General features: G+C 45.0%; 10 protein-coding genes across 31 annotated transcripts; 5 read left to right on the top strand and 5 right to left on the bottom strand.

Annotated features, from left to right (window-relative positions):
* The first annotated feature begins 13879 nt into the window (after positions 1-13879).
* TOMM6 (translocase of outer mitochondrial membrane 6) lies at positions 13880-18125 on the top strand. 2 transcript variants are annotated; one of them, XM_050955894.1, is made up of 3 exons: positions 13880-14040; positions 16607-16733; positions 17773-18125. In XM_050955894.1, the coding sequence occupies exons 1-2, from the start codon at positions 13925-13927 to the stop codon at positions 16701-16703; spliced, it is 213 nt and encodes a 70-aa protein (XP_050811851.1). In that variant the 5' UTR covers positions 13880-13924; the 3' UTR covers positions 16704-16733; positions 17773-18125. The 2 variants fall into 2 exon arrangements, with proteins under 2 accessions (XP_050811851.1, XP_050811850.1); XM_050955893.1 differs by having other exon boundaries at positions 13883-14040; positions 16607-16711.
* Positions 18126-18141: 16 nt separating this feature from the next.
* Positions 18142-75891, bottom strand: USP49 (ubiquitin specific peptidase 49). 11 transcript variants are annotated; one of them, XM_050955846.1, is made up of 10 exons: positions 75361-75425; positions 51517-51748; positions 51267-51394; positions 42680-42752; positions 40523-40670; positions 37805-39215; positions 34475-34679; positions 29970-30078; positions 28419-28624; positions 18142-27654 (listed from the first exon to the last, which is right to left on the bottom strand). In XM_050955846.1, exons 6-10 carry the CDS (start codon positions 39185-39187, stop codon positions 27464-27466), a joined length of 2094 nt encoding a protein of 697 aa, XP_050811803.1. In that variant the 5' UTR covers positions 39188-39215; positions 40523-40670; positions 42680-42752; positions 51267-51394; positions 51517-51748; positions 75361-75425; the 3' UTR covers positions 18142-27463. The 11 variants fall into 11 exon arrangements, with proteins under 11 accessions (XP_050811803.1, XP_050811802.1, XP_050811801.1 ...); XM_050955845.1 differs by lacking the exon at positions 42680-42752 and adding an exon at positions 65841-65927 and having other exon boundaries at positions 75361-75404; XM_050955844.1 differs by lacking the exon at positions 42680-42752.
* Positions 75892-81955: 6064 nt separating this feature from the next.
* MED20 (mediator complex subunit 20) lies at positions 81956-93992 on the bottom strand. 4 transcript variants are annotated; one of them, XM_050955889.1, is made up of 5 exons: positions 93736-93992; positions 93308-93521; positions 87984-88138; positions 84145-84398; positions 81956-82637 (listed from the first exon to the last, which is right to left on the bottom strand). In XM_050955889.1, the coding sequence occupies exons 3-5, from the start codon at positions 88126-88128 to the stop codon at positions 82422-82424; spliced, it is 615 nt and encodes a 204-aa protein (XP_050811846.1). In that variant the 5' UTR covers positions 88129-88138; positions 93308-93521; positions 93736-93992; the 3' UTR covers positions 81956-82421. The 4 variants fall into 4 exon arrangements, with proteins under 4 accessions (XP_050811846.1, XP_050811845.1, XP_050811844.1 ...); XM_050955888.1 differs by having other exon boundaries at positions 93360-93521; positions 93736-93991; XM_050955887.1 differs by lacking the exon at positions 93308-93521 and having other exon boundaries at positions 93736-93987.
* Positions 93993-95594: 1602 nt separating this feature from the next.
* Positions 95595-104010, top strand: BYSL (bystin like). The gene is made up of 7 exons (XM_050955871.1): positions 95595-95968; positions 97841-98006; positions 98643-98781; positions 100149-100282; positions 101271-101431; positions 102239-102341; positions 103246-104010. Exons 1-7 carry the CDS (start codon positions 95680-95682, stop codon positions 103592-103594), a joined length of 1341 nt encoding a protein of 446 aa, XP_050811828.1. The 5' UTR covers positions 95595-95679; the 3' UTR covers positions 103595-104010.
* A 5087-nt stretch (positions 104011-109097) lies between these two features.
* CCND3 (cyclin D3) lies at positions 109098-175865 on the bottom strand. Of its 3 annotated transcripts, none has more exons than XM_050955885.1 (5): positions 175541-175865; positions 127395-127610; positions 117557-117716; positions 116412-116554; positions 109098-111173 (listed from the first exon to the last, which is right to left on the bottom strand). In XM_050955885.1, the coding sequence occupies exons 2-5, from the start codon at positions 127563-127565 to the stop codon at positions 111003-111005; spliced, it is 645 nt and encodes a 214-aa protein (XP_050811842.1). In that variant the 5' UTR covers positions 127566-127610; positions 175541-175865; the 3' UTR covers positions 109098-111002. The 3 variants fall into 3 exon arrangements, with proteins under 3 accessions (XP_050811842.1, XP_050811841.1, XP_050811843.1); XM_050955884.1 differs by lacking the exon at positions 175541-175865 and adding an exon at positions 129839-130220; XM_050955886.1 differs by lacking the exon at positions 127395-127610 and having other exon boundaries at positions 175541-175851.
* A 1012-nt stretch (positions 175866-176877) lies between these two features.
* On the top strand, positions 176878-191648 carry TAF8 (TATA-box binding protein associated factor 8). 4 transcript variants are annotated; one of them, XR_007774720.1, is made up of 12 exons: positions 176878-176933; positions 178128-178284; positions 179233-179331; positions 180159-180221; positions 181093-181217; positions 181557-181704; positions 182748-182890; positions 183367-183581; positions 188632-188794; positions 189139-189263; positions 190098-190178; positions 191438-191648. XR_007774720.1 is itself a non-coding variant. In XM_050955881.1 (8 exons), exons 1-8 carry the CDS (start codon positions 176901-176903, stop codon positions 183508-183510), a joined length of 912 nt encoding a protein of 303 aa, XP_050811838.1. In that variant the 5' UTR covers positions 176878-176900; the 3' UTR covers positions 183511-186069. The 4 variants fall into 4 exon arrangements, 2 of the variants coding, with proteins under 2 accessions (XP_050811838.1, XP_050811839.1); XR_007774721.1 differs by lacking the exons at positions 188632-188794; positions 189139-189263; positions 190098-190178; positions 191438-191648 and adding an exon at positions 183706-186069; XM_050955881.1 differs by lacking the exons at positions 188632-188794; positions 189139-189263; positions 190098-190178; positions 191438-191648 and having other exon boundaries at positions 183367-186069.
* Positions 191649-193612: 1964 nt separating this feature from the next.
* LOC127052312 (acidic mammalian chitinase-like) lies at positions 193613-200020 on the top strand. 2 transcript variants are annotated; one of them, XM_050955880.1, is made up of 9 exons: positions 193613-193821; positions 194713-194769; positions 195983-196148; positions 196501-196625; positions 196945-197068; positions 197169-197351; positions 198204-198320; positions 198651-198786; positions 199601-200020. In XM_050955880.1, exons 1-9 carry the CDS (start codon positions 193742-193744, stop codon positions 199864-199866), a joined length of 1254 nt encoding a protein of 417 aa, XP_050811837.1. In that variant the 5' UTR covers positions 193613-193741; the 3' UTR covers positions 199867-200020. The 2 variants fall into 2 exon arrangements, with proteins under 2 accessions (XP_050811837.1, XP_050811836.1); XM_050955879.1 differs by having other exon boundaries at positions 193780-193821; positions 194713-195032.
* Positions 198725-222499, top strand: LOC127052309 (acidic mammalian chitinase-like). Of its 2 annotated transcripts, none has more exons than XM_050955874.1 (11): positions 198725-198786; positions 210744-210799; positions 211229-211258; positions 213053-213254; positions 214310-214366; positions 216014-216179; positions 216451-216575; positions 217037-217160; positions 217309-217491; positions 217937-218053; positions 218834-222499. In XM_050955874.1, exons 2-11 carry the CDS (start codon positions 210775-210777, stop codon positions 218966-218968), a joined length of 1164 nt encoding a protein of 387 aa, XP_050811831.1. In that variant the 5' UTR covers positions 198725-198786; positions 210744-210774; the 3' UTR covers positions 218969-222499. The 2 variants fall into 2 exon arrangements, with proteins under 2 accessions (XP_050811831.1, XP_050811830.1); XM_050955873.1 differs by lacking the exon at positions 198725-198786 and adding an exon at positions 208629-208868.
* Positions 222500-226471: 3972 nt separating this feature from the next.
* Positions 226472-231993, bottom strand: PIFO (primary cilia formation). Its single transcript, XM_050955891.1, has 6 exons — positions 231919-231993; positions 231516-231658; positions 230833-230931; positions 229432-229565; positions 227790-227907; positions 226472-226704 (listed from the first exon to the last, which is right to left on the bottom strand). Exons 1-6 carry the CDS (start codon positions 231941-231943, stop codon positions 226636-226638), a joined length of 588 nt encoding a protein of 195 aa, XP_050811848.1. The 5' UTR covers positions 231944-231993; the 3' UTR covers positions 226472-226635.
* Positions 231994-234416: 2423 nt separating this feature from the next.
* LOC127052308 (acidic mammalian chitinase-like) lies at positions 234417-242418 on the bottom strand. Its single transcript, XM_050955872.1, is given in 11 exon segments — positions 234417-234673; positions 235477-235612; positions 235733-235852; positions 236396-236581; positions 236786-236909; positions 237382-237506; positions 238396-238561; positions 238668-238724; positions 239659-239860; positions 241458-241487; positions 242394-242418. Coding segments are annotated over 11 exon segments (1428 nt in total).
* Between the last annotated feature and the right edge of the window lie 4864 nt (positions 242419-247282).

Genomic DNA, 247282 nt, shown 5'->3' with positions numbered 1-247282 from the left:
TTTAAAGCCCCCTCCCTGCCCCTCAAAGACTTTTAAAGGAGTCCATCTGGGGCTATAATGATAAGCTCTATATGCTCTGTATCCCATAAAGCCTCAATCCTACTCGCAGGGAGGGATCCAGGAAGGGACTTAGGCTCACAATACTGAGCATCACAGCAACTAACTTCCGGGTGCCCAGAAAAACCACACCAACAGCACTGCCGAGTTAGGCACTTAAGCTCCCTATACAATGAATTGGGAGAGAGAAGCGCTTTAGAATGTGGTCCACAAAGCAACATACTAGACAGGGAGCCACCTGAGCTAGCCCATGCAAGATGCTGAGTGTGTGTGTATGTGTGTGCGTGCGTGTGTGTACACACATGCGGACACACACATGTACAACCTTTGCCCTGCTCTTTTGGAGACTAGGCTGCAGAGAGGCCCCAACTCTGCTTAGCGATCAACAAACGGGAGCCTGCTATCTATGGGGTTTCTTGCAGGACTGAATTAGACTCTCAAAACAAAATGGGCAGAAAAGGAGGTGGTGGTGGTGCACAACCGAGCAGCTTTGCAAGATCAGGATCTTCTCCCCTGCAGACCTGAGCTGCAATCCTGCAAATCCTTGTGCACTTACTCAACTACCGTGAGCAGCCCCGACAGAGAAGGCGGTGAAGTTAAGCCCATCTGTGTGTGCAGGATTGGAGCCTTACTGATGTCTTTGTCTGCTGCTTCTGGTAGTGATTTTTTTAAGGCACACTCCTCTTGCTCCTCCTTGGAGATGCTGCCCTCCATAAGTCTTCCCTAGAAGTTCTTAGAAACATGGCTGTATTTCCTTAGAGGGGCTGAATGGATTGAGAGCTTGCCATGAGTAGTCATTATTTAGTTATTATGTATATGACAGTGATGCCCAAAAACCCCAACCAAGCTCAGGGCTCCCTTATGCTGGGCACAGTACACATGCAGAGTAAAAGACAGCTCTGGACCTAAAGAGTTTGCAGTCCAAATAGACAAGGCAGACAAAGAGCAGAATGGGAAACTGAGGCACGGAGCAGGGAAGTGATTTGACCGTGGTCACCTGGAACAGAACCCAGTTCTCAAACCCTAATGCAGTGCCTTGTCCACTGGACCACACTACCTCTCAACATTCCTGTGGGCTGGGCTACCTTGAAACTGTCTGTTTACTAGAGGTTTAGACCCGAATAGTGAGCTCTACAGAGAAGCTTCCCTTACTGAAGTCCTTGCAGGCTCAGGGCTTATATCCCATTATCTAAATATGCTGGATGAGGCTTTGGCCCCAGTTAGTTTCGGTTTTTTGAAGTGAAAAGGGGCATATTACAAACATTTTCAAGTTAATTTCAGGGAGCATCCTGAAATCCAGCTCCATTATCACCTCCAGCCACACTACCCTCCCGTTAACCCCCCACTAGTACCCTTACTCAGTCCCTCCCCCTCAATGCCTTGTACTCCCTGATGTTAGTAGATATTAAACCTCTCCCATTCTCTTAGACCTATACTAACCACAACCTTTGTATGCAAACCAAAGTGTATTCTAACCCAAAGCGCTTTGTCCTTTCTCTGAACTAGCGTGTATGTCCAAACACTGAAGCAGATAGGATCAATGAAATCTCTTACCCTGACCCATGGAGAATACGTCCAGATGTTCAGGCATGGACCCCTGGCAACTAACAAAGGATGCCTATTACTACAGATGTGTGTTGTGATGAACAAGAAGGTATGACTGATGAGGGGTACTTCTAATCCAGATAGGTTCGGTTATTGATAAGGGGTATGATTATTGCACGCTATTTGTGATTTACAAAATGATGACGCACTGAAAGGTGTTTTTAGCTCATCGAGAATGACTTGTTGCCACAGATGTTCTTAGTAATAACAACTGGGTTAGAAATTCTTTTAGTTTATCACCCATAACATCTGAGATGCCATAAAAGAAGTTCCATAAACAATTAGGTAAACTGAGATATCAAAAACAGACCACAGAGTGGGGTTGATTGTGAGAAAGTAGCTTCTCTTCCTCACAAAGGAATTTCTTTGTCCCACACACTATAATAGGGAAGAGTTTGGGGGAGTTAAGCTGGAGGTGGACAAGCAGCTATCTGTCCCCTAATTGCAGAAAGATTGGTAAAGGGTGCTTTTCTTTCTGTACTCTGCTGGATCCATAGCTGACTAATAATCTCTGATTAAATAAGTCCAACTGACATCACACATTTTTATGAATCAGAAGACATACCAGTAGAACAGGCAGCAAGGCAAGCAGACTTGCAGTCATTGCAGCTGGGACCTGGACCTGGATAGGCTTTAAAAAGCTTGGCAACATCCATGGAAGCAGGGCTGCAATTACAACCGGGAAGCAGATTGCTCTCTGCTGGGTGTTGCAGCAGAACAGAATCAAACCATGCGGTCTTGCCTCCCATCCCCGCTGCCCCAAGTTCTGAGGGGGCTTTATTCCCCTTCCCCCCCGGGAGGGAAGGATACACCCCTGTTCCATGCCATTCCATTGCTGACCTACCACCACCTACCCCAGGTGTCTTCAAATCTACCACCTCGCTCTGCTATTGGATGCTGAGCCCAAACAAGCCCGCCCCCTCCTGCACTCCCATTGGCAGAAGAGAGAGCAACTACATTACCTAAAAGCTTGCGGATAGCCACACATGCACATCACTCTCTTTCCCTGGCTCAGAGAGAGGGCGTGGTGTGCACTTGTGGATTGACACACGTGGTTCTGAGTAATACAGTTTTTAAGGAGGGTGATAAGAACATTACTAAATAGGGAGTTGGGGGTTGTTGCAAATGGGAGTGTTCCTCATATGCTGGGAGGCTTGGTCAGTCTGAGCCCAGCTCTACACTACAGAGTTAGCTGATGGCGCAAAGCTGCTTATATTGACCTAAGCATCGGCCTGCTAAACCCAGGATTGTGAGTTCAATCGCTGAAGGGGCCATTCAGGGATCTGGGGCAAAAATCTGTCTGGGAATTGGTCCTGCTTTGAGCAGGGGGTTGGACGAGATGACCTCCTGAGGTCCCTTCCAACCTGATATTCTATTCTAACTACATAAGCAGCTACACTAAAATTTTCCTTCCGCTGATGTAAACTCGCTCACTACACCAACTCAATAACTCCACGAGAGGCGTTGAGACATAATCAATGTAGTTAGGTCAAAGCAGAGTCAATGTAGACACTGCATTGCTCACATCAAATGTTGCTGGCTTTCCAAAGCCGACCTACAATGCCCCCACACTGACAGTTCAAGTGGTGCAAGTGCTCCTGGTAAGGACATGCCCCGCCCACACAAGGAGGAAAATGTGGACGTGCGGAAGTGATGTCATTACTTCGGTGGCTGTATGCTAACATAAATTAGGCCAACTGAGAGAAGGTGCCTTGTTAATGTGCTGTTTGTAGGAGGCATTTGGATTCATGAATAATCTTGGCAAACTTGTCAATAGTCGTTGTCATTCTAACTCTCTCCATCACTAACATCTCAGTCCATGACATTTTCTTCTTTAGTCCGTAGTCTGCCCATATCCATGTTCTCAGAAAACCATATTCACATCCTATCAGAGCTAGTGGTTATTTCTTTGGGTGTTCGTGGGTTTGATCCTGCAGACATATAAAGATATAACTTTACTAACCAGAGCAGGGACTTCAGGATCAAGGCCTTGAACTAGCATTATTTATATTCATTTTTCCCTATTTTATCTTTCAAGGGCTTGCACTTTGCACATGGAGTGTTGCATGGGGCCTGGTACTCTGCACGCTGGGATTGATGGAAAAGGCCTAAGATTTAAAAAGGCCTGCGATTTCGGCTTCTGCCTCTTCTGCTTTTAGCTAAAGGATGGGCCTAGGGATTTGAATGATAAAAGGAACCTGAGGATCAAGGACAGGACAGGCATTTAATCTCATATTTAACCATGTCAACTATTTACTAATTGGCCCGCTTGGCACGTAAATATATGCAGCTGTTTTCTCATGTATCCCCAAAGACATTTAATGCCAGAGGGTCAAGGCATGTACCTTATACTCCTTTCAAAATGACAAATGTATCCGCAACAGATGTCTCTTGTATCCCCCTCCCCAAAATAATACATGTATTCTGTGTAACCTGTTATCTATAGGTCAGCATAATGACATAAACGGGCTGAGGGGGGATATGCTCGCTCTATACAAATATATCAAGGGGGTTAACGTTAGGGAGGGAGAGGAATTATTTAAGTTTAGTACTAATGTAGACACGAGGACGAATGGGTATAAACTGGATATTAGGAAGTTTAGACTTGAAATTAGACGAAGGTTTCTGACCATTAGGGGAGTGAAGTTCTGGAATAGCCTTCCGAGGGAAGTAGTAGGGGCAAAAGACTTTCCTGGCTTTAAGACAAAGCTTGATAAGTATATGGAGGGGATGTTATGATAGGATCGTTAATTTGGGCAATTGATCTTGAATTACCACCAGACAGGTCTGCTCAATGGTCTGCGGGGAGATGTTGGATGCGATGGGTACTGAGTTGCTGCAGAGAATTCCTTCTTGGGTGCTGGCTGGTGACTCTTGCCCACATGCTCAGGGTTTAGCTGATCGCCATATTTGGGGTTGGGAAGGAATTTTCCTCCAGGGCGGATTGGCAGGTGCCCTGGAGGTTTTTCGCCTTCCCCTGCAGCTTGGGGCACGGGTCACTTGCTGGTGGTTTCTCTGCAGCTTGAGGTCTTCAAACCATTTTTGAGGATTTCAATAACTCGGTCCTGGGATAGGGGTTGTTATAAAATTGGATGGGTGGGGTTCTGTGGCCTGCCTTGTGCAGGAGGTCAGACTAGATGATCAGATTGGTCCCTTCTGACCTATGAGTCTATGAGTCTATTAGTCTATGAGAACTAAAGTTGTTTGTTGCTGATTATAAAAGGGGCTCATGTCGCCCATGAAAGGTGTGTTCTTCTTCTCTGGCACTAGTCGAGAAGAAACACCCGTTCAGCTGAACGAGAATAAAGGTGTGGTACCCGTCTTCTTGTCCTCCGTGCCTCCTTGGTGTAATTAGGTAAGCTCCAGGGGGAAACGGGCCCTATTTGGCTAACAAATGGCGACTCCGCCGGGACTTCTCTCCCTGTAGAGGGCGCTGACTGGCGACCGAGGGCGATTCCAAGGAATGGCCACCTCGAGCCACTAGTTTGCTCGGGCCTCGGGTCGTTACAATCGGTCGGGGCGGCTGCGTCCTCTCTAAGAGAGCTCCTAACGACACGGAGGCGAGACGGTGCCAGAAGAAGGGGAAGGTCCAACAGCCGGACGCGGCCACTCCGGGTGGTAAGTGCATTTTACCTCTTGGGTTTGAAGGATATAACGCCCCCGCAGTGTGGTTGGACCTCATAGGTAATCCCGGTGTGGAAACATACTGTGGATGTTTGATGGTTATGCTAAGTAAGCCAGGCAATGGTCAATGAATAATACCACTAATTTCACTAGCCCGTGGGCCGTATTGGATAATTACTGGGACATAGAACAGCCCCAGGGCTTGCTTTTGTTTTTGGGGAGAGTATTGCTTTTTCTCATATTGATGCTGTGCTGGAAGCCAAAATTGTAATAACCAGGTCTAGGACTTAAACCGACTCTAGCCGCCCTGAGACTCCTGCGAGGGGAAACCCCGTGACCAGGATATCTTAATCGCAAGGGGGGTCAGTCGAACCCGTGACCAGGTTTAATTAAACACGAGCATAATGGGGTCTGGACAAAGCGCTTATGCTGGGATGCCCTTGGAATGTATGTTGAACAATTGGAAGGCGTTTAGACGCCAGGCTGATTATGGAGTGGCATTATGTAAGGATGACTTGATAAAATTCTGTACTGTGGAATGGCCAACATTCGGGGTGGATTGGCCCACTGGGGGATCACTCAAGTTAAAAACTGTACAAGCTGTGCATAACATTGTAACTGGGGATGGACATTGGGACCAGTACCCCTATATAGATATCTGGCAGGATCTTGCAGCTAATCCCCCCCCCCCGGTTGCGAGAGTGTAGAGCCCAAGCCATTAGGGCCTTAATGGCTCGGACCCCTGATCAGCATCGAGGTCGTCCCCCTGTGAAAAAGCCCTGTCCACCAGCTGTGATTCCTACTGCCCCTGATCCTATGCCCCCTCCTCCAGTGTACCCTGGCCTTCCGGCCTCCCCGGCACAATCCCCTCCTCCTGTATCGAATACCCCAGAAAGCAGCCCCCCCCCTTTAAACCAACGACCCTGGAAGACAACTCAGGAGACAGTGATGGGGACGACCTTAACGGTCAGGACTCCCCGATATCCAGCCGCCTGAGGAATAGTCACGCTAGGACGGTCGAGGAGGCATGGAAAATAGTAGGCACCCCGGGAGATACAAAATTTGCTCTTACTAAGAGCCCCGCGGCAGACAAAACTGTGGCCGAGACAGTTCCGGTGCGTGAACTGCCCCTAAGGGAAACTGTGGGCCATGATGGTGGACTCACTATGATATATGTTCCTTTCACCACGAGTGACCTGTATAATTGGAAGCACCAGAACCCCTCGTTCTCGGACAATCCCGCCCCATTAACAGCAGTTTTTGAAACCCTGGTCTCGGCCCATAACCCTACTTGGGGCGACATGAAAGTTGCTCTCAATACTCTACTCACTGCAGAGGAAAGGCGCTTGGTCCTTTCAAAGGCCCGGGAGGCACCAGTAGCAGGGGGAACGGATGCAGCTGACTTACCCAATCAGCTCCCTGAGGCTGCGCCCGCTTGGTCACATACAACTGCAGCGGGTCGAGAGCTCCATCACAAATATGCTTTAGCTATAGTATAGGGGATGAAACGCTGTATTAGGAAGACCTCAAATTGGGCCAAGCTGTATAATATTCGACAGGAAAAAAATGAAAACCCAGCCACCTTTTATGAGCGCTTGTATAACACCTGTAAAAGATACACAGACCTCGACCCAGAGGATGCTAATGGAAAGCGAGTGCTCATTCCCCTCTTCATTGGGCAGTCCTATGAGGACATTAGGAAAAAATTGCAGAAATTAGACGGGGCATCGGGTAAAAACATAGAGGAGCTCTTAGAGATTGCGCTAAAAGTTTATGATCGCAGAGACGATGAGGAACGGAAAAAGGGGGCCCGCCTCCTGGCAATGGCCCTGAAGGGGGAAAGTGGGAAAGGGGGGGACAAAACTAAGGGACGAACAGGACTACAAGGGAAGGGAAAAAGCTCCCGTTTGGGGCGAAATCAGTGTGCTATCTGTAAGGAGGAGGGGCACTGGAAGAATGAATGCCCCCAGCGACATAGCAGGAGGGAGGGAAGCAGAAACAGAGTCCCTCCTACGCCCGTTTTTTATAACGAGGCGCAAGAAGAGTTGTTTTTATAGGGAGGCCGAGGGACCCAGCGGCCCCTCCTGGCGGCACAGCCCGCTGGCCTGGATCCCACGGTAACAATTGAGGTAGGGGGCCGCCCAGTTGAAGCCCTTATTGATACAGGGGCTACCCTTAGCTTGCTTCCTCTTGCAGAGGCTCCCCGGGGGAGGGCTCAAGGGTGTACTATAGTCCAAGGGATAGAAGGACAAAATATAAAGTTAGAAAAATCTCTTCCCCTCCTAGTAAAAGTAGGAGACTGTCATATATCCCACCAATTCGTTTGTAGCCCCTCCTGTCCCATTGCGCTGCTAGGACGAGATCTGCTTACTAAATTGCAGGCAGAAATCTCGTTCAATAATAATGGGACTATGGAAGTTAGGCTTCCCAAACAACAAATTTCTAACTATCAAATGGCCCTTTTGAATGTTGAAAATCCTCCCCCGGCACAGCCTGAGAGTGAGAGGAACCAGCTGTCGGGGGTTAACCTTGAGGTCTGGGCTGAGGAGGGAGGTTTTGCTCGGGCTCGAAACGCTTTACCAGTACACATTTCCCTTAAGGAGGGAAGTCGCTCAGTCCAAATTCGACAATACCCCCTTAAGCTAACCACTCGGATCGGACTGAAACCTCTGATTCAAAAGTTTTTGCAGTGCGGTTGGTTAAGGGAGGGCACCTCCCCATACAATACTCCGATAATGGGAGTGCCTAAGCCTAATGGGCAATATCGATTAGTCCAAGACCTAAGGCAGATTAACAAGTTAATAGAGGCCCCCTATCCAGTTGTCCCAAACCCCCATACTATCTTGGGCCAAGTCCCCAAGAACCATAGCTGGTTTTCAGTGATAGATTTGAAAGACGCTTTCTTTTCTATACCCCTTGATCAAGAGTCTCAGAAACTGTTTGCCTTTGAATGGGAAGACCCAGACACCCATTACAAGGCTCAGTATCTCTGGACTGTTGTCCCCCAGGGACTTACTTGTGCACCCGAGATTTTTGGCAGCCAGCTAAAAAGAGACCTTGCCCCGTTCCTAGCTGGGCATCCCTCGTGTAACATAGGTCAGTACTGTGATGATTTACTCTTGAGCACTGAAACAGAGACAGCTTGTAAAGAACAGACGATAGAACTCCTTAACTTTCTTGGGGCACAGGGGTACAAGGTTTCCAGGGAAAAGGCCCAATTGGTTAAACAGCAGGTCACTTTTCTCGGATATCATCTTTGTCAGGGACGTCGTAGCTTAGGTAAAGATAGGATCCAGGCTATACTCGAAAGCCCACAACCCCGAAATCCCAGAGAGCTAAGGGCTTTCTTGGGACTGACCAGTTTTTGCCGGCTTTGGATCCCTGACTACGGAGGGAAGGCTAAACCATTATACGAGTCTCTTACTAAAGAGGGTCTGCTTAACTGGGTATGGACCAAGGAAAAAGAAAAAGCATTTCAAGAGCTTAAAGAAGCCTTGGTTCAGCCTCCCGCTCTGGCTCTCCCGGATCCCCGGAAGCCATTCACCCTATACATTCATGAAAGGAGAGGGGTGGCATCGGGAGTCCTGTGTCAAAGGTCGGGACCAGCCTGGCGACCTGTGGGTTATTACTCTAAGGTATTGGACCCGGTCGCCAAGGGCTGGCCGGCTTGTTTACGAGCCGTGGCTGCAACCGCTCTCCTTGTACAGGAGGCTGAGAAACTAACCTTGGGTGGGGATACTGAGGTTGTGGTGCCCCATGGAATACCCCAGATACTGGGAACAGGAGCCGGGGAAAAGCATTTAAACCCCAGTCAGCATACTAGATATGAGGTGGGACTTTTGTTGGCCCCAAACCTAACTTTTAAGACAGTCAGCTCCCTTAATCCAGCTACCTTACTGCCAGATCCCCAAGTCCCTTATGGGACTAATCCCCCCCATGATTGTATTGAAGTCTTACAACAAGAAACTAAACCCCGCCCTGATCTTTCAGATTTACCCTGGTCCAATCCTGATATTGAAATGTACGTAGATGGATCTAGTTATGTAGAAGATGGGAAGCGATTTACAGGAGCAGCTGTCATAGTTAAGGAAGGAGAAATGTACAAGTTTAAGCTTAGCCCCAACTTATCTGCCCAGGCGGCGGAACTGGTGGCTCTTATTGAGGCTCTCCGGATGGGAACTGGAAAGACTATTAATGTATACACTGACAGTCGTTATGGATACATGGTGGTGCATGCCCACGGAACCCTATGGAAAGAAAGGGGTTTCATTACGGCTTCAGGCCAAAGAATAGCCCATGGGGCCCTTATCAAATCATTACTTGAGGCCCTGATGCTTCCCCTCCGGGTAGCAGTGATACACGTGCGTGCATATGGGAGGGCCCCTGAAACTGAACAACGAAAGTACAATAGAATGGCTGATCAAGCCGCGAAAGAAGCCGCACGAGAAGGAGCCATATGGCTCCTCTGGGTCCAGGATACGGAAGCCAGAACCCCCGATCCCCACTATACAGCAGAGGAAGTGTCCCATGCGCAGGCTGCAGGGGCCCAACAAACTCCCTCTGGGTGGTGGAAGTTGCCAGGGGGGGAGATTTTTGTACCTAGACCAGTACTTCAGGAGATTCTCCGATCCCTACATAAGGAGGGACATTTGGGATCAGGAGCTATGGTCGATTTGATCACCCGGTCCCTTCGGGGATTAGGTGCACACATGGAAGCCCAAAGAATTGTAAATAACTGCTCCGTTTGTCAGTGAACAAACCAAAAAGGGTGCGGTCCCCCTGCCCCAATGGGAGGTCGGCCCTGGGCTGCCTACCCTTTTCAAAGGTGGCAGGTGGACTTTGCTGAAGTCCCCCCTTGTAGGGGTTATAAGTATTTGCTTGTCTTTGTTGATCAATTTACTGGATGGGTGGAGTGTTACCCTACACGACATTGTCAGGCACGAGCCGTCACCAAAGCCCTGTTACATGAAATACTTCCCCGCTTCCACCTCCCGGAGGTGATTGAGTCAGACCGGAGAAGTCATTTTATCTCCCAGGTGGTTCAGCAGGTGTCACGAGCCCTTGGGATCCAATGGAAATTGCATACACCCTGGAGACCACAAAGCTCGGGCCAAGTGGAAAGAATGAATAGAACTCTTAAGGACACTCTCACAAAACTGTGTATAGAATCTGGTTTGAAGTGGCCTGACGCTCTACCGCTCGCCCTTACTCGTATTTGGAGGGCCCCACGTAAGGGTCTGAAACTCTCACCCTTTGAACTGGTCTTTGGGTTCCCTCCCCGAGTACTCATTCCGGGGTACCGAGAGGATGTAAACTGGGAAGTGGGGAATGACTCTTTGTGGAAACAGGTTTTTGCGCTACAATCTGTTTTGTTACAGTTACATCGATACGCAGCACCTTTCCAGACCCTTCCCTTGGAGCAACCTGTGCACTCCTTCCAGATCGGTGATCAGGTCCTTGTCAAAAAGTGGAAGCGTGATCCCCTCACGCCACGGTGGGACGGTCCACATACTATATCGCTCATCAGCCAGGCCGCCGTTAAGGTCCTTGGGAGCGACAAGTGGACGCACCATACTCGAGTAAAGCGGTTCCTGCACCCTGACCCAGAGGACAGCCTGACTGAAGAGGACATCAGCCCTCTGTCCTCTCCGGCTCCGGAAGCCCGGAGAGACACAGGCGAAGATTCTACTTGGGAATACCAAGGACTGGAAGGACTAAAAGGACTGTTTAAGAGACAGAAACAATGAAACCATCCTTTGTTTTTCTGATATGTATGTTTAGTTATTCATATGGTTGGGAAAATAGGTTTATGCAACTAGGGGAAGTAATAGCAAATTCTTTTAATCTTACTAATTGTTGGGTATGTGGCGGTCCGGGAGAATTGAATGAGTGGCCCTGGGTAGCTCAGCCGGTACAGCCCAAGTGGTGGCTAAGCAGCTTAAGCATAGTACACAAGGGAACGGGGAGGTGGGCTGAGGACAACGGCCCTTGGAGACTCTATTCCGCTGGAGTAGGTGTCTTTTGCCTTAATCGAACAAGACATGAGGGAAGGTATATGGGGGAAAGTAAGTGTGAATGGACTTTATCTCTGGGATTTGATTGCTGGGATCCCCACTGTCGCCCATATGACTGTTTCAAGTACCAAGGACGATGGAACTTGACCCATGTAAAGCTAACTAACAATAGCTGGGTAAGATGTTCCTACTGGAATCACAGGGGCGATGGTTGTAAAGCAGTAGGATTGGATGGGTACTTTGATGCCCTCTTTCTAAGTTGCCAGCAAGATAACACCACTAACAAGCACCATGTGGTACGGTGGTATCAGTGGGCATGGCAACACCTTAATGGAACCCGAGTTACCCATTTTCGACAATTTTGGGCTAGTACCAACAGCCCAAAATTTGGTTGTAATTGTGTGTGGAAGGCAGGGGCTGGGGCGTGGAAATGTAACTACTGTAACCCAAATGTGGACAAATTCCTAGGGGGACCTATAGAATCAGGCAACGCCTTATACTATGAGGAACCGGGCCCTGCCGATTCCCCTGAAACCTGGGATGGCCCCTTTGCCAATGGAATCTGGGCCTTAAAAGGCCACTATTGGATCTGTGGATCCCATGCTTATCGTAGGTTGCCTCCAAACTGGTCGGGAATATGTTACATAGGATATATTAGGCCTCTATTCTTTTTATTACCTCAAGCCCAAGGAAATAAATTGGGAGTTAAAGTTTATGATGATTTAGTTAGAGAAAAACGGTCTTTGGATTCCACTTTAACCGCTGGAAGTTCCCAAAATTGGGGAGCTCAAGAATGGCCCCCTGAAAGAATCATCAAACATTATGGACCGGCCACCTGGAACCCCAGTGAGCTTGTATCCGGGGCCAGGGAACCAATTTATAATCTAAATCGAATTATTAGGCTACAGGCTATCTTGGAAATAATAACTAACCAAACAGCTGCAGCACTAGACCTCTTGGCCGATCAATCAACTCAAATGAGACACGCAATTCTCCAGCACCACATAGCTCTTGACTATTTGCTAGCAGAGGAAGGGGGACTCTGTGCAAAACTTAATGAGTCTAAGTGATGCTTACAAATAGACGATAATGGCCAGGCAGTGAAACAGTTAACTAAGGAGATGAGGAAAATAGCACATGTCCCAGTACAGACCTGGGGCGGCTGGGACACAGATTGGTTTACCTCCTGGCTACCACAATGGGGATGGTTACGGAAAGGTTTCCTCCTTTTTATACTCTTTATCACCATCCTATTAACAGTTGCTTGCTTCACCCCGTGCTTAATTGCAGTGGTCCAAAAACTGGCTAGTCAAGTTACATATCAACAAATGATGATATTATACATGCCGGAAGAATCTAAGGTGCAAGGCCCATAAGCTCTTAAAATGTTTTTAAGGGGGGAAAACTTGATGGAAAAGGCCTAAGATTTAAAAAGGCCTGCGATTTCGGCTTCTGCCTCTTCTGCTTTTAGCTAAAGGATGGGCCTAGGGATTTGAATGATAAAAGGAACCTGAGGATCAAGGACAGGACAGGCATTTAATCTCATATTTAACCATGTCAACTATTTACTAATTGGCCCGCTTGGCACGTAAATATATGCAGCTGTTTTCTCATGTATCCCCAAAGACATTTAATGCCAGAGGGTCAAGGCATGTACCTTATACTCCTTTCAAAATGACAAATGTATCCGCAACAGATGTCTCTTGTATCCCCCTCCCCAAAATAATACATGTATTCTGTGTAACCTGTTATCTATAGGTCAGCACAATGACGTAAACGGGATGAGAACTAAAGTTGTTTGTTGCTGATTATAAAAGGGGCTCATGTCGCCCATGAAAGGTGTGTTCTTCTTCTCTGGCACTAGTCGAGAAGAAACACCCGTTCAGCTGAACGAGAATAAAGGTGTGGTACCCGTCTTCTTGTCCTCCGTGCCTCCTTGGTGTAATTAGGTAAGCTCCAGGGGGAAACGGGCCCTATTTGGCCAACACTTTCGCCCATGCACTTTGCACATGGAGTGTTGCATGGGGCCTGGTACTCTGCACGCTGGGATTGCATGGCCACTTGCACTTTGCACGAAGGGCTGGCTTTCGCCCATGCACTTTGCACATGGAGTGTTGCATGGGGCCTGGTACTCTGCACGCTGGGATTGCATGGCCACTTGCACTTTGCACGAAGGGCTGGCTTTCGCCCACGCACTTTGCACATGGAGTGTTGCATGGGGCCTGGTACTCTGCACGCTGGGATTGCATGGCCACTTGCATTTTGCACGAAGGGCTGGCTTTCGCCCATGCACTTTGCACATGGGCGTTGCACGTCCCTCTGCCCTGTGCTCGTGGCCTAGCCCCAGGCTTGTGCTTTGCCCACAGACAGATGCTCGGGGTCTAGTACTCTGCACGCCGGGATTGCTCGGGCACTTGCAGCGCTACGCGGGGCTGCCTACTTTGTACGTGCACGTCCCGTGTGCACGCGCATCGCCCCACGCTGCCACGCGCTCCCGTGCCGCTTTCCCGCCTCTGCCCTGCAACGGAAGTGACGGAAGGAGGGCGAGCCAGGAGCAGGATGTGACGTTTTATCCGTTGCCCGCACGAGCCGCGGCAGCCCCGCCCCTAGCACGCGGAGCAGCCATGGCGCCGGGCGGGCAGGCGGGAGGCAGCGGGAGCGCCGGGTCCCCCCGCGAGGGGCTGCGGGACTGGATCCGGAGCGCCTGCCGCTTCGCCGCCGACAGGAGCGACTTCCGCAGGTGCCGCCTGGCCGGGCCCCGGGGCTGAGCGCGCTGCTGTGGGGAGAAGGGGCGAGTCCCCCCCAGCGGGGAGAAGGGGCGAGTCCCCCCCAGCGGGGAGAAGGGGGATCCCCCGGGAGCTGTGACAGCCCCCCCCAGCGGGGAGAAGGGGCGAGTCCCCCCCAGCGGGGAGAAGGGGGATTCCCGGGAGCTGTGACAGCCCCCCCCCGCAGCGGGGAGAAGGGGGATCCCCGGGAGCTGTGACAGCCCCCCCCAGCGGGGGGAAGGGGGATCCCCGGGAGCTGTGACAGCCCCCCCCAGCGGGGGGAAGGGGGATCCCCGGGAGCTGTGACAGCCCCCCCCAGCGGGGGGAAGGGGGATCCCCGGGAGCTGTGACAGCCCCCCCCAGCGGGGGGAAGGGGGATCCCCGGGAGCTGTGACAGCCCCCCCCAGCGGGGGGAAGGGGGATCCCCGGGAGCTGTGACAGCCCCCCCCAGCGGGGAGAAGGGGGATCCCCGGGAGCTGTGACAGCCCCCCCCCAGCGGGGGGAAGGGGGATCCCCGGGAGCTGTGACAGCCCCCCCCAGCGGGGGGAAGGGGGATCCCCGGGAGCTGTGACAGCCCCCCCCAGCGGGGGGAAGGGGGATCCCCGGGAGCTGTGACAGCCCCCCCCAGCGGGGGGGAAGGGGGATCCCCGGGAGCTGTGACAGCCCCCCCCAGCGGGGGGAAGGGGGATCCCCGGGAGCTGTGACAGCCCCCCCCAGCGGGGGGAAGGGGGATCCCCGGGAGCTGTGACAGCCCCCCCCAGCGGGGGGAAGGGGGATCTCCGGGAGCTGTGACAGCCCCCCCCAGCGGGGGGAAGGGGGATCCCCGGGAGCTGTGACAGCCCCCCCCAGTGGGGAGAAGGGGGATCCCCGGGAGCTGTGACAGCCCCCCCCCAGCGGGGAGAAGGGGATCCCCGGGAGCTGTGACCTCAGTGTGAGGGCAAGGTGCTCTTCACATGCCCTTGCAGGGATCTGAGGTATGTGCCTGTGGCTCCCCCCAGGAGTCAGGCCTGGTTCTGTGGCACTTGCTCGAGTTGAGATGAGGGAGGCCCTTGACTCTGCATGTGCCAGGGAATAACCTTGGTCTCACAGGCTGGGGCCCCCATAGCCTGAGAAGTACACACAAGCCTTTAAGCCAAATGGTGGGAGGGCCTCGGGTGCGGGTCACTGCAAGGGGTGGTGGCAGAGCTGAGTCAGGGCAAGATGAAAACTAGTTAAAGGGAAGCATTGGATTCAGTGAAAAATGCAATTGTGGAAACTGTCTGGAGCAGGGCTATGTCTGCCCCATTGTTTTCAATAGGGCAAGGCCTCTAAGTGATACACTGAGAGGTGTGAGACTGTAAGGAGAAGCAGTTGTCTGGTAGCCAGAACTGGGGCCTGGCAGTCAGAGCTTCCTGGGTTCTGTTCCCCTCCAGCTGGGAGGAGGAGGAAGACTGGGGGGTTGCAGCTAGAGAAGGGGATGGGGCATCAGGAGTCCTGCAGAAGTCGAAGTATCTTAAATCGAATTACCTACCGCCTTCACGGCACGGGATGGACGTCCGCGGCTCCCCCTGTCGACTCCGCTACCGCCGCTCGCTCCGGTGGAGTTCTGGAGTTGACAGGAGTGCGTTCGGGGATCGATATATTGCGTCTAGATGAGACGCGATATCGATCCCCGAAAAATTGATTGCTACCCGCCAATACGGCAGGTAGTGAAGACGTAGCCTTACTGTCTTGCTCTGTAACCCTGGACAAGTGACAGCCTTCCTGGGCCTCTACTTCCACATCTTTAAAAGGGAGGAGGATTGTGGGGGAGAAGAACCTTTCCTATCTAGTAAGGAGGTTGACAATGTATGTTTATTTCCTTTCAAATTTAAAGCGCTTAATACATATTGTTATTCAGAGTAAGAGTTTGGTACTTTAGGGTAAAGATCCCACACACGAGGCAGGTAACATTTATCCTCTTACACTGCCATTAGTCAATCATCATCCCAGGGCATATCTAATAATTTTAAGCAGGTGTTGAGGAGAATACACTCCTGAAATACTTAAAAAAAACAAAAAAACAATTCAATCCTGTTCTTTGCATTTGCCTTTTTTCTGTTACCAACATCTCTGATCTTGCTGCTTATTCCCTACCTGATGTCATAATTCTGCTTGCCATAATTGTGGCAGCAGCTAGTTACTATAGGAGGGGGGATAAGCAGCAGGAGCAAATGAGTTCTTAAGACAAACATCCTGTTTTCATGGAAATCTCCCTAATATAGGATGAAGCAAGGGAAATACAGAATATAGATGGGAGCAGAATGGTTTCTAAACAGCCGGCCATTCCTGAGGAGGCAGCAAAAATGGGAAACCGCCACCCAAAATTAACATTGTTGCTTCTTCCAGCTATAGCATAGGCTTGGCAATGAGACTTAATATTTGTTACTGTTTTAAAGCCATCAGTGCTAGAGGTCTTGCTCTGTATGTTTACAGTTGGTATTCTAGGTAGGAAACACTTTAATGTAGGCCAGACACCACCCGTTGCTTCAACAAAACTAACTTGCTATGTATTTGTTTCAGAAACCTCATAGTTAACCTGGGGCTTTTTGCTGCTGGAGTCTGGGTAGCCCGAAACTTGACAGACATTGATTTGATGCCTCCTCAACCAGTTGCATAGCAGTGCCAGTGAGTACCTGACATTGTGAAGGTGTGGAAATAGTCGTTCTTTGAATAATGAGGAGCCAAACTAAACAGGATAATCAAGGGTTTGGATAAAGGAGCAGCAATAGATATGGGAAGTTCTGGAACTTTTGCACGTGGCAGGATTAAAAGACTGCAGTGCATTATTTTCTACAGAGGAAGACGCTGCAGTCAAGTCCTGGGAACTGCACTTTTGGCTAATTGGGGTTCCATTGTATCGAGCTATCAAACTTCAATATTCAAGTCTGTTTTGGGGAGGAGGAGTGTACAAGTTAGAACTGGACCAAGGGGCTGCACAAGAGACTTATTTAAAGTTCCAGAGCCTACGTCTCAGTTCAGACTTGCATCAATCTGTGTCTGCATCCTTTGTAGGAGTCCCCCCTCCACTGCTTTATACTACCCCTTAGAGTTGTCAACAACCTTCCATTTCCTGTGGATTGAGCTCCTCCTCCTCCTTTTTCACACCTACTTTGGTGAAGCGGCAGTAGTGTGATTTGCTCACTGCTACATCCTTTTTTGCCAAGGCCTCAGGGTGGGGATGTTGTTTTGTAAAATGCCACATACTGTGCAGTCTCTATGCCTTCTCCAAATATGTTGGGTATCTAAGACATTCTGACTAATGTAATGTATGGCACAGTCTCACCCTAACCTTATGGTCAGTAATGGATATTACAGTGAGCCCTGACCTGATTTTTAAGGTTAGCTTAGGCTCCAAAATGCCCTTCAAATGGACAGCAAATTCAAATTACACAGATTTTTCCTTGATCTACATAATTATATAACCAGGTAAACATGCAAAAAAGTAGATCCTGTAAAACTATAGGTATTTATATTGTGCCCTAAAATAGCATTCAGCTACAAGACTGAACAACACCCATGCATTACCATTAAGAGAACAGTAAGTTGTTTCACAACTCAAAGTGGCATTCTATGGGAAAACATGATTACCTCAAGTACTTCAGTGACTTCTCACCCAATACCATTTTAATACACTAGACCAGACACTTGGCTCTCTAACCCATCCTTTGTCTGATCTTTAATTGCAGACGTGAATCAAGTGTATCTGCATCAAGTCTGAAGAGCTTCTTGTCCCAGTGTGACAGGATGACCAAAATGATGATCAGAAGAGTTGTGTGGTGTTTGTTGCTTTTGTTCTTGGTAACTAAAAGTTCAGCAGCAGCTCTAAAATTGTATTTTAATTCAAGCATACTATCATTCCGCAATGAACAGAAGCCATTTAATTCATGAGATGTTAGTTGTATGTTCAGTTCACCTCACTGAGCTCAATGTATATTAATCAGTTATATTTTCAAGACTTGCAAAGCTGTTTCATATTGAGTTTAATTCTGTACCATGTCTAGAAGATTCTCATTAAATTATCATAAAATGTGTGAAATGATGACATTCTACTGCACTGGAATTTTATTCTTTTAATAGGAAACTTCAGCTTACAAAACAAGGTGTAAAAAAGAGTAAAGATTTACAAAAATCATAAAAACATGATTCATATATCACACCCAAGAGAGAAAGGAACAAGTCCTAATCCTGTGTTGTAAGCAGGACTTGTCAGCTATTTATTCAAAGAGAAAACAATTTTTTAAAAGCCCTAGGTAAACTCTAACCACCATAAATGTACACGGATAAATGTTCAGACAGGATAAAGCTGGTGCATTTCTTTTATCTTAGAGGAATTATGATTGTATGTTATACTTGGGGAAGAAGCTGTTTGGTGTTGCATAGCATTTTAGTGCCTTGGACTGGTTCTGCTAGTTGCCACCATTAAGTTGTTGGAATCCAGCTGATAGTGGCAAGGCTATTCCATGGGAGGTGAAAGTGACGATATGGAGGACAGGCTCAGAAGCACCACTACTTTCTAGCATTGTTGTGCTACAGCTACACAAACAGTAGCACACGTTCCAGCCCTGAGCATTTTGCAGCACCACTGCAGCATGGCTTCAGATCCTTTGGAATTTTATGCATGAGTTCATCTATTACTCTGTGTTCAAAGGAGTCCTACATAGCACTGCTTACAGATTTAGGGTTCTGTTTGGTTTTTTTGGTGCGGGCCCTTAAGAGCAGATGGAGGATAAGTCAATTTCAGCTTTATCAAGTAAGTTAATTGGAAATAATTTCTGCCTAAATTTTCAGAAGTAGTATTGTCATTGTGAACTTAAAGCTCACTAAACTGGAGACACATCCTCTTCCTGCAAAATAAAAAGGGGCCTACGAAGAACATTGAATAGATAGATTTAAATTTGATTCCTAAAGGTTTTTGACTTAACACCCTAACTTCTTCTTAGGACTTGGGTTCAAACAGGGGCCAGGTTATGCAGTTCTAGGTGCATAATTCTGTCATGTTGAGTTACTGGATGTTGTCTTCACAGGCCTTTGACTGAAATAGAGCTCGTTTAACTTACGTAAGATTAGGAGCTGTCCTTCACCAATACATCTGTGCACTGAGCTGGCCTGACAGCTGGTCCGTGCTATCAGAAATAGTCGGATTCTCAGCTATCACTTATTAAAGTCCTTGCAGCTAAGACAGCTTTGTTAATTACCAGAGCATGGTGTGTATCAGCATATGTAATTATTAATCAGGTAGCAGAAGCCTGTAGTACAGCTACACATAGCTTTGACTTAAAGCCCTCACAAAAGTCACTGAAAAGCCAACAACCTGGCCAAGTTTTTCTCTCTCCCCCGCCCCCCTTCACACTTTGGGTTTCTCACTCTAAAAAGCAAAAGAAACAGCCATCCTTCATTTCCGCTTTCAAGAGAATGTTTAGTGTTAAAAGAAAACTCTGTTCTTTCCAGCCTTTGCAAAGGACAGCAGCCTTCCAAGGATCACCAAGCACTTGGCTGTGGGAACAGTCAGCAAAGTGTTACTTTATAATGGGATTTTCAAAAGTACTTGGCCCTGGTCTAACTGCTTCTATTGAAGTCAATAGTGTAATTCCTATTGATTTAATGGGAGAAGAATTAGGCCAATCCAAGGGCTCTTCAAAATCCTAACCTTAATCACTATTCCATAAAGAAGCTTGGAAATCCACAATCAGAAATTGTAAACTGAGTTTAGCTGTTATGTGAACATTTGTTTAAATCAGATTTTAAAACATGAAGAAGGGGAAGACTATTGGAAAAACATTAAGTGGGACTTTATTTTGGGCAAACAACTAACTTTTGTAACTTGTTTTTCCTCTCATATGAACTCCCTCTTTAATGGACACTAATAGTTATGGCACTGAGTAAGTGTTTCCCCCGGAATTTGTAAATGCTTATTTAAAGCTAAGTTAAAATGGGTCAGTTCTACGTCACACCTTGGGCTCCTCATGGTGCCAGCATCAAGGTCACTTTTGACTGCCCCTCAAACACTTAAGCAAAGTTGAGTTTTCACACATTTTTGTGTGGTTTATTTGAGGCCGGAGGAAATCTGTACCTATGTGAACTTTAATTGCTGGGCTGAATGGTACTGTCAAGTGGTAAGGGCTTTCTAAGAAGATTAGGCAAGAGTGTATACAGTTGTAGCCTTGCCAGACCAGCAGTACTGAGTTAGACAGACTTAAGGCAACATTACTTATCCAATCAGAAAGGTGCCAAGTTGTATCTAGGCAACTGTTTAAGTTAAGGGGCAGATTCTAGACTAGAGTGCAGCAAAAGTGATTCACCTAAGGCTCTAGCTTGTCCCTTTTGATAAGATACATTCTTTAGGCCTTGTCTACACACAAGAGTTGTAGTAGTTTAACTGTAGCGGTATAGCTAAAGTGGTACAATTCCCCCCTCCTCTCTAGTGTGGCTGCTGTTATACTGATATATACGTATACCACTGCAGCTTATTCCACAAATGAGAAAGGGAATAAGCCATACCGGTATAAGCACCACCACCAGCCACAGATAGGAAGTCGCATCACTTTAAAAAAAAAAAAAAACAAAAAACCAAATAACTAAGCAACCAAACTACACAACCCTAATCAAAGGTTATAGTGATACAAAATGTGTGCAGATCAGGCCCATTAATGTGCAATACACAGTAGACTTCAGAAAAATACACTCCCAGAGCATGTATTACCCCACCATGTAGACAAGCTCCTAGACTGAGTCTCTAATTATAAGTGCACTAAATGCTGTTCCATCCCAGGCCCTAGATGTTTTCTGCTCGTCAAGCAAAAAGCCAGCATCAGAAAGTTCTCTACAGAGTTTAGTTTTAACACGAAAAGAATTCAGTTCCTCCCTCTTATCTAAGGCAATAGTTTTTTACCCTGAAATGCATAACCATGATTTTTGAATATTAAATCCAAGTACAAGCTTTTAATTGTGTCTATCCATTCCTTTCCTACCTCCAAGTATTCACAACATGTTTACACAGTTAACCATTGTGGGGTTTAAGCAGGTGACTTCCTTTATATTTTTCTTTAAATCTCCAGAGAAGTGAGTGGATAGTTTCTGAGAAGGAACAGTTTTCCATTAAATTCACAACCATTCATTCTACAAAAAAGTAAGTGGCAGGCCCTCAAGGGTTAGGATTTTGCTGCTGATCAGATTCCATGCTTGGATTTTACGCCCATCGTGGCTGTCACCACCACCCACCCACAAAAAAAGCATTCACTGCTTGATCCCCTTGTCATTAAACTCTTCCTGCCCCTTATCTACATATAATCAAAACGTTTCACAGTGGTCACTTCAGCTTTGTCAATGGGTTGTTTTTTTAACTCCTTCCCTTTCCCAAACTCCAACCTGAACAGAATTCAATAAAAGGGCTGTTCAGACAGTGCCCTATAACTACAATGCATTCTGTATCATGCACAAGCTTCAAACAATAAATAGTTAACAGTGGTTAAAGTCAGTCTTGGGCCCAATGGGCTGGTCATTTTTTTTCTCCTTTTGGAAATGTAAGTTGAAAACATTTTTAAGATGACTTGTTCCAGTTTAAAAATTCCTTTTGAAAGCATTTTGGCCAACCATACAAATTTTTCTTAGGACAACTGGAACTCATACAGACACACAAAATAAAATAAGCACAATGGAAGAGATGGCCCAAGCCATACCCTAAAATTAACTAAGACAACTAATTACAAATTGGTACAGGTAACTAATATATGCAGTTTTTGATCATGAAAACTGCTGTGGTTTTACAAATTTAAAAACTTACAAGAATGCCTCACATTCCCACTTGTAAATAAATGGATATCAATGTAATAGAAACCAAAAACCCTCCAAGTTTAGGTTTTATATTCCCACAGGCAAGAAATTCCTACTCAACTCCTTCTTCCCTGCCTAATCTCAAACCAGGGGCAGAGATTAGTCACAAAAGAAGGCAGCATTCAGAGCAGGCATTGGGTTTTACCATCTACTGTTCAAGTAGAGATATTCAGCAACCTTAAACAATTGTGCATCTTGCATATGAAACTGCAGTATTGTGGGATTGTTTGCTACACCGCTAACTGTAAATCTGTGCAAATAGTACCATGGCAAAGGTAACTATCTTGCCCCCCACCCTCCCAGCCCCCTTCTTAAGTCTCCAATTATCAGTCAATATGTTTAATCAGAAAGGCCTTTCCAAAACTCCTACTACTCTACCAAAATGCTACAAGTGGAGTTTTTATCCCTTGTATAACACAGGTCTTATAAATAAGGTTCTTGTTTTGAGAGGAGTAACCTTACTGACCTGATTGGAAGTGGCCTGAGTAACATAGAAAGAAAATTAAGAAAACAAACATGTTCTGCCTTTGAACAAGTAGTCATTTGAGTTATTACAAACACAGAGATTTCAGACATGTACACCAAAATACACCAAGTTCTGAACTTGCTGGTAAGAACCGTTTTTTTTTTCATTCACATACAGATATGAAATGTAAAAATGTCAATGATACTGAAAAGTACTTGTAAAAAACATACAGATTTGTCTGCCACTTGAATGATGAGAGGGGAAATTCTCTTAAAACTCCCAGCTTTTCGGTCCCATGCAAAATGTAATTGGATACAAGGCACCAAATTTAATGAATCATATAAAAATTAGTTCACAAAGCTTTATCAGTAGGTAAAACTAACCCATTTCCCAGTCTCCCATTCCACCCCCCCTTTTTTTTTTTAATTTTTCATTCTGTAATACTGTCGACCTCTCCCATTTTATGTTGGGGTATTTTGATGGCAGCCAACACCCACTTGCTTGTCTCTCTCACTGGGAGGTAACTAAGCATATTCTGCCAGAGCTGTATGGCAGAGAGACTATTTATACTAGAAGCCTTGGCTTTTAAAAACAAAAATAATCTCTGCTTATGAGTCCATAGGACACATTTAACATTTTTACCATTTCCAATTTTATTTCTACACTAAAGATGTCTGGAAGTTCTTAATTGTGTGGAGGTGGTACTGTCACCCAGAAGGAACAATTCCAATATGACAGCTCAGTCCCAGACTGTTTAATATGCATTATTCCATCTACTGCCTCACCTGTGACAATGTTTGAAGTTATCAAACTAGAGTTCATGTAGTCAGTAGACTACAAAAAATTTTGTCAGCTTTCAATATTTTGCATTCAAACTCCTCTTCGTCCAGTGCATAGTTTAACTTGGCAGTGCAGGCAGTAAGAGAGTAATGTATCGGGAAGTAGTTTTAATTAACTTGCTAGTGGTGAAGTTAGCCTAAAACAATGTTTTCCAACTACCTTAGCAGACCTTGGGACTTAACCTGACCATGAAGTTGTAAATTTTAAGATTTTCATATTTAAAAAACTAAGTGAAATAAAGCGGGTTTACTTAAGATTTAAATATATTAAAGAGGTGCTGGTGGTGCCTCCATATTTCAGGTTGCACATACCTACGAGTATAAGTAATTCATTAATTTACAGCAGCTTCCTATGCTTCTAGAGCCCTATCCTGTAAAGTACCAATCACGTTCAATTCCCATTAGCTTTGGTTGTTGCTCAGCACAACAAGCCTCTCAGGAGGCTCTATTCACCTGACAGGATTGGGCTCCTAGAAAGCCACAGGAGCAAAGGTAGGACAGAAAAAATGGTGACAATTATTTTTCATCTACTGTAGCACTCTAAGGTTTAAGGCTAGCATTAGTTGCCGCTCCAGAGCCCCACAAATTTGGCCATCGACATCCTTGTTTTTGCATATGCAGCAGCGACCTTTTGCAAAGGGTTTCCATCAAGCTAATAAACTGGTACCGAGCAGGCATAATTTCTTATTCATCCAGTCATTAAAAAAGAATTGAGATATTAGCCTGCTCCAACCATTTTTTCTTTTTTAAATTGAAGAATTTTAGCTACACATACAGGACCAAATTCTGCTCTTAATTGCACCGATTTAAGGAGCTGATTCTGCCAACACTTAGCATGTACACAACTACGCACATGAATAGTCTTATTAAAGTAAATAGAACTACTTGCATGATTCAGGTAGCTCCCATGTGTTATGTGTTTGCAGGATAGGGACCTAAATCGGGAGTAATTCAATTGACTTCAGCTGAGCTACTCTAAATATATGCCAGTGTCCGAGCATAATTTGACTCACAGAATTAAGGAGGGTCAAAGTTTATTTTATAGGTTACACTTTTGTCAAGCTTTCACTTAAGTGGACTTCACTGTAATTGCAAATAACATCTTCATCTTATTGACCTAGACACGTAACTTCCAATCAGAATTTCTGGCAACCAGGACACTATAAAACAGTGTACAGCGCAGCAGGAGCACTGGGCGATGCTTATATGAAGAAGCCTGCAGTAGACAAATCTAAACCAAACAGCATAAAAAATGCTATACGCTATCGCTTCCAAATAAAAGCTAAATATTACAGAAACCTCACAGTGTTGGAAAAAGCAAGTTTAATTTAAAGTATAATTATTTCCTTCCCTACCAGGGTAAGTCATTTTTCCTGACTGCAATTTCACTACATCTCAGCACTACTGGGTTAATGTCATATGGAGAGGCCACTAATCTCAAAAGATGTCAACAGCAAATGCTACAAATCTGCTTGGGAAAGCTGATACATTGATGGCTAAATGTACATCCTCCTTCCAGCCTCCCTTCCCTCTCTGTAACCTACTCAATTCAAGTGACAACTGTATTACTACCTGAATTCAAATATTAATGCAACACACTCAGTCAAAAGATGAGCATTCATAGTGATAAGTCTAGGCTCACTGCAGTAACAATTGTAATGCTGCATTGTGGTTTGCCTTTATATCACAGACTTTTTTATAACAGGGTTACCATGGCACGAGTCTTCAGAACATAAATTTGCCATTATGGTCATCTGTCATGGTAAACTGTGAATCTGCAGTTTAAAAGCAAATAATCTACTTTCTGTTAAATAACGGATCCAATTTCATCTTAAAAGTATTGATAGGCTTGGAAGGATAAGCAGTGCTTTGGAAAAGATCATATCGTTTGGACTAATAAGTATGTACTTTTTGTATTAGCAAAGAACCAATCATGCTTATAAATATTTCATAATCACAACTGCATGATTTTGTTTCAAAGCTCAACTTTTACATTCCCTGGGCCACATTTGGACTGCAGTGAATTCAGTGGAGTTGAATCTGCTTACATTCTGTCTTAATTTGGCCCATTACATTTTGAAGAGTTACTATCTATGGGGTTTCTTTTTATTTCCTTGAATTGCCCCCCAAAAAATCATTACATACACGTAGGAAATAAATACCTGTCAGAATTCATAAGAAATAAAAATCAAATCCTTCCAAGCCTAGTTATAGATAAGGCTTTAAAAAAAACCCAAACAATTTCATTAGCACTTATGGGACTGCCTCAGATTGCTTTGCCTCCAGTGAGTAAAACTGTAGAATTCTGAAATTACAGTTACTAGCAAAACAAAACCAGGCAATTTTTGTAGTCTCCAAAGCAATACGTTGCTCAGACATACAGGAAACATGGATTCCTGAGCAACTCCCACTCCCCAGGACAATGAAGACCAGTGTCTCCTTGAGGTGACACACTCAGTCTTTGCTCTGGAGACAGGAAAGGAGTTGGTTGGTTGCCTGCCCTGCCATACTGCTCCCTCCCTCCCTTCTGGATAGTTGGAGTGATTAACAACAACCTGAGAAGAGAGTCTGTTTTGCCATTAAGACAGGAGGTTAATTGTCACGATAGCGGCAATGGCAAGAGGGTATTACTTCAGGAAATTTATCCCACCCTCTAGAACAACAGGATGGGCTGGCTCTGCCAATTAGTTTATGTATGATGGGCAAATGCTGAGAAGAATAAAAGGAAATAGGGAAAGAAGGAAAACCAATAATTTCAGGACTTTTTACCTGGATTCTAAGTTTAAATTTCTGAGGTTTAAAACGTCCCACAGGAACACTGGATTTTTAAATTGTTTCCACCTTAGCCATCTCCACCAAACAAGACTGACTGCACAGGGAACAAGAGAACCTCTTTCAAAGTCTCAAGTCTGATCTCTAAAATTGAACATGGACAGCACAATCCTCAAACTAAATAAATGTTTGAAGTGTGGTTCTACTGAGAAAAGGGACTAAAAATGGTACCATGAGGTCCCATGGTTGCTGTGTTTCAGTGATTTCTAGATCAAGCTCAGATTGCAAGTATAAAGATATTTTTACAAGTCTGCAGTTCTGCAAACTCAAACTGGGATTTGAGAGCTAAGCTACCACTTGAAATAAAGATGTGGCTGGCCAAATTCTACCCTCCATAATGTCTATGCAACCTCACTGTCTTCAAACTTGCATAAGTGTAACAGATTGGAATTTAGTAAGCAATTCTGTTTATGCACAAAAAGAAACAAAATCCAGCCCACTCCCCTATAGCTGTGTTGGCACTTTACTGCTATCAGGAGTAAAAAATGACTCACACTTATTTTTGCTGCTAGTGTCTGCAGACAGGATTCTGAACATGTACAGGGGGCAGATCTGATCAGTCAGAAGGTTCCACTTTTACATGCTCTCTCTCCAGAGCAGAACCACATTGATCACGTTCCATATCAGAAGTGAACACTCAATTTCCAAGCACATCCAGTCCAGTTCAAGAAAAAGGCTGCCACTTGTGTACCAATGCTATATTTAGGCCCTGTCAATACTAAGAAAATGACCCGTTGCTAGTCCCTTCCTCTACTGGCGTTGTTCTATCTGCACTAATCTGTTTTCAAAATGCTTTCAACACTTACAGATAATGTAAGGCCTAGGGCAAAGGGCCTTAGAACGCCCTCCAGCAAGAATGCCTTTTGGAAAAGTACAACTCCACCTCTTCAAGATATTTGGGGGAAACTGAAGTCATTCGGATAAACCCAGGTGGGAAGAGATTGGGTAAGTGATTCACACCAGAGAATATAATTGACAACAAGGGAATGAAGCTTAAATGAGATTCTACTGTACCTCTTTTTTCTGGAGATTTTTTTTTGTAATCAGTATTAATTACTAGCGAATAAGGGAGTCAGTTGTTTGATAGGTTTGTATTCTGGCTGAACAATTGGGTTGTACTTACTTTTACATGCTTAGTTTAATTTCTGTTTGAAATAAGATGAATGATACTAGGCATCGATGGCTGTTTTGAGGAAAGTGAGTTTTACCAATTAAAAAAAAAGATTCTGACTACAATTTTATATGATGGAATTGCACAGCCTGGTGCACATTTTTCTGGACCCTGCAGTGGCAAACATGGGGATTTGATCTGTTCCTGCAGTAAGCCTTTATTCCTATAAAGAGGAATGATGTGTGAACACCAATGGTTTAAAAAACTGAGAGAGTCAGTTGAGTTATTAATGCTTCCCATCATGGGAATGTCAGTCTTCTGTCCTCATCGCTGTTTCTGGACGGCACCTGAGCTTGGAGTTGTGTTTCTGAGATTCCTGCTTTGCCCTGCACTGTTCTTTGAGTGTAAAAAAGAATGTAGGCCTGGGTTTTGCACACCTCCTCCACACTACATACATTCAGTTTGGAATCATTGCAGTGGACCCAAAAACCTAGGAACCAAAGGAAGAAAAAGGACATTAGTAACAAGACCTTAATCCTTTTGATTGTCTCTTATAAATGAACCCTAAACAAAAACAAAAACAAACAAAAAATCACAAGAAATGGGAATTTTCAGGGGAGGGGGAGAAGAGGGGTGTTTTAGCAGGTTAGCAGGCTTTCACAGCATTTCTATGCTGTTTACCACTATCTAGTTGAGCTCTAACTTCATTTTATATTAATATCCTAAAAACACCTCTTCAACTAATGAAAACTACAAACTTTCAAGACAGGCACAGTTATAATTCTCCATTCTCTGTAATAAGGTGGGGAAGAATAATATCAATACCCATGCTGTGGAAAGAGATAAGTGTTCAGGAATTTAGAAAAAACATTGTGGATATTATTCATGAAAAGTCCAGCATCAGTTTCAGCACATTTTCTGTGTTATCTTCTTCCCATCCCAAGTAGGGTCAGAAAGATGCCAATCAGAGCAGCACAATCAAGTTACGTAGCACAAGAAAATGAAACGCTGATGTTACAAAGCAAGCAGTAAAGCCATCCCAGTGGGCTACAAGGGAGGGAAAGGAAAAGCAGTCTTTGGTTCTTATGCAGATACATGCTACTAGCAATATGCTCTGGAAATAAAGCTATGGAATGGCAAGAAATTTTATTTAAAACAACTCTGACTATAAACCTTTAAAATACACTAAGTCTATGGAACAAAATATTGAACAGACTTTTAAAATCTGTTTCCCCAGTAATAAGGCACACGCACCTCCCTCTGTGTTGTAGCAATATGCTGTGTAGTGTCCTGAGCCAAACCCTTTACCATGATGCATCACCACAGCGGAGAGGTCATAGACAAAGGTCTCTTTGTCAAGAGAGGAGAGAGAGTCCCTGCAGCAGTAAGGTTCCATGTTTAATACCTGGTCAAAGAGGACATGGACCCCAATCTTCTCACGGTGATTACGTCCAGACCACCTGCAACACAAATGCATGCAATCAAAATAAACCCCCCCCAGACACTCAAGGACTTTACAAAGAAATAAAGTGGTAGGGAACTGGGGAAAAGTGGGGATGGGACCAGTAACCTGCTGCTACTAAGAGATTTTGAAGAATTCTCACTGCTGGGGAGAGGTAGACATTAAATACGTTTTTCTTCTTGCTCCCACTCTGAAGTCTACTATAGTTTGTAGATTGGTGTGACATAATCCCAGGAAATGCTCTAAGTGTAATATAGCCCCATATAAGTGTTGTCTGAGCACCACTTACGAGATTCAGTTATGGATATAAACTTCCCCAAATATTAAGCAAACTCCCCCATAACAATTACACTGGGGCTGGGTTTATCAGTCAAAAAGACACTTTCCAACCATAATATAACAGATGTTGGAACTATGGAGAAAAAAAAAAAAAAACAAAAATATGACTTAGAAGTGGCAAAAGTGGGAGGGTCAGATAAATTACCAGGGGGAGCAAGTTCCATAGATGAAGACCTACCATAGTGTTTCCAAAATGAGATGCTACTCTCATTTGACTGCAACTTTTCAGGATTATCCCCATCTTTTCTTGCATGCTTTTATCAGCGCTTAATAGATAAGGTTGACATCTAAATGGTCATAATCAGAAATGTCACTGAATGAACAGAGTCAATTTGAAGCTTTTGGAGCTGTTTCAGGCTGCTGCAAACTCAGGCAGGCATTGAATGCACTGCACAAAGGATACACAGTTGTACTATATTAATACTTACACAAGCTGACCAGTGTTTGTATTCTCAAAACATTAAGGCCATGTCTACACAACAGAGGTAGGGGTGTGATTCTCCCGCTCGTTTACACACATTCGCGCTAGCCCTCATCAAGATAGTCCAAATATAAATAGCAGTTCAGCCACAGTAGCATGAGTAGTGGCAGTAGAAGCATGCGTGAGCTGAGCCGAGTACATAACTTGCCAGTTTCAGGTGGGTTTGTACTTGGCATGGCTCAGTTGTTCCACCATTACCCATGCCACTGTGGCTGCACTGTTATTTATACTTGCACTGGCTCAATGAGAGCTACCACAAGCATGTATACATGAGCCAGGGAATCGCACCTCTCGCTTGTAGCGGAAATGTAGCCTAAGACCAAGCTACCCATCTTAATAAGGACACTACACTGAGTACACAAGCATTCTTTGCTGTGAATTAAAAATTTGCTGCATGTAAGATGTTTTATTTGCTTGCACTATGCAGGAAATAAGAGAATTTCATAGTGTGTATGAACCAATCACATATTTTCCATGCAATTATTTCACATGCTAAACACTACCTGTGGCCCGCAAAACTCACCTGAATCGTTTAAGGTGCAGCCGGAGGACCTGAGGTAGTCTGTAGATCATTAACTGCTTTTTAGCTTCACTCAGAACAAGAGGTTTAGGAGAAGACTTCCGTCGTTTGCCTACAAAAAATTTAAGAAGAGCATAAAACATAGGTTGGGTTGTAAACTATCTTCAAAAGAGGAAGCGGCACATTACAAACTTTCTTTTTAGAGTCAGGTCAGCTCACAGCAAAGACTTACCAGTGAAATACAAAGCGGATAAGGATAGAGGTACAGCAGGGGAAGTTTTGCTTATAACACCTGCATCTGCAACTTCTAAGCAGGAGGATTCCAACCCCATGGCTTTGTTGGAACGGGAAACCATGCTGTTTAAAATATTCACAACTTCACATTTTGTGCTGCTTATAATCTTCATGCCTTCAGTTATCAGTTTCAAGCTGCTTCTGTTAACATTTCACACTGTGATGTACAACAGGGCTGATAAAGAGATGGCTGGGGCCATAGAGCATACAGCTAGTTTCAACTGCTAAATAATGCTAGGTTGTCCCCAAGTTATTGAAAAACATTGTGGACACTTTTTTTTTTTAATACAGCACCAGAACTGTGTATGGAGCTTTACAGGCACATAGAAGACAGTGTTCCTGTGCTGAAGAGCTGATAGTCTAAGATAATTTTGACAATTTCTTGTCAAACTAATGATAGTTTGACAAGAAATTGCAACCAACATAGTGAGGACAAGGGTTACCATAGTAAGATCATGTGGTTACTGTGGGTTAGCAATGTGTGTATCTGGAAGATTTTTCACTTGTGACTGTGAGGGGGAGGGTAAGGTGTATATGGCTAAATGGAAAAGGGGTGTTTTAAGAAGCCACTTGAAGGAGAATACGGTGAAGGCCTGGTGACTGGATCAAAGATGCAGTTCAAGTGTAGGGGTCCACAAGGGAAAGAATGGAGGTGAGAGTGGGAGAATAAAAGCAAAGGGGTAGTAAGGTGTGCGGCTTGGGTAAGCAAATGGAAAACAGAGGCCCTTAAGTTCTCATCTCCACAACCATTCACTGTCAACTTCTATTTCCAATTTTTTAAGTAAAATTTTGATCAGTAACAGGAATGTAAAATTAAGAGGTGGCTCCTTACGCTGCCTTGAGCTGAGGGTTTGCAGAGCATGGATTCTCACTTTGGAGTGTTGTAATCCATGCCATAAAGTACAACCGACAAGAATAAAATAATTTATTCTAATTGGAGTGATTTGGTACAGCATTGAATGGAGCTACCACTGCAGAGCACATATTACAATACAATGAAGGTGCCACAATCAACACTTTGCCTACAACAAAAGCAGTTTGAGAATGAACAGTGGAAGAATCAAAAGGATTCTTAGCCACTATTTACATTCTATCAACTAGCAGATTTTTTATTCAATTAAAAATATAACCGTCCCCATAAACCCAGTAGAAGTAGCTCTCTCTGATGGGAGAGAAGAGAATTAGAAAAAGCTACATTCTATAAGCGTTCTTTGTACTTCACCTTAAACAGGTTTGAATTAAACTACAGTGGAGGGGCAAATCCCGATGATTGCCTCTCCATCTTTACTCACATAATTGCTCAGGCAAAATTGTTGCCCTTATTGCATCAGGACTTTGTAAAAGCCAAGTAAGGAATTCTGAATTTGTATCTAAAAACTTAACCAATGTTTATTAACTCTGCTTGTATTCTATTAATTAATCTTCATAGAATTCGACGTATCCCACTTTTAACCATAACAACAAAGAACAAACATCACGTTTCTCAGTGGGCTATCGTTTTCATGTTTAAGCGAGTTGCTAACAAACTAAGGTGGACGGAAAGTAGTTTCAAAGCAAAACTAAAATAAAATAAAAAGCCACTCTATTATATATCTAGCGAACACCTCCACCCCTACCCATTGAAAGCAGAGGTCCTGAAATGATGTGCTTTATTTTTTTATAAAGAGAATACAGAGATAACTGCTTCATAACAGACCTTTGGTAACTCAGCATTCAAACAAGGAAGAAGTATAGCATATAGTCATTTTGGCTAGTTGACTTTATGCAGCACAGTCTATCTTAAATGTGTGACACGTGGTTTCTCAAGAGACTAAGATGAAATATTTTGTTGCTTAAAAAAAAAATGTAAAACAGCAAATATTAAGACAAACTTTTCAATTTGAAGGAATTACCAAAGGTGGGGAAGAGGGAGAAGGAAAAGGTCTATTTGTTTGTTTTTGGAACTCACTAGAGCTAAACCGTTATATGCAACACCCTACACAATCCATTCCTATCTTCAACATTTTCGTTTTTACCTCCATCCAAAAGGACTGAATATCAGCTTGCAAAATCTGGCACTGTGTTCTACTGACACACTGATTTGACCCACTTATCACACTGCATAGATGGAGCAAGTAATCTCGCACTTCACTATCTTTGGTGGGCGAGGGAGGAGGATGAGATTCATATGAATCAAGTTAGAGATGAGAGCTTTCAACAAGATACCAAGTCCTGGTAGGGCAGAAGGGAAGTGTGCCTGCATAAGGAAGCAAGTTTACTCCACGGTAAAGACTTTATTTTAAAATGTATCAACAAAAGAAGGGATAAAAGTGGGTGAGGGGAGAGTCTTTTGTTCCTAATCGGAACCTGTCAACTTCTCCAGGGCATAGAGGACACAGCTTAGGGGAATAAATAAATAAATAAAAAATGGACAGGTGACAGCCAGAGCTTCCAATAAGAAATGTACCTGTTAAGTGGATTTCTGCATCTCACTGCACCAATTCAGAACAGATGGGCTGCTCCTTCTCTGTCACTTCTGACAGGCAGTACCACCAATGATTTTTGGCATCCACGGGTAGGACTGCTGCCTCCTGCTAGGATTTGCTTTTTTCCAGTAAATGCTTCTTTATCCAATTCAATTATAAGGCACCTACATCAGCAAACTTAAGGTCTGCACAAACGAGAACTGCAGAATACAAGGCTAAGACACAAGCCAAACTGAATACTGATCAGATTTGTGTGAATGATTCACAGCAAATAGTTTATCTGATGCAATTAGTTCCCTCTTTTTCTTACAGACTATCCACAAGCAGATGGCTATTTCCTCAGATTTTTTATTTGAAGTAATTAATAAATTTGTGATTAAAAAATATTGATTGCAAATCATGTCACACAAATGTTTGCTATTTCAGCTGTGCCGATTAGTTGTGACAGGTCAAATAAGTCACTCTATTTCCTTTCAACTGGATGAACATACAATGACACCATCATAAATAATCATGTGTCAGAATTTTAAATTCAGTTTTGGTGAACGTGGATGCCAGTAGAACTAAACCGCATGATTATTCACAAGCTCAAAATTACTTCATTCAAAAATGTCAGCAAATGTTCTCGGAAAGTTTTTTGCAGTATTCATCCTGCCCTAATATTAATCCTCAGACAACCAGGAAAGCTAACAAGAGAGATATTCTAAATGAGAGTAGTGAGATGCACACATTCACGTAAGAGGGAATACACTAATTTGAGAGTCAAATAGCAATTTCAGCTCATTGCTAAAGACACCTACTAGTAACAAAGAAACGTGAGCATCTCTTCTCTGACATGGTGGCTCTGTAAAACTCTTTGCCTGAAAGCTACAGCTACAGAGACAAAAATGCTGAAGTCTACAGTGCCTGAAGGAGACATGATGCTAAGCCTACACTGCAACCGGGGCCAGCTCCAGGCACCAGCTCAGCAAGCAGGTGCTTGGGGCAGCCAAGGGGAAGGGCAGCACGTCGGGCTCTTTGGCAGCAATATGGAGGCGGGTTCCTTGGTCCCTCTTGGAGGGAAGGACCTGCCGCCGAAGAAGAAAGCGGCGCTGTGGAGCTGCCGCCGAAGAAGAAAGCGGCGTAGTGGAGCTGCCGCAGATCGCGGCTTCCCTCCCCCCCCTGCACCCTTTGGGCAGCAAAAACCCTGGAGCCAGCCCTGACTGCAACTTACCAAGACTACATTAAAACTCACATACTGCAGGACAAGTAACAACACACCTGGCCAGGATAGTTTGTTCATCTCTGCCATGTCAGGGAAGAAAAGAAGATGATAAACTGCCTTTTGTACCCACCTCCACAATCTCACCATTCTCCTCCAATTTACTGTGACTGTTTTAAGTGGGGCCGAGGAAGCAACCAACTAAAGGAAGTCATAATAGGAGGGAGCAGTTCTCGATGGGGTCAAAATATAATCTTAGCAATCTGTGCTGCTAAATGTAAGGAATGATAAAAGGAGCAGCTGATCAGTTCTGAACTGGTACACAGAAGGTGCAACCAACAGGAAGAACCTGCACCAGAACAGAGTAGCGATGAAGGGTGTGGGTATTTTTTTTTTTTTTAAACATAACACAAACACTCCTCTCTCACACATGCATCGAGGTACCAATATATAGATTTTCACACACAAAAGTGCACTATGAACATCTCTTACCAGGAACAATGGACAGTGTATCTAAGCTGCAGGTAAAGCATCAGCACTTCACTTACTGTTGCATTGGTCACACGCATATATCCTCCCTTCCAGAGCTTCTGTTTCTGTGAACTTGGCCAACATTTCTGTCAGCATGCACTCTGTCTGGTTAACGGGGACAATCCCTTTCTCAATAGAGTGATAGCGTTCAGGGAATTCCAGGGAAAGATCCCAGAAGGGCTCAATGGTGTTGGATTTGTAGTTGCATGTTATGCAGGTGACCTGGAAAGGAAAGGTTTATATACAAATGATGTTATGTGTACACATACCTACAGTATAGGCATTTATATTCACGTGGGCCAAAGAATCATTTGGTTATGCCCGTGTGGCAATCCAGTCCAGTGGACAGGAAATTGGGCTGGCAGTCCAGAGAAATGGGTTCTAATCCCAATATTGACCATGACTTAATGTGTGATTTTGATCAAGTCATTAAACCTTTCTACGGCTCTTTCCCCATGTATATGGGGATGATACTTATCTTTGTAGTGTACTTTGAGATCCTCACTTGAAAAGTCCTACATAACTGCAAAGTATTATTATACATGTCTCAATAGTTCTGAACTATTTTCTAATACTGTCGCCCCTTTTTGACCTAAGTGGCTAGTCAAAGTTCAGGGCCCTGGAGATGTTCAGTGGTAGTCAGATTTCTTTGATTCAATCTTGTTTATTTACAAAGAACGTACAAAGTTCTGCTTCTGCGAATGCAGGAGGAACCAAAAACAAGACAAGTTTCTTAGGTCTTGTCTACACTGCCACTTTACAGCGCTGCAACTTTCTTGCTCAGGGGTGTGCAAAAACATCTCCTGAGTGCTGCAAGTTTCAGTACTGTAAAGTGGCAGTGTAGACAGTGCACTAGTGCTGGTAGCTACTCCCTTTGTGGAGGTGTTTTTTTTTTTTTTTTTTTTTCTTTTTATAGTGCCAAGAGAGCTCTCTCCCAGCATGGTGCCGTGACTACACAGCCACATTAAAGCACTGGCTAGTGAAGACATGCCCTGAGCTTACAGCCCCAAACCTCTCTAGCCAACAGACCCAAAAGAGCTCTCTCTAGCTTTTCCAGGGTCACACAGGGCTCACCAGCTACTTCTTGGCTTTCGTGTTTTTGCCTCTGCCTCTCTCTCCGTTCTTAGTACCCATGTCTTCTGCTTTCCCTCACGCACGCACACTCTCTCTCTCTCCCATTTACTCACATACTCACCCCTTTACTCCTGGTCACAATATCCAGTGGAACCCCCCTGCCATGGTGTTAGTTTCTGAGCAGATTCTATCAGGCCTTGTTTTAGGTGTGGCCCCTCAAGTGTTTCTTACAACTACCTTAAGGGAAGGGCACAGTCACACATCATTTTAAAGGGGTTTTAACTTAACCTATAATAAACTTTCACCCAGCTCATAACAATAGGAAGAATTCATATTAACATTTAGGGCCCAATTCTCACCATTTCTTCAGTTTGTTTGCTTGCGTATTCGAGAATACTATCTATACTCACTTTCGCTGTTATGGTCAGTTTCAGTTCCTGTTTCACGCACTAGCCCTATGAAATCACTCATGCTCTGCTCTGGGAGTGTGGAGGAGGGAGCTCAAATGCACACTGTTCCTCATGTCCTGCAAAATGGTGCTGACCAATAACAAATTGCAGCAAAGTTAAAACTAAAACTAAGGCAGCAGCAGGCAAGGGCATGCAGAGAGAGAAAGGGGAGGAGAGTATATCATGCGGGTTTGGCGTTACTCTCGGTTCTACTCAGTCTATCAAGCTGGAAAATGACCTTTATGAAAAACAAGATTTCTTGATCTTGAGGTATGTTCACTTACGGAAGGGCAAATGTAATTGGTCAGAGGGAGTGATGACTAGTAGTTAAAGCAAGGGACTGAGAGGGAAGACTTTTGCGTTTTATTTTCAGCTCCATCACTTGCTGTGAGAGACTTTAGGCAAGACACTGCATGGCTGTGTACCTCAGTTTACCTATCCATAAAGTATAAAGTCCCAGATGAGGCTTAATGAAAGAATATTTGTAAAACACCCTGCGGGAACCTTGGATGAAAGATATGATGTGTAAGTGGGAGGTGCATTGTCACATACATAGAATAAACCTCTTGACAGGAGAAGCATAACAAATATACTGTAATGGCTCAAAATATATTCCATCACACCCCTTGCATATAATCCATAAAGAGTTGTTAATACAGAAGTCTTAACACTGTGGCTACATCTAGGGATTCTAGATATGTATTGAACAGTATTAAGCAACCAGGAGGATGTTTCTGAACACAGAACATTTAGTTAAAAAAAAAAAAAAAAGTGTATGAAGAGTATGTGCACAGTAACAACAAGGAGTCCAGTGGGACCTTAAAGACTAACAGATTTATTTGGGCATAAGCTTTCTGCTAGTCTTTAAGGTGCCACCGGATTCCTCGTTGTTTTTGTGGATACAGACTAACACGGCTACTCCCTGATATGTGCACAGTAGATACCTTTCAAAATGAACAGTGATTTAAAATTAACCCTTGTTTCCCAGAAAACCCAAAGCCCACATCTAAACAGAGGACTAAAGGGTGTATTTATTCTCCTTTAATATGCACATCGTTTCTATTAATGCTAATTCAAGATAACCAGCACTGGAAAAAATGGTAGTAATAGTAATAGTGTCAAGTGTCCATTTTTATGGCCCAGTCCTGCAAAGTGTCTCTTGCAAGGTGCTCAACACTTTCAGGGCCCTTCGAAGTCAATGGTAATTGAGGGCTTGCACAGATACACAGCAGCTCTTATTACCAGACCCTTGGGGAATAACGTGAGATACTCAAGGAGAAAATACATATACAAAGGACCAGATATTGAGAGTTGCAGAGCACATGCAACTCTCACAGAAAACAACAAGAGTTATGGGTGCTCAGCACCTCTCATGATCGTCTCAAAATGCCTGAAAACATTCATTTTAAAACAAGCTTTATTCTTTGAGAGACAGAAGACTGGATTCTCTGGCCCTCTCCCCACAACTCCCCTCCCCATTTTTTGAGCACAGAAAAAGATCAAAAAAAGCCAAATCAAGTATAAAAATATTGTGTAAAACAAAACCCACCTTGCACTAGGGCTGAGGACTTGTCTGTCCTGTGTGCAACTGCCATCTTAAAGTGATAAAATATAGCTAAGTTCTGATACCTTTAGAAGTGGGTTATATGCTGAAAATGCCAACAGGTCTCTAACAGCTCTACTACAGTGCTATAATAAATTCCATCTTCATTAGGGTCACCTACCTAAGTCCTGCTGAGTATCCAGTGGTTCCACAGAAAACAGAACCTCTGCTCCCTGGCACTGAAAGCAGCAGCTGGTTTCAGTGATAAGCTATGTGCATACCTGACTGAGCAGCTGCCCATGAAAAATGGTGTTCACCACCTTCAGGACCTGCTTGGTGAGCTTCCTCTGTGAGAAAGGGATGAGAATCCTGCGCTTCGTTCCTTCTGACTCCAGCTCCTGCTGCACTTTGTCCAACAGCTCACAGAGAAATTCCTGAGCGTCCTGCTGATCGTAACCTCGAAATGCTGGAATCAAACTCCACACGGAGTGCAGCATGGCAAATGGAGACACTAATGCCCACTTCCCAGACCACATGACTCTGAAGAGGGTGTGCAGTTCATGACAGAGAGAAATGTGCTTTGAACTCGGTTCCTTGGGCTGTATTAGTTCTAAACTCCTGCTTATTGAGGAGCCACCGTTTAAGCCAACTGGCAAGCTTTGCCTGCCATATGACCCCATTTTATCATTCCTCCCTGACTCGTTAGCAGCAGATCCATTTGCCAACTTGCCAGACATTCTAGACTTTCCATTCACGGTTTTGGCTAAGAGTTCTTCAGTTTCACAGAGGTCAAGTGTCAAAAAACATTCTCTGAACTTTTGGAGGTGACTTAGCACTTGAAGGATTGAGTTCATGTAGCATGTGTTTCCCAGATTCCTTAAGCCAGTCACACCAGGAGTCATTAGGGGCTTACGCCGGATGGAATAAAACTGTCTGAATCTGCTGCTCTGCACTCGCCTTGAGGTAGGGGAACTTGCTGCCATCTCTCTAAACTTCCTTGGAATCAAATTCTCTCTATGAACATGAGACAGAAGTCTCGCACTCTTTCTAGGAGGAGTGTTTGCCAGTTCCTCCAAAAGTCGCCGTTTCATCTCTTGTCGCCTCTGCCTGGCTGCTTCCTTCTTTCTCTCCAGTTCCTCCATTTGTTTCTTTTGTTCTAGTTTTAGCCTGCCTCTAGAACTCTTATCAAACCAGGTCCGCAGTGCTTTTGCTAGCAAAGATTGGCGCCTGTGCCAGAGAGCAGTGAGCATCTGAGGCTGTCCCTGAGGGGTCCTTTGATGGCTATACACATCCTCCCCCAAAGCCATTGATCGCAATGTCCTCCCACTTCTTGCTGATGGATCATGCTTCTGACTTCTAATAGCAGACAGAGAGCTTCTTAACAATTTCAAATCGCCCTCAGGATTATCATTCAAAACATAGTCTTCACAAAGGTAACAAAACACATACAGATCATTAACTTCCATAGCCAAGGGATGCTTGGTCTCTTCAAAGTGTTTAAGTGCATGTTCCTCAATGTACCTTCCACAGGCCACGTGGGAGCATTTCAGACAAGCCCATATAGATTCTGTGGTGTTGCAATCCTTGCAGTGCCACTTCTGGGGATTCAGGATAGAATGGTCCTGGGCGAGTCGTAGCCGCCCAACATGTTTGCATCTATCCATGTCTTACAGAAGTCTCCACTGCTTTAACCTTGCAAGACAAAAGAAAAAGGATTTTAGAGCCATAGTACAAATCTGAAGTAATTTGTCTTTTGTAAAGATATAAAAAAAAGACATAAAAAGACAGATGTGTCATGTCTTGCCAACTCCAATTACAGTATTTCCTTTCACAGACTGAAATAACTCTGGTAGCAATTTTTAGTATCAGTGAAAGATATTGGGTTGACAGACTCCAAAGAATGAAGCTGTCTATCCACCTATTGCCGACAGCCCAGGTGGTGCCACTGCAAGCTGACAACATGCCTTAGTGAGCCTGCACCCTTAAGATGGACAAATTTAAGGCCAATGTTGAAGATGTTTTTGTGACAGACATACCTGTCCACTAGGAACTGGACTGAGGTTATGAACTTTTTTTCATAAAAGCCACACAGATACCAGATAGTTGTCATGACCAAACTGGACTATATTTGAAAAGAAAACCTGAAAAGTAAAGGCTGTATATCACACTATTGGTTTTTTTAAGTCTCTCCTTTCCCACCATGTAATTTTTTTTTTCTGACTTGGGCAGGGTGCAGGAGCAAGAGTTTCAAACATTTCACTGAAGTTGAATATAAAAATTCAGCCATGACAAAAAAAAAAACACATTTATAGGTCTCATGTCGTTTATGCAGTCATATTATGGCAACCTGTGTATGTGATTGTATTTGAGCAGATATGGGTTTGGTTTTTGGCTCTTTCACTGAATTCTCCTCAGCAAACTTAATTTAAAGGTAGAGTTGCAAGCAATATGGGTCACAGACTCATCTTACAAAAGCACTGGGATAAATCCTCAGCTCGTGCAACTGTCATAGCAGTATTGACTTCAATAGGGCTACAACAATTTACATCAGCTAAAGATTTGCCTCTGTACTTCTAAACCAAGGCCAATACATTTGTTTTTAAAAAGTTGTTTGCATATTACATCCTTGCACAGTAACTGCAGGTAGAAAATACATTCCAGGATTTTTCACTTGTGCATTCTGACATAATGCACAATTGAGTATGTCTGCACACAAAAGAAAAGACAACCAATTTACTCTATTTTTAAATCCCAGATGAAGAAAGTGCAAAGCAGGGATATTGGAATTCTAAAGAACCACATGCTTCCACTTGTGTCTTCTACATCCATATGTTTTATAAATGATTCATTTATGTTCTACAAAGAACACAACCACGGAGAGTTCTTCATGCTAGTAAAATGGTTTCTTTAATATAATCAAGTCAGTGATCAGACACAAATGGAAAAAAATTGGGACGAAGATGTGTCAGCCAGATACATACATACAATTCACTACTCACTGTGTCATCTTTAAACATTCTTTTTTTCGCAACTCAATGACCAGAGCCTGGAACATCCCCATTTCAGCCAATAGGAGACTTGGCAGTTCTTCAGGAATTTAATTACTACTTAGGTCTTCATCACATAAAGCAGCACAGCTTCAAAGCCCTAGAAAGAGAATATTCCTGTGATACATGTAAACAAACTAAAAAAATACCAACAAAAAAACCAACATAGTAGGGCTGCTTTAGAACACAATTAATCCCCTTAATTATAAGAGCTACCACAGAGAATGTATTCATAACAAGGAACAGAACTAGCTGGAAGTCATGACATTAATGCACCTAACAACCCAAAACACTGGCTGTGAAGAAATGTCAAATGGAAAGGGGTACTCCAGAATTTCATTTTTCTGATTATCTATAAATCTGCTGACCACACACATAGCCTCTTCTTCAAAAGTTTTTCATAGTGGATGGCCTACCATATGGCATAGTAAAATCTCAACAAGAAAACTAAGCAAACTTATACACCTCTTGTGTCCACTTTAGTTTCGGCTATGCAGCAGTATATGTTTTGGGGGGGAAACCTCTCCATTTCCTATATGTTTTTCATAATAAAAATGCATGAATGGAGAGTTGTCAAATGTAGATGATATTAAAATAAAATAAGCATAATGGGAAAAAGCTGGGGAGTGCGGGAGATTGTGAACTGCATTATGTCCATAATGGAGGAGGAAAGATAAAGATAGAAAGACAGTTGTTGTTTATTGAAATAATTAAGAAAAGACTATCTCACCTCATACACATATTGTGTGACCACAGTACCTCAATACAACTCAAAGTAATAATATCCAGCCAGACTAGCAATATGCACAATATGGTTACAGATTGTCATCATACCATTCAAAACACAGTTACAGAAGTAGCATGCAGAAAGTCTTATTTCAAAATTCAGAATGCTACTTTATGGGGAATACAGTTGAAATGCAACTAAGGAAATAGCATACTTTCCAGGAGTTTGAAGATGAGCACTGAAACAGCCAACTACAAAAAGCATGCAGATTGCACATTTGACAAGTCCATGAAAATACGCCTTAGGGTCTCTTAAATTTATTATGCAAATTTAATTTAAACTTTATTACTAGCTTCTTATTAGTACCACCATATTAAAGAAGGAAGATTTTAGAGGAAGTTAAACTTTTTCCTCTCCGTCTTTTGTTCGCCTCTATATTTGAAAATAGCAATAGAAGCGGCATCTTCAGAATTTTTATGTCTCTGCAACAGAGATACTTAAACATCAGAGTAACTTTTTTTTTTCCTGGCTGTTAAAAACTGCTCTGGATTTAACTGTGCCTTTTACTTGGGCTATGCTAGTTCATTCACACATGCCAAATAACAAGTAAGGCACTTTCAGAAATAAAGTGAAAAACAAAGAATGGAAATGGTCTACTTATAACAAGATCAAACTGTTCCCCCCCACACCATTACCATTTATTTCTCTTTCTGTCTTTCTTTCCTTCCTTCTGTTCCCTCTCAAATCTTGTCTGAAAATTGGGGAATAATCCTATCTAGTCTTGGTGAGACTAAGTGGCGATTCCAGTTTGAAAGAAAGTAGACACTATGGTAACATTGACAACCTTCATTTACATAAAAGAATACTAATTATGTTGCATCATCAACATCTGCAATTCTGCTCACTGCCATATGCGACAGTGTTGGGAATTTAACCCTTAAGTCTCACAAATGTGCCCAGAACTGCCCCTACAACCGAAATAAATTTGTTTAAAAAAGTACCTAGAATTTCTTATTATAAACAGCAGTGAAGGGCTTCACCAGCTTCAAAAAAGACAATATTCTTAAAAGGCTTAAAAATTACCCCAATTTTCCAAGAAAACAAGAAATCCCAGTAGGTTGTTCATTTTAAACAAAACAGCCACAAATAAGATCCAGCAACATTCTACAGTGTTTAACAATAAAAATATGCTGTCAGTGTTCAAATTACAAGGCCTTTATCAGTTCCTTTTATTTTTCCTGTGTGGACTAGTAAGATTTCCTGCTATTAAAATAATTTTATTCTTTTAAATCTTGGTCACTTAGCAAAACAGACATTTGGAGAGCTAGATTCAGTTATTCATGGCACACAGATATCCTCAGTTTTGTACGTAATATTCCCACCTCTTTTTCCTTATACCGCACATTTTCTTGCGAGTGCAGGCCTAGGAGCATACACCAATTACACAGAACTGCTCTGGAAATGACAACAAAGGAACAGTTTTTATTTACTCAAAACTACTTAAACACACATTATCTTTCAGGTTTACTCCTCCTTCAGCATCTGTCACCAAATGAAATCTTTCCCTCTTCCACCACATTGGTTTTCATGTCAAAACTGAAAAGCAGAAAAAGCAGTCTGCATAGCCAGCTGGGGTGTCTGAATAGTCTGCATTGCTCACTAAACATGCCCTCCCCATCTCCAAAAGCAACTTCGACTTGCCAGATACTACAACCTGAGCTTCAGCTGCTTCCTAGAAGCAGCTGAATCCCTTCTTCAGAGCAGATCATGAATTACTGACTCATGTGAGCCACGCTCCTCCTGAGGTCTGGAGTTCTCAAAGTACGAGTTTCTCAGCAACGAGTGTAATGAAGGGACCCACCAGTGTCTGTGGCTCCTATTCTGCCCACAGACACATGCAGGTAACTTCATTAATGAAGTTAGCAAGAGCTGTATGCACATAACTGAAGACAGAAATCGGCCGGTCTCTGTTTTTATACAACTACACAAGCAACTGCCAGCTACTTCCTTCTTCAGAGAAGAGGATGAAGTCAACACGGACCAAAGTTAATGGGGAAAAATAAAGAGCAAGAGCTAAAGGAACACAAAAAACGAAGAAAACTGGAAGCTGCAAATAGTTCCAGGGAAAAATAATTAATCTTATTGCAAAGCCTGTAGAGAACTGAAGTAATTCAAAATGTCACAACTATCAAACATTAGTTCATATGGTTGAATAAGTAGGTCTAGTATAAACTGAATAACAGCAGTGTTTAATACTGGAAAGTTAACATCCTAGCTTTTTGTTCTAAGTGGTTAAGAAAACATGCAAGTTCTCTCTTTTTTGTTGAAATTACAGTAACTTAGTTTTATGGGCACCTTTTATCTAGCATTTGACATCTCAAACTTTTCCATGCTGTGGATCTCATTTTAACAAAGATTATCTCACAGACCCCTCCTCTACCAATTGCTGACTGCTTCATGAATAGCTGAAAAGCAGTGATTGCTCTGGATGGAGATATGATACACGGGGAAGTGCTAAACTGCATTAAAATACAGCTAAAAGAATACATTAAACAGATGGAAAGAAAGAAAGAAAGAAAGAAAGAGCCAGCACTATGCAACCAGCCAGCTCTCTGGTGGATCATCAGCAAGGGTTCAATGAACTGTTGCTTGAGCAACTATAATCTACAAGGATCCCATAGGACTTAAAAATGGTGCCAAATCCACTTCCCTTACTTACATGGGTTCTCCTAACCCTGTAATTTATTGGGGTGAGATTCTGTGCTGCATCTCTAAGAAGAGTAGCATAAAACTCACAGTCCCAGGGAAACAGGGGATAAGGTGGTTTTAAGCCACTTTTGTAGTTGCTCTATACCAGGGGTGGGCAAACTTTTTGGCCCGAGGGCGACATCTGAATATGGAAATTGTATGGCGGGCCATGAATGCTCACAAAATTGGGCCTGGGCTCCGGCTGGGGGTGCGGGCTCTGTAGTGAGGCCAGGAACGAGTTTAGTGTGCAGGAGTGGGCTCTGGGCTAGGGCAGGCGGTTGGGATGCGGGGAGGAGGGGGGAGTTTCCAGCTGGGGGTGCAAGCTCTGGGGTGGGGCTGGGGATGAGGGTTTGGGGTGCAGGAGGGTGCTCCGGGCTGGGACAAGGGGTTCAGAGGGCAGGAGTGGGATCAGGGCTGCAGGTGAGGATGTAGGCACGGGAGGGGGTAAGGGGTACAGTCTTCAGGTGTCGCTTATCTCAAGCAGCTCCCAGAAGCAGTGGCATGTTCCTCCTCCGGCTCCTACATGGAGGCGCAGCCAGAAGGCTCCGCACACTGCCCTGTCTGCAGGTGCCGCCCCTGCAGCTCCCATTGGCTGTACTTCCCGGCCAACAGGAGCTGTGGGGGTGGCGCTTAGGAGGGGGCAGCATGCGGAGCACCTTGGCTGCCCCTATGCGTAGGAAACATGCCACTGCATCCGGGAGCCGCACAGAGCAGGGCAAGCCCCCGGCCCCACTCCCTGGTTGCAGAGCTGAAGCGGGGCAAGCCCCGGACCCTGCTTCCCAGCAGGACCTCAAGGGCTGAATTAAAATGTCTGAAGGGCCACATGCAGCCCCCAGGCCATAGTTTGACCACCCCTGCTCTATACTAACCCTGAGCTGTTCCAGGGGTTGGAGAGCACACACTCTAAGCTTGTGATTTAGACAGTCCTGGGGTCCCATCTAAGTTACAGAAGCCTCCCTGGGCTTCCCTACCTCCCCAGTGCTGTAGCACTGAATGTTGTGTCTCGGTCCCAACATTGCACCCTCCATGCTGGAGCTTGTGAGGGGTTGTACGTGAGGTTGCCTGATAGCTGGTCTTCCACAGTGCCTGCACCAAAGGTCTCCTACCACACTACTCCACTGTAAAGGGCTAGAGCATAGGGAAGGATCTCACCTTTACTGTCCAGCTTACTAGCACGGACAGTTCACGTAGAGTGAGCAGGATATTGCTCATGCATTTTTAGAAGGACGAAACAAACTTCACCCACCACTGAAATACACCCACCTCTGGATAAAACATGACGGCAACGTTCTGTGATCATTTAGGGCAGGAAATGAACAAAGTTTCTTTAACTCATAACACCAAAGCATACAAAAATATGAAGCCATTTAGCCACGTTTTGCTGTAACACTATTTAGTGACTATCTGAGAAGTATTTTTCAGCGACTAGATGTAAGAAGTGTTAATAAATGAACATGTGGATATATTATTATCCTTTGTACCGTACCTTTCCTGTTTGTGTCACATATCTGGAAACAAGATTGCCAGATTTCTATAGATTTCTTCAATCTATAGAGAGTTTTGTTTTTAACTAATCATGTGTGTGAGAGAACCATTCAGCAATGATGAGGAGTGTTGGACTGATAGCCCTGGAAACTGAAAGTTCTCCATTTATTCATGGGAAAGATACAGCACAGGGAGCAGCAAGGTTCCTCCACACCAACCTACCAAAGTTCCTTATCCACAACCTAGAGACCATCTTTTGATAATGGTGGGAGGAAAGTTCACCCTCAATGGCCCTTTTGTTGATTTAATCCACCTACTGAAACTGGCAAGAGGAAAAAAGAACAGTGACAGATTTGCTTGCAGACATCTGTCTACTGTGAGCTGGAATTACATTAATACTAACTTATTTTTTTTTTTTAACAGTGGGGAGAGGGGAAACACCCTTGAATCCTATCAACAATAGAAAAACAGGGCTCAATTTGAGTCTAATTAGGCCAGCTAATTTTAAAATTTTTATGGAAATTTTTTAAATTTGTCCCTTTATTTTGATACAGGAGCCTACTTTTCAAACATGCAGCCTTAGTCTTACAGCAGAATTTTCTCTCTGCTGCATACATTCAGAAGTTCTCAAACTGGAGCTGACAATAGTGAGAAAAAAGAGAAACATGTCTAAAATTGTGTGCAATTGCTCACAATCTTTGCTCAACTACTGATTGTTTAACCAGTCCTTTTTCAAGGATCACATACGATGGCCGAGAGTCTATGATTGCACATGGATACTGAACTTCTGAATCTATCGTTCCTTCAAAACTGGGCATGTAGGTATCAAACATCTCACAGTTAAAATGGTAATTGGCAAACTGAGAAGCATACCCATTCTGTTTGTTCATTGCTGCAAAGGAAATGAAACAGAGCAGGAAGGATGAGTTTTGTGATAGCCTCCTCTAAAATGCAATAGAGTAACATATTTATTTTCTTGAAGGAAAGTGAGCCAATATATTCTTCTTGTTTTAACTCTGCTGACCGGACTGCTTGGGTTTTATTTAATTATTCATAGGAAAATGCTGCAGAAGTGTGTTTCCTAAAAATGCCAGGCTCTCTGAGATGATGTTTCTGTTAGTCATTTCACAAATGAAATTGATCTAGACTGTTTTCTTTAGTGAATTATTTTGCTTAAGGCATTTGCCTGTGTTCATGCATGCAGTTCACTTGTTGGTATTTATAGCAAATTGGCCCATTCTGTTGCACTAATTTATATTTATTTTTAGTACTATAGTTTGGGCACTGCAATTCAGCTTCATTTTTTTCTCCTCCAGCCTTAAACTTACTTGCAGTTAAATTACACTTGGACATTAGGAGATGCATGAATGAGAATACACCATGGGATTATTATTAGGTGTGTTCTCATTTCTGCAATCCTCATTACCCTAACATTGGTCTGGCCTATTCTTCTAGACAAGTAGGGATGGACACAGCTTTTTTTTTCTTTTTTTTTTTTTAAAAAAGCTCATCTACCTGGTTCATAGTCAGTCAGGTACAGGGGACTGGGGACAGAAATGAGATGGATGATTGTCTAAATCAACCAAAGTAAGGAGCAACACACTCCCTTCCTCCGTAACAATCTGTGGCCACATGGATAGAGACAGGTTCATCAGCTAGCTCCATACATGGAAGAAGGGGAAAGAACTCATAACCTTCTGCTCCAAAGAGTCACAAACCTCTAAAGGAAAGTCCCTCACAGCAGTCAACCACAGTAGAATGTATAGCCGCTATTTTGTTCTCAAGCCACTAGAGAGTGAGACTATTACAAACTAATAAACAGTTAAGTAAATCTAATATTCCATTCAGAAGAAGGAAGTGCTATACATATCAACGGACAAACTAGCACTAGCACTACTTTACTTCTCTCTGTTCAGACTCTATGATCCATCTTTCTGAAATTACTGGTGTACTGTCCACCAGGATCATCTGCTGACTCCACACCCATAGTACGTGGCTGCTCAGTTAAAAACCAAGCACTTTTTTCAGCTTTTCTTTCTCCATGGAGTAGTCACTTGGCACAGAAATCCATTCTCCCAGTTAGACTCTCACTTGCTATTCTTAAGGTTTCAAATCCCATCTCTAACAACTAGTAACAGTCCTAGCAATTTTTTAGTTTGTATCTAAAGCATATTTTCTCAAAAGCTGTCTGCTCTATGTTCAAGAATTGCTGGATTATCTCTACTCAAGACGACAAATTATCAAGTAAATGGCCTGGACGCAAATTAATACAACTGCCAAAGAAATAAAAAAGAAAAAGAAAAGAAAAGAAAAAAAAACACATTAGCAAAAGCATCAGAAGATTGTGAATATAGTGCATCTTTGAAAGGGGAAGGGCAATCAGACCAGAGAATTAAATAGCTGCTGTGACTCAGAGTAGAAAAACATGAAAAAAGACTGGTAAATAAAACTCAAACCCCTAGTACTTGCTGAGTTTATGGCATTCTGAAACATACTTTGTTAATAACACACACAAAGAAGCTCTCAAGATGACTAGAGCTCTCTATTTATTCTTTTGGAGTTGCAACAAACTCACGCAAACGTTATCTTACCTCTGTATTTCAATGTACAAAATACGTTAGCAAATCTCAGGGCCTAATGTATATCTTTCTGCTTTCAAGAGTCAGCTTAAGTTTGAAACCATAAACACAAGAGTGATGGACTAAAACTCAACCTTAATGCCAATTTCCACAACGAGCTCTGTTTTATAAACTCAAAGGAGTTCACTATAATCATGTTAGTGTTAAACAATTTCCAGGAGTTCATATTGTGCTGTAAAAATTTGCTCTGGGCTGAAAGCTAGTACCTTAGAATTTTCAAATAAAGGTGGCCAATGCAAAATGGAAAAAAAAAAGTGTGGAAGTATAAAAAAAAAAATCCTATTTAGTTTGACTTCCACCTGAGAATTTCAGATTAGTAATATGGCCTGTGTAGAATTTAGCCACTCATACAAACCAGGATGAAAGAAGCTAAAAGTGAAGGGGATGTGGGTGGATACTGGAATTCCAGGTGCTTTTCATTCAATTCCAAATCAATATTAAACCGAGTCTAAAAATACCCAAACCCACAGTTATTCCAAACATTCCCTATTCCTTAAAGAAAAGGACATAGTAAGGCTCTAAGGATAGACTCAAATTCTAGCTGGAAAGGCACAGCTGGACACTGGGAACACTGCTCCTTCCCTACAAAAGTGCAGATATTTTTGAGAAGGATGGATGGAGATAGAGATAAAACCTGCCTCACGACAGAGGTAAATAACTTCCACTGCTGAGCTTGCTGAATAATCATTCTGATTCCATTCTGAAATATGAACAGAGATTCTCAACAGAGATATTGAGACCCTGTGAACCTACAAACCCGGGGGGGAAAAGTCCACCAGATTTTTGGGGACTAAAAGATAAGTGACAGAACACATTTACCTCTTCTTCCTCACTCTCAACTTCCATTCTTCAGGTGTGAACCTAACTGACTGTTAATTGATTTCACGCAGGTAGTGTATTTCTATCAGACAAATTAAGTCATAAGATTCTAGGAAATATACAGACTCAAAAAAGGCTGAATTCAGTTAAATACCCCCACAGTCTGATAATTTCCACTTTAGCAAAAATACCACCTGTGTGCCCCTTTAGGCAAACAATAGGCTTATGAGCCATAGAAAGCTTTTAGCAGACTGCACAGCGTCGGATGAGGGGAAAAAAATGAAAAGTATCTCTCTTTTCCTTAGACTCTGTAAGCTGAGAGTACTTTAACAAAAGGATTGCAGTCTCTGAAATTATTTTATATAGGAGGAAGGCACTAAACAATTCTAACTGTTTTTGTTATGCTAGGATACATTTGGAGCTTTAAAAAAATCCCACTGTCTTCATGGAACAAGAGGTCACACCTCTAAAACACAAGCTCATAAATGCTTACATTAGAAACCTTGTCTTCTAAGTTTACAATATCATAACACATTTTTTCCTGCTGAAACAGCTGCTTTGTTATGGGCCAAAGTTGATATCCACCAGGAACTTAGCTGGCAGTTTATGGGTTGAAAATAATCACACAAAGGCAAACAGAAAAGGGCGATTCCTTTAGCTCTCAAATCCATTTCAATATAGCCCTCTTAAAAGCTGAGCACACCAGATTTTGCATGACTGTCCTTCTGCTAACCAACCTCTATTGTTCCAGACATCCTTTTAGAGCTATGTCCATTTTTCAAATAAAGACTGAAATCTTACGATACATGAGAATGGTCTCAACAAAAATTATGTATTTCTCTTATTTCCTTTACAGACAGGAATATTTGCATTAAAACAGGATATTTAAGAATTGATCTGCTCCTGCTATTTATCGCCACATGAAGTTATAAACCTCTGCGCGATCACAGTTGACTTCGTTGTAAGTAATTATGTCGTCACAAACAAAGGATTCTGACTTCATGTGGGAAACAGCAGCAGGAGCAGATGAATGCTTACAACAAAGATCCTGTTTTTTTTGTTTAAGATCCCTACTGAGGGAGAAAAAAATCCCAGAAGACATGTTACACGAGAAGAATTATTCCGAAGGGTAATTGTTATCAGGGTTTTCCACAAGGCATCTGTTACTCTTTAAGAGATTCCCTGGGTGGCTGAATCCTCTCCATCAGGATTATAGTCCTTTTCCCCATGGCTGTGACACTGCTCTGTTGACCTTATGAGTTTTTGATGCTGAAATTACACAGATTTAAAATATTTGTGGCAATGCAAAGTACCAGCCTGATTTCCCCCGCACTTGTCAGCTAGCTTATCAACAGCCTCCTGAACAAGGAAAAGTATATCATGCCTGCTGTCAGGACCTGAATCCTCATTTAATTTCAAGCTCCTAGATACCATAGACAGAGGAGAAGCGTATTTCCCCTCATTTATTTGAGGTGGGCCTTTTCATCCCCTTAGAGTTCCAAAGATTTTCTCCACAACTTCTTTAAGCCCCACTGGAGCCCATTAATGCTGCCCACTTAGCCAGAAGTTGCTGTTAACATAATGAAAATGCATACTCAAGCCTGGTCTACACTTAAAAGTTTTGCCAGCATAACTATAGTGATTAGAGTGTGAACAAAATAACCGACACCCCAAATTGACAAAGCTGTGATGGCAAAAGCTCCAGTGTAGATGCAGCTATACTGGCAAAAAAAGTCTGTTTTCCAGTAAAGCTTACTTTGTTCCAGGAACTGGTATCAGTTATGCAGGCAAAAAAACAATTTTGCTCGTATAAGATGCGTTTCCACTAGGAGGGCTTGCCAGTATTGCTATATCAACAACCCTTTCCAGTGTGAATGATGCCTCAATGTACTGCACTTGCAGAACACTTCCAAGAGAGAAATTCAGACCTGAAATCAAACTCAGATCTTCTTTAGGGCCATGCAAAATGTTACCACTAGTTTAGGATCAACTTCTGAACTTTTTAATTATGTTCTTTAGCTTAAATAGCCTACTATCTGTACTCTATCATACACTTCTCTTGGCATATTGCACTCAAAGATGCATCCCATAATGCAAAACCGAGGACTAAAAATGGTTTTGGAAGGTAGAGAAATAAATGTAGGTACCAAAAGGTGGAGGTAGCCCTGGAATTGTCCCTGGAACTAAATATTAACTAGACTGCTCTTCCATTTTACAGTAGAAATTCGTACAAAAAGGAGCCTGTTCTTTTAGCTGATTCAATATCTGATTAACTCACTTTGCCATAGCTGGAGTCTAACTCAACTGTCCATTATGATCTGGAGAATACCAGAGGGACCGAAGAGTTCCAAGTCTGACCAGTCAGAGGATGGGCCAATAAAACCAACAGCAATCCATGCCAACTTCCTGTGGGAAAGAGAAAGAAAGTGATAGAGCTAGGTCATTGAAGACTTTTTTTCATGGCAGAAACGACTCAAGATATTACCTTGTGAGGCTGGAGGCTGTTTAATTATTTTTAGATGACTTACTTCTCCATGCTGCTTCCTGTTGCAGTAGAGACAGAGCCAAATAGATACAGGCACAACTCCCATTTATTGCTTACAACAGAGCTGAATTTGTTCCCAAATCTGAAGACCAAACTGAAGACTTGTCCCTTCTCCTTTCTTTTGCTGGAGAAATCACCACCTTTCAGATCTTCTAGGCCTTTAATTGGCTGGAACCTGGCTATCTCAGGGGATGCCTCTCTCTGTGATTGTGACCCTTCAAGATAAATACATTCATCAGACATGCTGGAGCTTACTTTCTAGCTAAGACTCAAAGATCCATAAGGCTGGACTCTTAAAGCAAGTGGCTCACTGCTACCAAAAGCCCTCAGACCAGCTATCTGGCTCATCATGCATCTCACCTCCTTCATAATAAAATGCCAGGTTCATATCTCCACTTTAGATCCTCCATTCTACCGCATGTGCAATAACTACCCTACAAGGGATTTGCGGGAGGAAACAAAACCCACAACACAACATTCTATCAAGCATCCACAACTCTCTTATGAGAGGAAAGGGTCATGGATATCGTCTGATTTTTTGTGCTCAGACTCAATATTACAAGTCTTCTAATTAGTTTTCTACCATTTTGTGAAGGAAAAAAACTAACTATCCTTCTCCATACCACATTACATACAAATATTACTTTTGTAAGAAAAGTGACAGAAAATTCAACCTTACTAATCTGCCTTACTTCTGAATTTCATGCGGGTTTTATTGCATTCCTATCACAGCCTCCATGTTAACTTTCTGTTTTCCGTTTAACTCAAAGACTGTTGAACTCAGTGAGCCATGAGATAGAACTCTGACAGTCAAGCAAGGTTTCGATGGTTACACCTGTTAAACCTTCAAGTAATTATTCTGACTTGAACTAATGAGCTAGGTAATTTTTCTCTATATAAGAGTCTCCAATTACAGAGCTTTGGGAAGCAACCTTTCATGCAGTGAAAAGATCACACAAGCCTAGCAGTTTGTTTAGAATGGGACTCCCCTCAAGGTTCACTGGCTCAAAATTTTGACTCACCCTAAAAATAATATTTTCTGTTTCATATACTTAACACACCGACAGTCAAATTTGGAGGTCCTTATTCAGTCAAGCTCCCATTTCCTTTTACCTGAATAATGGATGAGTAAAAAATGAATAAAGATCTCAGGATTTGCTCACAAAATAGCTAGATTTTAATGGGATGATCAAACTCTGAACTCACCAACTTTGAGAATGGCTGTTGAGAAACTGGGTTTCCCCAATGGTATGCTATATGAGCATGGAGTGAACCAGTAGCTTTGTTTTGTTTTAACAGGATTACCAAGAAAGCATAAAATGTGAAAAAATACGTTTACAGGTTCCAAAGGTCCTTGAAAATGCTTAAGTTAACTGTGCATCAACCGTGGATGTTATACTGAGTTATTGGAATGCCGTGTAATTCTCATTTTACGGCAATTCAGAACTTATAACTGTTTTTTACTCGCATAAATAAAATCTTTTCCATTAATTTCAATAGGCTTCTAAGGTGTTTTGTTCTTTTAAAATCAGCATCAAGTTGAGAATCATGTCAGAGTAGTCTGCATGTGTGAGATGTATATACAGATATACTCAGTAAGCATTAAATACAAACATTTCACTTGTTGCCTATAATCTCCATCACTGGGATTAAAGGCAAAAAATCAAGGCACAAAATTCTGCTATTAGTTACCCTATATAAACCTGGAGTGACTTCAAAAGAGATAAATGACCAGAATCTGATACAGAAAAGTGCTTTGAGTTGGAACATTTTTTTGTTTTAAATTTAGCTGTACAATACAAAGAAATAATTGCACCTCTCAAAATAAGACCAACCAGGTTTTAGAATCTATAAAGTCACAGTGTTTTCTACACCTCTACCCCGATATACCATGAATTCTGATATAACGTGGTAAAGCAGTGCTCCGGGGGGGGAGGGCTGTGCACTCCAGCGCAAAGCAAGTTCGATATAATGCAGTTTCACCTGTAACACGGTTAAGATTTTTTGGCTCCTGAGGACAGCGTTATATTGGGGTAGAGGTGCATTTCCATAACCTATGCCAACATCATCACAGATCCTGATTCACAGACAAGTCCCTCTAGAAGTCCCCCAGTGTAGAGACCACATCATTCTGTAATAATTGTTATTTGTATTACTGTAACACCTAAGAGACTCAGTCATGGACCAGGACCCCATTGTAGTAGGTGCTGTCCAAACACAGTCCCTACTCCTAAGAGCTTTAAGTTTCTACACATTTTCTTCCCTTAACATCTCCTTCCCTTACACACCAAAATTATAACTACTAAAACAGACAGGGCCAGAACGTCAAGTTGTGTAAATTGGAACTATGCCAATTTACATCAGCTAAAGATCTGTCATTCTCCCCTCTCCCATTTTTACTTTCCCAAATTCTCCAAACTTTCGGGGTGCAGACTGAAAGAGATGACTTTCTGCCTCCCTCTGCATTTACTAATGCCCCAATCCTGCAAATACATGAGTTTGATAAAATTAAGAACGTCTCTAAGTGTTTACAAAGTCAGGACCTAAATTCTTGATGGAAACCCTGGTGAACAAAAGGCCTTAAGACTAGTAAAGTGCTACAGAAATTAAACAAAACGAGCCATGTTGTATTTCTGCAGTGTGCCGTTTTCCTTGATACTCTGCACTTTTTAATCACTGTCTACTATATTTCAACAGAAAACATACAGATGTTTTAAGAATGCAGAAACCAATACCCTAAAGATGGAAGATAGATTTAAAAATCTATACATATGTAGATATAAATGATTGCATTTCCTATCACGTGCTGTGTAAAGCATACATTCGAAGCTGAAGTTAATTCTCATGGCTCAGGCATTATGTTAAAAATACCTCCAGATTTCACAGGCACTCTTTCTAAGAATGATTTGAACAGAATCCTTCTGGCTGTTTTATCAATAATATTTATTAACAGGATGATTGAACTATTTTCCAATACTGGAAACACTTTAAAAGAAAAAGAAAGAAAGAAAAAACCTTGAATGCCACACATTTTGACCTACTGCAGAAAGTGTCTTAACTCATCCCTTAATAACTGTTATAACAAATAATTACTTCCTACTGTAGTATTAAAATATGTATGTGTAAGAGTTATAAGAAACAACCATCTCAGAAGTATGTTTTATAGCTAGATCACAGAGAATTCTCTCAGTGCTGATCACACATTCAACTGATTGCTGAAGTACAGATCAATTTAACAGCCCTCACACATACAAGCAGGCCAAAATTCTCTTCAAGAATCTCCTCAGGACAGACACAAAAGATGAATTATACTAGACAGTGAGGATTTGGTAAATTATGGCCAGTTTTCTTCTGATTTTCCTCCTTCATTTTAATTCTCATTCATCTTGGCAAAATCTTAAAAAGACTATTAACCAATCTCCTAAAATAACATCACAGCTGACACAACATATAAAATAAACAGCCAGTTGATAACCCAAATAAGCATGCCAGGACCAATAACTCATGTTATTTTAAAAATAATAATACATAATATCTCCCTTCACAAACTATTAGATTGTGGTTTCATTATTTTCACAGCCACAATGAATAACTGGCAACCCATATTAGACATAGTCACAGTATTAGACATATGTAAAGTCACACAGAGTTGGGTTTCAAAGGCTTCTTCAGTACATGTTGTTTGAGACATATTAGAGATTAAAACAAGAGAGTAGAAATCCTCAGTAATCTAAGTCGTTTTTCCATCTTTTTTTGCTTGATTTTCCAATAATAATGGTATTTCTTTTTAAAACCCTTAAGAGGGGAAAAAAATAAAATCGCACATTGCCTTCTTTCACATCCTTTAAGAGTTTTTAAAATGAAATACTGTTCTTAATTGGCAAATGAAGGAAAAGAAAATGACAGGAAAATGACTGAGACAACTTGTCCAAGGACAACCTGGATTTCAAAATGTTTTCTCCAACATCATCATCCCCATGTATTATTATTTGTATAAAGCTTGTAAAAAACTATATTATATGGATTTTGTACATCTCCTTGCTCTAGGGGAGGCTTCTGATCTGATCTGACCCGCATTTAAAAATCCTGTGTGAACCTACTGCTATGCCTGACCCAAGGCCCCCCCATAGTTTTCTAATTAACATCAAAAAGTAGAAACACAGAGATTTGCCTGGCACTTCGCTAAATTCCTCCTTTTGCTCTGTTCAGCCATTGTGCCCCACTTAAGCAAGAATGTATATGGCTTACTCGCACTGTCCCGCAGTATAAAATGAAATGCAACTGCTGCTCAGTGGCATTTACAAGGAAACTGAGGCAGCAGCCCAGTTTTCATTCTCAACCTCAGGTCTGGCAGGTTGGACAGTCAATGCACACAGAATTTTTGCGTCTATATCAGCAGATTGTCTGATAGGCAGAAAGTAATACAATTTCACTTGTTCAGACCTGTTTTTGTTGATTGTTACAGACTGCCTGACAATAGGGTTTTCCTAGCTTGCATACTATGGGTCTATCTTAGCCTGGCTAGAATCCCTTCTGAATGCTTATACCAGATGTCTCTGAGAAAGACAATCCCCCTCAATAATACACCTAGATATCTGTGATTATATACGCAGAAGGCGGGGATTGAGAGCTTTGTCTTGGATATGACACCACAGGCAATTGGTCTCCCTGAATAATTTAAAATCAGATGAGATCTGATTCTGTAGTGTCTGTCATTTTAACAGATGATCCCAGTCAGAGTTTCAGAGCTCACTCACTCAGTTAACTTGTCATCAGGTGACTGGTAAACTAGAGAAGAAATAAGAGGGGGAAAGGCAAAGAGGTGATTTGATTGTGACGTGTCAGTCCCACCATCAACAAGCAGCAGTTCATAAGGCGGCAGCACCACGGGAAGAGGGTTTCACTAAACACATTTTCAAGTGTATACCGTACTCAAAGGAAAATTTTCTCACCCACTAAGTGTGCTCTTTCTTCCCTATTACTCCAGACTCATGTATTAGGTTTCCCTTCAACCCACTGCCCAGGGAGAAAAACGAAATATATGAGCAAATCTTGGCATATACAAAAGCAAGGTGAAAAGCAGAGTTTTATAGTTTCATATTTTCAGCCTGCCCTTTTAAAAAAATAGTTGCCAGTTATTTTCATTCTTTATTTCATCATGAATGTAATTTTCTCAAAAGAAAAAACAGTTGTGAAACAGATATTCAGTTCATGGTGTACTCATTATTCTTAGCTAATTAAAATAAACAGACCTCCTTACAATCTTGGCCTGATTACAGATTAACCCATGACTGGCAGGATTACATAGATTTATCTCCTAGGCTAAATCACTTCTGTATCTGCATTACAACTTATAGTTCTTTAAAAGCTTAGCTGAACAATTTTTAGTATTTCCTGTTCATTGTATTTTCACAAAATAAATGATTAAATTAAATGATTAGTGACTTTAAATCTCAACCTCTCCAAAGCTCAAATAAATGACATGTTCAAAAAGATTTAAAAAAAAAAAAGAAAAAGAAAAAGGCCTTCCACAATTTTACTCAAGCGCCTCCCTCTCGAAACACTTAATACCATTTTCAAGCTTAGAACTCCTCCCCCCCCCAAAATGAAACCATATTCCTCAAATCCTGAACAACATTAGGAAAGCAAGAACACATTTTTCTACACATAAACAACCTTCACTATTCTCCCCAGAGTTAAAAGGCTTGCCAGCACAACCTGCTACTTTTCACTCAGCAGTCTGTTTTTATTATCCCTCACAATCTGCCTAAAAACATAATGACCATCTAATTCCATGAAGCCTGAAGACCTGGCAGTCACATTTAATAATAAGTTAATGGTTTCTTTCTACTGAGAAAACGCATCAGCTGCCAACTTTGAATAGATTTTTAAAGATTTTTATTTTATATTAATAGAAATACTGTTTATATTAAATAGTAAACGTATAAAATTAAATAATTCTCAGCGTGCTTCCTAGAGGACAAGTTTCCACTTCGCAAAACCACAACTGCCAACAGGGGAATCAGAAAAGGCGGCAAGGATTAAGCAGATATCAAAACAGAATTACCCTTTCACCCACAGAGGTGTTCTCTCCAGATGCATTAGTGGGGGAAGTTTGCAATGCTGTTTCCCACGCTATGCCGGTGTTGGGAATTTGAGATCCTATATGATCAGGTACTGAGCAACTATTCAAAAGTGCTAAGTGTCCTCAGCTTCTTCTGATTTCAACAGGAGTTGAGAGTGCTCAACACATGACAGGATCAGTTCCAAAAGGGGGATAAAAGACTTCAGAACTATTGGTCACATTGATACTTTTCACTAGCACTAAGTTTCCTAATAACAGTAAAATAAATTTTAAGTTTATATATTTCTAGGACAACTGTGAATAAGAAACATTCACAAAAGGTTGAAGGCTTGTCAACTGTTAGATGAAGTGCCAAAGTTGCTACTTTCCAAGGCCATCCTTCCCCTCTAATTAGCCATTTCCAAAGTTTGTACACATTGCAAACAATTCCTGAAGCATTTACATTATTTACACTCATTAAAACAAAATAAACAGTTTTCGCAACTCAGAATTAAGGTCAATGGAAAAATGAGACTGCAGGTCACAAAGACACAAAGAATGTTTAGGTGCAAAAAATTCTGTCTAATTCAGTTTAATGGAAAGGGATCATGCTTTGTACATCACAAGCCAAACCAACATTTTCAGAGATCAGATATTTCATAAGATTTGAGTACCACTGACAGTATAAGTTTGGCATTAAGAGGGTTCTCATAGTCTGATGGAGTTATATTCAGAAAAGTATGTTTACAGTTTGTCAACTAATAGTTTGATTTCATGGGCTTCAGCTAAGCAGAAACAGAAATTGTGCTTATACAGCACCTTTCACAAGGGCAGACCAAGGTCTAACAAGCAAAGCTCAGTCAATCAGAGCACACAAAAGAAACCAGTGAAATTTGAGTTTGGATTGAAAAACAGAGTTAAACAGACCATGTCAAACTTCCACAGGCAATGAATTCCAAATTCAAGAGGTGCAGTAGCAGCTGGGAAGCATGACATCTCAAATACTTGGATAAAAAGCTGGGAGCTGTCAGGAAGCCAGTAGTGCAAGTGATCTCAGAGGGCAACCATGCATATAGGAAGGCAGCAGGTCAGTCAGGCAGCATAAAGAGAGCTACACTGTTGCATCATCTTTAAAGTTAATGTTGTGATGATGAATTTAATGGGCAACCAATGCAGTGACCAAGTAGAAGAGTAATGTTCCGTCAAGTCAGAATGTGTGTGTGAAAAACAGACAGGCCCTTCCGCTACCACATTAACTCAGGATTTAAATGTGCTGGGTAATCAGAGGGATCACAGTTTTGTTAAAATGCCTTTACAATTTCACTTCCCCCACAGCAGGAGAGCCCCAGCTTCACTAGAACCTCTCTTCCCCAATGAGCCTGCAGCAACGGGAGGGGAAGGAAACTCTGTCTTCTGAGCAGGTACCTCAACTCTTGAGCCAAGGAGGCCAGCTACTGGGAGTTAAAGCAAGAGGTTTGAGGGAACCTTCAGAACTGCTAGAATGGCTCAAGGGGAAGGGATAACAGACATCTCCAGGGAACAATGTGGCAAACAAGGGTGACAGAAGAGACACTTCTTCTGGGGAAGAGGAAGGGGCAAAGAAAACTCACCAGGGAAGGAAAGCAGCCAGGCACCTTGCCTCAAGTCAAAGTCCCAAAGGGGAGGGAGCAACAGACCACCATAAGCTGGAGTGGGCAAAATGAGGTTGAAAAGGGAAAGAGACTATATAAGGAATAAGAGAGCAAAGACAGACAAGAGGTGATGAAAGCAGCAAAGAGTCCTGTGGCACCTTATAGACTAACAGACATTTTGGAGCATGAGCTTTCGTGGATGAATACCCACTTCATCGGATGCATGTAGTGGAGCTGATGAGTTCCCCATAAAATCCAGAGGACTAGGGGGGCAGAGAATATCTGAGCAACAGTGAATTGCTTATGTTTGCGTTGAGTCTTGTAGATGCATTTTTTAGCTATCAATCTAATTATCTCAGTCCAACAGAATGACAGTCAAAATCATTCAAATAATGCTTCTCTCTAAATTCTTCTCTTATTCCTTCTCTACCCCCGCATTAGGAAAAGTGGGGGGTTCAGAAAGAAGAGTGCCCCTCAAAGAGAAAAATAAATCAGAGTCCAATATCTGCTAATCAAGAGCCACAAAGGGGAAAGCTGGAGACCAGGTGAAGGAGAGAGAGGCTAAGTAAGCCCGCTGCCATCCATATTCCAGGTTGCACTGAACTCAGCCAGGAACCAGAGGAAGCTGGGCCACCTGGAAACACTATTCCACATTCTGCAACCCCCTGATTTACACAACAGTGAAGAGTGTGTTTTGAAGCAGACGACCAATCAAAATTCAGTTAATCTATCATTAAATACTTCTCTGGCTCATATTAAGTTAAACCAGAGTTTCCAAAATAGAACATCTCATTTTTCACTGTTCATGAATCAGTAAAAAACCCCTAAATATCCCACAAAAACAACAAGGAGTCCGCTGGCACCTTAAACACTAACAGATTTATTTGGGCATAAGCTTTCGTGCCACTGGACTCCTTGTTGTTTTTGTGGATACAGACTAACATGGCTACCCCCTGATAAATAACCCACAGCAGCTAGTGTTGCCCAGTCATGGAGATATTTTTGGTGTTGACACATTTCCAAGAGGACTGAATGGATTCCACCTGTTCTATCTAATGTATAACTAAATCTCTAAGTGCTATTATATATCTGCCACCTTCAGGAAGAGATGGTTGCTATTCTGGGGAGAAAAAAAAATTTTTTTACAGGCCTAGTCCTATAAAGTGCTCAGCCTCCTTTGATGTCTATGGATGTTGAAGGGTCTCGGTTTCAAGAGCCTGGCAACATACACTATTCTATACTGACAGCTCTGTTAGCATTTCCATTGTGAACTCTTATTTTCCAATTCCCATTTTGTCTGAAACTTATCAAACATCTCCCAGAATGGTTTGGTTTAAAATTAATTTCTAAACATTATTGGAATGTAGGATATCACAACCACAGTAAATAAAAACACCAAAAATGTCATGGGCATTAAGAAGCAGACCACTAGCCTCTCCGCTAAATTTGTGGCCTAGAAAGGAAAATATATAAAAATCAAATAGGCATTGGATTCAACTCCTTATTCATCAGCTTTCAATTGCCTGGCATTTTTAACCAAAATTAAATTAAGAGTTAGAGAAGATTTAAAAAAATGAAAGCCATCAATTTATATAGACAGCATTCAGTAATACTTAAACTAAGAAACAAAGTATGTGCCTCATACAAGAAAAGGTTTTCAGACTCAGGAGTCAGGACCATACTTGGTGCTAGTAACAAAAAACACCAAATAAAATTAACACTTTCATTCAAGACATCTCTATCGCCAAAATGGCTATATTATTATTTAAAACATTCATTCTGAGCCTATTAGGGTAAATAGGATTATCTGAATCAGTAGATATTACTCAAGTGAATAATGGTTGTGGGATCTATCCTTTTTACTTTCTAGACTATCAAGTAAGGAGAACAAAGCTTAACAGCCACATCAATATTTGGGGAGGGGGCGGCAGCTTTGAACCAATACAGTTTAGTTGAGTGGGAACCGACTGAAAAATCACAATCAGATACTACTGAACGTGTTTCAGTTGTAAGCAGCTTCATGTAATAGAACTCTGAAACCTTCCAACAAAGTAAAAGGTCAAAACTACAACTGTCTCTTTAGATTGAAAAGTAATGTATCAAACAAGCCAAAAAATACTAACAAGCAAAAGGATACTCCACACGAGTTTGATCTCCCCATGTTTGGAGGCAAAGACAAATTTGAGAGATTCATGACCTGATACACAAACTGAGGGTACAATAATCGAGGGAAGTAGCATTTCAAAGACCTTTGTAAGAACTGAAAAAAAGAAACTATGTTTTCCTTATGTGCAGCACCAAATCAATTCCTCTTAAAGCAGCAAATCATATATTGATGAAGAAAAAAACAACTGTAATTTAGTCCAGCTGCCAACCACCAGAAACACGTTAAAGGACAAACTACAACACAGGTTACATTTGAAACTCTGACACTGAAACAACCAATTTAAGTGCCATGCAAAGAAGAGCTAGATTTATATTAAAAAAAATACACCAACAAATGAAGCCAAAAATCTTATCTACCAAGACAGATTTATATTAAAGGAAAAAGGTGAAGCAAAGGAAATACACATTAGAGAAAGTGTGAATTATTTTGTTCTTAAGCCCACCCAGGCTAGCATATAATAACGTAAAAGGTTTATATACCCAAGAGCTGTGTATGAAAAATGATTTGTTCTTATAGACCACAGTTCAACATTCAGTAAGACAGATATTGCTCTAAATTAGAAGTCAAACACAAATATCACATAATTTCCTTAAAACTCACTGCCCTTGTTATAATTCAGTTGGACTATGTTAAGTGTGCAATAGTATAATGTGAAATTCTAACCAAGTTATTTTAAAATTCTATTCTTATTAAGTTAACTTGGTTGCAGAACCAGTGTCAAGGAGTCAGGCAGTTCGTATCACATTTATGGCAATAATGAAAGCATCAGTATAAAATACACTTTTTAAAAAGGGGGGAGGGGGAAAGAACACTTCTATTATGAGTCTATTGGAACAGAGAGAGGAGAATATGGGATCAGAGCCACTGATCCTTCTTAGGAGTCTGGGGAACAAAGCAGTTAGTGGGACAGAAACACAAACCAGCACTGCCTGCTCTTCCTTTCTCAAGACATTCATTTAATATTTCTGACCAAATGGCACTTCTCTGTCAGATCATCTGCATACCCACTTACAAAGGCTGCAAGAATGCTTCCCCCTCCCCCTTTTTTTAATTTAAATAAAAGCCTTGAATATGTCTTCTGAGGCTTTCCCTTTCATAGTATGCACAAGAGAGGAAAGAGAATGCAACTGTTGGACAGTATTTCTTAATCAGATCTAAAGCCACCCACTGAAACTGAATGGGAGAATATGATTGCAAGGCAGCACTTCTTGATCAAGTGTACGGATCTGCCTTTCAAAGCGAATAAGGCTGTGGTCACCATTTTTTAATTGGCTCAGCTGATACCCTATACAAGTTCTAAATGGAAGAACACAGCTGTGGCCTATAATTCTTGACTTGATCTTCCACAGAAAAGACTGAAAGAACACAAATGCACTAAAGCATTTACCCTATTAAATCAGTTCTTCTTTCAAAATATTCACTGGATTCACCATGAGAATGCTTTATTTCTTATTCACATGATGAAGTGTTCAGTGTAAAAGCTTTCACTGCGCTCACATCATAAAGAGGCAAGACGGCTGCTTTTGCTCAGGTGTTCTTGGTTTCCTAACATCACAATCTTAATTTCAATTTACCATAATATCTTAAACTGTACTATTTACATTTTTTTTTAATTTTCACCAACGTCTCACTGGAGGAAGTTAAGGTTAAGGCATTGATTTTAAAAAGAAACTTCCCCCCTTAATTCCTACAATATATAATTGTCTAGATATCTTACATGATTTTTAAAAATTCCACCTGAAGAAACACTTTTTTGTGGTGCTGACAGTGGTTTTTCTCTCTGAAATTAAAAAAGGGTGCTTCACCAGAAAAAAAATGTTTGTTATGGTTTGTATGTTATACAAGAAAAATTTCAAGTGAAAAAATTCATACTATTCCTGAGATAACAGCATCTAATATATCAATTTTCTTTCTCTGTATATGGAAACACTGTTGAATTATACAAGCAGGATAGTGTGGGACACAGGAGCTTCTGCAGAGAAATAAAAGATATTGGAAAAGGCTTCTGCCATTTCAGGGCTAAAAATGACAGACTTCTCTCTGAATCGCATAATAATTACCTAATTAATAAAACCCATCTAGTAGGTTTTCTTAAAAATGTCTTGACTGCTGGAGAGGTGCCCCTAACAAGTATTCCATTTTCTCAAAGATTTCACACTCTGATCTTTGGCTGCCAATATACTGTAGGTGTTACAGTTAATGTATACTCATTACCATGCTGCGAACAAAAACTGATGAACAACACTTATCACAAAGCAGTGAGTTTTCTCCACACAGAGAAGGTAAAACAAAGAGGATACTAATCACGTTCACATTTTGCCAAAAAATTATGATTTTCTCAAAAGAAACAGTAACTGAGTGCAATGCAGTAAAATATATTTGATTTTGCATTTTGATTTATACTGCATGGTGATGTTACAAATCATGACTGCACAAAGAGCTCACCATAGGCAATCTGAAAATTATCACAGGGTGACTGTGTCAAAAGTAGGGAGCTTGACATTAAACCTACCCACTTTTGTTTCAGTTTCTATAGCACACAGTAGTTGCCTTATCTTTGTCTAAGGTTTTCAGTATCTTGCCAGATCTCCATTTTTCTATATTTCAATACTGCCAACTCACATGAATGAAGCAAGCAAACACAACTGCATTTTGTAGATCGTCTTTCTTACATATCATACACAACACAGTACATGACATATGCATATCCATGCATGGGGGCACACCAGTAACTGAAAGCCCCATATTTGCTCAGAGCAGTTACCCAGCTGAATTTGAAAAGTGCAGATTTTATCTACACTGCAGCTCTAATTTTGGGACTACCAACAGATTTTTCTGGATAAGTATGAGGTCAGTTTAAAAACAAAAAACTGCACTTTTGTTCTTATCAATCTTGACATCCTCTCTTTATCTTCAAACCTAAGACCTTTCAAATCTTTCTCTCCTCTCCCTCTGATATCACACATCCTTTACACTTGGACCACAGAACATCCAGATGATCCACTACCCAGGACCTGGGAACTTTCTACATACCACTGTGGTAAGTTAGATAATTCTTGGATGTGCAAACTCCCACAAGAATAACATGACCCAAAGGACATCAGAAAGTCCTGGATCTCCCTACATAAACAATAAAACCCTCTCCTGCCCTTCTCCTCCTCTTTCTCCCACCTCTACTTCCCCATGCCCACTCTCTTTGTTCCAATCTCCATGCACCAAATAATTTCAAAACAAATTTAAAATTTTGCATTTGGCAAAAAGTTTCCATGCCTCCTCCTAGTCCCCTCTATGGCACTGACTACACTGGCAATACTTCTATGACACCACTTGTGTCCCATTATGCCAACAAACTGGATGTGCACTGTAGTTCAGATTGCAACGTGCCTTGTGTTTGGCACAAGGCACTTTCCAAAATGAGTTTTCAAATACAAAAAAAATAATAATTTCATCACAGGGAGCCCAGAGCTCTCCACTGTACAAGCCATGGAATCTATTGGCAGAGCCTGAAAATTCTACTTCCTTATGGCAAGTGAGTCACAATGTTGACAACTGTCATGATATTTGGTGGTGTTTTTTTTTTTTAAGTCTTAGCTCCTGGAAGCATGTGATTAGATGAGAACTCTCAACTTCCATTTTTTAAAAAGTTTCTAGCCCTCGTGACTGGAGAGAAGAGCTTGAAAATGTTATCGAAATTCACCTAAAGGCACAAAAAACAGAACATGTTGAGGGTTTCTGTCTCTTTCTTTCTTTTTTTCTTTTCTTAAATCATGATTTTTAAGCCAATCTCATTTTTGAAGGGCTAACAATATTGATTTTACCAAGCTGCAGCAGACTTTTGTCTGGTATTTTGAACCCTGACAGCAACAATGGAACTGACAAGAATCAGGTCTATTTCACTCTGTGGCTGCTAGTGAAAGCTATGAACCACAGCAGAGGCAGGTCAATGACAGAAGTAGTGAGAGGTCTGTCTCCTCAACAGCCAGGAAGTTCCACAGGGAAGCAGATTAAAGACTTGTCTACATGGAGAGTTTTTTTTACATGGGGTTTGTTTTTTCTAATCAAAATGATGTGCATCAACACAATGCAATCCCTTCTTGCAAATTAACTGGCCAATTATTATGAAGGAGATAATCCACTTTGAAAGTGGAGTAAATTCATTGCAGAATGAGTAAGGTTTGTATGGACACATTTGTATTTTGCAGTTACTTGGCAGTCCTCCAACTACTATCCTATGCTGCATCCTTTCACCCTAAGACTGACCAGCAAGGAGAGGGGTGTGGGAGGTCTTTCAAATTTTATCAGACATCTAGTAGACCAAGAGAGAGCACTTCTGAGCAGAGTTCACAGACAGCAACCTAACAGAAAACCCCGCACCCTCCCCTTTCCTTCCATCCGGCAAGTGAGGGTTATTTTCTGACCTGGGCATAAAGAACAGGGCCACTCACCTTTCATCTTAAATCTTAGACTGGCATTGTTTAGTCCTCTCTGACTAGGAGACATCTGGTAATATTTCCAAGCACTAGTGTGGGTGGCTGGGTGGGAAAAAAATGATGGGAAAAGTTACAAAAAAGAAATGAGGAACTGAGAAATTTCTGTGGTTGGGAAAAAGGAAGAAAAGAGAAAATGTAAGTGAGAAGAGAGTGAATGGAATGTGAGGACAGTGACATAAAGAATGGGGTGTGATTAGAGAGGAGGAAAAGGAGTGACAGATTTGTGAAAAAAGAAAAGATACACAATAATCTGTTACAGAAAAGAAAATGGAGAAAAGCAAAGAAGGGTAAAGAGATGTAACAAAGATAAGGGATGTTGTAAGTTATGTTTTAAAATTTATTAAATAGAAAGATGATTATTGACAATGTTAGAATTAAATACAATACACAACTGTTTTATTTCTTTAAATTGCCCAGAGGCATGGCTTCAAAAGTCATGGCACTGTGTGTGGAAGAAACATGGCAACATGGCACTTTTCATCCTAGCTGACTCCTGAATTAGTAAAACAACACTGGTTAAACTTTTCAAGCTCCTGAGTACACGTGCCTGCCCTCCCCGCTCAGCAGCTTTTCCTGCAACCATACCTGGAGTACCAGATGTTTCCACACAAGGAAAACACTCCTATGTTGATGGGACAGCTTCTCCCATTGGCATAGTTAATCCACCACCGCAAGAAGCTCTCCCGCTGACATAGCACTGTCTGCACTGGTGGCTAGGTCGGTATGCCTCTGTCGCTCAGGGGTGTGGACTTTTCACACCTCTGAGTGACACAATTATACCAATGTAAGTCTGTAGTGCAGACCCAGCCACAGACATGTTAGAAGAACTATTAAAAAGCGTAAATTGCTAGTTAGCCAAATGGATGCCAAAAAGATACGGTCACTGTCACAGAGTAGGGTTGCAAACAGATCCATATTCTACCCTTCATATTATAACTGGCCTCAATTTTCAGATTTGGGATATATATTATTATGTTCTGCAGTTGGAATGCAAAGAAACAGAAACTTCTCTTCTATCACTTCTCCTCTCCAAGTCATCCAACTTGCTGCCAACATCCTTTCTCTTTTCTGCTGCTCCAAATATGACTATTACCCTTCAAATCCCTTTGCTTGCTTCCCAACATCTATTTCAAAGTTCTTCTCTTTCACATAAAATGCAAGATTCTTCTCTCTAAGGCATGCCACTGCTCAAATCTCTACCCTCATCTCTCCCTATGCCCCCTCCATCCAAGTGTTACTCCCATTTGGTCTTTTTTCTCCACTCACTCCCAACAATAAGGTGCTTTCTATACCACCCCTTATGCCTAGAACAGTCGGGTTATAAAAATGTGAGGTTCCCTTACTCTCCTACTTCAAAACACTCCTAACAGCCAATGTTTTAAATGCAGTTCAATTACAATAAACCATTCTTCTCTTGGGAATCAGCTCCACGTTCAAACTGGGGAGGATTGAGTACACCTCTCTGATATAGGTACCAATTTGTTCCTGGATGATCTTGGTATTAGGTTTGCCAAACTTCCAGGTAGCCTGCGAGGGGTGGGGTGGGGTGGAGGCAGCCAAGGTGACGCTGACACTGGCTTCTGGCAGGTGCCCAGGGTAGGAACTCACTGATTTAGGCTCTGGATCCAAAATGGTAACATAGGGGGCATCCCGAAGGGATCTCTTAAGGGATAGGGGCAACACGTTTAACCCCCTGGGGCCAAATGCAAACCAGGGGCTGGGACACTAGCCCACCAATGTGCTTTATGGCACTGCTGACTGGGGTCAAGGCCCCCTCTCACCTCAACCCTCAAAAAGGGGAAGAATGGGTTTTTTTGTCCCATCCCCCCACCCCGAGGAGAGTTTTATGTCTTTTTTATTAAAAAAAAAATAATAGAGTGCAAGGGGTTTGGAGTTTGGCTCATGCAGTAACTGGGGTCAATACCTCCAACATGTGAAGAGAGTCTCTTTCCTTGTTCGCCCCCCAACAAAAGCTAGGAGCCAAGCAGCTGTGACATAAGCTCCCACCACCTGGCCTCTCCTTACCACCTCCAAACATGACAGCTACAGAACAGAGGATACATGAGGTTCCCAGGGTTTGAAGGCCCGGGTTAGGAAGTTTTGGATGCAGCCACTCCAAGGTGGGAAGGAACATATGATGCTTGCTGGGGGCACACCAGGCTCCTTGTGATTTATACAAGTTTTGTGTGACCCAATACGTTTTTCTAAGTGAAAGTTGGAACATACAGGACCAGCCCCAACACCCAAAGACCAGTCCCCAGAACAGCTGTCTTTGCCACAGAGTCTCTTTCACTTAGAGTCCTCTCCTCTAGCCCAGAGTATTCAAAGTGTTAAGCTTTTGGAGACTGTACTGGAGGCTGGTGGGGAGGGGGGGGGAATGCCAGTCGTGCCAGGCATGTGATCAGAGCTCCGGGGAGGACAGCTCATTCTGCCCCTGTGGGCTAGGCACCTTGAGCTCTGTGTTGTTCCAGACCACAGTGAAGAGGCTAAGGATAGCCAGCAACGCCACCACCATTATCACGGAGCATATGGTGAACATGTGCCTGGTACCAATCTTGTAGTTGCTGTCATGGAGGAGGAGCATGCCAAGGCAAGCCAGCAGGTTCAGGTGTATGCGGAATTAGGGTGACCAGACAGCAAGTGTGAAAAATCAGGACAGCGGGTGGGGGGTAATAGGAGCCTGTATAAGAAAAAGACCCAAAAATCAGGACTGTCCCTATAAAATCAGGACATCTGGTCACGCTATGTGGAATATTAGTGGGCAGGTAGAGGCGTCCAGAGAACCTCCTATTGCAATAATTGGCTCCCCCTGTGGTGGGAGCACTCCAAGAATTGGCAAAGGATCAGTGGGATGCAAGTGACTGTACTGTGCTGTCCTCAACAGGAACCTTGGCTGTAATTTGACTAATAAAGTTGCAGTCTGGCTAAAACCCATGCCACATATTCTTGCCTTCTTCTACATAGGAAGCACATCAATAAACCACTCTATTCTAATCCATTTCCGTGTTGTATCTCTAGTTTAGCACTGAACCAGTTTGTGCCTTTAGGATGTAAGAAAGTCACTGTCCTATGTGTCAATTTCCATCTGTATAATTACGATGATAGTATTTCCCAGATCAAGGGATGAAAAGTGCTACATAAGACCTAAGGATTTTTAATGAATACACTATGTGCACATTTACACAACACAATCAGAACATTTAAGTTTTTAAATATACTAGAATTTGTTTTTTTTTAAGTATTAATTTGTGTTTAATCAGTTGAAATTTTACATCACTGCCCATCCCTTTCCAAAACAATAAATCTTTTACGTTTTCATACTAATGAGGGAGATCTTCCATCCACTGAAATAAGGGGGCTTGGGGGCTGGGAGAGCATACCACAATCAAATTAACAGGCTGTTCACAGTGGCTAAGTGTTTAGGAAGCTGAACTGTTTATTACCTTGTGTGTCAAGAATAGGGCAGTTGAGATGAAAATCTCCAAGAGGGTTTGTGAGTCTGGGCTTGTTTTTCTCCCAAAGAAAAACTTGATATTCAGCCTGATAGCCAAAGAGTGTGCTACATCAAGTTAAAAAGAGAGCAGGAGTTCCATACAGGTGCACATCTTCCAGCCCTGAAACTGCACCCTAAATCTTCCTTTCTGCTGTGAAGCATAAGGAGCTATGCTCTTCAGCTTGCATGGCATGAATCTTCTGCACAGGCTCCCACAATCCTACCTTTCCCTCCTCAAGCAGCAGCACTGTATTGACTGATTCTGCTGCATTAAGGGTTTTCCATACCTGGAAGAACAGGAGGCCATAATTTGGTCCCGTAATAGGATCTTTTATTATACGATCCACAAAATATATATGCAATACTAACTGCTATACATGCAATTGAAGGTTATACAGAAAAGTGAATTCAAATGCAAGAAAAATTTTAATTTTCATGAATTCTTGAAAGGTGCACTGGATAAATTTACCAACTAAGAAAGATTGGCAACTAGGCTAAAATAGTATCAGATAGGATGGTTTATTATATTTATAAATAATGTAAGGCACCAAAATCCTACAGTAATTGACAATGTAGGTAAATAAATTTCAACATAGTTACCGAGTTTTACTGGAGCAACAGTAGTTCCTTTTCATTATATTGCACTTGCTGAATATTCACATGGATCATTGTTGCATGTATGCCTTACAATAAGGTCCTTCACGGCAAGATGAAAAAAATGGTCAGAGCTAAGGTTGCTGTGGAAACTTGATCTCTGAATTCCCTGATTTTTGTGCAATTAAAGCCTCATCCTTACTGTCACTTTAACATACTTTGCAGCTTTCAAAACATCTGTATAAATGTCCTTTTTATAATGCATTTCAATAAATATTTTGTCAGAAGATACATTTGCATTTATTTTAATGACTGGTCCTCAAAAAGAGCATTTCTCCAAACTTTCTAAAACACTATTTGACTTAGGGGCCCCAAGAATAATCATGAGGAATTTCAACTCAAAAGGCAGTAATTCAGGAAAGTCATAAGCCACTAAGAATGACATACATTAGAAATGGCAGATCCATCCTTTATATCATCTTATGCCAACGCAGATTTATTTCGCACAGCATATTCTTAAATGTTTTGCTTCAACCATGACTAATAAAAACAGCTAATGATTAAGTGAATTCTGGCAAGGGAAAAAAAAAAGTGTTGCAAAGCCTGATGTGGACAGGACAGAACACTGAAAGGATTCCAAGTGGGCAAATATCAAATCAAGGATTATCCTTATTTGTGGGGAATCCATTGCAGCAAGAAATTGAACCAGAGACCTTCACATCTAGAAGCAGAAGGGCTACATATTGAACTAAATGAGAATCTTCTTTTTCTGTCACAGTAGTCCTATGGCTGTGAATAATAATATGGTGCACAAAAGATACACGTTTCAAAGACTTCTCTTTGAGGGCCCCAGTCCAAGTATTAACCAGGCCAAGCCTTGCTTAGCTTTGCAGGCCAGATCAGATGAGGCCTATTCAAACCTTATCGGTTCTTAAAAACAGCCAGCAAATGTCTTGTCAACCACAACATCCTGTAGCACTTATAATTTGAGTCATCCCAGAAATCACAGTGAAAGATAGCTTAATTATTGCAAAATTTAATCCTCAAATGCACACCTGCTAAATAAATTAGTTTGTTAAATTATCAGTTTTAACATTTTATAAATTATTATTTGAAAATTTGAAAGAGCTATTGTCACGCAGAATTCATTCTGAGTCAAAGGGGAAAACTCTTTATAAATGAATGAATGAAGCTTGTATGAGGCCAAGAAATATCCACAGATCTGAAAAACTGTCAGTTCCAAACTACCCCTTTGACTCTTGTGAAATCAGCTAGAATTGTTAGGAAAATAATTGCAAAAACAAGCATCTGCCTTAGGAACATTTGGAATGTCATACTTTGGTGCATACTTAAGTCAGAGAAAAGCTATACATTGTGAGTGGTCAGCACCAGATTTTCAAACATTCACATCTTTTTATTTCTAAACAATTTTTTTAAAACAAGCATAAATTTGCATTTCTCATTCAGAGGGGACAAGGTTTAAAGCAAAGCCATTTCTCTGCTACCTGAGCATGAAAACAGATTCTGAAAAAAATTTCAACTGGTGAAAAATTTCGCTCCTGATTCGCACCGTTTACTCAGAACTGAAATACTGCTGACAGGCTTTTATTAAAAAAAAATGTATAAACTCCCTTTTAGGGTGAAACCAAGTATGAGAAATTTAAATACAACAAATATTTTGAGAAATGTAAGTGAATGAAAATAAAGGTTTGATACACGTGTGCCATTTCCACTTTTATTGTATTGCTACAGTTATGCGAGTCCTTTCAAGCAAAGATGCTCAGAAGATGATTGTGCAACTGAGAGAACTAAAAAAGTAATATTTGATATTTAACTGCGCCATAGGATCCACCTGTCAAGAGTTCAACTGGACTCAACCACATGATATAAAACAGAATCATACTTGTGAAACCTGCAGTCTCAGAAAGCAGAAACAGAAAGTCTAATAACAAATGGTAATAAAGCACGTGGAACATTACCAGCTGACAGATTCCAGTTCTTCAGCTTTCAATTTATAGTATGTACCAAAACTTTGAAACTAAAAATATGAAGCAAAATGACCAAAATAAATAAAGCCTGGGTACCTACTAGATACCAAATCCTCCTTCAGTTTAATTAAAAAATATATATTATATGATAAATATTAAAAAAACAACAACAAAGCAATGTGTTGAAGATGCCATTGTCAAATAAGCCACAGCATGCTCGAAGTATATCTTAGACATACACCAGCAGAGATCAAGCACAAGACACCAGGGCCAAATTATCCACTAGCTTAAACAGGCTGCTTATTCTATTGACTTCAGTTAAGTAATACCCACTTATGACAAAGGTGAATTTGGCCGACTGTATTTACACAAACGGAAGGATCTTCATATTCATGATCTCATCCATCAACTTATCTGCTCTAATTCCTCTGCTCCCCCTCCCAATATCCACTACTCTTTTAATCTTTTTCCCACCCCTATCTTCCAGCCTTATTCATGCTGTTCCCTTCTCTTGAAGCAGCATCTCAGATTTCATCCACCAAGAGCCTTCTCTTCCCATCCAAATATCACTTTAAACTTGTTTCTTCCAGGAATCCTTTTAAGCTTATTGTCCATTCCAATCATCCCTCCTTACCATCCTTAACCTAATGTGTGGTCCCCAGTTTTTGCCTAGTCTTTCTATGGGTCTGATCTGTATTTCCTTAAGAAAAACATCCTTTGAAGTCAGTTAGAGTTTTGTCTCAGTAAGGAAAAAGTAGTGCACGTCAAACCTCTTCACTTCAAGCTCTTCAGGGCCCAGAAAGCAACTTAATCTATATTCTGTGAAGCAGCACTATGCAAAGAGGACAGATCTTGCAAACCCACTTGAGGGGTTTGCGGAATCCAGCTCTAACCGATTATTAAAACAAAATACAGCTTTTTTTTTTAACTTTCATCTATATAATCCAAAGCGAGCTGACACGCCTTCATGAGAGCTCTGAATTCTTTAATAAACAAACATTTCTTAATATTAGGAATTATTTCTTTCAGGAACACAAATTAGCATGTTTGCATTTCCAATGCATTACAGAACACTATACAGCAAATATCTATTTCTCTAAACGAGCAGCTTTTCAAAGATCTACTCATGTTTGTGTATGCAAACATATACATAAATACACTGATAAATGTATTTAGAGAGACAGAGACAGATTTTAGTGGACAGTGTGTTTATTCCTACAAGGCAGAAATGTTTTCAGATCTATCCCTTGTGAACATAACAATAAATCTGGGATTTTCTAAATCAGATGAAAGAGAGGGGGACCAGAAATAATCTTAAAAAAACCTTAGTTTGCGTATCACAAACTTTTAGAAATTAGACTTGTAACTTCAAATTCACTTATAAAAACACTAAGCTTCTTGCATTCCCAATAATTATGTATTCTTAGAGTCTTTTTAAAACTACTCCAGAAACTAAGCATAATTTGAGTTTACTTTTCTTTATTGACAGGGGGGAAAGAGTATGTGTTTGTGGGAGGAGCATTCAAGCTGCTGCCAGTTCTCCAGGTTGCAATTATGTTTTAAATGCAATTTAAATGTGGGTCTGACTTCTCAAGACTGACAGTAACAATCAAAAGAACTAAAAGGAGATGCCTATATTTCTGCCCCTCTGCTATTAATTTCTATTTCTCTCTCTCTGCAACGCTTTTGGAGAACATTGCTTGTATCAAAGATGCTAAATCAACTATTATGTATTTCTCTTTGTTAAAAACCTGTCAGTAAACACTTATTCTTCCAACCGCAACTTCTTCCCCCCTACCAACACTAAGGCTCGCTCCTCTCAAATAAAACAAAACAGATGGAAACTTCAAACGAAGTGAACAAAAGAGATTTTTTGTTCCCTCTTTTCTAGAAGATAGAGGATAAAATTGTGGTAGCTGGAAGAAGAAAAGATTTTGTGTTCCATCCTGCAACATTTACTCAAGCATAGTGACTTCAATGGGACACGTGAGTAAGGACTTATTCATGGAAGCTAGGGCTGCAAGTCTCTAGTAGGTCATCTAGTCCACCCCCCTAACACTATCAAATTATTTCCCTTAGTATGTGTATACTGGGGCTTTGGATAAAATTAGAGTTAATCATTTTGTTTATAAAGAAGCACCCAACACACTCTCTGCCATTGATCTGGTTAGAGAGAGGGGGAGCTTGAGTGCCATACATTTAAAATGAACTTTAAATATTGTTATAAAACTATATGGATTTGTTATTTACAAAGCATCACCCTCAGAGTCACTATGTTCAAACAGAAGTATCTACACAACTTAACTCCTGTTCTCCTTAAACTCGGAAGTCACACAGACTTCAACGGTTCTACTGGTGTGAGTAAGGCAAAAAGGATTTAAGGAAAAGTTGCTACACAATTAGGGCCCAATTCCGGGAGGGACCTGGCCTCTTCATAGTTAGTTCTTGTTCCAACTCTCTACCCAGCAACCCATTATTCCTCTCTATATTGCCTGTTCCAATCACCGAGGGCCCCAACCACTACTCAACCACCATCCTAGCCTCTCCCTTGATCCAGCCTCCACTCATCATCCCTTGCTCCCAGACCTACCTTTCCCCTTCAACACTTGCCTCAGCCTCCCTTAGAACATCTGTGCCCAGGTCCCCTTCACCTCCAGCACCTGCCCCCTCTAGTTTTCAGCCCATCTCAGCTCCCTCAACCACACCTGTCCTCACTCCCTGAGCTCTTCCTCCAGCTCCCTGAGCCCCTCCTCCAGTCATGTACCACTCCAGGGCTGAACCTCACCCTAGCCACCAAAGAGCAGTAAACTCTCCCTTGGCCTCCACCAGCAGCTTCCCCCCAACCTCACAATGTAGGGGGTGACTCCCAGCCTCCTTGTCCCCTATTCGCTACTGTGGGCATGAAAGCCCCTTTAGCCCCTGCCTGGGGGCGTGTGAACCCCCCATGGAGATGAACCCTTTCAGCTCCCCACCCCGTCACTCTGGGAATAAACCCACCAGATCCCGCCCCCCATTGAGCAATGAAGCACTTCACGCTCCCAACTAGGGATTAAACCCATCAGACTCCCCCCAAGTCTCCCCACAGGGGGATGAAGCCCCCTTACACCTCACCAACCGGGGGTTAACCCCCCCAACCCCTCCTGTATCCAGCCCCCCATGGGGGGTTAGACCCCCCAGGCTCCGCACAGGGGGATGAAGCCCCCTCACACCCCACCCGGGGGGTCAGACACCCCATACCCAGCCCCTGCGGGGAGGTGAATCCCCCCAGACCTCCACCTATAGGGGGGCTCACACCCCCAGTTTGGGGTTGAACCCCTTCTCCCCAGCCCCCCTCGGGGGGGTGAAGCCCCCTCCCCCGGGGGGGTCAGAGCACCCCTCCCCCATCAACCCCTTTATTTACCGCCATCATCAGCACGCGCGAGCTGTCACCGAGCGCGAGACACCCCAACCGGGGCGGGCCCCGCCCCCTCCCCGCCCATTGGCCGCCAGCCCCGCCCCGCCCCCCCGACGCCATTGGTCGGAAAGCACGCCACACATTCCATCCTCCCCGCCCTTCGTTAGCGCTGTACGCCCCATTCACCTACGCCACTTACGCCATGTCCGCAAGGCTCTTGTGAGCGGCCCTGCGGAGTTCTTCGGCGCGTTACGCCCGTGACCGAGCACAGCGGAAACTTTTCTTTATTTTATGCTGTTTACCCTGCCTAGACCGCGAATTTTATCCACTGTACGTGAATTGCGCAGACTGCCGATGAATTCCCCGCGGCTTTACGCTGCTTGCGTTGCTCGAGATTTCGAACGCGGGACTAGCTTACGCTGCTTGCGTAGCCGGCCGGGTCAAGCTCTTCAGTGGCTTAGGGCAATTGCGCTGCGGAATAGGAGGGGGAGAAGGGCGGAGGGGCGGGGACTCCATAGCCCCACCCCGGGACGGTGACGTAGCCAAGCTTTGTGAATCGCAGTCTGAAGTTTGGTTGAGTCACACGAGGGTAAATAAGGATGTTTCAGAGACAAAGAGACTCTTAAAGGGGCAGGAGCGTCTTGTGCGGCGCCTCCCGCGCTCAGAGGGGCCCAGGCTGCAGGGAGCTGAGCTCCCCTCCCCCTCATTGCAGCCACACAGGGTCCAGTCTAGGGCCATGGCCACATCAGGCTTTCCACCCTGTAGGGGCCATGTCCCGCATCACCATTGCACAGGGCCACTACAATGGGGCCACTTCCGGCACCGCCATTGCACGGGACCACATCTGGCACTGCCATTGCACGGGGACACTGCCACGGGGCCACCTCTGGCACCACCAGTGCACGGGGACACTGCCACGGGGCCACCTCTGGCACCACCAGTGCACGGGGACACTGCCACGGGCCAACTCAGGTGGTGCTGATTGCACAGGGCCACATCAGGCACCACCATTGCATGGGGACACTGCAATGTCCAGGCCGTGTCAGGCAGGGCCATTGCTACGTGACACATTGAGCCTCATCATTGCATGGGAACATTGCCATGGGGCCACATAATCCGCTGCCACACCACAAAGGCCACGTGAGGCACCACCGCTGCCTAGGTCACTGCCATGGGGCACGGGACCTGTGTGGTACAATGCAGTGGCGAGTTAGAGAGGGACATTTTCTATCATTAGCATCTACCGAGCTAGCCTCAGCCTTGAAGAAGGCAGAACCACTCCAATAAATCCAGACTGTCCTGGCACAGTAGATCCCAGACAATCACAAAGCACTTCACAAACCCACACAAAAATCAAAGAAGAGGTCATCTAAATTGCCTTTGGAAATTAATGGCCAAAGAGCACTGAGCCCCTCTGTCTACTAACAACCACCCTTTCCTCATTAAAATCTCTCCTTAAAACTCACTTCTTCCAGGAATCTTTCAAACTTTCTTCACACCATCACCTTTAGCCCACCCCTGGTCTATTTTAGGCCCTGGTCCTAAACAGAGATCCACCCTGGTACTTGGGCTTCAATGGGATTTTCCCCATAGAGTGCACCCTTAGACTGTAAACTCCTGCAGGCAAATTCAGTCTTAGAGTAATTCCTTTAACATCAAAAGAAGTTAAACCAAGGGTTACTTTGGCCTTTTATATACTTACTCACTTTGTAAAGCGCCGCACCAACGTGCAGGCACTGTATAAGTATGGAGAATAATGGTACGTAGGAAGAACATAAGAACAGCCACACTGGATCAGACCAAAGGTCCATCTAGCTCAGGTTTCAGAATGTCTCAACATCTTGTCTTCTGACAGTGGCCAATGGCAGGTGCCGCAGAGGGAATGAACAGAACAAGTAATCATCAAGTGATCCATTCTCGGTCGCCCATTCCCAGCTTCTGGCAAAGAGAGGCTAGGGATACCATCCCTGCCCATCCTGGCTAATAGCCATTGATGCATCTGTCCTCCATGAATGTACCTAGTTCTTTTTTGAACCATTATAGTCTTGACCTTCATAATATCCTCTGGTAAGGAGCTCCACAGGTTGACTGTGTGTTTTGGGAAGAAATACTTCCTTTTGTTTTAAGCCTGCTGCCTATTAATTGCATTTGGTGATGCTTAGTTCGTGTGTTATGAGGAGTAAATAAAACTTCCTTATTTACTTTCTCCACACCAGTCATGATTTTATAGACCTCTATCATATCCCCCCCTTAGTCGTCTCCTTTCCAAACTGAAAAGTTCCAGTCTTATTAATCTCTCTTCATATGGAAGCCATTGCATACCCCTTATCATTTTTGTTGTCCTTTTCTAAACTTTTTCCAATTCTAATATATTTTGTTTGAGATGGGGTGACCACATCTACATGAATATTCCAGATGTGGACATACCATGGATTTATATAGAGGCAATGTGATATTTTCGGTTTTATCATCTACCCCTTTCTTAAGGATTCCCAACATTCAGTTAACTTTTTTGACTGCCGCTGCACATTGAGTGGATGTTTTCAGAGAACTATCCACGATGACTCCAAGATCTCTCTCTTGAATGGTAACAGCTAATTTAGACCCTATCATTTTGTGTGTGTAACTGGGATTATATTTTCCAGTGTGCATTATTTTACATTTATCTACATTGAATTTCATCGGCCATTTTATTGCCCAGTCACTCAGCTTTGAGATATCCTTGTGTAGCTCTTCGCAGTCTGCCTGGGACTTAACTATCTTGAGTAGTTTTGTAACAGTAGGAATAGTCTCAGTGTGCTATTGGCTCCCTCCCTGAAGCCATTATTGAGTCAGGAGACAGATTCGGTTCCTGTCTCTGCCACTGAATTGCAGTGTGACCCCAGGTAAAGTCATTTAACCTCTCTGTGCTTGAGTTTCCTCAGTGGAAAAAGCAGAATAATAATACATACCTCCACTCAAAAAAACACTGACATCTACAGCTGATCATTGTTACATAGAGTCCAATCCTGCTCCCATTGAAATCAGTAGCAAAGACTTCCAGAGGAGAAGAGGCAAGCCCCAAGTTGGTGCACAGGAGAGCCTCCCTCTCAAAATAGTATGTGCACTCTGAAAATGCTGCAAAGTTGCAGGGAAATCTAACCTCCCAGGCCCTGTACTGACAGGCAAAAATGGTGCAGTTTTCAACTGCGTTGGCTCAATAACGTTAACATGACATGACCAAAAACTTAACATTCAGTCAGAGGCAGACTACCGCTGTTTGAAGCCAAGTCAGCTGGCCCTAGTATAGCCTTGCTGGGAGGGGCAGAAGGGATAATAATTTTGCCCATCAAAACAGAGGTCCCAGAGAGGAAAAGAAATGCCTTTTGCATGAAGCAGTCAGTCAACCCCCTACTTTAGAGAAGGCAGTCACATCAATGGATGCCTTTACTAAGAGATAAGAGGCCTAGATCCTATCCTCACACCCATGCAACCCTACAGACGTCACTGGAGTGGTACAGATGTGATTGAGAGCAGAATTTAGCCCAAGGGGTTCAGGGTTGTGACTGCAGAACAGTAACCGGCCTTAAGAAGAGAACAAACACCAATGAGATCCAGCACACACATTATACTCTTTAAAGACATGTGACTTTGGTTACAAAAGGCATCTGATATACCAAAACCTTTTTTGGATTAAGAGAGGCATTGGCAATAATTGATGTGCCTAATCTTCCGGTCACAATTCCACAGCCTTTTTTAAAATACAAATAATAATAAAAAAAAAAGCAGGATTGAGAAGATGATCTGTCCAAAGAGCAGAATTTTTTGGTTAAAGATCCTAGCCACATTCAGAGTAACAATGAGCTAAGGGCTGCACTCTGCAAACTTTATTCACAAGACTCTCCCCTGAAGTCAGTGAGAGAGTCAGGATTTAGGCCTTGTCTACACCACAAAGTTGCAGCGCTGGTGAGGGGGTTACAGCGCTGCAACTTAGGAGGTGTACACATCTGCAGGGCATTACCAGCGCTGCAACTCCCTGTTTGCAGCGTTGGCCGTACACCCGGTCGAACCTCGGGTGTAGAGGATCCAGCGCTGGTGATCCAGCGCTGGTCATCAGGTGTAGACACTCACCAGCGTTTTTCTTAACCTCCGTGGAATAAGCAGGTATCCCAGCATACCTGACGAAGCCTCTCTGGTAATCAAGCAGGTCTCCTTCCCCGCGGTGTGCTCTCACGTTCCCCGAACCCCTCCGCAAGCAGGTCTCCTTCCCCGCGGTTTGTTCTCGCGTTCCCCGAACCTCCCTGCAAACCGCGGGGAAGGAGACCTGCTTGCAGGGGGGTTCGGGGAACACCGGAGCAAACCGCGGGGAAGAAGACCTGCTTGCAGGGGGGTTCGGGGAACGCGAGAGCACACCGCGGGGAAGGAGACCTGCTTCCCCGCGGTGTGCTCTCGGGTTCCCCGAACCCCCCTGCAAGCAGGTCTCCTTCCCCGCGGTTTGCTCTCGCGTTCCCCGAACCCCCCTGCAAGCCGCCCAACAGTGCTGCAGTGTGGCCACATCTAACACCACTTGCAGCGCTGGTTGCTGTAAGTGTGGCCACTCTGCAGCGCTGGCCCTATACAGCTGTACTAATACAGCTGTAACAACCAGCGCTGCAAAATTGTAGATGTAGACATACCCTTAGTCTTGAAGGTGGCAATTTTACAATAAAAAAACTTCAAAAACAGACTCCAAGGAGAGACTGCTAAACTTGAATTAATATGCAAATTAGATACAATTAACTTAGGTTTGAACAGAGACTGGGAATGGTTGGTCCATTACACTAATTGAATCTATTTCCCTATGTTAAGTATCCTCACACCTTCTATGGATCATCTCAATTATCACTTCAAAAGTTTTATTCTCCTGCTGATAGCTCATCTCAACTGATTGGCCTCTTACAGTTGGTATGGCTATTCCCACCTTTTCATGTTCTCTGTATGTATAAATAGCTTCTTGCTGTATGTTCCAGACTATGCATCCGATGAAGTCGGCTGTAGCCCATGAAAGCTTATGCCCAAATAAATTTGTTAGTCTCTAAGGTGCCACAAGTGCTCCTTTTCGAGGAGTTAGTGAGTAACGTGCCTTTGAGTTGCAAGACCAGACCCCAAACTATCTCCCCAGGCTTCCAATATGTTCAAATTGCTTATTTATTTAAATACCGTTTGTTGCAAATCATTTAAGCAGGGCTTACGAGCCCCCACTGCCATGTTATTTAATGTATTCAGTTAAATAATAATTTAAAAGTGCCCATACGACAAGCTCTAGGTGCTGTAACAATTAATTACACTTACAGGCATAAAGGATGCCCCCCCTTCAGCAAGAAAACGAAACAAACAAAAACAAAACCATCATATATAAATAATGAATCAATCAACTCAGTCAACTAGTAAATCAAAGCAACAGAACAGCTTGTCTCTCTCCAATCCTCCAGAAACACATCTTCAACCTTCTTCCCCAGACCCTGTCCGATTGCAGCCTGCCTGGAAGATCAGGTTTATTTAGGTCCAAGACTTCTGTTTTGCCCAGTTTACTTTTTAGACACAAGGCTGCAGTGCAAGTTCCATCTATGGGCTGGGGATGCGCAACACGTTTTTTTAAAGAAGCCATGCACTGGTCCCTCAGGTTACTTGCTCAAACTGGTGTGACGTAAGGCATGAGTTAAGGACTGACAACCCTGCAAAGCCTCTGGGCATGGAACTCCCACTGACCTCAATGGGAGTTCAGCAGGAGGAGTGGCTGCAGGGCCAGGATAGTTTTGCTCATTTGAAAGACGGCAGAATTCTGAAATTACGCGGAGAAGATCTTTGCCTAGCAGCTATTTACTTGGGAAGTTTCTTGGGAGGGAAGGCGTTTCAGGGGAAGCGACACAAAAGTCTTGCAGCTGCAGAACCGAGGTAAACAGCCAGGCTGCTATCTATTTAGCAAACAACACAAACTACAGAAAAATATAAAGAGGAGAGAGGAAATTTACATTCCCCAGGCAGGCAGCTCCTCAGTGTTTAGAGCCAAGGGCACAGATGGCTTAAAGGAAAGGAATTTCCCTAGCTTTCCATTCAAATAAGTAAATCATTTCTGTATGATATTCAAGCCCAGCAGGAAATCTACAATCTGCCGCTTGCAAACCCTTACTCACCTTAATAGTCCTACTGAAGTCAATGGGACTTCACAGGTGAGTAGAGATTTAAAGCAAAGAGACCTCCATCAGTTTTATCAGTTCCCTTTCTAACCATGAGATAGGGTGGCAGATACTTTGTTTCAACAGATGAAAAGAATCCCTCAGGAAGACCAGACTCCATTTGTATCGTCGGAGAGCCAGAAGGTTTTAATCCGCCCATCAGCGATCAAAGATGATGGCAAGTTAAGAACATAACCACAAGGGGACAGCAAAGAATTGAGAGAGATTTTTGGTCACAAAAGGAAATTATTTTTCATTTAGGGTGTAAAGCCCCTCAACAAAATCAAAATCATAGCTAAGAAATAACTTCTGCACTAGAGAAAAATTAAAGAAATTTGTTACCCGCCCCCCCCCCCCCCACACACACACACACCCACCCCCTTGCTGGATAAAAAGACTCTACATCCTTATATGAAAATAAGCCTTTTTTTAATTATTATTAAAGTGGTACCAAAATGTTTCCATACGAATATCCCCAAAACCCACATTCATCAGCCTGCCGCTACGGAAAATGAGAGACAATAAAACCCTGCCTGTATGCGCATGTAGCTGGATTTTCTACTTTTATCCTTCTGCAGAAGAACATTTACCACCAGAATCAAGCATTACTGTTGCACTGAGACACACCAGCGCCAATGGGCTAACCACTGAATAAGGGATGAAACACACTCTATATCTGAGACCAAGCTTGGAGGTAGGAAAAACTGATTCTACCCCTGCTATATGGAGATGAATGGTGTTTTTCTCTAGGGGGAAGACATCTTTAGGACATTACTGAGCAAAGGGCTGGGATTCCTGATCCATGAGGACAATCAGAAAAAAGAGGACATTGTCACTTTAAAAAGAAAAAAGAAAAGTCTTCTGGAGTCTTCTTCATCTGATCCCAGCTACAGGCACCTGCTGCTGTTTGCGGATCTTGTTGAACAGTTCCATGTACTGAGCCATTGTGTCACCTGGGCTGTAGATGCTGTCGTGCTTGTTGCCAAACATGGATGGGATTCCAGGAGTGTGATTCCCCATGAAGCTTTGCATGAACTCCATGAGCAGGTTCCAGCAGTCGTTGGCTACCACACATGGGCAGTATTCCACCTGGCAACAGAAACAGGAGCACTGAAGCCCGGAGCAGGGGATGGTAACCACACAGGAGACAATTAACTTTGAACCCTGATACAGAACGCGTCAATCCTTTGGAGACAAAGGGATATACAATCCTTCTCATATATGCAAACTAAAAGGAGATGTTTAATTTTTTTCCTCCTTCACTTATGTGATAAACAATGAGCCAGCACCCTGGAAAACATTCAAGGAACTCACCTGAATTTTTACTTACAAAAGCAATGGGGACCAGGGTAGTAAAAGGTTATCAGAAAGCTGCAGATCCATCATTAAGTGACCTAAATACTCCAGAGCTAGATGGCACAGCAAGAGGTTAATGCACTAGCCATTCACCTCTGCAGACCTTGGTTCAAATGCCACTTTGCCCAGGAGGGACTTGGGTCAGGAATAACAAGGATGTTACGTGTCAGAAATGAGGTGGATTGTTAGATTGTGTGCTTGTGTAAAAAAGAATCAGACAGGTAGCTGTGGAAATGTGCTCAGAACCTGCTACCAACTTCTTCACTGTCACAGGCATTACATTTGCTTATTTAAAAAAAAAAAAAAAAAAAAAAAAAAAAAAAAAAAAAAGCAAAACCATCCCTGCAGGCTGACAAGAATGATGAACTGCAAATGGAGATCTGATAATTATATCCTCTTATGCATGCTGATGAACCTCAGGATTCACCAAACCCAGCTTGCCTTACTCGACAGGGGTGAGGGTGTTTATAAGCAGGATTAAGATCATACATGTTTTTAATTAAACAAGTTTTCCAAAGTACAAGACAGGCAGCTCAGATTGGGTCCCAAACTCAAGTCTGGTATAAAGCAAGCTTCTGCTAAACCTAAGATCAATAGAAAGGCTGCTATCATTATGGCAACTGTGTTCATTCTACTGAAATATAATAATGTTATTACTTGATCTTTGTTTCTATTGACTAGGAATGTTGAAACACATGTTTAAAGATGTCCAATGATGTGATCAAATATTTGTAAAACAGGATTTTAAAGTGTTTAGAAAGAGACAAAAATCTGGCTCCCCTTTTCCACTGCGTCCAAAACAAAAACTACTCATCTTCACTTTCAGAGGTGCTTCCTAGCTTAGCACAGCCCCACCTATCCTCTCATACACACTACTGAGCCTTCAACATATGCCTCTGCTCTGCTAATGATGCCAGTTGTTGTTACCCATTAGTCTTATTTTTCCCTCAAACACCTTTGCACCTTTTCCCATGTCATCTTATACACACTGGAAGATTTCCCCTTTAAGGTCGGCAAAGCCAGGGCATCGTCCCTCAAGCTCACCTCTGTCATGATGCCTACAAAGTACTTGACCATATTTAGGCAGCTAGTGTACTAGGACTGATGCTCATGACTCTAATCGCAATATTCTCATTGTTAGACAGAAGGAGCACAAGGTCCTTCTGATCCTACGATTCTGTGATTCTATGTTTCACTGAAGTCAATGATACTAGCCACCTCAAGGAACAAACAGCCTTACCTCCACAGATATTCCCCGGGCACTGGGCCCCATGGTAACAGTGCCAACCTTCACCAAGAAGTCACAGTACTGGTACCGCGTACCCCGGCTCTCTATCTTGTTTGCCTTGGCATTTTGGAAAAAGCCTTTCAGTTTCACCATCAGGACGTCAAAGTTGGCATCTGCTATGAGGCAGGGGCCATTTTCAAAGAGAGCGAAACAGCTGAGTGGATATTCAGAGTTATGCATCACGTACATCAGCTTGCCAGCCTGCCCTGGAACAAGAGCAATGGTATTTTAACTGTAGAAATGATGCTTCTTCCTTCTTGTGCACTTTCAAGAAGAAACATCTGTTAGAATCAACAAAGACACGGACAAAAGAAACACTATTTCAGGATTTCTGTATTCCTCATGAATGTTTAATATGGTTCTGGATGCAGGGTGTTTGGGTTTGTTTTATGATCTAAAAATAAAACATAAAAAAAACCCTCAGGCAGGTACATTAACATTTTTGCCATTCCAGAACACATCCTGATCTCTGTATTTCCGGTGCCTACTGAGATGTACAAGGCCAAAACTCAAATTTCTAAACATGTTTTGCACCGATTACTCAAGAGAGCCACTGACTGCTAACTTTACTGCTGGGTTTCCATTTACCAATTCACCCACTGATACATACCTATGTCACCTTGGGAAACGGGATATTTTACTGGGGAAGAGAGGTGGGAACTGTCTACAGAACTGATGATACTTAAATGTCTAATAACGAGATCGCATACTGGATGCCCTCCACTCTTTGTAACAAGAGAGCCCAACTTGAACAAATTCAATATTTGGAGCCAGGTTTCCTTTAACATTCCATATGAACGGATCCAAACACTGACCCACCACGATGAATTCTCAGGAACGTTACTCCTTAGGGGCACCGTCAACTCAAAATTTAGGCACTGGGGAAAAACTAAGAATCCTTCCAACCCTTCTACAAAACTGAACACGAATTTTTTTTTTTTTTTAAATCTCAGCGGAAACATTTTTCAGACCAATAACCCCTGCTCCTGCAGTACACACAACCCAAAACCTGTGGTGCTGAGACAGAAACTGACTAGAGACAAAAGCGACCTTGATTTACACTGCCCAAGATGAGAGAAGGGCAAAATGTAAATAAAGAGCATGAACAGGGATGAGTACATTGGATTTCTAATATTCTTTCTGCTTTAACAATCTACAGGCCAGACTGCGAAAGAGCAGTTATACAAACAGCCCTAGTGAACTCAACCAGTAATTCCTCATGCACAAAAGGGGCTTCCAATGGGGTTCAAAGGCATTATAAATAACATAGGGCTAGATTGTGACTTGCATTGTACATCCCTGCAAGGGATGTTAGAGGAAATGAAGCCTCCCCCTTGCCCATGCAGATCCTGGGTCTGGGCACCTGCTTAATGTACTTGTCCATCCCTGGAGCAGGTGTACAGGCGGATAGGTGGAGTCTAGTCTTAATTCTCATTCATTCACCAGTGCAGCAGAGGGGGTGGGGGTGAGGGTGGGGAGATTACGTGGTATGGTATCATACTCTGCGCTAGCACAAGGCAGCAGCAAATCACTACCACCAAGGCACCATCACAGAAACTGAGACACAGATGTGAGACAGTCACAGTGACTCTGTGCATGTGACTCCGTGCACCCATGCTGAGTTCACTGAAGCCCATCTGAGTGCAGGGGTATGTCCATGCATGGCCAATTGCTGACTGGGGCCTAACGTGCTTTCTGCATAACACATGCATTTGGGAAAAAAAATATCTTGACGATTTAGGGAGCCGCTAAATGAGCATTTACACTCACAGCTGTTGCTATTATAGAGCCATACAGTTTAAGGCTAGAAGGGACCACTGTCTGACCGCCTGTACATCACAGGCCACCGCACCACCCAGCCACCCACACACCAAGTCCAACAACCAGAATTAGACTCTTAATGAGAGCTTAACACAAAAAATACCATATCACACAGCCTTTACTTAGCTGTGAAAGGAAGTTCTTTTTTAAATACGTTACACAGGAAAAATAACCCAAACTATATTTTTGATCACTGTTGATTCATTAGCCAATGGGGCACGCCATCAGCAGAAAGTTCTTTTGGGTATTCAAGGAAAAGTGGACGCTTTATAACTGGTTCGCATGGGGCTTTAGAAGGAAGAGCTATGATACTGTGCAGCTGCCTATATAAAGAACTAGCCCTTTGGCAGATTTCTGCAGACATCACAAAAAAAATCAAATGTCTGTTACTTTTCTTACATGCAAACAGCGTGGAAGTGATCAGCAAAATCCAACAGCAGGGCAAAGTTGCAAGAAATACCTTGAGCCAGAGAGCCTAGTGTTCACAGAGAACTCTGCACAGGCAACAGTGAAGCCATGCACATTCCCAGACAGAACGACGGAGGCACAAGCTCACTGCTGACTTCTAGAGACACTTATAGTGAAGAAGTGAGATTTTTTTACCCACGAAAGCTTATGCCCAAATAAATCTGTTAGTCTTTAAGGTGCAACCGGACTCTTTGTTGTTTTTATAGCGAAGCTTTAACGCAGGGGTAGGCAACCTATGGCATGAGTGCCGAAGGCGTCACGCAAGCTGATTTTCAGTGGCACTCACATGGCCTGGGTCCTGGCTACCAGTCTGGGGGGCTCTGCATTTTAATTTAATTTTAAATGAAGCATGTTAAACATTTGAAAAACCTTATTTACTTTACATACAATAATAGTTTGTTTATATATGATAGACTTATAGAAAGAGACCTTCTACAAATGTTAGAATGTATTACTGGCACACGAAACCTGAAATCAGAGTGAATAAATGAAGACTCGGCACACCACTTCTGAAAGGTTGCTGACCCCTGCTGTAATGCCATGACAGTTGAAGGTGAGACTAGTTGCTTGAGTTACTTTTTTTTTTAAGCACTCTGTAGTCCACATGCTCACTCAGATTGTCTTGAAAAAGTGCCGTGTATCGTGAGGAACCAGGGTAGGGGCTAGGAGTCTAAATTTGAAGTTGATTAAAAAGGGTGTCCTGAGATACAGCCCCACTTAAAAAGAGTCACGACACCATTCTATGGTCTCCCTAGGAAAACTGTCCCTCTGTACCACCTCTTCCTCAAAGAACAAGGGAAATTCTCTATCTAAAATCCTTGTTAATAGTTAAGGTTGACCAGCATTTCCTTGTACCCTTGCAGAATGACAAGTGGAAGGCTAGATTATTACTGTCTGTAACAGCAGGTTTGGGGAGTCACTCAAAGAGGGCAATATGAAGGTTGCAGGACTGGCGAGTATCGTTAACTCTGTACTTTCTGGTTTTCAGCAGTTTAAGGTACAAGGCATCGCAGGTCAGTCTTAACTCGGTGTTAAGGAAGCTTTTGGGGAGTGAATCATAATCTTTATCGATGCAACATCTTTCATCCAAAGATCACCAACCGTTTTATTATCAGCAGTCAAGCCACTCAACCCCATGTGAGGTAGGTCAGTATTTTAACGTACATTTTAAACATTGGGAGAATAGAATGCATGGATTCTGAGGACAGAATCCATGCATCTGGTCCCTATTTTACTCTTCTTCCCTACAGTTACCGCCAAGTTATTGCAGTAGTGACACTCTGAATAATTGGAGAAAAGAAGGGGCGGTGGCGGGGGGAGGAAGCATTAGTGGGATTGAGACTCAACCTCAGGAGCTGGCATTAGATGTCCTTGTCAGAAAATGAGAGAGCAGTTACTTCCCTGAACTTTACTCAAGTTGAGTTCTACCAACCCCAGCAATCAACCTTAATGATCACCACAGGGCGCTTTGATCACTCCATGAAAGGAAGTGAAATGCAGACCTTGGTTGCCCATGGTGGAGGCAGCGGTGTGGTAGGTCTCACAGTCTACACAAAATGTTCCTTGTTTCTCTGCTCCCAGCAGCTCCAATTTCCTTGTTAGGATTTCAACTGTTTGCTGGACGCTCTTCCCCTCTGCCACGGGCATCTGAGACACACTATCATAGAAGACAAAGAAGCAACAGAAAAGATTCAGTAATCGCATACATAGAGATATGATAACCAAGTCAGAATCAATTTCAGCCAGTCAATGTACTTATAAAGTCTAGAATAGAGATTAGAAAACTATCATGTATGTTGGCATCTGATCTGTAGGGCACTTGCATACTTGACTCATTCACTTAAAGGCCAGAAGAGAGCATTGTGATAGTCTTGTCTGACCTCTTGACTAACACAGGGCAGAGAACCTCACCCCGTAATTTTTCTATCAAACCCATATGCTTCTTTTTGAGCTATAGCATTGAGCTAAGACATCCTGCCATTAAAGCTGGGGTGGGTGAACTCTTTGGCCAAAGGGCCACATCTGGGAATAGAAATTGTACGTCAGGCCATGAATGCTCACAAAATGGGGGTTGGGGTGTGGGAGGGGCTGAGGACTCTGGTTGGGGGCGCAGACTCTACGGTGGGACTGGGGATGAGGAGTTTGGGGTGTAGGAAGGTGCTCTGGGCTGGGATCAAGGGGTTCGGAGGGCAGGAGGGGGATCAGGGCTGGGGCAGGGGGATGGGGTGCAGGGGGGTTGGCTCAGGGGTGCAGGTTCTGGGCGACGCTTACCTCAAGCAGGTCCCAGAAGCAGTGGCATGTCCCTTCTCCGGCTCCTACATGGAGGTGCAGCCAGACAGCTCTGCAAGCAGCCCCATCCCCAGAAACCGCCCCTGCAGTTCCCATTGGTTGCAGTTCCCGGCCAAAGGGAGCTGCAAGGGCGGCGCTTAGGGCAGAGGCAGCATGCGAAGCTGGGCCCTGTGGCAGCTCCTACACGTAGAAGCTGGAGGCAGGCCATGCCGCTGCTTCCAGGAGCTGCGTGGAGGGGCTCCTGACCTTGCTGGAGTGGGGCAAGCCCCAGATCCCACTCCCCACCGAGAGCTCAAGGGCCAGGTTAAAATGGCTGGCAGGCCAGATCCAGCCAACAGGCCATAGTTTGCCCACCCCTGCATTGAAGAGAGGGGTCAGGAGCAGGATTTGAACCCACAGCTCTACAGGGAGGCTGGAACACCCAGGAGAGGACAAGACAAAGCTTTGAATGTGGCCTGTTAGACCACTCAGCCATCCCAACCCAGCTGTGACAGGGGTTTAAGAAAACCCTAAGGCAGGCAGAGCAAACATAACAGGCATTGGCACCATACTAAGTACCACTGCAATGGGTGCTGGCAAAGTGCCAGGACAGATGAGACACTGTAGAGATAAATTTTCCTTGTCACCCTATAAGTATAAAATAAGCATCACCCAGAAGGTTTTACACAAGGTTTTTGCTCTGTTACACTGGTAGCTCCAGATAGCCTGTGGTCAAACGTGTTCTTGATATCCTTAGAGCTCTCCCTATTTCCCTCTTGAGCAGTATAAAGCCTTGATCTTCTGTTTTTAAATACATGACCTCCCTGCCCTTAATGCCCATTGCAATATTTTCCCATTATGTTACATTACCAGCTGCAATATTGACATAGCTTGTTGAAGCCTACTGAAGAGAGGGAAGAGTATCTTCACAGGCAGACTTGCTCACCTAGTGAGGAGGGCTTTAAACTAGGTTTGCCGAGGGACAGTGATGATCTAAGCCCTGAGATAAGTGGGATACCGGGAGGAAACACAAGGAGGAAGATGCAACGGAGGGTGGGCTCCTGATTCATACTGAGAAAGCAGGGCAGTCAGCTAGTTATCTTAGGTGCCTGTACACGAACGCAAGAAGCCTGGGAAACAAGCAGGAAGAATCGGAAGTCCTGGCACAATCAAGGAATTATGATGTGATTGGAATAACAGAGACTTGGTGGGGTAGCTCACATGACTGTCATGGATGGGTATAAACTGTTCTCGAAGGACAGGCAGGGGAGGAAAGGTGGAGGAGTTGCACTGTATGTAAGAGAGCAGTATGATTGCTCAGAGCTCCAGTATGAAACTGGAGAAAAGCCTGTGGAGAGACTTTGGGTTAAGTTTAGAAGCGAGAGCAAAAAGGGTGATGTCGTGATGGGCGCAGGGTTGGCTCTAGGATTTTTGCTGCCCCAAGCAACAAAAAGAAAAAAAAAAAGCTACAACTGTGATCTGCGGCACTCCCACTGCCAGTTCAGTCTTCGGCAGCAATTTGGTGGCTGGTCCTTCGCTCCCAGAAGGAGTGAGGGACCCGCCGCCGAAGAGCCGGAGGTGCCACCCCTCTCTGTTCGCCAGCCCATGCACTTGCTTGCTGGGCTAGTGCCTGGAGCCAGCCCTGGATGGGTGTGTGCTATAGACCACCGGACTAGGAGGATGAGGTAGACGAGGCTTTCTTTGGACAGTTAACTGAAGTTTCCAGAACACAGGCCCTGGTTCTAATGGGGGACTTCAATAATCCTGACATCTGCTGGGAGAACAATACAGCAGTGCACAGACAATCCAGGAAGTTTTTGGCGAGTGTTGGGGACAACTTCTTGGTGCAAGTACTGGAGGAACCAACCAGGGGGCCGTTCTCCTCCTGACCTGCTGCTTACAAACAGGGAAGAATTGGTGGAGCAAGTAGAAGTGGGTGGCAACCTGGGAAGCAATGACCATGAGATGGTTGAGTTCAGGATCCTCACAAAAAGGAAGAAAGGAGAGTAGCAAAATACAGACCCTAGACTTCAGAAAAGCAGACTTTGACTGCCTTAGGGAACTGATGGGCAGGATCCCCTGGGAGGCTAATATGAGAGGGAAAGGAGTCCAGTAAAGCTGGCTGTATTTTAAACAAGCCTTATTGAGGGCGCAGGAACAAACCATCCCGATATGCAGAAACAATAGCAAATATGGAAGTGAAATTTTCGGTGAGCTTAAACACAAAAAGGAAGCTAACAAGAAGTGGAAACTTGGACAGATGACTAGGGAGGAGTATAAAAGTATTGCTTGAGCATGCAGCCGTGTAATCAGGAAGGCCAAAACACAACTGGAGTTGCAGCTAGCAAAGGATGTGAAGAGTAACAGAAGGGTTTCTACAGGTAGGTTAGCACAAGAAAAAGGTCAGGGAAAGTGTGGGACCTTAATGAATGGGGAAGGCAACCTAGTGACAGATGATGTGGAAAAAGCTAATGTACTCAACGCCTTTTTTATGCCTTTGTCCTCACAAACAAGGTTAGCTCCTAGACTGCTGCACTGGGCCACACAGTATGGGGAGGAGGTGAGCAGCCCTCTGTGGTGAAAGAACAGGTTAAGGACTATTTAGAAAAGCTGGACACGCACAAGTCCATGGGTCCAGATCTAATGCATCTGAGGGTGCTGAGAGAGTTGGCTGATGTAATTGCAGGGCCACTGGCCATTATCTTTGAAAACTTGTGGAGATTGGGGGAGGTCCCAGACAACTGGAAAAAGGCAAATATAGTGCCCATATTTAAAAAAGGGAAGAAGGAGAACCTGGGGAACTACAAACCGATCAACCTCACCTCAGTCACTGTAAAAATCATGGAGTGGGTCTGCAAGGAATCCATTTTGAAGCACTTGGAAGAGAGGAAGATGATCAGGAACAGTCAACATGGATTCACCAAGGGCAAGTCATGCCCGACCAACCTGATTGCCTTCTATGATGAGATACCTGGCTCTGTGGAAAGCAGTATACGTGATATATCTTGACTTCAGCAAAGCTTCTGATATGGTCTCCCACAGTATTCTTGCCAGCAAGTTAAAAAAGTATGGATTGGATGAATGGACTATAAGGTGGATAGAAAGCTGGCTAGATTGTCGGGCTCAACGGGTAGTGATCAATGGCTCAATGTCTAGTTGGCAGATGGTATCAAGCAGAGTGCCCCAGGGGTCGTGCCCTGGGGCCAGTTTTGATCAACATTTATTAATGATCTGGCTAATGGGATGGACTGCACCTCCAGCAAGTTTGCAGATGACACTAAGCTGCGGGGAGAGGTAGATATACTGGAGGGTAGGGATAGGGTCCAGAGTGACCTAGACAAATTGGAGGACTGAGCCAAAAGAAATCTGATGAGGTTCAACAAGGACAAGTGCAGAGTCCTGCACTGAGGACAGAAGAATCCCATGCACTGCTACAGACTGAGGACCGACTAGCTAACCAGCAGTTCTGCAGAAAAGGACCTGAGGATTACAGTGGACGAGAAGCTGGATATAAATCAGCAGTGTGCCCTTTTTGCCAAGAAGGCTAACGGCATATTGGGCTGCGTTAGTAGGAGCACTGCCAGCAGATTGAGGGAAGTGATTATTCCCCTCTGTTCGGCACTGGCAAGGCCACATCTGAGGTACTGCATCCAGTTTTGGGCCCCCCACTACAGAAAGGGTATGGACAAATTGGAGAAAGTCTAGCAGAGGGCAACAAAAATGATTAGGGGGCTGGGGGAACTGGACTTGTTTAGTTTGCAGAAGAGGAGAGTAAGGAGGGATTTGATAGCAGCTTTCAGTTACCTGAAGCGGGGTTCCAAAGAGGATGGAGCTCAGCTGTTCTCAGTGGTGGCAGATGACCGAACAAGGAGTAATGGTCTCAAGTTGCAGTGGGGGAGGTCTAGGTTGGATATTGGGAAAAACTATTTCACTAGGAGGGTGGTGAAGCACTGGAATTGGTTACCAAGGGAGGTGGTGGAATCTCCATCCTTAGAAGTTTTCATGGTCAGGCTTCACAAAATCCTGGCTGGAATGATTTAGTTGGTGTTGGTCCTGCTTTGAGCAGGGAATGGACTAGATGACCTCCTGAGGTCCCTTCCAACCCTAATCTTCTATGATTCTACGATTACAAGCCCAACTAGATCCCTGACTGAACATAACCCAGCCAGCTCCTCTTTGCATTCCCTGAGCAGCAGCATCTCTTCACACCACACACAGTCAGTCTGTGGAACTCTTCGCCAGAGGATGTTGTAAAGGCCAAGTTTCAAAAAAGAACTAGATAAATTGATACTGCATAAGTCCATCAATGGCTACTAACCAGGATGGGCAGGGATGCAAAACCATGCTCTGAAGTGTCCCCAGCCTCGGCTTGCCAGAAGCTGGGAATGGGCAACACAGGCTGGATCACTTGCTGATTACCTGTTCTGTTCATTCCCTCTGGGGCACCTGGCATTGGCCACTGTCAGAAGACAGAATACTGGGCTAGACGGACTATTGGTTTGATCCAGCATGGCCGCTCTTATGTTCCAAGTCCTCCTAAACAAGGATCCTGCCTCACCCATATTCTTCTCTGCTGGGTGCCTTCTCCCACTATCCCCACCGGGACTCACGTGACGATAACCAAGCGGGTGGTGCAGCAGCGTGCTGCTGGCTCGAACAGTAAGACAGCCCCAGCAGCTCAAACACCAACGAGGAGCACAGGCTGAAGAAGCTGCCACGGTACACTCCCAGCAAGAATCAATGTAGTCTGAATAGGCAGCCGTGAGATCGTCCTGCAACAGAGCACCTCCTAAGGAAGTAACCTTTCAGGGCTCGGTGCAAGGAGCTCCCCCTACACCCCACCCCATTGATGGAACCTAACCTGCTGTAACAGAGCTGCTCCTGGCAGACACCAGTCTACAAACATCATGCAGTCACATTCATTGCAAGTAAATAAAAACCCAACCACGGGCATGCTTTTTAACCACGCAACATAGAAAGTCCTACCAGGTGACTCCCATGCTTCCTGAAGTCTTCACGTAGGGCTGGACTGGTCCCTACGGAGGAGAAGAAGGCTCAGCTGATACTATGTAGTATTTCAAATATGTTTGCAGCAAGGACTTGTATATGAACGTCTCTCTCGCTCCTGGGAAGGAAGCACATTTACTAACCCAGCAGCCCCTCCCTCTCCTCTACTATCCCAGTGAAACGCAACAAGCAGGAAATGATGTAATCCAGAAGGGCGGATACGAGTCTCAGGCCAGGCACCCTACCTCTCTGTATGTCACGGTGCTACTTACAAAAAGAACAGGAGTACTTGTGGCACCTTAGAGACTAACAAATTCATTTCAGCATGAGCAGGAAAGCTCATGCTGAAATGAATTTGTTAGTCTCTAAGGTGCCACAAGTACTCCTTTTCTTTTTGCAGATACAGACTAACACAGCTGCTACTCTGAAACTGGTGCTACTTACCACCTCCTGGACGCAGATCAGTTACCAAAGATTGTGACAGGTTTCAGAGTGGGAATAGAGAATGCTTGGCACGGGACTGCAGAACCAGGGGACACAGAAGAACAGGAGAAAATAATTCTTTTGTCAATGCTCCCCAGTGTCCCAGGAGGAAGTTGACAAAGGCCTGAGGGAAACACCTTGCAAACTCCTTCATCATAAAGAAGGCAACATTTAGGAGGGGCAGCTCTTTTAAAGAATTATTAAGCCCCTTTCTTTTCAGTTTAAACCATTTTTAACCAAATAAATCCTGGGTTTTATAAAAAGTATTATTCATTTTTTTCTGATTTTCACCCTACCTTTGTACCAGTCAAATATATATATAAAAGTTGTTTTATTAGGAAATACAATGCATGACATGAGATATATGTGTTGTGATAATACATTAGTCTGTGTGTATATGCAAAGCTGCCTGTTGAAGTAAGGCTATGTATTAGTCTTGAAGATACATACACTAAACAAACAAGCACCCACGCAAGCTCTAAAGTGCGTGCGCATCTGAACGTACTGATGAATCTCGGTCCCACCAAGTACACATTTCAAGCTGTTAGCAGATAACGGTTTAAAGATCTGACACACATTAAACTAAAATGGTAAGAAAAAGAAAATCTGTCTTAGAATATGTTTCAGAACACAAGTAAGTATTCAAAAGTTTTAATAACAAAAAGAGGAGAAAAGAATGGTGTGGCCTCAGTATGAAATGTAAATATTTATAGTAAACTATTTATTCAAATGAAAAGTTTTATCTGGGGATTAGAGAGCTATTGTTTTCTTAAACTCAAAGGTGGCACTGTGTTTTGAGTTCTGTTTTAGTTCTGCAGCAAACCACATTGAATTCCATTCATCAAAGCATTCATCTACTGAATATCTTTTCCCCATCCTTCCGTCCACCAAAATAAACCCAGATATTTACCCAGAAAAAATATTTTTCCACTGATTTTCACCTGTTTTTGTTGCTGTAGTAATAAACACTAATACATTCCTGAGAATAAATAAAATAAAAACCAAAAAAAGAAAGTCTTTAAGAATTATTTAGCTAAGAAACCAATATTCGCTGCCCCTCCACCAATTTCTTCCAGCCTAACGTATCTCAATGGAGTTAACAGGTGGGTGAGTCCAGCCCTTGTCTCAACACAGTAAATCCACCTTCCCTCTCTGCTGCTTTGAAAGCTGAACTCGCTCTGAACGATGGACTCTGCCTGAGAAGTTCCTAGAAGCCACTGTAAAATAGGACGGCTGCGCCTTTAAGAGCCGAGCCTTGCAACAGGGTTGACTAGGCTGTTGCCAGTTTTGGAACGGAAGGGGTCGCAACGTTCTAGGAGCGCATGCGCTTTGGTGGCACCTCTCCAGCCGCCCCCCCCCTTCCTTTGCGTACGCAACGCACACACAGGCCGCACACGTGGGCTTTCTCGCAGGCCGGGGAGAGCGAGCTGGGGGATCAACATGCCTAAGGTCAAGCGGCGGAGGGGCACTGGGGGCGCAGGGGAGGCTGCCAGGAACGTGTCCCTGGCCGAGCAGATCATAGAAGGGGACTCGGTGAAGCCCACCACGCGGGTGAAGAGGCGAGGCAGAGGCGGGCAGCATGGCGGTGGAGAACAGGAGGACCAGTATGTGGATGAGAAGCTGTCCAGGAGGATCCTGGAGCAGGCTTGGATCCAGCAGGAGGAGCTGGAGGCCGAGCACTGCCCTGGCAAAGGAACCGAACCGAAGAAGGAGAAGACCACGGTGCTGGGTAAGTGGGGACAGAGCGGGGGACTGAGCACGCAAGAGGGGTGGGGCTGGGAGTGGGTGGGGTGAGCTGGGCTGGTTCTCTAGCCGTTGCTTGGGGTGAACGCTGCTCCTTATTGAAGCGCAGAGCTAGCTTTGAGCACACGGGTGGGCACTGTCACTTATTAACGAGCCTGATCTCTGCTTGTCAGTTTCGGCTGGGTGAGGACAATCCCCCCCACCACCCCCCTCTGTTTCCCTTTGATATAGCAGGTTTGATGGGGAAGAGAAGAACCCCCTGCTAAATTCTCATTGGATTTCTCTCTCCACCCTCCCAGTCCCGGAGAATCCAAGTATTAAAAGTTAGGCCTGGGTAGATATGCTATGGTATTGTGTTAAGGTCTTTCCCACTTTTCCCAAGGACGTCCCAGAAGGCTTCAGGAAGTGGCAGTGGCAGGTCAGTAGGTGGCAGTGCTCATCATAAATTAGCAAAGAGTCCTGTGGCACCTTATAGACTAACAGACGTATTGGAGCATGAGCTTTCATGGGTGGATACCCACTTCGTGGGATGCATATATTCACCCACGAAAGCTCATGCTCCAATATGTCTGTTAGTCTATAAGGTGCCACAGGACTCCCTGCTGCTTTTACAGATCCAGACTAACATGGCTACCCCTCTGATACTTGATATCATAAATCAGTTTGCATCAGAAGTCCCAGTATAGTGGAAGGGGGCATTGTGCTGCCTTGTCTGCTGCCTTCCAGGTGAGATGTAAAACAAAGTTCTGGCTCCTGATCATATAGCAAAAGTTATAGGTGTGTTCACCTGGGTGCCTCGGCTGAGTTGTGACACGGGAAGGCATTAAGTCTCCCTATATTCCTCCTCCTCCTCCACTTTTATCCACTTGTCTGTATACTTACACAACCCTCGTCACTATAATATCTGACATCTCACAATTGTGAAGGGATCTGATCCTGTCAGCACGTCTCAGACAAAGGGAGGTATTGTTCCCATTCAACAGCTGCACAGAGAGATCTAGAGACTTGTCCAAAGTTACACAAGAAATCTGTGGCTGACTCAGGAACTGAACCCAGGTTTCCTGGGTTCTAGTCCAGTGGTCTATTCAATAGACCATCCTTTCCCTTGGGTATGAGGTTCTTCCTCATTTCCTGTCCCAAATCATATATTATTTTTTACCATACATTTGACAGCACATGGTGTTATCAGTTTAATGGTCACTTAGGGCCAGCTTTTAAAGGTACTGGAGTTGGGTACCTAAATACCTTTTACAATGTGAGCCTTAGTCCGTGATCCTGCAAATACTTACACATGTGAGTAGTTGCATTAAAGCGTGAGTATAAAGTTCATTATGTTTTTGCAGGATCAGGGCCTCAAGTCAGCTTTCTCCAGGCTTTTGTGATGTCTTCCTACGGCAACAGGAGAGAGAAAAAATAAAAAAAAACAACAAGCCATCGTTAGAATCTTACAAAAATGAGCAGGAGGGACTTAGGCACATGTGAAGGACCTGAAACTGCTTTTAACTCTTTAGTTGATGAAGCTTCAAGTTGTCCGGGTAATTTTTAATTGCATGGCTGTTCTCCAGTCTTATTGGTTGATCCTGGTAGTTAATGAGGCAATTGGCACAGGATAAGCAAATCTTGCGCCTGGATGGAAATTCTGCCTGTCTCTTCAGATGGACAGCCCCAGGAAGTCTCTGGTGCCCCTTCCCATAGTGGGTGTTTGACTACTGTTAGAAAAGGGCTTCTGCAAATTCATCTCACTAGCCACATGAGAGGGTTTGAGATCAGAGTGTGGAATGCTGAGTGGAATGTACTTGTTCAGCTGTATCTCTGCCCCCTGACTTGTCCGACCTTAACTGTGTCTGGTTTATTTCAGGATCTGGATCACAGAATGGGGATTCTGATGCAGAGGATGATGAGTGGCCCACGCTGGAGAAGGCTGCTGCATCCATGGGAAAGGGGGAGTACTGTGAGGAGGTGACGGTGGACCCTGAGGATGAGAGAGCCATTGAAATGTTCATGAACAAGAATCCGCCGCTAAGGTAGGAAACACACCCCTGAGCCATGGGATAGAAGTGTTTCCTTTCAGCCACACAGCATTCAAATAGCATTGAAGTTCAGAACAGCACTTTGAGCAGGTTAACTGATCTCTGGGAGGTGGGTTTGGTTAAAGCTCTGTCACTCTTCTATAGCTGGAGAGGTTGAAGCATAGGGGAGAATTGTCTTGCTCAAGCTCATGAGGCAAGTCTGAGACAGAACTAGGAATAGAATCCAGGAGTCCAGACTCCCTGTGATCCAAGCAGTAGATAATGCTTCATGTCCTCTAAAATGACACATGCACCAGGCCATATGTAGTATCTCCTGTTACTGTAGCCCCTAGAGGCCCAGCTGAGATCAGGGTTCCCTTTGTGCTTGGTGCTGTACCCACTCTCAATAAGACAGTCTGTATCCCAAAGAGATAAACCCCCTACATAGACAAGAGAGCTGAAGGATGAGGGCAGAAACAGAGGCACAAAAAGGGGAAGTGTCACCCAGCAGGCCACTGGAAGAGTGGGCTCAAGTCCTCTGATTCCTATTGCAGGGCTCAGGGCCTGCTGCCCGGTTTGCCAAGAAACAGGCTGATGCTCTTCTAGGCCAGATAGCAGCTCCACATAGTTTCCTTCCCCTGTGTCTGCCAGGCTCACGCTAGCCGATATCATCATGGAGAAGATCACGGAGAAGCAGACAGAGGTGGAGACAATGATGTCGGAAATATCGGGCCACCCCATGCCTCAGCTGGACCCCCGCGTATTGGAGGTCTACAAGGGTGTCCGAGAAGTAAGAGCAATAACATTTATATAGCAGCGTCCGCCTTCAAAACGCTGTACCTCTGTGAGGAGCTAGGTTGAATCGAGCCCAGCTGCTCCAGCAGCCAGTATTTGTAATCACTGTGGCTTGTGCTGAAAAATATCGTCTCCGGCTGCTGACGTGCAGCCATCTCCAGGGCGGCACATGACAGCTGTCACTGTACAGCAATGCTGTGTAGCACTTCAGAGTAATTAAGGAGATTGCAAACTCTGCAGGGTTGGAGGTTTCCTATCATTATATATCTGCAACAGGCAAAAAAAAACTGGGGCTGTTAATTATATTCTTATGTTGAAAGACTTTTTACTGCTCAATTGGTGGTGAGCGAGTGCATTCGAGAGCTGACTTTAAAATCCTCTTACATCCAGGAGCCCCGAAAAGCATGTGAGGCTGTGAGCAGAGAGGAATTTCTGTATGATTAGTTAGTGTTCACCGGGCATAGACTCCTTCTCTGCAGGCTTCCAAAAAATATAACTGCTGTTTCCACTGCATCTTTCATTCAAGGATCTCGAGCCCTTTATGAATAATTATGCCTCCCAACCACCAGAGTTTTGAGGAAGGCGCGTTGCTATATCCATCCTATGGATGGAGAAAATGGATCCAGTGACCTTCTCAAGGTCACTATGGGTGGCTTGCCCCTGAAGGGCTGGAGGCCTGGCGCCATTCAAGCCTGATGACTGAAGAAACTGCTCCAGACCACCTCATCCATGTTAGCAGCTCTGATGGGGCCTGATGGAGGATGGCTGGTTCCCCTATAAAGGGCAGCAGGAGGGTAGGGGGGCAGGATTAGGAAACTACAGTAAATGAGAGAGGCTCCTGCAGAGAAGACTCTGACACCGGGGGAGTTGAGAAGTGAGAACTAGAAAGCTGAATTCTAGCCAAGTAAACCTGGGAGCAACTGTTGAATTAGAACCCAGCGCCGGAAAGGAGGGATGGGGACTTCCTACATAAGGGGAAGAGACATTGAGTGGTGATTGGGGCCAAGAGGGCCAAATTCCTGCTTGATGAGAAAGAGGCTTTAAATTGGGACCCAGCTTTGGGGAAAATGGCTAGGTATTTCCTACCTAAGGGGAGAGAGACACAGAATTGGAGTCTGGAATAAATTGGACCATGGGAGGCAAATGTTTCAATTTGCTTTGGACTGAGTGAGGTGTTAAGGGGCCTTGAAGAGGTGAACAGAGGCAGGATGCCACAGAGTGACTTCCAGCCATGAGAAGGCGCTCAGGAGGCAGCTGACCTGGTTAGTCACACATTGAGTTAGTAACGGTACTCAGCAGTCCTGGCTCTCAGGTCCCTGTTCTGACCACTTGGCCACATTCCACATACTTTTTGTTTTAAAGGTGCTATCCAAATACAGGAGTGGCAAACTCCCCAAAGCATTTAAAATCATCCCAGCACTGTCAAATTGGGAGCAGATCCTTTACATCACAGAGCCAGAAACATGGACTGCAGCTGCCATGTATCAAGCAACCAGGTATGATATAATCGCCGTGATTTTACTGATTGTGGGTTTTACTGTGGGCTTTCCACAGACTCCTGCCATGTCGCTGAAATCCTAACCAACCTCTGGCTCTCAGCTTAGCCGAAAGACAGAGGAAGCAAGTCACTTGCCACCTAAGGAAAACCCATGCTAGTGCTGTGGATCTGACACTGCTAGAGGGAGAGGAGATGGACTCCATCCTGTCCCAGGGCACGGTTGTTCCCGTCAGTGTGTTCTCCATAGCTTTAACCACTCCTGAGTAACCTGCACTTTAACTTGGCGCTCTTCCTGCCTGCAGTCAGGGTGAGAACTGCAGTCTGTGACACTGGAAGCTGGAAGCATGTCCGATTTCGATATTACAGGTTCAGATCCCAGACTATAAAATGTTGCATAACACTGGCTGTTTTACTCTGGGCTCTAACACGGATGAGGTGCACAATCAGGCAAGGGAGTACAGGACTGTAGTCTCTGAAGCTGTAGCTAGAGTCTAATCGAGAGCCGGAGTACCAGTCTTTAAAAGGAAGCTCTTTAGTCATTTCATTGATTCCCTTGAACTCTGGTACTAATCCCAGCAGGTAATGCAGAGTATCATACACTTCTAAGCACTTCTTACCCCAGCTCTCCAAGGCCCTTAGCTGAGCCTCAGGGCTTCCCCTTCTTCGGAGGGTAGGGCAAAGCCTTCGGAGGATCAGTTCGCCATGTGAGTCAGTGGGAGAACCCAGGAGTCCTGACTCCTCATCTTCTATTAGGCCACCCCAACCCAGCCTGGATTTCAGCAGAACGCGTGCACACACTGAAACGCTTGTTGGGCTTCTCGTGCAGAAGCTTCAGACATGGGGTAACAAAACCACCGCCAGCAAACTAGGATGTGTGTAGTGGGAAAGGTGGGAGTATTAGACACTGCTTCCTGCTTGGCTTCGTTGATGCGCTGGGATGGGGGCTGAGACTTTAGTTCAATTTCCCACTCCCTCCTTCCTACCAGGATCTTTTCCTCCAACCTGAAGGAGAGGATGGCCCAGCGCTTCTATAACTTGGTGCTGCTCCCACGAGTGAGGGATGACATCACCGAGTACAAGCGCCTCAATTTCCACCTCTACATGGCTTTGAAGAAGGCTTTGTTCAAGCCAGGAGCCTGGTTCAAAGGTGAAAAGAAGCCATGTGGCAGTGAGAGGAGGGTGGGTCTGGGTTGCAGTGCAGTGACCTAGTGCGGAAGGTGCAGGCTGAGTTGTGTAAGCGTTCCTTGGGTCACAGCTATGCTAGGAGTTGTTTTCTAGGAGGAGGGTTGTGGAGGACTCAGTTACCTACTTGCTCTCTTTGGCCTTCCATCAGCAGCACCTTTTATTTTGCACCGTGAACTTCTTTCATGTACGCAGCAACCCCTAAACGCTCTCCCGAGTTGAACAGCAGCAGCAGAGAGAGGGGGAGGGATGCTGAAACCATGAGAGCAAAAGCAAGCAAGGTGCAGAAACCTGCTTGGTTCTTCAGCTGCGGACAAGAAGCCTGTTGAACCAGCAGTGGCTAGATCAGAATATTCAGTTCACTGATACTGGCACCATCAGCTGTATAAGTGTTGCCAAAAAGAGACAGCCCCTTTTGGTACCTGTCAGAGATGGGCGAGATCCATTCATGGCAGGGCAAACCCTAGTTGGGAGTTGATCCCCTGTGTCCATTTGTACTGTCCATTGATGAGGTTGGCAGGGACAAAGAGAGAGTGCAGCCCATCCTGTGCCTCCTGCAACATTCTGCACTTGGGTGAGGAGTGGGTTCCCAGGGATGCAGCGTTGATGCCCCTCTGGAGAGTTCATTCTCTCAGGCCGGACGTGCATGGAGACTGGAATGCATGGGGCAGGGGTCAGTCAGCTGGGGTAGGCTTCAAGCTCTGAGCCCCGCAGGTCCAGCCGTCTTGCGTTAAGAGCACTGTCGACCAACTCTCTTCTTCCTTCCTTCCAGGGATCCTGATCCCCCTGTGTGAGTCGGGGACCTGCACGCTACGGGAAGCCATCATCATAGGGAGCATTCTTGCTAAGTGCTCGATCCCTGTCCTTCACTCCAGGTAACATGGGGAGGGCTGGGTACCAGGGGGAAGTTTTCCCATTTCCTCAGGGAATCCCACAGCAATGTCATGGCTCTGCCAGAAAACCTCTCTGGCATTTCACAGAGCTGGGAAAGATCTACGAGGTCACACCTACTGCAGCCCAAGGCTGGTCCGTTCAGCAGCAATGCACTTCCGTCACTTCCCTGGACAGACTGTTCGCCATTCTGATGGCTCTCCCCCGGCAAGCTTCTGGGCCGAGAGATACCAGTTCAGCCACAGCTCCATGTTGCTGGTAGCTGAGAGTTTCCTAGCTCAGCAGCACAGGAATAGCCCGGAAGCTATGTCCCTGCTGGGTTATCCCATTTGTTCCAGTGGCACTGGAGGAGATTTGGTGCCATGCGGGACCAGACTCTTGCTGCCACTCGATTCGGTCTCTCCAGGGTAGAGAAGCAGGTAGAGCACTCGGGTCATGCCTGGGCGCGTGGCGAGATGGCCAGCTGCCAGAGAGCAAGTCTTTGGGTGGGGACTTGATGTCCCTCTGGCTCTGGGAACGGATTTACGCCGGCAGAGACAGGTGGGCGGAGGGTGCGGCCCGCTCTGGTAGCTGATACGCCATGGGCTCGCCAGCCTTCAATCCATGGCCCTAGAATGGAGGCGGTGGGGAAGTTTAAAGGCTGCCAGGGGGAAGAGCAATGGTCACAGGCTCCAGAAACAAATGTGCTCTGAACTGGGAGAAGGGGAGGCCTTGGCAAAGCCTGTCCTCCTGAAGATGCCACAGGAGCAGAGTGCTTCTTAGTGTTGGAAGGTGCCCAGTCCCACTCATGGGTGCAGAGTGTGACTGACAAGCACCTGCCCCAAGTCATCATATCGTCCCCCCTACCCCACCCATGTGCACACTTCGACCTTGCTCTCCTCCCTGCAGTGCTGCCATGCTCAAGCTCGCTGAGATGGAATACAGCGGCGCCAACAGTATCTTCCTGCGCCTGCTCATTGACAAGAAATATGCCCTGCCCTTCCGCGTGGTAGACGCCCTGGTCTTCCACTTCCTGGCCTTCCAGACGGACCGGCGCACCTTGCCCGTGCTGTGGCACCAGTGCCTCCTGACCTTCGTCCAGCGCTACAAGGAGGACCTCTCCTCGGAGCAGAAGGAATCCCTGTTGGAGCTGCTCAAGTTCCACTGTCACCCGCAGATCTCTGCCGAGATCAGGAGGGAGCTGGTGAGCTCCAAGTCTCGGGATGTGGAAGGGCTGCAGCCGGTGGCGATGGAGTGAGGCCGAGGGAGAGAAGTGGGGACTGCAGGGAGCTGGGGACTCTCTCTGGCAGGGAGAAGCTGCAGCCCAGAATTTGCCTTATGGCTCATGGCTTGCTGGGGACGCTGTCCCATGGCTGCCTTCTTCACTGGAAGAGGAAGAGGGGCTCAGCTGGCGAGCTAGATCTTTGGCTAGAACAAGCGAGTGTGTGTCCGTCACTGAGATCCCCCATGACTCCTTCCCCATAGCCCAGGGGGCGGAAGCAGGCCATGCTCTTTACCTGGCCCTTCCCTTGGAGTTAACCTCTGCAGTGGTGGAAGCTGCCTCAGATCAGAAGATGTGCTTACTGGCCTGAGACCAACAGGTGTCTGTGGGAGGGTGAAAGAGCTCTGGGCTGCTCCTGTGTCTGAGAATAAAACCTTTCCCCGGGACATTCAGAGCGTGCTCTAGTGTCTGGTGCAATTGGAAGGATTCAGTTGCAGCCACTTTAAAGGGACAGTCAGGTGGCAGGGAGCCAGCTCCTTCCTCCTCCTGGAAGAGGTGGTGCATTCGGGGGCAGTCACTGAGGGCACGTGTGATCTGTTCCAGTCCCTGCTCCGCCAGCACCACTCTCCGCTTGATGCACGCTGAAGAACTCTTCCGTTCCTCTCAGTACACTGAGCTGCCTTCCGTCTTCTGTAACTTGTCCCTCGTTTCACTGAGGATAAATTTGAAAGGCAGCCCCAGTTTCCCTTCACAGCAGGGAATGAGGTTGTGCTCTCCCGCATACATCTTGGTTGCTGGCGGGCGATGCCCTGGGGAAGGATTGGTGTCTGTGTTGGCAGCTGCAGACGTTTCTGTTTGGTGAGCAGAATGAGTTATTCCCCCGCCTGAGGTGCAGTCGGCACCAGGCTGCTTCTGTAGGCACGGGAAGAGTAATGCATTCGACGGGGGTTTAGCTCCAGGGGAGACCGATGGAGCAGTGGGTTTGTTTGCAGAGAGCTGGCTCCCTCAGGACAGCTACTCACTAGCAGGGAGATGACTGAACAATGTGCAGAGGTCCCATCAATCCGCTCCGTAGCGTTTAGCAGGAACGGTCACAGGGGAAGGCAGCTACTCTGTAATTACCCAGCTGCACATTGAAAGGAGCACTCGGCGTAAGTGATTGAGAGCCGCCTGCAAGCCAGGAGGGATGAGAGACAGAACGGGAAGCCAAAAGCAAGGCTGGGTGTTGGTAGCACATTGGTGAGGAGGCAGCTGGGAAGAAGCTACAGACAGGAGGTGACGGAGCCAGGACTCCTGGGTACTGTCTCTAGGTGTGACCTTGGAGACGTCATTTGGCCACACAGGGTGTAATGAAGGGGGAGCGATTATCTCACCATGTCCTTGGATCACCCCCCTACGTAAGCACTAACAGTGTCCCTTCAAGTAGATGCGCTGATACAGGAGAGCCCAGAAAGCCTGTTTGAACTTTTCCTCTCTCCAATTGGATGTTGCCTCCCTCCCTGCCGCCCATTCAGGGGAAGACTGTGGGACTCACCTGTTAAAATGATACATGTGTTACTCACGCCAAGGCTAAAGACGAGGCCCGTAACTGATCTGACCCAGCCATTTGGGGCTCAACTGAGATGCCTACTGAACAGCCCCCCACACCCAGTTCATTGATTTCAATTGGGTCCTGAGCCGCTGTTACTGCTTTAGAGAAGAGACCTATTCTCTTTTACTGCAGTCAGCTCCTTCCATCTCAGTGTTTACTGGGGCTGCCGGAGGCAGCTGAGAGGAGAGGTGGAAGGAGACGAAGTTTGGGCTTGGCAACTGCCTTTGTCCGGGTCAGTACAGCACCTAGCACATTGAGGCCCTGGCCTGATCCGTGATGGGGGCCTCTGGATGGTCCTGCAGTGGCAGTAGTTCACAGCAGTTGACCTCGCTCCTAGGTCTGAACAAGGGAAGGGGACTGGTTATTTGAAGAGGTGGTAAGAGGAGCTCTCCTGGGGCCTGTCCCCTACTCAGTTGATCCAGAAGGTCAGCCAGGATGAGATTGGCACCTGTGCAGGTATGAGTCTGGCAGCCCTTTCATGCCCACCCGTTCTATTGGAGACAGCCACAACCTGGAGCTTTAAGAGTGGCGGAGCCATTGTCCTCTGGCTGCTCAGCCTACCTCCTCTGAGCGCTGCAGTTCAGGGTCCAGTCCCCATGCAGGCAAAGCTGAGGCCTTGAAGTCAGTGACGGCCTTAGTCCTTCCAGGGCAATGGCCTACATGGCAACTGTCCCCCCAGCAACACAGGAGGCTTAGAGTCTGTGTCCTAGCCTGCTAAGCCAGCTCCTTGTCTAGTTATTTCTGCTCACAGCTGCTCAGAAGCTTTCGCAGTGCATTGAGCTAAAGGAAGTTGGGGTTGATCTATCTCAGTCCCCCATGAGGTGGCAAAACACAGCAGGCAAACAAAGGGGGCAGGCAGAGGGGCTGTCAGAATGGGCCCTATGTAACCCCTCCTCCAAGACAGGGCAAAGGGCAGTTCCTTCCGTGCGGGGAGAGGAGCGATCCTGCTGCTGCTCCTGAGTGCAAGAGGACAAGATGCAAAATCATCAGGACACCCGTGTTTGATTTCTAACTCCCTCTCACCCCGCAAGCACCCTGAGCCTCACTTGTGACAGGCAGGGATAAGGACTACCCTGTAGGGAGCAGGAAGGCATAAAAGTGCTTTGAGCTACAGGCTAAAGCCCTGGAGACTGCAGAGTTGGAGTCAGCAGCTGTGCTGCCAGGCATGACTTGTCCTGGTGGAATCACCTGCTGTGAGGACCCCCTCCCAGGAACAGGGATTCTGTGCTTACGCAGTAGGCTGCCAGGGGCTGGCACAAAAGGGAAGGAAAGGCCCTCTCACAGGGCAGATGCCAGACTCCCCAGGCCATGACCTTAGGGGAAGAATGTGGTTTAAAAAAAAAAAAAAAGTTGCTGCTGGAGGATGCGCTGCAGGCTTGGCTGTTACCAGGCAGAATGGTAGGGAGGAAGCAAGGTGCTAAGCCAGCATTCATGGCAGCCCCACATCATCCTCTGCTCAGGCAGCTAGAGCCCAAACCCTCCTGCTGTTGCCACACATACCTGCGGTGCTCTGTGGAAAATACACACAACAGCCGCCAGCAGAGCTGAGGAGGGGAGTGTGAGAAAGCAAAGTGGCGAGGTGGCTTTGAAGGGGGAAATCCCCAAATGCAAAGAGCTGAGACAGGGGGAAACCTCCACGTGTCAGCTTGTGGTACCCACTGCTAAACAGTCGCTCCAGGGAGCAGCTCAGTGCCTCGCTGCAATGCGCCAGTCCCAGCTCCCTACTGCTCCTACTCTGTACCCCCATGCTCCAGTGTGCTCCCCTACCACACTGCAGTGAAGTCCTTCCCTGCCACTCCAGCACACCGCTCCTGTCCAGTGCTCTCTAGTGCATGCTTCTGTGCAGTCACTTCACAGTCACCCTGAATAATTGAAGGGGCAAAAGCTTTGCAGAGCTGCAATCACTAGTTAGCTCACCTTCCCCGTGACACCCAAGCAATGTACGTTCGTATTCTGCTTGGCTTTGTAACTCAAAGACTTCCACCTTGTACCCAGATTTCATGTGGCCATGACTCCACTTAAAACCGGGCTTCTGCTAGCTTTACTTCTTCCTTTGCAGCTGGTCAGTCATGCTAGCATAGCAGGATGGTCATACTCTTGCAAAATGCTCCCTGCAAGAATTGCTCTCTACTAGTGATGCTCAGCATTTTCCAGGGGGCCCTATTCCCAGGCAGCTGCGTCCCCCCCCAACATTTAGCAACAGTTGAATGGCAGGGTGATCATGACCCCCCAGATGCTTTGTTTGCAACCCTCAGGGAGCTCTGTAAGCTCTGAAAAGTGACTGCCATCATGGGGTTCCCGTGTTTGTCCAGATCAAGAATTCACCATTTATATGTAAAAAGCTCCTTGCCCTCCTTCTGTAATAAAACACGAAAACCTGCAAACTCAGCCTGGGAACTGAGAGTCAAGCTGGGTTTCCTCCGTATGCGTTGCCACCACTCAAAGGTTCTGCACACCACATCCTGCCCTCAGGCCTGGATAATGTCCTTATCTATCACTTAGGCCCGCGGTGACATCTGTGCAACCCTTCACACATGCATGAGGGATTGGCTCCATCATTGAAAGGTAGCAGAATATTCTGCCTGCGATGCATAGGGAGGCGCAGACTCCAGCTTGCGCTCTTGGGGCACTGCAATATTCACAGCACTAAAGGTTTCTAACACCAGCAGCTCACCTCTGTGCTACAGCAGGAGCAGAGCTGTTGAGGACGAAAGGGCCATTTTTGAATCATGCTGAAATTAGGTAATTTGCCTAGAGCCCATTCACCTGGGGCTGCCCCTTTTCCTACACGCCCTGATTTTATCTCCTTCCTTTAGTCATAAGTAGCTAAGGTGGCGAGAGACTCCTAGCGTAGTTCACATTCACTCTCCTTGGTGAATGCTAAGTTGTATCTGCTGTACTGAAAACCATTTGGCAAAGCTACTTCAGAGAGTCAGTAGATGGTTATAAAGTCAGTCTTCTACAGTGTGCCCCCACCAGGCCTTGTCCTGATCCAGGCATCCCTCCCCCTCCAAAAAACGCTTTTAAATATATATTTCCACCTTGAGCTGTGTCCCACTTTCAAGCTGGAGCACTGTGTTCATCCAGCCACCTCCACGCCATTACAGCAAAGGGGATCACGTAGCCTCTGATAGGTGCATCAACAAAGCAAGTAAAGTACAGTGCAAAATTTGCCCCAGGCTGTAGAGGGGTGGAAGCCTGCATGTTATTAAGGACCCCAGTTACTGGAGTGCCCAAGTCCTGGGTTTGCCCATGTACTTCCACTAGGGCCTATTGCTGGGGGTCTGATCGTGGGGTAGGGGAGTGTCTTTCTCTAATACAAGCTTCTGGTTTAGTTGAACCACTTCTCAATAGAGTTTAAGGCCGGTTGATTTTTCACCTTGCCACCATCCAAGCTGCTGCTACTGTCCAGGACACTCCACTAAAATCTCCCCCTCACCCCAGCTTCCCTCTCACCTGCATTAGAGTCTCAGCTTCAAGACCTTGCCCGCTTCCACCCCACCCTCCAGCTTTTCTCTTAATCCAATATATGCTTATCCCTTCACCATTCTCTGGCTCCTCCCGACCTCCTCTTTATACCTTCTCCCATATGAGTCCTACTGACACTTCATACTTCCTTCTTCAAACTCACTTCCTCCCTAGTGTCCTTCAGGAACAATGCACTTCATGGACAATGACATGGCAAATTAGCCCACTGCTGAAGAATCAGTCAAACTGGATCCCTCAGCTGTGAGCCATGTCTTTCTGAACAAGATCACCTGCATTTGGTTGGGTTGTAAATTCTGGGCTAGGGATTAGAAAGGAGGAGACAGCTATTGTTTTTGTTGCTGTTAGGAGTGGAAGAACCTGGCTCCAGATATCTCTTTGTATACAGGGCCGTGACCCACTCAGGCACTCGAAAAAGAGAGATAATCTGACTCAGTCTTTCAAAGGGGAAACTTTAGATGCTTTAACTTTTTAAAAAAAGTATTTTATTGCAACATCATATGCTTTTATCTGGTTTCCCAGCCCTGGAATTTCTGCATATGGATAGTTCAAACAATTTTATTTTTAAATTAACTCATTAATATATATATATATTTTTCCTTTTATACAAACAGCCCGCAAACATCATGTAATTTCTATCCCCTCCTAACTTTAACAGCTAGCAGAAGTCAGTGGCAGACAGCTTTCCTTTTTGGCAAATCAGGCAAGCACGATGGGAGGACGGGTAGAAGGAAAAAGCAGCCTGACAAACCAGACTCTGTTTCTGGTGGCAGCCTAGGAGGGAGTTTTTCCTCCTCTCCTCCCTGGAGGGCGACATAGTCACAGAGTAAGACACCATCAGTGCCCAGAAATCAATGTAAGCAGCAGTGTTCTACCTCCCATCTTAGCAGACAAGAGTCCAGCTGGCTTCTGCCCTTTAATAAAATAGTAATCTGTAATAGTCTTATCAAAGCAGCATTTTTTTTAAACTTTTTAAAAACTAAAACAGGAACAACAACAACAACAAAAATCTTCTGTGTGCCCATAAGTGCTTGGAAGAATTTATGGCCTATTTTGTGTGTGTATATATATATATATATCACCTATAAAAACACTCTATATTTGCCCCCTCTCTTGCCCTCACTCTTCTGCTTTTTATTTTTCCAGTTGGATTTGAGACCTTCTGGAGGAGTTCATCAAAATGTTAAGACTATAGCAGCACATTCAGTATATACTTAAAAATAAAAGTGGTGTCTGAACTAATTAACTCATCTCCATGTGAGAGCCCTGGTGGTACAGCGGATTGATGGAGGTAGGTGGAAGGATGCTAAAGACACTGTCTGGAAAGGGAGAGGGGAAGTAGCACCCAGTTTCCCACTAAGAAGTTGCAAATCTTCCATTTCTTCTTCTCCTCTTGTCTGAGCAGTTGGTTAACGCCTCTTTGGAGAATGGCAGAAAGCAAAGGCAATTTAAGGTAGTTCAGGTGCAGCGAGTCCAATTCCAACCCTACACCCAGTGAGCCTCATACTAAAGATCTCCTTCTTCCCAGGGCTTTTACCTTTCGGTACCAGCTCTTAAGACTTATCCTCAAAACGGAGTACTTGCACACAGCAAGCACAAAAAATCCCAAAAAGCCAGACCCTTGTTCTCCCTGTTAACAATGACACAAGCAACCCTGCTATTCCCTCCCAGTAGGAGAAACCCAACCAGCCTGGTGTTGAGCAATGAGGAGAGGGATTCACCAGCTCCTCTTATTTTCCTCCCGCTCCCTATCAACCCCTCTTCTCAGGCCCAAACCAAGCCACGCTGTTGTACTAGGGACTAAGGGCTACTCCACTGCAGGAGGCATCGGGTGAATGTTTCTTCATCACGGAAGCCAAGATAATAAAAGAGCTTAACGTGCGAAAAGTGCGCACATGGAAGGGTTGGCTGTGGTTGAGGCCAAGGTTCCCTAGGAGACAGCAAACGGCAATGGTGCACCAACTATGTTTCAGACAAACAACCCGAAAAACTCTTTAAAACTGAAGTTAGGCTCTTTCACCTCCTCCCCTGATGTATTTTAACCCCCGCCCACCACAAAACGTTCCCCCCGCCACCATCTGGTGAGGCAGGTTAACAATAAACTACTGCCAGATGCCAACCCATCTAGACCTGCTTGAGCTTCCTCTTGCTAGGTCATCACCACCTAGCCTCCCACCTCCCCTCTGATGTTACTGGGCTGTTGGGTGGACAGGTGATGGGTCCTTGCCACCTCAGGTGAGTGGACTGAGTCCCCAGTGTGTTTCAGATGGACGGAATTAATGGGCAGCAGGTTCCACAAGGCCTCTCCCTCTCCAGTGCGAGGTCCCATTCTCCTGGGGCTGGGTGACTATGGGGAAGGGGGGTTCATCACAGGTTGATGTCTGTGACGTCTGTAGGCGTGCTGGTTATGCTGCCATCCTGGCTGGCCGGGTAGTCGGGTGTCTTGCTGGAGCTGTATTCCTGCTGGGATTGGGAAGCCTGTTTCAAGCTCTCAGCTAAGGCTGCCTCAATCTGCTCCTGACATGCTTTCAGGCAGTCCTGCGAGAGAGGAAAGAAACGAGACCACAAGCTTCAATTCCACTCTGCCTCTCAGATATCAGAGAGCCTTGCTGATGTCTCTAAACAGGTATGGGGCAATATTTCAGGCCTGAACATCTAAATGGATGGACGAGGCTTAGTCCTAGACAGAGCGTCTCCAACTTGTTTATCTAAGTTTATTCTTTAAGCCCCTTCTAAGAAAATACTCTGCAGCGACTCCACCTCTTCTCCCTACTCTACTGTATTCTCACAAAGGTCACTTTATGGCCCGCTACGGTGGGGTGCAGGTTGTTCTGGAGCATTAGGAGAGGTTGGAAAGGTAATTTCCCTAGACTTGACCCCTTCTTCCGCTCCACAATATCATGGCTTTTCCTACTTTTGTTTCCTCTCAATGGACATAAACAGCTCCTGCACTGGTATTTACCTATATTAACACGGAGCAAGGACCTGTCTCAGACTGCACACACATTAGCCTAAACGCCCGGATATGTTTTTCAGTACTTCAAGAGATGCTTGTTTCTTTAGTCACCTTGACCTCCCAGCGACTGCCCACATACTCGCTCTCTATCCCACTTCTCCTTCAGAGCGCTCAGTCTCTGACTGGGCTGCCTAGGCTCTTGTAGGGCCCCAAATCACCATGGTATCTGGCACCTTCTGTGGAGTTAAATTAAACCCACCGTTCTTGGTCCTTCATTTCCAGCAGAGGACCAAGCTGTGCTGTGTGTGTGTGTGGCGAGGGGGGGAGAATAGTAAAGTGAGGAATATTTGGGAACATTTTTCAACTTAACTCCATGCTTTCCGTGAAAGCTAGACTCAAGACTTCTCAGACTCCAGCCAGCTATCCCAGTCTAAGGGTCTCATGAGAAACTATCAGTTTTTGCAGAGGACAGTAACACTCTTAAGATGCAGGTACATCTACATGACGAAGTATGCTCCTCACTAGGCTCTTACACTTTCTATACCATCAGAGAACTTCATCTGATTTTCCCTAGATTTTTCATGCGCTGGGGGCCCGGTACTGCATCTCCTGGCAACACTGTCCAGGATTCTGGCTCCAGTGCAGTGCTTGGGGCAAGGGAAATGCCCAGCCTCAGGGAAACATTGAAGCAAGAATTATTCTAATTAGCAGAACACAGCAAGTATCGAAGTCAATCCCCCAGAGCCTCTGCAGGGTGAGGAAACTCCTCCAGTTTGACACTAGATTGCAGTGACTCACCAGAGTGCTGCACAAGATGCAGCGGAGTCTGGGGTCTCCTGCATCTGTAAAGAGCAGAGGTTGTCCTCTGCCCCCAATTTCTGATGAAGAATGGTGGCATTTTGCACAGGCGAGGGCTGGGGTTCTGGCCAGAGCCAGGCCGGACTCTGGCCCGTCTCTGTTCACGGGATTGTGTCACACATAGAATCTCTTACCAGGAATCCACAACTGGTTCTTAGAAACTGACAGAGGATGTGGCAAGCAAAAATAGCAACACCCACCTCCCCTTCCCCAAGTCATTTCCAGTAAGCGTAGCCTCTAGCCTTCTACCCGCAGCAACGAGGCGAAGAGAGCTGTACACAGGCCCCAGCAACGGCCATTCAAAAACCCCTCTTGGCTAGTTCCCTGCTGTGTTACACCCAGGGCAGGAGAAGGAGAGGGGACAGCCGGCAGGCCATGTCTATGGGTTACGGGGGCAGAGGATAGGCAAGGAGACCCTGGTTCATGTTCAGCACAGGTCAGCAGTAACCAGAAGCTGCCACTGTTGGATGGCCTCTGAATTCAGCAGCTAGGTCTACTAGGAACCGAGACAGAGGTCTGCATCTCATAAAAGCCACCATTGCAATCACCCGCAAAGAGGCTGGTTTCGGCAGAGATGCTACGGACTGTCTAGGCATCGAGAGGGAGCTCTCCTCTGGCTCTCTAGAGGGGCCTTCCACGCTGGCTGAGTATGCTGTGGGACACTTGCCCTGCCCCCGCAATACCTGTTCTGTAAAGGAGCCCAGAATCTAGGGCTGTCACCTTCCACCAGATGCCTATTTAAAAAATGAGGTATGGTCCCATGCCTTACAGGAAAGGGGGAGGAAGACTCTAACCTGCCCATCTCCCTGTGGATAATAATGCACACTCAGAATTAATCCTTGTATGGAGCATGTTTACCAGAGAGCAAAGACTTGTTAAGTAGCAAATGGGCAGCACCTAACTCCTCGGTGATCACACGCTTAAGATAAAACCTTAATACAACCAGGAGAAATGAACCTGTTAGATGCTTGAGGTTCCAAGTCCTTACAACCCAGATACCCATGGCAGGAATTTATCAGCCTGGTAGCAGAGGCAGAACAGAGCAAAGCAGCGCAGTCTGCACAACGGTAAGTCATTGCATGTCCTTAATGCCCCTGCAGCACCGCCAGCATTCATGAATTAAGCCTCAGTGGCCATGGGAAGGAAGTTATCATCCTCCTCTATTTAAGCAGTGGAGAAACTGAGTCACCGGAAGGGGAAGAGACCTGTCCGAGCTCATGGACTGAATCAATTGGGCCCAGGAATCCGAGCTTGGAATCCTTCCCTCACCTCACCCCACCCCCGCTCCATCCACTAGAACGCCAGTGGAAGTAGCCCAAAGAAAGGTTACTCCAGAGAGGACATGACTGTCCCTTGTGATAGAGACCATCTTTTTGCTCTATGGCTGTACAGCACCTAGCACAATGGGGTTTTAGGCCAGGAAGGGGGCTCCTAGGTGCCACTGTAATACAAACAATAAACAACAACAGCCGAAGCTCAGTTCGGCCCTGAAGACAGGATTGGCACGGAGAGGTCGGAAAGAAACCGGGAGGGGGGTTGGGAGAAAAGGCTGTGTTGAGCACACACACCGATGGGATTACATAAGGGGAGGCAGACTAGTAACAGCTTTGGGCCATGGCGACTCCAATGCCCTCTAATCTTTTCTTTGTGTTCCCCCTCGCTGGCCTTTGAAATCTTCCCTGCTTCCCACCTGTTCTCCTCCGCGGGCTTCAATTAACTCTGCTCACAGGGCAGCATTCAGCCTCTGCCCCATTCATGGCAGCAGCTTGAGAGCAGCTGGCTGCAGGCAATTCAAAGTTACTTTTTAAAGGCTCAAACAAAAACTGCTGAGCAAATAAAGTGAGCTCCCCCGCCCAGCCCCCCTCCGACAATGCTAGGCTGTGATTATCCCTCTCCCGGCTCCACTACAGCCCCAAACCTCCCAATTCCCCAGAGCTGCTATCGGGGGAGGGTAACTAACTCCACGCCAGAGTTCAAGCATTCTGTGCCTGGGCAGATGCAGAGCTCAAAGGGGCTATGGGGGAACAAGGGCTCCTGAGGTCCAGTGCTCAGGCAAGAGATGACTGAAGAAAGGGACCCTGAACCATCCTAGTTCAAGCCCCCCACCCACCCCCAAGGTGCTGAGGGACCAGTTCCCCTCACTCCTGCCTTACGGCTCCATGCGCATCCACCTTTGATCAAGAGTCCTGGAATGGCAAACCACTTCTGGCTCCCTTCCCGCCCACGCTTAGAGCAGCAGCAATCGGACGCTGGCCAAGGTTAGCAGCTGCTCAGCCTGTTTTCCCCCAGCACCGTCAACCCAATCCCGTTAACACCTGTCTGCTCAGGTGAGCGGGTGCCTCCCTTTGTGTCTGCTTTCCAAAGGCTTCCTTCATGCCCCCCATATGCTGGACAAAAGGAGAAAGCGATCCAGACCATCGTACAACCGGGCAGTCGGAGAACAGACCTCAGCATGCAGCAGCCACACACCCCGCTGCATGCTATGAGCTGGGGAAGTACCTTGGGCTAGTGTAGTTATGCTCCAGAAAGAGGCAGGAGAGGTGGGGGATCTTTTATCGCTTTCTCCCAGGGCATCGCTGCCAGTGACTGCTGACCAGTAAAGATTCACAGCCCCTTGCGCCTACCTAGCCATGGCAAGAGCCAGCACTATGTATTAGTATCACTAATTATTTGTATTATGGTAGCATCTAGGTGCCACGGCCCCCACTGTGCTAGGCGCTGTACAGACTCAGAACAAAAAGCCAGTCTCTGTCTAGCTTCAGCCACAGCTTTCTGAGCCAACACAGTGTGTAGAGAAGATGCGTTCAGTCAAAGGTCAGCAGCTGGAGAGGAGAGGGTGGTGCTGACGAGATGGCAGCCATATACAGCAGTCTGCAGGAGGCCACACAGCCGCCCCTCCCAGCATTGTAATTCCGGACCGTGGGAGCCTGAAGCAGCCCTGGGGGCGGGAAAACCAGACGCTGTAGTACCGCGCTCAAGGAGAGACTGGGGACTCCAATAACACAAACACTCAGAGGGGGGTTACCACAGTCTGGTATATAGTAATATAGTCAGCATCCCTTCCATGACTGCTCAGTCCAGGCCAGGACCTAGGGAGACCTTGCATGAGGACACTAGGCAGCACAGACCAAGTTAGTTTGGGAGCTGGAGAGAACTTCTGGGTCTGCCTGTGTCTTGCAGCCTCAGTGAGGAATCCCGTTTCATTCCATTACAGCCAAGTCCTGTCCCTTCTCTACTCTGAAGGTCACTTATGGGGGTGGGGGGAGCGACCCCTATATCTGGAGCTGGAGAATAAAGGAGACCTAGACCCCAAACCTAGCTGTGAGAAAGAGAAATATCCCTCCCTCCCTGCAGAATGTGACTTGAGACTTCAGGCCTGGGCACTGAAGCCCTGTAACACTTCTTGGCAGGTACTTTTCTAATCCCTGCCTGGCCATTCCTGATGACACAGGTTTCTGTCCCCAACATATGTATACAGCCTCTCCTCTGCCTTAAGCCCCATCCCACGCACCTCTGCTGGAGGCTAGGAATAAGCACAAATTCCCTGGAACCCTCTAGATCTAGCTTAATGCAACTACCCAACAGGGTGACGGTGACAGACCTCCCCTGGCATAATCTCTCAGCCCCTACGCTGCCTTCTCATTTAGATTCCAACTCTATCCCAAAACAGATTCCTGTGGTCTCCCCATCCCAGAACACCAACATCCAGTGATCAGCTTGGCACTGCCTGGGCAGAGAGAGTAAATACTATCTTGCATTATAAAGCACCTTCCAATTAATGATCCCCAGGTCCTTTACACAGGTGGCAAGCATCATTCTGGTGTCCATTTTACAAATGAGGAAACGGAGGCACAGAGAGGGGAACTGAAATGCCCAAGGACACACAGTGAGTCCAGTAACCGAATCCTCAGTCCCCTGACTCCCAGACCTCCGTGCCACACTTCCCCCAAACCAGTACTTACCACCTCTGTGCCAGTAATGCTGGCCAGCAGCTCCGTGAGGGCCTCGCCGGAGAAAGAGTTAGCCGAGACAGACAGGCCGTGAATCGCTGCGCCAATGCTGCCCGTTGCAATCATGGACGGAGGGTACATAGCAAAGGTGTAATCTACAAACCCAGGCAGGGAACAGAGTAAGGAATGTTAGCAAGGATCCCTGTGAACGTGGCTGCGTCCTGCAGCAACTTTGTAAAACTAACAAGTGCCTGCAGTCCAAGGCAGGAAGAGGCACGGCTTATAGTGGTGCAGTAGATAGGCCTAGAAACAAGGGGTAAAACTAAGGGCTTGTCTACACAGGGAAGTTATTCTGCAATAAGGCAGGGTGTGAATTTAAAGTGCTATAGCTATTCTGGAGTAAGTCTCCACGTAAACAAGCCCTAAGCAAAGGCAAGCGTAGGCTGAATGTAAGGAATGCACTGAGATCTCAGCTCATGGAACAGTCTCCGCAGGGGAAGTGCTGGAAACCGCATTTCTTGGGTGTTTAGATCTAGATGGAAGCGCACCCAGCAGGGAGTGATGCTGCGCTGGCATGGGAAGCCCCAACAAGTCTTTGCCATCTCTAACTTTTGGAATCTGACATTAGAATTCTGGCCTAGAGCCAAGGGGCCAGGTGGTGGGGCATGCTCAGGAGTGGTGCGTTTGTGCTGTTCTCTCCACTGGAGAGGTCCAGCTGGGTGGTAAGAGCAGACACTGACCATCGACAGCTGACTGCACCATGCCAGGCTTTAGCCATTGTAATAATATTCTTACTTGGGCTTTGCCCTTCTGTGGCGGCTTCCAGCCGAGCGTCTCGAGGCAATTTACAAACATTATTGCACTCAGCCTCGCAACCCTGTGCACTATCATCCCCAGTTCTTCAGACAGGGAGATGAACTCACTGAGAGGTTAAGGGCCTTGATTTCCCCAGCAGATGTGGGTGCTGAGCCTCTCTAGAAATCAGACCCCAAGTGACTTGCCAAGCAAGTCAGAATGGCAGAGCCAGGAATCAGAACCAGGTTACCCGGCTCCCAGTCCTGTGATGTAACCACCAGCCCGCCCTTGCTGCTTGCTCTAGCCTGGCCAGTCCTAACGAGACAGCTCTGCTGCCCCCAGTGCAACAAGCAGCCCCGTACCTGTGGCACACAAGGCAATGAAGGTCTGTGCATGCTTCTTCACCAGCTCTACCTTGTCCGTGGGCAGCGGGAGCCGATGGAGGATGTGAACCAAGAAGTCGTTTGCTATCACCGACACCAGGTCCCACTTTAGCTTCTCAAGGACGAGGACCTCACAGTCCTGAGCGGGGGACAGAGAGCGAGTGTTACACAAACAAGTCAGACCTTTCTGTACAGAAAGTGCTTTGCCGCCAAGAGAGTTGGCGAGAGCATGTAAGCACAGTACGTGAGGAGGATCCAGCCCCGTGGCACAGCATTCATGCTGCAATGCTATGAGGCAGGACATAAAGAGGGGAAGCAAAGTTCCTGCCAGGACACTCATCTCCCCGCAGTCTGTGACTGTGGGACAAATCCATGCCTGCACTGATGCACAGCCTTGTGTAGGGCTCAAGAGAAGAAGCCACAGGTCTCTCCTCTATTGGTGCAGGTTAACTAGTGCTAAAAGCTTCCTTAACTTGCAAACCTGCTGCAATAACCCCTACGGGACAGTGCAGAATAACCAGGGTGTAGGCACCCCCTGGCCATTCCCCCTCTCCGTTCCCAGAATGCCTCCTGCAACAGGGGCTCCTTGAAGTAGGGGAACAGAAATGGCTACACCTTCTCTGTGCTTACTGGAGACCCCCTGGCTTCTGGCTGTGAAGCACAAAGGGGCTACAGGGCACGGATAAGTTCTGCACCTAAGAAAGCTCACAGCAGTTTACAAGGGATGGCCCTGAATATTCCGGCAGTGAATGCAGTTTAAATGCTTACAATAGAGACGGACAAAATGAGTGTGGGGCTAAACCAAGCCAACCTACGGGTGAAATTGCACTGTCCTCACTCAGCCTAACTTCCCATTGATGGCAATGGGCATCTGCCAGAGTAAGAATCACAGAATTCACCCAGCAGCATTAACCTTAATACCCTCCATCTCTAACCACTTTATGGCTGGACCGTCTATACAGACTGCTTCACTGCCTAATGAAAGGCAGCCACCTTTAGGTTGGAGCACAGAAGCCATTCTACAACCGCGACACTATGCAGTTTTAGAAAAGGAAGAGTAACTTTTCCAACTGCATCTATAGGGAAGTTTAACTGAGGGATTACGTTAGAATTTGGCTACAATGCCAAGCTTAGTATCCAGTATTACTGAAGAACAAGGCACTGAGGTCTTTAGTGACAACAAATGATCAGGATGTCTACTTAAGGCACCTCCAACGGTACCATGCCCCCTAGCGCCAGGCTGGGTCACTGGCTCTCTACTAACTTGTAAAGAAGAGCACAACCCAGTCACCACACCACTTCCTTCGCCATCTTTCCGGAAGGGTCTCTTGTCCAAGAAACTTGACCCAACTTGGCTCAAAAGACCTGGTGAGACTCCAGCCTGAGGCAGGATGACAGGGTCTGCTGCAAGAACAACTTTTAAACACGGAAGGACTAGAAAGCAGACAGCATGACAAGGACCCTTTTGAACACTCGCCTGCAGCATTAGTATAGCTCCTTCCACCAGGTGATCTCAAAGCATTTTACAGACTCTGGGCTTGATCCCTAGAGGCACTGTGCCCTCGCACGCCCATTGATTTCAGCTGGAGTGGCAGCTGCTCACCCCCTCTCAGGATCATGCCCACTGAGCTTCCAGTGAGCCCTCTGAGCATTATTCCCGCTTCAGAGGGGGAAAGTGAGGTAGAGAGAGGTCAAGCGGCTTGCTCGCAATCACACAGCAAGTCTGTGGCAGAGCCAGGAATAGAGTCCGGGATCTCCTGTAGCCAAGAGGTGTCACTTCCTCCTTTTGTTAAAAAACCAAACCAAACCAGCCCTTTCATTCCATAGCCACCTCAACAGGAAAGATGACCTCTACAATGGGGAGAACAGCACTGCCCAGTCTCACAGGGGAGCTGTGAAGATAGGTATATTAAAGCTTGTGTGAAGCGCTCCAATATTATTGGGATGGAGGTCACGTAAGTGCAACAAATAAAGTGGTGTCTCTACCTCTTGACATCACTTGGCCTTAACTAGGTCACTTGATTTCAGAGTGTAGTTCCCATTACCAGAAGTCCCATTATCTTTAAATGGCAATAGATTACGGGGTTGATTTTGCCCCCAGAGAAGCTAACAGGGCAGCCAATTCTGCCAGGATAAGCAGTTTCGAAGAAGCAAGATGGATTTTTCAGGCGGATCTGGCTTAGCTTATTTAAAAACAAAAAAAACAAAAACCCCACATTTTCCCCTTACACAACAGTACCAGTTCTGAGTTGTTAAACAATAGCATTGCTCAACCTGTTTCGAATCGCACACTGGGCAAAACGCATAGTATCATCACTGTGCGGCTGCAAGGCCATTTCCTGCCAGTGGATGGCATTTTGCTAGAATCAGGCTTCTTTTAGGGTGTTAGATCCCCTTCCCCCCCTAGCTTTCCAGATGGATTTCCTGGTCTTTTATACTGACCAGCCTACTTTCTACCTTCACAGCACATAAGAACAGCACCTACCCAACAATCTATACACAGGTCTTGGAAGATCACAGGAAAAGGTCATTTGGGATGCACTGTGTTACAGGAGAATATAGAATGGGACATTAGGCTTGGCTACAGAAAGGGGGTCTGAGCTGCTGAGGCAGACTAGCAAGAGGACCCAGAAAAAGGCCTCTGCTTCAGAGCCCAGGGATCGGGAATGGGATACAGAGCTCTTCCTCTCTCGATCGCTGATTAGAACACAGCCTTGGGCAGTTGTGACTGAAAGTTCTTACCACCTGATGGCTGGCTGACTGGCTGCGTATGTGAAATTAGCTTACTGGGGTTCAGTCCAAGTCTTTGGGAATTGGGGTTCAAATCCCTTTGCTGCCAATGTCACTGGGAAGGCTGATGTGCCGAAGCTAATACTCCCTCTTGCCCCGATACGCACACTGTCCAGGTCAGGCCCAAGGCCTCTTTCTGGGGTTGGGGCACTGATGGGAAAGCAAGCATGGCCACTGCTCAGACTTGCTCTGTTGATAACAAGATATGCTTCAGTCAAACAAGTTATTGGGCTTACCACAAGAGTTACTGGATAAAATTCTCTGGCCTGTGTTACACAGGTCAGAACAGATGATCTAATGGTCCCTTCTGGCCATAAACTCTATGACTCCACTAACAGGAGACTGAAGCCTCAAAGGTGGTCAGTCTGGGACCTCCCACCAGCACCGAAGAGACACAAGACTTACCAACCGCAAACAAGAGACAGAGGGAGCCTGTCCCAGCTGCAGAAAATGTTTGGAAGAAGGAGATCGTCCCCTTTCACCCACCAGGAAAAACTGTAGCCCAGCTGAGAAAGCTGGGTGGCCCATGGGAGCTCACCTTGGACACATCAGGCTTATAGTGTGTGAGGGGTTATTTCCCCCCTGCAGCACTGACACTGATCTGTTTTTATTACCTGTCTGGGTGACTCAATGTGTCCTTTCAAGAATGACAAAGCAGCAGCTCTTCCCAGGGTATGCAGGGAGGCTCAAAACAGTCTTGGAGCTGCAGATTCTCAGCACCTCAAAGGATCAGGCTCACGGAAGCTTTGCGCCACCCTAATAAAAACTTCTCGCTACTCTCTCGGCCCCCCCTCCCCGTCTTCCAGCTTTGAACTGCGTGTCAGAATTTCTTAATCATTAGAAGCAGCACAACAAAAGGCTGCTACAGAGAGGAGAACAGCTCACCAAAGCGACAATGTTCTCAAGATCACAAACATCCTTTTCCTGGAGTTTCCTTGGCATCTAATTGACTTGCTCTGAGTGGTTAAAAAAAATTAAAAATAGGAAATTATCTTTTGTTTCTTTAGACTGCAGAGTTTATTATCGCTCTGGAGAGCCAGCAACACTTCCCAGCTAGCTCTGCATTTTTTCTGTACTGGGAGAAAGTCAGGTCCCAATCCTGTAGGATACTCAGTGTGCAGAACACCCCTCCACTTGGCTGGGATTTCTATGCATGGAGCGCACACACAATCAGGTTCTTCACCACCAGATCTGCTCTCTTGATCTCTCCCCACTGCATTCAATACTGGTTTTAGTAATGCAGCTTCCACTGAACCTTACCTCCCCTTCTTCTGCCAAGCTGACACCAAATTGTGGTTCTACTCTGAAATGTAGCCTCATGGGATCCTGTGTTTAACATGTCTCAGTGATTTCTAGCTCAAGTGCTTACATGTATAAAGATATTTTTACTGATTTGCAGCCCTGCAAACTCAACCTGGATCTGACAGTCAAACTGGGTCCTTTCCTTCTTGTAGATCTTCATCCACAATAAGAATGCTGCAGGTCAGATTCTACGCTCAGAAATATCTGTGCAACTTCACTGCCTTTGATGAATTTGCATAAGTTTAAATGACTGGACTTTAGGAAGTAATTCTGTTCAAGAGGCCCAAGGAGGAACGGAATCCGGCTCGCTTTCCCATCACTGTGGTGGCTCTGCAGGAGTTATGGGAGATGAAGACCATGCCAATTTTTGTCACTAAAGTCAGCAGAGCTGATGAGCAGCAAGGTGTCATTGTAAATTCGCTTTTCAAAGCAGACCCACACTTTACATTAGAAACAACAGATTTGAGCAGCTCTGACCTCCTTCATCTATGTTCGTTCGGTTGACTCAAAAAGTGGGTGGGAAGAGACTCCAAAGCTGCAGTTGGCCACCCAGCCTACTTAGCAACAGATGCAGAATTACTGAAATGAGCAGAACGTGAAAGTCCATTTGCAAATAGGAAACTTTGGTTAAATGTTTGTGTCTGTCTCCTGTGAAGGATCAGCGCTCAGGCTGCAGTCTATAGCAAAGGCTGGAACAATTTCTGCCCCCCTCCAGTTCCCCAGATATAGAACAGTCACATCAGTTGCACCCAAGAATTAAGCAAAAGCAAAACTTGCCTGATCTGCTTTCCTTGGAAATATTCTGCCAAGAGCAGTCATCACTTCCCATAGTCTACTGCTGTCTCTCTTTCCCTATCTCTACCTACCATGAGCTGCTGGCATGATTCATGGTGTTATCAGTCTAAGGGCACACTCCTGCTTGGGAGCTTAAGTGGAGGATGCTTGGCACCCTGCAGGACTGGACCCTTCGATCTAAGCTCCTCTAAGAGAGGAACCTGCCTTTCTATGGGTCTCTACACATCACTAGCGCTATACAAAATAACTCTCTGCCAGCAATGGCCATATTTTCAAGGGCTTAGCCCTGAGAACTGGGGCCAGATTTTTAGAAAAGCCCAACGTGCTGGGCTCTTCTGAAAATCTGGCCACTTATTTTGATGCCTAAATGGGTACTGAGCCCATTTGAATTCTGACCATAAATGCCTTGCAGTCAGGAAGTCAGACTTACTAAGGTCAAAGCCCAGGAGCGTACTGTACCAGATGGCAGGTCCTGAGCTGTCTTTGAAGATGGCAGCTGGAGAAAAGCATCAGTGAATGGGACTCTGGGAAGAGGGGAGGAAGAAAAGTTACTGTTGCCACCTATGTTGGAGAATCAGCAGAGATGCCGGTAAGTTCTTTTGCTTGAGACACTTGCATGGATTTTACAAGGCTGGAGCAGCAGAAGCCGGGATGGCCAGGACAAAAGCAAGACTCTTGCTTTATGGCAAAGACATTGGCAACCGGATTGTTTTCTTCCCTCCCACCCCACGAGCTTCAGGCTAACAGCCAAGTGAAACTGCCTTGGGTTGCAATAGTACAAGTCATCTTCATTCTCATCTCCCTTCTCCTGCCCTGCAAAGAGCACATGGGTTATGCACAAACCGTTAACACCTCTGAAACCTCAGGGCAACCAAGATGCCAGGAAGCAGCATTGCTATATTGGAAGCCAAAACTATCATCTCTTTACAACCAAGGTCTCCAATATCTAGGGAGAGGACAAGACAACAGGACAGCTAATACATGAACCAGGTCCTACGAAGCCAAGAGACGGTATGACAATAGCTGCTCCCTCCAACCATCTTGTGGCTAAGTACCATCCTGCACAGGCAAGAAAAGCCTCTCGCCTAGTGGTTTAATGAAAAAAAGAAAGATGGTTAGATAACGCCCTTTGACGGAAATCCAACTTCCTCCAAGTGGACAAGTCCTTCATTTGCATCATTTCCTTCTGCCAAGAATAACCTCATCAACATTTTGTTTTAATTTATCCTTTTTAGAATGCCGAGCTTGTGCCAGGCATCCTCTCCAAGAGAAAGAAGTGAACCTGCTGGGAAAGTGAGCTAGCTTCCCTTAAAAGGGCCCAGGAGAGTGCGCCGGAAGCACAGATTTGTGCTGAGAAGCCAGGATGTATCCATTGTCCAACCTGTGATGAAGAAGATCTCCTTCCCCTCCCCACCCACTCTCACTGCAGTGTTGTGAAAGAAGAGAAGTCGATAGCATTATTAGCACATAGGAGGAAAGCAGCAGCTTTCTTTGGTTTTGTAAGCAGAGCATTAACTCTGTCACATCCCAACACAAATGCAAACCTCACCAGTTCCATCCAAGATTATCCTGGAGAGTTTGTAATCCTTCTCAGGTCATGGAGTCTATGACCCAGCAAGAGGAGATCAGAGTGGGAAGTCATACTACTATCTGTTCCCAGCTGGGCTACAGCATTTACCTAAAGCAGGACTGGTGTGACTTTCAGATCACAGCCTTACAGCTGTCTTCTTTCCCAATGACCTTTGAAGACAAAGTCCTTCTCCAGGCCCCCAACTGCTTTGACCCACCTGCTGCCTCTAACTACAGGGCAGCTCACCTTCTGCTCAATCCCTCCCCCCACCCAAAAAAACCCCAAACAAGTTAACCCCAATTACTAGAGAGACAACTGCCCCTGGAGCTCCATGCTAGTTCATGGGGGGCTCCACTCTTTTGGCTGTGGACACATGAATGAGAAGCCCATCTTTAGCACCATAAGACAGGATTCTTGGCACCAAGGATGAAACCATTCTTGCTCATCTCAGCTGGGCATTGATGTGGAAGCCTATTGGTGAAAATGTAAATGTCAGCACTGTTAACTATTTCACTGCTGAGCAAAGCACAAAAGGAAGTACTCTGATACTATGATGATGGGTGCTAGATGGACAGACAGAAAGGAAAGGTCCAGCCATATGAAGAGCCACCCAATTTACTGAGCGTGGCGTCTCATTTTGGTGTCACAAGTAGGCGGAGTTTGGGTTGTGGGAGGCACCTGGCAGAGTACCACTACTTATTCTCCCTGACAATGTGTGTGTGTGTGTGTGTGTGTATTTAGGCACATCTTACCCAAGAATCCTTGCTTACAAACCCTTGGAGTGGTTCAGGTATGGAGCTCTGAGCATTTCAGTTTAAGAAGGAAAGGAAAACGTCAAGCTTGGTGCCTCTTTCACAGCCCAAGCACACACAGAGCTACATGCCATTTCTGAAAGTTCAATTAGCGAGGGCCAAAAGTAATGCCTGTTATACACTAAGCCTGAAAATTTTAATTTAAAAAACCCAAACCCACAGCAAAATAAAATCAGTCTGATTTTTGGCACTTCAAGGCAGCTGAACCAACCTGAACATTGTTCAAGACCTGTGCCTGGTGGTGATCAGTCAAGATTTCTCCATGATCACAGAAACAACTGCAATGGACATGACCTAGCTTCCGCTACTTGGTAGGCTCAGTAGAGAGGCGAAGGATTGCCTGGGTCATGAAGACTGCACCCCCACCTCAGCTCTAGCGATCAAGTCAGAAATGGCGACAAGGCAACATGTGGAGAAAGCTTGCCTTGCTGCAGTCCAAGCACCTGTTCAGTGGACAGCAACCTTCGGTCTCCAGGACTGGCAATCAGGCACCTTTCCCTAGCATTAAATCCAGACAGGCCATTGAATTGGAGCATTTTGACCTACCCATCTCATTCTCACCTGTGGGCATGGGGAAAAACAACCTTCCCATCTCATCTTTTAAATGCACCCACACTCCCAGAAGATAACTGGTGCCCCCGCTCCTGCTCAGGTGTTTGGCCTGCTGCCCCTGCAGCCGCCCCGATCTCTGCAGGCCCAGGTGTGAATGGAGACTGAATCTGTCTCTCTGCCAGATGGCAATCCCTATCATTACCACAGGACCACACACATACCAGCCTTTAATTTGGAGCCTGATCCAGAAATGAACTCCATGCACATAATTCCCACTATAATCCATGGGATTTACACTCATGGAATATATTCAAGAATCAGGAAGTGCTGCAAGGGGTGAAGTTTTATTTACAGAAGAGTGAAACCCCTGGATATAGAGTTTTCGTGCCCAACAGGACCCTCTTGTACAGCAGCACAGGCAAGGAGCTGCATTCCAACCATGGGGCCAACTCCACAGACACAATGAGCACCTGCGACTCCTGGGGACACCAGTACCTGGCTATCACATGTGGCACAATCCACCTACTCTGGTTGTGAGCATCCTCCACCCATGTTACCGAAGCAAAAGCAATCCTCCATCTATTTCAGGGGAAGTCGCAGGGAGGTGAAGGGAACTTCCCCCATCCTCATTTGCATGATCATAAAAAAAAGTTCTCCAATAACCAGAAATGTCTATCAGCTCCCACCTGAAACTTTAGTGAGTCCACTCCCCACCTTAGGGACAAATCATTATTACATCATCTCACCCCCACTCCTCAAAAATAACCTAACCAGCAGATGACTACCCCTAGGAAATTCTGTTAGACAAACTGTCCTAAAGGATGTTTGTTACACTGAAGTCAGGTGGTGGTTCCCTCTTGAAGGGCACATGTTCTAACACGGTTGAAGCCCTTTCACATTCCTCCCCTATTGACTGAGCTCCACCAAGAAGACTCCATCCATGGGACACCTGGGCAGCAATGGAGTTAAGTAAATAAGTCCTAGTGTCACTTGAAACCTTGTAAAACTGGCTTTACTTCGTTCCCACTGCACTATTCCTGTCCTCCCACACACAATCCTAAATGGCAGCAAGTCCATGACACTTCCCGACATCATTCCCAGCCCTTCTCTACAGCACCTACCACCTTGGTCTCTGAGCACCAAGGACCGTGGTCTCCCAGTGGGCAGGCATCTAGGTCACAAAAGCCCCTCATCACAACTAGCCCCCTTGTGAGCCGTCTCAGAAGAGTGAGAGGACATGGAAACTCAGCTCTCCTCTCATCCCCAGAGATGAAGTCCCTCCTGGGTTGGGCAGATATGCACATTGACAGCACCTTTCTCATCCACAGCCTTTTGCAATGCAGGTGAGTATCATCTTACACACATTTAACATGCATTAATTCAGCTTTGCGCGGTTGGCAAAAACAAAAAATGGGGAGAAAAATAACAATTTAAATACTGTACCTGTAGTGCGGGCGATTCTGCCCGCCGTTACACTCAATGTAATTTTGACTATACGCGATTTTCGCTTTATGCGCTGACTGCGGAATGTAACCCCAGCGTAAGATGAGACTCGCCTATACCTGTTCTGTGAATAAGGGCCTTTGGTCTCTCCAGGGCTATTTACCATATTAAAGTCCCAAAATGGGACACACTGAATTTCAGTCATGGGGATGTGTGTTTAACACATGTAATGTTTTCTATAACCTCAGTGTCACGATTCTGTCTACCTGAGCAATCAATGGGGAATAACACCAGGGCTGCATGGGATCAAGGCAGAGGTGGCGGCTCTAAGTGGGGGGTGCAGTTCTACTTCTCCAAAAGGTTGTGCGTCCACTTGGGTAAGGAAACAGAGAGGCTATTTGCAGAACATGGGGGAAGGGGCTTGGGGAAACAGGGGAAGGAAGACAGAAGGAGCCACAGGGCAGGTATGTCGCCAAGCAGTAGCAGCATGTAGAGGATATAGGGAGTTGGGGAATAGGGAAAAAGGCTCTATTTGGCAGAGTGGGGAGGTTACCAAGAGTTGTTGTGGTGTGATGGAATTGTCTGTGTAAATGCAGAGTTTCTCCACAGTCAGGGGCATGGTCTCTCGCAGCTTGGAAGCTAGGAGCATGCAGACAGCCCCCAGAAGCTGCAAGTGATTTTTTTGAGTAGGGACCGAAGACAGGTAGCGATCCACGTAGTTCATGGCCAAGGGGAAGACCTCCTCTTCGCATTTCTGCTCCTCACACACCTGATGAAATCCAACAGAAGAAAGGAAGTGTTTTAAATGCAGGACTCCTCTGCTCCTGTCCACATCAGAACTTCGAAACTACTAGTTATTGTAGTGTTTGGCACTTCTGTGGAGCCTTTTGTCTGGTGCTCTCAAAGCACTTTTGGCCTTAAGAGCCAAATTCTCTGCTGGAGTAACTCCAACACGTCACCAGCAGAGAATTTGGCCCAATGTCCTACAGCTTGCCTCACCTTCCCCTGGGAGGAAGGGAAAATAGTAAAATGGGTATAATGGAGGCACAGAGAGGTTAAAGACCAAAATCTTCTAAATTGTCCACTGATTTTGAGTGCCTCTGTTTCTGATTCCCCAACTTCAAGCATCTAGGTCTTAATGACCAGATGTGCTGATCACTTTCTGCTCTCCTTGAATGGAGGTGCTCAGAACCTCTGAAAAAATCAGTCCCAGTGTGGCTACAGCTGGCCATCCAAAAACAGAGGCACCAAGAATCAGTGGCCACTTTTGAAATCTCTGGGCTAAGTGACTTGCCCAACATCACAAAAAGAGTCACTGGCAGGGCCAGGGATAGAAACTGAGTTCAAACTCCTGGCTCCCCTTCTCTATCTACACCACACTTATAACAGGCATAAACAGAATCTGGGAATCCTAAATTTAAGTCCCTTGTTCTATTCCCTCAACTATGCTATTAATACACCGGCCATATTTATTTCCTTGTTTTAACAGAACTACAAAAATATTGAGATTTCCCCCCGTGCTATGGCAAAGATCATCCTTCTCTTTCAAACTGTAACTTTGCTTCCCTGTGTACTCTCTACCCACATAAGACTGCATGCCAGAGACTTTCTCCTTAAAAAAAAAAACCAACAGACTCACTTCTCATTTCACAGATTTAATTTTGGCCGCATTCCCCCTCACCCTCATTAACAATTAAAAATGAAAGATTAGCATTTAGAACTAAATCCTGCTGCCACAGAAGTCAATGGAAGTTGTGCCACCAACTTCAATATGACCTACATTTGGTCTTAATAGCTCAAATCCTATTAAACCGCACCCCTAGGAAATCCCAGTGATAAAGCCTCTAAGTTTACTTTGGGCTCCTTCAACTCTTACTGAGTTCAGTGTCTTGCAGATCAGGCCCCAAAGCAGCTTTTAGCCAAGTAACTATCTCAGAAAGTGCATTTAAGATAGAGGATAATTTTAAAAGTTGGCATTGGCATGTGCTTAAAAATGGAAACGGGCAGTTTGTCGCAACAGCCAGTGGGGTAGAGAAATCGACAGACTGAATTCAATCCGGATTCTGTTTCTTCATCGTGTAATTTTGTTTTCCTCTGAATCTAGACTATTCACTTCTTGATCATTTATGAAAAGAGACGGAGACATCTCCGATATTTTCCTCATTAAGTTGTTTAATGCTGAGGATCGCGTTGCTTTTAATTTAGCGGAGTGGAAGTTTGTGATGTTTTTCTACCCAGGCTTTCTCTTACGGTTGCATTGGAACTCCAGCTCTCTAAACTGCTAGACATAGTATGGCAAAGAACTTTAAGCTGACTGTTTGGGGGCCTGGGGTAAGGCGGGTGGGACCCCCTAGAGGCAAAAGCACACACTGCCCGGGCGTGGAAGAGAGCACGCTGTCTGGGTGTGGGTGGCCCTCTCGGTGCAGGAGGAAATGCTGCAATTCCCCATATGCAGAGGTGGAAATCATGCTCCCAAGCACCCCGGGTCTATCATCACTACAAAAACCCAGGGGGGAGGGAGGCCTCTTTTAAATGCCATCTTACCCCACTATTGCCCCTGCCTAACCATCCCCCCAAAAGATTGACCACCAGAGCCCTCCCACCGCATACTGAACCCCCACAAACCAGAGGCTTCTCCCCACCCTATCAGACTGTCTCCTCTGGAACTCGTCCTGTAGCAAGTGACACCCCAGACCCCCTCCCAAGCTTCTCCCCTACCAACTGATACAGATTCCTCAAACCGAATGCCTTCCTCTACCCCAAAAAAATCTCCCTCCCAACTGCCCCACCACTAGGTGACCCCACTACATCCTCTCCTCCATTCACACTCCAGTGCGATTGGGGTGGGTCCCTCTCTCCCACACCCAGCAGGCGCAGCCTCTCTGCCTGTGTCTGCGGTGGTGACAAAAGTGTAAGGAAAGGCGTTGTTGCTGGACTCCAGGATGGATTTGAGGGGAGTGGGGGTAGGACCCAGGTTAGGGGAGGGGGGTCCCGTACCTCCAGCATCCAAAAAGCCAGCATCTTCCGCATGAACGGCTTGATCTCCTTCTGCACGCAATGGAAGTAGGAGACCCGGGGGCTATAGCGCTCCTCCTGGCACAGCAGGTTCTGCAGCACCCGCCGGTCCCCCAGCAGCTGGGGGTCCCGCTCCGCCCTGGGCACACGGGGGCCCCCTTCCACGCACAGCAGCTCCATGTGCCTGGATCCTGGGGAATGGTGGGAGAACGGGGGCAGCAGGATCTCAGGGCGGAGCTGGGGGAAGGGGGAGCCGGCGGCAGGGACGGGGCACTCCCAGCCGGGGAGCGGGGCGAGCAGGCAACACTGATCCCAGCGAGCTGCCTCCCGGCTGCTCTGCCCCGCGCTCCCGGCCGCACTGACAGCGCCGGCTCCACTGTTACACTCTTTAGAACGTCGGGAAGTGAAGGGGCGGGGCCCCGGGCGGGCCCCTCCTCGCCGGAGGGAGGGGGACAGGAAAGGAGCCCCCTGGGTCCCATGGTGGGCTAGGCGGCTGCCCTGCTGTGGGAGGGGGCTGTTTCCCCGCCCATGCGCTCTAGACTGAAAACAAAAAAAGGGATTCTCCCCCCTCCCCACACAATTTTTTTTTTTGCCACCACTGCACCGGAAAGCCATGCCTACCCCTGCCCCTCAAAATCCCCTCCGCTCTCTGATTTCATGGTCTCTTGCTACTGTGGCTACTCCACAGCCAGTGGGAAGGGACGCTGACTTTTCACTCCACCCAGTGGACCCAAGCTCACCCATTGCAGCCTTGCAAAGACCTAGGATGACCAGATAGCAAATGTGAAAAATCGGGTTTGGTGGTGGGTAATAGGCATCTATCTCATAGAATATCAGGGTTGGAAGGGACCTCAGGAGGTCATCTAGTCCAACCCTCTGCTCAAAGCAGGACCAATCCCCAACTAAATCATCCCAGCCAGAGCTTTGTCAAGCCTGACTTTAAAAACCTAGATCATTAGGGTTGGAAGGGACCTCAAGAGATCATCTAAGTCCAACCTCCTGCTCAAAGCAGGACCAATCTCCAAATGGCCCCCTCAAGGATTGAACCTTTAAGGAAGCAGATTCCAGCACCTCCCTAGGTAACCCATTCCAGTGCTTCACCACATTCCTAGTGAAATAGTGTTTCCTAATATCCAGCCTAGACCTCCCCCACTGCAACTTGAGACCATTGCTGCTTCTTCTGTCATCTGCCACCACTGAGAACAGTCTAGATCTATCCTCTTTGGAACCTCCTTTCAGGTAGTTGAAAGCAGCTATCAAATCCCCCCTCATTCTTCTTTTCTGCAGACTAATATATATAAGACAAAGCCCCAGATATTGGGACTGTCCCTATAAAACCAAGACATCTAGTCACTCTATAAAGATCCTGCCTTAAGACATCAATTGCTTCGAAACATCATCATGCTGCAGTGATGCTAGGTGACAAAACATCACACAGAATCCATCAGTGTCACACTGCCTCAGATAATGTTCTGGGTGCTGTACATAAGGCACAACTGAATATTGCCCTGAGTCAAAGAGTTTACAGTCCAAATAACAGAAAGTAAGAAGAAAGATTGTACTGCGGAAGCCTAGATGAGGGAATCACTTGCAGGGGGTTTGTTTGTTGTGGTTATTGATTATTAGCATTAGTAATATTTTATGACAGTATCTGTCTATCATCAGCGCAACCACCAATGTTATCCAGGTGTGTCGAAACCACATCAAGTTTCAAGATCCGTGAGCACATTAATGAGTATTCCTCATGGGGCATGGGTTCACCTGGTTCAAAACAGGCCAATCTGGAACTCGCAGAATGGTTGCCAGCTCTGTTAATCGATTATTTCAGTCTCTTCAATATTTAATTTTGCAGCTATTTTTATCTAGGACTCCTGGAAGCTACGAGAACAATCAGATGTGAGTCTGTTGAAAGGATGTCTGTACTGGGCTTTTTTTCTCCAAAACCCATCCCGGTATTGCTAATGCTAGTGCAGCTCCCCTGGAGATAGCAACATTGGGAGCTTGTGTAGACAAGGCTTCCACAGCTACTAGTGTTTTTAACAGCATGTAATAATGGTTTTGAAATAACACACTCTGAACTTTTGAAAACTATCCTGAGCTCTTGCGTTTTTAGACTAGAGATTCTTTAGGGCATGAGCTATCTCTCATTGTGATTGTAAAAGTGGCTAGCACAATGGGGTCCTCCTCGATCTCTGTTGGGACCTCTAGACGATACTATAATACAAATAATTAAAATAATAATAATTAATACCTGGCTTATCTACATTAGTGTTCCTGGTGTTGCTAACGCTGTTGGAGCTGCACTAGTATTAGCAATGATGGGGGAGATTATTTTTTAAAACATTTTTATTATGTGTGTCTGCATACTCAAAGCACTTCGTATGCTCAGCACATGGTTTCTACACATGGTTTTCAAAAGTTCATAAACTTCTTCTTTTAAAACCATTTTTTCAAATTTAGCACAGATTAGCCCACTTTCCAGATTACTGATATGTCAAGTGTAAAGATTTAACTCTGGTTTTGAGTTTTCCAAGCTCAAAAGAAAGTCAAAATGCATCATTTAAAATGAAAAAACATTTTCCCTTCGCAGGTATAGAAGTAGAAAAAGAGCTGAATGCAATTTCTTCAAGCTCTCAAATTAAAACATTAAAATCTTCATCAGATTGAGTGAGCATGAGAAATTTCAGCCCAAAAGGTCAATTTTTGAGAAAATTCTGAATATGAAAGGAAAGGATTAGAATGAAATGGCCAGCTCATATGAACTTTGTAACTATCACAATGCTGTAATATGGCAACTGTAGGAACAGTTGGAAGCTGGATGATTAATCATGTAATCATAGAGGTTAGTGGTGGAAAATACATTCTAGATCATCTACTCCATTCATTTGTTCCTTACTCTATTTTCTAGTGCTTTATCCAGTCTGGGATTAAATGTCTCAAAAGAAGGCGCTTTGCAAAGGGCCACATGTAGCAATTTATGCTGCAGTGTTACTGTGCTAAAACCACATTAGGTGTGCTGAGGAGTGGTAGCTGACCCATGGATTCAAACGGGGTTGGGCAAAATTCAGTTTATCTGCAGCAATCTCTAAGAGGAGGCTTGGAAAAAAAGATGTGTAGTCACCATGTTCAGGAGAAATTGAATACACAGATATCATGGACATGTTGGATGAAGTGTCATGTACCTAAAATGGAGATTATGATCAGTAGTACAAATACTAGATTAGTATAAGGCATTCCAGGAGCATTCCAGGAAATAGGTTTGTAAGGTATAACATTTCATCTAAAAAGAACGTAGGATCAAAGAAGTTAGAGATTGAACGACCAACCAGATCTTTGAGTTTATTCTCTCTCTCTCTTCCCAAGTTGTATTCACTACCACTTTGAGGCATCTAATACTTTTGCTTGACCTTCTAAAAATCTATGTTCAATCATTATAAAGAACAGTAACCAAGAAAGAACACATTTTATAAACTTGTTTATTTTTGAGCATAAGCAAAACAAAACAAAAGTCTTTATCTGCCCTGTTCAGGAACGTTGACCCTAAAGAGAAAAAATTCTTTTTTGATCAGAGGCTTCAGAGTTCAAAATGCTGCTCATTTTATATCTCCATAAACATGAAGGTCATGTACATACCAGATTTGATATAAATCACATCTTAGCACTTAAAACTTCCATCTACTTCAAGGAATATGGGACCAGGCATTAGTTCTTTCTATCTAATCTATCTATCTATTTATGCCATTTCTAATGATCTCATCATCATAACTATCATAGTATCTTGGTACTGATTGCATGGTGTGCTACACAACGCTCACACAAAATCTTACAGCAACATAGCACAGAAGAGGAGTAAAGTGGCGAAAGTATGTGGAATTATATTGATTCTATCCCAGTCCTAAAATGGAAAAGGGGAATTTCAGTAGGTGCTATTAGACAGACAAGGTGGGTGAGGTAATATATTTTATTGGACCAACTTCTGCTGGTGAGAGAGACAAACTTTCAAACCACACACAGAGCTGTATCCTGGGATGGACACGGCTACAACTAGATTGCATACAGTAGGTGATAAAACATTCCAAAAATCCACCTCCCATTACAACTTTCTTCCACCTTCCTTCACTTCCTGCTGTGTGGGCATGAAATATTTGAAGAATCCCTGAGAGCATTTCTGTAGACCAATCAGATGGAGTTATACTAAGGTGACCCCCACCCCATCCCTTTATTGTTGGCGGCATCTTTTGTTTTGTACACAGAGTGAGGAGGGCCTCAAATCCCACATTTTCAGTAAAAATAGATAGCAGCTATTTTGTTTAGCCAAGCAAAGGGAAACCACAGCGCTGGGTTCTTTGTCCCTACATTTTCTGGACTATGTCCTCTGAAATTGAAAGTTTCAGGTCATATACCAGACATCATAATGGTCTCACTCACGTTTGCTTAGTGTCCCATGAGTGGGTCTAACTCAGCCTGATTGTTAGAAATATGTTGAAGCTGGAGTCAATGCATTGGGGGGTGAGGGGGAGAAGCAGCAGGGAAATGAAGGCTGTTGCATAAGAGAGAAAGTGTTCCTTCCAGATGATGACTTGGCAAAATTGATGCATCTGCCAGCCACATTATCAGGCTAGAAAGGCAAATTACAGACTTCAAGAGTTTGTGTGGAGGGAAGGGAGTACATTCCCGGAAAACCAAATTTTGGTCACTGTTGATCATGGATAGACAACTTCCTGGCTTCAGTGGTAGAGAAGTCAGAAATGTAAAAAAAGGAAATTCCTTCAGAGAAAAAAAAATTGAGGGTTTCTAGACCTCCAGGATCTCAAACCAGCAATGTTTTCCTTTGCTGAATCACAAGGGGGATCATTTTTTTGGTATGTAGATGATGTACGAACAGTCACCAGCACTAGGAGCTTTTAAAGGGGCACTTAAGCAATAGGTCCAGAATCTCTGTGGATGGGCAGCTGCTACCAAATTCACATTCAGACCACCATTAGGAAGAAGGCTGGAGAAATATGTCAGGCTGTTCATTAAATAAACAGATCCAGTTTGGGACAGATTGTCAGTTTGCGTAAATCAACATAGTGCCATTGGCTTTGATGGAGCTACACTGATTTGCACCACCATGATGTTCGTTCATAGACACGACGGGGTACATCTTCCATACTTCTGTCTTTGCCTTTTGCAGACACTATTCATTCAACTTTGAACTGTCCAGGGCTTGACTATTCTCTTTCTTCTTTGTTAGACCTGACTCAAGCATTATCAATGATGTCATAGTGAAACTGATTAACGTACATGAAGGTCCCGAAAACCAAACCCACATGTATGAGCAAATAACTATAAAATTTACTCTAGGAAATACCCAAAATGAGACTAAAAAACAGACATCATTTCATGTGAGAGTTTAATAATAATACTGCATACTTTTCATCTTAGGATCTCAGGGCACTTTACAAATCTTAATTAGCTAAACTTCATGACCCACTTCACCCCTTGAGGCAGGCGCTTATGATGCCCATTCTACAGAGGGGAAAATTAAGGTACAGAGAAGTTAAGTCTCTTGCCCAAAGTTATACAGCAATTCATTGGTACAGTGGGAAAGACGAACCAGAAGTCCTGGCTCCTGGTCCCATGCTTTAAACACAACCCTTAAAGGCTCCTTGATGTCCTTTCTCATAATTTAATCATCCTGTTCTCAGAAAAAACTCCCACAGACTTCAAGGAGAGTTTGGCCTGATATTGCAGGATTTGACCCATGGGATGTATGTCCTAATGCTATTTCCTAATAATGGCAACCATTATGCTCCACTTCCTCAGACCTTGTCAAACTTTTGAGTACAAGTAACCATTTCATGATGATATCATCAGGCTGAGCTGTAGAACACTGAATGTCAGCAATCCTTAACTGCATCATGTTGTACAACAAGCCCCCTGAAGAAGAAAGCTCTCTTTTTGAGCTGGTTGACACAGAGCTGATTTAACTGTTTCTGTCAGGGATGTGATTTTTACACCCATTATAATTATATTGGTACAGATTCCAGTGTGGATGTAGTTATATCAGTATACAAGTGCTAATACCATAATAACCTGAGAATAATCCAGAGGTCAGCAACCTTTCAGAAGTGGTGTGCCGAGGCTTCAGTTATTAATTCTAAGTTAAGGTTTCACGTGCCAGTAATACATTTTAAAGTTTTTAGAAGGTCTCTTTCTCTAAGTGTATAATATATAACTAAAGTATTGTTGTATGTAAAGTAAATAAGGTTTTTAAAATGTTTAAGAAGCTTCATTTAAAATTAAATTAAAATGCATTTTAAAGTTTTTAGAAGGTCTCTTTCTCTAAGTGTATAATATATAACTAAAGTATTGTTGTATGTAAAGTAAATAAGGTTTTTAAAATGTTTAAGAAGCTTCATTTAAAATTAAATTAAAATGCAGAGCCCCCTGGACCAGTGGCCAGGACCTGGGCAGTGTGAGTTCCACTGAAAATCATCTCACGTGCCGCCTTTGGCAGGTGTGCCATAGGTTGTCTACCCCTGGAATAATCTATACCGCTGTAACACCTTTATACTGGTTTAGCTGTGTCCACACAAGCAATATCAGTTCCTAAACCAATATAGTTAAAGCAGTACAAAAGCTGACTGTATACAAACACATAGCTTGGGATGCTTGCAGAACAGACCTAAACAGCAATAGGAAGTAGCCACTCTTATGAAGAGGGAAGTCATATGTCTTGTATTTTTACCCTGTAATGGGGCTTTGCAACTGACTGGCTGTGTGACCTTGTGCAAATCACTTGTGTCAAAACTTCCAAAAATGGCTACTGATTTTGGGTGTCTCAATTGTGGGGCATGTCGGGCCTGATTTTCAGAAACGTTGAGCACTTGTATCTCCGAATGAAGTCAGTGACTTTAACAGAAATTGTGCTGGTGGACGTCAGCTGAGGATCTGATCCAATGAACCTGGAAGCAGCACTTCACCTGACTTTTTACAAAAAGCATCAGTACCTATTGTCTTTAGCTTTCATCTGTCATTTTTAGCAGCTGCTTCTGTGCATTTGTTTCCCTTTTCCTAACATGATCTAAAATTAAATTGCATTTTCATTGACTCAAAAATGTACCAAACTCAGGCATCACCTGGTGAATGATTGGTTTTGTCTCTGAACCAGGCCTTTTAGAAACTAACCAAATTCAAGTGGGAAAGAAAGAAAGATAGTAGAGTGAAACTAACCAATTTCAGAAATCAAACTGAGGCTTGGAAAGTCCCCAAATTGAGATTATATTTAGTTAATTTTAGGGGATTATCTGTGGTTACAGTTCATGCAAATTAAAAAAAGAGCTTGTAAATTTTACATATAAAATATATTTTTTAACACACCCTTCCCTTGTCACTCCTTCTTCTCTCCTTCCCCCACCCCGAGTAGATTACATTACCCAAGCTTTGCACACAATATTTTGTGTCCAGGATGTTTTAAATCTTTTTTTTTTGTAATGACTTTTGGCTACATGTTATTTTTGTTTGCATGGAAAAGCCAACAAAATGCCTCGCCAATCCTGCCACTGATAAAATGGCGTGGCTCAGCCAATAGAGCAAAAAACCTGGTAGTTAGGACGCCTGGGTTCTATTCCTGGCTCTGCTGTGTGATCATGGACAAATCACTTTCCTAATTTGTGCCTTGATTTCCCCATCTTTAAAATGGGGATAAAGACACTTACCTGCCTTCGTAAAGTGCTTTGAGATCCTCTGATGAAAAGAGCTACTGTAAGTGACAGAAATTAATGGAGTCTGAATTCTTATTGAAATATGGATTCATAAGTTCCTACCGCAAACAGTTTCTAGTCTAAGGCAATACTACCCCACCTCATTACAAGGCTGTGTGTTGTTCTGCTCTACAAGAGCCTAGGAAGATTGGTGGGCACTCTACACCCCCAACGTGCCTCCTCCATTCAAGTCTAAACATAACTACAAATCCTCCAATGCAGCCTCAAGCTGTCCCTTGGTACCCAGTCCCCCCCACCCCACCCCAAGCTGAGCTCAACCCCTCCCCCAAAGCAGAACACAGGAATCCACCTCCCCATTGTTGTGTGAGAAAATCTCATTGGTTCAACTGCTAGGGGACACTCTGTGGCTCTGGGGGAGAAGTCAGGATTGGCCCTCAAGTGTTTAGTTCAATGATGAGCCCAAGTCATAGAGTCCAGATCTAGATTTGAACCTTCCTAAGATTTGGAGGTGTTAGTCAGAGTGTTTAGTTTTGATCCATTGTAGACACTGGGGGGAGCAGCCAAAAAGTTTGGACCCAGATTCAGATTCAAACTTTTGCCTCGAAAAGAGCTGGGTTTAGGAGTCAGTGTGTGCAAGGGATGTATCCCTTCATGCAAAGGAAAGCAGGGCTGGAGAGTGGATGCAGGGATGTCCCTTTTCCCAAGGCTCATGTGCTAAGAACCAGGATCATGGACTTACGGTACCACAGTAATAAACCACAGCTAAGAAGAGTTGAAGAGAGAAAAAAGCAAATAAACAGGCAAGTATCTACACTGCGAGACCCACACGTTATGATATTTTTAAATTAAAGCTTGCTCACTGTCCCAATGGACTCAGAGCCTTACTCTGAAGCAGAGCACTGCGGGGCAGCTTCAGAGCTGGTGTCAGTGGGCGGGACTCAGATGAAACCAAGAATCTGGTCTGGATTTGGTTCCACGCCTTCTAGTGTGGACGCTATTCATGGGGGGGAGGGGTGTGGACGTGGCTCTGTGTGTGTGTATTTATGGAGGTGTGTAGTGGCTGCAAGGCAAGGAGGGCAGGGCAGGAGGAAAGGGCCCTACTTCTTTCGCCCAGCTGCACAGCACCTGGACTGCTAATCCCTTATAACAAGGGCTGGACAGAACAACTATGGGGATCTGAACTAAAAGCAAACCCCACACCCTCCAGCCAATAAACCTTTATACTAAGCTTGCTAGCTACACTCAGTGCACCTTGGAGTAATTGACAGGGAAAATCTTGTGTTGACCCTGGAATGGCTTCCTAGAGGGGAAGAGTATGAACCGGAGGGTCCAGATTTAGCTCTAATTTACACCTCATTGATTTCAGTGAGGTTTCACAGGGTATCAATCAATGCAATATTTAGTCCCATGTCAGCTTCTTCCTGGGAGTGGAGGATATCTGAGTTCCTCCAACAGAATGGAGGTTAGTGACTGCTCCATCTTTGCATACATGGAAGTGCTGTGCACTGCAGACTCGCAGGTCTGAAACCTAAGGGACTGTCCCAAGGATCACCCAATAGCTTTGCTGTCACCCTGCTGTATTGCAGCAGGTTGCCAGCCAATACTCATTGTGTACTTCCCCATCCATCCTGACCCTGTGAAGTGAGGGGACACATCCAGCTCTCCCTGCTCAAACACTGCCCCTGTCACAGATCAAAGAGAGAGGAATAACACTAGGCCCTTCTCTAATACCCTTCAAATATTTACAAACACTAGTGAATTAAGTCTCACTACACCCTTTGCAAAGAAGGTATTATTATATCTCCATTTTACAGATGAGGAAACTGAGGCACAGAGAAGCGACGTAACTTGTCCGAGGCCACACAAGGAGTCAGTGGCATAGGTGGGAATAGAAGCTTGGACTCTTCTGATGCAAATCCCCTCTGCTAAGCCCTAGACCACATTCCATAAGACGAATGCCCTTCCCTGCAAAGGCAGACTTCATTGTATCACTTTCAATTATAATATTCAAGATATCCACAATAAAAGACAATATATATGCATCTCTGCTAGCAAATTTCTTGTCATTACATATAATCCTATAAATAAATCTGCCGTTACATTAACATGCTAATGAAATAAGCTCTGAGAATGTATACACACACTTCATTTACATCTATGCACAGCTTCAGTGAAGTGACTCCAGACTTACACCAGTGCAAAGAAGACATAAAATGCTACGGTTCTGATTTGACCACACTACCCCATGGTAATGGAGAATCAGAACCACTGAACTGTGACGTGCAGGTTGGGCTGCTAGCAGGATATTGTCTGTAGCAATTAAGTGCCAAGTTTCCTTCCCACTGCAAACTGACAAACCAATAGGTGCCTGTGAATAGGCATGAGTGCATCTTGATTTATTTTTGTAGCAGAGTATATTTATTTGTAAGATGAACCGACAGACCATGTCCCCAAAACAAGTGCTAACATCTGCAGTAGCGAGCAGCATGCTGGGCAGGCTGGCTCCTTGGCTCAGCTGACCAGATCGCTCCAAGATTTAGGACAATCAAAGATGTGCTTTGTTTTATAGGTGTCCATTTCGGGGACTTCATGCTGTACATTGGCTCCCTCGCCCCGTAAAAGTCTCTGTTGTTACTACCCATGCAGCTCCACCAGTGGGAGCAATGGAGGGAGCCCTAAACTAGTGTCGGCTAGTGCTCGCCCATCGCCTGCAGGAAATCCAGGCAATACAGCAGTTAAAACATGGGCATCCAGTGGCAAATGGTCTACGGTGGGGTTCCCACCATTGCTGCAACTACTGAAGCTGCACCAGTATTAGCAGCTGTGAGAAGTATTAGGGGGAAAAGGCCAGTGCAGGGGTGACCAACCCTGTGACTCCGGAGCCGCACGCAGCTCTTCAGAGGTTAATATGCGGCTCCTTGCACAGGCGCTGACTCCAAGGCTGGAGCTACAGGTGCCAACTTTCCCATGTGCTGCGGGGTGCTCACTGCTCAACCCCCTGCTGAGCCTCAGATCCTGCCACCACTCCATCCCTTCCCCCAAGGCCTCTGTCCCTTTCCCCGAGCCTGCCATGTCCTTGCTTCTCCCACCTCCACCAGAGCCTCCTGCGTACTGCAAAACAGCTGATTGCGGTGGGTGGGAGGAGTGGGGAGCAAGGAGGAAGCGCTGATTGGTGGGGCTGCCGATGGGCGGGAGGCACTGGGGGCTAGTGGATGGGGGGGCTGCTGACATATTACTGTGGCTCTTTGGCAATGTTCATTGGTAAATTCTGGCTCTTTCTCAGGCTCAGGTTGGCCACCCCTGGGCTAGTGTAATAACCACACCTTGCTCCTAGATAGTGCTTTCCAAAGGAGGTCAGTATGATTATCCCCATTTTACAGACAGGAAAACCAAGGCAAAGAACACCTGGCAGCATAGCCCAGACTAGAAGCCAGGCCTCTTGAAGCCCACTCCAGTGCTCTAACCACTAGGCAACAGTGAACAGGCGAGACTGCAGCTGAATCACAGCTCAGTTCTCCGAGGGAGCAGGACAGAGGCAGAATCATACTGGAGGGTCCCATTCAGATGTATTCTCATGGGCTCAGTCCTCATGCAGGGTTTGTACCACAGATCTCTGCCCCATGCCCTACTCCAGGCAATGATCATTTGCATACATTTTCCGTTGCTCTGATTTGGGGTTGTAAAGCTGCTGAGCAGTCACTCTAGTCCCATACAGGTAATTTCCCATTATGGGGCAAATGACAGCTCAGCCAAGGGGACCATTTTGAAAAGGAAAGTACAGTTGTTGGCTCCCCTCTGCTGCTCTGGTAAGGAAGCCTCTTTGCCAGACCTGAATCATTGATAAGCACAGAACTCCCACCCTTCACAAGCATCAGAGCTGCTGGTTATCTACACAGCCTCAGTGCAGGCAGCAGGGACTGTGCTTTTCAGGCCTACCAGGAGCTTTATGTTATAACAGAAGTGTCCCCTCCCTCTGAACAGGCTTGATCCAAAGCCCACGGAAGTCAAGAGAAAGATGCCCATTGAGTTGAATGAATGAGACCCTGCATATGTTGGAGTGGAGAGCTTGTCAGATTCTGAATCAGTACGAAGATCCCCAGAGCAATTCAAAGCCATGGGCATGGCCCAAGGGAGAGAAAGAATAGAACATTATCCACTGCATTATGGCAAATGATAGAAACTGAGTGGGTGGGTAGATACAAGGGGTAGTGAGTGAAAAAAAAAAGCCTGCAGAGCACTCAGCGCCCTGCTGAGATGAATTGCATTGCTCCACTCATTCGGTAACCAAGGCGTGAGGCTCAGCTGGCAAGGTGACATGAGGAAATGGAACCACCAGGCCTGGCAGGGAGCTTTCATTTCCCAGGCTGAAGTTTGAATGGCCCACAAGATTGAAAGCAGAAATAGAGATTTTTGTTTCCCACATGCAGGTTCCAAGAGCATGTCAGAGGCACTGGGGTCTTTCATACTAAGGATCTGGGTGCAAATGTCAAGCCGGAGAGCAGCGCAAAGGATTTTAACTTCCAAACCCTGGACATATAGTGAAAAATTGGAGAGACAAACGCACACACTGGTAAAAAGAGGAAGAGAGATAAAAGGCGGAAGGTAGAACAGAGAAGCTAGGCCAAGGGCTAGAGTTTTTAAAAGAACTCAACATCCAGCAGCTCCCATTGCTCTCAAAGGGGAGAAGAGGTGGGGTCACAGTTTTTATTTTATGTTTATTTATTATTCTGAACAATTGAAGCGCTAATCATTTAGTAATGGAGGTAATATCTATGGAAAAGCGTGTCCACATTCCTGACCAGATCCTTGGAAGGACAAAGGCATTAGAATGATTTCAGTCTTAGCAGAAGAGACTAACCCCCAAGCATCCAGTCTGAGTTTTACAATAGCCTCAGAACATTCTAGAATGATTTCCAGACTGAGCTACCTAGCCTGTCTGGTATGGGAGAGAGTGGTGTTGGCCTTTGTCTGGGTTTTCAACCCACTCATGCAGAAGGTGGGGACAGTCTCTGAACAGGAGTCTGAGTGACCCAATCTAATATATTAAATGGCAGGTGCATTACCGGCTGCCAATAGCAGGGGATGGGCAGTGGGTAGATTCAACTCTCTGACCACTCTAAATTGGACTGGGGGAGACTGATTGAATTACAGGCAGGGGTGAAAGTAACTTAAAGGACTTGCCGGTACTCCAGAGTCCTGCAGAGGGGGAGGGGCCTCAACTGGAAGAGGTGTGGCCTCTATCGGAAGAGATGGGACCTTTAAATCCCTTGGCTTTTAAATCAGGATTTAAAGGGCTCAGGGATTCAGCTGAAGCTAGGAGCCGGGCCCTTTAAATCACCCCCGGAGCTACCAGCTGCAGAGGTGGATGGGAGCCCTGGGGTTTGGGCAGGGGTGAAAGTAATTTACATTTCTTACCCATATGGTCCAATCGCAAGCAACCCATCTCTCCTACGTACTTCATGGATCCCTCCCATAGCATGACACAGAGAGAGAAAATAAAGCTACTATTACTACTACCAGCACTGTCTGTAATAAAACTTTACTATTGGAATAAGCCTGAAAAAGTGAAAACTCACTGTCACATTTTTCTCCGTGTCTTCCCTCCTCCTCCTCCAGCCAGGCTGTGGTCACTAGACTCCAGGCTTTCTCCCTGCCTGGCACTGAGCAGCAGCTGCAGGGGCTTCCCTCTAGCTTGCAGCAGGGAGCAGGGAGACTGGCTGAGGGAGGGAGAAGCTTGCCTGCTGCATAAGAACAGTTTAAACTCAGCTGTTCCCTGTGCAGTTCAGTAACATTTCAAAGAGGATCTGCAAGCAGTTTGGACATCACAACCATGATCCTCTGCTGGGGAGGGAATGGGATAGATTTGAACTTGGAAATGGTTCCTGATTTTGATTGTGTTTTTTGTGTATAGGAGATCCCCTGATCCTGGGGGCAGAAAAGAACTGCCCCTGCCATGGTCACACACACCCTCCCGCCCCCAACAACAACTGGGAGTGAAATTAACAAGGATGCCAGAAACAGCTTCTAATCCTGGAGGGCTGAGCTGCGCAGGGAACAGCTGAGTTTAAACTGTTCTTATGCAGGCAGCAGCAGCAGGCATCTCAGCCAGTGTCCCTACTGCAAGCTAGAGCCTAGAGGAGAACCCCTGCTGGGGTAGGGGGAAGAATGCAGAACCTTGTCTGCAGCCTGGCTGGAGGAGGAGGAGGGGGAGGGAGGAGACAAGATACCAATGTGACATTGAGTTTTCCCCTTCCACCTGCTTTTATTAGCTCTGGATTTAAGCTGTGCAGCCAAATGCTTGTATTTGTTGTGTATATTAGTATTGGAGAGAGATCCTTTCATCCCTGGGGGCAGAAAAGGATTATCCCTGCCATGGTCAAACACCCGCCCGCCCCCAGCTACTGTGAGTGAAATTAACAAGGATGCCAGAAACCACTCCTAACCCCGAGGGCTGAACTGCTCAGGGAGCAGCTGAGTTTAAACTATTCTTATGCAGGAGGCAGGCTTTTCCCGCCGTCAACCAGTCTCCTTTTCTTACTGGTCCTCCGTACCGGCCCGTACCGGTTTACTTTCACTTCTGATTACAGGGTTGTCATGCCTCACCTCAAGCGGCTACCCTGGAGTTATGAAGTGACCCATGGCCCTTTCTTGCTTTTCTGGCCAAGGGAAGATGCACTGTGGATTGTTGCAGGGAGGAAGGAAAGACAAGAGAGGAAAGGAGGATCTAAACAGTTTGAGGATGGATAGAGAAGCCATTCAACGAACCTGTAACGCTTCTTCAATATCTTGTGCCCCTGCTTTGGAGATTAGGGGCCGTTGTACACAGAGGGACAAGGGAAGCAGGCATGACCCCCAGATAAGGGGCTCCTGAGGAGATTGTTGCTCAAGGAGCTTTTCAGAACTCAGCTCTTTGGGCTTGACTCTCCTCTCACCTGCACCAGTGTAAATCAGGAGAAGCTCCACTGAAGACAATGGACTTGCATTGGGGTAAGCGACAGGAGAACAAGGCCCTCCCACTGCACTTGGGTGGGGAAACACTCTTTCTGCATCAGTAGCAAATTACTGTGCAATAAACTGAGTCTAGAAAACCCTCCCCCCTCCTCAAGGCCTGGGCCTCCCCGGTGAAGTCCGTTGGCTCACTTGGCTCTGCTGAAGGGCATCAATGCTTCACTTGCTATTTTGGACAAAGCCTTTTTCCTGTGGTCACGCTCCGTGGCTGAGGAGCCACACACATGTGTGCAGTAACCACTTGGCTCCCGGTTCAAAACACAGATGTTTCGTTACTTGAGGGAAGAGGGGGTCAGTCAATCAATCCCCTCTGGCACGTACAGCACCCACGAGCACTTCCTAATATAGAAGCAAGGATCAAGCTGACAAGCTAATGGGCCACGCAGAGTTAAAGACACGAGGACTTAATCTTGCTTCCATTGGAGCAAAACTCCTAACGAACTTCAGTGGAAGCAGGATTGGGCCCTCAAGTGCCGTTCTGTTCTGTAGAAGCCGCACTTTGCTGGAGTCTGTAGGAAAAGAAAGGTAGATCTGGGAATTATTAGCAAACTGCTAGGTCTGGGCAGGTCATAAAGGCTTCCCAATGAGAACGAACGCAGTAAATGGGCAATGTTTTCCATTTCCTATTTCATTGCAATAATACTCCCACCTAGTCATTTTCAGTGAATGAGCCTAAACATGACCTTTACATATTTGACAGTGGAGAGACAAAGTGAGTGAGCTAATATCTTCTACTGGGCCAACTTCTGCTGGTGAGAAAGACAAGCTGTCAAGCTTACACAGAGCTCTTCCTCAGAACTGGGAACGGTACTCCGAGCATCACAGCTGAATGCAAGGTGGAACAGATTGTTTAGCGTAAGTAGTTAGCCCATATTCTAAGAGACCATTCAACATAAGAGTGGTCCAATAAAAGAATTTTATTGTCCAAATTCCAAAGGCAGCTTCCACAGGGTCCCATAAGGAGATCCTGGACGTCCTTTCCCAAAAGAAGAACAGATGATGTCCGTGGCTAACATGGCTACAACTACATTGCATATTTGACAGTGAAAAGCCAGCCCTGATTCCTGCCGCTTCCTTTCAAGCCTATGAGGCCAAATGATGCAATTTCTAAGCAAGATTAATAAGGGACATAGGTCATTTTATATGGATATCAAGAATATCCAGTTATCATAATTAATTATAAGCATTATAGAAGGGATATTAAACTTCATGCTTCAGAGCGAACCCAATCTTCAACTATTAGAAATCAGGATGAGCGCTCATGTGGGGGGCTGATTATCTCATGGTACTTATTGCGGGATTCCTATACCTTCCTCTGAAGCATCTGGTACTGGACACTGCCAGATACAGGATATTGGACTGGATGGACTTCGGGTCTGACCCAGCTCTTACACTCCTAATTCCTTTAGCAAACCTCCTAGTGGGAGAACAGAAAGCACTTAAACTGCCTGATAAATAGTATTTCCAAGAGTAGAATTATCTATGTCCACAAAAGAAGAAGGAAGAAGTGTTGGTTAGCAATTAGAGCAAGAAACTAGGAGTCAGGACTCCTGGGTTCTTTTCCCAGTTCTGCTGGTGACTTGTTCTGTAGCCTACGGCAGGTCACGTAACCACTGCATGCCTCAGTTTACCATATGTAAAATGGCGGTAATGGTGAAAATTCAGCTCTCAGGAAGCAGACATATCTCCACTGAAGTCAATGAGTTGCTCTCACTTGTACCAAGGTGAATTTGTGTAACTCAATGGCGTTCCAGCCAATCATATTGCAGTTACTTACCCCATTTGTCTGATTAATATGTACATGCCTCATAGGAGGGTTGTGTGTGCATTAATTAATATGTTAAAATATTGCTCAGGCATGCAAGAGTGAAATCAGGAAGGCGAAATCACACTTGGAGTTGCAGCTAGCAAGAGATATTAAGAGTAACAAGAAGGGTTTCTTCAGGTATGTTAGCAACAAGAAGAAGGTCAAGGAAAGTGTGGGCCCCTTACTGAATGAGGGAGGCAACCTAGTGACAAAGGATGTGGAAAAAGCTAACGTACTCAATGCTTTTTTTGCCTCTGTCTTCATGAACAAGGTCAGCTCCCAGGCTGCTGCACTGGGCAGCACAGCATGGGGAGGAGGTGACCAGCCCTCTGTGGAGAAAGAAGTGGTTCAGGACTATTTAGAAAACTGGACGAGCACAAGTCCATGGGGCCAGATGCGCTGCATCCGAGGGTGCTAAAGGAGTTGGCAGATGTGATTGCAGAGCCATTGGCCATTATTTTTGAAAACTCATGGCAATCGGCGGAGGTCCCGGATGACTGGAAAAAGGCTAGCACAGTGCTCATCTTTAAAAAAGTGAAGGAGGAGGATCTGGGGAACCTCAGATCAGTCAGCCTCACCTCAGTCCTTAGAAAAATAATGGAGCAGGTCCTCAAGGAATCAATTCTGAAGCACTTGGAGGAGAGGAAAGTGATCAGGAACAGTCAACATGGATTCACCAAGGGCAAGTCATGCCTGACTAACCTAATTGCCTTCTATGACGAGATAACTGGCTCTGCGGATGAGGGGAAAGCAGTGGATGTGTTATTCCTTGACTTTAGCAAAGCTTTTGATCCGGTCTCCCACAGTATTTTTGCCAGCAAGTTAGAGAAGTATGGGCTGGATGAATGGAGTATAAGGTGGATAGAAAGCTGGCTAGATCATTGGGCTCAACGGGTAGTGATCAATGGCTCCATGTCTAGTTGGCAGCCGGTATCAAGCGGAGTGCCCCAAGGGTCGGTCCTGGGGCCAGTTTTGTTCAATATCTTCATTAATGATCTGGAGGATGGCGTGGACTGCATCCTCAGCAAGTTTGCAGATGACACTAAACTGGGAGGAGTGGTAGATACGCTGGAGGGTAGGGATAAGATACAGAGGGACCTAGACAAATTTGAGGACTGGGCCAAAAGAAACCTGATGAGGTTCAATAAGGACAAGGGCAGAGTCCTGCACTTAGGACGGAAGAATCCCATTCACTGTTACAGACAAGGGACCAAATGGCTAGGAAACAGTTCTGTAGAAACGGACCTAGGGGTTACAGAGGATGAGAAGCTGGATATGAGTCAACAGTGTGCCCTTGTTGCCAAGAAGGCTAATGGAATTTTAGGCTGTATAAGTTGGGGTATTGCCAGCAGACCAAGGGACGTGATCATTCCCCTCTATTCAACATTGGTGAGGCCTCATTTGGAGTACTGTGGGGCCCCACAGTACAAGAAGGATGTGAAAAAATTGGAAAGAGTCCAGCGGAGGGCAACAAAAATGATTAGGGGGCTGGAGCACATGACTTAGGAGGAGAGGCTGAGGGAACTGGGATTGTTTAGTCTGCAGAAGAGAAGAATGAGGGGGATTTGATAGCTGCTTTCAACTACCTGAAAGGGGGTTCCAAAGAGGATGGATCTGACTGTTAGTGGTAGCAGATGACAGAACAAGGAGTAATGGTCTCAAGTTGCAGTGGGGGAGGTTTAGGTTGGATATTAGGAAAAGCTTTTTCACTAGGAGGATGGTGAAGTACTGAAATGGTTTACATAGGGATGTGGTGGAATCTCCTTCCTTAGAGGTTTTTAAGGTCAGGCTTGACAAAGCCCTGGCTGGGATGATTTAGTTGGGGATTGGTCCTGCTTTGAGCAGGGGGTTGGACTAGATGACCTCCTGAGGTCCCATCCAACTCTGATATTCTATGATTCTATGATAAAACACTCTAAGAGGCTACAAGTGTTTTAAAATCCTCAGATAAAAGCTAAATTTCAAAGTATTATTGATTCTCATCTCATCAAACCATATCAATCAATACCGAGTCAGGTCAAGAAGATCTAATAATTATCCATGAAAATGATACCCTGCTGTGGAATGGCTCAGATAAGACATGTGGAAAGGAAACTAGTAATTAACAAATAATCAGTATAAGTTATTAATATTATTGTTTTTTGTATTACAATGGTACCTAAAGGCCCCAGTCACATTCATGGCCCCATCGTGTTAGAAGCTGTACACAGGCATAGTAAGACTCTGCCCTGAAGAGCTGACAGTCTAAACAGACAACACAGAGGAGGATCAGAGGAGAGACTGAAGCACAGAGAGGGGAAGTAACTTGGCCAAGGTCACATAGCAGGTCAGTGGCAGAACTGGGAACAGAACCTCTGACCTTGTCTACACTTAAAAGTTTTGCCGGCATAGTTAACATGGCAAAGCTTCCCTAGTATGGATGCAGTTATACCGGTATTCAAGGGCATATACTGGTATACCTTATTCACGATTCAGTGAAGATATCCCAGTATAAAGCACCTTGTACCAGTACAACTGCATCCACAGAGACCACACTAGGGCTTTTACCAGCATAACTATGTCAGCAAAAAGCCACACCGTTCATCAACATAGTTATCCAGTAAAACTTTTTTAGTTTAGACCAGGCCTATGTCTTCTGAGACACACCCAAAGAGATTGATATCAGTGATAAAGAAAATGCTCATTTCCATGTGAGGTGTGGGGCTGAGGGTTAATGCAATTAATGAGTATAAAAGGAAATCAGAGCTGGGTCACTGAAGCCTAAAGGGAAGAAAAAACAAACCAGGGAAAAAAAATCCTGCACCCCCCACGAAGATAACGATCGAGTGCCACACCTCGGCTGACCTCAGCTCACTCTCATTGCATAGCTACTGAAACTGTAACTTGACAAACTGGCAGGGTGGGGCGACAAGCAAACTTCACATCTGTAAAGAGGATCCTTCACTGACTCCGCCCATCCCTCAACAACAGCTGGAAAGAGCATGTGCAGAGAAATCCTCAGCAAAACAAGAAAACTTCAGAGAGGATGTTTTTCTCCAAAGACCCTGGGAAGAGGTTTTATTTTTCTACCTAAAAATAAAATAGAAACATTCCATCTGTTGCTCTGTCTCTGTTTATCTCTGTGCCACATACTGTCCCTTGTGGTACAGAAGAGACAGGATTTGGCTGTGATGAATATAAAGGGGATTTTGTATTGAGGCTGCTGGACACAAACATACATTCTCTGTCTCTAGCTCCCTGATATCGGGTTTCATAGCATGGATCCAGTGGCCAGGGAATGGGCTGGTAACTACACAGCACCTGCATATGCAAAAGGGCTAAAATCCAGATGAACTGGCAGGCACAATTCTGGGGTGTAGATATGGAAGAAGGCAAGAAGCTACAGACTGCTCAGAGAGACAACCCCTGATGCCCCCTCACACTGTCAGATCTGCAACTGCTTTTTCCATAGCTCAACAAATTACACAGATACTTACATTGGAAACTTGCAGGGGCTGCAGATGCTGCTATGATCCTATAATAGGAATGATAGAAAAGCCATGTCTGTGACCCACGCCCTGGATTCCACCCACAGTCAATGCACAGGCCCCCCTGTGCAATGTCCTTTTTACTACAGCTTTGCATTTGGCCCTCTCTTTCCCTCTCCCGTTCTTTTTTTTTTATTACTCCTGTGTGGGTCTTTAGGAGATCTTTGCAGATGGTGGCCTGAAGTTTCAAAGCCTAATCAATGCATCCCAGCTTCTGCATTATCGGAGCTCTCAGAGGACGCCCTGTGACACACGTCCATGCCAGAAAGGTCAGAGATAAGTAAAAGGTCCTTTTGTGCTCCAGCTTCCCCGCCTGCAGTTTGTTGTCTGGGTTTCTTAGAATCTATCTCCTTTTGAAAGAAGAAAGAAAAAAAACACAACTTCATGTTGACTGCGACAGATAGTGCTTCCATCGGCATCTGGCGCTCTGCTTCATAACGCCCAGAGAGCCTCGCCTGCGCGGCACAGGCAGGGCCCTGTCTGTAAGGATAGCTTTATACTCACTGCAAAGGGCAAGAGGCCCTTGTGGCTGGCTGCATCTTCAAAGGTGGTCGAGCAATCAAAGTTGCATGTGAACTAGGTGACTGGCTTGCCTGTGAAAATTTGCATGTTCACAAGATGGCTTGTGCCTTGGAACGAAGCCCCTAGCATGGCAGAGCTGAAATGTAATGCATTACCACACACAAATGTGCTATTTATCTTGCACGTCTGCATGAGAGTATATTAACAAATGAGGCTTCATACAGGGTGAAACTAACCCCTGCAAGGAGCCATCACAACGCCTATGCACCACCTAAGCATCACTTCAGTCCTCCAACTTGAGCTTAAGCACTGCATAGGCTGTGAGCTGGCTCTTTGCACTCACCCCATAGTCAGTTAGCCAAAGAACGTTCATAACATGGAATGCCTTTGGTGAAAGGTGCTACCGACATGTATTGTGTGATGAATAAACTTATGATTCATATTACATTATCAGTGTAATGGAGTGGCCTGCCCCTTTGCCAGCCAACCTGATCCTATTAGGCCTGCCCGCTACATATGCAATAGAGTATGTATGGTAGAACCAGCTGAGTATGGAGGTACTGATTCCCCTATAAAGGGCAGCAGAAAGCAACCAGAGAAGGGGCTGCCAGGGAGTTAGGGCATGTTTACGCTTGCAGCTGTAATTCCCCCCTGGAGGAGACAAAGCCCTGCTAGCATTCTAAAACTGCAGCAGCAGGAGGGGATAGTAAGGTGGGTGTGTTGTGTGTGTGTCAGTCACACCCCCAGCTCGAAGAGTAGGCCTACCAAAGCAGGGAATGGCTGTTGGGACAAACAGACTCAAGCAGGAAAACCCAAGTCTTCGGCGAGAGGCCTCGAGGCTAGGAAGGCCTGGGGGCCCCCTGGTGAGAAAGATGGGTAGTATGGACATGTTGCAGACTTTAGAACTTTATTTTGGGAATTATTTTTGTTGGGAGGGGTGTGACTGAGCCAGAGAAGAGTTGTTTGATTTAAGGGGCTCTGAGCTGAAAATGAGGGAAAATGAGGCAGGGTACTTGCAGAGTGACCTCAGGCCCTGGGGAGCTACTTGGGAAGTGGTTGGCCTGTTAACAATCAGCAGTTAATTATCAAGTGCTAATTATTATTAATTAGATAGCAATCCCAGCATGTTAAGCACTGGACATCTTGTACAATGACACAAATTGCTCAGCCCATTTTGTTGGATTAATTTTGCAACCCACTTACATAAGAACATAAGAACGGCCGTACCGGGTCAGACCAAAGGTCCATCTAGCCCAGTATCATGTCTACCGACAGTGGCCAATGCCAGGTGCCCCAGAGGGAGTGAACCTAACAGGCAAAGATCAAGTGACCTCTCTCTTGCCATCCATCTGCATTCTCTGACAAACAGAGGCTAGAGGACTTGCCCTGTCCATAACAATCTAGAGCATTGTTATGGCTCCGAGAGGTAACTTCTGGCAGGGGGTTCTATGGCTGTGACATGGCTTGTGACTTTTGCTCTCTCTAACATAACAATAAGCAGGAAATGTCCAGTTATGGGTTTGGGAGGGCAGGACGGGTTAATGTCCATTAGATAATGTCTCTGATATTTTTAATAGGTGATAAATTACAAATTAATTGGATGTGAGCAGTAAGGAAGCAAAATCTGCATTAACTGAGTTGCAGAGATATGGGGGAAAAGCATTGTTCAATAGCGGTCAACTTTTGGTCTAGCCGTGCTCTCACAGCAGCTACTGGGAATCTGACCATTGACTTCAGAGTCATGCCAACACTGAGTGCTCTTGCAAATCCCACACATGTGGTTGAATTAGTTAACGTCTGTAACGTTTGTAAAGGGCTCTGCAAATGTAGATCTCTATCCACCAGGTAGCGCAATTATGATGATGTGGTGACAACGTCAAGGAACGTTGGGATGAATTTCACATATGAGAGACAACTTGAGACGTGGAATAAAGCTGAGGTGTGGTCTATACTAGGAACTTATGTCACTAGAGCTACGTGGCTCAGGGATGTGGAAAATCAACAGCCCTAAGCAATGTAGTTATACTGACCTAACCCCCGGTGTAGACAGCACTACATTAACAGGACATCATTAGAATTTAGTGGTGAGGGAGAGGCAGTCTGCAGTCAGATCACTTCCTTACTTTACCACTGACCTGCTGCATTACCTTGGGCAAGTCAGTTAGGCCCAAATCCTCAATGGTATTTAGGCATCTAAATCCCATTGAAATCAGTTTGAGTTAGGCCCCTAAATACCTTGGAGAATGTGGGCCTTCCTGGATCCCTGCCTCGGTTTCCCTATCTGAAAAGTATTTTGAGATCTGTGGATGGAAATACAGCAATAACTGGCTTTTATAAGAGTTAAGTGTTATTTATATTTGGTGGGTTATTAATTTCCAACTGCAGTATAAATACAAGTTGCTTATGTCTTTAGTGGAAAGAGTCAAAGGCATCTAGCATTGATCTATGAATCTTTGTATTGATCCACTCTTCCTCCCTGCATTCCTCCTGTAGTTTCCATTGGAAAAGCCTCTTATACTGTATTGCTGTGAGCTCTTCAACAGCTATCACTTTTTATTTCTGTTACAGGTTTCACAGCAGACGAAGTGAGCCCTGCGTATAGTTTGTGCTTCGTTGTGTTGAACTGGTCGAGCGCTTTGGGATATGAATTGCACTGTGCAAAGGTGACAGATCATGACAAAACGCTGTTTTATTTAGTGAGAAGATGACTCATATGGTTTTGTTCGTTATAGTGGTGACAAGCTTAAAAAGAACATTACACAAAATAATGCAGAAATAATAGGGGAAATCAGCTTACATAAAAGGAGAACAGTCTAGCTCCACAAAGCCCCATCATCATTACACCACACAGTGGTCTAAATGCACACTGGAATCCCAACCCTTTGAGTTAAGTGACACAGGCAGTTATCCACAGGCAGATAATATGAGAGGAAGGATGGTTCTGTGGCCTAGGCTGGGACTCAGGAAATTGGGCTTCAGATCCCAGCTCTGTCTCAGCTCCCTGTGTAAATCAAATAATCTCTCTGTGCCTCAATTACCCATCTGTAAAATAGACATCATCCTATCTGATATATTTCTTCTGCCCCTTTGTCTGTTTAGATTGGAATTTCTTCTGGGGACTCTCTCTTACTATGGGTATGTACAACACTTTGCACAATTAGACCCAGATCATGGCTGAGGCTTCTAGATGTGACTGCAATTTAAATAATTAATAACAACTTGTCTCTCAAAGTTGTCCTCTACAGAATTGTTTCAGGACACCACCTTACATCACATACAATAGTAAGTCTGAAAGGTAGAGCACAAACATTCATCTAAATGTCATGTATAACCGCATACTCATCAAGTCAAAGACCTCCAGAAAGACCAACCACGTGTGTTGGAAACCCCCAATAAGCCATTCTAGCAAGAGATGATTCAGTTTACTCAGATCATTATACTAATTTGATATGCCAATGGACAGTGTATTTTCATTTTCAGGCATGAAATTACCTTCATTAATAATTAGTTTATAAGCTCTCTGGGGCAGGAAGATTTCTTCCTATGTACTGTATAGCACTTAACACAGCAGGGCCCTGATCCTGACTGAGGCTTTTGGGAGCTACAAAAAAGAAGAAATAATAATGCTTTTTTTTTTTTTTGCACCCAATGGCCATCAGATTCCCAGGTGGATTTTGCTTGATACAATTTTGTCTTTTCTTTTTAGCCTGTGGCTTTTGGGCCAGATCCTCATCTGCTGCAAATCTGTGGGGCTTTGTTGACTTCAACAGGAGCAAATGCTCAGCCTTTCTGAAAATCCAGGCCAATGTGTCTCAAGCTGAGCACCCAAAATCAGAAAACGTAGGCTTCAGTGTATGCATCCCAACCACCACAAAGAGCTGAGCTTCTTTCAGTGTGCCATTCCTAACTGTGAGTGCCTCTGTTTGCGAGCAGCAGAGATAGTCAATACAAATAAGACACAGAAGAGGAAGATGCCAGGCCAAAATCTGCTGTCAGTACCCAGGCAACAACACTAATGTCAACTGGTGTGCATAACTTTAAAAAGAATTCGACTCACTCGGCCCCAGCATGTGCAAACCTATTTTTACCACCCGTTAGCCCAGGGCCAGCAACTATATTATAGCTACCCATAACTGTTTGTTTACTTCCTGCAGGGTGTAAATGAAGAAATGGAAAATAAATGCTCAATAACGATTAACTCAGTTCACCTGCACAGATTGATGGTTGGGTGCACAGCTGACAACTGCAATGGTGCCCTACACACAAATAGCTTTTTACTCCCCTTCTCCCATCACTTTTTGCATGTGCAAATCTGGCTCACCCAAGACCTTGCACAAGCAGCTACGTGCTGGAGGAAGATGTATCTGGCTGCACACTTTAAACTAGGTTTGCAAACCACTGATTTGGAGGTGCTAAGCAAAAGCAGCGTCTTGAAAACTGAGCTTGCGTTGGCTGTCCTGAACCACCAAAGGGGTTTATTTAGGTCTGGCTGAGGTACATCCTTTTTAGCAATTCAGTCTGTGCTGAGATCATAGAGAATTTTAAAGAGGTTCAACAATACTGGCAAAGGCAAACACCAAATGCAATGGAGGAGAGGTAAGTGACCGGAACATAATAGTATGGAATGTTGACCAACACATACAAATATATAGGCCTACACATACTCATATATCAGTTTCCAGTATAAGATCTTTCTAATCCTTCTTATGGCACCTCAGTTTCTGACATGCAGGGATCAGGTAAGTGTGACTGGTTGTACATAATGCCTGTATCTTACCGCAACAGATTTTGCAGAGATAATGATCAGGCTCACAAATAGCGCTGGGCAAATAACACATTTTTTGGTTTTCTGGTGATTTTAAAAACTTGAAAAGGGAAAATTAATTTCAGGCTGAACCAAAATCAACGTTTTTCAAAATTTTTGGAAAATTAAAAAGTTTAAAAAGAAACCATTCTGAGTAAAAAGAAGCAAACACATTTCATTTCAATTTTGAGCATTTTGAATGTTTTAAAATAAAAAATAAAAGGAAAGGAAATTTCAACCCAAAATATCAAAACAGTTCCTTTCAGAAATGTCAGAATAAATTTTTTTGATTCTTTTCAGAATTTTTGCTTTAGTTTTTTTTCTGACTGAAACTATTTGGTGAATTCGATACGCATCCGCGAACCACTTTGGTGCCGCTGAGTCTCCATTGTTCACCGAACAAAAGCCTAGTGTGAAAAATGTCACCCAGTTCTACTCACAGTTGCTGGAACACACATGTTGGCAAATGATCAGCAAAGGGGAGGGGGAAGAAAGAAGTTCCCTGAAACGCAGGTCTCTGGTACTATTGTGATTGATGCATATGGCACTAGTGTCTAGAGACCCCAGACAGGATCAGGGCTCCATTGTGCTATTCTCCTCCCTCGTTTCACTTGCATTGTTTAATTTATTGGGAAGCCAGACCGGCTAATATTGGGGTTACAGGGTACCCCCTCTGCATGGATCCACCCCTCCCACATGGAAATTAGGGTGTCAGGTGCCTCAGTAGCACAGCAGACCCCAAGAGGACTGGGAATGCAGGAAGGGTCATGCATACTTGCCTCTGAAGCCACATGGGAGAACTGACATGCTGAGGAGGATTCTGGCAAAGCCCTGAAGCGCGAGCCAGTGGTGGAATAATTTGGGGAAATGTCCACAAAGGGAGTCCAGCTGGGTTTTCTCCTTTCCTGGAGTTATTCCCAAAAAAGTGGTTGATCCTGGCCTTGGCTGTTAATGAAATTAAATATACCAGACCAATAAAGGACAGAGCTTTCATCTTATCCTTTCACTGGCTTGGTGAAATCTAAACAGGGCTGATTTGAAAGGTACTTTCCACAATCATTCCCTCCACCTGTGCTTGCCTATTCTCAGTCCCTTCCTTCCCTAAAGTAAGGATGTGAGTCCCTTCCTTCCCTAAAGTAAGTGTGTGTGTGTGGGAGGGGGCACATATTTGAGTTTAGGATTAATTAGTCATTTTTTAATTAAAAACTCTCTCTGAGCAAATCCTCAGCAGTGCTTCTCTGTCAGAGAGCAATCCAAAGCAGGCTTACAGTCACTGAATCTCTGGGCAAGTGCACATTTATGTTTCCATGAGAAGGGACCCTGCCTGCAAAGCGCCAGTTGAAGACAAAGGCAACTGTGGCTGCAAAATTAATTGCACGATAGAGCCCATAAGGTGTGGACGTATTGCATGTCGCCACTTGCATGTATAATGCTGGCCTGCAAGCCCACAACAAAGACAATTTAGCTGTTGTCTGTTCCCGAGATTAGCCCTGATTCAGCCACCAGTAACCCGCTACTAGTGTAAACCCTACGAGAAGCCAAGGAAAGATGCCATTTGCACCAGCTGAGCTTACTCTCGTTTCAAGCCTAGTTGAGCTTGACTGGTGCAAATAGCGGCATTGTCTGACTGCACGAGGAGTCTGAACCAGTACAGCACACCAGTCACTGGCTACTGACGGCTAAATCCCAAGTATAGACAGTGCTAGAAGATAGGGGATACTGCTACTAACTAAAGGCTAGGTTATGCCCAGTCATGTGGAGGTGCATCGAGAAGAGAATTCAGCCCAGTAAAGATTGTAGCAATGAGTGCTGGAACACGTGCTTACCCATCTGCCTGCTCTTGCTCCCATTTAAGTTCATGTTTTTGAGACTCCCATGTGAGTGCTATGTTAGTAACAAAGAATGACAGAGCTTGCAAAGGGCCCAGGAGGCAGAACTGCACTAGCTCCCACTTCTGCTCTCAAATAGGAAGTTGATAAACCTCTCTCAGTTGCAAAAAAAAAATCAGATTTCAAAATCTTCTGAACAGGGTTCCAAGCCTCCCAGCCTTCCTCTCGTTAACCCTTTCATGAGGCCAACCTCCTCCCAGCTGCACCTGAGTGCTGGTGAGCGGCTGGGCTGGGTGACATCCGACACCCCTGCGCCGTCTTGCTCAGATCTTTGGCTTTTTTTTTTTTCCGAGCCGTTGCTTATTTTCTCTCGTAACGTTGCTTTTATCTCAGGGCCTATCGCATGTCAAATCTGCTTTCATCAATAATCAGGTTGGGGGTGGGAGGGAGGAAAAACTGCTGTCTCAGTTAACATGCGTGCACACACACACAAAAGTAGCAAGAAAGTAGAAACTTGATGCCACTGTAACCGATCGCATGGCAAAATTTGTCACCTTTTGAGTTACACATGCTCGACTCCTGATAGGTAGATCCCAAACACGTGGGGCAGCGTGGTTTTTAATCAGCGCTCATCTCCCCACCCCGAAACCCTGATTCTAAGATGCACATCCTGAGCCACACATCTCGGGAAGGAATGGTTTTAAGCCACCGTTGAGCCTCCCATACACTGGGCCTGTCCACCCGCTGCCATAATTTAGAGCAGCCCCAGTGGCTTCTCTAACTTACCCTACCTGCAGTATCTCCCTATGGATTGCTCCACCAGATTGGAATAGTCAGAGTGTAGTTCACTCTGGCCACATGCCTCTATCACCTGGCACTGTCAAGAGGACATGGCATAGAGCTTTTATGCTAGACTTATGCTGCAAAATTTCCCTTCCCTGTGGTAATCTGATAATAGAGGGTTCTTCAATCTAGCTGATGAAGATATAACAAGATCCAATGGCTTGCAGTTGAAGCTAGACAAATCAGACTAGAAATAAGGCACAAATTTTTAAGAGATGATATTTAACCATCAGAACAATTTACCAAGGGTCGTGGTGGATTCTCCTTCACTCTCAAATTTTACATCAAGATTGGATGAATATAACATAAGAACACAAGAACAGCCATACTGGGTTAGACCAAAGGTCCATCTAGCTCAGTATCCTGTCTTCCGACAGTGGCCAATGCCAGGTGCCCCAGAGGGAATAAACAGAACAGGTAATTATCAGGTGATCCATCCCCTGTTGTCCATTCCCAGCTTTTGGCAAACTATGTTTCTCTAAAATGCTCTAGTTCAAACAGGAATGCATGCAGGGCAGTCCTATGGCCTCTCTTATGCAGGTGATAAAACTAGATGATCACAAAAGTCCGATCTGACTGTATAATCTATGAATTGGGGGAGATATGTCTAGGTTCCAGCCCATTTACACTGACAGAGTGACGTAAACGGCTGGGTCATGGCTCAGAATATGGTCTGGGTTGTTCTTACTAGACAGTGCTATGGAGTTATGACAACATTGCAACTGGTTCCAGGTGATATACCTTAGAGTCTGTTCCAGGTGGGCACAGAAAACCCACACAGGTGGGTAGGATTCCATGTGAACATGGGAATCTGGTACAGGTTTTTCTCTCCCTCCTTATCATCAATGAAAGAAACATCAGTGCAGGCTTTCGCGACTAATGCTTTTCAAATAGGGTGAGTGCCAGCAAGCCCCACCCCAGATTGTTGTGTTTACTTGAATTATATTCAACCTATTTGTGAAATGTTTCCAGGAGAGATAGCACCTTCTCCCTTCTCTGATCATCTCAGTGCCTGCAGCCATTTCCTTCTGGTCTGGGGCTGGCACATCCGATGTAGGGCTGGTGCAGAGAGACAGTGGGGACACAGCGAACAGACACAATGGCTCAGCCATTGGAACACAGGAACAGAGCCGCCCTTAGGGGCAGGCAAGCAGCGCAGCTGCCTTGAGTGTCAATTTTTGGGGGCTCCGAATCACTGTGCCACCTGGCCCTGGTGGCAAAAAATAGTAAAACACCTTGGGCCAGGATTTGCAAGACCAGAAGTCCACATGGTCTGTTATCCTATCTATACCAATGGCTGGTGCCAGCCACTTCAGAAGAAGGTGCAAAGAAACCCATAATGGGCAATTATAGAATAACCTGTCCCAGGGGAAGATTGTTCCGGTGTCCAGGCTGTCAGCGGTTGGTTTGGAGCCTGAAGCACGAGGGTTTATCACACTTTCAACTATGTCTGCACCGTCGTGCTACCAAAACAGCGTTCACGTGTCCCCAGATCCTGCCTGGTCCACACTCCCCTTGTGCATGCCCTTCCCAGCAGGAATCATTTGCCCTCGGGTGGGGAAATGTGCATGGAGACCAATGCTGGCTCAGCATGGCTGCAGACATGCATCAGCATGCTGATCGTGCCCTGGCTCCCTTGGCAATGTGCCATTGTGCCTCCCTTCCTCATGTGATGTAATTTGCAGTGGGCCTCTACAAGAGGTGCCTACCGTATGATTTTCCACTCCAGGCAGAGTCTGGTCAGCTAACTTCCGCCCTGTGCCCTCACTGCTGACTGTGGTTTTCCTGCAGCACTCGCATGCGCAGCACAAACCTGAACCTGGCCCATTTTGTCTAGGTGAACAGGTGTTCGGTGCTCCCCCCACCCCCTTCCCTCTGCTCTGTCTCTTGTATCTGACTATGATTAAATCGAACCTGTTCAACCGCCGAGCCAGATGTGGGGCCCTGCTCATTTGTTACGAAAAGGAAAAGAAAACGAGATTGCAAGTGGTGACAGTTGTTCGCAGGTGAAGTGTGACCTGCAGCCCTTTGCATACCCCCAAGCCACAGGCTCTCACCCGGGTGCCGTGGGAACTCTGTACGCTCGCTGCAGAGACAGCCTGGGAGCCCCCGAGCGAGTTAGGAGCCAGTTGCCATGTTAGGAGCTGGCCGTCAAGCACAGGCGCAAGTCTATGCACAGGAGAGCCGGTTCGGCTAAAAGATGTACCCCAGAACGTGAATGGACCCCCGATCCTCAATATTCACCCCAAAGCAGGCCCCATTACACCCCAGACTGAGGCACTGCTCTGCCCCTTCTGATCCCAGCACAGATTCTATCACCCCAGCCCCAGAGAGCCCTCTCTCCATCTGACCCCAGCACAGACCTCATCACCCCAGCCCCAGAGAACCCCCTTCCCTGTCTGACCCCAGCACAGACTCCATTATCCACAGCCCTAGGGAGCCCTCTCCCCATCTGACTCCAGCACAGTCCTTATTATTCTCTGCCCTCTCTCTGTTAGGCCCTGTCAGGCATAAGCTTCATTTCTCCAAACCCCAGGGGCCCTCTCCCCCTCTGACCCCAGCACAGACCCTGTCTCCCCAGCCTGAGCAAATCAAACTCCCCAACTGACACCAGTTCACACACCGAGGGAGTCTGTCTTTAGGGCATGCTCCACCTCACCCCCTGCCCCAATCCATCCCGCGTTCACTAGTCTTCCTTTGCCTAAACATGTTCTCACCTTATTTGAACTCTTTTAAATTCACTTTTAATGTGATAGAGAGCACCGTGGGATTTCCCAGAATGCCACAGCCAGCCAGCCCGGTCAGCTAGGTCCCTCTGAGTGCAGCCCCCCTGGGGACCAAAGCCAGATGTCTGTTTGGAGTGGGGTGGTTAGGGGAATGAACAGACCAGAGGGGAGGGGAGTCAGTAAATCTGCTGAGGCGAGTTAACAGGGGTTAAAGAGACAACTTTAGACCTAAAGAGGAAGAGATGGAGACATAAGGGAGGAGGGGAGGGAGGGAGGAAGGAAGGGAGATTATATCCGACCCCATCCCCAGAGCTGGGAGCGTGAACAGACAGAACGAGCAGTGAACCCTATCATTGTCTCCCAGCTGGTGCAGATCCCCAGAGACGGGCTGCGGGTCGCAGCCCTCTCGGAGCACGGCTGCTTGTCTGTGCGAGGCTTTATCAGTAGCTATTTCTCTCTCTCTCTCCCCGCTTACTGTCCATTTCCAAAAAGGCGGGAGATGGGCTACGCAGAATCAGCAGCGTATCCTGAACAGCTGCCACCCACCGGCCCCTATCTCTGTCTGTCTGTGTCTCTCTGGCTTTCCAATGCTGCTTATGATGTCCCACGAGGAGCAAAACTCCTACTGCCTGGTTAACGAGTGGAAACAGGACTGAGGCATGAACTTAAGCCCTGCATCTGAATGATCCTGGATTTCAGAGGGGCTTGGATTCAGGGTTCCTGTTAGTCCCCAAAGACTCAAGACCCTCATTGATTTCAATGGGCTTTGGATCAGGCTCTTAACAAAGATGACTGGGTAAAGGCCCTGAGCAGTCATGGGGCAAAGGGATGATGACCCAGGTCTTGGGCATATGTCCTGGAGCCTGAAGCCTCCTTTCCTCCTAAGACAGGTGCGTGGGAGACAAGGGGCGGGTAAGGTCAAGGTCTCTTTAGGGAGCACTGCGAAGGAGCTACCTAGTGGATGAAGATGGAGCCTGGATTCCCTTCTTGCTCCAGGGACAAAGGCAGGGCAGTGGGGGAAGTCGTGACTGATAGATTACAGAGGCTGCATGGTCATCTCACTCCAGGAGAGAGGTGGTTTCTCTGTGAAGCAAAGTGAGGCAGCCTCTGGTCGAGACCCACTTTTCCCGTCCGCAAATATGATGTGTGACAAATGCCCATGAAAGTGCCACTCGTACAGACCCCCGCTAGGCTGCTTACGTCTGTGCCTGCTGGCATTATCTCAGGGCTACTGCTTCCCTTATAGCAACTTATTACCTTTGCCAAAGTCCATTGGCAGCTTTGGAAACTTCTTGCTTTCCACTAGCCAGAAAATTAACTCTAAGCTTCATATAGGGACTCTTTAAAATTTAAATCTTGTGAGTTCCAAGTCAGCACCAGGTTTATATACAGGGTTCCAAGTATTTTGCTCATCAGCTGGTGTTATTTTATTCTTTGCTTACCTCTAGGATAAAATCTAACTGAGTAACCCAATGGGGAAATCAAAAATTTGCAGGTATGCCTTGGGGATGTAGGGTCTTTGGAGACTCTTTATGCACTCGCTGTAACACAGAGGGTTCTTTACGAACAGCTGCACATTTATTTTCAGGGGTGCTGAGCAACCAGAGCGCCTACTGAAGTCAACGAGTGCTGCAAGAGCTCAGCTTGTTTCAAAATCAGGCCATGAAGAAACAGCACTGCTGATCAAAGGATGTTTAAACCCTCTCCGCCTTAGGGTTTCCAACTTAGACGTTTTTTCCATGAGGGGGACCCTTTTCTGATTACAATGAATAAACCCCAGTCTTTGTCCTTTATGGGATCTTTCTTCTGCTGATGGTGAAAATTCAAATGCCACCTGAAAGTTGGGGGTGGGGGAGCTGGATTTGATCAAATAAGGATAGGCCCAAACCTTAGGAGGTTCAGATTGCTCAGATAAGGTTCTGTATTGGGGTTACTTTTCTGACTCCTTAGAGTTTCACTCATCACCACTGGAAGTGTCTCCAAAAGCTCAGAAAGCTTCTGGATTCCACCTGTGACAGGTTCAGCAGCAAGCCATGCTCACACTGGGCACTAACAAACTAGGGCCTTGAAGTCCAGTTTACTGATGCCCCTTGGCTGCTCAGAGCCCCATTGAAACATACCAGAGGTGAAAGTAAGCTGGTACGGGCCGGTATGGAAGACTGGTAAGAAAAGGAGACTGGTTGACGGTGGGAAAAGCCTACCCCCTGCATAAGAATAGTTTAAACTCAGCTGTTCCCTGAGTGGTTCAGCCCTCGGGGTTAGAAGTGGTTTCTGATATCCTTGTTAATTTCACTCACAGTAGCTGGGGAGAGTAGGGGTGTGTGTTTGACCATGGCAAGGGCAATCCTTGTCTGCCCCCAGGGATGAAGGGATCTCTCTCCAATACTAATATACACAACAAATACAAGCATTTGGCTGCACAGCTTAAATCCAGAGCTAATAAAAGCAGGGGGAAGGGGAAAACTCACTGCCACATTGGTTTCTTGTCTCCTCCTTCCCTCTCCTCCTCTTCCAGCCAGGCTGCAGACAAGGCTCTGCATTCCTCCCCCTACCCCAGCAGGGGTTCTCCTCTAGGCTCTAGCTTGCAGTAGGGACACTGGCTGAGATGCCTGCTGCTGCTGCCTGCATAAGAACAGTTTAAACTCAGCTGTTCCCTGCGCAGTTCAGCCCTCCAGGATTACAAGCCATTTCTGGCATCCTTGTTAATTTCACTCCCAGTTGTTGTTGGGGGCGGGAAGGTGTGTGTGACCATGGCAGAGGCAGTTCTTTTCTGCCCCCAGGATCAGGGGATCTCCTATACACAAAAAACACAATCAAAATCAGGAACCATTTCCAAGTTCAAATCTATCCCATTCCCTCCCCAGCAGAGGATCATGGTTGTGATGTCCAAACTGCTTGCAGATCCTCTTTGAAATGTTACTGAACTGCACAGGGAACAGCTGAGTTTAAACTGTTCTTATGCAGGAGGCAGGCTTCTCCCTCCCTCAGCCAGTCTCCCTGCTGCAAGCTGCAAGCTAGAGGGAAGCCCCTGCAGCTGCTGCTCAGTGCCAGGCAGGGAGAAAGCATGGAGCCTAGTGACCACAGCCTGGCTGGAGGAGGAGGAGGGAAGACACGGAGAAAAATGTGACAGTGAGTTTTCACTTTTTCAGGCTTATTCCAATAGTAAAGTTTTATTACAGACAGTCCTGGTAGTAGTAATAGTAGCTTTATTTTCTCTTTCTATGTCATGCAATGGGAGGGATCCATGAAGTACGTAGGAGAGATGGGTTGCTTGTGATTGGACCATATGGGTAAGAAATGTAAATTACTTTCACCCCTGCCCAAACCCCAGGGCTCCCATCCACCTCTGCAGCAGTAGCTCCGGGGGTGATTTAAAGGGCCCGGCTCCTAGCTTCAGCTGAATCCCTGAGCCCTTTAAATCCTGATTTAAAGGCCCTGGGATTTAAAAGTCCCATCTCTTCCGATAGAGGCCACACCTCTTCCAGTTGAGGCCCCTCCCCCTCCGCAGGACTCTGGAGTACCGGCAAGTCCTTTAAGTTACTTTCACCCCTGAAACAAACAAAAAACTTCCTACAGCCCGGGCCTTATGGAAGAGCTCAGAAAGGCTCCTTCAATCCAAATCAAATACAGTGAAACCCCGCTTTAACGTGATGTTTGGGGTCCAAAAAATTCCATCGCGATAAATGCGGGGTCACAGTATAGCGGGGTTTCAAGCTGGTCAGTTTAAATCAGTGGTCCCCAACACGGTGCATTGATGTGTGCCGCCTAGTGCCCTCAGTGCCTAGTGCCCAGCAGGGGAGAGAAGCCGCAGCCCCGCGTCTGCTGGGGACAGAGAGCACCGGCACCCGCAGCCCTGGAGTTCTCTGTCCCCAGCAGGCGCGGGACTGCGGCTTCTCTCCTCTGCTGGGCACTAGGCAGGGGCACATCAATGTCCTGGCGGGCGTCATGGCGTTGGGGACCACTGGTATTAGGCCTTAAATGGGAGCCAACTTATGATCATGTTATATGAGATTTCGCGTTATGGCGGGGTATGTTATTGCGAGGTTTGACTGTATGTAGCTTCGTGCAGCCAAAGTTGAAGCACTTCATCAGGGAGCTTTTCCAACTAGCATGCTCCTCCTTTGGTCAAGGAGGGGATGGTGCCACATACCAGCCACTCTGGACCACTCAGAATACACCTCCATAATATGCTGAGGGAATTATTTATGCTGGCCCAGCTCTGCTACCCTGACTATCCCTGCATGGGAAGGGTAGGCAGCTCTGCTCTGCTCAGGCAGAGAATATCAACACTCTTCCCTAGCTCAGGTCACTGGGATCCCAAACCCCCAGCTAAATTCCTGAAGCCATGCAACCTGGAGGAGTAGGATTCCCTCCCCCAGCCCCACCCAGCAAGGGCACCACCCGCCATGTGGTTTCCTGAAGACGATAGGCAGCTCGTCAAAAGCACCGGCAAGAAACCCAAATGTGGTAAAGTGCTGAGATAAGCGGCCCCTTTCGAGTGAGAGAGCTGTTGGCGCTGGGCCTTGGGAGCAAGGCTGTCACTGCACAGGGCCGGCAACACCTTGCTCTTTGCAAAGCGATCAAAGGCACATGCAATGCGGCACCGTGGCTTGGGTGCACCTCTGGCTCAGAAGCAGAGATGGGCTTCCTCTGGCAAGCTGTCACCCATGGGGGGAGGTGCACAAGTGGCTCAGACATGAAAGGATGCAGACATAGTCCTGTCCTCCCTTTCACTCCAGCACCAGGTTTACCAGGGAGATTATGCTCATCTTACTCCGCATTTACTTATCTTGCAGTCTGAAGGCACTTTAGAGGCTGCTTAAGGGCTGGGCACATAGCTGAAGTGAGGCCTGGGGGAAGCCGAGCTCATCGGCAAATCTGCCAACCCTAGACAATTTTGGGTCTGGTTCAGTAGACACAGGGTTAATTCCATTCACCTCCTTGGTGTCGTGGCAACAGGACATCACATTCGTAATCAGGGATGGGCCTGGACCAAAGTCTCAGATCCAAAATTTGAGGATGGCTAGATCCAGAGCCAAATTATATGGCTGCCTCTCTCCCCAATCGCTATAGTGGGTCACATCAAAACCCTGGATCTGAGGAACCTCAGACTTTGGATGGGTTCAGATCCGGGTATAAAGTAGGCAGTTCAGGCCCAATTCTCATCATGATAGATGAGAAGAGATCTATTTACATGGACATTTTGTCTGAGGGCTCATTCCCACAACCCAGGTTGCAAGGGGGAGGTAGAATCCTGCACGGCAGCAGCCCCAGTCTCTGGAACGAAGAGGAGTTTGAGTCTGAATTTTCTGAACTCAAATGTCTCCTGCTTACCCTGCCCCCTAATGTTTGGACCAGAAACTGTTAATAGAACATGGCCTTGAGCTCAGCTTCCGCTTCTGCTAATATCAGCCTGGGAGGAAATCAAAGTCTGTGATAGATGGCAGGAAGACAGTGGTATGGATCTTTGCCCAAGTGGGGGATGTGGAGTTGCACCCCAGGCTCTGTGTGTATGGCGTGAACCTGTGACTCTGTGCCCGCAAATGGGTATCTGGATTCATGACCTTCAGGGGATGTGGAGTTGTGTCCTGAGTGGACCTGGGTGGACCTGTGCACCTTGTAATAAAGTTGTGACACACAGGAGGGTTGACAAGAGACAGAACTTTATTTTCTGGTCTAAGTCACCTGACATAGGTCAGACTTACTGACAGGTAAATACCCTGTCATGTGACAGGGGTTAGTATCCACTGACATGCTCCTGAATGGCTGCATGGAAAAGATTCCATGCCATCCAGAGGGGCTGTAGAGATCTGCTATGGAGTTGCGATCTAGTGTCCTTTCTCAAGATCTGCATGGTCAGCATGCTGCAGACCAAAAAGGCTGCACAACAACTGCTCCTACCTTTTAAAAAACAGAAGTTCTCCTCCTCTCCTGATCCTGGGTGTTGGGCTGGACAATGTATTGTATTGAACCAACAAATAAGTTAATATCCCAGCTCTCAGGCTCCCCTCAAAAGCCAGACAACGTGAATACAGAGAATCCACAGCAATCACTGCTTCTGACAGAAACAAGAGTACTCAGGGGCACTCGGAAATCAATGATGCTTTTCAAGGCCAAATCGTAGCACGTGGAACAGTGCAGCTGAGACTTCCTTCCAGAGTTACTGTAAAAAGAATAAGCCTGTGCTTGGCCCAGCTATCTGATGGTGACACCATGCAGAATGGCTGGGCCACTGGTGTTTCCTGATGTCCAACAGAACTAGGGATAATTGGAAGCTGAGCCCCTCTAGCTGGAGCATGGTGATAAATGAACCAGAATGGCATCCAATTCCTTGCAAGGGGAGAAGAACAGATAAAAGATCATAGAATCCCAGACATGAGAGACATAAATGGCCTTTATTAGGTCATCTAGTCTGTTATTAATTATTAAGCATCAGCAACTCACTTAGTGCTGTATAAGACACAAAATGCACACAGTCTCTGCCCTGAAAGAGCTCAATAGCTCCTCCTGGAGGTCAATGTGGGGTTGTTCCCAACAGCCTAGTCTCCAGATCTTTTTCCAGTCTTGTTTTAAATGTCCTAGGTGATGGGGCTTTCCACCAAGCCTTGCCCTGCCAAAAGAAAGGCTGGGCCATGGACATATTGACTGTTCCACTGTCAGTTCTCTGCTTCAGCTTCTGTGCTGAATCCCCCATTCCACTGCAATCCCAGTGGGCTATTTCAATTCACAACGTACCTGGTAGCAACCCAAGGGGTTGTTTCGGTTCAGTGTCTCTGGAATGCTCTGCAGCCATGAGACAACAGAGACCTTCTGGTGAGGCGAGCTGGAGGAGGCTTTCCTGAGCCAGGGAGGGAAGGTAGAATCATGACTATGACGTTGAGGATGAGGAGTTCTGTTTGATGAGGCGGAGATTATAAAGATCTCTCCCATTAGAGGGAAGACAGAGAGTGGGGACCACATGCCCTCCAGCTGGTGCTAAGCATCTGTGATGGATAGACTCTCCCCACTCCTCAGCTCCCTTCACCCCATATTGTGCAAACTGGATAGAGCAGGCTGGCTGTTTCAGCACATCCACTCCTTTGCCTTTCCAAGAAGGAAAATCTTGCATCCGACCAGTGATAAGACTCATTAAAAGCTTCCTTTCCCGGTACAGCTGATCTCATTGTAACCTTCAAACCCTAAAGCTTCAGACAGATGAAGAGAGAGAATAGAACAGTGCACAAAACCCAGTGAGTCACCGATTAGGCAGGGCCAGCTCACCAGAGATCTGTAATAGTTCTCGGCAGCTGAGACTCGGGACAGCCTGTAGGTATGGGTCTACATGCCTGGTTGATTAGACACGTCACTATGACTCAAAAGCAGAGCCATGTGCTGCTTACAGACCAGAAATGAACAGCTATTAATGTGGGAGTCATCTAAAAGGTCCAGCAAACAGCAGTATCCCCAGCACCCCTTTTAACTCACAGATGCACCCTGGGGTTCCAATCTGGCCAGCTGCTGGGTCTTTACAGGGTGCTCTAGGGTCATCCTGGGAGAGCGGTGTGAGACAGCCAAGAAACCCTACATTTATTATCTCTGATGCCTCAACAAGTAAGGAGGACAGGGGGAATGCAGGACTGGGAGCTAGGAACACCTGATTTCTAATCCCAGCCCTGACACCGCCTCCCCTCTGTGACCTTGGGGAAATCACTTCTCTTCTCTTCTTGGTTCTTCATCTGTGAAACTGGAAGTACAATACTTACCTCACCGTATCTAGTCCAGCCTCCAGCATCACACAAGCCATAAAACTTCACTCATGCATTCCTGCATGCAGCCCAATATCTTGTGGCTGAATTAGGGCATTACCTTTTAGAAAGATATTCAATCTTGATTTAAAGACTCCAAGTGATGGAGAATTCACCACTTCCCATGGGAAGCTGCTCCAGTGGTTAATTATGCTCCCAGTTAAAAATGTGGATTTTATGTCCAGCTTTAACTTTATTGGCCACTGGATCTTGTTATGCCTTTGTCTGCCAGATTAAAGAGTCCTCTGTGTAGGTATTTATAGATTGTGATTTAATTACATCTTAATCTTTCAATCTAAATAGACCAAACTCCTTAACTTGCTCATTTTAAGGTGTGTTTTCCAGACCACGGATCATTTTTTAAACTCCCTTCTTGATCCCCTACAATTTTTCCACACACTTTTTAAAAGTGTGAACACCAGGATTGGAGACAATGTCCAACAGTAGTCTCACCAGTGCTACCTAGAGAGTCAATATCACCTCTCTACTCTTGCTCGATATTCCCCTGTTGAAATATCCAAGGATCATGTTAGCCCTTTTGCCACCCACCACACCAGAATTTCATATACAGCTGGATAACAAAGCTGTGGCCAATGTATCTGTGAGAATAAAAGCTTAGCAGGTTTAAATAAAAAGCTATTGATATGAATAATTACAGCATCCAAAGTTACATTAGATAGGATTAATATAATAAAAATAACAATGGCAACATGACTGTAAGTCCCCTGCTTTATGGTTCTCTCTCCTCCCTGGCATAAGCTAACCACTGACTGATAGGATTAGGAAGAAACTTTCTCTGTGGATAGGCTATTCCATACTTGCCCACTTGCAACATACTCTGAACATCTGGTATTGATACATAACACGATGGACCCCTGATCTGATCCAATCTGTCAATTCTCCTATGTTTGTAAAAGGTTTTCAGCAGCAAAACGCTGAAGAAGGGATTTTTTCCCCCTAGGTTTTGCAAGTCTGGAGGATAATAATGTCTTTCAAAATCTCCAGAAGGAGCCTGAAGGTATTCTGGTAACGCACTGCCCTCTAGTGGCAGAGGTAATCAAAGTTGTGTTTTGTTGGGTGAACATGTAAGTGGGTGGGTTCATTAGCTACGAAGGAAGGTGGGGCAGAGGATACCATGCCCCCATAGACTAGTACTTGGGAAATAAAGACGCCTGTTTTGTAGAAGATCTTACTAGACAAATACAGACTGGGACTGGACAAAAGACAAAAACAAAGGAAAGGAAATGAACTCTTTTCAGTGGCTGGTGCCACAAGTCTAGCAAAGCATCAGCAAGATTTTTTTTTTCAGATGTCAATCAATTATTCTGTCTCTTCTCACCCCAGGTGATGCTTTTCAAAGTCTGCCTATCTAGCCATAGCTTTTAAAGCTGAAAAGGACCACAGGTCATATAGCCGGACCTCCTGTAAATCAAAGGCCACAGAATTTCACTTAGTTACCCCCTATGTTAAGCCCAACAACTTATGCCTGACTAAAGCCTATCTTCCAGAAAGCCATACCATCTAGATCTGAAAACATCAAGGTTATCCATCCATGTTCCTATGTGGCCTCCTTCATCACAACACCTGAGTGCCTCCCAAGAGTAAAAATGACAATGTCATGGTTTAGTCACACCTAAGGAGCCTGGAATCACTGTCATCCTTTACACACATGAATTGAAGCTTTACTTCTCCTTTGAGATCAGTGAGCATCATTATAACCATTCAGCTGAAGCACAGGGAGGTTATATGAGCTTGCCTGCCATCAAACAACAGTTCAATGAACACAACCCAGGAATCATGCAGAATATTTCCAACACAATTCAAAACACCTGACATTGAGGGTTGTTTTTTTTTTCTTTTGCATTTTGCCACAAATTAGAAAGTGGTTCCTTCTTTTCCTGCCAAAATGAGAAACACTTTGGGATGAAAATGAAAAGTCTTTGAGAAAAACAGATTTAACTGGAAAAGCATGTGAAAGGTGACAATCCTGCTTTTTTTCCTTTCAGTTAGATTACCAATTTCATAAGATTCTGGGGAAAATGGGAAAAATGACAGCAGCCAAATGTTTCCAGTGAAAACTTAGTTCACAATTTCACATGACTCTAAGTAATATGAATTTCAAGGTATGCACTTGCCTTTCTCTAATTTGGAACATATGAACTGCCATTCTATATCAGACGTGAGGTCCTTCTAGTCCCAAATCCAAGAGTAGCCAGTACCAGCTGCTTCAGAGGTAGGTGCAAGAAATCCCACAGTGAAAATTTGTGGAATAACTTGTCCATAGAGGAAGTTTTTTCTTAACCCTCATCACTTAGAGGTGGGCTTATGACATGAAGCATGAATGAGCTTTCTTTTTTACTCTGTCATGGGGAGGGCTGTTGTACCTATAACACTGGGACTGTTTGCTCATAGCTCTGGATTTCAGCTGGGTCATTCGATACCTTGCTCTTGACAGAGCAAGACATGGGCAGTGAGGCCACGAAACACTGCATGGGAAAAGTTTTCCGGGACTTCTTATTCATCAACTGCTTGTAATGCTGCATAACAGGGCTGCACAGAAGTTTTTGCCTCCCCTTCATTCAAAAACAATTTGCATTGGAGGAGGCTCTGGGGTAACCGGTGTGTGCTGGTGAGTGAGCCCACCCCACACTGACCCTGCAGCAGTGGCTCCTGCCATGGGGTTTCCCCCCCATTTCTGAACTAGTGCGAAACAAAGCCACTGTAATATAAAGATCTACATGCTTCATTTCAGAGTGGGGTTTGTTTCCTGAGTTGGATCTGGAAGGTAACTTGGGAAGGAAAGAAAAAGAATACCTACCCACAGACAGAGAATAAAGTAATGCCAGCAAACCCCACAGATGAGACTTTACTGGGAAGGTCCCGTTATTTGCCTAACAGCTCCCCACAGTGATTCAATATGGTATGGTATTGCAGTCTGCAAAGCAAAAAGGTGCAGATCAAGGCGCGCAAACTATTGCTCCAGAGAGTCAAACCTATCAAACAGGGGCACCAAAGGATAAGCCATATTGGCAGCATGACAAGAGCAGGGAGGTTGCACGTAAATTGAAATTTAAATAGCGGTGATCACAGCAGCCCTCATCCTGTGGAGTGAGCACAAGAGAAGGGGGCTGTGTGTGTGTTGGGGTGTGTGTGTGTGAGTTGTGGGTGTGGAAGGATGCATGTGAGAGTTGTGAGCACTGATGTGTTAGTGTGAACAGGCAAGAGTGGCGGCAAGACTCATGCAACAGTGTGTGCGGGAACCTCAGTACACGTGTGATGGCTTTGCCAGCGTCCTTACAGCTGATATCCTCAGCTGAGAAAGGAAGGTGTGGTCTGGAAGAAATACTACCTTGAGCTTAGGGTGAGCAGACAGCAAGTGTGAAAAATTGGGACAGGGGGTGGGGGATAATAGGAACTTTATAAGAAAAAGACCCCAAAACCAGGACTGTGCCTATAAAATCGGGACATCTGGTCACCCTACTTGAGCTGTTAATGCTGGCCCAGGTCCCTGGGTAAGGTTCTGCCTACTCTGCGTATCCGTCTGTTCTCTGCTATTGGTCAGAACTTTGGGTGGAGTGGGGTGGGCTGGGGGACCTGCAAGCCCTGTTCTCTTCAGTAGACAGAAGAGGCCACTGATTGTAAAACACCAGAAATGTCAAGGGAAGGCAAACAAACCAACAGCAGGCAGCTCTGCTCTGGGTTCTGCAGATACTGTGCGGGGAGCATTAATAAGACTGTTGACCTGACAAAATGCCATGTGAGCCACCAGCTTAATTAGCACTGCATGATCACCAGGGCAAAGCTGGCACTACCTGTCTAGGCCAAGTTCGTAGCCTACGGAGTCATATAGGAAATCAAGGACACCTGCGTAATTTTCTAAATGCAATTCTCCCTAATGCTCCCTCTGAAACAGATGGACCCGTTCTATGCAGATTTGTGCCTCTTGTGGTTATTGTAAGGAAGGTGTTATCGTCTAGTGGTCTAAGCAAGGAGTGGGCCAAGACTCCTGGGTTCTATTCCAGGCTGTCATAAACAGATAGTTAAGGGTTAATAGAACAGGAGTACTTCATGTCTCTTTTGCCTATAAAGGGTTAACAAGTTCAGTGAGCCTGGCTGTCACCGGACCAGAGGACCAATCAGGGGACAGGATACTTTCAAATCTTGAGGGAGGGAAGTTTGTGTGTGCGCTGTTAGTTTTTGGTTGTTCTCTCTGGGTTCTGAGAGTGACCAGACGTGCAACCAGGTTTCTCTCCAATCTCCCTGATACAGGTTCTTATAGATTCAAAATAGTAAGTACTAGGTGATAAGGCGAGTTAGGCTTATGTTTGTTTTCTTTATTTGCAAATGTGTATTTGGCTGGAAGGAGTTCAAATTTGTATTTTGCTGAAAGGATTTTACTTAGGCTGGGAGGGTAGCCCAGTGTCTATAGCTGAAAGACCCTGTAACATATTCCATCTTAAATTTACAAAGATAATTGTTACTCTTTTTTCTTTCTTTAATTAAAAGCTTTTCTTGTTTAAGAACCTGATTATTTTTTTATTCTGGTGAGACCCCAGGGGACTGGGTCTGGATCCACCAGGGAATTGGTGGGGAGAAAGGAGGGAAGGGGGAGAGAAAGATTAATTTCTCTTTGTGTTAGGATTACTTTCTCTCTCAGTGAGAATCTGGGAGGGCGAGAGAGAAGGACGGAGGACCGTAAATTTTCCTCTCTGTTTTAAGATTCAAGGAGTTTGAATCACACAATGATCTTCCAGGGTAACCCAGGGAGGGGAAGTCTGGGAGAGGCAACGGTGAGGGAAAGTGTTTACTTTCCTTGTGTTAAGATCCAGAGGGTCTGGGTCTTGGGGGTCCCCGGGCAAGGTTTTGGGGAGACCAGAGTGTACCAGGCACTGGAATTCCTGGTTGGTGGCAGCGCTACAAGTACTAAGCTGGTAATTGAGCTTAGAGGAATACATGCTGGTACCTCATCTTTTGGATGCTAAGGTTCAGAGTGGGGAATTATACCATGACACAGGCTCTAAGGAAAGTGGGTCTATTGGTTAAGTCCTGGGGATCTGGAATCCTGAGTTCGAGTCCTGGTTTTGAGAAGAAGTATTGTTGACAGTTGGCTTAATGTATTGATGTTTGTAAAGTGCTTTGAGATTCTTTGGTGAAAGAGGCAATGGACATGATTATTAAGTGTCACTCTTGGTTACTGGTATGGAATTTTTTAAATATTATAGTGGAGTTTCTCTCCCCCACCTTTTTTTGTTGTTGCAGGGGATTGTTTTTGTTTTGTTACATAGAGTTTGTTGGGGGGCCCATACCAAACTAGGGTGAAGCGATTTCCCCTTTGTTTGTCAAAGAGACGAAATGTTTTCATACAAACAATAAAGAAGGGAGAACAACGATGTGCACAACATATGTCAGTGATGAGTTACCCAAACAGAGCCTTCCCTCTGCTAGTTTTACAAGATTCATCCCAGTCTTCCTGTGTGTCACAGGGACTGATGAAGCCCTAAATTTGCCTAAAATTCCCCTTTACCATAGCACTCTGAAATACTAGATATTTCAAACTATGGAAAGGCAGGCTACCAGTCTTGAGGAGAGCAATGTTCCAATCAAGTAGAGGGAATTCTAAGGCCTGAGATAATAAAATAAATAGCAATAACAAGACTAATAAATAATGCTTTGCATTTATATCACACCTTTCACACAAGGTTCTCAATGTAATTAACACAGGTGGGTAGATAATATTAACACTCTTCCTGTCGCATACACGTGGAAACTCAGGCACAACAGTGCCTCGCCTAAGGTCACTGAGTGAATTAGCGACAGACTTGGGACTAGGTCCTAAACTCTAATCACTAGATAACACTCCCTCACTCTGCACTGTGCCCCCATCTACTTGCCCCTCACAATGGCTCCCTGTTGCATGAAATGTCTGAGTTTCTGGTCTTCTGAGGACAAGGAGAAGCGGGGCTATTTTTTGTGGGATATTTCTCCTGGACTTAGAGACTGTTGATGTATTTACACGGAGTAATTGCACCACTGCTCAATGCTCTGGTGTGGTGCTTGATGTTCATACACTCTCTCAGCCGTCCCCACTCCCATTTCTCCATATTAGCATTTTACATCTATTCCTAACCTGGGTTTCACATGATGGAGTCCCTAGCTTGACAGATATATGACACACAGTGAATTAACATCATGGCACCCCAGAGATGCGTCACTTTCTTGCTATGGATTCAGGTGTGCCATGTTACAGGTAAGTACCAGCTGGTCCATGTTATGGATGGATATCAGGTATGCCCAGCTACAGATTCAGACATGCCATGCTAGGTACCACATAAGCCAAGGTGGAGGTAGGGTGTGAATTGAGGTGTGCGGTGCTAATAGTATATACGTGGTATGCCACGCTACCTCTTGGTTTGAGAGTCAGCTATTACTCTTATAAACATTATTGGCTAAGCCTGGCCCTGTGCTTTAGCTTCAGGCAGTACCAGTGAGTTGAGGTTTTCAATCCAGACTACCTAGAGTGCACCTTCCCCTTTTCACCCAAACCGGTTCAGAACCATGTCAACAGTTAACCAGAGGATTCCATCATAAGGTACCAGCACTAAGTACTCTTACAAGTCGCTTCTCCCGTGGTCATCTGTAATCTTGGTTTATTCATGAAGGTCCTGCTTTTCAGAAGTGCTGGGCCACGGCAACTCCACTTACAAGATGCAGGGACTCAGCACTTGTGAAAACTCTGCCCTGTGTCTTTTGCAAGAAGACACAGACATCTTAGCTCACTAATGGGGGCTTCTAGGCCTCCACTCCAGCACTTCTGGCAAGGGCACACACACTCGCTGTGGGCTACAGAAGTTACTGCGTCACTGGTTTGTTTGGTTCTGACACCATCTGCACAACAAGGGGATATATATACATAACAAACCCTGCACCAAGATCTACTTCCAATAAACAATCACTCCCTGTCAAGCAACCACTCTGAAGTGTCTCCGAGATTCTTATGTTCGACCAACCTCTTTGGAACCAATTTTTTCCTGGTCCTTTGTTGTTTATGACATGAGATCTCTCTCTTTCTCTTTCTCTTTTTCAATTTACACTTTACAATAAAAATGCAACTAAATCTCCTCCTACCTTTCTTGACAATCAGGAAATTTGCTTCACCGGACATGTTTCCTTTCAGCAATCCAGTCTTTCCTCTCCTCCACCCGCTCTTTTTTCCATGGGTTACTGTTTTCACTACCATTGCTTCTGAAAAACGAGTGCTGCGTGGAAGCTGCATTGCAATCTGAATTGACCGAGTTCAGGACCTTTAATTTCCAGCGTGGCAGCTGTTGTTTACATTTCTCTTTTGCAACACAGTTATTGGTTCCTAAGATGCTTCTCTCCCCTCACCCATGTAGTTAAACAGGAAGCAAGAGGTGAGAGCTGTAGGAGGGGGGTTTCCTGTTCTGTAGTTTCTGAAGCACACAACCGACTTCTGACATTCACCAAAGTTTTGATTACAAGATCTGAACCACCCTAGAAGGGAAATTGAAGCTGTGCTCAGAAAGCACTGCTTAGTGAGAAACAAACCGAAGAATATTTCAAGCAACCTGACCAAGTGATTTAGGCTCTTCATATGAGCTTAACAAGAAACTTTTTTTGTAGAGTCTAACTTTCCATCTGTTGGACACTGAAACTCAGCAGCATCCTTTGAGATGAAAGGTTCTGCATAAATATCAGACATTTTATTGTGGTTGCAAAAGTGGTAAAAAAATAAACTATTGGCCAAAGTGAAATAAAAGAATTGAAGGACAACCTGACTATTCTATGACCCCTTATGTCAGAAAAGCAGAGAGCTCCTTTTTCATGGGGGTCCTTTCATTTGTACTGCAATTAGAGAGAATGGATAGTTTCTTTGTCTAGACAGGTACCTCATCTCTTGCACTGCATTGCTTTCTGGCAGCCTTTGTACCATATGACTAGGGTACAACTGAGTGGATGTTTAACACATTTTGGGGTAGATTTTGGGGACACAGCAATTTGGGGAACAGTATTTTGGGAGAAGCAATGGCAAGAAGAGCTACTGCAGCAAGGTTTCCAGGATTTTTCAGTAGCACACTGGACCAATCCCACAAAAAGTCCTGTCTTCTTAAGACTGGCCAGGGTGTGAACTGGAAAAATAAATTAATGGCGCCCTCGCAAATTCCACCCCTAAGCCAGGCTCTGTCGCCCCTTGCTCGGCCATGAAATAGTTAACAGTGATACCCTTTAAATCACTGGGTCTGTGCAATTCACATTTCTTGGAGCTGTTTTAGGCTCTATCCAGACTCATGTAGACTAGACAGCTCCCTTCAGTAGGGCTCCTCTGTATCCCAGGCTCAGCACAAGTTTTCCCATCACAGCCCCCAGGCCAATGGGTTCTCCCTGCAACCCCCGCCTCTCTTCAGGACTACAAGTCCCATAATACCCCGCGCGTCCACGCACGCGCGTCGTGGCCCATGGATTCAAGATGGCGGACACGGTGTCCAGCGGCTCGGGCACGGTAACGGCGGATACCGGGGGGTTAAGTTCCTTGGAAAACGGCCAGCGCAAGGGTCAAGGTGGCCGAGCGACCGGCTTATCCGACACGGGATGAAGCGGCTGCGGCCAGGGTGGGCGGCTATGGGCCTGCTGTGCCGAAGAGAGGGAGCCTCTGATTGGCTGATGTGCAGGAGTAGGCGGGGTGTGAACTTTGTTTTCAATTGGTCGAAGTGCCTATAGCCTGATTGACCGTGGTCGCTGCCAATCACAGGAAGATTGGAAGGGGGCGCACATGGGAGGGTCTTAAAGTGACAGTGTATGGATGGCTGCGAGGCGAGCCCCAGAGTATCTAGTGCCCTGGCAGGGCTTGCACAGGGGTGGCACTGGGCGGGGGCTGTTAGGGGCTTCACGCTAGTCGTGGAATGGAGCAGAGGAGGGGGCACATGGGGTGGGGGTGCCAGTGCCACATTTGTTAGTGTCTGAAGCAGGGACTGGGGCCAGCTCACCTGGGCGCTGCTCCTGGTTTGCTGCAGACTTGCTTTCCCCTCCCTGGGCCTCTGTCTGCCTGTGTGCACGAGGGGGCTAGTAACAGCTCCTGTGTAAAAGGGAAGCTCCGTTTGTCTTTGAGATCCTCCTTCAGTTAGGTGCTAGAGAAACAGGAAGTGTTATGGCAGTATGGTGTTATCGCTGTTTTACAAGTGGGCAGCTGAGGGACAGAGGTTGATGGGCTGCTTTTCAGCGGCACTGCATACTCACAACTGCCAGTGGATCAGATAGGAGGTGCTGTTCCTCGTTGCTTCTAACTTATTTCTATAGTTTATTTGGATTTCAGTAGCAGCTAAGTGCTTTCCTTATGTACAAGACCCTGTCCCTAGCTCCAGGAGCCTACAATCTGAGAAGACAAGCAAACTGTGAAGGGGAAATAAAATTAACAATGCAACAGAATCAGTGTGATTCCTAATGCTTACTTCTAATCTGTTCTTTTGCCAGATTGGAATAGGAGGGAGTGTGGAAGTCAGGGCTGAGGTGATATAGGCAGAGTTGAGGTTTGAGGAACTGATATTAGACTCTTGCATGATATCCTTCTGTACCCTACTCCTCTGTGATCAAGTGGTGGTGTTTTTCACTTCTTTGAAGCCATTGTTACATCCTTTCATTAACAGTCTCCTGTTTTGTTTTTTATTTTTTTGGGGGGGCGGGAAATCTGTTTCTATAGAGATCAGGAGGCAAACACTCAACAACCCCCGCAGATAACTATTACTTGGCTCGGAGAAGGACTCTGCAAGTTGTGGTCAGCTCCTTGCTGACAGAGGCTGGGTTTGAGAGTGCTGAAAAGGCAGCAGTGGAAACCTTGACAGAGATGTTACAGAGCTGTAAGTATCTGTATCACAGGTGCAGCCTTTTCAACCAACAAAGCAGAGATTTGAGAGGCCAGTGTAGTTTCTGAAATAAAATACAGAGGTCTTAAAATCAAGTATTCCCCCTGGAAATAAATATGAGCACCCATGATACAGCAACATTGCTATAATATTAACAGACCTGACAGATCACCAGAGTAGGTAATTGCTTCTTAATTACTGAAGCTTAACATTGGTCTCTTTCTAAAGTTCAGGGCAACATTTTCAAACAGGCTTCCAATCTTAAATGTATATATTTTGCATGCACTTATTCATTTGTGTAAATGAGGTAGCTAGAGAGAAAAGGGATGGTCCAGTGGTTAGGGCACTAGCCTATACTTAAGAGACTTGAGTTCAGTTTCCTGCCCTGCCACAGACTCCCTTTGAAACCTTGAGCAACTCACTTAGTTTCTCTCTGCCTCTGTTCCCCATCTGTAAAATGGGGGTAAATAGCTCTGCCGTGCTTCACAGGGTTGGTTTGAGGATAAATCCAGTAAAGTTTGTGAGGTGCTGCTACTCTAGTAAAGGGGGCCATAGAAGTACCTAAGAGAGACAACTATACACCTAGCTTTCTGATTTGTGCGCTCATTGCTTAGTATATGTGTTTTTCTGAGTTCACAAACCTGGGGTTTTGTATACTTGCAAATGAATGTGCTGCAAACTTTGTAGAAGCTGTCTGATTATTTGATCTTAATGTCTCCATTAAATGATGCACGGACATTTTTTAACAAAAGAATTAAAAATCCAGCAGTAAGACCTTATATTTCAGAAGACCTTTTCTTTTCTTTCCTTTCTAACCTCAGTGAAAGGGCTCATTGAAGCTCTCGTCAGGTATAAGTGTCTGAAAGCAGGATTAGTCTGTTATAAATCTGGAGCCATTGTCTGTTTCAAATGTCCATGTTCTGCTGGATTTTTCTTTCCCAGATGTGTCAGAAATAGGAAGGAGCGCCAAGTCTTACTGTGAGCACACAGCAAGAACTCAGCCAACCCTTTCGGATATTGTTGTTACCTTAGTCGAAATGGGTGAGTATCAGACTGGTACACAGCAAGCCCCAGTGATTGCATCATTAAGGATTGGGGTGGGGTGGAGGGTGGTTTTGCTACAATTGTTCCTGCTGGTATTAGAACATGGCTTGTTTGGCATCCTCCAGCCTGACTAAGAATAGCATTGCCTTTCAGATGGGGCAAACAAACTGGCAGCAGGCAGCTCTGCTCTGGGTTCTGCAGATACTGTGCGGGGAGCATTAATAAGACTGTTGACCTGACAAAATGCCATGTGAGCCACCAGCTTAATTAGCACTGCATGATCACCAGGGCAAAGCTGGCACTACCTGTCTAGGCCAAGTTCGTAGCCTACGGAGTCATATAGGAAATCAAGGACACCTGCGTAATTTTCTAAATGCAATTCTCCCTAATGCTCCCTCTGAAACAGATGGACCTGTTCTATGCAGATTTGTGCCTCTTGTGGTTATTGTAAGGAAGGTGTAATTGTCTAGTGGTCTGAGCAAGGAGTGGGCCAGGACTCCTGGGTTCTATTCCAGGCTCTAAGGAAAGAGAGAAAAGGGTTCTGGAGAGAAAAAACATAGACATTAGAACAGGAGGAGAGGGTGGTCTCAATGATCCAGGTCTTAGAGGAAAGGCCTCATTCTGATGCTTAGATAGGTATAAATATAGACTTTGGAGTTCTGTCCTATTCCCTTTGAAGTAAATGGCAAAATTTCTACGGACTTCAGTGAGATCAGAATTGAGCCAAGAAGCAGTGTTTTCTATGTGGGCAAGCAGCCACATTTGTCAGTCCTTGGTTTGTTGATAATAGCGTGATTTCTGTTTCCCCATCTCCTGTGTTTCAGGGTTCAATGTAGAAACTCTCCCTGCATATGCCAAGCGCTCCCAGCGGATGGTCATCACTGCACGTATGTGGGGCATCATCTAGCAAGGGAATTAATTTGTACTAAGCAAGTAAATTGGTGCCATGAAAAACAATAGTAGATAGATTGAAATGGCTGTTAAAGGGGTTCTGTCAAGTGATGTTTGGTTGAAAATCTATATATAGTAAAAACCAGATTTTATGGATCCTGAGACCAATAGACTGTTTCTATGGGACTTTATTTTGTTTAAAGTAATATTTTTAACAAATAAAAATCCCCCTTGAAATTTTGTACCCTGAACATTGCAGAGTGGGGCTAGGGCACAACAACCAGAAGGTGAAATTGATGACAAACGAAGGAGAAATTGACTAACCTGTGGATCCACAAGTAATTCTGTGCCTGTAAATGTTCTTGACCATTCCCAAAATTTTGGGGACCTTAAAATCTTAGCTTGCGGGTACGGCTCTTGTATTCCGTACTCCACCAGCCCCTCTGAGTGCACCCAGAGTTTCTGTTCTTTTGAGGCACAGTGGAGAGGACTACTACTACTGGAAGAGCAGTTTATATTAAGATTTTCTGGAACCGACAAATGAAGGAATAGGGCACCATTTGTCAAAGTAGTTGTTACTGTTCCAGTGTTACCCTGTTTCCCACTGAACTTCTCTGTATGGTGTTTGCTGCCCACGTACTTAACGCCGTGGACTGAATACAATTCACTGTCAATTTAAACTAATCATTGTTCCTTGGAGTGATCTAGAATGGAGTTGGAAACTGTTGCCTAGGCGAAATGGTCTGTCCCTGGTTATACTATAGATGGTCTATAGATCGAAATATCAGCTCAATTTCTGCTTACACTCCTCTTATGCTGGGGATTTGGCTGAACAATGATGACTAGGTTTTTATTATTTAACTGCAGCACCTGTGACAAATCAGCCCGTGACTCCCAAAGCCCTGACGGCTGGACAGAACAAACCCCATCCATCCCACATCCCTGGCCATTTTCCTGAGTTCCCGGATCCTCACACCTACATCAAAACTCCGGTGAGTGGAAAAGACTTTACAAAATGTCCTTCATTGTCTCTTTGGCATTGCAGCAGCAGCAACTTAAGTCCTTTTAATATTGGTATGATACCCATTTATCTAGGACACTTTCTCATTTACTGTGAATCATCACAGTGTTGGAAGTTCACTGGGCTATAGGTTTCTGTATTTCTGAGCTCTGCAGCTCTCTGCAAGGCATTGTTTCGTTGGATCATCCACTCACCAGTTGTGTCTTTAACTTGAGTTGGCTGTCCTGCATCCAATAACTGTATTACAGAGCTAGTACCTGCAAGTCCTAAGTCTGTACATCTCCTTGTTCTCTCTCTCCCTGCCCAACAGACGTACCGGGAGCCAGTTTCAGATTACCAGATACTACGGGAAAAAGCAGCGTCACAGAGGCGTGATGTGGAAAGAGCTCTGACTCGCTTCATGGCAAAGACAGGAGAGACGCAGAGTCTCTTCAAGGATGATGTCAGCACATTCCCACGTAAGAGCTATCTAAGATGCCCAATGCCAGACGCTAGATATAAAGTATTTCTTTATCTATCTTAGGTTCTTGCATGGCACCCATGTAATATCTGAGTACTACAGACTCTTTCATGTATTTATCCTCCCAACAACCCTGTGGAGAAAGGAAATACTGTTAGCCCCATTTTACAGATAGGGGACTGAATCTCATGCCTCCCACGGTCACACAGGACATGTGGGAAAACATAGTATTGAATCTGGGTCTCCCAGGTGCCCAGCTGACATCCTAAATACAGTTCCATCCTTCTTTTCTGATGCCATGTCACCAGGGTACACCTTACATAAGAGGCATGGTCTGATCAGGATGCTGTGTGCGAGGACTCTTGGGTTCTAATCCTGGCTCTGTCACGGACTCCCTTTGTAACTCTTAGCAAGTCGCTTCCCCTCTCTGGGCCTGATTTACAAAAGTGCTGACCACCGGCAACTTCCTGTGAAGTAAATGGGAATTGCAGGCGCTCAGCTCTTCTGATTATCAGGTTTTCTGTGCCTCAACTTTCCCACCTGCAAAATGAAGGTGGTAATATCCACCTCACCATAGTGCTTTGAGGTCCTCAACTGAAAAGTGCTGTGTAAGTACAAAGTGTTATTATTCTAACGGTGTTCAGATCTCGTACTTCAGGGCATAAGGTGATTGATCCTCTTTGGGGATCAGGAGGAATTCCTCTGTCCCGTGTACTGCATTGTTCACATGGCCGGAATCGTTAAGGAAGTTGTGCCCTTTTCTCTGAGGCATCAGGTACTGGCTACTTTGAGGGGCAGGATAATAGACTTGATGGACCAATGTCTTGATCCAGGACAGCAGCTTCTATATTTTTTGATTCTGGATGATGGAAATATTGGCAGAGTGTGTGGGAGGGAGGGAGAGATTAAACAGTGTTTGGGCTTTTTAAATAATATATTTGCTTCAGTGCTTCCTGATAGCTGCTGGCTTAGAAATAACACACATTTAATTGAGAAACAAGTCTTCCAATGCTAACCGTGCCCTCCTTTCCCCATCCCTAGTGATTGCTGCCAGGCCTTTCACAATACCATATCTGACTGCGCTTCTCCCCTCTGAGCTGGAGATGCAGCAGATGGAGGAAACAGATTCATCTGAGCAAGATGACCAGACGGACACGGAGAACCTCCCCCTCCATATGAGCACGGTATGGCCAGGATCAGAAACTTGGAACTCCCCATTATGACCCTCCTTGGGTCTGATTCTCCTGTCTTATACTTTGAATCGTCATTGACATGCCTGGGCAGAGTGTCAAGTGTTCATTTGGGCACCATTTTGCATCCCCTTTGCACCAGTATAAATGACACGCAAAATGCCATAGATCTTCGTCATGCTTCAGCTCACAGACTAGAGCCTTGTGGTGGTTAATGTGGGATCCTGAATATATGGGGGCACTTTCACTGCTACCTCAGAGGAAGGAGGATTTCCCTGGAATCCTGTACTGTTCCCATAGGCATCTGCTTCCAGTAGGAAACAAGGGTCATCTCCCTCAGCTCTGCTCGTTGTTCATTATCCCTATTGATCTTGGTTGCTGTGTATCTCTTTGGTCTGCAGACTCCATGGTTCACACTCCCTCAGCTCAGCTGGTCCTAACTTCAAATATGTATTGTTTTTACTTGGCAGGATGATTCGGGGGCTGAGAAAGAGAATGCTTCAGTGCTACAGCAAAACGCATCCCTGTCCGGCAGCCGCAATGGAGAGGAGAGCCTAATAGACAATCCCTACCTCCGGCCAGTGAAAAAACCCAAGATTCGCAGGAAGAAGTGAGCAGCAGCAAGCTGACTGCATGGAGGAAGAGGAGGCCCGCTGGCTATCCCATGGAGGTTTCCTTTGCTGCTGTGAGTGGTGCAGGACAAAGAGGGGAGAGACTGCTGGTGGAGTGGCTGAAGCAGAGGGATGACCTCCTGTACATACCAAATGACACTCTTTCCCTCCCTCCCCCACTCCCTCTTCTCTCACTAGCTTGGCATAGTCAGTAGGGAAGTGGCATGGAAACCACCAGTCCTCACACTGGAATCAGCCCATCTATCCAGAGAAGACTGAGCTGCAGCTGTGACATTCCTCCTCTTCATGGGATGGATTTATTCTGTAAGGAGGAGGCACACAGAAGGGTTTTCACTGCTTAACGCTTCCCAGTGGACTGTTCAGAACGGACTATGTGCTTGCACAGGCAGGTGGAGTCCTCGTCTAGACTCAAAGAATGACTTGTCCATTCCACTCTGCCTGTTTGCATTGGTGTGCACAGGATTCACACCATGGTCCCTTGTTAACTCTGATCTCCATTTGAACCAGAGATTGGCTTGAGCTGCTGCGCAGAGCTCCATATCTTAAACTTCCCTGGAGTTTGAGGTTGTCCAGAGCTAGGGGTCCTGCCATGAAATCCAGACCCTGATCCAAACTTTCCCAAAGTTGCTGAATGCTCAAGAGTTGTTGGTGTTTTGGTTTGCAGAGTTCTGCATGTATATCAGGGTCATGAGGAAGTCTGCCCACGTACGGCACTTGTGTATAAATGTGGAGGTGCAGAAAATGTTGCCACTATTTTTTAAAGTGCATTTATAGTCAGAAAATTAACTGTGGTCCCCTTCTTACTCAACAGATCTGTCAGAATCGTTCCCTCCTAATCAATAGATCAGCTTCTTGTGTGTCTTTGTCTTACTGGTGCATTTCTCTGGCAAAAGTCCAAGATTTTTACACCAGTTAGCCATAGTGTTGGATTTCTCTCTGCTTTGCACAGCATCAGCTAAATTCACTTTGCAGGAGGCTTCATTTCTAGGAGAGTATACAGCAAGAGGCAGAAGAATCCCTGGTGGGTTTTCAGTTCCCAAACTTTGTTTATAATGTTGGCAGTTAAAAGTTGATTTGTTGTTTTTTGTTTTTTTTTTTAAATCTGGTAAACCTTGTGCATCTGGTGTTTCACTTAAAGGGAGAGGAATACATACAGAGCTCCAGAAAGCCATTCTTTTCTGGCTACAGCTGCACTTAAAAGCAGTAAGGATGCTGTTTATACCGCTCCAGTTAGAGAATATTTTCCAGCTGTCTGAACGGCAAGATCTAACAGCTGCTTCAGGCTCTCTTTCGATTCTGTTTGGTTTCAGTGCAATACAGGTCCCCAGAGAGTCCGGCAGCTGTTTGAAACCCACTGTGCTGTAGGTTTTGGAATACGGAATAAGACTCAATTGATGGACTGTCCTTATGGCCAGTATTATGGTCCATTTTCTCCTGTGGAAATACAGGGCTTTTATTCACTGGAAAGTCTCCTTTTCTTCAACAGTGAAAAAACATGCTCGTTCTAGCATGACCTAGGGGTGGTATAAGTCTTCACTCAAGCCTGGATCCTGAGACTCTTACTTAACTTTGACTCAGCCTTTATTTGGGCAAAACACTGGTTGACTTCAACAGTTTTCCTTGAGTAAGAATGAGTAAAGCCTGAGTAGAGAAACTCCATACTGCAAATGCATATGTAAATACATGGACCCAACCAGGGATTGTCCCTAATACCAAATAGCTTTCTCTGACTGCTAGTGCTAGATGAAAAGATGCCTTAGTGAAAATATTCAGCAATAGCAGAGATTTCATGGCAGATTAAAACATTGCACCCATAGCGGTTGCAGAGGTCAGACTATCAATTGCAAATGGCTCGACCACTTCAGATTCCCTTATTAAACACTATCATCCTTGGAAGCGCGGAAGGTTCTCCTCTCAAGCACGTGTATACAGATTTAGCTAACCCACTACGTCTCCCAAAATTGGGCTGCCCGAGAAAGAAAAGTAGACTACAAGTTGATGGTTTAAAGCAGTTTTTAAATTAATTTTTGGAAAAATAGAAATAAAACACTTTAGAGCTATTGAAACAAGGCAGAATCGATCGGACCTTTTTTTCAAAAGGCATATGTGGAAAAGATCTTGAGATGAAAAGTACCAAAATATCATTCCCTTTCCACCTCAGTAAACCAGCTCTTTTAGCTCTCTATCTCTGCAGTGAAATTGGGTGAGCGCAGCCCTTTCTGTCACTCCACTAACATCCAGCTTACTGCACATTTGCGCAGGGAACCAGAAGCCTATAGGAAATATCTGTCTTGGTGCTCTACCTGCCTCTCTCTGTCCGTGCACGCTGCGGTTGATACAGTTGCCCTTTTACCTATCACTCTCCAGCTACCCAGAAATAAATCCCTTTGTCTTCCATTCTCTTCCCTCGGTACTAGCTGGTTTGTTGATTCCTGGAACAATTCACCATGCTGCCTCATGAGACTGTGATCAGGAAGCGATGCCCCCTGCAGGCTGGCAGCATTGCCTAGGTGAGAGGGTAGGGTGCTGCCCTCTTACGCTTCAGTATGAGAGGGTAGGGTGCTGCCCTTTTACGCTTCAGAACTTTACCCACTGGAAGAAGTCTCATTAACTTCCCAGCTGAAGGACAAGTGTGGCATGGGCAGGTGCTAGGGGGCAGTAATCACAACCACCTCTTCACTCAAGCCGATTCTTGTGCTGAGAACCTGCTTTCAGAAGGCAAGGGCTCTGCGTGCTGTGGCTGAGATGATGGAGCGAAGAAATGTCCATGCTTGGATGTGCCTTGTTTTTCTGCTAGAATCCTCCTTCCTTCAGAAGGCAACCTTGGCCAAAGCAGTAGCTGTTGTAGTTAATGGTGATGTCCCATCCCTCCCATGTTTAATACGTTGAGGGTCGAAAGTGGTTGCTGAAGGGAGATTCTAAAGGCAGGCTCTGGCCTTTGCAATGTGTGGGTTTCATTCTGTACCATCCAAGTCAGTGGGAGATTTGCCATTGACTTCAGCAGGAGCAGAACTGGGGCCTAAATGCCACCAGTACCAGCATGTAAAATACCATTTTTCCCTGAGGTAGAATTGTACCATCGAGGGAGACTCAGAATCCAGCCAGAAGCTGTTAAATGTTATCCCTAGCGAAAGAGCCCTGCACGTGCCATTGTCAAGCCTGCTAGTGCATTTGTTGTATAGAAGAATGTATGTACATACAGACATTGTATATTTATAAATTTATATTTTTGTTTGGTCATTTTGGATTAGGCTTTTTTGATGATAACCTGAGTTGGACAAAAGTAGAGTGAAAATAATTATTTTTAAGTTCATAATAAAAGAAATTCTGTCTCTAATAGCAGCGAGTCACTGTTGACGTGTGAACCTTGGATGCACTTGGGGATTGATTGAATGTCTGTCCAGTGATTAATAGCTTCCCTTGGTTTGTGTTCAACCTCTTCCTCCGTGTTCTGGAATCAGAACTCCACCATCCAGGCCAGCCCTGGAATTTTGCCACGTTTCTGAGCTGGAGAGCAATGTGTGGTACTAGCATGAACTGCGTTGGGGGTCTTGTACCCCAATGCATTATTCCAGTTTTACTCTGATCTAGCTCCGTTGCTTTCATTGGAGTTGTAAAAAAAAGCCCTGGCCCCTGCAGCTCCTTGGATGACTCTCAGAAGAGCGTGAAAGGATCTTGTGCTCCTGGGTGAGTACAAGACTGCACATGAATGTAACTGAGATTCTGTGTTAGGCATAGCCCTCTGCACGGAGAAGCAGGGAGTCTTAAACTCCATGTGCAACTGTTCCTTTCCCCACAACAGCACAGAGTAAATGGTTGAGAAGAAAACGGACATGTCTACACCGACTGAAGTTTAAGATTGATCCCCATCACCAAGAGTGTTAATAGGGTGCTTAGCTATATACTCCCCTCTTAGGCCCCACTTATGCTATGAGGCAGGGTAACCATGGCCAAGCTGCAATGTGTCATTCATGCAGGATTACTGTCCCCTGTGCTCTCTGTCCTGTCATAACTTGCACTGTGCACGTGAACTAGGGGCAGCATCGCGCCCTAAAACTAATCCTACTTTATGTAACTCAAGGCTGTGGGCTGTTGTTAGTCTGGACTGAAATGTGCTCAAGTTTTTGCAAATTGTTGTACTCCTTTCTGATGGGTTTCATTTCTCCGCTCTCCTGAGAGAGGGATGGAGAGTAAGAGAACGGGAAAGCCCTTCCCCTTTTCTAATTTGCCAAGCACACAAAGAATTTGCCGTGTCCATAAATATGTGTGCAGCGTTTGGTTTGTTCCCAAGGCCAACCACTACCATTGTTGTGAGCTGGGAGGTCATTCTGGGTATCAGGATACAAGTGAGCACATCAGATGTCCTGATCTGGAATCACTACATCTGACCCTGCCAGACAGAAGTACTTAAATGACAGGAATGGGGACCCATTATATTTGAATAATACCTAGCTCTTATACAGCACTTTCCAGGTGTAGATTTCACAGCACCTTACAAAGGAAATCAGTGTCATTATCCCCGTTTTACATATGGGGAAACTGAGGCACAGTGCAAGGAAGTGACTTGCACAAAGTCACCCAGCAGGTTAGTGGCAAAGCGAGGAACAAAACCCAAATCTCCTGAGTCCCAGTCCAGTGCTCTAGCTGTGAGGTCACACTGTCTCCTTTGGAAGGCCATATTAGGAAGGCAACAGGGAACAGGCAGCTTTATCCCACTGCACCTATGTAGTCAGGAAGAGTCACAAGGGATGAAGAGGCAGAGCCTTGAGTGTAATAACCACATAACCGGTCACTCTTTCTAGCAAGATTCACTGTATTTTGTCCTTGGAGCTTTGTCAGGTGGGATATAAAGTACCACCCTCATCAGACCTGATTAAGCTTTTTATGTAACCATTTGATGCTACCTTGTCTTTTCTTTGTCCCAGAGTTTATAGTCACCGCATTAATCAGCGGATAGAGACCTGGCTGGTGTCCTGTTCCTGGTAATGGGCTCCCTGACTCCAAATCCCATTCCCAGTGGGATCAGAACAGGGGGTGTCACTCATAAGACTTAGGAGTGAAGTGATAATGCTATTGTCCAGTTAGGACATCTTTTCTTTCCAGGTTCACTGACATGGCTACCCCACCAGGTAACCATAAAAGCATCGACTCGGGGATCATCTACCTCCATAAGTCTGAGTTCGATGGGAGTGACCTGGACTTCGAATAGCTGGGTCCTAGGGGCAGCCCACCAGAAGACAAGCATTGCTTTGCCATCTTGATTCAGGTGAGAAACCAATGTGCTATCCCACACCTCCATCCTGCAAAGTGCTCCCATCCAGAAAGGAATTTGAGCACGCGCTTAACCTTTAGCATGTATTAGCCCCACTGATATCAATAAGAGCTGTGGAGGCTCAGGATCTGTCAAACCCTGCTCCGTGCCTGAGTGACTAGCTGCTGTGCAGACTATTGAGAGAATGCTGTGCACTGAATGCCAGCATGTGCTGCTCATCAGCACTGGAACAAACGAACACAGCTGGTACTAGCCCATTCGCTGTAGTACTGTGGAAAGCGAATGACTTTCTAACAAGAGTGACCACTGTCCTTATTTCCCGCCCCCCGCCCCCTTAGGCAATGCTGGAAGCCTTAATGGCTGAGGCTGCAAGCACTGGATGCCGGAGGCTGTTGATCACAGCAGCGGTGTTGACTGACACAGGGGCTATTGATGCTGCGTATGAAAGAGCTGAGATAAGGAAGTAAGTATCATGATTCTTCTACAGGAAGAATAGTCCTACTGAAGTTCCATGCTGACAATTCCTTATAACCCTATTATCCTCTGGCTACTTACAAACTGATGGTTTAAGAATTGGTTCCAGTATCTTTCTAGGGATCAAAGTTAGGCTGGTGGGTTTGTAATTCCTCAAGTCCTTGAGATGAATCATTTAGACTTTTGCGTTTTGCTTCAATAAGGGTAAAAACATTTCATTTTGACTTCATTGTTTCAATTTGTTTCATTTAGGCTTCTATGAGTGCAAAGTGTTATCATGAATTGGTTATCATTTATATCATGCAGCACTGTGGGTAGCCTTAGGAACTGGTCCCAAGTCAAGTACTGGAGACTAGTTGAGGACTTCAGGATGCTAGAAAAGGCCTATGGAAGTGTAATGAGTGCATCAGAGCTTAAGGCTTAGTTTTCTGAAACATACCAAAATACCAGAGAGCAACCCTCTGTTTACTGAGAAGGTGGCCTAAGAGATTCTTGAGGCTGGAGGAGAGAAAGACACAGTATTTCACTCTGACCTGCAAGACAGGATTTTATAAGGTGGTTGATATGAATCACTGCCAACCACACTCAGAAGCAAGGGTATGGGTCCTGACTGTTGACTGAGAAACATTTCCTTCGTATAACTCTTGGATGAAGTGAGGTGTATCGAGCTGGATTGCTTTGAGAAGAAGAGGAAATGTTGGCATGAAAAAGAGATGCTCGCCTTTCATAAAAGCTTGCCTTCAGTTGGTGGAGGAACTGGACAGAACATCCAATGCTGGGGAGCTCACTCTCTATCATGGCAATTTAATTCTTTTTGTTTAAGGTCCTGAAAAGACTTGAGCTCTGGCCGGTGGTTCAACGCACAAGTAGGCTGAGGTGCAAGAAAAGGGGGAGTATATTAGAGGTATGTATAATCTAGCTCTCCCAACCTGTTACGCAAGCAGCGATGGGTAGCTGCTCAACAGCCTTGACTTACTTTAGCGATAAGTCTTTCTCCAGGCCATTTGTCACTCTCTGAAGATTAATTGTGTTGGGGTTTTTTGCACCTGGAATACTTGGATCTTATCAGGGGCCCTCTCTTGGCACATCTTGTATCCACCCCCTGTGTCTGTCCCTCTCGGTCCCTCTCTTTTCGTGTGTTGCCAGCGTAGCCTGGGTGACAAGGGCATTAAAGTTTCTGAGGAAGGCAGTGCCACTGAAGTTATGCAAGCTCACTGCGTCCCAGCCAACCAAGCTAGAAAACCGAGAAGAAAGACAGGCCTTTGCTGAAAGCTAGATGCTTTGGTTGACATGCAGGCTCCAGTGAAGGCAATGGGAGTTTTGCTTGGGACTTCAGTGGGGCCAGGATTTCCCTTGGGTGTCTGAACTGGCTGTTAATGGATAAACAAGTTACATAATATGCGAGATTTGGGGGGAAAATAAGCACATTGGGCCAGATTCAGTGCCCAAATGCACTCCCATTGACTTGAACGGCAGCATTCCCACTAACTTCAGTGACCGTAGGTTCAGACTCACAGAGGTCAAGATTCTCCCCTGTTCTGGGGCTCCTTTGAGCCAGAAAGCTGCCATAGTAAGCCATGGCAGGATCATCCCAGTGTAGGGGTATTCTCCAATGTCTCAAGGCCAACATAGCAATCCCTCTGTGTCTGGCAGAAATGGGTATGACCAGGGCTTCCCTGCACTCTGATGAGCTCGGCTGCCATTTTGGCCTGGAGCCGCCTGAAGCTCTTGGCAGCCTGGAGCCCAGAACTGGGGATGCGCAAAGGAGGATGGAGACCCCATTGCTGAACCCTTCTGGGGTGGTGTGTGTGCATCCTCATCTGGAGCACTGCATCTAGGCAATAATATTTTGCGTGTTAACATTTTAGTTTGGTTCCTTCAAAACCATCCTGAGGGCTTAAGCGGGGCCTGACATTCTGCTGGCCCTCTGCCTCGGGGGGCATTTCGCCCAGAGGGAATTGGTGCTCTCCACTCCCCTAGATAAATGGAAGGGGATCTAGTTCCAACTTCCGACCCTCCCCCCCAGCCTTGGCATTGGAGGTGTTTGATGCCCTTGAATAAATGTTTGTTTTTAAGTTGCTTGTGGTTGGGGCCTCGTTCTGGTGTCTTTAACGCAGGTGTGTGGGTTCCACACTGATAAGGCCTTGCCTCTGCCACATAAAGCACTTCTGAGTTCCCTTGGTGGGACATTCGCTTGGAAGGAAAGATGGGAAAGGTGTTGCTGTGGGTCGGTGAGTAACTCTCTCTGCTTTTACTGACTACGTCAGGATATAACTCCCTTGGATGGCTGGTCTCAGAGGCAGCAGCCGTTTGCCCAGGGACAGTGTGTTCTAGAACTTGCCCTAGCAGGTGTCCGGGTAACAGTGTACACGGAACAGTTTTACATGCTGTGGGACTGATTTAAGCATTGAAAGGCTCTAGTCAAGTTTATTTTTAATGCATTCTCCTTCCTTTTTGCAGGTTTGGCCATTCTGCTGCAGGTGCAGCTGGCTAAGAGCATCTTATCCTTTCTTTTTGTGCACAGGATGCTGATGAAACTGCAATACAGTTAGAAAGAACAGTTAGCCAGACCTTCAGCTGGGGTCAATCGGTGTAGCTTGATTTCAGTGTAGTTCTGATTCATAGCAGCTGAGGATCTGGCCCACTGATCCCTCCTGATTATTCTTTAATGTCTCCCTTTATTGGTTCCATCCCTTTTTGCTCCTTGTAACAAACAATTTCTGACTTGAAGAATAGGCACGTGTCTTTCATGCAGCTTGGTATTAAATTGGAGCAAGGAGCAATAGAACTAGTACTCTTTTCTCTAATGCTGACTGATAGCTGAGTCTACTCACCACCCTGGGCCTTGGTTTCTAACTAAGCAAGATTATCCTGTTAACATAACATAATTGTTCTGCTCTGGGCCAAATGTTTATCTCTGAGTTGTGGTTGGTTGAAAGGGAATGCTCCAACCTTGGTGATATCTAGAAAGCACAGTTTACTGATATATTTGTCATTCGGAACATGTGGTGGGAAGTTGTTTGAATGGGACATGCGGCTGATTGCTAGATATAAATGTAGATGCAGAAAATATACATACCAGGGTAGCATTACATACACAGAATTTGTGAGTAGAAAGTTACTGTTAAATGAAATCCCCATTCACACACAGGACCGGTGCATCTATTTGTATGATCAGAAGATGTGCAAGAAAAGGCTAGAATTTCCTCTTGTTACCCCAGTGTTGCTTCATTGACATCAGTGGATTTACCCCTGCACCAACATTGGTGAAAGGAGAATCATAGAATATCAGAGTTGGAAGGGACCTCAGGAGGTCATCTAGTCCAACCATCTGCTCAAAACAGGACCAATTCCCAACTAAATCATCCCAGCCAGGGCTTTGTCAGGCCTGACCTTAAAAACCTCTAAGGAAGGAGATTCCACCACCTCCCTAGGTAACCCATTCCAGTGCTTCACCACTCTGAGTGAAAAAGTTTTTCCTAATATCCAACCTAAACCTCCCTCACTGCAACTTGAGACCATTACTCCTAGTTCTGTCATCAGGTACCACTGAGAACAGCCTAGATCCATCCTCTTTGGAACCCCCTTTCAGGTAGTTGAAAGCAGCTATCAAATCCCCCCTCATTCTTCTGCAGACTAAACAACCCCAGTTCCCTCAGCCTCTCCTCATAAATCATGTGCTCCAGCCCCCTAATCATTTTTGTTGCCCTCCGCTGGACTCTTTCCAATTTTTTTCACATCCTTCTTGTACTGTGGGGCCCCACAGTACTCCAAATGAGGCCTCACCAATGTCGAATAGAGGGGAATGATCACGTCCCTTGGTCTGCTGGCAATACCCCAACTTATACAGCCTAAAATTCCATTAGCCTTCTTGGCAACAAGGGCACACTGTTGACTCATATCCAGCTTCTCATCCACTGTAACCCCTAGGTCTGTTTCTGCAGAACTGTTTCCTAGCCATTTGGTCCCTTGTCTGTAACAGTGAATGGGATTCTTCCGTCCTAAGTGCAGGACTCTGCCCTTATCCTTATTGAACCTCATCAGGTTTCTTTTGGCCCAGTCCTCAAATTTGTCTAGGTCCCTCTTATCTTATCCCTACCCTCCAGCATATCTACCACTCCTCCCAGTTTAGTGTCATCTGCAAACTTGCTGAGAGTGCAGTCCACACCATCCTACAGGTCATTAATGAAGATATTGAACAAAACGGCCCCAGGACTGACCCTTGGGGCACTCTGCTTGAAACCGCATGTCTGATTCCACTCTCAATAATACCTGACATCACTATCAAGAAACAACCAGATGTTCCCTTCTTAATATCTGTGATTTGCTTTTCTCCTGCCAGGTTCTGCCTACAAACTTGTGTGTTACTTCAGTAATTGGTCTCAGTACAGGCCAGAACCTGCCAAGTACTTCCCAAACAATGTGGACCCAAATCTATGCACCCACTTGATCTATGCCTTTGCAACTATGAACCAAAATAAGATTGCCCCATATGAATGGAATGATGAAGATCGACTCTTCCCAGAATTTCAAGCACTAAAGAAAAGGTCAGCACTTTCCAATGTACAAGATTTAAAATAAACAAAGCAAATTTTGCCTTTAAAAAGTCCTTCTTGTTGCCAGGTGAAATTGAGATTTTTCGATCAGTAACAAAGAAAGATGACAGAGAAACAATAAAGAATTTCTTTATTACAGAACAGGAATAGTTTAATAGATATCTAGCAGCAATGCTTTCATTAAGGGCTCTATTTCACAACCTTTATGGAACTTGATTCACACAAGTAGTCCTGCTGATTTTGGTGGAACTATGTAAGTGTGCACCAGCGTGAGTCAAGGTTCCACGATCGAGTCCTAAGGGTCGATTGTATTTTGTATTCAACCCTGTTTTCAGATTAGTATATTTTGGATGCTCTAGGTTACTCAGGGCTGGAATGTGGTTTGACACAGGAGTCCAGTTCAAGTGTAATGTTTTTTACAAAAACAGTTTAAACCAAAGAGGAGGAAAGCTGTGGCTGGGCACTCCACTGAAACTTAGGAGATCTAGGTTCAAATCCCAGCTCTGCCAGGCTTGGTCTCTCTGTGCCTCACTCTTCCCACCTGTAAAATGGGGATGATAGCATTTATTTTTGTCCCACCCTTTCTGTGTCTTGTCTGTTTAGACTGTAAGCTCTTCAGGGCAGGGTCTGTCCGTTGCTATGTGTTTATACAGCACTTAGCACCATAGGGTTCTAATCTGGCTTGAGGCCTTTAGGCAACACTGTTACCAATACTGAATGATGATAACCAAAAAGAACTGAATAGGCTTTCTCGAATGAAAAATAATAATAATAATAATAATAATAATAATAACAATAAAAAGTTGACAACTGAGCCAAGTCTCAAACACAACCAAGTGACTGCTGCTTGCTGACCTTCCTTTTTCTTTTCTTGTGTCACAGTAACGACAAACTTGTAACCAGCCTGGCTATCGGAGGGTGGAACTTTGGCACTCAGAAGTGAGAACTTTTCCCTTGACTTAATGACAAAGATGGTGAAGATGATGCTGTGACCTTGAGAACACACAGCCTCTTGCTGCTCCTTTGGAGTCAATGGGAGCTTTGCTATTGACTTCACTGGGGATAGGATTAGGCCCATGATGATCATGTGAATGACCAGATGTAAACGGCAGTAGTGACTGAGTAGCTGAAGAACTGGATATTGATGATGTCATGGGTGCTGGTGAAAATGGGGATGGGTTGAAGAAATAAGGAGAAGAATGGTGATTAATTATGAAAATATGGTTAATGGTGATTAGACATTCATGATACGAACAGGGGCGGCTCTTGCTTTTTTGCCACCCCAAGCACGGCAGGCAGGCTGCCTTTGGCGGCTTGCCTGCGGAAGGTCCCTAGTCCCACGGATTTGGTGGCATGTCTGTAGGAGGTCCAGCGGTCCTTTGGTGTACCTGCTGCTGAATTGCCACCGAATCTGCAGGACCAGTGGACCTCCCGCAGGCAAGCTGCTGAAGGCTGCCTGCCTGCTGCCCTCGCAGGGACCGGCAGGGCGTCCCCACGCGGCTTGCCGCCCCAGGCACGCGCTTGGAGCGCTGGTGCCTGGAGCCGCCGCTGGATACGAATGGCAGAATGGGTAAGCAGGGGATGGTTATGAAATGTTAGGGTGGATACTGCAGTGGTTGGAAATCCCAAGTAGATAACGGGATTATTAAACAGAAAATGGTAATGTAATGATGATGAGATAATGAAGATAGGTCCTGATCCAATGGGAGTCTTTCCATTGACTTCATTGGACGGTGGAACAAGCTGATAGTGAAGATAATGGCTAGGAAAGCAATTAAGGGTGCTCTGACTAAATAGATCAAGCAGAGAATGTGATGATGGTACCAATGAACACACGATAATGGTAGAGAACAGGATTTTGGTGAGGATAATTTCATGGTGGTGAAGGAGGAGGATAAAGATGAGGGCAGATTGAGATAAATACACAAGTCTTCATACTCTCGACTTTGGTAATAACAGAACTTACTAATAGTTGATTATTGGGTACACATTGCTAATGACAACAAGAGAGGTGATTAATGGAAGTGGGTTTTAATTAGACTGTTCTGCATGAAGACAATTACATTTATAAAGGAGGAACTGAACAAGTCTGCTGTTGCATATGTTACGAAAAAAAAGGGGGGCAAGTTGTCTAAGAATTATCTTCTTCCAGATTCACTGAAATGGTTGCCTCACCAGCTAATCGTAAAACGTTCATTGACTCGGTGATTGCGTACCTCCGTAAGTTTGGCTTCGATGGGATTGACCTGGATTTTGAATACCCAGGTTCTGGAGACAGCCTCCCTGAGGACAAATATCGCTACACCATCTTGATTCAGGTAAGTAACCAGTGTGCTATCTCAGTTATTCTGTATGTCAGCTGGAGTGAGTCAGATCTGAACCACCAAGCTGTGTATCAGCAGTGTTTACACTGGCACTACATGATTTTAGTTCACTTTTAGTTTCTTGAGTCCAACTATTGTGGAAATATGGTATCAGACCTTGTTTAAGATATTCTTCCATCTTGCAAGGGCTTTGAGGACAATTAGACATGGAAGGAACATTGCGAAGATCTTTAGGAGTTTATAGAAAAGATCAGGCTGCTGGGATGTTTCTAGATAGATATTCCCAGCTGGACATGAATAACATTTTTACAAGAATCACTACCAATACTCTCACTTCCATTTTCAGGAAATGCTGGAAGCCTTTAAAGCTGAGGCCGCAAGCACTGGACTCCCAAGGCTGTTGGTTACCGCAGCGGTATCTGCTGGCAAAGGAACTATTGATGCTGGATATGAAATTGCTGAGATAGGGAAGTGAGTAGATTGATTCCCACATTGTGCTTAATGTGCTATTGGCTTGGTTCTCTGTTGCCTTGCCCCTTGCATCATCATTAGTCCCCGTGCAAAATAGGTGGATGCAAAATGCTACTAAAGATAGCATTTACACTCCCTTTGTGCAGGTGAAAATGACAGCATAAGGTTCCAGGCAATGGAGATTCAGGCCCAAAGTCTTGCACATCCTTTAGGTCAACGTGGGATGATGTATTGTCTGCTGACGTATTTGTCCATCAGGAAATCATATTTCTAACTATGTTGTTTCTTTTTTTGGTTTGTTTCATTTAATTTAAACCAGGCTCCTCGATTTCATCAGCGTGATGACTTACGACTTCCATGGAGGCTGGGATTCCTTCACAGGGCACAACAGCCCACTCTGTGAAGGCTCTGCTGACTATGGTGACTACAAGTACTTCAACTGTGTAAGGGAACAGACCGCAAACTCCATTTTTATTTCCCCACGAGGGAACTGAGAGTAACGGGCACTGGTGGTAAAAACGTTTTCTGTTTGGATCTCTGCAGAAATATGCCATGGAATACTGGAATGATAACGGCGTCCCAGCTGAGAAGCTGCTGATGGGATTCCCCACCTACGGGCGTACTTTTAGGCTTAGCACCAGTGCCACATCTGTTGGTGCCCCAGCATCTGGGGCTGGGTCTTCTGGGGCTTACACCCGGGAAGCTGGTTTCTGGGCTTATTATGAGGTGAGAAGCTTGAGAAAATTACATTTTGTGGCCAGATCCTGAGCTGGTGTAAACTGAGCTAGTTCTATTAGTCCTGATTCTCATGTGAAACTAAGATGCCTTTACATCACTCTGGCAGTGCAAAGGGGCTGCATGCTCACTTGAAGGGCCCCTTTACACTGCTGGAGAGGGAGAGGGACCTCAGTGTAAAGGAAAATCAGACCCATTGAATTCAATGGAGCTGTGCCAGTTTGTAGCCGCTGAGAATCTGGCCCATAATTAGTGTTTTATGGTATGTACTTTTATGATTTTATAGGTGACATATTTCGTTTTTACGTAGGCTGGTTGCTGAGTTTCTATCTCTTGTCTAAGCTCCTCTCTCTTCCTGTACAGTGGATAGATTCTCTTCCCACTTACACCAGTGTTGTACTGCAGGAGCACTGGTAGACTAGATCTTCAGGTCTGGAAGAGCTCAGGTCCCGAATGGGAGGTGGGGCAAACGTGGCTGTATCACCCCACCCTTATGTCCATTTCTTCTCCCCTATTCCCCAGGCCAGTTCAGTCCCTGATGCAAATTAAAGTAAGGCTGCTCTAAGCTACTCTTCGCTGCTGCAGAGCCTAAGGGGCTATTCTGGGGGATTGGCGGATAGCTGTGATGTGGCCACCTCCTCTCTTCTCCGCTGCGTGGCCTAGGGGCTGCAAGGAGGTGGTAAGACAGGGTACACCAACTCTGCAGCCCCAGAGTAACTCCTCGCTGACCGCTTAGGCTGCTGGATTGCAGACTAAAAGGGGGGACAAGATCTAGCCCATTGACTTCATCTTTTGGCTCCTGAATGAGGTCCAGTGTGTATTCACCCCATGCTGTTTTGGCAGATCTGCACATTCCTTAAGACTGCTCAGGTACAATGGATTGAGGACCAGAAAGTCCCCTATGCCGTTAAGGGGAACGAATGGATTGGATATGATGACGTGTGCAGCTATAAACACAAAGTAAGACCTTTAACATTTTAAAGTGAGCTTTACTTACACTCTACCCCTGCTATTGGAAAGCACTTGGCTTAAATTCCATGCATTTCAGAGTCCCTTGATAAAGGGAGATATTTTAAGCTTCATTCATATTGCACTAGGGCACCTTGAATGTGATGGGAATGTTTCCCAAAGCATTTATTTTTGAGCTGGGATACTCTACTGCCTAGCAGTTCTGTGATCCATGGCTGTCTAGCCAGTTACTGGTTTCACTATGTGTGTGCTGAAATTGTTAAAGGAATTCTTAAGCTGCTGTGGAAATTTTATCGATAGTTGTACAACTTTTTTTGATAGGTCAAATACTTGAAGGAGAAAAATTTTGGAGGTGCCATGGTGTGGGCTATTGACCTGGATGATTTCCTGGGCTCTTTCTGCAATGAAGGAAAGTATCCTCTAATAAATGAGCTGAAGAGACTCCTTGAAACAAATGGTAAGACGGTGCTAATGAGTATTTCAGGCCTATATAATTAGGAGTGTCAGTACATCTTTCTCACCTGCCTGGGTGAAATTCCCCCTTCCGCAGAGGGCCAAACAAGGACTAGTTCTCAATATAGGTGTTAAGTAAAACATAAGCACTGCCTGGATTTTTGGTTTTGTGCTAGCCCTCTGCACAGAGGTGAGTGTCAATCGGAAAACACATATTTGAAACTGGATCTCCTGTTTCCATTTGCACACCTATGGAAATGCAAGGGCTGGTCATGTGGTAAATATGAGCTTTAGAAAACTATTGATGAAGCAAAATTCAGCATTTTGCCATGTGTGGTGTCTTAACAACACTGAGCCATTATATAGCACTTTACATTTTGGAAGAGCTTTGTAAGATAGTTAATCCTCACAACATATATAAGGCAAATAAATATTACTTGCCCTGTTTTGCAGATGGGGAAATTGAGGCACTGAATTGTTGCGTGACTTCACCAAGGCCATGTTAATCCAGAGGCAGGATTAGAAGTCTAGACCATGTCTCTGAAACATGCTTGTCTGTGTGTGTGAACCATGTCCATTCTGCTGAGGATGTGAATCTGCTACAGCTTTTACCTGTAAGAGTGGGGTCAGTCCTTGAGCTCAAGTTGTACAGGATCGTGCTCTTAGTCCAGGAGTCCCAGGTGATAAACAAAGTAACAGTCATTACAAATCATGAAGTGTAGAGTCCAGAAATATAGACAGGCATACAGGAGTACACGTGTAGATGAAATCTGTCTGAATCCATGTACTTTTAATGAATTGTTAATTATTAATTTTAGATCCGATTGTGCCCAACTGCCCTTCAGACATCCCTCCACCAGAACCCACACCTCCTCCAGATGACAATACAACTAGCTCTCCAGTTATTCCCCCAACTGGAGAAGATGATACATTTTGTGCTGACAGACAAGATGGAATCTATGCCGACCCCAAAGATAATACAAAATTCTACATATGTGCTGGAGGCAGGACTTACCGCTTCACCTGTTCAGCTGGTCTAGTCTTTGATGAGAGCTGCAAGTGCTGTAACTATCCAAAATATTAACCCTCACCCCTGGCTCAGAACAAACACGGATGAGTAACAAACTGTAACTTGAATCATCTCTGGCAGAATCCCTCTTGCCCTATTAAAAAAGCCAAGTGGTGGTGATAAGGCATTAATGTGTGTGTTGTCTGTCTGCTATATGATTGGTGACTCTGCTTGTAACAGTAATAAATAATCTCTTTTATATAGTGTGTTCTCTGCCAATGAATCACAAAATTGCATAGGCCAGATATTCAACGCAGGCTGAGCCTGGCTTAGTCAGACATTTCCTAAGACATCTTTCTGTGGTTCAGATTTGTGTCCTCCTCCATCTCAGCTCATATCATTTCTAATAATAATAATTAATAGTTATCTCATTTTTCTTCCCTCAGTCTCAAAGGAAAGTAAATACCCTTATACCCATCTTACAGATGGAGACTGGTGAATAGAGAGTGGAAGTGATTTGCCCAAGGTGACATATAGCAAATGAGTGTCCTAGCTGAAAACACAACCTAGATCTCCTGATACCGAGTACAGTGCACTATCCCCTGGGCCGACCAAGTCCTTATTTTGGGATTTACTTCCCTCTTCTGCTGGTGAAGGTTACACAAGACATCTTCATGCAGTGGTCTACCCTGCTTGGAGAAATGTGGGAAATGAACAGCTGCGGTTGTTGTACAGCACAGCCTTGCACCCGCTTGCACGGCCTACTACAATCTATCGCTCCTAATGTATGTTTAATTATCTCAGGGTGCCTCTTTAAGCATCAGAAGACTTCAAGATAATGAAAGTTCTTGCAGCCTTAAGTCACAATACATTGGGAAGACAAATCATCGGAGCTAATCTCATTGAATTCAAGTGGGTACCTTGAAGCGTACATGTACCTTTCATAATGACACTAGCTACCTAACGGACATAAAAAGCACAGCTTGGCCCTAATTCTCTCACTGACACTGGTGTAAATGCAAGAGCAACTTCACTAGGCAAAATATTAATAATAAAGATAACAGGAGTGGCACAGTGGTAAAATTGGTGTAAAGGAGCAGAGACTCAGGCCCCCTGTCTAGGGGGGTTCTTGACAGCCTTCTCAGAAAGGTGATAAACTCTATTCTATTCCATTCTTATGCTGTGTCCTTATGTCGTAGACTCTAGTTTAGGGTATTTTTAATTCACAGAAAGGGGTCTAACAGTAAGACATCTTAGCACCTGCTACCTCTGCTTTTCAGAGCAGTTCATGGAACATAATCGCCAGGAGATTACCCTGCCACTGCAGGTTGATTGCATTAGCTTCTGCCAGCTGGCTGGCTGTAAAATACCAGCTTCCTAAGGAGTAAGGTCTCATTTAGCCCATTGCTCTTCCCGTTCAAGGTTTCTAATGAAACAGAGAAATCGCAGGTTGATGGGGTAGTGTGTCATGTGTGTAACTGAGGGTTGGAACTGGGGCTGAAAAAATCAGACATAATCCTTTCAGTCCAAATCCTCAGCTGGTATAAATGGGTGAAACGCTGCTTCAGATCAACAGAATCATTTACCTTTTACACCAGCTTAGGATCTGGCCTCCTGATTTAGAAGTGATCTCCGTATTTTCTTTGAAGGCCTCCCCATTGCCTGTCTTCCCTGGGAGGCTGGAACTGAGCACAGGAACCAGGCAGTCACTTTGCATGAGTTTCAGGAATGGCGGGTTCATTGTCTGGTTATTTCCACTTGCGGTTCCATCACTGTGGCAGGGAGTAGGCGTCTGGTATTGTTGGGTCTAAACTTTTGGTGAACTTTGGGGAGCCAAAACACACCCAGACTGGCCGTCTCTGCATAATCCTTTCTGAACCCTTTATCGAACAAAGCACTGACCTGCAAACTACTCATGACACCCCCTTTATTAAGTAGCCATTAGCCTTTATCTCTATGCATTTACTTGTTAAACTTGCTTTTCCTGTAAAATCTTGATTGATTATGCATGACCATTATCTTTTGTTAATCACTTTGTTTACTTCTGTGTATAAATATTGATGCTCACCCCTAATAAAGGGGCCACACTTAATCTAACGCTTTTTAGAGCTAAGGATAGTGTGAGCCCGTTGATCAACGCATTGGTGTCTGGTCTCTGACAGAATTGTGTGCCCCATACCAACTCCGCACGAACTCGGGTGCTGGAGAGGTGAGTGAGGACTTGCTTTATTACCTAACAATTTGGGGGCTCGTCCGGGATTCCTTCTGGTGCGGTACCTCTGTCCAGTGGTCAGACCACTCATATATGAATTGGCAAGGCGCCACAGGAGATTTCTCCCAGCCAATTCAATATTGAGGGGTCGTGTATTGGACAGCAGGGTAAACGCCAGTTGGAGGGCTCCTGTCAGACACCATGGGTCAAGGGACTAGCGTGCCTCTTGAGAGTCCGTTGGGGATTGTAAATAAGTTATGGAACGAAGGGAAACTCCCAGTACAGACAGGAATGTCTAGGAAGAAGTTGTACACACTATGTGTAAGGAATTGGACTGGGTATACCGCGGTATTGGCCGACCCGGAGATGAGGTGGCCTTCGTATGGCTCTTTCGAACAGGCTGCCTTAAGAGGAGTAAAGAGCCAGATCGAAAAAGACCATCTGGGACAGTTATGTTACTGGTTTTGTTGGGACACAGCAGCAGAGCTGTGGAAATCTTTAAAAATTATGGCAGTCAGGTACTCTCCCGAGAGTGAACCCCCTCCAGGTTATTTCGATGAAGGGTGTAGACCACGGCGTGTTTTGACTCGTCAGCTGGTCCCCTCTGCACCTGCCCCTATTCCTCCGCAGGGGGACTCTCTCCATGTAGCAGAGGGGAATCTGCAGAATCCCAAATTGGAATTTCTGCAGAAGGATGAGGAGGAAATGGAGGGGCAAACCTCGGGAGGAGTAGTTACTAGGCTAATGTCCAAACAGATACAGCAGGGTGCATGCCCCCCCCCCGAGGATAGCCCAGAGGATGTCCCCGTCAAATCTCTTGCGAGTAATAAAAGTATAGTTAGAGAGATGCCTTTACAGGTGCACCACCAGCTCAGCCCATTCCCCAGGCCTGGATCAACTACGGGAAACAGCAGCAGCCGCAGCAAACTCAGCCTCCTCAATGACGGTACCCCGGGGGCGAAGACAAACAATGTGATGGTCTTATTTCCTTAATGTCTTTAGCCGGCTCCTTTCTCACTTTCTCCCCTCCCAGCAAAGAGCCTCGTTTAACCCTTTCAGTCCAGGGACTGCCTGTCTCTTTCCTCATTGATACTGGGGCTACTTTCTCTCTTTTAAATCATGCCCCCTCTCCCTGGCTATCCTCTGAGGTTAAAACTGCGACTGGGGTGGAGGGCAACCCACAGTCTCTGGGACTCACTTTGCCTTTGAATGTTATTTATGCTGATAAATGTTTTCCTCACCGTTTTCTTTTTTCCCCAGCTTGTCCGATCCCTTTGATGGGCCGGGATTTTACTCTGTAAGCTTGAGGCTACTTTAACCTGCACTCCTGAAGGGGTAGGATTATTGATGACAGTGTTAGGAGATTCGGCCCCTACTCAGGGTAATTGGGAAACACCCCCCTCTCTCTCCCCTGACCTCACTGACTTGCCTTCAACCCTCTGGGGAATTTCTGACACTGATGTTGGCCTGCTCCTTTCGGCAGAGCCCGTAAGGATTCAGGTGAAGCCTTCCTTAACCCCCCCGTCAGTCCCTCAATACCCCCTGTCGCTGGAAGCCCGGGAGGGCATCCGCCCCATTATCGAGGGATTCATTGCACAAAAGCTAGTCCGCCCTCAGCGCACTCCCTGTAACACCCCTATACTGCCTGTCAAAAAGCCTCCTAAAAAGGACGGAGACCCTGTTCGTTGGCGCTTTGTACAGGATCTACGAGTTGTTAATCAGTATGTGGTCCCTCTTCATGCAGTAGTTCCTGACCCAGCTACTATCATCAGCCAAATCCCCTGGGATGCTGAGTGGTTCACTGTTATTGACTTAAAATCAGCTTTTTTCAGCATTCCTGTGCACCCAGACTCTCAGTATCTCTTTGGTTTCACCTGGGAGGGACAAAGTTATGTCTGGCAACGACTTCCTCAAGGCTACAGAGACAGCCCCAGGATTTTCAGCCAGTGCCTCCGCCACGACTTGGAAGGTTTCACCAGTCCGCAGGGATCCACATTGGTCCTATACGTAGATGACATCCTATTAGGTAATCGCGAAGAAGCTGCCCTCCGCATCGATGGTAAGGCACTTTTATTATACCTACACACCAGAGGCCACAAGGTAGACCCTAAAAAGATTCAGTGGGTCTCACAGAAGGTCCGATATCTGGGCTTCCTGTTAACCCCAGAGGGAAGACAGATGGACCCAGCCCGCATAAAGACTATTCAAAACTGCCCTCTACCGAACACCAAGAAACAACTTCGAGGTTTCTTAGGATTAATTGGCTTCTGTCGCCCCTGGTTGCCATCCTGCGGGGAGTTAAGCAAACCGCTCCACCGACTCACTGCTAACCTTGCTCCTGACCCTTTGCAGTGGTCCCCGGACACTATTCAAGCCTTTCAGTTACTCAAGGACAGTGTGGCCTCCTCCATGTCTCTCCGCCCCCCCAATTACAGCAAACCCTTTCACCTTTTTGTCCACGAGAGGGGCGGAATTGCTAGTGGTGTCCTTACCCAGCTGAGCGGGCCCCACCATTTCCCGCTTGCTTTTTACTCTCAGCAAATCGACCCTGTCGCTCAGGGAACCCCATCCTGCACCCGGACTCTGGCAGCAGCTGCCCTGCTGATCACAAAGGCAAAGAGCCTAACCCTGGGTCATTTTACCACGGTTTGGACCTCTCATGCCTTGTCAGCCCTTCTGCGTAGGGGCACAACCCAAGTCTTTTCGGCCCATCGTCAGCAACAGCTAGAGGCCGAACTCTTAGAAGACACTAACCTAATTTTTGAAAGGTGTGGACCCCTTAATCCAGCTACCTTGCTTCCTGACCTGCCAGTCCTCCAGGATCAGCACGACTGTGTGGAAGTAGTTTACAGCATCTTACAGATAAGAGACAACCTGTTTGACGTGCCACTGGACAACCCCGATTGCATCCTCTTCTCGGACGGAAGCTCCTTCTATGTTGATGGCAAGCGTTTCACTGGTTATGCTGTCACCTCTGAATGGGACATTCAAGAGGCCGCCTCACTGCCAGGCAACTGGGGAGCCCAAGCCGCTGAACTCTATGCCCTGGCCCGAGCTTGCCAGTTGGCCGCTGGTAAGACCGTTACCATTTTACTGATAGCAAATATGCTCTTGGAGTTGTGCATTGTCATATCCACCTCTGGAAGTTTCGAGGTTTCCAGACAGCTGCCGGTAAACCCATTCAGCACCTCCCCCTCATCCACAAGCTTTTGGACGCCCTCCAAAAACCCTCTGTCCTGGCTATAGTTCACTGCCGGGCCCATACTAAAGATAGTAGCCCCGTTACCCGTGGGAATGCCCTGGCTGACGCCTCCGCCAAGAAGGCTGCCACCTTACCTTTAGCCATGCCCACATTGGCTATTGCAACCTCCTCCTTTACTCCACCGCACCCCGTACCAGTACCCGCTGCTGAACTACAATCGTGGGAAAGCCTCGGGGCCACTCTGGTCAAAGGGACCTGGCTTATGCCAGATGGCCGAGCCTGCCTCCCTCGCTCCACATACCGCGTGGCAGTTCGCTGGCACCATGATAAAGGGGGTCACTACGGCACGCACGCCCTCATGGACACTATCGCTCGCTTTTGGTATGCTCCAGGCATTCAACCCTATTGCCTATCAATAGTGAAAGCATGCAGCACATGTCAGCGTAATGGACCTGCTCCGCCTCTTAACAAAATTAAGGGTGGAAGACCTCCGCCTGCTGCTCCATTTCAACATCTTCAAATTGACTTTGCAGATATGCCAAAGGCTTTTGGGAAAAAGCACCTCCTTGTTTTGGTTTGCCCTCTGACTTCCTGGGTCGAAGCTTTTCCTACTGCTAATTGTACTGCTGCCACAGTGGCGAAGATTCTCCTTAGAGATATTGTACCCCGTTTTGGCATCCCTCTTGTGCTCGACTCAGATCGCGGACCTCACTTTACTGGTCATGTCCTTGGCCGTTTAGAACAAGGACTGGGCATTTCTCACTCCTTTCATACACCCTACCACCCCCAGTCTAGCGGGAAAGTTGAGCGTATGAATAGGGAACTTAAGTTTACATTGGCTAAATACTGTCAGGAAACAGGATTAAAGTGGCCTCAGGTACTTCCCTTGGTCCTGTTTCACCTTCGTACTCGCCCAACCCGCGCATTGGGATTATCCCCCTTTGAACTGCTCTATGGACACCCCCCTTTCAAAGGCGGGGCGATACCACGTGCTGATGTTTCACTATTGGGAGGGGATCATATGACCGCGTGTCAGTTTCTCTCCCTACAGGCTCGCCTTCGTACCCTTTGGAAAGCCTCGCAGTTTTCCCAGACCGTGCCGCTGGAGGAACAAATCCACCCGTTCCAACCAGGGGACTTCGTCTGGGCCAAAAAGTTCGTTCGTGACGACACCCTCCAGCCAAGGTTTACTGGACCCCACCAGGTTCTTTTAACAACCCAGACTGCAGTGTTCCTGGAAGGACACAAATCTTGGATCCACCACTCCCACGTCAAGCCAGCCGTAGTGGACCACAGTGACGGACCAGCAGCTCTTGTCACCACTGAGGACACTGCCTTCGACCAGTGGACCAGCTTACCTCTCTCAGACATTCGACTTAAATTGACTCGAAAAAAAAAAATGAGAGGACCCTTTATTCTGACAACTGTATGTTTTTTTATGCTTTTTTAGTTTATTTTCTGCTTATGAAGAATGCTGTGTTTTTGTAAATGACACCTACTCTGACACTTTTCAACGTACCAAACACCTAAGGGAAATGGCTAAAAACTACTCCTCTGGCCAGCCACCTTATGATTGGTGGGGAGCCTTATGGAATTGGCTGCCCGGACTTGGGTGGGTTAAAAACCTCTTGGTGGGTGTTGTTGGGGCCATAGTAGTCCTTATAATACTGTGTTGCTGTATTCAGTGTGTCCCCTCCCTCATAAACTCATGTAAGTCAGTTTATTCTTTTCCCACTTCAGCTAAAAGCCTACTCTCTTCGAATTGGCCCAGGCTGAAATTGCCAAGCGGCCCTTGAGATCTTGAAATAGGGTGTAGCTTTTTGATTAATAGTTATCTCAAAGCTACAAATGGAGGAATGTTGGGTCTAAACTTTTGGTGAACTTTGGGGAGCCAAAACACACCCAGACTGGCCGTCTCTGCATAATCCTTTCTGAACCCTTTATCGAACAAAGCACTGACCTGCAAACTACTCATGACACCCCCTTTATTAAGTAGCCATTAGCCTTTATCTCTATGCATTTACTTGTTAAACTTGCTTTTCCTGTAAAATCTTGATTGATTATGCATGACCATTATCTTTTGTTAATCACTTTGTTTACTTCTGTGTATAAATATTGATGCTCACCCCTAATAAAGGGGCCACACTTAATCTAACGCTTTTTAGAGCTAAGGATAGTGTGAGCCCGTTGATCAACGCATTGGTGTCTGGTCTCTGACAGAATTGTGTGCCCCATACCAACTCCGCACGAACTCGGGTGCTGGAGAGGTGAGTGAGGACTTGCTTTATTACCTAACAGTATCTTTCGCTTCTTTAGACAGTCACAGTGTAGGCTGCAGAGGAGATAGCTCAGAGGAAGCATTGTTTGTTTTACCCCATATTCTCTCCTGAGAGTGGCAAAGGGAAAAAAATCCGTGGGATTTATCATGACCTGCTATATAAACCTGTTCAACAGAGATTTGGGCCAGATCCCATGTGGGTATAAATGGGTCCAGCTCCATTGACTTCAGTGGAGCTATGTCAGTTTACACCAGCTCAGGATCTGGCTCAAGATGTCATTCAGGTTGCATGAGTATAAATGAGGCTCAGTTAGGTCCAATGGGTCAGAACTTGACCAGGAGCCGCCTTTGTCTCTAACATCTTGCTATATCCTACTCATCCATGAATTTTATTCTTGGTAAAGCTGAGAAAGAAATAGTTGAGAGGGGTGAGATACAATCACACTGGACAAAGGTGTGTGTTTAGAACATGACACAGAACACGGTGGCAACATTAGACAGATCTCGGACAAGATCAGGGAGCTGGAGGTATTGGTCTATGAGAAAAGATTAAATGAGCTAAACAATGTTCTACTGCAGTGTGGCTCTACAGTGTTTAAAAGGAGGGAGCTTACCAGCCTACAAACATTTGAAAGATGTAAACCCTGAGGGAGGGAGTGGAATGATTTACTGCGATACCCAGTGGGTTATGCTAGGAGCAGTGGGATGAAATGAAGAAAGGGAAAATGAATATCAGGACAAACTTCATGCCACTCTACTTCTGTAAATGAAAGGAGGCAGATAATTAGTAAGTGGGGCACTTAACCAGCAAGTAGCAAGACACACGGTTCCATTCTGCCTCTTTCTCTGTCTTGTCTGTTTATACAGTGGTTTCCAGGGCAGCGACTCTCTTACTATGCACCCAGCACAATGGGTTAGCTGTTATGGTAATTTAATAATAGTTTGCACTTTACCCATGCATTAATTACTAATGGCCCCATGGTACATTTCACCATGCTCTATGATGCCTGGCGAGCGCTTTGTGCTCCTTCTAGTTGCCTTATGCAATGTAAAGCTGTGGAGGAGTGAGTGGGCCGCTGGCTGGCCTGGTAACTGGGGTAATATTGATCATTACTGCTGCTCTTACCTAAGCTGGTGACTGTTTTAGAACAAGTTTTACCAGCTGCCTTCTTATGGCGCAATTCTGTTATGATTATTTCCTGAACACATTGGTCTGAGCCGGAGGTTTATGAGGAAAAAATTCAGGAAGTGGAGAGTTAACAAATGCGAGCTCAGTATATATATTGGTATGGGAGTGGATAATCATCCTGTATATATAATAGGCAGAGGCAGGTGGCAGTAAGACGCAGAGTGCTGCCCTGGATTACGCTGCAGGGATTTGCCAGGTCAGTGGTTGTGTGCAGGGCATATCAAGGTGGGGTTCATTTAATTTTAGCTTTGTTTTGTGAGTTGAATTGTAAGTTGTGGCAATGGGTCTATGTTGGGGATACAGGAGACTCTGGAAAGTTAACTTAAAATGCATGATTTATTTTATAGGTTTCGTTTTAAAAAGATTTTTTTATCAAGTGCTTTGAGAAAGTCCATGTATGTTTCTGATAACTGCACATTATGCACTTAATTTTATGTGTACATATGTAAGCGGGGGAATGGTCCCGCTATTGTGGGGAACTTTCCTGGCTTCTGCACTACCTCGGTGAAGTGGGCTGGCGAAAGGATCTGAGTCCTCGCTCCCACTTCCTTTACCCAGAGGCCTCCCTTACCTTGAGGACTCCCTTTCCACTCTCCTGTCTGGCAGAGTCCTCGTAACCCGAACAAGGCTGGGCCCAGGATTCCTGGGTGGCTGAACCTCCAACCCTGCTGTGGTCACCCAGGACAGGGGCTAGAGCGTCCCCAGTCTGGGGTACTCTCTTTGCACTGCGCACCTCCCTGACCCACTGATCACATCATACAATTTAAAGCAAATACAAGTTGTTTAATTAACAATTAATTTTAAAAAAGAATAAGGAAAAATGGGAAAGGTTAAAGGAAAACACATCAGCCCGCTCTGTGGCAGGGACCATCACAAACAGTGTCTCTGGACATCAGGGCACATCACAGTCTGTTCCTTGTAGGTCCCAGGCCTCCTCCTCAGGCCCTGGCTGTGCTGCAGGGACACTGCGGGTCAGACAGTTGCTCTGGTGGTGGCCATACTCTCCAGGCTCTGGGTGGCAGGACCCTTCTCCCCAGTGTCACCCCTGCTCTGTCAGGGTTACGATCCCCCTCCAAGTCTGGCCTGCAGAGCCTCTTGGCTGAGGCATCCCCCTGTCCTGGGCCCACTGCCCAGAGTCCCCCTCGCTCTCCCCAGCTGCTCACCACACCCAGCTCCGGACTGCTCCAGCCCCAGCTCCACACTGCCTCAGCGACGCTGCTGCTGCTCTGCCTGCAGCTCCCTGGGCTGCTTCTCTGGCCTCTCTGGCTCCGGTTGTTACAGCTCTGCTCCCAGGGCAGGTTTGCTCTGCAGGCTGCTTCTGTGACTCTCTCTCAGCTCTCACCTGCTTCCTGGGCTGCTTGTCTGGCCCCTCTGGCTCTGGTTGCTGCAGCTCCCCTCCCGGGGCAGGTCTGCTCTCTCTGGGCTGTGCTCTGGCTGTTTGGGCTGCAGCTCTGCTCCCAGCAGCTTAGCTTGGGCCCCTACTCTCGCCTTAGCTCGGCCCCACTCTGTCTGACCCAGGCAATTTCAGCTCACAGGGAGGACAGGACCCATCCTGGCCTTCTGTCTCTTTGATTAGCCTGCCCGCCCTGTCAATCAGGCTGACCTGGAGCATTGGCCTCTTGCCATTGTTCCTGGGGACTGTCAGTCTCAGGGTCCTGATTTGCCATTGATCCCTCCCCTTTTAGTGCTGGGAGCTAGCAACCAAAACACCCCCACTGAATGTTAGTAAGGGGATAACAGTCCCCTTACACATAGATGCTGCAGTTATTCCCATGTGTTTTTAAACAATTGTTAGCAGAGCACTAATATTTGTTCTTTCCTGTTTCAGTCCTGTCCGCACTAGGACCACGTTCTAAAACTTTACTCCATTATGTCCAGTTCAGCTCCAACACTGGGAGCAGTTGTACTGAGGATCACTGGAATCTCAGCTGCAGGGTCACCTACACTTATACAGTATTGAGAAGAGTTGCATGAAACACGGGCAGCTGCCTGGAACCCTGTCTACTCAGCAACTTCCATTGTTGCTCCCATGTTTCCTATATAAGTCTTCTGTCTTTTTTTTCATTTATAGGTAATTCCTGAAGCCAAAAGCTGAAGCTGAGATGGGGAAGATGCTGCTACGGGCTGGTGAGTAAATCTGATCCTTTCCCAATGACATTTGAACCATTATAGTTTGGGAAATCCTTGCCTAGAAATTGAAAGGTGCAGCTGAGACTCAAACAAATCTGTAGCCTTTCTAACATTGTGTTATGCGGGAGGTCAGACTAGATTTTCTAATGACCCCTTCTAGCCTTCAAAATCTATGAAACAGCAGCATCCTACATAGGGATGTTTCAGCACAGACTTTGCTCTAATGGATTTTGGCTACCTTATGCTTAATTGGTAAGATTTACCCATGTGCAGAAGGCCCATGTAGTACTTTGAGGGCACAAATGGGGGGTTTAAATGGTGCTGGCCCCTCTGCGCAGGAATGAATTTCACCCTAAGTGAATGGGTGCCAAGAGTACAAAGTACCAGACTGACTTTTTTTCTAATGCATTTTCATTTGGTTTGCAGGCTTGGCCATTCTTGTGCAGTTGCAGCTGGGTAAGAATGTCTTGTTCCCTGTTTGGGTGTCTGGGGGCCGATAATATAAATAGAAACAATGGGTCAAATCCCCAAATCCCTGTTCAGTTTTCACCCATTCCTAATACAGGCAAAACTGTCACTGAAGTCCATGAGAATTTTGCCTAAGTAAAGACTGATGACATGATTCTCTTTTCCGAGTGGTGCAACTCCATTGCCTTCAAAGAAGCTACCCCTGATTTACACCAGTGCGAGAGTAAAATCAGGTGCTGAATATAGACTTTAGGACTGGCAAAAGATGAGAAGGTGTTGCATGGTCTTGACAAAGGGTGGGGAAGCTTTTAAAATAACCCAGTGTTCCCACATGGAACGAATGTATGTATAACTTAGGGCAACTGGTGTATGTTTTACATGTTGGACTCACATGAGGCTTTTTATTGGATTATATATGATCTAATACAGGGGTGCTGGGGCTCTTTATTGGATTATATATGATCTAATACAGGGTGCCACACCCCCGACTTGAAGTAGCAGTAATAACCCAAACATTCCATGGTTTCCATCATCAGCTCCCCTACTATAAAAATTGTGCCAGCCCCTGATCATAAGAACATAAGAATGGCCGTACCAGGTCAGACCAAAGGTCCATCTAGCCCAGTATCTGTCTGCCAACAGTGGCCAATGCCAGGGGCCCAGGGGAAGTGAACGTAACAGGAAATGATCAAGTGATCTCTCTCCTGCCATCCATCTCTATCCTCTGACAAACAGAGGATAAGGACATCATTCCTTACACATCCTGGCTAATAGCCATTTATGGACTTAACCATCATGAATTTATCCAGTTCTCTTTTAAACACTGTTATAGTCCGAGCCTTCACAACCTCCTCAGCTAAGGAGTTCCACAAGTTGACTGTGCGCTGCATGAAGAACTTCCTTTTATTTGTTTTAAACCTGCTGCCTATTAATTTCATTTGGTGATCCCTATTTCTTGTATTATGGGAATAAGTAAATAACTTTTCCTTATCTACTTTCTCAACATCACTCATGATTTTATATATCTCTATCATATCCCCCCTTAGTCTCCTCTTTTCCAAGCTGAAGAGTCCTAGCCTCTGTAATCTTTCCTCATATGGGACCCTCTTCAAACCCCTAATCATTTTAGTTGACCTTTTCTGAACCTTTTCTCGTGTCAGTATATCTTTTTTGAGGTGAGGAGACCACATCTGTACACAGTATTTGAGATGTGGGCGTACCATGAATTTATATAAGGGCAAAATGAAAGTGGTGTCCTTTGTCTATATTGCCAGCCACACACGCCTGTACTAAAGTAACAGATGTCATAGTGTCTATGAGGATGAAACATGTGCGTCCTTTCAACTTACATTATCTGCTATTAGGTGGGAAGCAAGAAAACCATGCACAAGCACTGATGGGAATCTGGAGTATTGTCTCCATTTATAGTTTGGTGCTTAGTAGCCAAGGAATGTTGGGCCAGATTTTTAAAGGTATTTAAGCCAGTGCCTAAAGATGTAGAGAGGTGTCTGACTTCCTGGGAGTTGGGCACTTTGGAGCTTTTGAAAATCTTACTAGGCACTTAAATATTTTAAAAATCTACCCCCACCCCCGACATCAGCCGTTAATACAGCATATACAGATGAGATCATGGCTCACGAATTGTAACCATTTGATTGTGTAGCCATGCCATGTTTCTGGGGTGGCTGTCAGCCCATGAGACCACTAGATTTATCCCACCTATGATGTATTACTAACACCACTGGTGCCACTGTGTGCTCTTTTTAATTTTTTTTAAACCAGGCTCTGCCTATAAACTTGTGTGCTACTTTACTAACTGGTCTCAGTACAGGACTGGACCAGTCAAGTACACTCCAGAAAATGTGGACCCATTCTTGTGTACCCACTTGATCTATGCTTTTGCTGGGATGGATAACCATAAGATCACTACTGTGGAATGGAATGATGAAACCCTCTACAGGCAGTTCAATGCCCTAAAGGAGAAGTAAGTAACGTCTAATGTGTAGAGGATTTTAAAAACTAGTTCATTTAAAGTTGACCTATATATGAATAACGTGAGGTTTTGTGCCCCTTTTTGTTTTCTTGTGTTTCAAGTTTTTTTTCCTGCTTGTTTTTTATTCTTAGAAATAACCAGGATGTCAAAATCATATTTTCCCTTAGTTTTTAGTTGAAGGACTTTTGAGTCACTCAGAAATGTGGATTGGGAAATGGGTTTGTAAAATCTTTTTTTAAAAAGAGAATTTAGTTAAAGCAGCTGTTAGTAAAATCAAACCAAATCCAGAGTTTTATACATTCTGAGTACAAATCACTTTCCCTGCCAATTGAAAAATTAGTCTTCCCTGATATCTTTCATATTATAACCCTGCTGTCCACAGAGTTTCCTAGGATAGACAAGGGCCCCAACAACCAAGAAAAAACAAACAAAACCAATCAAAATGTAACCTTTCCCAAGAGTTTTGATCTTTGTTCATCAACAAGTAGCAAAGCAGGAAGTAAACGGGCTGTTTTCTTTACAATTCACTTGATAATTGTTGTTTAAAATTCTGCTTAAGGCAGGTTTAGATTATTCTGGTTGCCTCATCATACCCTGAAGTTACACAGTAAACAGAGAGAGGTTTGCTCTGCAAAATTTAGAACTGGGTTTGCATTGCAACCCTCACCAAAGAGGTGTTCAAATCAGGAGTTCCAGAAAGGCCCTTATTATGATATTCAGATCCAGACTTCAACCCTTCAGAAATTTTGGAGGGGTTTTTTGAGTTTCAGGCCTTTATTCAAACCCATCTCTAGATGTGTCATTGTTGAATCTGTGAATCCAAATCAATTTCATGCCAGTAGACTTCAGTGTCATGAGCAAAGGATAATGGGCAAGGTTCTGACCTCAGTCAGAGGGGTGTAAACCTGGAGTAACTCCACTAAGGAGGTGTGAATAGAGAAGATTGTTTACAAACTGCCAATAGATTTTAAAAATAAATTAATATCATCTTATATATTTTGTTCACTTAATCTTTTTTCCCCCCAACACTTTTTCTTGCTTTCTAGAAATAAGAAACTTGTCACACTCCTGGCTGTTGGAGGTGGAAGCTTTGGTACCCAAAAGTAAGAACTTTTCCCTTCATTTTTTAAGATGGCAGTGGTGATGGCAAGGAAGAGGGTCCTATATCCCTTTAACAGTTGTGTTGATTGTTTAACAAAGACAGTGGCAATCAAAATGAGGGAGTATATCGCACAATGTGGGATAGAGGACAAGGGGAACAGTAGTAATAACAATCATAATAATGCTTAGCTCATCAGAAAATTTCAAAATGTTTTACAAAAGAGGTGAGTATCATTATTCCCACTGTACAGATGGGGAAACCGAGACACAGAACCATGACGTGATTTGCTCAAGGTCACACAACAGAGCAATGGTAGAGTCAGGAATAGAACCCAGCTCTTCTGAGTCCCAATCCAGTGCTTTATCCATAAGAGCATGTAATTTCTTACTGCATGAAGAGGAAGGGTAATTGGCTGGACAGAACATTGGGCTGGGACTCAGGAGATTTGGGTTCTATTCCTAGCTCCGCCACTGACCTGCTATGTGATCTGGGCAAGTCACTGCCCTCTCTGTGCCTCAGTTTCCCTTAATACTCTTGGTCTGTCTTGTCTATTTGGCTTGTAAATTCTTTGGGGCAATGACTGACTTTTACTATGTGTTTATACAGTGCCCAGTACAATGGAGCACCAGTCTTGAGCCTCTAGGTGCTACTGCAACACAAATAATAATAATTATTATTATTCTGGAGTCTAGATAATGGGCTATATTTGGACTAGGCAGAATTTGATATATTTTTTAAAATAATTTTGATGGATAACATCAATGTTTATTTTTAAGACTTTAAAGATTTTTATCTATTTAAAATTTCAGAGTTGCATGAAATTATGGGGCGGGGGGGGGTCAGACAATTATTTAATGACAGTAGATGCTGAAATTCAAAATGTTAAAGCTTTACTAACTCTTAAAACACAAATTGTCAACATCACATGTCCTTATATCAACAAGTCATACCTGTTTGGACTATTCATTGGCTAGTACATTTGTAACAAACCTAATTCAGAAGTCTGAATCACTGGATTTTGACTTTTAAGAAGTTCTCCGGCAGCATTTTTCTTTCTTGGTCTAGCTGTAAATTTTGATTATTATTGCTGGAAACATTTTTTCATCAATTTGTGTGTGTATGGTGAAATTGTAAGAATGGCCGTACTGGGTCAGACCAATGGTCCATCTAGCCCAGTATCCTATGTTCCACCTGTGACCAGTGCCAAATGCTTCAGAGGGAATGAAAAGAACAGGGCATTTATTGAGTGATCCATTTCTTGGTGTCTAGTACCAGCTTCTGGCAGTCAAAGATTTAGGGACACACAAAGCATGGAATTGTTAGATGATGAAAAGAGGAGGGTAATGTTGCAATGATATGGAGGGGGAAGAGATGAAGGAAAAAGCGTTAGAGAAGAGAAATCTGATTACAAAAACAATAATAAAAAGCATTAGGCATTAGCAGAGAGATAAGGCTGTCAAGGTAATAGCTGGCATGATGGAAACTATGGGCCAGGTCCTCAGCTGGCGGAAAACAACATAACACCATTGAAGTCAGTGGAGCTACCTTGATTTACACCAACTCAGGATCTGGCTGTCTGGAAAGACTGGAGGACCAAAGGTGGATGGGGCTAATAATGCAATCGTCAGACAAAAATTATTTCTTCCAGATTTACTGCCATGGTTTCCTCGTCTGCTAATCGCAAAACATTCATCAATTCGGTGATTGATTTTCTCCGCAAGTATAAGTTTGACGGGCTAGATCTTGACTGGGAATATCCTGGTTCCAGGGAAAGCCCTCCAGAGGACAAGCGTCGCTTCACCATTTTGGTTCAGGTACAAGAGTACTATCGAGAGCCTGATCCAAAGCTCATCAAAGTAATTGAAATGTTTTAGCTAATTGCTGATGTGTAGCCCTGTAACTTATCAGTTGTGCCTGTAAAGTGCTTGTTTTGACATGAAATAAAGGGTGATCACAGACAACATTAGGGTTATTCAAATTATTTGCAGATGTTTGCAAATTAAAAAAAACGGTCTAATTCCCATGAGATGGTTCTTTATCTCAAGTGAACAAGACTGACCATTGCTCTTTGTTTTATACTTGTAGGAAATCGTAGCAGCTTTTGTTGAAGAAGGACAAAGAACAAGACGTGCAAGGCTGTTGGTTTCAGCAGCTGTGTCTTCCAGTAAGGACACCATGGATGCTGGATATGAAGTTGCTGCACTGGGGAGGTAAGTCAAAATGATTTCTGCAATGTGGCTAGCAAGAACATAAGAAAAAGGCTGTGCTCTGTAGGGTCCATTGGCTTGATTTTAGATTTACTAATACAGTCCCAGTAGATGTCATTCGATAATAATCCTGAAGGTTTGTCTGTCTTGCTCTTCTTTCCTATCCACATTAAAGAATAATCCAATGAAATCAACCTCAGGGTTAATTCGGATCCTAGTCCAATTTTATCCAAACCACCAAAGTTTGGGAGCTTGGATGAAAGGTTTCAGTTTAGGCCCCTCTCTACATCAAATGGTATAATCCAATATCTAAGGATGATCCTGAAGGACTTGCTATCTTTATCACAGCCTAGCTTGTCCTGTACTTCTTTAGTTTGGGTGTTCTTAAGCCCTTCAGAGTGAAGAGGTCTTAGTCTTTTAGGAGATTGATTCATTACTGTGGCATTTGTTTTGTTTGTATTTAGGAGTCTTGATTTTATCAATGTGATGACCTACGACTTCCATGGAAGTTGGGCATCTGTCACAGGACACAACAGCCCCTTGCACAAGGGCTCGGATGACTATGACAAAGTTCCCTTCTACAACTGTGTAAGAAAACAAATAACAATACAGGGCTAGATCCAATGACCATTAAAGTCAATAGGAATCTTTCCACCAACTTCAATGGATCAGGCCCGGGGTTGGGTATTTGTGTGGGGTAAAATTCATGTCACTGTGAAGGTTTTTCTCCCTACAGGAATATGCTATGAAATACTGGCAAGACAATGGTGCCCCAGCTGAGAAACTCATTATGGGATTCCCAACGTACGGACGAACTTTCAAGCTTTCTACTACAAATACTGGGGTTGGTGCTCCGGCTTCCGGGGGTGGATCTCCTGGGGCCTATACTGGTGAATCTGGCATCTTGGCTTACTTTGAGGTAAGCATTTCAAGCAAATCATATCTATTGCTGGTTCTTCCATGGCCCCAATTACCATAGTGTCCGAGCGCCTATCTTTAATGTATTTGACCACCCTGTGAGGCAGGGCAGGGATATTATCCCTGTTTTCCACATTGGAAACTGAAGCACAGAGAGATTTGCCCAAGGTCACGCCAGGGAGTCTGTGGTGGAGCAGAGACTTGAACCTGGGTCCCAAGCCAGTGTGCTAACCACTGTACCATCCTTCCTCCCTACAAGATTTATAGAGAAAACTTGCTTTTTATTTTATACATTTCTTGTATGTGACAGACATTTGTTGTAATGGACAGGACTACAGATTGTTTAAAAGTCATCTCTTCCCCCCAGACTTTCTGTTTAAACTAGAATGTATCCTCACATGTAGTGAATCTGGCTCACTGGCTGTTAATGACTTTCATTTACACAGGTTTGCATGTTCTTAAAAGGAGCCACCACCAGATGGATTGAAGCACAGAAGGTCCCATATGCCTTCAAAGACAGAGAGTGGGTCGGATATGACAATGTGAGAAGCTTTGAGATCAAGGTGGGTTCTTGTCATTTTCATGAGACCCTCATTAGAGAGCCTTGGAAACAGGAACATACAAGTGTGCCTTAGTAGATGAGACAAAGCCAACTTCTGGGCAGAGGCATGGGGCCAAATCCTCAGACGATGTAAATCAGCGTAGCCCCCTAGACGTCAGTGGAATGAGGCCAGTCTACACCAGCTGCAGATGTGGCCCTCTGAGCAGACCTTGTTAGGAACGGAGTGGTATGGCTCACAAAGAAGACTGAGAGCTCAAGTGGAGACATTACGTTTCTTCCTAAAGTTTATATAATTGAAATTGCACTAAAATACTATAGAAACCTCTATGGAGAAATGAATTTCTGCACTGGCAAGGCCTGCACTGTGATTGGTTAAACAGGCACAACTGGAAATAACAAGGAGCTTAGAGTAAGATTCACCTGTTCTTAACAATCCCAGGTGGCTCCACCACACAAGGATGATCCTATATATATTCCACTGAAGTCTGCTCGGTACATTCTTGCTGCGCTGGGCACATATGCAGCACACATTGGGGCCTTTTTGTTTATGACTGTCAATGTATTTGCATGGGCCATCTGCTTAGCAGATACTATGCTTCCTCTGAAACAATTTCTGGTTATCTGATATCAATGGAGACAAAGTTAGAGATGGAAAATACCTCTGAAAGGTCATCTGAGCCACCCCCTTCCCAATTCAGTGTTGTTCCCTAAAGCACATTACTACATGCCAGTTTTAAATAGCAAGGGACGTTGCACATAGCTGTCTGTTCTTTTTCTGCAGACCCAGTTCCTGAAGGAGAAGCACTATGGAGGAGCCATGGTTTGGGCTCTTGGCATGGATGACTTCACTGGCTCTTTCTGCGGTGAAGGAGCCAACCCTCTTGTAGGGAAGCTGAAGGCTCTCCTTGGAAACTGAGAGCCAAATCATTGGACAAGGAAGGAGCCTAGCAGGGAGGGAAACATCATATTTATTGTCCAGGGACCTGATCCAATGTCCACTGAAGTCAAGGGGAGTTTTTCTATTGACTTCAATGGGTGTTGGATCAGGCCCTAGTTGCAGAAACGACTAAAATCTGTTTTCCCTAATCTGTTTTTTTTTTTTGGATTCAGACACCTGTAAATAAATTCTGTGCTGAAAAAGCTGCCACTGTGTACCAGGATGCAAGGGCCAAGCCGACATTCTGGCTGTGGAGCAGAAGTTACTGCATTCAGTCTGGTCCTTCAGACCCATTCCATATGCTGCCATAGTCTACGTATGAACCCTCTCATGAAACAGTAGAGATCATTCTAATTATGTGTGAAATATACCAAGAGAGACCTAGCTCCAAGCCTCTTTGTCCCCAAACCTCCAAACTCTGGTGAAATTCAACATTTAGATTTAGCCCATATCTCTGTAGTGGGTCAAACCAAACCTATCAACAGCCCAGAAATTTGGGGTATCGAGAGGTGGGACCATGTTCCAGAAAGAGTTCAGGTCTAGGCTTTCACTAGATCACATAGTCTGGCTAGCCCATTTCAGTACTGCATTGATTCTGAATCTTGGGATTGCATAAAATATGCTGTGCACATTTTGCTTTGGAACCCCGATTTAATGTGTCTCAAAATGCTGTAGCATTCCTATAGTAAGCACTCTTGGAGTCCCCTCGGTTATAAATAAATGCAACCAAAAGCAAGACAATATTGCCTTATTCATGAGAGTGATTTGCTTTGTGTTTGCGGCACCATATGAATTCCCTTCAGTTTTCCTTCAATACTACAAAGATGAGCTATTTTATGATTTCATCAGTGCCTATTGCAGGGTGTCTTGCACCTTCCTCTGAAGCACCTGCTGTACTGGTCATTGTTGGGGACAGGATATTGGACTAGACGGGCCGTTGCTTACGTCTGACTTTCACTTCCCAGGTCAGCAGGCTTTGGGAGATCAAGTTCCCAAGCCCAAAGAGGATGAGTCACCTTTATGCAGCTGTAAAGCCAGCTGATTTGAATGAGAAACAATTATTCTGAAAAAAAATTGGTTTCTTCCTCACCTGAAGGACACAATTAAGCCTAGTGTGGGGAAATAAGACTTATAAGAAGCTAATGCTGGGATGAGTGATAGGTGAGAATAGTGGTGCTGGAGGGTTGGTTCTGTGCCCTGTCAGTCAGGAATAATAGCTTATGGGGAGAATGGAGAAGAATACATTGGGTTCATGAACATTACTGATACAATGCAAATTCCAGCCTTGCTTCTGTAGATATTTCTTCGGGGCTCTGGAGTGTTGTTAGCTTGGAAGAAAATCTGAGCAGCTTTTTAGCACACTACCTTGTCTCCCAATGGCTGGCTAGTTCTTCTCCAGTGAATTCATCAATCATTTTCTAAATCAAGTTCAAATACACAAGAGGGAACCTGGGCCTTTCAGATAACAGCATTTGCACAGTGCTGGCACAGTGTCTATGCCAAGGAGGAGTGGTTGAGAGAGCAGCTAAGGGAGAGTCCAGTGGCTGTAGAGATTGGGCCATATGTAATCTCAAGGTAACAGTTTACTGTTCCCATGAAGGTCACTTGCATTAGTTTTTGGCATCCTGTGCATTATGGTGATACTGTATTGATCACCCCTCTATAGAAAACCTTCAGCTCTTTCTTATATAACTTGCTCAGGTACACATATTCAGCACAAGCAAATAGAGGCAGATAGGGGTACCGTTGCTTTGGGGCCCACACATCCCATACAAGTTCTGCAACTCACAGGCCACCTGTATATCCCTCTCCAGTGGTAGGCAAAAGGGGAGGGACAAAATCACCAGTCGAGACCTACTTTTGCAGGAGAACTGGAGTGGGAGGAAAATGATGGCTTGATACCATCTTTCTGGCTACATGGTGGCAAAGTGTCAGGCTGTTTTTTGACGATATTTGTCTGTTATGTCTTATGTGATGTTTCTGTCACTGGTCGATTTACTATTATTATTTATTTTATTACTCTTATTTATAGAACTGACAATTTCTTTTTCAATTTTCAAAATTAAATTCAAAACTTCAAAAAAAATTTCAATGTTTGACAAAATGTCCCAGGAATTTTCCCCTTATTTCTTCTGACAAGCTGGTCAAGAAATTTCTAAAATTTCAAAATTTAGAATTTATGAATTTTTAAAAAACAAATCAGCAAAAATATTTTGGGAAACAATTTTATGACATTTTCCCCCATTTCCCCTCCCCCACCGATCTCTGTGGATTTATAAAGTTCCCTCTGTCCAGTAGCCTGGGATACTGAAGAGATAATTGCAAGCCAGTAATACCTATAATCATTAATAATATAACTCCACCATACCTGGTCCCAAGCCCAATTGAAAAAGGAGGATGGTGGCATCATCTTGTCAGCTGGCTATAAAAATCTGCCATAAACTGAAACTATGAGTCCTCAAGAATGAGGGAGTGCAGGGTCAGATGGCTTGGTCGTGGAATGCGCTGTCCTGACAATTGTGTGGGTAAGAGAATCCAACAGATCAAGACCAAAGGAAAAAGACCAGAGGGCAACCCACGAAGAAGTGATGGAATGTCATAGAGAAGACATGTTAGCATATGATGTGACTGAGGATCTGTCATTGAACAGAGCACTCTGGCAGGAGGGGGTTTGTAGGACGGACCCCATGTGATGGAATTAATAGAAGGGAGAAGATTAATAACACAACTGAAATTTCATACAATCCAAAATATACTAAAGATCAAATTGATGTGGCATCATCATTACAAGGAGATAGAAAGAGAGCTCAACACAGAGGCTAGCAATGATACAAACAGAAAACACATCTGAAAGGGAGTTTTTTCAGAGCCCTCTAAAAGCAGGGAGGGACCATGCTCTGGTGGAAGTAGCTTCCACGGTCCAGGGGCCATCACAACTGCTTGGCCACGTGTTGATGGAGAGCTCCGCAGTGGAAGCCCCAAGAAGTAAACACTGTTAGAGAATAGAGAGCTTTTAGGCTAAGGCTCACGGAGGTCGGGTATGGTCAAAAAGGGCATAACGAGAACCAATGGATGGAAGCTGAAGCTAGACAAATGCAGACTAGAAATAAGGTGCAAATTTTTTGGAGTTTTTAGTTTATTATTTATATTACGATAGCACCGAGAGGGCCGAGCTGAGATCGGGGCTCTGCAACACATATCCATAGTAAGGGACAGTCCCTGTCCTGAAGACCTGAGAAAATGGACAAGACAGTAAAAGATGATCATCCTCATTGCACAGATGGGGAAACTGAGGCATAGGGAGATCCCATAATTTGCCCGAGGTCACACATGGAATCTGTGGCAGAGCAGGGAATTGAACAAAGATCTCCTGCATCCCAGTCTAGCTGTAGGCTGGGAGAGGATGGCTCATGGAGCTGGCTTTCCACAGGACAGAAGGAAAGATTTTGCCATGCATAATGTGTTTTAAAACTGACAACCGCTGTTCCAAAAATCAAAAACATCCAGTTTCCTTGTCTCTGTTTTTATTTTCCTGGAGTTTGCGTAGTTTGGCTGAGGGGCCATGCCTGCCCTGTGGATTCCACAGTGATGAACCAGCCATATCTAAAATAATGCTGAAGCCCCTAGGCTGAGTGTTTCCTCTGGAGAAAGCATGGGGAAGATGTTGCTGTGGGCTGGTGAGTGATCCAAGTGTCTCACATGGAGAATGGGGGTGGGGTCACTGAATTGTCTCTCGAGGGCTTGGGGGCAGCACATCTAAGTGTTCAGTCCTAATGATCCTGGAACAGGGTGAACTGTTGAGTCTGATAAAAAGAAATCAGGAGAAGTGTGTGTAATGTATTCTCATTTGCTTTGCAGGTCTGGCCATTTTGCTGCAGTTGCAGCTAGGTAAGAAGGACTCTCTCCTTCCTTGGCATACCTGGGGATGGGGAATATTTTTTTTCCAGATTTGCTGTTTGATTATCCCTTCTATTGGTAGAATGACTAATCAGGCCTGATTGTGACTGCACAGACACTAAACCTCAAGGAGTCATTTTGCTGTGCAAAGTGAGTGCAAAAGCCATGCTCTTATGGCATGCCCTCTTCCCACAAGTGGAAATGACAGCACCAGGTGCAAAGCAGGGAGAATCAAGCTCTAGATCTTTAAGTCAAGTGCAGACGGATCTGAAACTCTTCTGTCTTTATCAATGAGGATACAATTCTTGGGTTTGGGTTGGACAGGGCCTGAGCTGCAAGCATGGAATCTGGATCTAGTTTCACATTTTCCCACAGTGTGGAAGTATTCTCAGTCTGGGGCCAAACCCTTAGCCAGTGTAAAGCAGCATAGCCCCACTGTAGTTAGATGGAGTCACATCAATTCACACCAGCTAGGACCCAGCAGCTGGAGATCTGATTCAGGACCATCTGTAGTTCTGATCAGTAAGCCAGAGATTAATGTTGTTTTCAGGATGGTGGTTGGTTAGACAGCCAGGTAGCTGAACAGTCTCTCCCCATTCAGTAGTGAGCAATAACACCAGATACTACCCTCAACGTTCTTTCCTATCAGGCTCTGCCTACAAGCTGGTCTGTTATTTCACTAACTGTTCTCAGGACAGGCCTGCTCCTGCCACGTGTAAGCCAGCAAATGTGGACCTATGCTTCTGCACCTATGTGACTTATGCCTTTGCCATCATGAGCAACATTGAGATCGCCCTGTACGAACAGAACAGTGATGTCCTGTGCCCACGGTTCAATGGTCAGTAACTCATAGTTCCTACATCTCTGGGCCAGCTCCCCAGCTGGTGTGAAGTGACGTCATTCCATTGGCTGTAATGGAGTGACACTTATTTACACCAGCTGAGGATCTACTCTTCTAGAAGGAAAAGCTTGATTTAAAACAAACAGATGACTTGCTCTCTCTAAATATATTTCACTGTTTTACCTACTCTTTCCCATAGCAACAAGAAAATGGTCACCATGCTAGCCATTGGAGGATGGAACTTTGGGACCCAGCCGTGAATTCCCTGAGTTGTGTGTGATGGGTAGGGATGGAAATGAACATTCTGGTGATACGTTAGTGATGGCTGTTGATGGTCCCCTGATCAAGAGCAGCCCCAGAGCGGGTGGTGTTGATGGGGATAATGATAGAGAGAATGATAGGTGATGGAGGAAGAGGGGATAAGGAGGAGGTGATAAAGAGGACGATAGCTATGGTGATGAAGAGAGTCGGGGGGGGGGAATGAAGATTAGAATAGTGATGAATAAAAGAGTCTTCATGTGGCACTTATGTTCCAAAGATGAAATCTACTCCTGTCCAGAGGGCCAGAACCAATAAGCCCTCTTTTGGGGGGCCTAAATGGGATGCATAGGGCTCGGCACAAAGGGAACTTTAAAGGTGATGACAATGGTGAAAGAGGCACTTGTGTACCATATGCAGTTCTGATGACAGAAGATGATGGCAGAGACTGACTTGGGCAGTGAAGGCAGGGAGCTACATTTACAAAAGGGGTGACCAGGAAAATAGACAGAGGAGTCGCTGCTGATGAATAGTAGGGTTGAGAGTCAAAGTGAGGATGGTTTTCCAGCCCAACTAAGAAATCTGTTCTTCCCAGGTTCACTGCCATGGTGACCACAGTCACTAGCCACAAAACTTTCATTGACTCTGTCATCGGGTACCTCCGTCAATATGGGTTTGATGGGATCAACCTGGATTTTCAACATGTTTTAGGGGATGACCCCCTGAGGACAAGCATCACTTCACCATCTTGGTCCAGGTGAGATGCCAGTGTTTATGTGCCTAACACAATGGGGCTCTGCTTTGCAAGTGGCCCTTGAGTGAGGTAAATATTAAATAATAATGTCATAAATCCCTAGGTTCTGAGGAAAGATTAAAGCTAAAATAGTGTGTAATTTTAATTCCACAAGTCCCAAAGAAATCTAACACACTGAAATAAATCAATCTAACCCTCTGGAAAGCTTCCTCCATTGAGAGAATATCTGAAAGATTTTATGTAGCTGACTTGGTACGTTCACTAGCTGAGTTTTTTCCCTATGACAGTGAAGGCTCTCAGTAATGTGACCTGTGCACAAACTTCCAGGTGAATTCCAGTAACTTTACTGAAGAGTAGCAATCCCATGAATGCTGTACTGCAGCTGTTGCACAAATGAAAATGCACTGAAGTCTGTGGCTTCCGAATAAATGTATGAAAACAATATAATGACCAGCGTAATGGAACTTCCCACACTATGCACAAACGTTACCTCCTTGTCCCTGATTTCCTAGAATGAATTTAGTTAAATTATGCTGTCAAGAAAAACTACGCATTTCTGAGTGTGATGTTGTAATAAGAGGAAGCACAGTTACTATGAGGACTGATGATAATTTGCTTAAGAAATATCTGCAACTGCCACTAAAGCCTCTGCGTTCAGAGCTATAACCTGCCAGCTTTAGCGTGACAAGGGACTACCCTTGTATTATAATGGTTTCAGAAAGTAATACAGGCTTGGCATGGAAATTATCTATCCATCCTAGGGTTTTATACTACTGTCCCTCATTGTAGCATCAGAGCACCTTCCATGTAAAATCAGTATCAATAACAAAGACTCCAGTGGACTTTATGGCACTTTTCCCTGTTTGGGTAAAAGCTCTGCTTGGGACTGAGTTTGTGTTTTTTTGTGTGCTAGATTTTATTAATTTCCTTTGGGGAAGCGGCAGGAGGGCTTGTGGCTAGAAGGGGGTAACAATGTTGGAGGATCATCCCAGTGGTGGAATTACTAGTTTCAAAATCCATTTATTCTTTGAGAGACTTGCAAGTATGCAAGGAAGTCGGGGAAGAAAGAATACAGGAAATGGACAAAAGTGCATCTTCAACCTCTTCCTAACTTTCCCCCCAAAACACCTAAATGTCATGAATTCCAACTTGTACGGTAGATACACCCTGGGGCAGCTTGCTTCTCTAGGGTCCTCCAATATGCAGGACACTGCTAGAAAAACACTCACCTTCTATTTTTCATTAACTCTAAGCAGACTTTCTAGATCCACAGCCAATGACCTTCTGGTAGCATCTGACTTCCATCACAATCTCTGTGAAAGAGCAACAGGTGATATGGGCCAGAACCTAAAAGGCATTTAGGAGCCTAACTCCTCTTGATTTCAATCTACATGACTGGGAGCCTCAGGCTTCTTAGGTGAACATAACCACCTGCTGCTGGCTGGAAACGCAGCACCAACACTATTACTGCCATTCCAAATACAGCCACTGGGCCTGATCCGCCACTACTTTGCTTATTCCTGCACATTCTGATTTGCCAGCCTTTCACACCCACCTTTCACTACTGTCAATCACAGTGCAAGACCCAATAGAGAATCAAACCCACTAGCATCAAAAGCCATACTGTTATTTAAACTCCGCCCACACACATACTGAAGACATACACTTCGACACTGGAGCATGTTCTAAACCTGACTTTTTTTTTAATGAAATGACACCAATTAAACTCTAATGTAAACGCTGATCAGTTCTTTATGAAGCAGCCTAATTTTGGAATCAGAATAGCATAGCAGAGCATGCATAGCGTAGCACACACCCCGATTCTTGGTGCTGCTAAAAACAGAACTGAGAAACTTAATTGGAAAGGAAAAGATGCGCTCTGATGGGTAGAACTATTCAGCTGTAGTATAAGCTCAAGTAGGCCAATCGATTCCGATGTTTCCTGAATTCTTTGTCTGTAATCAGCTAAAATAGAAATAAATATTGATGGACATAACAGCTTTTAAAAGTAGAGCACATTGTAAAACAGCGTTGAAAGCAATGGGCAAGTTTAAGAAGCCCCAGTGTGGGTCGTGAGTGCGGTTTGAACATTGAATCTCTACCACTTGAGTTACAGGACTAACTCTCATTAGCTGCTAGCAGTATTAGCCTCTATGTGGATTAGCATTAGAGAAAACATGAGACACTGCACTAGCCCAGGGGTCAGCAACCTTTTGGAAGTGGTGTGCCGAATCTTCATTTATTCACTTTAAGTTAAGGTTTGGCGTGCCAATCATACATTTTAACATTTTTAGAAAGGCTCTTTCTATAAGTCTATAATATATAACTAAACTATTGTCGTATATAAAGTAAATAAGGTTTTTAAAATGTTTAAGCAGATGCATTTAAAATTAAATTAAAATGCAGAGCGTCCCCAGACCGATGGCCAGGACCCAGGCAGTGTGAGTGCCACTGAAAATCAGCTCGCGTGCCGCCTTCAGCACATGTGCTATAGGTTGCCTACCCCTGCACTAGCCTATAATAAAACATATACACCTATCTCATAGAGCTAGAAGGGACTAGTGAAAGGTCATGGAGTCCAGTCCCCTGCCTTCACTAGCAGGACTAAGTACTGATTTTGCCCCAGAACCCTAAATGGTCCCCTCAAGGACTGAACTCACAACCCTGGGTTTAGCAGGCCAATGCTCAAACCACTGAGCTATCCCTCCCCCCTTTATGAGGTTCCTTATGTCCTTAGCCTGGAATTGTCCTGTCCTAGATAACTTACAGTTTACTGTTTCAGCCCTCTCTGCAGACCTGTTCTTCATAAATTAGTCCCTGCATGCCCAATTGTAACTTCATTAAGTCATGTTTCCTTCCCATTGCTTCCAAGCCCCTTGGATTTCTAGCAAATTTCCTCTCTTTCTGTATGTACAGCATGGTGCACAAGGAGAATGACATTAGTCCCTCTGGGTATCCATATGATTTCCTTTGTCTGATGTCTTGATCAACCAAGTCCCATCTCAAGAGTAAAGAATAACTATGTGGATACCTATACATAAATTCCATACCTCTGTTCTCAGAGTCCTCCTCTCTGGCATCGGTACTAAAGCCCAATCTGGAGACCCAAACTTCATTGGCCAGGTGATTTTCTTATGTGGCAGCTTGTCTGCTTCATAAGTTCCAGGTCTAAAGGAAGACGAACACAAAATCTCATATCTGCAACTGATTTAGACATGGAGTTTACACTCTGCTGATTTACAAGTGCCACACTGATCCACTGGCAGATGTGTATGATACGGTCTTTGGTTCATCATACTGGGATTCTAAATCTTGAGTAGTCATTACATAAGAACAGCCATACTGGGTCAGATCAAAGATCCAGCTAGCTCAAGATCTTGTCTTCTGACAGTGGCCAATGCTAGGTGCTTTAGAGAGAATGAACAGAGCAGGTAATCATCAAATGATCCACCCCGTTGTCCACTCCCAGCTTCTGGCAAACAGAGGCTAGGGACACCATCCTTGTCCATCCTGGCTAATAGTCATTAATGGACCTATTCTCCATGAACTTATCTAGTTCTTTTTTGAACCCTGTTATAGTCTTGGCCTTCACAACATACTCTGGCAAGGAGTTCCACAGATTGACTGTGCGTTGTGTGAAAAAATACTTCCTTTTGTTTTAAACCTTCTATTAATTTAATTTGGTGACCCCTAGTTCTTGTGTTATGAGGAGTAAATAACACTTCCTTATTTACTTTCTCCACATCAGTCATGATTTTATAGACTCCTATTATATCCCCCTTTAGTCATCTCTTTTCCAAGCTGAAAAGTCCCAGTTTTATTAATCTCTCCTCATATGGAATCCATTCCATATCCCTAATAATTTTTGTTGCCTTTTTCTGAATCATTTCCAATTCCAATATATCTTTTTTGAGATGGGGTGACCACATCTGCACGCAGTATTCAAGATGTGGGTGTACTATGGATTTATATACAGGCAATATGATATTTTCTGTATCCCTTTCTTAATGATTCCCAACATTCTGTTCATTTTTTTTGACTGCCACAGATGGATGAGTGGATGTTCTCAGCGAACTATACACAATGACTCCAATATCTCTCTCGAGTGGTAATAGCTAATTTAGACCCTATCATTTTATATGTATAGTTGGGATGATGTTTTTCAATGTGCATTATTTTGCATTTATCAACATTGAATTTCATCTGCCATTTTGTTGCCCAGTCACCCAGTTTTGTGAGGTCCTTTTGTAACTCTTCACAGTCTGCCTGGGACTTAACCATCTTGAGTAGTTTTGTATCATCTGCAAATTTTGCCACGTCACTGTTTACCCCTTTTTCCAGATCATTTATGAAATAGATTAGGCATTGCTATTGGGGCAGTCCCTGGTTACATCTCTCCTCTATGTATTTGACCTCTATGTATTTGATCCAGTCCTTCCACTGCAAACATGTGAAAAGATGAAAAAAAATGAGAGATCCCTGCAACAAATTCAAATTCTATTTTATGAAAGCAGGATTTTGGGTCTGATTCTCCACTGCTTTTCTCCTTGTGAGATATTCAAGGTACACAACACAAGGCAGTTCGAGTACACAGTTGCATACCTCCCATTTGTGCCTCTGCAATGCTATCCCTTAATGTCTAGGCGGGCTTTTACCTTGCTACGAAAGGAGTGAGAAACAGATTTATGGTACCCAGGGAAAAGCTCTCTATCCACAGCCTTCTGTGGAAATCGTGATGACTTGATGGAAAATGGGGCGTAGGCAGGCTGGAACTTTCGGTCTTTGCCCCATGCTGATTGGTGTATTCCAGGGCCAGGAGTCTCAGTCTATTTATAAGGCAGCAGATTAAAAAAGAAAAGAAAAGAAAAAAAAAAAGTTAGCACCGGGGGCCTGATGCTCATTTGCAATCTAGCTGCTCTGACAATGTCAAGGGGCCTTGAAGTGATTGCAAATGTAAATGTACGCATGTTGCTAAAGCAGTTTAAAGTGGTTTGACTGTAAATAAGAATCAGGGCAGGACCCATATATTTTGGTAATTCTGTAATTTTGGATTGCTAGAGATGCTTTGGCCAAAAAGCACAAATCTTAAAGCCGGGTGATTTTCTTGCAGGCGTCTATGAAACTTTCCTACTAATCTTATATCGGTATGTGCCCTATCGCTCCTAAAATTATTATCTTCTGGGAGCAATGAAGAGATCTGAAGGTATGCAGGATCATTCTGTGGAAACCTGCAGTTACTGAGCATTGAGAGTTTAGTCTGTGTTTGTCCCTTTAACAGATCCACTCTATTTCTGAAATGCCCATCACCATTGTTTCTAGGCATCATCTGTAATTCATAAACAGCATCTATTTCTGATACCTTCCTCAACCAAGAGGATGTTTAAGAACACAGAGCTACTTCAGCAGGTTAAGAAGTTCATGCAATGAAGGGGACAGAAGGTTTCCTTGTATTTGATTACTTTATCAGCTGTAGAGAGGGGATAGTTGAATAATTTCCCCACACTTCAGCATATCAGAGTAATCTATAATGAAATATGTATATGCGACTGAGGGAGAAATTCAACACTGGGCAGAGGATCAGCATAAGATCCATGCATCACTTAATTTCTGTTTCTTAGGTGGAATTTAAGCGGTGAATGGAGCTAGCCTTCAGCACAAGGGAGAATTTCACCCAGAGTGAATAAATTTCTAACTAGCAATCCTTGCAGAACTCTCTTATTTTTATAGAGTTGTGACTAGTAAATGGAAAAGTATTTTTTCCCCCCAAAATTTCAGAGACTCCTTTTAAATTTGTGTGAACCAGGGACCAGAATTGCCAAAGAGCTCAGCATCCAATGCGCACCCAGCATGTTCAGTGATTCTGAAAATTGGGCCACTTATTTAGGCGCCGAAATGGATGGAGGGATGCTTTGGAAAATCTGGCCCTACGTGCTTAATTCTGTCATCAAATATCTGCAGGAGCCAGCAAAGTGAATGGAAATTGGACACACATATTGCAGATACTTGTGATGGAATTACAGTGCATTCATTTTTTTTAAGCACCCACAGGAACATGCAGCAGCCATGACACACAATAGAGAGTGCTTTCCTTACCTTACAATCTGGTGGGAAACGTAGGGATGTTCTTGCTCCCAGTATGTAACCTTTGATGCTCTCTGGTTTATGAGTCAAGGCATATACCATGCTACTCCTCTGTATGTAAAAAGCAGAGGTGTGCTTAGTGCCAGTTATGATGTCATTCACATCAGTTTAAGGTTTAATGCGTTCGAGCAGCTAGAGACCAAATTGTTGTTAAAGTCTCTTATCTCAAGAAAAGGCCTTTTTTCAATTTTCACTGTCACGGGTGGGAAGGCCTTGTGATTAAAGCAGGAGGCAGGGAATCAGATGTGGATTCAATTCCTGGCTGTGTCACAGCCTCTGTGTGTGGCTCAGAGGAAGTCACTTAATTCTTTCTGTGCCTCAGCTGGAAAATGAGGGATAATAATGCCTTCTTTTGTTTCTATTGGGTACAATTTTTAAAAGTGTTTGACTTTCAAGTGAGACTTAGGCTCCTTAAGTCACATTTAATTTGAAAATGGGGCTTAGGAATCTAAGTCAATTATGTGGTCTTGAAAAAAATTCCCCTCGTCTCTATAGACAGTTTTCCAGCGCCAGGACTGTCTAATGAAATATATGTGCAGCCACCAGTCCAGGTGAGCCTCACTCTTGGTTGGTGACACAAGCTGCTACTTCATCCCAGTACCCTGGGATAGGAGCTGTATTGCAGAATGACTCACCTCGTCATTGTTGTAACTCCCGGGCCCACGATAGGGGTCCCCAAGGATAGGGACCAGCTGGTTCCCCAGTCTGTCTGGGGCGTGGTGAAAGGGGAAAATTTTCCTCCCTTGACATGATCCAAACGAGTTTCGCTTCTGCACCGCTACAGATGCAAGAAACAACAAAGCTGTAGTTAGAACAAGCAAGTGGGGACCTGCCTCCACTGCATGGGGTGTTATTTATACACAGGAGGTGGATCTGCTTAGCACTGAGAAGGGAGCCCGCACTGGGCACGGCCAGGGGAGATCCCCGGGAGGTGCCTGGGGCGGAGGCGGGCGGGGGAGCCCCCCGGGAGGTGCCCGGGGAGGAGGTGGGCGGGGGAGCCCGCCCGGAGGTGCCCCGGCTGGACACGGCTCTGCTCACCTGTCAGCTCCCACTGCCAGATCATGCCGCCTGCCCGTGTGTACGGCCCGTTACCATGGACACGGGAAGGGGCGGGGCCCGCGCGAGCCGGTGGGCGGAGAATCCCGGGATACCCGATCGGCCGGGGCCGCGCGCGCCCTTTGCGCTCCTGCAAGCGGGCGCCTAACGGCTCTACTCAGCGGCGCGCTGCAGCCCCAGGGAGCGGGGCGCTGAGGGTGGGGGCAACTGGCAGCGGCGCCCTGCTCGCAGCAGATCCGTCCCGCAGGGATGCACCGCAGAGAGCAGATATTTGCAGGGGATGCCGGGTCATTCATTCTCTGCCGGAGCCAAAAACAGCAGCAGCCCCGGCGGAGCCGTGCAGCGCGGGCGCTGCCTGCCCTTGGGGCACTGGTGCAGGTTCTGAGCTGAGGCAAGGCGTGGCTCGTGACAGCTGTTTTGTGGCCCCGCTGTCCTGTGTCGCGCCCAGTGAGGCTGGAGGTAATGGGAGGCTGCTGTGGTCTGACCCATTCGGATCCCCAGTCCGCAGCAGTGTTAGGCTGAGGTTACCTAGCAAAAAGGGACTCTCAGTAAAGGGTCTGAATAATAGGCATCCAAGTCACAGAAAATTCAGATGAGAAATACTACATGGAGGCATTTTCTATCAGCATATTGCAATGTTTAAAAGCAGGGGTCCTGGAACAATGTGCATAGTGTGGTGGGAGGAGTGGGTGCTGAGAGCCGTTGAACCAAAGTGTAAAGCCTATGTGTAAGGGAATGGAAACCCCTTCAAGCCAGGAGATGCAGGAGCTATGTTTATAAGCATCCCTGTCCGACACTCCTAATCCCCTGGCACACAGTGTTGTAGATGCTTTCTGGATAGATGTCTTATAATTGGCAGTAGTTAGGCAGCTGGCATACTAAGACCACTGCTTATCATTGCGACCAATATTGTCTCATTGTTTCCTTGTGCTTCCCCCATCTGGTTTTATCTCCAGCTGCTGTCTCTTGTTTTATTAGATAGTCATCTCTCAGGGGAGGGGGGCAAGAATCGTCTTTTGGTTCTGTGTGTGTTCGTACAGCTCTGTGAAAGTAGAATGAATTACTTTGTAAAAATAAGAATGGATTAAAGAAATGTTGTATGTACCTTTAAGCAGAAATAAGAAATGTTGAAATACAGGTGCCAGGAAAAGAAACGTTAGGCATAAACAAGGGTGCTAATGGCAAAACATTAACAGAGGATCGGTAATAGTTAGTAAGGAAATAAGATATGCATGCCTAGCCCAGGTAAACTTATCAGATTCTGCTTCCTTTGTTATCTTGTTAAGTGCTTGCCCTTTTATCTGTATAAATAAGATAGTTTATGCCTTGCATGGTGCTCACATTATCTGGGTGTTATTAGCAGAGCGCCGTGCTAATAAAACAGAGTGGTCTGACAAACTGTGAGTCCTGAGTCTAACTTTGACAGCTCCTAGCACAATAGGGTCCCGGTCCATGCCCAGGGGTCCTAGGTACTATCACAATACAAAAAACAATGATAAAAGCAGAGCAGAATAGACTAGCAACACCTCCAGCGTGTCTTTTTTTCCAAAACACCAAAATAAATCTCAGCTCTTTCAAAATTTCTCATGTTTTCCCCTGCCCCATGCTTAAAAATCCATCTTAGTCTGAGTTAACTCTACCAACATCTTACTTCTTACCTCACCTATGTTTGAGGCAGTAGGAGCTGCTGTCGTGGTTGTCAAAGTGTGCAATTGGCACTAGTGGGCAGAATGCTGGATTTGGCTCCTTTTGGGAGGATTTCTTCACTCGACTTACTAGCCAGAAATTTCTCACTGTTGTTAATATGGGTGCTGCTCCATTGCTGGGAGCAACTATGGGAGTGCTAGACAAGACTCTCATGGCCTCTGCTGTTTTTACTGTTGTGTTTTGTTCTGCTCAGCAAAGGTCTGGCTAACAGTATGATTAAAAACTCTGTTTTAAATGACACATTTCACACTTTGGGACACACACATTGTTCCTTGAGAACAATATTGCTTGATTGGTTTGTGATTAACCAATTGGTTTGGTATTTAGGAGTACATTCTTGACTTTGCTATAGACCCCACTGTGTGACCTTGGGCATGTCATTCTGTCTCTCTAAACTCCCCAAAACGGGGATAATAAGCCTTCCTTTATCTTGTCTTGTGTGCTTGTCAGCTTGATTGTAAACTCTTTGGGGGCAGGGACTGTCTCTTATTGTGTACATGTATAGCGCCTACCACAATAGGGCCCCGATCTCAGTTGGTGATCCATTAATACAAAGAATAAAATTTCTGTCCCTGGGGGCAAATTAAAAATGCCACATTATCTAAGAAGCAATCTAAAACAATAAAAAGTGATGCTGAAGTCACTGTCCAGCAAAACAGACAAACATACAAGTGCTTATGCTACAGGCTTTTATTTCAGAATTTTGGGGCTTCGGGGATATATATAAAGCAATAGGGAATTTGGATCGAGTTCATCTGGTTGGAGATCCTGGTTTATGCCCAGTTGCAGCAGCTGCAGCTTGTATCAAAGACCAGGCCGGTTTGGCAGTACTGCTCATAAATGATGCCATTCACACAGTTCCAGAAAGCATTCCTGTTGTTGGCAACAGGGTAGAGGCCATTTGCTTTGCCAGCACAGAACCCACTGCCACCGGAGGAGCTGCTGCCACTACCAGAGCTTCCACTGCCACTTCCTCCACCACTGGTAGCCTCTGTGATTGGAGAAATGGGCTGAGCAGGAGCAGTGCAGCCTGAAACAGAACATGATGATACTTAATACAGATCAGTCTATAACAATCCATTATTTTGTAACATGCCCAATCACTCTAGTATCTGACCATGGTATTAGATGCAGTGCTTAGAAGCAGGGAGCTACCATGTACAGCCTGATGTCATTGAGAGGTACAGTGTTCTGGCTGAGCCTCATGATGACTGCATCAAAAACTGGAAGAAGGACCTGATTCAATTCCCACTGAGATCCATGGGAATCTTTTCATTGGCGTAAGCAGGTTTTGGATCGGGTCATAAGTGGGTACCTCTGTGATGGATTCAGAGGTTCAGACTCACCTCTGTTGTAAACCTGTTGCAATCAGTGGAATTACTGGGCAATCAAGGCCCAGAAATGTAAAATAATCAAGCTTCAAGTAAAAGGAGATTGATCTCCAAGGGGACCCACTAGAACAGCTGTTAATTTTTTCCAGAGTGGAATGTTGTTTAGAACTCATATCTTTAAAAGGGACTGCCAGATAGCAGGGGCATCTGTAAACTAGCTCAGGCTAGATTAACAACAACAGTGAGTCCCCTTAGTAAACCAGTTTGTTTGTATCCCAGCAAATTTGGTCTCTCTAAAGAGCCATGCATTGACAGGAAGGTGGGGTGCGGAGTCACAAAAGGAGAACATAATGGAAGGTGATTTGTGGGCAGGGATATAAAGTTGCTTCTCTTGAGAGGGTGTAGCTCAGCATTATATACACCAGTGGGAGTATTCAAATTCTCATCTACATCTGAGGGAAGGGTGTTAATTCTGGGAGCCCGTCCTGCTGGAGTCACTCACTAGTGCTCTACAGTCCAAGAGCAGTCTTCAGGGTACTGATCAAGGGGAATTTGCCCTGGTTGCAGAACGTGCCAGTGAAGTCATCCAGGTCAATTGTCCACACCATTGCACTGCCAAAGTTGTTCTTCGTTAACCACTGTTAAGGGCCAGGAAAGAAGCCAAGTTCAGTCCAAACCCTACAAAAAGGGAACTCGGAACTACAGTGATGCAGAATGGGATCCCACTGGTTTTGGTAGGTCAGAAGGTCCCATCATACCTTGAGGTTGAAGCTCTTGATGTTGTCATATCCTACCCACTCAGTGCTTTGGTATGCATAAGGGACATCCTGAGGGGTATCCCACGCTTGAGTGGCTCCGTTCTTCAGGAAGGTGCAGATCTAAAAACAGTGAGGGTGAAACAGAAACAAAATCTTCCATCACTGCTGCAACCGCATAGCCAATGGACAGAAAATGGAACAGCAGTTTTGAAGTAACAACTCTTGTACAAAGTAGATTCACTTGTTTTCATCTCATACTTTATTGGCGGCCTTGTGGGCTCCTATACTCTGGTGCCTGTTCTCTAGCACACAGTAAACAGATGTCAGCTTTTTATTGTCAATCATTGAGGAGCTAAGCTACGAAATTTAAATTCATGTTTCCTACTCTGCTTCCAGAAGTATGGGGTGTATGGTTCCTGAGTTTTGGTTTGGGCCTAATTCTAGCAGTAACTAAGTAGAAAGAGGAAAAACAGTTAATCCATGATGGGATTTGATTAAGTATTCATTAATATTAGATGTCACCATTGCTTTTCTGTATACTCAGTTACAATTATTCCGAGAAATATTTATACTCTGATTTATATGCATTGTGATGGCCTGAGATTGTTTTAACAAGCAGATATTTTTGTTCACTTGTGCACTGCAACTGCATAGCACACAAACCTCATAGTAAACCCAGAACCCACACTGTTTCGTGTAAGCTCCAGCAGGCCCCGGTCCTGAGGTTGGAGCGCCGACAGCAGTGTTGGATGGGTTGGTCAGGATGAAGGTGTATCCATAGGTTGGGAATCCAACAATGAGCTTCTCAACTGGGGCACCATTGTTCTTCCAGTAATTCATGGCATATTCCTATAAAAATAGTCAGTGAGTTATGGACTCTGGATCACAAGTGGCAGGTAAATTCTTCCGTCACTGAAGTTTTCAAGGATCAGTTCTATGTTATTAATTTCCTATCAGAAACCTTTGGATCCATTTAATTAAAATGTTGGGTTTTGGGCTTAGTTCAGTTATGTCAATATAGGCATTAAAGGATCTTGGTCAAGATATACTTACAATATTGAAGTAGATATTGCTGCCAGTGTCAGCGGGGCCTTGAAACAGGGGACTATTCTCTCCAGTATATCCCTCCCAAGAGCCATGGAAGTCATAGGTCATCACGTGGAAGTAGTCTAGATACCTGAGGAGATAAAATTACTGTCACTATTGTCTTAATCTTGGAATGGTTCATTTTCTCATCAGTGGTGGCTTTTCAAAGCCTAATAAGAAGCAGTTATATAAACAGCCCCTGTATTTTTAGCATCTACTTTAAAGATTCTCTGTAGATAAAGGATGGATTCTGCTTTAAGTGCCTGCCAGAAGTTCACTACAGATAGCAAATTTTTCAAACTTCAGTGCCTCAAGTCAAGCACCTAAATCCTTATTGGTCTGAGTTTTCAGAGGTGCTGAGCCCCAGAGCTCCCATAGGTTTTAGTGGGTGCCCAGCACCTTTGAAAATCAGGGCTTTCATTATTTAGGTGCCTAATTTGGCAGACAGGCTTGAAGCTTTTGGACATGAAGCTGGTTTTCACAGTGAAATATATTCATTGTCTCGAATGTGGCCTGTGCTTTAAGCTAGGGATGATGAGTATTTCTGAAAGCATGGTACTCACTGGCCGAGCTGAGGAATCTGGTAGCCTGACTCAATGTTAGAGAGCCCAGCAGCCACAGCAGCGGTGACCAGGAGCCTGGGTTTGTTAACCTGCTTGGCTTCCTGCCTGAAGGCTTCCAGCATTCCCTAAGGCAGATTAAAAAAAAGACCCCGTAATTGGTTAGGAGCAGCAACACTGAGCACTGGTCGCCCTCAATGTGCACCTGGTGAGTTAGAAATGGCCCCATTCCCTCCTTGAGAATTCTTACTGTAAAGACTAGGTCCATTAGACTGCTCAGTTTTGTCCACCCATGTTTTGTTAATTCTGTCTGGCAATGCGAAGAAGATGGGTAAAATTTTCGAAAGCATTTAAGTGAGTTAGGCTCCTAAGTTTCACTTTCAAAAGTGACTTAGGCACTTGAAAGCCCAAGTCCCATTGATTGTTCAATGACATTTAGACTCCTAAGGACAGATTTTCAAAGGCACTTGAGCACCTAAAAATGCAGATAGTTGCCTAGCCAGATTTTCAAAAGCACCTAAGTGGGTTAGGTGCATAATTCCCATTTAAATTAAGAGGAATTAGATGTCTAATGTGCTCAGGTGTTTATGAAAATCATACTAGTCACACCTAGACACTTCTGAAAATTGGATGTAAGTGTTTAGGTCACCTTTGAAAATGGGGCTTTAGCTTCTAAGTCACTTACACACTTTTGAAAATGCCACCCCTCCTTTAATATTCATCAGCTGTGAAATTACAAGTACTAAGGGCTCTTCCATATGATCATAAACCTACATCTGATTTATGGTCTGATCCTGCATTCTTATCTAGCCTATAGAATCCCATGCACATTTGCTGAGCTGAATATTAATTAATAAATACATAATTGTGCTAATATCACCAGTAGTTGGTATCATATATGCTTTTACATTTTACATGTATCACTGGAGCATTTGTAGTGCATTGTACAAACAATGTGATGTTTTTCTTCTTCTTACTGAGGCTTCTTTCAGCACCGAGTAGCTGGCTTCCTCTTACCTGAACAAGGACAGTGAAGAGGCCCTTATCCTGAGCTGTGCTGCCTCTGGAGCCAGGGTATTCCCAATCAAAGTCTATCCCATCAAATTCATACTGAGGCAGGAATGTGATGACGGAGCTGATGAAGGTCTGGCGAGTCTCGGGAGTGGAAACCATTGCAGTAAATCTAGGGAGGAAAAAGGGGAAAGGAGTCAGGTTGCTGCATGGCTCACTCTCTCAAATGTTCAAAATACCAGGATGCAGTCAGAGAGAAAGGAATGGGTTGGACTTACGGAGCTGTTCCAAAATTCCATCCTCCGATAGCCAGGAGGGTCTTCAGTTATCCGTTCCTACAAAGATTGAGATGGGGGTTATGAATAAAGAACAAACGGAGGAAGTCTGGTTTGGTGTTTCCCACTATATTGTAATTGCTGTCCTGAGACAGAAGACAGACTAGTGTGCTCTGAGATTCATTGTGTTACCTTGCCTTACTCAGTAATACTTAGCTCTTTATAGTGGTTCTTTTAGAGCCATAGAGTTCAACACACTTTACAGAGGGATAAGCATCTGATTATCCCTATTTTACAGATGGGGACAATAAGGCAAAGAGAGTGGAAGTGACTTGCCCAAGGTCATATAGCACATTAGTGGCAGAGCCAGGAAAGGACCCCTAGGTCTGATTCCTATCTACTGTGTCACATTTCACCCCTAAGTGAGCCTTAGAAATTGATAGGTCATCTCCCAATTGATCACTCATTGCTGAAATTAGCTCAGTTTGATTTTGATCTGTATTTAATGGGAACATATTATATATAATATACATAAATAGAATATACACTAGGGTATATTGCTTGAAGTTCCCAGAAATCTATTTTGGATATAGGATCATAGTAACTGAAGGTAAATAATGGTCTAGACATGGATTCTCTTGAGCTGCTGTACCATCTCCCTCTACAACAATACCTCAGATCTTCAAGGGTGTTTACTATGGTGTTTTGGGACTATGCCTAGCACTTTGGAGCAGCCAAAGAAGACACTGTCTCTAGGTTTCATGCTGAGCCCAGTGCAGGCTGGTTAGGACTGTGGGGGCTCAGCCTGCATTGTGCAGATGCCCCTGCAGTGCAGACATGATCCATAAAGCTAGAAGTCATCTGTGCTTCACTCTGGAGTCTCAGTGCCTTGTTCATAATATGGCAGAGGTTTTTAAGCATCTCTAGTACACACAGTCAGGTGTTAGTTAACGCACAAATCTATCTTTAGTCTCATGCCATTTGGGTTACTCACTGGGTTTTCAAACCATTGAAGGATTTGTAGAGAGTCAGGTCATTCCATTCAATGGTAGTGATCTGGTTGTTCTTCATGCCCGAAAAGGCATAGATCAGGTGAGTACAGAGGCATGGGTCGATGTTATCAGGCATGAAGCGCCCAAGGCCTGGTCTGTACTGAGCCCAGTTGGTGAAGTAGCATGTCAGCAGATAGGCAGAACCTGTTTTTGGCTGAGAGGAAGGGGAGATGTTACAGGGATATTTGTCATAATCAACTACCCTGGTTCATGAAAATGAAGCATTGCCACAGATAGGACTCTTTCTGGCTACACCAAATGGGACCTCAGGATAGAGATGATGATGATGATCTTCTAAAGGGGAGCATTCTAATCCTTTAAGACCTAACTCTGAAAACCAAACACAGTGGTTGCTGCTTTAGTTTCAGTAAAGTCAATGCTGACAAAATAAACCCTCAGGAAAAATGCAGCATTTTTGCAAAGCGTAGAAACATAGGAATAGAAGACAAGGAAGGATGCTGCATAGTTCCTTCAAACTCCCCCATTTAGGCCTGATGCCAGCATCTGTGGAACCACAATTCATAAAATGTAGAAGCTATGAATGAGCCCATGAATGTCCAGTTAATGTCTTGATGATATAATCCAGATATCCTGATTAACCCACTGAGGATACTAATGATGGAAGCAACCAAGCTCCTAATGGCAAGGTTGGTTAACATTGCTTATTATGACAGGCAAACAGTATTATTTGAATTCTTAGGCATTGGTCTATTCTATTAATATGAGAGCTGATGAAAAAGGAGGGAATTAAAAAAAAAAAACCCAAAAAACAGTTTCCCCCCTTTATTCAAATCTGAACATATATCATTTTGAAAAGTCAACATTTTCAATTTCAAAAAGTGTCACCCGCTGTTTGGGTGATTTAAAAAAAAAACAACCCCAAAAACAAAACTTAAAAATTTCAACCAGCTCTAGTCAATATCAATTATGGGCCCGATTCTCCACTCACTCACAAGGGTGTAAATCAGGAGTGATGCCACTGAAGTCAGTAGTGTTACACTATTAGTAAAACTAGGGTAAGTGACAGGAGAATCAGAGCTTCTCAATTTTATGTCCATTTTATACCTTTATACCTTTAAAACAACAGAACAGCTCATTAGTTTTGTCCGGTGGAGGAGGAAAATGGAGCTTGGTCACTGATTGAATGTGATGGTTTAATGCACTGTTCTGAGTGCACTGATTAAATTATGAATGCCATGCATTTGAATTTTGAACTCTCCTTAAAGCCCATCTTGCTCCTCATACAATTTAAGTCTGTAAGGAACCACGGGATGGGTTATATCTAAGTGTTTATATTTATTTTATGCTTTCCTGTTTTTCTATACTTGCCATTGTGGATGAGCTATCCTAAGAACATAAACATGGCCATATTGGGTCAGACCAATGGGTCCTTCTAGTCCAGTATCCTGTCTTCCAACAGCGGCCAAAACAGATGCCCCAGAGGGAATGAACAGACCAGGTAATCATCAAGTGATCCATCCCCTGTAGCCCATTCCCAGCTTCACAGAATTGTTTGTTCACCATGCTCTATGTATCTCTATCTGTTCGACTGCTATCTCCTGTAGAGGGGCTATGTGAGTGGGATGTAGACGGGACATCACTGTTTTGTTTGGATCCATTTTAAATGAACCTCAGACATTGAAAATAGTTATATAGGGCTTAATTCATGGGTGGGATATAATACAAGTAAGATATGGTAAACACCAAAGAAAGAGCAAAGTCATTTAAGAAAAATACTCACCAAGCTGAGCATTCAGCAAAAGTGCCAGACCTGTCAAGAAAAGCAAAAGTAAAGAAACTATCTGAATAAAATGCAAAATGCACAAACAGTTCACAAGCCTAGGGCTCAAATACCGCCAATCGGTTCCAGTCATAAGATACCCTATTGCACTCATGAATAAGACCTTCCCAAGGACTTACCTTGCAAACAAGTGGTCAAATCCAGCCTATGAATAAGTAATATCAATGGAAGTTGTAGCTATTCAGGGATTGAATTTAGCATGCATCATTCACGGAAGATTGAATCAAATACTGTAGCTGTATTTATAAAGAAGGTCAGATAATTGACAATAAGTCCTGAGGATAGGAGTGATCAAATATCATGTCTCAGGCTGTTAAATTGATGCCTTAGGTGGTCAGGAAGGAATTTTCCATCCTCTGCACAGCATTGCGCAATTGGCTGGTGCATCATTGGGAAGTTCTTTGACCTTCTTCCAAGCGCAGGCATTGTCCACTGCTATGGGCAAAGTACCAGTCTAGATCAGTGGTTTTCAACCCTTTTGCATTTGCAGACCCCTAAAAAAATGTGAATGGAGGTGTGGACGCCTTTGGAAATCTTAAACGTAGTCTGTGCACCGCAGATTGAAAACCACTGTTTTAAGGTAATGACAACCTTTTGCAGATCCCTTAGACCTAGTCTGTGAACCTCCAGGGATCTGCAGACCACAGGTTGAAAACCACTGGTCTAGATGGACCAAATGGCTTAATTTAGTATGGTGAATCTGATCTTCGGCACATGCTTGTATGCAGCACAGAATGAGTGCTCTGTAAGGACCTACTGATGTGCTAAGTCACTTTGCAGAATAGAACTGCAGCTTAAAGAGATCAAAAATATAGCTGCACAGTTCTTGTGAAAATAAGGTTACGTACCAATATAAAATAATATGCATGGACTTACCTGTGAGGAGGATCAGCTTGGCCATGATTTACTTCTGTACTGATCCAACGACGTTTCTCTCGTCTTTTTATATCAAGTGCCTCCTTCTTTATCACACGGTCACCTTGTCACCAAAGAGACCTGAACAATGCTGTATCTAACAAAGTTTAATGGTTAGTTAATGGATAAATCAACAAAACTTTCCAACCTCCCTTTGTAATACAATAGATGCCATTTTCTTGTATCTTGTACAACCTATCTTGTATAATAGTCCTGCCAATGTGGAAAGGGCAGACCTAAGGAGATATAAAAGATAAGCATCAATTTTCCAATGAGCTGGTTCTTATACTATTTTAATGTCCCTAATTAAAATATATTGTAATGTACTATTTGCAATGCAAATAACCTTTTAATAGGTTTGTTGAATGGTATTAGATAAAACAACTGTAAATATGGTTATTTAAATGAGATTGAGGATGCCAAGAGAACCAAAGACTTTACATAACTATTGTGGTGTATTTAAACACTGTTAAAATCATAGGCTGTCACTCTAAACGTCAGGGGTTTTTCCCTAGTCCTGCTTACAAGCTAGGGGGCTCTGTAGGGAAGTGTGCAAAGTAGGTCTGTCAGCAGTCAGTTTGAAACCAGTCAGCCTAAAGTAAGGTGGAGTGAGCTGTACATCGCTGTTTTAGGGAGCAGCCTGCTTTGTCTCTGTCTAGTGTTGGGTTTTTGTGTGTTATTGTTCTGAATTCTAAAAAATAAAGTCATGTTACATTGCAACCTTCCAGCAAGAGTACTTGCGTTTTCATATAACTTCTCTGCGTGTATGCTATGACATCCACCAAGCCACCCTGCTTCCTTTAAGTGGGAGTGGGACCCGAATCCCACTTCAGCCCAGAAATCAATGGAGTTAAGCAATTTACTAATTGTAAAATGAGATCAGAATTGGGCCCAGTATCTCCATCTCTTGTGCAAAGTGAATGGTCTCCCCATGTATTATATTTGGCTGAGTTAGATTGTAGAAATAGGCAGAAACCAAAATGTGAACTGGATTAATAGATTATAAACCTACAAGGGACCATTGTGATTAGTCTGACTTCCTGTCTCACACAGGCCATTACACTGTCTTAAATTAATTCCTGTTTGAACTAGAGCAGATCTTCTAGAAAAACATCCAGTCTTGATTTAAATTTTGCCAGTGATGAAGAATCTATCACAGCCCTGGATACATTGTTCCAATGATTAATTACCCTCACCATTAAAAATTTGCACCCTTATTTCTAATCTGAATTTGTCTGGCTTCAACTTCCAGCCATTTGCCCTTGTTATAACGTTGTTTGCTGCCTGGTATTTATAAACTGTGGTTAAGTCACTCCTTAACTTTCTTGTTGATAAGTTAAATAGATCGAGCTCCATGAGTCTTTCACTATATGACATATATTCCAATCCTTTAATCGGTCTTGTGGCTCTTCTCTGAACCCTCTCCAATCCTTCTTGAATTGTGGACACCAGAACTGGCCTCAGTATTCCAGTAGCGGTTGCACCAGTGCCAAATGCAGAGATAATATAACTTCTCTACTCTTACTTGATAGTCCCCTGTTTATACATCCAAGGATCACATTGGTCATAGTGTTGTACTGGGAGCTCATGTTTAGCTGATTATCTACTATGACCCCCAAGTCTTTTCCGGAGTCACAGCTTCCCAGGAGAGAGTGCCCCATCCGGTAAGTATGGTCTGCATTCTTTGTTCCTAGACATTTCACTTTACGCTTGGCCATACTGAAGTGCAGATTGTTTGCTAGCTCCCAGTTTACCAAGAGATCCAGATCACTCTGAATCAGTGACCTCTCATCCTATCTATTTACCACTCCCAGGGCTGCCCAAAGGATTCAGGAGGCCTGGGGCAAAGCAATTTCGGGGTCCCCTTCCATAAAAAAAGTTGCAATACTATAGAATACTGTATTCTCATGGGGGCCCCTGTGGGGCCCAGGGCCAGGGGCAAATTGTCCCACTTGCGCCCCCCCCAGGCAGCCCTGACCACTCCCCTGGTCTTTGTGTCCTCTGTAAACTTCATCAGTGATAATTTGGTGTTTCCTTCCAGGTCACTGATACAAATGTTAAATAGTGTAGGGGCAAGAACTGATCCTGGTGGCACCTTACAAGAAACACACCCGCTCTATGATTCCCTGTTTATAGTTAAATTTTGAGACATATCAGTTAGCCAGTTTTTAATCCATGTTGATTCTAGTTTCTTAATCAAAATGTGGTGCAGTACGAAGTCAAAAGCCTTATAGAAGTCTAAGGATCTTATATTAACACTACCTCCTTTATCAACCCAATTTGTAATGTCATCAGAAAATGATATCAGCAGAGGGTTTTTGAAATCTAGATCGGACCTGAATTTTAGAGTCTCAACACATCTGTCTTGGACTTAAAGTTTGTCATGCCTAGAGCCTTGTATTTTTATATAATCTGTTAAGTGTATGCTTTCAGGGCCATATCTTCAATTGGTGTAAATCTGTGTGGTTCCATTTAAGTCAGTGGAGTTACGCCCATTTACACTAGCCGAGGATCTGGCCCACCATGCTCCATAAGTGATAAACATTAATCCGCTGGTTCTCAGAATTTGTCTTCATTGTGTTTCATACATTCATGGAGGCAAAGATCATGTTTGTGCCTAGACACTAAGGTGATGGGGAAAAGGGGAGGAGCGAAGAGAGAGAGAGACACTCTTCTGCATTAAATTTGTTAGATATACTGAACAGAGTTGTTGTTACAGCACAATATAGTATAGTTAATTCTGCTCCTGGATTTTAACCACTTAGACTTATTTCTGATTTATTTAAAAAACTAGCCACTGACTTTCATTCTCCCTCTCCAGATGGGCGAGGTAGGAGTGATGTTTTCCACAACCAGACCTTACAATTTCCTGAGCCCCCAAAGCTCTGGAGGGTTAGCAGTAGCTTCTCTGGGTTCTGTTTTAATGGGGGAAAAAGGAGGCTTGGAGTTCCAAGAGCTTAGGGTGACATCTGCTAATAGTTAAGGGCTCTGCTGTGCGTGATAGGCCCAGCCCAGCACTGAGGGTAGTGTGGAGCCAACCTGTCCCTTTGATCCCTCCTGGAGCTCCCAGAATCGAGGTGGGACATACCTGCTAGTATGGCAACATGCTCCCCTCTCTGTGCTTGCCAGTTCTACTGGCCAATACAGAGGAATTGGGGTGAGGTATTGGTCCTGTCCACTGTCTGCCCATTTGGTCTGACTTGGGCTCTCTGTGGTGCAAGGAGTGAGTGAATTCTGTGCTCTATGGAGCATGGGGACTGCAGTTGTCCCTGGTTACAGAACACAAGGTGTAAGGACAGGAGGCTTTTTGCTGGGCACACCCACACAAAAGTCAAGCCCAGTCTAACTCTATTGATCTATCTGCATTCCCATTTGGAGCCCATTTTGCCATAGGGTTGATGATTTACTGGGCTACAAAATTGATTTACTGGATCGATATGCACCAGGCAGGCTCCTGGTCAGATGTACATTTTCTTCTCTTTTTATTTATTCCGTGTCAGGTCATAGTGCTGCCCAACAGAAAGTCAGGTAGAGGTATTGACAGACGAGCCTCAGCATTTCAAAGGCTGGGATTGCAGCCTCATTGAAACTCCTGTCAGCAAGTCAATACAATTAGGCCTGGTCTACACTACGACTGTAGGTCAAATTTAGCAGCATTACATTGATTTAACCCTGGACCCGTCCACATGACGAAGTCCTTTTTGTTTTTTACTTAAAGGGCTCTTTAAATCGATTTCTTTACTCCACCTCTGACAAGGGGATTAGCACTGACATCAGCCTTGCTGGGTAGAATTTGGGATAGTGTGGATGCAATTTGATGGTATTGCCCTCTCGGAGCTATCCCAGAGTGCTCCACTGTGACTGCTCTGGACAGTGCTCTCAACTCAGATGCACTGGCCAGGTAGACAGGAAAAAGACTGCAAACTTTTGAATTTCATTTCTTGTTTGGGCAGCGTGGCGAGCTGGTCAGCACAGGTGACCATGCAGAGCTCATCAGCATGATGTTCACATTGCTGGAGCACATTGCCTGGCCTGTACTTTGTGAGAAGTCTATGACCATGTCTATGTCCTCATCACTCTCATCACCATGCTGCCGTCACCTCCTCGCCTGGTTTTGCACAAAACAATTGTCTGCCATTGCTCTGATGGAGGGAGGGGTGACTGACAACATGGTTTACAGGGAATTAAAATCAACAAAACAGGTGACTTTGCATCAAGGAGAAACACAAACAACTGTCACACAGAATGGCCCCCTCAAGGATTGAACTCAAAACCCTGGGTTTAGCAGGCCGTTGATTTCATAAAACGAATCGGGTCAATTTCTTGTTTTGATCCACTCCATCTATCTTTTACATCTTAGGCTGGTAGCAGATGGTGCAGTATGACTACTAGCTATCGTCATCTCCTGGGTGCTCGGCAGAAGATGGTGCAGTATGAGTGCTAGCCATCGTCATGTTCTGGGTGCTCGGCAGAAGATGGGAATGACCTGGCTGAGTCACTCTCATGTCTGCCCAGGTGCCCCTGACCGACCTCACCGAGAGCTAAAAGAGTGCCCAGGAATATGATGACGATGGCTACCAATCGTAATGCACCGTCTGCTGCCAAAAGGCAATGAGCTGCTGCTATGTAGCAATGCAGTCCCACATCTGCCAGCACCCAGGAGAAGTATGGTGATGGTGAGCTGAGCGAGCTCCATGCTTGGTGTGGTATGGCATCTGCTCAGGTAACCCAGGAAAAAAGGCTTGAAGTGATTATCTGCCGTTGCTTTCATGGAGGGAGGGAGGGAGGGAGAAAGGAAAGGAGAGAGGAAGGGGACATGTACCAGAACCACCCTCGACACTATTTTTGAC

Source organism: Gopherus flavomarginatus, chromosome 5, assembly GCF_025201925.1.
Source record: "Gopherus flavomarginatus isolate rGopFla2 chromosome 5, rGopFla2.mat.asm, whole genome shotgun sequence".
NCBI lineage: Eukaryota > Metazoa > Chordata > Testudines > Testudinidae > Gopherus > Gopherus flavomarginatus.
The sequence above is the reverse complement of the archived record's forward strand: the minus strand, read 5'-3'. Positions and strand labels throughout refer to the sequence as shown.

Bases quoted from the DNA above. Each gene is read 5' to 3' on its own strand.
- TOMM6 (XM_050955894.1), top strand. From the start codon at position 13,925: ATGGCGCCGGGCGGGCAGGCGGGAGGCAGCGGGAGCGCCGGGTCCCCC. The intron at 14,041-16,606 runs GTGCCGCCTGGC...TATTTGTTTCAG, and splicing joins GACAGGAGCGACTTCCGCAG to AAACCTCATAGTTAACCTGG.
- USP49 (XM_050955849.1), bottom strand. From the start codon at position 39,187: ATGGATAGATGCAAACATGTTGGGCGGCTACGACTCGCCCAGGACCAT. The intron at 34,680-37,804 runs GTATGCACATAG...TTTCCTTTCCAG, and splicing joins ATGGGCAGCTGCTCAGTCAG to GTCACCTGCATAACATGCAA. The intron at 27,655-28,418 runs GTGCGTGTGCCT...TTTGGTTCCTAG, and splicing joins TTGCTACAACACAGAGGGAG to GTTTTTGGGTCCACTGCAAT.
- MED20 (XM_050955887.1), bottom strand. The intron at 84,399-87,983 runs GTCTGCATTTCA...CTCTTGTTCCAG, and splicing joins CTCCACCATGGGCAACCAAG to GGCAGGCTGGCAAGCTGATG. The intron at 82,638-84,144 runs GTAAGGCTGTTT...TTCTGTTGCCAG, and splicing joins CCCGGGGAATATCTGTGGAG to GTGGAATACTGCCCATGTGT.
- BYSL (XM_050955871.1), top strand. From the start codon at position 95,680: ATGCCTAAGGTCAAGCGGCGGAGGGGCACTGGGGGCGCAGGGGAGGCT. The intron at 98,007-98,642 runs GTAGGAAACACA...TGTGTCTGCCAG, and splicing joins AACAAGAATCCGCCGCTAAG to GCTCACGCTAGCCGATATCA. The intron at 98,782-100,148 runs GTAAGAGCAATA...TTTGTTTTAAAG, and splicing joins TCTACAAGGGTGTCCGAGAA to GTGCTATCCAAATACAGGAG.
- CCND3 (XM_050955884.1), bottom strand. From the start codon at position 130,036: ATGGAGCTGCTGTGCGTGGAAGGGGGCCCCCGTGTGCCCAGGGCGGAG. The intron at 117,717-127,394 runs GTAACCTCCCCA...TCCCCCGCTCAG, and splicing joins TCACACCACAACAACTCTTG to GACTGTGAGGTCCTCGTCCT. The intron at 116,555-117,556 runs GTACGGGGCTGC...CTGGGTTTGTAG, and splicing joins CATTGCCTTGTGTGCCACAG to ATTACACCTTTGCTATGTAC.
- TAF8 (XM_050955881.1), top strand. From the start codon at position 176,901: ATGGCGGACACGGTGTCCAGCGGCTCGGGCACG. The intron at 176,934-178,127 runs GTAACGGCGGAT...CTGTTTCTATAG, and splicing joins TGTCCAGCGGCTCGGGCACG to AGATCAGGAGGCAAACACTC. The intron at 178,285-179,232 runs GTAAGTATCTGT...TTTCTTTCCCAG, and splicing joins GACAGAGATGTTACAGAGCT to ATGTGTCAGAAATAGGAAGG.
- LOC127052312 (XM_050955880.1), top strand. From the start codon at position 193,742: ATGAACCAAAATAAGATTGCCCCATATGAATGGAATGATGAAGATCGA. The intron at 193,822-194,712 runs GTCAGCACTTTC...CTTGTGTCACAG, and splicing joins TTTCAAGCACTAAAGAAAAG to TAACGACAAACTTGTAACCA. The intron at 196,149-196,500 runs GTAAGTAACCAG...TTCCATTTTCAG, and splicing joins GCTACACCATCTTGATTCAG to GAAATGCTGGAAGCCTTTAA.
- LOC127052309 (XM_050955874.1), top strand. From the start codon at position 210,775: ATGGGGAAGATGCTGCTACGGGCTG. The intron at 213,255-214,309 runs GTAAGTAACGTC...CTTGCTTTCTAG, and splicing joins TTCAATGCCCTAAAGGAGAA to AAATAAGAAACTTGTCACAC. The intron at 216,576-217,036 runs GTAAGTCAAAAT...GTTTGTATTTAG, and splicing joins GAAGTTGCTGCACTGGGGAG to GAGTCTTGATTTTATCAATG.
- PIFO (XM_050955891.1), bottom strand. From the start codon at position 231,943: ATGATCTGGCAGTGGGAGCTGACAG. The intron at 230,932-231,515 runs GTGAGTCATTCT...TTTTACATACAG, and splicing joins GGAGTTACAACAATGACGAG to AGGAGTAGCATGGTATATGC. The intron at 229,566-230,832 runs GTAAGGAAAGCA...CCTTATAAATAG, and splicing joins GTTTCCCACCAGATTGTAAG to ACTGAGACTCCTGGCCCTGG.